The sequence below is a fragment of the Strongylocentrotus purpuratus genome, unplaced genomic scaffold, assembly GCF_000002235.5.
Source record: "Strongylocentrotus purpuratus isolate Spur 01 unplaced genomic scaffold, Spur_5.0 spur5_scaffold_6, whole genome shotgun sequence".
NCBI classification, from domain to species: domain Eukaryota; kingdom Metazoa; phylum Echinodermata; class Echinoidea; order Camarodonta; family Strongylocentrotidae; genus Strongylocentrotus; species Strongylocentrotus purpuratus.
In genome coordinates, this window is record NW_022145612.1 from 48,917,229 (window position 1) to 49,205,586 (window position 288,358).

The window sequence follows — 288,358 nt, forward strand, 5'->3', positions numbered from 1 at the left end:
ATACTCGCAATTAAACCATACTTCACATACTTTATTACACTCTCTGTTGGGTTTCTATTCTCATTCTATTTTCCATTTTCTCCTACTTCGCACGTCACATTGCGTATCATCATGTGCCCTTCATTGGAATACTACGTATGCTCTTCACACGATCATGATTTACTTTCGTGAGTTTAATGTCAGAACTTGAATTACAATCGAACTTTATCTTTTCTCAGAAGAAAATTGTCAATATAATTAAACATATTATATCTATAGATTGCTCGTCTTCGGACAGTATATATTAACTAATGATTCTTTGAAGAAGGAAAAATTGGTTTGGGTGTATAAACATAGTACCAAGTTCGAACATTTGACTCGTTAATTAATGTCAATATTGTATCTTTTTAGCGTGTTTATAAAGTAACGAAATGGTTAGCTAATTTACGTTTACGCTGTGTGCACTGGAACAAATTTAGGAACTGCAGTTCCCAACTTTACAACTTTAAGTAAGGTGTACAATGCAATCTGCACGAAAGCTTTGATTATGCCCCGCTATTTGAACTCTACTAATAAAAAAATTAGTATAAATCGAGGGGTCAGTGACACAAAGACGTAACTCTATTTTGGCCATTTTGAGAAAAAGTGGTTTATGTGTCACTGAGCACTTGGGCCTTAAGGGGTAAGTCTGTGTTTCACTAGCCGTTTACTTCCATGGGTGGAGTTAAGTCTTTGTGTTTCCTGGAAAGCCCACATTTTTCTGAACATTTTGATATCAAATACTCATTTTGAAAATGAGTTACGTCTTTGTGTCACTGAACCCTCGAAATGTTATATGACTGACATTATGCTACATCCAATAGTCTGTTCAAAACCAAAAGGAGATTAAAGTCATGGTACTGAACGCAAATTTAATGTCTTTCTGGCTCTCAACGGACGAAATACAATTATAAGGTGGTTAGAGTGAAAATTATCGATCTCATAATCAGTCAAACTCTCAAAATATAAGTGATAACACATGGCATGCAAGAGGTATTAAAACGTTATCAAAAATAAACATCTGTATATGGATCATTACAATGATCATTTACATGAATTCTTTATCCACTAACGGCTCAGATTGGAATCTAGTCATAAACCATTCCTATTCAGCCCCAAAATCATCACAAATAATGGAAATAAATAAATGATAAGTATGCCCGCACAAGCAGGCCAAATTGCACCTTACCCGATCAAAGATTTCTAGAAGAAACCAATATATATGTAGATACAATCCGATAAAAGTAAAGGAAATCCAACCCGATGTAGGATAACATCTCTTTCGGTAGAAAATCTTGCGTAGCCTCTATCTCTGAACCCTCAACAGTTGTTAATATAGACGGTTTTACAAATTTATTCAAGTCGTCTACAAAGTATAGTTCACATTACTCGTGGTGACCTCCAAATTTGAATGTAGAAGTAGTTCAGTTCAGGTAATGAATTATTGTCACCTCTCCGAGCAGTCTGGCAATCAACTCGTTCACAAACTCAACCACATGCTATGAATAATGATTATACAGTAAATTGTCTTCATGATCCAGGATCAAGTTTGAGCGAGTGTTGCTCGATATAACAAATTTATGCATACATCCTACACTTTTTCTCATAGAATTGCATACATTAAGACGAAAATGACGACTCCAATTGCGCGGTGAGTAAGCACATGGATAAAGGCGTCAAAGGAATTCGAAAAGCCCTATACTGTCGTGACAAAGCAGTGTATATTTGCATTAAAACAAATTTCCATCTGCAAATATTTCATAAATATTTCTGTGTCAAGTTTGTTCACTGTGTTCCAAGTGTTTGGTCAATACAATTATTATCCATATTTGGATATTTATATATGAATATTCTAACTATATCTTGAACAGTAAGACTGGCATTAGGTTACTACGAAAAGAGCTTCATGCAATCCGATAAATTCAATCATACCTGGAATGTGAATATCTATGTATGATAAATTAAATTTCATTGATGATTATATTTTAGAATTATCTTTACTATCTATATTTTTTATGTCAGTTACGAGTCTCGAATGTCATCTAGTGAACAACAAAAATCATTTTAACCAAGTTATTAAGTTAAATCAGAGACTTGCTAATAAGTTTGTATAACTTATAGACTTATTGAGACCCCTAATGAATCGAAATTCGAGCACTCGATTGTCACAATGTCTGTTTTGAGTACGATTCGTTTCGGTTATTATCATGTGAATATGCAATAAATTGTTTAACTTCCAATGGTTTTAAGCTCATTATGACAAGCTTACGTCATACCTTTTCCATGAGCGACCCTCTTGCTATCTGTTTTGTTAGTATAAGTTGATATAAGAACCCAAAAAAGTAATTTCTTATTGTAAGGTTTATTCACAAGTAAAAGAATGTAAGCCTCCTCGTAAGGAATATTCCTTTGAAACTTTCAAATGTTGTTTAATAGTGGTAGTTGTATTCTTAATATTAGTAATGAACACGATCGCTAAAACTTTCGAAAAATCAACTCAAGTGTTATTTCAATACCCTAAATGAACTATTCCATGCCAAAATAATGATTTAATGTTGAAGTGCATTCTCGATATCTATCCAGGCCCGATCGATTTGATAATTTACCAATCAATTAGTAGGCGGTTTCCCGGCAAAATGCGTATCATCACGTATTAGTCAAAACATATTCTTTCACATGATTGGTAATGAGAGCTTCCATTTCATTTTTTGAGAGGGGGACGTTTCCAAAACTGGTCTATACCTTAAACCACTGCTTCAATGTTCGGACAGACAAAAAGGCGACGGACGAGGCTATTGATACGACTTTAAGTTGTTTTCGAAAGTCTTTGCGACCGCGTTAACGTAATGATATTTCAATAATACTCAAATTATTGAGGTCAGTACAGATGAGCACTACTACGGACTTGCCATTCCCAGACTACTAGTAGGAGTAACAAGAGTGGTGGGTACACTAAGGTAAAGATTATACTTCAGAGAAGACTGGATGATAGGCTTTATGGAAGTCCCTTTACCATCCACAGTGGCTATTCGTATCGTCCTTACTTCACTATGGACAGCATTTACGACATCAAGAATGTTAAGCTTGCGGGCGTATTTCTCCATCATCCCGAAGAGGACGTTGACGTAGAGGGTGTATACGTCGCGGAGGGACTCGCACACGGCAGCAGGCGGTACCATGGCAACAGTGAGCAGGAAGTCGTCGTCGTCAGGAATGAGTGCGGCGGTAGGGTCTTCCGACATCTGTGATGAACGCTTCCCACCTTTGTTAAGGTTCCTTGGAGTCACTGCTGGACTACCCGACGCACCGGGCGACCTTGGTGAAGAGGACGGGTGCTTGTCCAGGACCTGTAGGAAGAACATCTTGGGTTTGTCCGCAAGAGATGGACAGTTTTCTCGGGAGAAGATTTCCATCAGTTGCTTGACGTCCACCGACACGCCATCAGGTCCTATCACCTTCCCTTGGCCTCCGTAAGATAAAACACAAACCATGAGACAGTCAAAGTAGGAGTGGTCTTCGAGACTGATGAAGCGAAGAGCTGAGATAATGTCGAGAGACATCAAACCTCGCATCATCCTCACGTTGAAACCAAGCTTCAGTAGAACAGATCGGAGAATGTCTGAAGGTAAACAGATATATATATATATATATATATATATATACAAATTATTTCACTTGAATATTTTGACATGCCAGCAAATATCTAACCATTTCACATTGTTTGCATTATCCATGCATAGCTATATTATTATTATTATTACTACTAATACTAATACTACTACTACTACTACTACTTCCAATAATAATAACCCTAGCACTATTACTTCCACCCATACTACCACAACTGATACCACTTACTTCGTCATCTATCATTACTGAATATTCATGAACGAAAGTAGGACGTATAATTGATTTTGTTTTGGGATGCTTATTGCGAGAGGGCGCAAGCCTAGTTTAAATATGGGTTACATCAACACACAAAATTAAAGTGGGGATTATAATATACTTGGATTACAATCACAGTTATTATCATTCCAATACGAACTCGATCTACCGAGTATACTGATTGTAATTTTCAAAAAGTAAAGTAAATTTGATCAGCATAGCGGAGAGAGAAGGGAGGGGCAGGGAATTGAAATCCCTTCCCGTAAAATAACTTTGATAATTAATGCTTGTTGGTACATACACGAGTTATTTAAACTTCTGTAAGTCATTGGATTGAATATTTAAAAAAATATATATTGATAGATTATAAACTTTCCCCATCGAATGTGTAGGAGTATCATCAAGAAGGGGATTGGTGGGATCGAACAATTCAGTTCTCGACGTGGCGGAGAGCCACCCCCACCCCCTCCTCCATTGCTGCAGTTTAAAAATAGATGACGTTCATGGACAGGATCCAGATCTTCTAAAGTAATACTAACCCGAACTACTATGCCCACTTGGCGTAGATGTCCTTCCGTCTTCATCTCTATCTTTGGATCCTAGATCAGACAAGTTATCTATGATTACTGCCACTCCCCTCGGTCTAGTCCTCATGCGATAGCAAGGTTTCTCACCACTGCCATCGTTCTGCTTCTTAAAATACACCAACCCACTGTGTTCACATCGTCTATTGATGACTCCCTGGTATTCACGAAGTGACGTCATTCCTTTATCCACCGAGTTCTTCAAAGGTTGAATAAAAGGGCATCCCTTGCAGACTAAGATTCTTAGCCTTTTCAGTCGTTCGCCGAAGTAGGCGGGAAGAGTTTTCAGGGGGTTGTTCGTCAGCTGCAGTTCCTCCAGCTTCACCATATCGCAAATAGTCTGAGGCAACCACTCCAGTTGGTTGTCACTTAAGTGGAATGTCTTCAACCCTTTCAGGATCGAAACCTGAGCTGGCAGGCAGGTCAGTTTGTTGTTGTCCATGATCAGTCGCTCCAATTTTGACAAGGCACTGTCACAGAGACCCAGAGGAAACTCCCAGAAGGAATTGTCTGAAAGGTCAAGCCACCGCAGCTCAGTTAACCTGCATATGTCTCGCGGGATCATCTTGAGACTGTTCGTACTCAAGTAGAGCCGTACCAACGCTGTAAGCTCACAGAGAACATCGGGGAACCTGTCGAAGAGGTTGTTCTCAAGATACAGCCATCGGAGTTTCCTCAGCGCTCCAAACTCCAGAGGCAGCTCATGTAGCTTGTTCACATTGAGGTTCAGCCATTGCAGGTCCTCCAATTTGAAAAGGTCATAAGGCAGGCGTTGGATATTGCGATAATTTAAATCCAATCTCAAGTCACGTGATGAGGAACTGAAGTAAGGGGTTATCCCTAAGGACTGTAATGACTGGGTGTCATCCGTCGCCATCTTGCTGAAGATTAACAGAGATGGTCGTCAGATCTATCCGTGTGTAGCTCTTAATGTTCTGGAAAGCAACAAAGAGATAAATTTGTCAGATCATAATCATCTCCAAATCCCATTTACAGTCCGTTTTAATAATAATAGTATGAGCTTTAATAGATAGCGTGATAGCTGGCTAGGATTGAATTGTGCTCAAAATCGTACTTTATAACAAATTCGGACACAAAGTGTTTTATTTGCATTGAAATGAAGGGTCTTGTTAAAATAACGTGTGTTGTTACAAATCAGATTATGTCAATTACCCGTCGATATTTCGATCGAGAGCAACCATAGTTATTGTACAAATAAAACAAGAGCAAAGTCTCTTAAAAAAATTAATGTATCATAATATTGTTGACATATCAATTGAAATGTGTAACCTACTGCACTTTATGCAAGCACAATCAGATAATAATCAGTCTGCATATGATTACTAAACTACCTTGGTCATTGATCCTCCTATAATAACAATGAAGATAATGATAAGATATGAGTGTATTTTTAATGCCATATATTTTAGTAAATAAAAATGAAAAGATAAAAAATCTGCAGAATTTCTAGAATTTGGTCTATAGCACGATGTAATAAAATGCATACATCGAAGAGACGAGAACACTATAAAATCATTTGAAGAAAATGTTAGAAATTCAAAACAACACATATTTTTAATTGAAACACAAACTAGCCTATATTTAAAATACTCTAGATAATCTCTATAAATGTTACCGGTATTTTGTATATATATTAGCCTTTCATCAGTGTGCACAACAAAGGTACTTTCTTTAGATGTCATGATGGCAAGTGCATCATCATTCGACCAATGAATCATCATTCGACCAATGAACTGTTAATATTAATCTATTGTAACCAGGGTTTTTTTTTCGTTACCGCCAATGAGAAATTGCTTCTTTTACACCATTTCCATGATCACATTTTCTTCTTTTCCATCTTGTGGTCAAAACAAGGCAACGTCGTATTTCCCCTAGATATTTCGTTGCTCCGAAAATACTTTTGAAGAAGTTTTGATCATTCCCTGCCATGTTCCTCTTTCATGTTGGACAGCGCGTACACTTTTAGATGGTTACGATAAACCTGTGTTGCGATCAAACATCGAATGATACAACTTTTCATGCGTATTGTGACGTAATTTCATTTAAAAAATACGTCATAATATAAGGTAACATACTCATACATACCATTTTCTGCTATCAATGTCGAGTAACCGCAACCACGCAACATCTTCACCTACATGGCTCCATGTCCTTGTTAACAGTATCGATGTAAATGAATGTTGAATTTGTATGAAATAGCCCTTGCTGTCAGATTTCAGGACACAGTACTATTTCTGTAGGTCATGCTAAAAATAATTTCGGGTTAGTTTTGCGGACCATATTCAATAAGCGACAGTGTAAGTTTGCATTGGTCGTTGAGGGGTTCAGTAAGCCGGTTCGAAAGGACCTTCCCGTAGTGAATACAATGGCATAATCACTAGCGCTATTATTGATTTCGTCTGTACCTCTTTGTTGTATAACAATGAGTTGAATTTAGAAAACAGGTTTGTAAGAATGCCATATCCCTCCCCCACTTCTCCATTACAGGTACTGTTTTATTGGCGTTATTCTGTTCACCACAGGTACATTATCGCCACACTTTTGCTCTACCCACTCTCTCTTTCTCTCGTTCTATCTTTCTCTCTCTCTCTCCCTCTCACACACACACCCTCTCTCCCTCCCTTTCTCGAAGTGGAGAGTATCATGGTATAGTGGTTCATTCACTGGACTCCCAATCCAAAGGTTGGGGTTCAATCCCGGCCCGGTACTATTGTCCATTAGCAAGATGGCAATCCACATTTGCTACACTCCATCGAGATACAAATGATTGACCCTTAAATGCGGGCACTGCCCTTACAAGAAGAGTACTGATATTAATTAGGCTTTCCCGAGTAAATACAAAAATTTATCATCATTGTCATTATGTTCTTTCTCTCTCTCTTTCTCCCTCTCTCTCTCACACTCTCACTCCTTCCCTCCCAAAAACTTCCCAGAAAAATATAGTCAAGGGCAATGTAAGTCCTATAGAACTCATGTCCGAATATATACATAAACTTTCATTCTAATGTTCACACCTTTCAAAAGGCGACACAATTAAGTTGCCTTAGGTCGATTTTGCTCAAGTAGTTCTGATCATGTTTAACATAAACAAAAGCACATGGGTTGAACATACATCACATATATTCAAAGATCTATTTTATTTAGCTAAAGAAGAATATCAGTGAAGAAATCATATAGAGATTCCAATTTTTGATTCAAGGTGATTTCAAAAGAAGCTCATTCAAACATTTCTTTTAAAGAAATAAACATATAAACTATAATTTTACTCTAGTTACAAATACATATACAGCATTTCTATACCACACTCTCTGATAAAATAAATGCACACTATAAACTATCTTCATAAAGTATGAATTTAAAACACCTCACTAAGCAACTTGTAAGTAACTACATACACTCTATATACCTGTAGTATGTTGACAACTACACAAAGTAAGAGTTAAAATCGGCTGAAATATTCTCATCCTTTTACAAGTAATTGAGCAAGAGGTAGTATGTCTCTTCATATGTACCTATATAGTATTATGCTAGAGACATTCAAAAAATAGCTATCCTACACTCTCCTCCCTCTATTTGACCCCAAAAACATACATGTAGCTAATATTCCGGTACAACATTCTCATAGCATCTGACAAAAAAATGGTATGGATTTTAATATATGTATGGAAAAGAAATGGTGAATATGTAGCCTTTTAAGAAACCGAGGTACGTTACTTTTCCATACAAATTTAAATCAACTACAAAGTGTAGAAATGTTTTTGATCCATGTTTTTATGATAAAACAGATAATAGCCACTTCCAAAGTTCCAAACACACAAAGTTTGCAAATAATATGCTCATATCTACCAGTAGCTATTAGGTATATAAACAAACAAATTAATGTTTTACAACATGTATGTGAAGACGGATATTCATTTGGAAAGAAAAAAAATAAACACAGCATTCAAAGCAAACTATTTCTTCAAGGTGATTGATTTTACACTGGTGATACTCAAGAATTACAACCTCTGCAAGGTAATGCAGATCGCAAGCAATTCTTAAAATCATACAAAACACACATTTAATGGTTGAGGAGAAAAATAGAAAGAACGATTTCTGTTGAGAATCGGAAGAGCATTAACTCTGTGTAAAAAATATTAGCTGACATCCATCTGAATCCTTAATACAAATAGCAGATGATGGTATGTTAAAAGATGATGATGTAAATAAGACTACATCCATTTAATGCAGTATATAACCTAATTAGAAAAGAGTTCTATGCCAAATTTATTTACATCAAGAAACATTGGTTAGACATGTGCTGGCAGACTGAAGTTAGCTGGCAGTTTTCAAATCATCAAAGAATGCTGTTTTGGCCAACAGAAAACTGGCAGCTAACTTTAGTCTGCCAGCACCTGCATGAGGTACGGTAAGTTGTCTAGACATAGGCATCAAAACTTTCAAACATTAATGATTGGAATGTTTCATAGAACGCTTTCCTAATGATCCAGACCAAAAGCAAAGCACTAAATGCCATTTTTTGGTCCTGCCCATGGAAGTAATTCAAGTATAATTACTTTGGTAAAAAGGAAAACAATTTGATGGAACTACCAGTTCAAATACAGTACACAAACAGAGGCAATAGAATCAAAATTACTACAGCCCTCACCAAAAAGTCATCTCCCTAGCCTATCATTGGGTTATTAATTCTTTTGAATAAGCTCAAGGTTTTTTTAAAATACTCGATAATATACAGGAAAAAAATAACATAATTTCCTATTCTAGAGATAAATCCAAAACCTAAAATTTCTAAAAAATAATGTCATCTTCAAGCCAAGTGTATAAGGTTGGTTTAGCAGAACTTTGTATTGTGTTCCAGCATTGTTCATATGTGTATCCCTGAAAATAATTCTTACATTACGTTGTGCTCAAAATGTAAACAAAACATATACTCTTTTATACATATAGCCGAAGCTCGAAAGCCTTTCTTCCACTAGATTACTATTATCAACAGCCTTTAATGGATATAACATCTCCTGAGGCTGACACTATCTATTATTAATTCAAGTTAACTCCCGGTAGGTTATCTCTACATTTAAAACGATACAACATAACACATTTTTAAAAGCTACCAAACTTTAAAGCCTAGTTTTAATTTACAGTATAAACACAAGAGACACTTTATATTCCATTTGTATGCAATATTTTAAATAATATAAAAGTATCATTTCAAAGAGCTACTGAACTTTAAAGCCTAGGTTTAATTTACTTTAAAAACTAATCATATTCTATAATCAATGTACACTGGCATTTGAAAGTTCAATACGACATAATCATTTTTAAAAGCTTTTGAACTTGCAATCCTAGTTTTAATTTACTGTATTAACACTAAACATTCTTAACATTGCATTTTAAATGATACAAAAGTATCATTTCAAAAAGCTACTGAACTTTAAAGGCTAGGTGTAATTTACTATAAACACAAGACATATTTTATAATCAGTGTATGCTGACATTTGAAAACTCTTTTTTCAGTGGGAAGAGTGTTGCTGTAAATTATATTCATTCTGTTCAAAGCACTAGAAAAATCATGCATATATTTCTGATATTTTAGTATTTAGATGAAATATATTATCTGATTATTAACTTACTGGTACACATTCTGTTTAAGGTGAATGAATTCAAGTAACATTATAAATATATCATTTCACAGCATACATAACATTATAGTTTTAGTAAGAAGAAATAAATCCTTTGTAATAGAATATCTCAGCCTTCTTGAATTGATTTCAAACATAACAAATGGCACGGATTAGAATTACAGAGAAAGACAATGGTTCAAGAAGATTTTAGAATATTCGTACAAAATTACAATACTCTTTCTAATCCTAAAACAAAAGTACATAGAAGACGGATAAATCACACAAAAAACACCACAATTTGATATAAATATTCACACAAGTCAAGCGTAAAGAAAATCAAGGTGACATCATGAATAAAAGGTTCATTGGAAAACATATTCTCTCCTCATCGAAATCGTTTAGGCACATATCATTCTAAAGAGATCAACAGAAGTGATTGCATATTTGCAGTTAAAATCATTACGATTCCTTATATATATTTACATATTCATTCTGATAAACAATGTTCACACAGCATACTCATCTACAGAATCTATGGTGACAATTGTCCTAAAGTCCTATGACTAAAACTATCAAGGAGTAGAAATTCATTTTAAAAATCTACTGATATATAGTAAACAAGGTGAATTTCATATCTCAAAATCTTAAAATAATCTTTATTAGACTTAATTTGAACTAAACAAGGCAACTGAACGGAAGGCAATTAATATGATTATTTCTCAAGCAAAACATTTCTTCTTGCTACAAGATGTAATAGCATAACAAGTAGCAGTTTATTTAACAGAACAGAAACCTAAACATTTATAGTGATTCTTGAGCATCCGTGAATTTCATCTTGTATGTCCTCCATACAATATCATTTTGACTAGAAGCAACCACTCTTTAATATTTCACTTTCATTCAGAATGTGTTTCCCACATGGTAAATCCATTTATCTTGGCCTCTGTTAAGGCACTTTATACTGAGGGAGTATGAGAAAGACGGTATCAACAAAAACAATAAGTATCCCAAAATTTTAACAGTAAAATGAATCAATATAAGCATGCAGTTGTAAAGACTCACTAACATGAAATTTCATGAATGAACCTCTTCATAGTTACGTCATTTTTAATAATTCAATTGTGGATATGATTTTTGTATTATTTCCTATTTTTGAGCAATACAACTGGTAACTCTACTTCCCTGAATGAATCTTTACAACTCTTTTTAAATTCCATAAATATTATTTTGACTTTACACATTCTGGATAAGTGCTAAATGCCTACAAACTTTACAAGTAGTCCAACTTGTCTTGTATTTTTATGTAATGCCCGAATTACCATTGCACGTGGTGGTACTACACCGGCGCTGCTTACACGGCGAAGCTAAACAACTCAAATAGATTTGTGCTTTTAATTAAAAAATAGTTTGTTTGAAAATTAGAACAGTATGTTTCAGATATGTTCAGGTATTTGACAAGAAAACCTGCAATAACCATGGAATGTGTTTGAAAAGAATTCAGTTTCATGCACATGATGCTCTCATTCAGAATAATGCAGCATTACTCCATTAACCCTTTGAGTACATTTATGGTAAAACATGTATTTTCCATTTAACCCAGCATAAGTTATGTGAGGATTTGTTATCATTGGGTTACATATATTTTTAAACAGCCCATGGCTTAGCAGCAAATACATAAACAAATAATTCTATCTAGCAGCCATGGAACTCCTGCACACCAACCTTCAAAGTAACTACAGTCAAACCTGCTTTAGTGACCACCTGTCTACAAAGACCACCTGTCTACAAAGGCCACTTTTTGTGTTTCCCTTGAGCAGTCACTATAGACAGGTTTGACTGTACTTCATCAAGTCATTGCTATGCCTGGATTTGATTGAGCAAGAAAAAGAAAGAGCGAGGGAGAGGGTGGAACTTATATGCCAGATATGCTACTCAGATGCGGAACTTTCCCACAGAAGATCCTCAAACAGGGATCCTGATATCACTTTGTATCATTTAAGGATGAGGATGAGTGCATCATCGATGATTCTCAGTGCCTATTTATCCATCCATCTGTCTGTAAGTATACGTATGTCCCTTTCTCTCATTATCTTTTTCTTCTTTGTCAAATGGTGGGAAAGCTTTAGAAGGAAATTCCCATTAACTGTTTGTGTCTCTATATTTTCTAGGTTTCTGGGTATAGTGATGCGCACTTCTCACATGGCTCACATGGCTCAGGTTTTGTCTGTCCATCCACCCTTCTCTCAATCTCTATTTCTTCTTGGGTTTTTTGGGTGAGTAGCAATGCAGGCTTTGGTATAACATGCCTAAGGACTTCATTGATGAATCCTCAGCGTCTGTCTGTCCATCTGTCTGTCTCTTAATCTATTTCTTTTTTGGTTTCTTGGTTCAAACGAGGCAGGCTTTTGTAGGACGTGGCTGATGACTTAATCAATGATCTTCAATCTTGTCTGTGTGTCTATCCATCAGTCTCCTGATCTCTATTTCTTATTTGGCATTTAAATACATAGTGATGCAGGCCTCTGTAGAAGGTGGATGATGACTTCATCTACAATCTCTATTTCTTCTTCGGTTTTTTGGTAAGTAGAGAGGCAGGCTTCTGTAGGACATGGCTAAGGACTTCATCGATGATCCTCAGCGTCTGGGGTGTGATGGGGTAGAGCTTTGGCAGCTTCTTGACAATGTGTGGTGATTGCACGTAGTACCTGAATGATAGTCACAAAAGAGCATAGATATCATCAAATCAAATCAAAATTTGCGATCATCGTCAAGAACTTCAAAACCTTTCTGCAACAATAACATATATATCATGTGCGGGAAAACAATAGCAAAGTAGTTAGAAATGCAAAAACAAAAAGTTGTCTCTTCTGCGTACTGCGATTGGTGCTATTGAAGATATGCAAAGATTTGAAAATTAAATTTGAAAATTAATGGAAAGTAGATTTAAAATCGGCTCAGAAGAAGCATAGATGGTGAAAAATGGTAAATGTTCAAGCAGCTCATCACTGGAATAACTGTACATAGGGTGCCAACATGAATTGATGTGTCATTAAATACTAAAATCTCAAGCCAAGATCTGGTTCCTTTTGGGTGAAAAAGAACTTACAAGGAAGCGGCTCAGTGTTAAAGCTAGTAGATCAAAATGTAATGTCGTTTTGCCTTTGACCTTAAACCTCGATCATTTTACAGAAATTTGAATCACTCATTACTTACAGTCCCATCAAACAGTCGTAGTTGAAGTCTGTACATGTGTGTGACCTGACCTCGACATGACCTTGACTTTCATATACTGTGGTACCAGAAGCTAGTTTCACACACAGCCATTACATTGGTAACTTCTATACATTAATAAATGTGTGTTTCAAATAAACTACAAGTAACAGTTGAATTATCTGTTGTTGTAGTTATGCAAAGCATGCATTTCCTGTTATAGAAGAATAAGAGAGAGGATCTTTTCGATAAATGTCCAACCTGAATTCTTCATTGTAGTTGTTCCTGACATAGACGGAAACCTGGGGGCTGTACTCCAGCAGAGTCTGGATGACAAAGAACTGCTGGAAGAGGAGGACTGCATCACTGGGAGTCAGCATCTCATGACGGGATGGCATCAGGAGCTTCATGGCCTGTGCCAGAACTCGCGTTACAAAGTCCAGCTGAAAGACAAAGAGTTATTAGAGTGGTGGTGATTTAGTGGCATGGTTTTAATCACTCTGCTTTGCTGTTTGTCATTGAAATCTCATTCTTAATTCTTCTGCTTTCTTCTTAACTTCTTGTGAGGAGTTCTTTCTTCCTCCTTCTCTAATTAGTTTCATGGTTAATTAAGGAAACTATCATCTCTATCATTAAGTTTGGACATCTATCAGTGGTGCTAGTTATTCACATTTTTAAATTTCTTTTATTTAACAATATCAGATTTTGTTGTTTCAGTAGATTTGCTTAAGGTTCAAATGCACCTTGATATCCGGAAAGAGCTGCAGATTGTTACTGAACTAACAGAATAAAAAATAGTTTGGAAAGCTGAGGAAAAAATGTAGGCAGATTCTCTTACCAGAGTTGATTGCATGGTCTCTAACACTCTCACAAGCCAGCAGATGTTGAAGAACTTGCCCTCTCCATTTCCCCAGTTTGACTAACAGGAAAAAAACAGAAGCATGTGTTAACATGTATCATTTTGGCATCATTTGAGAACTAAACCCTAAGCCCTCCAATCAATCAAAATATTGCAAACTCCTACCTCTTAGGAACAGACCTATGATTTATATAAAGTTAGAATCAATTTAAGGGAATCGCAACTGTTTGTAAGAATGCAAACTTCATATTTGTGAATTAGCATGACGTGGGACTGTAAAATGATGACTGTTTAGAATGCTCTAAAGCACAGCGGAGAGAATGCACTGTAATTTTAGAATCTTAATTTAATCCAATGATTAGTGTACTCTGTAAGGCACTTAGATCTGTAATATAGGATAGGTGATTAATAATTTGCAAGCTTTTTCATTCTTTTCACGTTAGTGCTGAAGAATATCACAGAAAACAATGTCCAGTGCCAAGGGTGGCTCTTAAAATTGCCCTCACATCTGAAATATGACCAGAAATAGCTGAAGTGTTTGGACGTACTAAACTTTTCCGTCACATGTGTGTGTAGTCCCATACAAACATATCAGCGTACAGTGCATGGGACTTTCAGCAAGACTGTCTCAATGTCTTGTCACTTTGAATAATCCAAAACCACAGTGTACCTCAATTCCTATGTGCTACATAATCAACCCTTTTCATTTCATTTCATTTATTGGTTCAACCATTTTGTTAAAACAACATTCAGAATACAAACAATGTTTGAAGGACATATACAAAACATGTTGGACATACAAAGTAAAAAATGGTTTTCAATTGCTTCCAGACAGTATTTTTCACAATGCCATCACCTGACCAGAATTCTATTTTATCTTTAAGAAATGTTGATTAGCCTGTTGACTATATACTGAGTTCTCTAATTCCCATAGGTTTAATACATGGACCATCCAGTTCCAGTATTCAACAGGTTAATATCATAAATACCTGATGTGCTATAAGGATCAGCTCAAACAGAACAACTGTAGATGCATTTGTCAGTTCCTGGACTAGTTTAGCAACCTACATGTATATAACATTTAGAAGGGGGAAAATGAATTACATAATTATTAATACCAAATATGTTGAACAGAATAATCAAATTATTAATGACTAAATCACACTAACACCATAAAGTGATAAAATATGGAAATATATACTTCATAAATAAAATATGAAGATTAAGAAATGCACATTATTGTGAACAAATTTGAAAACCCAGCATCAAGTCAGTGCACAAGAATTGTGCACATTGGACTCCCCAAATTTGCATTTTTTTAAAACAAAGGGCTCATGCATACAGACTGTAAAAAGTTCAATCCGGACCTCCTTTCACATAGGTAAGTGTGGAGCCCTGCTTCAGCTATATTAGACACATTAAATAAAAGGTGTTGTTGTCAAGTGGATACGTCACCAGACTGTCAATCACAAGGTCCGCGGTTCAAGTCCCGCCGCGGCACTGGCACTAATGTCCTTTGGCAAGACATTGATCTACATTTGCCACTCTCCACCCAGGTGTTAAATGCGTACCCGGTAGGATGCAATAGCCAGCAATTTGAGCTTAGTAGCTCTTGCTGGAATGCTCCCCAGGGAGTGGAGAAAGTGCATACATTGTGTGCGGGCAAGCCAGAATCCGATGACCGGGGTAATAACTGTAAAGCGCTTTAGAAACTTGGACTTGCCAATGTATTGAGTGCTCTATAAGCAGAAATATTAAAGTTAGAAAGGTTATTTGCCCGCTTCCCATTTTATTAAAGTTCAAATTAGGAGGAATGATACGGACAATGGTTTTTCTTAAAGGACTGAAAAGCCCTGAAGTTATTATATATTTTGTTCATAAAAGGATCATATCTTTCTTATTTCTTAACTTAAGCATAGAATGCAATAAATATTACACCTCACTGGTAGGACATACTTATCACCTATGAATATGTTAATCTATTCACCAAGCTGAAGATGAGTTTGTCAACGAATGATTCATTCATTGTTCTACGACTAGAACTTTACTCTCTAGTCATCCATCCTTTAATTGGATTTCCGCCTTTTTTTAAAGAAATGAAAAGAGTCTTCCCCTATCTTATCAATCTTGCCCATTTTCTTAGATATAAAGATTAAGCTCTTTGAATTTTGTTTTAATTCTTATTATGTTATGATGAACGCCCTTATCTTACCTGTAGACATGTAAAATCTCTGTATATCTTGGAACTTTGAACACTAGCTATTTTATTTTTCATAGAGGGGGAGGATTATGTAAATCAGAAACACTGGAATAAATTTGCAGCGCATCTAATTCAAAGTCATATATCAGGATTAACATAAGCCTCCAAGAGGAAGACACACCTATACTTTATGAAACAAGTATGGGTGAGGCACATTATATTTCATCTGATCCTGAATATTGTCAGGTAAATAAATTTACTAAAATAAAGAATTCATACACATGGCTATGTACGTATAACACCACTGCAGTCAATTTTTGATCAAAAAATTGTATTATACGAGTCTCACAGATCATTCCAGCAGAGAAAGATGAATAGATAAGCAAAAATCATCATGTTCAAATTATAAATATTTATGAGTGCTCGAGGTCCACTCTAATAGAAATTGATTCGAAACATCATATGCCATCATATTTCTAAAAGCTGAAGTGACATAAATTGCAGACAACTGAAAGATTAAATGACTTATTATTGCATCAACATGTGTACACACACAAATTGTATATAAGCCAGTCTGAAATTCTCTTTCATATTTGTTCCATACTTTTATATCATATTGAGCCTCAGGAATTGAATAATAACCAATCCTATAGAATACGTATAAGTGCTTTCCCCCAAAGGCATCCACAGTACATGTAGATTTCTCTATCTTTGCTGGTGTACCATAATATCACGTTTTATGTAAACAAAAGTTAAACTACTTTTCAATTTTGTTAAATCTCTTTTAGCAAACACAAGTAACAGCTAACATGCAGGGAAAAAATATTTTAAAATTTTTGGGTGGTACTATTCAAGCTTGCTTGCATGATAACTCTCTTTAATATGTTTTGCATTGAACTGTATGCAAATCTTTTGGGGCTCTTTTATGACTTTCGGGAGCTCTTTTGGGCATTTTCGAGGGCTATTTCGCCCTGAGCCCCCCCCCCCCTGTATTTTTTCCCCCTGCTAACATGCATTTACATGATTGTACAGCTTTAATGAAAAATTTGTTTCATAGCTAACAACACAGTTTGCAAAGTTATACATGGATATGACAATTTATCAGGAACATGTTTGTAAGGACTCAACACAAAGTTCCATCTTCAATGTATACAATTATCCCCATGCCGGATAGTATTAAAATCGATTTAATTCATTTGTGAGATTATTGGCATGTAAATACCTTTCTGTATTAAACACTACATACATGTGAATGTAATGCAGTCTTGTAAGGTATAGTTTTGCAATCAGAAAAAATCATGAAAAAAAAGATTCCCTCAGAGCTTGTAAAAAAATAAAATGATAAAGGTAATACAAATGCTTAACATTTAAATAACTATTGAAGATACAAAGTATTCATCTTCTTTTAAATAAATAATATGACATTATCAGATATCTTCATCACAATGTGTCACTGTTCATAAATATATTTTCACACCTACAGTATTTTGTGGCCTCACTATAACTACTTGTACATGTACACCCAAGCCTGATGGTATTCCACTTGCAGGGCAAAATCAGCTCTGATATAGTGATAAAGAACTTATTTTCAGACTTACTCTAGCTATTTTATAGCATGAACTCCTATATTCATAGTCAACAATTTGGCCTTAACCTTTTGTGTGAAGAGAAGCCACAGACATCTCAAACAAGTTATGAATGGATAGACAACGGCCAGATTTTTACAAACACTTAATGTATAAATGAAAAGTTTCCTGTACATGTATGATATGCAAGTGTATACAAAAACAAAATGAAACCATTGCATTGACTACATGCAACATTGTACAATGAAGTCAGTCTACCTTTTATACCTTTTTTGAAATTTGCATTGCCTTTTGTAGCAAACCCCAACTGTTTCCAAATTAATGGTTCAAATAATTATGTAAACACAATTAAGCTACATGTAAAAAGAGCTGATTGATGTTAGTGCAATGCATGAACAGAAATGTGGATATCCTGCTTACAAAGAATGACGGTATTCAATCATCATTTTTAATAGGTAACGTTGCATCATTGTGATGCACTCTGCGACCTTTGTACAACAAATATTTATGTTTCAGGGTAAATTAGATACATGTGCAATCAGGTAGATAATGCATCCATTATTGGGGGCTAAATTGCATATTATCATCAACCTCCACCTTTGATGATCACATAGGCTGTTTTTCATAGCAAAAATGCAGCAAATTCTATTGTACACTCCAAAACACAAAACATGATGAACATGCATATAAGAATTACTGGAATGCAGTACAATGTCAGGGGAAAAAAACCTTTTTATTTTTCTGAAGCTTGTTTAATAGCATTTTCTGTTTCATAGTAGCGAGTTTATAATTTTTCTAATACTATAACGGCTTCGTGGGTGAATATTCTTTTCAGTGATGAAAGAAAAAAAAAATGAAATGAATACAATATGAATAAGAGAGATGTAAAGAGAAAGAGAAAGAAAAAGGGGGAATAAACTTAAATAAACACAAAATAAGGACGTACAAATAAAAACAGTCTGGATAAAGAATGATGTAGAACAAATTGAGAAGGATGGTGGGAAGGAAAAGGGATTTCATTTTTATAGGAGCTAAAAAATAAAGGGATAGATGAGTGATCTTTTCTTTATTTCTAATACTTTAGGAAGAGAAAACAGAAAAGATAGAAGATGAAATCATTGAGACATTAAATTTAGAGTGAAAAATTGGACATACATGTACGTATTGCTGCAGACATAAAGTGGTAATGTAATACAGATAATGTTTCTTTATAATGCGATTAAATGTGGAAGACGGTGATATGGTCCATGCTTACTTTGGTGTTACAATTGAAGGCACTATTTAACACTTTCGAGTCTTTTTTGTCTTTTTCCCATATGCGTTGTTGAATTATTCAAAAGAAATCTTTTTAACCTTTTGCTCCCATTCCGCCAGCATTCCTAGTCCATGCAATTTTACAGAGGCATAAACACAACTCTGACATTCCCCCTTCCCCCCCCCCCTCCCAAAAAAAAAAGAAAAAAAAAGAAAAAAAGAAGAATAATTGTTTCACTGTTTGATCGTTTCCTTTGTTATCTTGTGAGACTTCAATCAATCCATTCTATCTGTTAAATAGTACCTTCCAGTGATTTGGGACACACATTTATATAAAAGGGTGCAGAGAAGCTGGCCTATGATGTTTGCTTGAAGGCATAGAATCTCACAATACATTTATACTATCAAAGAGCAGTGTACTTTACCTCCAGAACCTTACGAAGTTTTGGTAACAAATTACGAAAGAGTAAGAGGAAAAGCATTATTTATAAAAACATAGAAAACCATTGTCAAGTAAGCAGTGAGATATGTTCCTTCAAGGCATACTGGTATAGCATTTTTTTCCTATTGTATACAATCTTATGTTAGAAACTTGACAAAAGAATGACAAAACATTCAAAATTAATCATATTTATTTCTTTGCTATTCAAAGGGTTTTTCTGCCCATATATAGTTTTGGTAAGCCCCCCCCCCCCCCCCTCCCAAATAACTTATCAGATTTCTTAGATAAGTGACTGACTTGATAAAAAGGAAGTTATGATTAAATTTGGAGTGGACTTTAAAAAGATTATCATTATCATTATTATTATTATCTGTTGTAAATTACTTTTCTCTTTTATGTGTCATTCAGACAAGACAGGTTAATTTCTGCCTGAAAAATATTTCAGAAAAAAAAGTGAAGAGAGCCCAGAACACATCACAGATCTGTGTTCTATTACACACAGATCACAGATGGGGCCTCAGTTGCTTGCAGCTTTTCTTTCTTTTTCTTTTTACGGTTGCATATTACATGAAATGTCATCATCATGCCACAGGAGTTCCTTGAGGCACTTTAATTATAACCAGGGCCTTTTTACTGGATAATCAATAAGATGAGAAAATAATACAATGTATATCATCTCCTGGTTGTGATCTCAACTGGTTCTGAAGTTTTTATAGCTCTTATCACTCATTTCACGATATATTTCAACCACATTGCATGTAATTTTAAAAACAAATGAACATCACATAATTCTTCGGGCATATCACCACAAACAGGTACCTATCTCTAAGAACTAAAAGTGGTCTAAATTTCAGGATATTGATTCAAAGGCGCTACACGGTGTTCAAGAACTTCATGCTCATTTCTAATAAAATTATGTCAATTCTAATTAGCTTTGTGTTTGTGATTAGGGAGAGAGAGAGAGAGAGAGAGCAAGTTAAAGATGGTGTTACAAGTCTGGTAGAGTTTTGTTCTAACTTGGCTGGTGAAGGGTGCCAATTTGTGAAAGCAATCAGGATTTACAGCGGTGGCCGGGTAAAGGTAAAACGTGGGAGTAGGAGGCAGGGTAAGAGTTGGTCTAGTAAAAACTGAATTATACGATTGATATCAGTTATAGACCATAAGTGGTGGAGCTACATCAGATTGTCTTTCTTGCAAGCACGACTGGTAATTTTTTTCTACTTATTATTCTCATTCCCTATTCAGATGCAATCAGTACAGTTAGCTTTCACTTGAACTCGTCAATGATTTGGCTTTGGCTTTGAATTCTCTATATACCAAGATATCAAGAGTGGAAAGCACTTTCCTGTGAGTTTTAAAGAGTCTATAAATATATGTATAATGTATGCACATATGTTTTGGGGATAATAATGTGATAGCAATGCATAAAGGAAAGACATGTGTTGCATACCTCAGAATCAGCATAGGTCTTCCAACTGTCTGTGTCAGTCACCAAGCCAAGGGATTGAGCCTTGGTCCTAGGGGGTCGCCAGCGCTGGGGAATCTCTGGCAGACACGTCAGTACCACCAGCAGATCCAGCGCAGCCTTACCACTGTGGGAGGAAGGAAGGACAGTTCATTCAGCTGATTAATAAATGTTTAACAGATGATGGACAAATGATTGAACAATTATGATATGTCCATGGTTAAAATGAACAGACAAGATGAAACACAGAACAAGAGAATGGAGGAAAAAAGAGAGAGGAAGAGATAGTGACAGAAAGACAGGAAGAGAGAGAGAGAAAGACAGGAAGAGAGAGAGAGAGAGAGAGAGAGAGAGAGGAAGAGATAGGGACAAAAAGAGAAAGAGAGATAGAGAGAGACAGAGAGAGAGAGGGGAAGGTACTAGGGGGTCGCCAGCACTGGGTAATCTCCGGGAGACACAACGATACCCACAGTAGATCCAACGCAGCCTTACCACTGTGGGTAGAAGGATGGACACTTGATTCTATTGATTAATGTAGGGTTGATTGGTAATGGAAAATTAATTGAACAATGATGACATAATGTAGGTTCATGAATCAAGTGGAGAGATAGAAAGTGAGAGAGAAAGGGAGAGAGAGAGAGAGAGAGAGGGAAAGAGAGAGGGAAAGAGAGGGATGTGTGTGTTCAACACAATATATGTTACAATGAAAGAAAATTAATAAGTTCATTTCATTATGACCTAGCCATGAATAAAAGTGAGAGATAGAGGAATAAATACAAATATAGAAAAGAAAGAGAATAGACAGGGAGAGGGAAAAGAGGGGAGGAGAGAGAGAAAGAAAACAGACGGAAGAAGATAGAGGAAATCAAGGCCATGTATTATTGGGATGAACTCCCATGATTTTTGCAATTTGATAATAATTACCTGCTAGATAAAAGTCAATGTCATAGATTATTAGAGATTATCACACATATATGGATATGGGAAGCATACAATCTCAATTGTGAATAGACTTTTAATAGACCCAATATATTTATTGTGAAAATATAAATCTACATCTATTAACATTTTCCTAGCAATAGCAGGCTAAAAAGGTCTACTTTAAAATGTGTGTATATATATATATTTACATGCATAAACAAATATCATAAAATCTCAATCTTTCCAGTATGCCCCAAAAATATTCTGTGGAAATTATTTCTTCTTTCTTAAAGGTAATACAAAGTTTTGGGAAATTTTGAAAGTTGGGTGGATAGTGATTCTTTACAATTTTGATATATTTGGATGCCCCTGTGGATGTATTATAAGCACTAAAGAATTTAGCCCCTAAAACACTTCTGCTTTCGAGAAAAATTGAATATAAAAATTTACCGGTGCTCCCGGTAAATTTTGATAAATTTCAAATAGCACCTACGGCCTTACAATGATAGCTGCGACCATGAAAATCTCAGAATATGTAGTTCTGATATATAATCTCCAAACGGGAATAGCTAATCGGTCGATTAGAGTCAAGAAACATTGTTTTATAGCTTAATTAATATATTGACCTTGAGAGGGAGCTACACAACATGAAGAGTTCATTATTTACAATTTCATAACTTTAGACTCGATTTCAACCTTTTGTTATGTGCAAAGAGTTCTAAGTGTGAAAATTGACTTTTCTTCTTACTATTATTTGTACTACTCTTCAAACATTTAATGTTAGGATCTGGTTTTGTATTTCCTGGAAAATTTCATAGAATGGTGAGGAAAGAAAGCAGTAAGGCCGGTCTGAATGAGGCTGCTCGAGATAAGAAGTAAAGAGAAGGAGTGTCATTAGGGCGCAAAAGTCAGTTATCCCTCTTAGGAAGGAAAATGCTGACTTGAATAAATAATTATGGTGATGATGATGATGGTGGTGATGATGATGATGATGATGGTGATGATGATGATGATGATGGTGGTGGTGATGATGATGATGAAAAAGATGAGGATGATGAAAAAGATGATGATGATGATGATGATGATGATGATGATGATGGTGATGATGATGATGATGATGACGACATACCTGTTTGCTTTGATGAAGTCCAATCTTCCAGGCAGAACCTCTGTCTCATGGAACATCAAACCAAGTGTTTCATTAAGGAGAATCACCAGTCTGAAAAATTAATAAATGGTGGCTCTAAGTGGATAGTATCAAAAATCATTAGAAAATGAGGTGCTGATTGCAGTCTCCTTGATAAAAATAGGATAAAAATAACTGAAATTAGAGTAGATAGGATATGAACGGCTTTACGATCTAAGTTAATCTGATTACAACTCTCTGCAATGCTGGAAATTGAAAACAATGCCAACTGCCAAAGAAAATTAAGTCCTATATTCAAATGGAAACGTCATTAAAATCTGCTGCATCAGAAAAATGAAAATAAGAGAAAAATGAATCCCCCCCAAAAAAATTGTCTACGGCAAATATTCCCAGAGCAAAGATCAGATCACCAATTCAATTGAACCGATGCCCAAAATATACAGCTTGTTGCAATTATAATTCCCAAAACACAGATTTAAACATGCTAAGCATGTTCAACTTAGGATAGGATCTATATATGATTGGTGCAGGATGCATGTAATGTACATAGGTATATCTGTCTCTACTACACAATACAAACTGTTTCATACGTCAGAAGAAACAAAATATTATAAGGTTACACAAGAATGGCTTTATATCTTTGATTTGATAGCCATAACCTACAAGAGATGCACCCCATTGTAAAGATATGCATCTGATAGATAGCTATATATCAAGGACTGGGAGTAATTCAAAGATAAGTGCTCTTTGAACAATTCCTTTTATCTCGATAATAATCTGTTAACCCAATTACGTGTACTTCACTCTGGAAACCTAGGTTACACAGCGTAGCATTTCATTAACATATTGATATCGCCTGACAAAAGCTTCAGTTTGAATGACAATTTTTTCCATTCTCTTTATTCACAACATGTAGGTTAATCCTTTGTAAACTGTTGCCTATTATTTGTGCTGATCAACAATCATGGCAAATGAAAGGTAAATTTACTCAAAAGAAAAATAATTTTTACTCAAGATGTCCTTTCCTCTCTTTTTTTTAAAAAGATTTTTTTGTGGTGATATGTTACAATAGAAAAAAAAAAATGCAATAAAGAAGGATACATACTTCACATGATTATTGAGTATAAGTGGAGGGACTAGCAAAGGCCCAAGGCTATCAAGGGCCAATTCCCAGTGAGGTTGGGATAATACTTCAGTCAATGTGGAAATCACTAGACCTTCTCGTCTATAGCCTTCTCATCCATAAGCATTTATGCAGTTCTCCACACCAACTTGTTTTTCTACAGGGTCTGGACTAAGATTTTTAGGGTCTACATGCATTAAGCCCCTTGTTAAAATTTGGTGGGTCCGGACTAGGATTTTGCGCCCGTTAGTGGCAAGCCTTGAGTTTAAGATCTTACTCTAGTTCATCAGCCCTGTGTTGCTTGCCCTTCTCTGTGTGGACATTGACTGTTGACTTAGGAAGGTAGCGCTGAAGCTGCGCGAGGAAAAAGTTGAACAGGTCCGGTTGCTGCAAAACAAAATTACACATGAACGATTGTCAGTATGAATGAGTTTTTCATGATCCATGACTTGGTTTCATTTTTACACAAACTTTGCATGGAATTCATTATTTCTTGAAAATAAATATTTTGACGATCCACTTGAATTTTCCAATTTAAAGTTATGCAATTTCATCTACAGGTACATGTATGTTAACCAAGAACTCCCTCATTTCTCTAGACATAATACAGGAATCAGCCAGGTCCTGTTGGCAAAGGATTAAGCTTCCTTATTTAGATACGCCAACCTTTACATTCAGCTTTCAGGGAGGATTCATTCAGAAATCAGGGAGGTTTATATCAATTGCATACATCATACCAGTAATAGGAATAATCTTTCAAACAAGCGGGGAGGCATTAACATTCGTGTGGAGCGACGTCTCAAAAACAAATTCCAGGGAGCCCTCCCGAAAATCAGGGAGGGTTGGCATCTCGATCTGCATATAGTATGGAAGATTCTCTTCAATTCTAAATATAGATATCAAACTTTCACGTTTTCAATTGGTTGACTTGTCCTTTTTAATAATGAACAGTTAATATTTATCGGTTTCACATGTACATTCCTAAAATGATAAGGGGTGAAATATTCACGATAGCACACAGCCTTTCGTTCCTTTCTTACAATATACATTCCCTCCGTTCAGCAAACATCTTGACTGTTCTTTTTTTCAATTAAACCTCCTTTTAATTCAAGTATCTTTGTTTCCAAACCCAAAATTGCTTTGATGATTTTCGCATCAGCTCCAGTCCATGAGATTTGGTCATGCACTTTACAGATACAGCAACTGTTTATGTTGGACCAAATAGACTCATCGACAAGAAAATGACAGGTAGACAAAACAAAAATCTCCTGCAAGTAAAACGGAATGTTCTCGGATTCAATTACGAAGTAGATGTCCCTCATTTTCTTGTTTTCACAATTCAATATAAGTGTACTGGATTACCTTCCAGAAGAGTTTCTTGAGAACAAAGTATTTCTCAGCGGCGGTCAACAACTCTTGCACCAAACTGAAGAGTTTCTCCATAGAAAACCCTGAGTTGAGAATCTCTTGTTTCAGTTGGGCAAACTTCCTCTCCAGTTGAGCTCTGATAGAAACCATAAAATGTAACCGCACAGAGATACAATATACATGTAGCTTGCATACAAAAAAAACATATGAAATACAATTTTAATAGTCACGAAGCAGAGGCGGTTTGCGTAACAAAACCATACAAGGCAATATTTTATGCATGAATTATATATGATAATGATACACAGAGTGACATCTTGTGTGCTTTTTCATCACACTAAAAAACTGGGTTCTACTAATGGGGATACGCTGTATACAGAGTACTTGGCCTAGTATGCAGGTATTGATAGATTATTTAGGCATCATAATCACTTGTGATCCATTCTTGAGAATTACATGTATGAGCATGAATCTTTTATACTGGCGCTATCATATTCTGAGCATAGAATTCACATCAACATGTCATATAAATTGCATACACTGTCTTTTAATGTGCAAAGCTGCCATGGCAACCCCAACTGAACAAAAATCCTTTTCTTTTTATTTAAAAAAAAATCCTTTTTTTGATCGATAAGTACTTTCTTTATGTTAGACGGTGTTTGTCAACATTTTGAAGAATTATGCATTATACGAACATTTTGTTGAATATGCAATTTCGTCATGACTGGTATGTTTGATGAACCAATGAACATTACCAAATTGCCAATGTGAGATGCTTGTAGGATAATTTACAGGAGAGAACAGGCAATTTGCCTCTTCTTTTTTTTTTTGGGGGGGGGGGGAATCGTATTTTATTGAGGAAAAATTGTAATGTCGTATTTACTTCTAAAAGTCGTACAAAATATGATAAAAACGTACTAGTTGAGAGCTCTGAAAGTGCATTTAATTATCACATGATGGCATCCAACAAATGAATGATTCCCAAATGTGAATGAGCAAAAACAATTGATGCCTATTAAAACTGTCACGATGTTAAAGAAATGTGAAGAGTTCATCAATATACCTTGAAGGGCCCTTGCTTGATCCAGTCCCAGGTTTTAATCTTTCAGTGATCTCTTGATCCGTCAACAACGTAGTTTTCTAGAAGAAGAAAAAATAGTCATACTAGACCTGTTTTTATCTGCTCGAGTTTGCCAAATAATATATCCTGCTATTTTCAAACTCAGGATGTTATCCCAAAGCTTGAAATTGCGTCTTCACCAGACCGACACGCTCATCACAAACTAGCTCAGAAACTAGACAGGCACAAATTAGCCGCTATTTCCCAAATGGTGGGATATTTTCTGACCAAATATCCCACTAATTGCAACTGCGGGCTGATGAAGACCCAAATTAACTGGTTAATTTGCAATCAGGATAGTTAAATTAGCGGAATATTGGCAAACTCGTGCTGATGCAGACATCAGGCCTACAGTGAATTTATTGGTCTGATCCTGTAATTCAATACAAATTGTATTCTCCAACGATCTCAAAGTGAATAATATACTGTAAACACAATAGTGATTGCACTCACGTGGTGTAAACGACATTTCACAAACCTTTCACTGAATGAAAGATTCATATTATGCTTCACCTACTACACTACTACATTTTAATACTTTAAAGATTTTTTCATTTTTATTAAACATGCATTTCAAATGGGTTTCATTGCAAGCTATCTTAGGTTTCAATTCTATAAACTGATAAATTATTTTTACAATAAAGGCTCAAAATACAAATATACAACTGTACATGTGGATAAGTCAATTGTTCAGAATACATAAAAACAAGGAAATGTTAAAGGGATCCGGGAACTTTGTCTCAGATTCTGAAACAAAATTTTGGATTTAGCTCACGATGCAATGATAATTATAAACCTTTAGGTCAGTCAGGAACCCCATGACTTTTACAAGCCGATCGCCTGTCTGGTTATCAAGATATTTATGATTGGAATTACAAATTTTGAAAACCGTTCGCCTGACGGTTTTAAATAATAATAATAATAGTGGGTTCTTGTATAGCGCTCATGTCAGTCAGATTTGACCCTCCTGGCGCTCACGATTATTACCCTGGCTTTAGCACGGCTGCCATACGGCGCTCTAGCATTTCAAGGAATAAATTCCTACCAGGTACCCATGTACTTCACCTGGGTGGAGTGTGGCAAATGTAGATCAATGTCTTGCCAAAGGACATTAGTGCGGCGGCGGGACTCGAACCGCGAACCTTGTGATCGACAGACTGGCGACGTATCCACTCGACCACAACACCTCTACATAACACTACAGTCTATTGGGGAAAACGAGTATGGTAAAACCGGTCACTCAAAGATTTTTACTTTATTGAGGCACTTCTTGATCATTTTGAAGCGCAATTTTTTTAGCGCTTCAATATTACACCATATCACAGACACTGATAACACATAGGGCCGTGTATCTCAGATTTAACATTGTTAAACGATCCCTTTAACACTTGGTTCATTGAAGTTCATTAAAGTATGTCAAAGACTGAAATATTAAATCTCCAAATAATGTTCAAGTACATGTACATGTATATTGTTTCCTTAAAGCCACACTGTCCTACTTGTAGCTACTTGCTCCCTCTATATAGAAAACAACGCCCAATCGGTGACCATTGGTCCCCATGATCCTCTTTTTCTTAAGTCAATTGAGAGCTGAGTTGATGAGATAACCAACTGTCCAGTGACATTGCTTGGTGGTCTAATCCCTCCTATAAACTAGTAAAGATAAGCTTTAAAGGAAAACAAAAACAAGTTTCTTTACAGAAATATGGTCATTGCATGTGTGATCCTTGGATATAGATTTCAATTATAAGTTATGTTGGAGTATGGCAATACAGTATATAATACTTAAAGCATTTTCAGAATCTTGATAAAAACTTACAATGATATGGTTGTTCCATGAGCTCCTGAGATGCATAAGCATTGGTGATGACAATGAGATGATGTACAAATGCATTTCCTCTTCATTCTGTTTACCATGTTCTTTAAGGAAGTCTTCAGCCGACCTGTTCTCCTTATTGTCAATCTTGCTATAACTACTGGAAACACCTTCATCCAAACTTTTGTGTCTTAAGAGAGGTATGTGAGAATACAGCCCTTTCTTGGTACCCTCTTTCTCAGAAGAAGGAAATTGGAAAGGCTTTGATTTGGATTTGTCTGTGTCTGATGGTTCTGGAGAGGGTAGGTTCCGAAGCTGTGACTTTGATGATGTGGAGGAACCTGGTGGAGAGGTTGGTGCGTTCGCTTCCCGATTCTCAAGCGACGAGGCAATCTGGGAAGAGAAGCTCTCAGGTTTGTCAATGCTACGCTGCCGCTGTCCCCTGTTGATGGGCGGTCGGTGGGGTAGGGGGCGACAGGTTTCGACACCGGTGATTTTCCCTTTGCCTTTGTCTCCCGTCAGCATTTCACCACTTCCCAGTGAGAGTGACTCCAGGCTGTGGATGGACATGTTCTCAAGGTCTCCTGATGGCATGGACCAAGACAGTCTGTCCTCACTGTCAGAGTCAGAGTCAATGGACATGTCCCGGAGTGATTTGAGGTCACTCTCATCCAGGCTGCGGTTGAGCTTGAGGCTACGCATGCTGCTGGAGCGGGAGGGGTGTTGGGAGGGGTCCAGGGTGGAGCCATTGGGCTCTGTTAGAATGAGTTCAGGTAAGGGACTGCTGCCCCCGCTGCTACTCCCCTCGTCCAGTCCATTGCCATGCTTGTCACCGCCTCCCTTCTTGCGGTGTTTACTTGACTTTTTGGCATGGTATTTAATGAAAATGTGCTGGCAGTTGTCCCTTTCTTCCCCATTCAAGAACTCTGGGAACTCGTTGACCTGCAGAGCAAAAGAGGAACATGAAATATACTTAGGTAACATTTTGGAATATGATAAGAAGGTGATAAATGTGTAATGATCAAATTACAGAAAAGGACATTCCATTATCATATCTTACTCAACTGAACTTTTACATACAGCTGCAATGGATTTTATATCTCAATATATGTTGTATTTGCATGTGTATATTGATTATATTCAATTAAATTGGATCTACTGACACTCTGACAGACATTTTTGCAAAGTTGAGTAAATTCATGTACGGTAATCTTTTTCTTTCTTCATTTGGACAACATTTAAATAAAATGTAATATCAGCAAAGTTTTATTGCGCTACACGTACCGTATTTCCTTATAAAATGGACCATAATTTTTATGCTGTAACCAAAAGAAGATCCCGATACACACTACAATGTGTACATGCAATATAATTTATAGTTGAACGAGATGAAGAACATATTATTCAGAGTTGAATATTTCATTTTTATTTGACAGTCCTGAAAAAAAAAGTGACTGCAACTCTGCAAGCAAACGATACAGGTAGAACTATGACTAGCAGATCAATGATTTTCGCTTGCTGTGTAAATGCAGCTACCGGTACATTGTACATGTAATGGTGCTGCTAAACATATTCCAAAGTGTTAACAAGAACTGATTACTTGCATCTCTATTTAACCTACATGTAATGTACTGTACATCTTTACACATCTACAATGTACAGATGGTAGTTGTGTAACAAGAGCATTGTTTTCTCCGATCAAGTACTTCTCAAACATCCGTGCCCTCAAGTCACTCTAAGTGAAACTGAAAGACCCTTGTAATGAGTACAATGCAAATAGCAATATTTAGTTGTCGCTAAGGATACCATTTGAATCAATCATTTTAAAGTACTATATCTTGTTGTCTGAATGTGATGCTGCTTACAAATTCATTTGTCTTTTCAGTGGTTTGTCTGCTGTAGAGACAGATGAAAGCAAATTTCCAGTCAAATGATACTACATGTACATTAGTTACGGTACTTAAATGTATCTATGGATAAAAATAGTTAAGATATATTCACAAGAAGAAAAAAAAGGATGCATACATACTACAGTGTGATAGGAGAGGTAAGAGAAGAGAAAGGAAATGCATATTTGAACACAAAATTACTAATTACATGCAATAATTTACAGGTACTGTAGAAACAGGCTCAGTTTGTTGATCAATTTTGTATAAAATGCAGTATACTGGCGATGAAAGAAATGAAAAGGTTTATTAGACATTTCCTCTACTGAAAAAACAAGTCGTGCATAAGGGCTAGCTGCTATTGATGTCCAGACATCCATAAAGCAATATATTGATTTGTGTTACTTTGTTCATGCATCGTATGGTTTTAAAAGAATTTAATGCCACTCTGTAGACTGCAAGTTGTAAACCCCCATTGTAATACAAACATGTAACCACAACACACATACCTGTTAGTACATGTACAGGTGTATCATGGATTAACCCTAAAAAGGCCGGGCTATTTGAGGTCTTAGTACAGCCGGGGGGGGGGGGGGGGGGGGCCATTATGGCCCCCCCCCCCTAAGATCTCGGCCGCAAAGCGGCCGATCTCCGCGAAAATTTGCACGCTTGTCAAGTGAAGTGTATAGAATAATATGATAATTTCAATTTTTGAAAAATTCACTTATTTGCATATTTTATGGTAATTTATGCAAATAAAGTCATAAAATCACATTTTTGCCCATAAATCATTTATTATTCATATTTGAGCATTCTTTTTCACTACATATCTTTATTAGACCAATTGAAATAAAATACGACAAAAAAATTCGGAAAAGCTAGCTTATTCCTCATGTTATCTCTTGTTTTTATAATTTCTTATGTATTTCATTGTTTTTTTAACTTAAGTATTTTATTGTTTTTGTTGTTTTATTTCATTTCTTACTACAATTCAACTATTTTGAATCCAAAAACAACCACCTAAACTTTAAACAAGACCCAATAACCAAGTTTTTAGGAAAAATGACATTTCCTTATGTTTTGTACACAAATCACAAAAATGAGCGATTTTCGGGCTGACATTAAGACAAAAGGTCACGTGACCTTGTAAATGTTGGTCCGATTTTCAATTTTTTTGTTGTTGAAAGATGCGCAAGACTCGAAAGAAAAAAGTCAGCGAGCGGCGGGGCGCCATCCGTATGCGTTTTCGAGCAATCGGAAAATCGTGGAGGGCCTTATTAGGGTTAACATTTAACAGCACATTATTTTGTTCTCAAATTATGCCGTTCAAGCACACACCTCATGTATCACTAATTGTGTACATTTTGCTTTCAATGAAATGAAGCTTGAACAATGGGTAGAGAGAGGTAAAAAAAATGCTAGTTTTAGATATACATGTACATGTAGGTCACATTGACCAGTATGACTATGAGGGTCACAAGCAAGAATTTTTAGACAGGGCATTGTGAATAGAGCAGAGAGAAAAAAATACACTGGTATGAGTATTAATGATGTAGCTCTGAAAAGCTCCACAGAAAATCTCTGAGGGAGCAGAATAGCTCTGCTATTTAAACAAACAAAACAAAACAAAAACTATGAAATAAATGTCATTCACTGTACAGATATTTGGCTTATACTATAGTAAATCCAAAAAGGGCTCCTGTTAACTACAACAATTTTTTTTTTCTTCAAATAGAGGATTGGAGCATTTTCCAGCAACGTGCCTTGTGGGCCCTGGGTACTTGTAGTTCCAGATTTCAAAAATAGAGAGACCAACATTTTGTATCTCCATAAAAATAATTTTACAAGATAAGTACACTTTATGTGTACATTATCATCTTCATGCCAGTAATTCCATTTGACACTTAAAATGTGTTAGCTTCATCTTACTATAAAGACAATCTATAGTGAGGGCATGTTTGCCCCACAATATGTACATGTACATGTATGTGTGTTCCGACTCCTAACAATAAAGAGTTCATCTCCTTAGAGAGTCCTTGAAACCAGTGAACAACTGACAAAACAAACATGTGACGGGTAAACAAATGCTCAGGCAATTAGTACTCCATAGTTGTGGTTTGGGACATCATTACTGGTTTACATTTACCTTTAAATAGCTTTCACAATTCAAAGGCTGTCTTTGTAGACACTGCAAACTTCTGAATGCTTTTTCAAAGGACCATCAACTTTTAAATTTTGAAAAATCAGTCCAGAAGATGTTGACAAGACATGGTTGGGATGTAATAGTTTAATATGGGTGATGGTAATGGTCTATGATTTCTTTAAAATGTTCATCTACTTATTACGATTTTACGGGTAGGACAAAATGTACATATTACTTGTTGTTCTTCCTGAATATCAACTTTATATTTTCTCAATTAAACATTGATTTATTTATTTTGCTTTGAATCTCTTAGGATGTATTTCTTACATCCCAGGCACCCAATCGTCTTACGCTACTTGAAGATACACAAACCTAGAATTTATATGATTTGACATGCTCATCAAGTAGTTTGCAAAGATATTTCATAAGAATCAGATCTATATGTATGACGTATAAGTTGAGTTCTCCCAAATGTCTTTCTTTCTGTTTCTTTTATTTGTCGTTGGATGCTGTTTTGTACTTTTTGTCTCTTCCTTTTTTTGTGTGTGACTTTTTTGTCTTTGGATGCTCTTTTACCACAGCATAATTTGTTATTTTCTACATGCAAATGTAGTTTTGTACATATCATTTTTCAATGTCCTACACATACAACATTAAAAACTTGTCTACAATGTAGTTGCATTATCATTCATGTAAGTTGTTTATACATTCTTGTCTACATATCATTTTTGAATGGCAATCAGTGGTACTTAGATCTTAGTCTACAAATTATGAGCATCAAAACATGAGTGATATTTGACATTCCCAAATATTGCTGTTGTTTAGCTTCCATCATCTAGACATGGACAAAAAACCTAGAGGAAATTTGTTATTCTCTCTTCTTTTCTATTTTTGTTAACATTTTACAGTCAGAGCCTACAGTGCAAATGAACTGAGAAAACAGAGAAACAATTCAATTCTATGTACAGTACCAGGTAGTAAAATAAAAAGATTCATTAAAATGTTGTCTCATTCGAAGAAAAAAAATTCCCAATTCATCTGCCTCTGTCTTCAGTAATCCAATAAAAGCATTATACCTGTAGCCTTGTAAAATGATCTATGACTGAAAATAAAAGAATAAACCAAACCAATTAATTTGGAGAGTAGATATGCTCTGCTTTTTGTTTTGAAGTATAACCATGGTAACAGACTAAACAACACACTGCATACTACATGCTTGCTTGCCAGGGGAGGGTATTTATTGATAATTGCACTTGCACATTTTGTACACTTCATGCACTGTCTCAAGCTCAAGGCGTAATGAAAATCTCATGCTTCAAGTGTATTTTGGTTGTCTGTTTGTTTGCTTATTTATTTCTTGAAAGTGTTCTATTTTCCTCTCTTTACAACATATCAAATGTACATCTATGCCAAATGAAAAATGACAAATATAAACACAGAGAATAAAGCTTTTTTTAAATGGTTTGGTTACATTAAAAGTCCATGTGGCATGAAATATTGTATTTTTATATACTTTCATGATGTACAATTTAATGTACACATTTTGTTAGGTTAGGCAGAAATATATATGAGAGTGACATTTACTATTCAATCAACATCAGGTTGCCTACTGCAATTTTTCTAATTCATTATCCATCTAATTTTCAGTCATAATGTCCTATACGATGTTGATCTAAGTACATGTAGCTACCTCTTTAAACCATTTTCATCTCATTCTATCATAAAAAGTCAGTCGAGCAATGTTCAAAAGATACATGTGAGGAGATGCTTCATGCCTGAGAAGTAATTTTGACCGACCAATTAATCAGGCAAGGACCCTCTTTTGTTTGATCTGTGTTGAAACCCTGGTAACATTCCTAACAATGTAGGAGAGTAGGAGTACACACAAACATGAAGCCTGCTTAGACCTCACACAAGCTTTGGGTCATGTATTTGATGAATGAAAAAGTAAAGAAGCATGCATTGTACATGGACATGTACTGGTATATGACAAATTAATTAGCACTTGTATGACTTGTGGTGCATGTACATATTATATATAAATTTGTGGATCAAAGGATGCTTCCGTATTTACAGATTAAAAAGGATGATGTATCATTTTCTTCCCTACTGAGTCTCGACAATACAAATACAAGCACCTAATGAACTTCTTTTTTTTTAAAACAGAAATCAATTGTGCACGTAGTAAAGTTGTTTAATAGGACACAGAGATCTCCCATGGCAACAAATTGATCCAAGTATCTTTTTATTTCACCCAAAGTTATGGATCACACAAAGCAGCCTGGCACTCTAAATCTAAGATGGCCCTGCATGAACTTTCATTAATCGCTTGTATGTCTACTTTCTTTCTATCATGTACAGTATCATCATCCAAGTCTACTTTTACACAATAATGTATAGTCTGTATTGTAAGATTTGTAATGATAAACAGACAGGATTATATTGAAAAGAATTTTTCAATATAACATTGTAATTTATCATTTTGAAAATGTAATAAATATTGAAGGGCAAATGTAGCAGGTTGGGTTTAGCAAAGTGAAGAAAAAATATATATTTAGACTAGAGTAACTGTGATACATGTAGTCATGGACAATAATGATAAACAGCAAGTAATGAACTTAAAGTCGCATATATACATGTACACACATCTAGGAATAATTTATTGGCACAAACATTATCATTTTCTAAGGTACAGCACACTTTGTTAGGAGTCAGGATTTCATATGCATGTACATGTATAATTGTGAATCCCTACATTGTACATGTATGCATATTACCTGACCAGAATTTGGAACTATTTCAAAGCATTCAGTCCGACTGTAGTTGTACATGTACTGTACATGTATCATGTAATGAAGCCCAAATTCCTTCCTTTTTTTTATTCAATAATAATTTTCATCTTGTTCTCTACTTCCTTCAAGTCAATTTTTTGCTTTAAATCATAATTTTAGCTGGAAAATAAATGTTGGAATTGCTGAAACCCTAAAACAAATAAGATCAATCAAACACAAATTGTCGACTCTGTGACATATCTTACGAGGTTCAACTTCCCTCCCATTTTGGCATTTGCTATGTATGTATGTACGACAAAAAAAAATCAGAAATGTCTATTTTCCCTGAAGAAATTTTTTGAATATATACATCAAGGCTCAAAATACACTGGGGCGACATCTGATTCGCCCCTGTGAGCTACATAATCGGCTCCGTCAGATTGCTCACCGGGGCGATTGCAAAATTAAAAACCGCCTCCGTGGAATTATAAAATAAAGATTACCGGTATCTTTTCTGTTGTAACTTTCACACACTATTGAGTTTTAACTTTCAATTTTTCAAACCTTAAACCAATGAAATGGAACTATGGAAATTAGATTAGCGTGCAGGATTTCTCGCTCAAATTTTTCGGTGTCTAGAGGCCCTCATATTGTAAACAAATGTATGCTTCTTCGTCGCAAGATGGTGCTATATCTGCCATCTCCACATCTCTATGACTGTCTTACCAATACAAACAACGGAAGCTAATAGGGCAGTGCGACCGTCAGCATCGGCTATACCGCGCCGGTAGTACCGTACTGGTGTGCACGCTGCCGCCCCATATCTGCTTTGATAAGAAGCGATTGAGCAAGAAGCGATTGAGCAAGGACCAAAACATGGAGAAGTTTTTCTGTTATGAAAAGTGTGAATCCTCTCAAATTTGGTGATCCCAAAAGACCAGCATATAATGAACCTCGACCAGTAAATCAATATTGAGAAGAAGAGGAAGACCAAAGATGTTGTGGAAGAATATAGTGCAGACTAAAGAAAAAATGTAATAAGGTTGCTCTAACTAATGAGGAAGAATGTACAGAATAGGAAGAAATGGAGAGAATGTCATCACTGGATGAAACCCCTATGTACCTTGTAAAGAGGGAAAATGCAGACTTAAATTAAATGATAATGATGATATAGCAAAGGATTTAGGAGTATCATGGGTACCAATCCAATGGAAATTTGTTTTTAAAAAGAACCCCCTTCAGTATTAAAGGAGCCCCCGTGAGAAGGCTCACAGGGCCAGGGGCTCTTTTTGTTGGAAGAGCCTCTGTGGACAAAAAATTAATTTGAGCCCTAGTGCACCCTAAATATAATCGCAAATATGTTTCTGTACATCCCCCGTATAAAACATCGCTATAATTCCAGTATCGAATTTACACAAACAATATTTAATAAATTCTCAACCGATTTCAAAGCACTGTGTACAGGGTATGGGAAGAAAGAAGAGTCCACTAGCGAAGCCAGTATGCAAGGTTTAGTCGGGTGCAAAAAGGGCATATGGACAGTTTGTTTTGTTTACATCACTCTTATTCTTTAACGTAGGGGTATCCATATATCATATTTCAACAGGATCACCTCACACTTCCGTATACTGATGCTGATAGTCATCTAGCCCTCAAGGCTAGGCGTGTCAAAGATAAGATAAAAGCGGAGCATTGAAACGTGCATTATAGAATTAACACACGTTTCAATGGGATAGTCAAGAAGTTAGACTTATGACGGTTTCTAGGGACGGGCCCTAGAGACTTTGTTCAAAGTTTAATTCACAAAAATGCAAAGATGCAGCGAGAGATTAATTTCATTTCTATACTAAATCATGGTAGACTTTACTAGACTAGATCTAGTCTAGAATCTAGAGGTCTAACTATTAAAATGCAAACATCCTAATGAATTTTCTAATACTTTAAGCCCTTTCTTAGATATGGTTCATAAGTGATAAGGCAATACATAACTAGGATAGATCTGTATCTTACCAGTTCAACAGATATCAATTCTCCCAGTTGCACACCATCCTCTTCCCGAATTGTCTTTGGAGGATTCTCGGTCAGATAGATCCGTTCTGCACTGAGGACTACATATTTAAATGCTTTTTTCTCCTTCCGATGATCAACAATACATGGTTCATATGCTATGATCCGTTCATAAGCACTTTCTGGCAGGTTTATCTTGAGAAAGCTCTCAAGTTTGCTGTTCCGTTTAGTAGTGATTTCTTTTACATTTCGCGCCATACAACTACTCCAACAGCACAGAAGAGGCTATGAGTGGGACTGAACTAACCAAACTACCGCTGTTGGCACTCAATGCAAATGTCATCTCTTTCTTGAATCCGGACTGCTCATTTGCAAACAGGTTTCCTCCTTTTCGCAGGTGACTTGGAAATAACATTTGGTATCGTTGTAACGTTAGAATCTGTTTCCCTTCCTGTCTATCTACGATATACCAAAAACAAACAGTGGTTTATTACTAAAATGATATCGACTTGGATTTTCACTCCATTTCGCACCAAAACAGCGCCAGAGCTTTAGCTAGAGATCGAGAGGAATCGGCGGCGTGCATGTAATGATGGCCGTAGTGGTGGTATTTTTTCGCGGCGCCGTGCCGTTGTAAGTTACTACGCGGTATACGTGTCGACGACGTACCAGAACGAACGAGAGAATACGGCGTCCTTAGTGATAAGTGTCCGCCCTGTGAAATAGAGATGGCGCACATCCACTATTCAGCACGAGTCAGAAAAATATCCCTCGAAAACCAAACCAACAATAAATAAATGAAAAACGTCTCACATGTCACATTTTCTAGTGACTTTTTGATTTAAAAAAAGGATTAGGGGGTTTTAAAAAATGGACAAGAAGAGGAGAGTATTACTAATCATGTTTATCCCATGTACAGGGTCAGTTTAGGCGGAGGCATCTCTTCTCTCGGGCGCCAAAGTACTTAGGAGAGTACATTTTTACTCCCTCTCTAGAGTATTCCCTTGTTTTGGTTAATCTCGCTTTCAGGTTCTGGTCTTGAACTGTGAAAAACAATGCCTCCCTCCTCACCTCTGAAATGAGATATCTACTCTCAGTTCAAATCTCAGTTAAAAACGTTTATGTTCCCAACATTTTTTACTTCTCTTTTATTACTTATGTCACTGTAATTTACCTTGTTATTAGCTATTAACTTCATCTCCTATCCGTTTCCATTCATATTTTGTATATTAGGTGGATGTAGCAATGCTTTTATGTTGGAAATGATGTTGAAATTCTATTATTGCAAAATCATGTCATGACGTATGTTAAAATTCGCTTTCTTTTTCTCGAATTGCTTTACAGATGTATGACCACATAATTATTATTCTATCATTTTCTCACAACTGCGCGCTATATAGGAGTGTCGGTTGACAGACACGGTGCATCACCGTTTACACCAGTTTACAGTTGTATCAGTGCGCATGCGCAGACAGTTGACCTCGGGTCATTGGCCCTGAAACAGGGCCAATAACCTTTGACCAGTGGTATTTATGCGTAAATTAAGATTACGCCCATGCAAATGATGATGTGCGCGTACAACGCAGCGCGTAGGCAGTGATATCATCATAATTTGCATGGGCGCAATCTTAATTTACGCATAAATACATGACCTCTAGGTCATTGGCTTTGTTTAAAATGGCGCACACAACTATAAACTGGTGTATTACAAAATGTTCACTGTTATGATTATCATGATTATTGTCGTTTTTATCATTATTATTATTATTACTATTGTTATTATTATATTGTTATCATTACTATCATTATTATTAGTTTCATTATCATTATTTTAATCAATATTATCATAATTATGATTTTATTATTATGATTATTATTATTATTATTATCACTATTATTATTATGGGACCTTCCCTGGGACCTTCCCCAGACTTCCCAACGCACCAAGTAGAAGTTGCGCCCACTTGAGTACAAGCTAGCAACTGAAATGTTGTGATAGAACCATAGAGATATATACTAGTAGTATATATCATTATGGATAGAACAAAACTACAATTATACTACACTCTAAAAATAGAGTGCAAAATTTTGCTGTGCAAAATCGCCGTTTAAAAAAGTTGGGTAAAGTATTACCCAACCTTGTGCCAAACACCAAGTCCCTTCGAAATGTCATTACACTTGCCATAGTGTCATATCAAAATTCGACTGTGCGCATTTCCGATAAGAAAGTAACGATGCAGATTAATATTTGAACCACGCGTTGGGTAAACACAAGTTTTGACACCTAAACGTTGGTATTATGACACAACTGATGTTAAAAACTATACAGTCAGACCGCAGCCGGTGAGAAAACCCTCTATTTTATTCAGCACGTATGCAAGAATTTACGTGTCTTGCATACGTAATGAGTAGTGCAGACGGTCTTCCCGATCGGCAGTTTTTGCCTTTATAATTGTTCATTTCTCATGAAATGAGTCTTATTTCAAAGATAAGAAGTTGCACTCTCTATATACTTATATGACAATCATGTTTAATATATTTTGGAAACAGATATTTCGCCTTGAAAATGGGGTTTTTCGACGATAAATCTATCTAAAGAGTAGGGCTGATTTTCACATAGAAATCATTCTTGCGTCAAGAAGATGTTATAATCAGCATAAAGCATAAATATTTTTCTTTACAATGATATCAAAATTATTATATTTTACGCTGTACCAAAGTCAGGAACCAAGAAAAATCACGCGAATGTTCATGAATAATTAAAAAAAGTAGTCAACTTTGCCGATGTGATAATAGAGCGTTCTGATTGGCCAAATACGTCAACTACGTCACATATGTTCCGCTTTGGTTTATTAACATTCTAAATACCAAATTTGAGTAAGCATTCCTTGTGGCGTGCGCCTGTAATGCACGTGCGCGCAAGCAGTCATGACAACAACCTGAGGACCCTGGATCAATTACGTCACCTGCCTTTCAAACAATATTTTTCTACATTATTTCTTTTTTAATCATTTTTCTTAATTTTTTCGGCCAGTCGGTGGCGCGGCGGAGCTCCCTGGAGTTTACTAAACAGTTATGCATTGCCATTGCTCAAACGGCGAGCGTGCACGAGTATGAAATCACACAATTTCGTGCCATCATATAGAAAGAACAAATCGGTAATTTCCGGGTTTTTAGGGTCTTAATTACTATGATTATAAAGAGAACAAGATTTTGCGTCAATTAGGTTTTGACATTATTTTGATCAGTGACTTTTCATCTTTCCAACGAATCTCAAAGTAAACAAATTAATTATGTACCAAAGTCAGGAACCAAAAGCGAAATTTCGGGTACAAAATAGCTGTTGAAATGTTACAAAAATAACGACAATAAAAGTGGTGAAAAAGGATCGTTTCAAAATTGTGAAATATGGCAAGTTTCATATCAAACTGAAGCTGAGAATCTCGAGAGTAAAAACCGTTGCGTGCTGCCATGTTGACAGAAGTTATCGACCACAAAAGCAGCTGCATGTACACCCTTACAAATCTCACAGAAAATCTCGTGAATTTCAGCACACGTGAATGTACGAGATAACCAAAGAGACGCTGAATAAAAATCAGCGTATAGCCTCATTATCGCGCACGCTGCGGTCTGACTGTATAATTGAAGCGCTAGCGTGGTCGGTCGTTCCGAATTAGCTGTTTATCGAATTAATCGTGTTCAAGATCGACAGAGGATGGACGACTTTGTTCGAAATAGACTACGATCATGCACTTGTGTCTTTCCGCAGCATGTATTTGCATCAATGCGTGTAAATCTTCTCAATATGGACATGAAATTCCTCATAATTCTGGACAACACATTATTCGTATGGAGAATGTCATCCGCGATGCAGTCACCTACTGCGAGCACGCCAAGCGAAAGACTGTCTAGCCAAGAGAGAGAGAGAGGTCTGCTACGTATACAATATACACTACATATAGCATGTACTTTTCCAGCCAACTCCTCGGACAAATTTTCTTTTTTACCCAAATCTGTGTAAAAATAAAAAATCATACAATAAGGTTGGGTTAAAATTTTACCCAACTTTTGGGTAAAAAAATTACACAAGAATTAAGTAAACGAGTACCCAGGATGAGTTGGGTAAAAATTACCCAATGTTGTGTCAAAAAGGGAACATGGTTGTCGTTGGGTAACATTTTACCTTTTACATTGGGTCAAATATATTGCACATCAGTTGGGTAAAACATTAAACATTTGCTGGGTAAATTTTTACCCAACCACCCCTGTGTCAAATTTTACCCAACAAACATGCATGTTCCCTTTTTACCCTCGTAAAGTGTAAAATTTTACCCAATATTGGGTATCTCTTTTTTTAGAGTGTAGGGTTCAAGTCCCTATTATTACTTTTTGACACTCAAAGAAAAACCACTGCATACAATGAAGCTCATGACGGCTTGTCATCAAAGCTTTTGGGAACTTGGACAAGCCTGATGAGGATTGAATTGAGTTGAATTTATTTCAAAAAAACATGAAATTAAAGGTGCACAAAATTTAATGATACATGCACAATCAAATGAAGTATAAATTGTTGTATAGGTTCCCCCTCCCCTTTAAAGCAAATGGAGTATGTATCTATTTTCAAAGGACAAGAGACTGTTAAGTTGCAAACCAGCCATTGAAGTAGCAACTTTAAACGTGGATCGTCTATTCAGAGAAAATGATGGAATAAAGAAGAACTATACAAATTATATAGTGCACAACAGTTTTGTCTCAACCATTACGAAATTGATAGAATTATTAGGCATCCAAGAGCAAACTTGGTACATGAATATACTATCAGAAAGCACCAGTCGTTACAAGTTCGTAACCGCAACAGGCTACAGAAACAAAACTGGAGTTGCAAATACAGGAGTAGGCATGTCTTATAAGCAGAAATGATCAGCCACAGGCCACAGCGCAGTACTCACCGAGAACAAGTCAATTATAATGATCGCAGCATGGTATAGCTGAATTTACAGGACAAAACTTTCCTGATAGCTGAAGGAGTTAGAATGTGGAAAACAGACTGGTGGTATAGGGAATATCTACTGCTATATGGACTCCATCCTCATGGGGATGTAGTGGATGAACACTCCCCAATAATGTTGAATCATACGGAACTTCACAAGCATTGGATATAATAGACTATTGAACTGTGTCAGCAAAGATTAAGCTCAGCCTAAGAAAAGCAGCAACTGCAGGTGGTCGAGTTTTGCATGACCGTCTGTCTTCAAAGAAGGATCTAGTTGCAAGAAAGATATAGCATAGAAATCAACAACAAATTCAGCCAGAAGCGGGTCCAGGGGGGGGGGGGGGATTAGACAGGGGTTTTCCCTAAGTTTACGCACGTACGTACACCTGAAATCGATGGCAAAATAAAATGGGAAGCTCATATATTGCTGCTGTTGTGAATACCTTTTCGCTGTAGATATAATTAAATTGGTAAAGTGACAATATTGAATAAAATATAACTCGTTTGTAAGATTCATCATGTTTTGGAATCCAATGTAAGATTTAGTTTCTAATAATAGTCCCTCCACACCCCTCCAAAATGTTAGTGTTGTCTAAATGCGGAAGTAGGGTCAGCCAGTAATTCTCAGGAAAAGTGTATTCTTATAATTTACGTACTTACCTGTTATTCGTTGCAATCTTTCTGGAGTCAGACTGCAAGCAACTAGGAAGTATTGTCATTCGCCTCACAAAACCTGTAACGTCCGTAACTACCTGAAAAAAACTGTTTAATTTGAGCAAGGAACACTGAATCTATAGTTTCCTTTTTAGGAAGTACTATCGGAGTCAATTATAATGTTCTCGCAGTACAAGCAAAGTTAAACTGTGTGTAGTGATTACAAGGTAAGTTGTTTGTTGAACTTCTTCCAACACTTGTGACTGAGCTGGCTGTGTATTCGTATTCACTCAAAATGAGTGGGATGTTATGTGGTGGTACACTGTAAAAAATAATTTGTTCATTGGTAATTTTTACGTATTTTTTCCATGTAGAATTTACTTGTAAACATTAGTTTTGCCACTTACGCACTAAATTTAAGTCTTGCTAACTCAAACTTTCAATTTAGTAGAACATACGTGGAATATTTCAGTAAAATCAAATACATAAGAACTTTAAGTAATTTCAGCTTGTATTAATTTAGTAATTTTAACTCAAAATCAGAAATTATACGTATTACTCAAACAATTTATGTTGATTATTCTTATCTTTTTAAAGTAAGGACCGACGCAGTGCGTAATAGAAATATTTACATAATTTATGAATATTCATTAAGACCAAATTAAACTCTTTTTTAAATAAAACAATTCTTTTTTGTGGTTGAATGAAAATTTAAGGACTTTAAAACATTTACTAATTCATTTAACATGGCTAAGCAAAGACAAGACAATTTTTAATTGTTACCCAGTTCAAAACAATATATATATATTGATATTTCAGAAAATTGTCAACCAATTTTCCTTTTAAGATGCTACGATCAAGTATATATAAAATTTGGAGCCTTTCAATATGTGTCGAATTGAAGCATATGTAATAGTTTGTGATGGTGGTAGATAATATATATACGGTTAAATCTTAAATAGAAGTAGTGTTAGTGATTAGTGATTACTCTTAAATAGAAGTAGTGAATGATTAGTGGATGTTACTTGTTAGATTAGATGGGTACCAAATCGTGCAATATGTAATCCTATCATAGCTTTTTTTTAATTATCTAAAATGATTACAATACTTAAATTATTTACGTTAATGTAACTCGATTTAACTGAGTAAAAATTTATTCAGCAAAATAAGTAAATTGTACTTAAGATGTCGTAGGTAATATTTACTTAATAAAAATAAGGCAATTCTTTTCCTCAATTTTATTGAGTTATTTCGACTATTATTTTTTTACAGTGTAGGAATTAAAACGAACCGGTAAATCATGATCTTCTTTACTAAGTTGTAGTTCTTCTGTATCCAAGTGCAACTTTCATGGAAATGTATGTTTGAACCAAGACTAACATGACTAAGATTGCAAAAGATGCAACCATGCTAAAGTCTTACTACTTCTACGTCGTCGGTATTTGAGAGGATCCATCAGTCAGGATATAACGTCAAGGTTGAAATGTCTGGCAAGGTGCTCTTGCGCAGTGCTGTCAATTGGTGTATTATGTACACAGTGTACACGGTAGTGTAAATGGCAGTCAAATAACTTATAACTTTCAAAATGGTGTTTGCACTGTGTAAATGGGCCTATCAATGTAATGCCTTTTTTCTCTTGTTTTTTCTTGTTTTGTTTCAGGTTGGTGCTATATTCATTGTATGGAAGGTTAGTGAGTAGGGACTTATCTTCTTGTCTATACGTTCTACCAGACATTGCCTTATCAACATGGCTTCCATGCAGAAAATAAAATGGAGGCACTTCTTCCCTGTCTTGATCGCTGTGGTGATGTGGGTGGAATGCATCGAAGGAAGTAGGGATGGCCAGCTGTCATCCTACCTCAAAGCCGATTTTCAAGATGAATCGAGCAAGCCGCTCAACCAGATGGTGGTCAGCAATGAAAGTGGAACAGACTTTGTCTACATTGGAGGAGTCTCAACACTTTATCAGCTTGCCTTGAATTTGACCCTACTGAGGAAGGAGAGCACAGTTCCAAATGATCCTACGTCATGTGGGAACCCAGAATGCCTGTATGATACCAAGATCTTGGAGGTAGCGCCAGCACCTGTTAGTAAGCTCGTTCAGTGCGGCGGACCAGAAGGCCAATGCGAACTTAGGAATTTGATGGATATTTCAAGAGATTTTGGTTACACCCGCACCGTAGTAGTATCTGTAAATGAAGAAGTGTCTGCAGGAGTTGTCGCAGTTCGAAAGTCTGGAGACTATGATGACCGTACGGTAATCATGTATGTTGCCCAATCCCAACCCCAAGCCAATAGCGAGGCACAACCAATCACTCAAAGAGAACTGATGCACCCAACAAGTCCATATTTCATATTTGAATATTCAGGAGAAATAGTTGGTGTAACTGCTGCAGTTAATTATACTCAAGGAGTTTCCTGGAAGACTTATAACTATTTTATTGCACATAGTGGTTCAGAAAATTCAAGACTAGGTAGAATCTGTACAGACAATACTCAAGATGACCTTGATGCATACTCTGAAATCACATTGTCATGCCAGCCCGGGTCGTACAGCACTCTTCAAGCAGTCTATGTTGATTCGAATGATGTACTGTATGGTGTCTTCACAAATGAAACATATTCGGCCTTGTGTTCATACACAATGAATGACATTCAGGAGAAGTTTGTTGATGCTACTTGTGGCTGTGTTATTTATTGGGATACAAGCTGTAGTGGAACAAAGGTATCATACCTGGACGATTCAACGTGCACACCTCTTGCAAGGGTCAGTACATGCAATTTCATTTCTCTATTTTCAGAAACAGAGTTACAATGTATTTCTCACAATTACAATTTTGAGTTGTGATGTCTATTTAGCTTAAAGGTACCTATATGTCCCATTTGCAGGCCATGAAAAGGTAAATTCTAACGGCATTTGAAAGATAATAATAATTTGGAACTTCCCTAAAAAAAAAGAGGGCTTGAAAATGTCTTTAAGTGGGAAAATAACGACTATTAGTTGTCAAATCGACTTAAGAGCTATAGAGCCAGTAAGTAATAGTCTGATTTTCAGACCATTGTACCGAATGGTCGTAGGTTTAATGCTGCGCAAAGATTCAATCATTTTTAATTTTGGCCATTACAAGAAGTGGGTTATTGATGTAGACAAATACGTGTACCCTTTACAGCTCATTTTGTGTTTGTTGTTCTGTCTGACAGTGAAGTCTAGCAGGTATAAAGGATTCCTTGCATAATTTGAATATTAGTTTAGGACACTGCTATTAACGTTTAAATTTCACAGATAGGACATACATGACATATTCATAATTTCTGCAAAGTTCTACAGAATTTGATGTTGGCTGCAAAAGGGACATAGTTTCTTTAAAAGTAATATAAAGTTTTGGTATGGGGTCATGAATTTGGTTTAAATGAACATATTAGAAGCTTTTCGATTTTACAATATTCAATGATCGTTATTTCAGTTGAAATCGAGTCTAAAGTGATGAAATTATAAATAATTTATATTGTATAGCTCCCTCTCAAGACTGATATACTTTAGCTTTAAAACAATGTTTCTTGATAACTGATTTGCTATTCCCGTTTGGAAATTATCAAAACTGTATATTCAGAGATTTTCATGGTCGCAGCTACAATGGAATAGCCTTAGGCGCTATTTGAAATACTGTAATTGAAATTTACTTGGAGCACGGGTAAATTTTGATTTTTCAATTTCTCGAAAGCAGAAGTGTTTTAAGGGCTAGAATAGATTTTCTAGTGCTTATAATACATCCACAAGGGCATCGAAATATATCAAAATTTTAAAGAATTACTATCCATCCAATTTTCAAAATTTCCCAAAACTTGCATTAAAGCAAATATCTATTTTGCCTACCGGTATATTTTGGAGGTTTAATTTTCTTTTTGTTGTTTTACAGTTTGTGTTCATATCCAGTTGTATTTGGAAACGGGTTAAGTCTGCATATTGGGTTTGGTATTGTTCTTCACATTGTTTTTTGCAAAGAGATATTGTTACTTCAATGGGTTTCTCATTCTTACAACAATGAATAACATGAGAAATTATTAGACTATCGCTAGATGTGGAGAAGTGGTCTTACTGGAGCATGAATTCATTCTGTTTGATATCACTAAAATGAAATGCCCTTTTCTCATTAATATTTATGGAACGAACATACCATAAACCATAAAATCCACTGTATGAGACATATATTCAAGATGCTTTTCTAACTTTTGGAATAGAGGGGGGGGGGGGTTAAGAAGTACAAAATAATTTGTTTAATTCATCCATGCCTACTGTACGAAGTTTACCATACATGTACATGAAACTGTATTTCTTTAGTTGTGTGTTTTGAGACATGGTTACTTTTAGTTTGTTGATTTTTTTTTACATCCAAGCAAAGAATATTAAAAAAATTCTTTGATGTATTCAATGATGATAAAACCCAAACAGGTTGCAAGCCAAAACAAATTCTTTACAAATTGAAATTACCGGTACATCTAGGAAGCCCAACATTCAAAGCTATCTCGTTATCACAAGAATTTTGGGGTAAGGAGATCTTAAGTCAAGGGACATCAAGGACAATTTACATGAAATTTCAGGGTTTTAGCCGCATTATCACATTGAGAAATGAACTTTAAACTTGCTACTAGTATGCATCACCATAGTGAGACAAACCGGGTAGATTTGGGGTTAAGAAGGTCAAAAGTCAGTGAGTCAATATACAGTACATCCAATTAAATTTTATTTTTACAACTTGTTATCTTTACTTTACTTTACTTTACTTTAATACACGATGTTGTAGGTCTAAGCCTGTTCATCGATCCAGGATTCTTCCATGATTACTGCTATTTGTGGAGGGAGGAGGTTGTGTAATCACAGCTGCTTCACCAAATCCCGCCCCCCCCCCCCCCCACTCCGGGAACGAAGGGACCGCATTCATGTTCCCAAAATCTCTGTTAAAGGGGTATTTTTCACGCAACAAAGTCCGGCTCGTAATACACACAAAATCGGCCCGTATTGACTTTACACACCGGACTTAGGGGGGGTGTTTTCAAAGGGAGGGAACATGCATACGCGTACCCTAAATAACACTGAGTGGGAGGGGGGGCGGGCACCAAATATATAATGAGGGAGAGAAATGATCAGATTTTGAGATTGTCAGGTCAAAGGTCACAGGTTGTAACAATAAGTTTACTTGTAATTAGATGTAGATTAGGCTATATTTGTTATCACCCTGATATTTCAAGAATGATTCAAGCCTTGAATTTCAGCTGAGGCATTTTGGGGACATAGTCGCATTTGTCTTGTTTCAGTTAATTATTTTGTTTTTAATTATATGTACATATATGTAATTTTGTTATTGCCAGACCGACACTAGACAAACTATTAAGGATGGTCTTCAGTGTGACAGTGGAACCAGTTACAGCCATGCACAGGCTACAAGTCCCCTCATTGGAAACCCTCTTGCAGCAGATCTTCCTGGACAACATTCCTCCATCGTCACCCTTAATAAAGAAAATGAAATTGTTGCCTTGGTTACCACCTCAACAACATCAACTGCTACTCTCAGCAAGGTAATATTACTTAATTCAATTTCTTTCTTATTTTTATTAAGTTTAGTATACAAGTTTCATGTGCATTTGGTAAAAGATTTCAACATAAAATTAAGAAGAAGAAAAAAACATGTACTGTATTAAAAACTTATTTTTTTGATCATTATACAGTGTCAGTCATGATTCTTTTACGATAGGTGATATTCAAACGACTCTGTGAGCTAACAGTGATGTGTAGATCATTAACAGAGCATATCATGTACATAAATGTTATGTACTCGATGCCCATGGGTAAGTCCAACTACATGAATATATACATATATATATTGTATATATTTTATATTTATTATACTTTTAATATTCTTAATATTTTGTACATATATACATGTATGTATTATGAGGTTTTAGCCCAAAAGGCATCTAATAATTGTAAGAGAGTTTGGCTAAGACCAAATAATGATGTTAAATCATTAATTTCATGTTAATTCATGTTTGTAACACCTCAATACTTGATACTTTATGGGATATGTCCACCAAAGTACTCACTGTGAAGTACTATGACACAGTATAACAGTGAAAGAGATGTTGTGATAACAAAGCAACTGACATTTCTTTTCTGAGTATGAAACTGGGGGATACTTGAACCCCAAAAAATGAAAAATTAAACCAATCATTACTCTTCTTAATTTTAAGTTTTTTTCTCTTGTAGAGTATGTAAAAAATAATTGCAAGATGAGATCCTATATATACACCCTATATTCTCCTTTGTTTTTGTAAATCCTGTCATACATAAACACAGTGGATTGCAAGTAAACAGCTCTTGATGATTACATTCAAAAGATGTACAGGATCATAGTCTATTTCCTTGTTATAGAGTGGTGAAGTGTGACGTCATCAAAATTCTACTTCTAGAATTTCTCAATTTTGTCTTCATTTTCCGAAAGAGCATCAAAAATAATGTCCAAATGTCGAAAACCTATATGCTCTGGCTCCTAACCATTAGGAGCCAGAGCATATAACACTGAGTTCCTATAGGCAATCTTTTTATTCAGATGGTCATATCTCAGCCAATAATTAACTTATTCAATTGGTTTTCGACATTTGGACATTATTTTTGATGCTCTTTCGGAAAATGAAGAAAAAAAATTGAGAAATTCTAAAAATAGATTTGTATGACGTCACAGCTTCGGTACTCTATTGCGATCCTTTCCTTTCAAGAACCAATCTATGTGTCGCCAAATATTGCAGTTCCACTCCTATCCTATCCAGAGCAGTTACAAAGCAAAAAATTGTTCTACGAAGTAGTACATGTATATGTATACATATATCATAGTTTTAAGCCTTTTAATTGAACAAAATTTTGAGAGAGTGATGACGACAATTTACCTAATACATAGACCTAGAAAGATAACTACAGGTATGTAAAATATTGACTAAATAGAAAGGTTGAACACTAATAGATGTATTGTGTATTCTGTATCACAAACTCATAAATGTCTATTAATTCTTTCTTTCTTTCTTCTTTCTTTCTTTCTCTCTTTCTCTCTCTCTCTCTCTCTCTGTCTCTTTTTACGTATTTATTTATGCATTTATTTATACATTTATTTATGTGTTTATTTGTTTGTGTCTACACCTTGTTTTGTTGATTCAAAGGGTTATCATGTTTTTTGTTTGTTTGTTTTTATGAAATGTCATTACAAAAATTCTAGATGAACTCATGGAGAATATTTTCCTATGTAACCAAAGAAAGAAGAAGATGTTTCAATTGTGTCATATCTTGTGGTTAAACTTTCAGATTCATGTACAGCCTGACAATACTGGGAGACTTTACGAGACGATCAATTTTGATGTTGGAGGTAATGTCTTACATGATGTACATATCAACCAGGATAGTGAGGAGCTGTATATTCTGACCACCAAGGAGGTATGAATATGATAAAATAACATTCCATTTTAGTTCAACATCATCTCTCTTGTTATGTTTGGAAACTCTCTCAATATCAGTGAGTACAGTGGTGTATTAAGGGATTAATTACAAATTGCTTGGATAATTCTTTTATAATATCTTTGAGGCATGTGTCCCATGGCCAAATTTGATAACCTACAGTGTACATGCATTTGTTCATTCAATTTCTTTGCATCATTCGTTTGTCTGATTCTTGTTGCTGTTGCTTTATTTTTTGCTTGCTTAATTGTCAAATGTTTTGAGTATTACATTATGCCCCCTCCCCTTCAATCAAAGCATCCTTTGATCTGCTATTATTCAAGTCAACATCGTCTTTTGTACACACATGTAGATGTTTCAAAATATCATTATCTACATTCTACAACATCACTTGTGATGTGATGTAAAATGGTGAGATTTGTGGGCAATTGTGCTATCTTTATTGTATAAGAAGAATACAGTTTTAGCATTTTTTTCTCAAGCAGATTCTTACCTGCATGACACTTTTGGAAGCTTATTTCCATTAGAGTGCCAAAATGTTTAATAGGTCAAAACTGCCGAACTTCAATCTCAAATGGAATAAGTCAAAATTCTATCAAGATCATATCCTGAAATTTGATTTCTATGAAGTTTAATTCTGTGGAATGCCACATTCCAAGCTTAATACCGGTAATCAATTTCGTGAGGGCCTAATGTATAACTTCACCCGCGGAAGCTCACAATTTTACCATTGACTCACATAATGACAAATTCTTGCTATCGCCAGTATCCCCTAAGTCAAAAAGCCAAAGTTAAATGAAAATGAGTGTTATGAAATACAATGTGTCTAATCGTGTAATACCTGAATCATACCAATGAGAATGATGCCAGACCGACAATATACCAAACAACAATATACAGTATTAGTAACAAAAAGCTGAGAATTGATAGGTTTTGAGTCATTGTGGAGTAATTTTGGCAACTACATGTACAGTGTAGTTCATAACTGGGCAGATTGTAGGCCATACATGTAGTTGTAGGAAGATTCTTTTGGATAATGTTTTCATGTTTACATGAAATGTGCCCATGGAAGAAAATGTTTAATGAAGAACAGCTGCTATGAAGATGACATGTTCAAGCTTTGCAGGTGCATCTGATGGAAATACAATTACTTCAAAATTAAATGGGGACATGCAACAAATTGTAGCTAGGTTTTCAACTAGACTAAACCATAGAAGTACATTTTTTTGCAATGTATGTGTATATTCGGGGGTCCATATTAAAACACCCAAATGATGAATGTAAAAAAGAATGGTAGCAGACTACATGTATGCTCATGTACACTCTGGTACAAATCCAACTTTGAGTTAAAGATGAAGTTGAGTTCTGGTCATGCGATTGCATTGTGATTAAAGAAACGGTATGGAACCGACCAGAAAAGGTTGATCATCTAGCATATAAGAATTTGTGTGTATTGCAAGGTTCTGGAATCATCAACATGATAAGAAATGTGGCCAAGTCTTGGTAAAGTTACAAACACTTGCACGGAAAGATGTATATGGGACTACACGAACACGTGGCGTATAAAGCCGGCCCCCCGATTTTTACGATGTTACATGTATATTTAGAATATGAAGGCATTTGAAGAGCCATGCTTTTCAGGGAACATGTCTTAACTGATGTTCTTCCACACTTGCATAATAAGAATGAGTATAATGCTCACAAATTATTTTTCACCTCTTCCCAGAACTCAACCTTCTCTTTAACTTCCAAAGAGCTTAAATTTGTGTTTCCCTTTATACTTTGAATCTGTAGCCATATGAATCTATCATATTTTTGTAGGTAATTTTTCTTCATGTTTTCTAATGATATATGCAAATTATACTTGTGCTTGACCTCATCCAAGGAACATAAGGGCAATTATAAATGTGAAAAATTCTTTTCAATTTGATGTTAAGAAGTAAAAGTTTACCTTTACTTTGATTTGCTTGCAAAATATTAACATATGGCTCTTATGAACACACATACCCTAATAGCTCTCTAATGATGTTTACATACAGGCAATCATGTATGGGTACATGTACAGTGTACACCCAGTTTTGACTTTTATAAGAATTAAGACTTATTTTTGATATCCTTTCTTGATTAAAGCTTATGCAACTGGCTGTCGTCAATTGTAACCAGTATTCAAGCTGTGACGAATGCCTCGGACCAACCAATGACGACGGAGATCCTTTCTGTGGCTGGTGTACATTGGAAACAAAGTAAGCGCCTTCAAATCTCATGATTATTACAGTGAAACCTGTATATAAAGACCATCCAACAGCGAAGAGAAAATGGAATTCTACAGGTATATGTAGGTGGTCTTTATGTACAGGTTGTTGTTACAGCAGGTTGGACTGAATTTTAGAATGTTGCAAAATATCATACTGTCATGCTTTCATTGACAATCTGTTTTTGAAAACAAAACATTGGAAATACTCATGTAGGCCTACATATATGTATTATGATGTAACAATCTATGTTTGTGTATATTCACTTTTATTTGTTTTGACACAGATTTTATGGCAAGACCAAGGTACATGTATATTCAATACGATACCAAGTCTTTATTTATTTATTTATAGAATCATGAACATGAATTGACATAGTATTTTCATTTCTCTTGGTAATTTGAGTGATCAAAGCTCCAGTAGGGCTGAAAACTTAATACACAAATCAGGGGGCGTTTCACAAAGCACTTTTTTTCAATGACAAATGACACAAATCAGTGACAAATCTGGTGATAACCAATCAGAAGCAAGGATTTCAGTAGCTTATAACAAAAACTGTCATTTGTCACTGATGACAAGTTTTGTGAAACACTCCCCTGATATACTTAAATCTCAGATGCGGTATATGGGACAAACTAGTTTGGACTTACTTGCCCAAATTCATTAGGTATCCCATTTTATGTTTTGCAATACAGGTGTAGTAGATCCAACGAATGTTCAGATTCTGATACTGACCCTTTAAACTGGCTTCAGTATAACCAAGACTGCATTGCCATTAACAACTTGGATCCTCTTTCTCAGGATATAGACAGCCCTTCTCGATTGGTAAGTGTCCCCCCCCCCCCCCCCCACCATCATTCACTCATTTGAAGGCACAAAGCCTTGTCAATTGTAACGTGTACCGGGATTCTGAGAGGTAAGACTATGTAAGCTCCTGCACTGCAACAAGCCAGCATAGTTTAGCTATATAGGCTCAATTCTATAGAACTTGTTTAAAGCCACACTGTCCTACTGGTAGCTACTTGCTCCCTCTATTTAGAACACAATGCCTAATCGGTGACCATAATTGGTCCCCCATGTTCCTCTTTTTCTTATGTTAATTAGGAGCTGACTTGATGAGATAACAACCTGTCCAGTGACCATGCTGGGTGGTCTAATCCATCCTGGCCAAACTAGTACAGACAGGCTTAAGGACGTTCCACAGTTAATGTTCGTGCACTCCTTAGCTGCGCAGGGCTAGCTAAACATCCTAGAATATGATACTTTTATATTGTGTTGTTCGCCTATAGTGATTTCATGGGCATAATGAACGTTTAATTTACTTTGAGAGGGAAAGTTTGCCTCTTTTCTTCATATTTAAGACATTTTCATACGTGTGTAACTTGTGAAGAAATTTATTAAGGAACATCGTTCGTAGGAAAGATGAACAATGCAAAAGGGGAACTGTGCTTGAAGAATTGTCTCATAAAATTGCAATTGACAATTTATACCGGTACACCTGTAAACTTGGTAGCAATGAAATGATTTATAAAATATGAGCTAAGATGTAATCTAAGAAATAGTGGTTGATGAAAGATATTCTCAGAATCATAAAAACTTAGTTGCTCTTTAGTAGATCAATTAGTGTGTTTCTATTAGAAGCCATTATCCGGTTAATGGCCGATAATGGATAAATTTTGCCTAATAGAAACTGACCTTCTCCGCTACTATCCGGAGCTGTGACGTGTTCACGGGCAAAATTATCCTTCTTTTAGAAGGATGATTTAGGGGAAGCTAACCGGATAACGTAGGTAAAAACTCACGCCGTTCTGACTAAGTGCACAAAACGTAGAGAAACCGGAAATCGGAGTGATCATGTGATCAGAATATTTTACCCCGACACTAAAATCCCAGGTTGACCTAGCAGTCCCACAATACTTTGCGGTTGACTTAGCCTAAGTTTGATGAACGTTTATTCACAGCCTTTTAACCCGCTAAATCGGAGCAGTGTATTTATCCGGATAGTACGGGTAGATAGAAACTGCCCATTCCCTGGTATTATTTTCTATTTTCTAGAAAACATATTAACAGGATAAATTCAGTATAACTAATAGAAACACGCTGAATGTTCTCGTAACCTGGAGATCCTGGGTTCGAAACCAAGTTGATGTGCCTTGCATTTGTATTTTCCAGGTTTCATTCAGTGTATCTCAGCTACCATCCATTCAATCTGGATCTGAATACACCTGTCGGTTTGATGAAGTTGTTACCGACACGACTATCAATGGAATGAACTTTACTTGCATGACACCTGCAGAAGGTGACAGGCCAGTCATACCAGATGGTGAAAGTAAGTGCAATCCTTTTTACTCAAATTTGTCTGCAATTCTTGGCATTCGTGATATGCTGTGCCATTAATCAGAGGAAACGGGTGGGCCCAAATCCATGATGCCTCATACGAAATACTCAACATCACGAAACCGGAAGTGGGAAGTCTTGGGCCTTTAAGGCATTGTTTAACAATGTTCCCAGTTTTACAAATCTGAGATGCATGGCCCTACGTGTTATCAGTGTCTGCGGTATGATGTAATAGTGAAGCCCTAAAAAAAAATGCGTTTCAAAATGATCATGAGGTGCCTCAAAAAAGTAAAATCCTTTGAGTGACAGGTTTTACCATACCGGTACTCATTTTCCCCAATACCGGTAGACTGCAGTGTTATAAAACACATTGGGAAAACTTTGTTTTTAAATTTCTAATTCCAATCATAAATATCTTGATAATCAGACAGGTAATCAGCTGTAGAAGTCATGGGATTCCTGACTGACTTAACTGTTTATAATTATGATTGCAACATGAGCTAAATCCAGGATTTAGACAAAGATACCCAATATATTCCTTTAAGAACTGCTTTGCCGTGGTTTTTTAAATCTTTGAAGCATGAGAATACTATTCCCACATTTCCCAACTACGAAAAAATTTGGAAATACCATAGATTTGATGTCTCCCCCGATTTAGTTGGATTTTGGCCAGTTACATCCAATAGATGACGCGCCGAAATGCAAATAATGCGAATTTGGGATTATTCATACAATATTGAACGGCCTTGAGTAGGATTCAAGGGTATATCCCACAAGCTATATCTTTTAGGAGTCCGCATGAAAAATCAAATATTTTAAAGCCAGTGCGATGTGCCCACGGAAGAAAATTCATTTTTCACTTCATTTTTTCGGCTGTAAAGCGCATATAGAGACATCCAATTATGCCTACTTGATTGTTTTATGCGGTATACAAAAACATTTAATTATTATTATTCAGTATCATTTGTATTATTTATCTTTAAAACAATTTAACTATCTATTTTTTTCACAGTAGCTTTCATATTTATTACTAGTTAATATGGTATTAATTTTTGTCTTTAATATCACATGCATTTTTGTAATGCACGACCCTAGTCGAAATAGCGAGAAAATATCACAGAAAATGTTTTTTTCTATTTTAACTGTGAAATATATTTTTCATGCACTGTCATACCAATTGAATGGTTACAAGCACGGCTATAATATTTGAAATGGATACTTGTCCCTTGAATTTAAGTTTTACTTCCCTCCTGATTAAGTAGATTGCCACTTACGCAAATTTCTGAAGTAGTTTTGCACCATTATTTCAGCTGTTGAACACTAGAACACATTAAAGAAAGTTTGTTTCACCTTCAATAGGTAAGAGGAAATACCCCAGCAAAGAATGGGAAATTTAGAAAACAGTTTTCATATACACTCATTGTTTCCATTTGTTATTCAAAATATTCTGTCATATAGTACAGTTACTTGTCAAGGTGTATCTAGTTTCAGTCATTTGCAAAGCTGTGATATTCTAATCAAAAGTATTTCTAATAGACAAAAACTATAGCAGTTATTCTTCTGAATCCATTGTATCGGCACCAGTCACGGCACTGCATATACAGTTAACAACTAAATTATTCATACCTTTACCAACTTTCGCAACTTTTTAAGTATGTGAAAAATTGAGTTTCACAATTTCCGTTTCTTCAGAATGTGATATATTAAAGCTTACAACTCAAAAAATTTGACAAAGATCCTAATTCAATTAGTCCACCTTTCATCCTTGAGTTATAAAATACACAAATAACATCACATTTACAAGGGGTATGAATAATTTAGTTGATAACTCTACATGTAAGATAGATTGATAATACCATTAACAGGTGTTAAATGTAAAACACATCATGGTCTTTGCCATGCACTTCATTTACCCCATAATCAATGCCTGCTGTGAATGTAGATTACAAGACTTGTTCAGAAAACCCAGTTGAAACCAGTAGGCAACTGGTCAACTGGTACCAGTTAAAACCAGTAGGCAACTGGTACTTGTTGAAACCAGTACATTCAACTGGTTTTTGTTATAGAAAAAAAGAAACAATGCTAACTGGTACCAGTTGAAAAAACAGTTGAAAAACCGGTTGACATCTGAGACCAGTTGATTTACCAGTTGAAAACCAATAGATTTTTTCTGTTGATTAAAAAGTTGAAAACCAGTTGATTTACCAGTTGAAAATGTGTTGAATACCATTTGAGACCAGTAATCAACTGATAATCAATAATCAATATGGGCATCTGGTCACAAACTAGACCCATATTTATATATAAACTCTTGCAATTACCCCATCACAAAGATCACTTGAAGTGGATTGCAAATGAGTATCGGCATAGTAAGAAAGAAGTTGGAGCTTGTACATACATATATACAATTTTGGTTATTAATTACACGTATCAATATATCTATTTTTACGTCTTAAATTAGATGTTAAACATGATCAGACATATATAATATATTTGTCAATGATTGACTAAGAAAATATAAATCACAAATTGATGTGCATTGTCACATTTGCTTGACAAATCATGATAATTATATTTTCTGTGAAAACATTGAAATAAATCATGAATATGCATAAGATACATTGAAATGGTTTTCAACTGGTAAATCAACTGGTAATCATCTGGTTTTCAACTGGTAAATCAACTGGAAATCATCTATTGGTTTTTAACTGGTAAAGCAATTGGTAATCTTCTACTGGTTTTCAACTAGTAAATCAACGGGTAATATCAACTGGTCTCAGATATCAACTGGTTTTTTAACTGGTCCCAGTTAGCAGTGTTTCAATTTTAATATTAAAAACCAGTTGAATATACTGTTTGACTACTGGTTTAAACTGGTACAAGTTGGATACTGGTCCCAGTTAAACAGGTATTCTACTGGTCCTAGGTCAAACTTGTAAATTCTAGTGGTTTCCAACTGGTACCAGTTGAGACCAGTAATCTACTGGTCCCAGTAACAACTGGTATTCTATTTGTCCGACTTCAAACTGGTATTTTTACTGGTTTCCAAATTGTATCTACTGGTCTCGACTGGTACCAGTTGAGACTAGTTCACACCAGTAGATACCGGTTGGAAATCTTTACTGGTTTCAACTGGTATCAACCAAAATTTCGGCCTAGGTGGGCTGTAATTCTTTCTGCAAATTTATATTTGTAAGAATTTCAGTTTTTAACTCAGGGTTAACCTTTATGCTGTTCTTTCTGCCGAATGATTTTAGATCTGACCATTTCACAGCCCCTTTATTATACCGTAGTCAATGTGTGACATTCAAGTTTAATTCCTGTAGAGAAAATCCAGTATTAAAGTGTCAGTGAACCGCTAACATTGTTGAAAGTTTATACTTAGATACCGGTTGGAAATCTTTACTGGTTTCAACTGGTATCAACCAAAATTTCGGCCTAGGTGGGCTGTAATTCTTTCTGCAAATTTATATTTGTAAGAATTTCAGTTTTTAATTCAGGGTTAACCTTTATGCTGTTCTTTCTGCCGAATGATTTTAGATCTGACCATTTCACAGCCCCTTTATTATACCGTAGTCAATGTGTGACATTCAAGTTTAATTCCTGTAGAGAAAATCCAGTATTAAAGTGTCAGTGAACCGCTAACATTGTTGAAAGTTTATGAAAAAAGTAAAACTCTGTAATTTTTGTATGAAATGTTACTTAATATATTCCTTTTACTGTACTTCTGGTAACCCTCTAACATGCAAACAATCCTGAAAAAGTTCTCAAACCACAAAGATATTAATGGTTTTCTTTGAAGGTGTCACTGTGCAACACCCTGTAACAGTAAATTCTCTAAACCAATTTTCCCAACTGTTTTTCCATGAAAATAAGATCTAAGACACACTTTTACAAATAGTTCAACACTTTAATGTTTGTAATGGTATATAGAGCCAATTAATTGCTTTGTGACAATTAACATACACCTAACCTTTAATTAAATTAGAATAATATAGTTAGGAGAATTCAGGAATTTATCAGCTAAGCTTTTCCAAATTTTCGTCATTAATAATGGTTTGTTTTCACTCATACTTGCAGATTATCTTTAATTGTATATCTGGCATTGAAGTCACTACCGTTGCACCATTTTCTCTCATCTGAATAATGTTACCAAGTCCTTTTAAGCTCTGGATTTAGTTGTGTCATTAACCAAGTACAGAATACTGGGTGTCCGTGTGCTTTTTCCCTCCAAAAAAATTAGGGGAAAATGAAGGCCTTTGTGGAAATGGCATTCATGTTACCTTTCCTTATTATGAATTACACTTTAGCATTTAATTTTGTGTAATGTGTAATACAGAATGCTTTGAGTTCTTCCACTGGATTGTCTGGTAGTGTTTGCTCAAGTTTGCAGTAGTGTTTGTGCAGTGGGTTGTGACAATAGTGTGGAATGCTTCCATCATAATAATCGGCCATCACTTCCTCTTACAAATTATGGTTCCGTGTTTGATATTACTCATGTTTGTGGTGGTGATAACTGAATACGAAATATGATCTCTCTTTACATTCTCCACGCCCAATAACAAAGATGATAATAATTACAATCTGGCTTCATTATAACACATAAACAATGTGTCTAAGCTATTTATAGAAATAATATAACTATTATAACATCGGTTTGATTGTGGGGTCAAAATACAGCATGCATGGTACATGTACGTGATGAAAAATACAGTAAATTTTTTGTGCAAGGTTTCAGATTAATGTTCAACTCTTAAAGGGGTTGGTAAGCAAGAGTTAATACCAACCAAAAATTTGATCCTGTGAAAAGATTAGAACTGGTAATTGCCTTTATGTATTATATGGACCGTTAGAAATTTTCGCAACAGGTTTTGAAAATTATGCGTAGAAAATATAGTGTCTAGTGTCAATAGTGTCTAAAAGTGAAGTCTAGAAAGTAAACAGGTTTCCTGGCATAAATAGAATACTAGGACACGTACTGCTAACGATTAAATTTCACAGATAGGACATACATGACATATTCATAATTCCTGCAAAGTTCTACAAAATTTGATGTTGGCTGCAAAAGGGATACACTGCCTTTAAGCCCCGGTTAAAGGTATTACAAAGTTTTGGTAAATTTTGAAAATTGGCTAGTGATTCTTTGCAATTTTGATATATTTGAATTCCCCTATGGATGTATTATAAGCACTAACAAATTTAGCCCGTAAAACACTTCTGCTTTCGAGAAAAATTGGATATAAAAATTTCTGGTGCTCCCGGTAAATTTTGATAAATTTCAAATAGCGCCTACGGCCATACGATGGTAGCTGCGACCATGAAAATGTCAGAATATGCAGTTGTGATATATATAGTCCAAACGGCAATGGCAAATCGGTCGATTTTAGTCAAATAACATTGTTTTATAGCTAAATTAATATCTTGACCTTGAGAGGGCGATTTACAACATAAAAAGTTTATTATTTACAATTTCATCACTTTAGACTCGATTTCAGCCACGACAACGATCACTGAAAATTGTGGGATCGCATATGCTTCCAATATGATCATTTGAACCAAATTCATAACCCCATACCAAAACTTAGTATTACCTTTAAGACGTGATGCAAACATTACAACTCTAAGAGCCGTAGAGGCAAGATAAAATGACTATGTGTAGTGTGCATCACAATTACAATACAAAGATCACAGAGTATACATAGGGCACTCTTTACCCACAAGTGCAAGTCAATTACATGTGTACATTTTTTTTTTTTTTTAGGTTCACAAATATACACTAAATACACTAATAGAATTACGTGAGAGTGGGACAAGTTTTCAAAATCAAAGGCCATCCACAGTCTATAACCCATTTTAGAATTCTACAGAACAGGATCAATAAGATTGTATTGTGTGAGGCCACTATACATAACTTGATCATGGTTCATCGGCTATGAGTGCTTTTTATCTTCACCGATATCTTTTGAATGTGTGCAAATAACACTTCATGTTTACAGTTCAGTTTGTAACAGTCAGGACTTTTACATGTGAAATGGTGTACTTTATATTGTATTCACAACAATTTTTTTTATTTTTTTATATTTCCCAAAAAAAGTTACGTTATTTCCTTAGTTGGTCATTGAAAATGCAGTCTTGCTGACATAGTACTTGTATATAGATTGTTTTATGGTAGATTCAGATTTATCTTTAAACTCCAGAATTTTCTAACCAGGAAGTTCATTGTGAGTTAATTGTTTATGTGATAGAGTATTTAAATAACACATGTTTCATGGAATCCATGTATGCTTTATTCAGTGTAAAGAATATTTCTTGTCAAAATATATTACTCATGTTGACAAAACATCCCCATTAACTTTAACCAATGCCCTTTATCTTTAATCACTTAGAAATTAGATCTCTTTGTCCTTTGATTATAAACACCCATGAAATTCCAGAAGTAAGAAGATTACAAGAATGTACCCAAAGAATGATGTGATTGGAAATTCATAGATTTTGATGATGTTCATATTTTGATGATATTTGTTTTTGTTTCTGTAGATTCTGTTACCATGAAGCTGGGTATACATTCTAGTCTAACAGATAATGTCATTGTGGTGGAAGATTTTGACTTCTTCGTGTGCTCTGCAACAAACAGGTACGACAATGTTATGCCAAGAATGTATATTGTTATAAATTCATGTTTTTCATTGCGATGCGATGAAGGTGCTTCTATGGATAAAACAATTTTAAATCATAATTTTACATGTAGTGCATACATTTTTCAGTCTTTAAAGAGGAACCAACCTCTTATTTTTGGTCTCTATCTCATTTTCACAAAGGTTTAATAGTCTACAGGAATCACCCAGTTCCTGTAGATAATGAGTTAATAAAGTATTTATTAAAAAAAGCTTTGTTTTTCATGATATTACTCTTTTTTCCCATTTAAGTTCACTTAGAGCTCCACCACAACTGGTTTCATAATTTGATTTTAATAACAGTTTTTTTAATGGCAATTTCAAAATGGTTCATCTTGTTGGTCTAGCCCCTTGATTATTAGAACAACTGCTAAATGGGCCTCTCTGCAACCCCCTTTTTTCCCTCAGACTCGAGCTCTCATTTATACATAGACATCTAGACTAGTAAAGTTAGACTCCCCCCCCCCCCCCCTCCCCCAATAAATAATGTTCCATTTTTTAATTTTTTATCATAGGTCTAGAAAGTCTATAGACGTCTAGATCTAGGGTCAAGAATCTAGAGCTAAAAATTTTTTTTTTAAATCATCCAATCGATATCTATATTTCATTAGAACATACTTGTATCATCTAAATCTACATGTAACTTGTGTTATTGTCTATGTTCAAACAATGCTTGGCTAGGCTCAACAAAACACTCAGGACTGCACATACGCTATGTTGTTAGGTACAATGCACTTCACACGCGAGCTAGCTACAGGCACATACAGGCCCACTGTTTATGTGCAGCCCATTCATGCAAACATCATTCCAAAAGTCATAGACACGGATCTGATCACGGCGACTTTATAATAAAATAATTAAATACAGGGTCTTAATATCTACTTAGGTCTACATGCAGATTTGGAAAATCATTTTGAAGATTTGATGGTTCACTCGGACTTGGCCCCAGACACATTCGCCCCGCCATGATGAGATGGCTCGCGTCGATGTGGGCGTGTCTTTATAACTTTTTTTAACCAATCACGTTGCTCAAAATGTTTCCCACAGCTGAATGGTTTGGGAATCGCAAATTCGCGACCCGGCCGGCGGCGCTGTACAGCTAGCTGCACACTGTGCTGAGCTGCTGCGGTAGCACTAGGCAGTAGTCTGCTAATTTACGGCCAGGACGAAAGAATGTGAACAAACATCAACCAACTCGTCTAAAATGTACTATATTCGACTTCTCAATAATGAAATTTGTATCAGGAATAAAAAAAATAGACCTTCATACGAGATAAAAAATGAAATTTTTGCAGTGATTTACTGACAAAAACACTGCTCGACTTTCAGTGGTCCGAGTAGATACAACGCACATTTAATGTACGTACGACATTGCGGATTGCGAGCTGTGAGTAAATTGTCCGAAATGTCATTTTTTTTGTCATTTTACCTAAAGATAAGTTATATATTTTCTTCATTAGTATCATTTAACACAATTCCATTAAAGATTTTGGTTGGAAAGGGCATTATTAAGTCACAAAGAGCAAAAACATATACACATTGGTATCTCTCGATCGATTAATCAGGTCGGGACATCTCGGCCCAGTTTTTCCAACTGGGCTGAGTAGTCCCATGGGCCGAGTTAGCCCGGATTCGTCTGAGAATGAGGATTGGTGGCATAAACGAGGAAATATCCTTGTAGATCTATACGCGGACAAAATGCGTCCTAAAAATGTGGATCGTCCGCGAAAATTTTGCGGAAGTTTTTTTTTTTCTTCTGCGGGTTTTGGGTTCCCGATCCGTCTACTTTCATGGGTTGTCCGTCTTCCCTAGGATTTATCGCTCAAAACGTAAAAGTCTCTGTAGACAACAAGGTAAATGTAAAATTATTGCGGAACCCCTTTTTTCGCATCGCCAACTTGCGGATCGGAAATCATGTCCCGTCATGAGTTTGTGAGGGATGCAAGTAATTGTAGTTTTTAGATGAATTTCATTTGTACAGTGTATGCCATGTTCAACTCTTAATTTTCGCTAGATTTATTTTGAGAGCATAATAGAATACTACAACGTGCTTAATTTTGTATTTTTATTTTTTTATTTTTCAGGGTATCTTCAGCTGCTGCAACGGCCAGGACGAAAGAATATGAACAAACATCAACCATCTCGTCTAAAATGTACTATATTCGACTTCTCAGTAATGAAATTTGTATCAGGAATAAAAAATAGACCTTCATACGAGATAAAAATGATATTTTTGCAGTGATTTACTGACAAAAACACTGCTCGACTTTTAGTGGTCCGAGTAGATACAACGCACATTTAAAGGTACTATGTCCCATTTGCAGGCCAAAAAATGAAAAAGTTAAATTCCAACTGCATTTGAAAGATAATACTAATTTAGAACTTCTCTAAAAAAGGTGGGGCTTAAAAATGTCTTCAAGTGGGAAAATAACGACTATTAGTTGTCAAATTGACTTTAGGGCTATAGAGCTCAAAAGTATTAGTCTTGATTTTCAGACAATTTTACCTAATGGTCATACGTTTTATGCTGTGCAAAGATTCAATCAGTTTAATCTTGGCCATCACAAGAAGTGGGTTATTGATGTAGACAAATGCTCATGTACCCTTTACAACTCTTTTCATGTATGTTATTACCAAAGAAGAAAAAAAGTCAGTCAGTCACTCAATAGTGGCTGACAGTGAAGTCTTGCAAGTAAACGGGTTTCCTTGCATCATTTAAATATGAGGACACTGCTAACGTTTAAATTTCACAGATAGGACATTCATGACATATTCATAATTCCTGCAAATTAGTTCTACAGCATTTGAGTTTGGCTGCAAAGGGGACATAGTACCTTTATTGTACGTACGACAATGCGGATTGCGAGCTGTGAGTAAATTGTCCGAAATGTCATTTTTTTGTCATTTTACCTAAAGATAAGTTATAGATTTTCTTCATTAGTATCATTTAACACAATTCCATTAGAGATTTTGGTTGGAAAGGGCATTATTAAGTCACAAAGAGCAAAAACATATACACATTGGTATCTCTCGATCGATTAATCAGGTCGGGACATCTCGGCCCAGTTTTTCCAACTGGGCTGAGTAGTCCCATGGGCCGAGTTAGCCCGGATTCGTCTGAGAATGAGGATTGGTGGCATAAACGAGGAAATATCCTTGTAGATCTATACGCGGACAAAATGCGTCCTAAAAAATGTGGATCGTCCGCGAAAATTTTGCGGAAGTTTTTTGTTTTTCTTCTGCGGGTTTTTGGTTCCCGATCCGTCTACTTTCATGGGTTGTCCGTCTTCCCTAGGATTTATCGCTCAAAACGTAAAAGTCTCTGTAGACAACAAGGTAAATGTAAAATTATTGCGGAACCCCTTTTTTCGCATCGCTAACTTGCGGATCGGAAATCATGTCCCGTCATGAGTTTGTGAGGGATGCAAGTAATTGTAGTTTTTAGATGAATTTCATTTGTACAGTGTATGCCATGTTCAACTCTTAATTTTCGCTAGATTTATTTTGAGAGCATAATAGAATACTACAACGTGCTTAATTTTGTTTTTTTATTTTTTTATTTTTCAGGGTATCTTCAGCTGCTGCAACGGCCAGGACGAAAGAATATGAACAAACATCAACCATCTCGTCTAAAATGTACTATTAATATTCGACTTCTCAGTAATGAAATTTGTATCAGGAATAAAAAATAGACCTTCATACGAGATAAAAATGATATTTTTGCAGTGATTTACTGACAAAAACACTGCTCGACTTTTAGTGGTCCGAGTAGATACAACGCACATTTAAAGGTACTATGTCCCATTTGCAGGCCAAAAAATGAAAAAGTTAAATTCCAACTGCATTTGAAAGATAATACTAATTTAGAACTTCTCTAAAAAAGGTGGGGCTTAAAAATGTCTTCAAGTGGGAGCATTTGAAAGATAATACTAATTTAGAACTTCTCTAAAAAAGGTGGGGCTTAAAAATGTCTTCAAGTGGGAAAATAACGACTATTGTCAAATTGACTTTAGGGCTATAGAGCTCAAAAGTATTAGTCTTGATTTTCAGACAATTTTACCTAATGGTCATACGTTTTATGCTGTGCAAAGATTCAATCAGTTTAATCTTGGCCATCACAAGAAGTGGGTTATTGATGTAGACAAATGCTCATGTACCCTTTACAACTCTTTTCATGTATGTTATTACCAAAGAAGAAAAAAAGTCAGTCAGTCACTCAATAGTGGCTGACAGTGAAGTCTTGCAAGTAAACGGGTTTCCTTGCATCATTTAAATATGAGGACACTGCTAACGTTTAAATTTCACAGATAGGACATTCATGACATATTCATAATTCCTGCAAATTAGTTCTACAGCATTTGAGGTTGGCTGCAAAGGGGACATAGTACCTTTATTGTACGTACGACAATGCGGATTGCGAGCTGTGAGTAAATTGTCCGAAATGTCATTTTTTTGTCATTTTACCTAAAGATAAGTTATAGATTTTCTTCATTAGTATCATTTAACACAATTCCATTAGAGATTTTGGTTGGAAAGGGCATTATTAAGTCACAAAGAGCAAAAACATATACACATTGGTATCTCTCGATCGATTAATCAGGTCGGGACATCTCGGCCCAGTTTTTCCAACTGGGCTGAGTAGTCCCATGGGCCGAGTTAGCCCGGATTCGTCTGAGAATGAGGATTGGTGGCATAAACGAGGAAATATCCTTGTAGATCTATACGCGGACAAAATGCGTCCTAAAAAATGTGGATCGTCCGCGAAAATTTTGCGGAAGTTTTTTGTTTTTCTTCTGCGGGTTTTTGGTTCCCGATCCGTCTACTTTCATGGGTTGTCCGTCTTCCCTAGGATTTATCGCTCAAAACGTAAAAGTCTCTGTAGACAACAAGGTAAATGTAAAATTATTGCGGAACCCCTTTTTTCGCATCGCTAACTTGCGGATCGGAAATCATGTCCCGTCATGAGTTTGTGAGGGATGCAAGTAATTGTAGTTTTTAGATGAATTTCATTTGTACAGTGTATGCCATGTTCAACTCTTAATTTTCGCTAGATTTATTTTGAGAGCATAATAGAATACTACAACGTGCTTAATTTTGTTTTTTTATTTTTTTATTTTTCAGGGTATCTTCAGCTGCTGCAACGGCCAGGACGAAAGAATATGAACAAACATCAACCATCTCGTCTAAAATGTACTATTAATATTCGACTTCTCAGTAATGAAATTTGTATCAGGAATAAAAAATAGACCTTCATACGAGATAAAAATGATATTTTTGCAGTGATTTACTGACAAAAACACTGCTCGACTTTTAGTGGTCCGAGTAGATACAACGCACATTTAAAGGTACTATGTCCCATTTGCAGGCCAAAAAATGAAAAAGTTAAATTCCAACTGCATTTGAAAGATAATACTAATTTAGAACTTCTCTAAAAAAGGTGGGGCTTAAAAATGCCTTCAAGTGGGAAAATAACGACTATTAGTTGTCAAATTGACTTTAGGGCTATAGAGCTCAAAAGTATTAGTCTTGATTTTCAGACAATTTTACCTAATGGTCATACGTTTTATGCTGTGCAAAGATTCAATCAGTTTAATCTTGGCCATCACAAGAAGTGGGTTATTGATGTAGACAAATGCTCATGTACCCTTTACAACTCTTTTCATGTATGTTATTACCAAAGAAGAAAAAAAGTCAGTCAGTCACTCAATAGTGGCTGACAGTGAAGTCTAGCAAGTAAACGGGTTTCCTTGCATCATTTAAATATGAGGACACTGCTAACGTTTAAATTTCACAGATAGGACATGCGTGACATATTCATAATTCCTGCAAATTAGTTCTACAGCATTTGAGGTTGGCTGCAAAGGGGACATAGTACCTTTAATGTACGTACGACAATGCGGATTGTGAGCTGTGAGTAAATTGTCCGAAATGTCATTTTTTTGTCATTTTACCTAAAGATAAGTTATATATTTTCTTCATTAGTATCATTTAACACAATTCCATTAAAGATTTTGGTTGGAAAGGGCATTATTAAGTCACAAAGAGCACAAACATATACACATTGGTATCTCTCGATCGATTAATCAGGTCGGGACATCTCGGCCCAGTTTTTCCAACTGGGCTGAGTAGTCCCATGGGCCGAGTTAGCCCGGATTCGTCTGAGAATGAGGATTGGTGGCATAAACGAGGAAATATCCTTGTAGATCTATACGCGGACAAAATGCGTCCTAAAAAATGTGGATCGTCCGCGAAAATTTTGCGGAAGTTTTTTGTTTTTCTTCAGCGGGTTTTGGGTTCCCGATCCGTCTACTTTCATGGGTTGTCCGTCTTCCCTAGGATTTATCGCTCAAAACGTAAAAGTCTCTGTAGACAACAAGGTAAATGTAAAATTATTGCGGAACCCCTTTTTTCGCATCGCCAACGTGCGGATCGGAAATCATGTCACGTCATGAGTTTGTGAGGGATGCAAGTAATCGTAGTTTTTAGATGAATTTCATTTGTACAGTGTATGCCATGTTCAACTCTTAATTTTCGCTAGATTTATTTTGAGAGCATAATAGAATACTACAACGTGCTTAGTTTTGTATTTTTATTTTTTTATTTTTCAGGGTATCTTCAGCTGCTGGAAAGTCATCAACGTGGACTGTGTGGCACTGGCATGCTTGTCTTCTGGTGTACATGCAGACATGCAGTCTTAATTTGTAAGACTGAACTGTCCAAAACACGATGCAAGATCCCCATAGGAAAGTGAAAAGTATGCCGCAGACCTGCCGCAGATCTGCGGCAGACTTTTAGTCTGCGGCAAAGAGTATGCCGAAGTATGCGGCAGAAAGAAATTTTGCTGCAGACTTGCCGCATACCGGTATGCCACAGGAACAGTCTGAGGCAGATCTGCGGCAGGATGAAATTTTGCTGCAGACTTGCCGCATACCAGTATGCCACAGGAACAGTCTGCGGCAGATCTGCGGCAGGATGAAACTTTGCTCCAGACTTGCCGCATACTAGTATGCCACAGGAACAGTCTGCGGCAGATCTGCGGCAGGATGAAACTTTGCTCCAGACTTGCCGCATACCAGTATGCCACAGGAACAGTCTGCGGCAGATCTGCGGCAGGATGAAACTTTGCTCTAGACTTGCCGCATACTAGTATGCCACAGGAACAGTCTGCGGCAGATCTGCGGCAGGATGAAACTTTGCTCCAGACTTGCCGCATACTAGTATGCCACAGGAACAGTCTACGGCAGATCTGCGGCAGGATGAAACTTTGCTCCAGACTTGCCGCATACTAGTATGCCACAGGAACAGTCTGCGGCAGATCTGCGGCAGGATGAAACTTTGCTCCAGACTTGCCGCATACTAGTATGCCACAGGAACAGTCTGCGGCAGATCTGCGGCAGGATGAAACTTTGCTCCAGACTTGCCGCATACTAGTATGCCACAGGAACAGTCTGCGGCAGATCTGCGGTAGGATGAAACTTTGCTCCAGACTTGCCGCATACCAGTACGCCACAGGAACAGTCTGCGGCAGGTCTGCCACAGAAAAGTGGGAAATTATACAGTCTGAAGCAAGGCTATAGGCGGCCATTTTGTAGGACATGCAGTACCATATGAGGTTGCAGGCTGAGCCCATGATCTTGTAAATTCCTTTGTTAATTAGCACTGTTAATTGTCTATTTAGCTTCTGTCAAACCAAACAATTTGCTTCAAGTTCAACTGGTACCATGAGAGGAATTTATTACATAAGAGGAGACTGAGGAATTAAAGGACTGTTTCAAACTTTTTTGTTGTGCCATATGTGATCTTATCTTCAGCCGCACTAACTCAATTTTTTGTTGTAACTACCCAAGACGAAAATCCAATTGAAACTAATTGAACACCAATTGAATTTTCAATTGGTTTCAATTGGTCTCAATAGGTTTTAACAGGTTTCAATTGAACTAGTTTAATAGGACTTCAGATGGTTTCAATTGGTCCAGATTGTCCCTATTGGACCAATTGGGCCCATTGGGCCCATTGGCCCCATTGGCCTATGCCCCATTAGACTTTAATGGGACCCCAATTGGCCTGAAGTTGGACTTCAATTGGTCCAATTGAAACCAATTGAAAACCTTTTAAAGTCTAATGGGGCAGATTGGTCCAATTGAAATCCCATTAAAGTCTAATAGGGCCAATTGAAACCAATTGAAACCAATCATCTCATGCATATTCATTATTACTTTACACGTGTGACAGAAAAATACATTTATCATGATTTGTTAAGCAAATTAAGACAATGCACATCATTTTTGTGATTTCTATTTTCCTTTTGCCATTATTAACCAATAGATTATTTTGTCTGATCATGTTACAATTACATTCACGTTTTAGCAATAGATTGATAGATTGATATTGATTATATGATTACTAACCAAGAAACAATATACATATTTAGTATATATATATGTGTACCAGCCTGTGTCACTTTATATGATACTCTTTAATACACTTCAAATGATTTATGTGATGGAGTTAATACAATTGAGAATAGAATATACCTATTTGGTAATATTGATATATATTGGTATTACCTAATTGGTAATATCGATATTGCCAATATCGATTATTATCACTGGTTCTACTACATGCATACTTTATTGCCACGTACTAGAAATGAAAGAGTATGCGGCAGGTCTGCAGCAGGTCTATATGAGATATGAATATTCATGATGAAGAGTCTGCGGCAGGTCTGCAGCAAGTCTGCGGCAGACCTGCCGCAGACTCTTCATCATACTGAAAGAGTATGCGGCAAGTCTGCGGCAAGTCTGCTGCAGACCTGCCGCAGACTCTTCATCATACTGAAAGAGTATGCGGCAAGTCTGCGGCAAAACTAATTTGCATGTGAAAAAGGTCTGCCGCAGGAGTATGCTCATTTCTTTCCTATATAAGACCCATACTGGGTAAATGTTCATCGGTATGGGATTCCTATATTAAATGGAAAGCATTTCAAAATGATGTAAATTATGCCGACCATGTAACAAACATTCAGCAAGTACTTTCAGGTCGCCACGCCCTGTCATAATCACCTTGCGTTCGGTCGGAATAAATCTTCAATATACACATCTTTGTACCAAGGCAATCTCGACGAACATAAATTGAATTAACTTACAGCGTAATAAAATATTTACATATATCCTATATCTGTGTGTGAATATATATATATATATATGTGAAAATTCACAACTAGAATGAAGTTTTGGTGTTTCTGAATATTGTATAGTTGACGTGAAGAACCATCTACATACTGCTGCGAAACATTTGAATGAAAGTATTATGCCAACTAGAGGGAAAAGTCAGCCAAAAACTGATCGTCGGAAACGGAAGGAACCGACCGAAAATGAACGAAGTAAAGCAATTTCGACGCCGGCAGAATCGGGGACAGACGAGCTTAACTCCAGTGTTGATGAAGACGAAAGTCTTGCTGGTCAGTCAAGCGCAAATCAAGGAGGGGGCCCCGAGTCTAGACAATACACTGAAGAATGCTATTGAAAAGCAGATTGCCCTCTCACTACGATCATCGAACCTGATCAAACGTATAGCGGACGATGTATACAACGTAATAGCTGCAAAATTGGAGGAGCAAGTTGTGGAGAAAGTGTATCAAGCTGTCAGTTTGGATTTGAAGAAATACACAGATGTAGTAGGAACCATCAAAAAGAAAATAACTTAAATGAAGAAGGAAACAAAAGTACTACAGGATGAGAAAGAAGATGCAGAACAGTATAGTAGGAGAAACTGTCTGTGGATATATGGCATTCCCGAAGGACCAGAACTGAAGACAGATGAACTCGTTCTACATTTGTTCAATACGACTGAGCTCTGTCTTAGAGTTCAACCGGACGCGATAGATCGTAGTCACCGCATCTCTCCACGTTCGAGCCACGCTGCTGATGAGGGACGCGAGTCATCGACTTCGCCACCGTACGCGAGTACTACGAGGAGGAACAAACCGAGACCGATCATAGTGAAATTTAGCAGATATAATGTCCGTAATGATGTGTACAGAGCCAGGACGAAATTTTTTTAAGAGATTCGTAATATTTTAACCACATGTAACATGCATATTTTTTCTTTATGTGAAACGCGATTAGATGGTTTTATTTCAAACCCTGAAATATCCATATCAGGTTATAAAATTGTGAGATTAGATAGAAATAAAAATGGTGGTGGAATTATAACTTTTATTAAAGACACTGTACCATTCAGTATAAAAAATGAATTCTTTGTTGATGGTTTGGAACTAATGTGTTTGGAGATCTGCTTACCAAAGCAAAAACCCTTCTTAATAGTGTATTGGTACAGACCACCAAATTCCCATAATGCACACTTTGAGAAATTTGAAACTTTGTTACAACTTAGAGTCTTCCTCTAAAGAATTTATTATCTTTGGGGATCTCAATTGTGATTTATTAAAAAGACCTATGTCAAGTCAAACGAAAACTCTGAAGCGTTTAAGTGAAGAATACGATTTGAAACAATTCATAAATAAGGCAACAAGAGTAACCTGTGTGACAGAGACATTAATTGATGTGTTTTATTTTTCTAATCATGAAAAAGTTTATTTTAGTGATGTCATCCCACTGAGTTTAAGCGACCATTTTATGATAGTATGTAATCTTGGTAGAGCAAGAGCCATGAAAACACATAAGTACATGTATAGTCGTAATGCGAAAAGATTCGATTTAGCCCAATATAAATTGGATCTCTGTAAAGTTCATTGGGATGATGTACTTTCTGACCCTGATCCAATCAGTGCTTTTGGAAAATGGAGCTCTAAGTTCAATTTGGTTTTAAATAAACATGCTCCATTAAGAAGAAAAAGAATTCGTCATAAAGATTCACCATGGATGAATAATGAAATTTTAACTAAAATGCGAGAAAGAGATCGAATGAAAAGAAAAGCTAAAGGATCAGGGTCATCGAATGACTGGGTGATGTATAAACAACTAGAAATGCTGTCCCATCAATGGTTAGGGAATCCAAAAAGAGATATGTTTCGGAGATCATTTCGAATAATGAAGGTAAATTAAATGCAATGTGGAAATCATTGAGACGTATCATACCTAAAAATGTCAATGATAGCGGTTTTCAAAAGATAATTATTGACGATAAAGAAATAACAGGATCAAAATATATTGCATCATGTTTGAATGATCATTTTGTAGAGTTACCATCTAAACGGAAGGGAACCAAAATATTTGGTTGACTCAAGTAAACTCAACATTTAAGTTTAAAGAGATAACAGAAAACGAGGTTTTGAAATGTATTCATGATATTGCAAGGAATAAGGCCACTGGCCTCGATCAAATACCAGCCAGTTTCGTAAAAGATTCTATTGAATACATTGTTAAAACCGCTAACTCATATCATCAATGCGTCATTAAGAAAGGGGAAAATTCCTTGTGCCTGGAAAAGGGCCAGGGTGACGCCTATTCACAAAGGTGGTGATAGAGCTAATCCCTGCAACTATAGGCCAATATCAGTCTTACCTGTATTATCTAAAGTGCTGGAAAAGCTTGTGTTTAATCAAGTGTATGATTACCGGCTTTCAAAGAATGAACTATTATGTCATAACCAACACGGCTTCCGCCCGAAACATTCGACTTTGACTGCACTCTTATCCCTCACAGACAGGGTTGGGTGGTAAATACCGGTGGCGGTAATTACCGGTGGTAAATACCGGTAAATACCGTCCGGTAAATAAGATGCGCGTCCGGTAAATATGTAAAAAAATGGGAAATATGATTTTAATTCTCTATTTATTTATAATTTTACTTGTTTTTAGCCTCATAACTTAAAATATTGTTCTGCAATAATTAGCAGCACAATACTCGTAGTAGGAACACACAAACAGATTTATAAAATCCTCACTGCATACATGTACACACCCAAACAAATGGCTTTTTGTGCATATGCTAATTAATAGGTATTCATGATAATAAATAATCCTCCCAAGCGGGTAATATGCCAACCCTGCTCACAGAAGATGTTTGTAAAATATTAGACAATGGGTATGTAGTAGGTATTGTCACGCTTGACTTGGAAAAAGCGTTCGATTTTGTATCGTTTGAGATTTTGCTTAAAAAGCTTGGATATTATGGTTTTGATCAAAATTCAATATGTTGGTTCCAGGATTATTTCCATGATAGGGAACAATGCACTTTGGTAGACGGTAGCATGTCACAGAGCAGAAAAGTAACAAGCGGAGTGCCCCAAGGAAGTATCCTTGGGCCACTGATGTTTATTATCACTATGAATGATTTATATAAATCAATCAACAAATGTTCCCTTTCTCTGTATGCGGATGATACTTGCATGTATTTTGCATCAAAAGACCCGAAGATATTAGAGAAAGTAATCAATGGTGATTTGAAATCAGCTACGACATGGTTTTCAAATAATGAATTGTTACTTAACGTTGACAAATGTCAGGTCATGTTAACCGGTTCAAAGTCAAATTTGAGTCGTTTCTGTAATGTTGATATTCGTTTGAATAACAAAAAATTACTTAGAGTAATGGAATGCAAATATCTTGGGGTTTTGCTTGATTGCAATTTCTCATGGAACCCACAAATAGACCATGTATAAAAGAAAAATGTTTTAAAGACGTATTTTGCTCTAAAGCGAATGAGACAATTATTCACAGATGAAAAGATAGCATTAATACTGTACAAAACCTTTATTCAGCCTCATTTCGCTTATTGCAGCACGATTTGGATGAACGGTAGAGAAACTCGGTTAAAACAACTTCAAACACTACAAAATAGGTGTTTGAGATCTGTACTTGGAGTTAATAGTAGATATCACATACTGAAATTCTTTATAAAACCCTTGAAATTGACATGCTAAAAGAATATTGGGTCAAACAGGCTTTAGTTACTATATTTAAGTTGTTATATAATCTTGGTCCACCTGTTTTATCGTCATTGATCCAATTTAATACTAATGTAGGCTATATGTTCCGTTATGCAAATTCACAAATTCCCCTTCCAAGACCTCACACAAATTTTCTTCAACATAGTCCGTTATACCATGCATCAAAGCTTTTTAATACCCTACCCAACGATATCAGAATTATAATTTTTTTTAAATCTTACAACAATGAGATTAGTAAAATTCAAGATATTTGCTCACTTCTTCCATCTCGTAGATAATTTCCCCCCCCCTCACTTTGTCACTATGATTCTATTTTGTATTTAAATTTCTGTATATATGTTCACTTATTATAACTTTCATATTTGTTTGTAAATTGTATTTTCATTGTGTTATATTATATTCTGTTCTAATTATATGTAATCACGGCCTCGCTGAAAAACAGCTTCTGCTGAATGCGGGCACAATTGTATTTCTTGTTTTTAACCGTGAATAAATAAAATGTACCATACCATACCATGTATTGTATACCTTTAATTGCCTTCACATGTATTCATTCATATACCTTTAAAAAAAAAATTGTTGGACTGTTTATGTTCGTCATGATATCTCATTGAAACTTGCCAGATAGCCTTGCTACTGGTATGTAACATTTTATAATTAATATATATACATGTACATGTGTATCCATGCACTTGTACACATATCCACTTAAAGGTAGTGAATCCTTTTTGCTGCCAACATCAATTTCTGTAGAACTTTGCAGGAATTTTAAATATATCACGTATGTCCCATCTGTGAAATGCAGTATCCAAGTATTCAAATTATGCAAGGAAACCCATTTAGTTTCTAGACTTCACTGTCAGGCACTATGAGTGACTGACTGACTTCTTTTTTTCTTGGGTAATACCCCTGCATTAAATGAGCTGTAAAGGGTACATGAGCATTTGTACACATCAATAACCTGTTTCTTGTAATGGCCAAAAAAACTCATACATTTTCAAATTTGAACCAAATCTGACCTTTTTCTGTTGTAAAGTGTGCATTGAATTTATCTAAGAATATATCAAGGGTTTTATTCTAAAATGTTTGTTTTGCAAGTTATTTTTTATAATTCTAGTTTTGTCATCTCAAATTCCTGTGATAATGCCTGGTATATGGTAGGCATGCTAGGTAGTCCTGTGGTACCTGCAATGCGGGAATCCTGTGGTAACTGGCGTGTGGTAATCCTGTGGTACCTGCATGGTGTATGGTAATCCTGTACCCTGTGGTAACTGGCGTGTGGTAATTCTGTGGTAACTGGCGTGTGGTAATCCTGTGGTAACTGGCGTGTGATAATCCTGTGATAACTGCAGAGGCGGCGGAGCGACTTCCAAAGTAGGGGGGGGCACCAACAAAAAAGGGCACTTTCTGGGAAAAAAAGGGCACCTACAAAGGGAAATCTCAAAGCGAAAATAAACAATTTTTAGACATTGGTATATACCCCTAAAATTTGATTACATTATCAGGGATGATTTCAATATTTTTTTCTCTTTATACATCGTATAAAATATTGCTTTTTAAAGCATCATACCTTGCAGTTGGGTGTGATGGTCGAAAAAATCGTTTGCGAGCGAGGAAAAATATAAGATTTGTGAGGTCACAGTGCGAAAACTACATCTTATAAAGAGGACAAAACCAATCCTCCTCGGGTTATAAATCAGCACATTTTCATAACAGGAAACTGAAAAGACCTTTGATAAGTAACATAATTATAACATCTATAAATGTGAGCGAGCGTAGCGAGCGAGCTTTGGGAGATATTGCTCTTAGTCGCTTGAAATTAGGGGCACGTTTAATGATGAGAGGAAAGGGGGACACTTATTCCAAGGGATAAGACACTTATTAGAAAATAAAAGGAGCACGTGTCAAAGTACAAAGGGTTATTATCAGAGGTGAAAATGGGGCACTCACCAGGGATGAAAAGGCACTTATGAAAATGGAAATTGGGCATTTGTCGACGGAAACGATGCAACCATCAGATTTTGATAGGGGCATTTATGAAAAAGGGATAGGTTCCTCATAAGAAAGGAAAAGGGGCACGTATCATTGTTAAAAAAGGTTAATTATCAGAGGTGAAAAGAGGCACTTATCGCACCTGAAAAGGGGCAAACACCATGTATGAAAGAGGCACTTATGAGAATGAAAAAGGGGCACTAATAATAAAGGGAAATGTGCATTTGTTGAAAGAAAAGGAGCACCGATCAGATTTCGATAGAGGCATTTATTGGAGGTGAAAGGGGGCTTTTATGAAAAGCGGAAATTATGAAGGAAAAAGAGCATTTATTAGGAAGGAAAAGGGGCTCGTGTCAAAATAAAAAGGGGTGTTATTAGAAATGAAAAGAGCACTTATCAGGAGGAAAAGGGGGCACTTGTCAAAATAAAACGATTGTCTCTCAGAATTGAATAGGGTCATTTACCAGACATGAAAAGGAGCACTAGTAGGAGAATGAAAAAGGACTATTTTCATAGGTGAAAAGGGGCATTTATGAAAAGGCGAAGGGCTCTTTGTTAAATGGGGGCACTTATCATAAGGAAAAGGGGCACTTATTAGAAAGGAAAGGGGGCACATGTGAAAATATAAGGTGCGCTTATCCGAGTTAAAAAGAGGTAGTTGTTAAAAGGGAAAGGGGGACTTCTTACAAAGGAAAAGGGGCAATTGTCAAAGTAAAAGGGGCACCTCTAAGATTCGAATAGGGCAATTATCAGAGGTGAAGGAGGCGCTTAACAAAAGTGAAAAGGGGCGCTTCTCGTATCCGAAAAGAGGCACTTACTAGAGATTAAAAAGGGCACTTATGAAAAGGAAAATAGACACTTATTGCAAAGGAAACTGGGAACTTGTCTGGGAAAAGAGGTACGTGTAAAAATAAAAGGGGCACAAATCAGAGGTGGAAAGGAGAGGGGGCACTTTTAAAAATTAACAGGGGCACATATCATAGTAATAGGGGCACTTTTTATGTAAAAAGGGGCGCTTCTTACCAAGTTAAGGGGCACTTTTCCCATGGAAAAAGGGGCACTTTTTGGGTACTTGAAAAAGTGGGGGGGGGGGCACTGTGCCCCCCCCCCCTGCCCCCCCCCCCGGGTCCGCCGCCTCTGGGTAACTGGCGTGTGGTAACTGTCCTGTGGTAATGTCCCTAAAAACCACACAAATTAACACAGAAATATTCCTGTGGTAATTTGTGTGGTAATTTTATGTGGTAATTGGCGTGTCGTATTCCTGTGGTAATCCTGTGGTAATTGGCGTGTGGTAATTATGTGGTATTCTGTATGGTAACCGGTGTGTGGTAATTCTGTGGTAACGGGCGTGTGGTAATCCTGTGGTAACTGGCGTGTGATAATCCTATGGTAACTGGCGTGTGGTAACTGTCCTGTGGTAATGTCCCCCAAAACCACACAAATTACCACATAAATATTCCTGTGGTAATTTGTGTGGTAATTTTAAGTGGTAACTGGCGTGTGGTATTCATGTGGTAACTGGCGTGTGGTAATCCTGTGGTAACTGGCGTGTGGTAATTCTGTGGTATTCTGTATGGTAACCGGTGTGTGGTAGTCCTGTGGTAATGTGTGTGGTAACTGCTGTGTGGTAGTCCCTGTGGTATCTGATGTGTGGTATTCCTATGGTAAATTGGGACATTCCTACAGGACCATTGTATCTAGTACCACATACTAATCCCTTCTGTGGTAACTGTTACCACATGTTAATCCATTCCTGTGGTAGCCCTGTGGTAAATTGGGACGTAACTGTCCTGTGGTAATGTCCCCCAAAACCACACAAATTACCACAGAAATATTCCTGTGGTAATTTGTGTGGTAATTTTATGTGGTAACTGGCGTGTAGTATTCCTGTGGTAAATTGGAATATTCCAAATTTACCATTATGTGGTAAAGTCGTGTGGTACAGTCCTGTGGTAATCCTGTGGTTTTACCACAGGACATTTTTGTAAGGGTATGTACTTGTTTCTGCCGTAAAACTGCTAACCTTCATGACTTGAAACTTCAGGATTTGTCAACAAAGGCAATTTTCATGGTAAATTTGACAAATTATGTCATCTGCTATTCAATTATTGTGCGGCATGAAACTTTTGTCCACTTTTTATAAACCCCTATAGCTTTGCTTTCACTTGTTCAATAGGCCATGAAATGTTCTTATCTGTAATATTTGTTCCCTTCATCACAATTTGTGAAAGAAAAAAAAGTCAAATATGAAATGCTTGAGGCGTGAAATAAGGAAAGCTAGATGCAAAGATTTATGTTTTAACCAAAATTCTTGCCACATTTTTCACCCAAAATGAGTGTATTAAAGAAAATCATGCCAAAATATACTTCGATCCTATCGATACACCACTCAGGTTAAAATGCTTATTGAATTCTATTGTCTGCTCCTGAATTTGTTGTGGTGGCCAAAATATTTCTGGAGATGTTGCCATTTTCATGATTTTGGCAAGTGAGCAATTTCCATGGATTTGTCCTTTTACACTAATCTTTTTTTGTCCCATCTTCATTCTATTTTCTTGACCATTAGTTGTTCAGAATGTGTAATGAGTGATTTTGGTTGTGACTGGTGTGTCTTTGGAGGCGGATGTACCTTGGATGGGTCAAGTAGCTGTACCACCCCCGATGACGTCATTGTTAACGTAAGTGAAACCTGTATACAGTGTGTCCCAGAAAAAATGAAACCGAGAATTATCGATGTTTTATCTTAACTTAATCACAATTATAATAAATAAATGACACATATTTGTAAAGCTTAGATCCCATTCTTTCAGTTAATGCAACTCATATGATGCATATTTCATACATGAGTGATTAAAATAGTTTGAAGAGAGGGTACCAAAAAGTCATTTTTAGGGCGTTATCTGAATTTCAAAGAGAAAATGAGATTTCTAGGAAGTTCATTTTCTACCCTTTCATATGACGCCTCAATCAGGAAAAATGAGCCAGGAATAACAAAGTTCTGTTTGTTTAAAGTACTGCTTGCATTTCCATAATTTGATTAAAAAAATTCGTTCTCCGACTGGCCAGGCGGGGATCCAGGATTTCTTGGGGGGGGGGCCACTTTCTTTTTTTGGTCAAAAAAAAAAATCGCAACGACTCAGCCAGCCGCTAAATAAGCGGGGGGGGTCACTTTTTTTTTTTTTTTGGCCTCGAAATTTGAAAATTTGACATTTTGTTCCGTTGGGGGGGGGGGTGAAGTCACCTTTTAGGTCAGCCATTGACATAATTTTTTATCTTTTTTAATTTAAAAAATAAATAAAAAATAAAACATCACAAAAACGGGGGGGGGGGAGGTTTGCTCCAAAATACACAAATAAAAAAAACAGAAGGGGGGGTTCAACCCCTAACCCCCCCCCCCCCCCTGCGTACGTGCCTGCTCGTCTGTATACAGTTTTCCCCCTCCCGCGTGAAGCGTAGAAGCTTTTACGTTTCATTAAATCATTAGAGAAAGAAGACGATTCGTTGTACCGTTCTCAACTCTTAATCCTTGTCTTAATTCAGTTACCCCACCTCCGGCGCGTAGCGCGGAAGCTTTGACATTTAATTATTAGAGAAACAAGACGATTCGTTGTACCGGTGTCGAAAATAATCCTCGTCTGAATACAGTTTTCCCCCTCCCGCGCGAAGCGCGGAAACTTTTACGTTTCATTAAATCATTAGAGAAAGAAGACGATTCGTTGTACCGTTTTCGACTCCTAATCCTTGTATGAATTTCAAAAATGTTTTTTGTCTGCTCCTTTTTCTTTAAACGTCCTTTTCCTTTTCTCTCCTCTCTTTTTTTTTTGGCCGGCGTTTTTTTTTTGGGGGGGGCGCCCCCACTGCCCCCCTGGCTACGCGCCTGCGGTCAGATGAACATCTTTTGATACCTTGTCCGCCCCCGGAAACTCATGGGTTGAAGGCAAATTACGGTCAGATAACATTCAGGGGCCCGCCTCAGGGCCTCTGGTGGAGTCGAGGTTGCGGAAACCCCTGAATCTCAGGGGTTTCAGGCAATTGGTTACGGTCAGATGAACATTTTGTATACCTTATTTGTGACACTGGCAGGACACTGATTGGCGTGAGGCAGTGGCGGATCCAGGGGGGGGGCCCGGGGAGAAAAAAATCATGTAAAATCACGTGATTTTTACCTTTTTTGGGGGTTGGGCCCCCCCCCCCCCCTTGAGAAAAAAATCATGTAAAATCACGTGATTTTTACCTTTTTGGGGGGTTGGGCCCCCCCCCCTTGCGCTCAAGGGGGGGGGGGTGCAAATTGAAATTTTTTTTTGAGGATAAAAAAAAACAAAAAACTGCTCACTACCCCCCCCCCCCCCCCCCCCCCCCCCCCCCCCACTGAGCGACTTTTCAGCCGGCGCGATTTTCAAATTTTCGGGAGCAAACAAAAAAAAGAAGTTGGGGCCCCCTCCCCTAAGAAATCCTGGATCCGCGCCTGGCGTGAGGTCCAGCAGGCGGAGCCCCCAGAAGCCCAGTGGTTTTAAGCATTACATTACCGTCAGATTAGCATCCAGTGGGGTCCAGGGGGCAGAACCCCCGGAAGCTCAGGGGTTTAGGCATTTGATAACGATCAGATGAACATATTTTTATACTTTATTTGTGACACTAGCAGGACATTGATTGGCGTGAGGTCCAGCGGGCGGAGCCCCCAGAAGATCAAGGGTTTTAGGCACTAAATTGCGGTCAGATGAGTATCAAGGGGCCTGCCCAAGGGCCCTTGGTTGGGTCCCGGGGGCAGAGCCCCGAAAGCTCAGGGGTTTTACGCGTTTAATTACGGTCAGATGAGCAATTTTTGATACCTTATTTTGTTGTGACACTGGTAGTTAACTATTCTTTCTTTCTTGCTCTCTTTCCATTTTCTTTAAAATGCTTTTCCAAAAAAAAAATTGGGGGGGGGGGAGCTGGAGGCTCCCAATCCCCGCCGTTCCGCGGGACCTGACATGTAGGCATCTCAGGAAGCATATTTCTTGCCTGGCTGTTAATTTACAAACGCATAAAAAAGTATAATTTACTAAAGAATGAGGAAAAATCTCGGAAAATTATGTCATTTCAGCATTATGTGTAAACCACCGTTATGGAATAAGAAATAAACCGCGTTTAATTTTTTTCCCCCGAGCCCCCTCCCCGATCAATGCGCCAGTGCCCCCCCCCCCCGATCTACACGTTGTTGGCGGAAAAATTGCAACTGATCTCCCCTACCTTTCTTCTTTCTCTTTTTTTTAATTTCCCTTTCTCTCCTCTTTCCCTTTCCCTTCCCATCCTTTTCTGTCTTTTAGGTTTGATGGGGGGGGGGGGGGGGGGGGGGGGAGACAAGGTCATTTCGGCCCCCCACCCTTCTCCACACGTTGTTGGCGGGATTAAGTGCAAATGATCTATTTCCCCTTCTTTTCACCCTTTTTTCCCGGTCCCTTTTAGCTCTCCTTTTTTCCTTTTCCATCTTTCTCTCTTTTTTTTAGCGGGGCGGGGGGAGGCAAGGGCATTTTGCCCCACCCCCACCCCGATCCACAACTTGTTGGCGGAAAAATTGCAACGGATACCCCCTTCTTTCTATTTCCTTCATTCTCTCTTATTTTTTTGATTGGGGGAGGGGGGAGGCGAGGCTCTTTCGCCCCCCCCCCCTCCCCCACCCATCACTTCTTCCCCCTTTTCTTTTCTTCTTCCTGTTCTTTCTTTCCCTTTCTCTCCTCTTTCCCGTCTTTTCCTTCTCTCTCTCTCTCTCTCTTTTCTTTTTTTGTCCTCCTTTTTTGTCCTTTCTTTTTTTTTTCCTTCTTTTTTTTCCCTTTTTTTTCTTCACAGGGGGGGGGGGGCGGCCCCCCCGGCCCCCCCCCCCCCCTGGATCCGCGCCTGCGTTCATAAGCACTTTCTGGCAGGTTTATTTTGAGAAAGCTCTCAAGTTTGCTGTTCCGTTTAGTAGTGACTTCTTTTACATTTCGCGCCATACAACTACTCCAACAGCACAGAAGAGGCTATGAGTGGGACTGAACTAACCAAACTACCGCTGTTGGCACTCAATGCAAATGTCATCTCTTTCTTGAATCCGGATATTGCAAACAGCCTGGTTTCCTCCTTTTCGCAGGTGAGTTGGAAACAACATTTGGTATCGTTGTAACGTTGGAATCTGTTCCCCTTCCTGTCTACCTACGATATACGAAAAACAAACAGTGGTTTATTACTAAAATGATATCGACTCGGATTTTCACTCCATTTCGCACCTCGAGAGAGGAATGGGCGGAGGCGTGCATGTAATGATGGCCGTGGTGGTGGTATTTTTTTCGCGGCGCCGTTTTAAGTTACTACGCGGTATACGTGTCGACGACTAGTTCTAACGAACGAGAGAATACGGCGTCCTTAGTGATAAGTGTCCGCCCTGTGAAATAGAGATGGCGCACATCCACTATTCAGCACGAGTCAGAAAAATATCCCTCGAAAACCAAACCAACAATTTATGAATAAGAAAACATCTCACATGTCACATTTTCTAGTGACTTTTTTATTTTAAAAAAGGATTAGGGGGTTTAAAAAAATGGACAAGAAGAGAAGAGTATTACTAATCATGTTTATCCCATGTACAGGGTCAGTTTAGGCGGAGGCATCTCTTCTCTCGGGCGCCAAATTATTTAGGAGAGTACATTTTTACTCCCTCTCTAGAGTATTCCCTTTTATTGGTCAATCTCGCTTTCAGGTTCTGGTCTTGAACTGTGAAAAACGATGCCTCCCTCCTCACCTCTGAAATGAGATATCTACTCACAGTTCAAATCTCAGTTAAAAACGTTTCTGTTCCCAACATTTTTACTTCTCTTTTGTCTTATGTTACTGTAATTTTCCTTGATTAGCTATTAACTTTATTTCCTATCCGTTTCCATTCATATTTTGTATATTAGGTGGATGTATATAGCCATGTTTTTATGTTGGAAATGATGTTGAAATTCTATTATTGCAAAATCATGTCATGACGTATGTTAAAATTCGCTTTCTTTTTCTAGAATTGCTTTACAGAATGATGTATGACCACATAATTATTATTCTACCATTTTCTCACAACTGCGCGCTAGGAGTGTCAATGTTGACAGACACGGTGCATTAATTACAAAATGTTCACTGTTATGGTTATCATGATTATTATCGTTTTTATCATATACTGTTATTATTATATTGTTATCATTACTATCATTATTATTAGTTCAATTATCATTATTTTAATCATTATTATCATAATAATGATTATTATTATGATTATTATTATATATTATCATGATTATTATCACTATTATTATTATTATGGGACCTTCCCGGGACCTTCCCCAGACTTCCAAAACGCACCAAATAGACCTAGAAGTTGCGCCCAGTTGAGTACAAGCTAGCAACTGAAATGTTGTGATAGAACAAAACTACAATTATACTAGGGTTCAAGTCCCTATTAATTACTTTTTGACACTCGAAGAAAAACCACTGCACACAATGAAGCTCATGACGGCTTGTCATCAAAGATTTTGGGACGGGACAAGTCTGATGAGGATTGATTGAGTTGAATTTATATCCAAAAAAACACATGAAATTAAAGGTGTACAAAACGATGCATGTAGCCTACAATCAAATAAAATTAAAACAATTATATACGTTACCCGTTAAACAATCATTAAATCATTATCGCTGCTCTAGTCATCGCCATCTTGGTACCGAAGATCGACTTCTAATTTGCATACAGCTGTCAATCAAAGTACGCGAGTCCTGGCCTGCCTTCGCCAAGCCAGCTAATCGCTGCCGATTGTGACGTCACGAAAGTGGGCGGAAACAGCAGCCGAATCTTAGAGCCGAACTGCGATTGGTATTACTTCGGCACATGTATGCGCTAATCGGCATTGTGCGGGCATTCAGAACATGCCATCTGCGTAAGAGCCGTATTCTGTTGGTGTCAATAGGCAGCTAGCACCGTCCGCCAGCGGGTACGTATTTTGAACGCCCTCTGGAATATGGGGAACATGCCCCTTTAAGGAATTAATAGAATTATTAGGCATCCAAGAGCAAACTTGGTAAATGAATATCAGAGAGCACCAGTCGCTACAAGTTCGTTACTTCAACAGGCTACAGAAACAAAACTGGAGCTGTAAATACAGGAGTACATCGGGAGCTGCAAATATAGTAGTAGGCATGTCTTATAAAATAATAAGCAGAAAATCAGCCACGGCGCAGTACTCACCGAGAACAAGTTAATTATAGATCGCATCATGCATAGCTGAATTTACAGGACAAAACTTTCCTGATATAATATGTAGTTGCGTCAGCCAAACCAACGCCAGTGAAGAGGAGGTAAAAAATTATTTCTTTAACAGGCATCTCGATCTGATGTACTGACACAGCTCATAGTTCGTCTAGTTTTTTGGCGATGTTGATGCCAGGATCAGGCCTGCATGAGCACGGTAACTTCACTTTCCATGATGCAACCATGAACATGGGGTCTACTTGAAATGTGGAAAACATACTTGTGGTAGGGAATATCTACTGTTATAATTATGGACTACATCCTCATGAGGAAGATATGTATGAACACTCCTCATTAATGTAGAATCATACGGAACTTCACAAGCATTGGATAGGATTATTGAACATTACTGTGTCATGCAGCAAAAATTAAGCTCAGCTTAAAGGTTTTACAAAGTTTTTGTACGGGGTCATAGATTTGGTACAAAATAATGAACATGTTGGAAACATAGTGCGATCCTACAATATTCAGTGATCGGTGTCGCGGTTGAAATCGACTCTAAATGATGAAATTGTAAATAATAAACAATTTTCGTTGTATAGCTCCCTCTCAAGGTCAAGATATTAATTTAGCTAATACTAAAATCGACCAATTCGCTATTCCCATTTGAAATTATATATCACAACTACATATTCTGAGATTTTCATTGTCGCAGCTACCATTGTATGGCCGTAGGCGCTATTTGAAAATAATTTATTATCGAAATTTACCGGGAGCACCTGTAAATTTTGATATTTAAGTTTTTGGCGAAAGCAGAATTGTTTTGGGTGCTAAAGGCATCCAAATATTTCAAAATTGTAAAGAATCACTATCCGGCCAAATTTCAAAATTTTTCAAAAACTTTCTATTACCTTTAAGAAAAGCAGCAACTGCAAGTGGTCGAGTTTTGCATTGTCTGTCTTGAAAGAAGGATCGAGTTGCAAGAAAGATATAGCAAAGGAATCAACAACAGATTCAGCATACTAGAAGACGAAAGTGAGGGAAATTTCTTACTGAAATATTGCCAGCTTCTTAAAATAAACAATGAAGTGGCAACGGAACTTTATAATGAGACCCAATAAAACTCCATACTCGGAGGACCCAAGAGTCAAATAAGCCAGAGAGGAAGTCAACCTATAGCTAAAAATCAGAAGCGGCGCCACAGGGGGGTAGGGGGTGCGGCCGCACCCCCTTTCATTTTGAAAAAAGGGAAGAGGAAAGGAAGGAGAAAGAGGAAAAGGAGAAGGAAAAGGAAAGGAAAAGGAAAGGAAAAGAAGGAGAAGAAAAGAAAAGAAAGGGGACGAGAAGGAGGAAGGCTAGGAAAAAGAGAACTATAAAATGTAAATTATGACGAAAGGCAGGGCGGGTGGAGAGGGGGTCAAAATAAAGATAGAGAAAATAAAGAAAAAGAGAGAAAAACAAACCAAATCAGATTATATTAATAGACGCGTCATTATTACATTCACATTAACGGAAGCTCAAACATTGGTTTACGATGAAAAACCTTTCACCAACTGAAAAAAAAATCAAATTAATCCTTTGTATCTCCTAAACCTTATCGCTGATTGTTCAATTGAAACGACAAATTCATCTATAACAACCCTTCTGAAAAATATGGTTACACCCCCCCCCCCCTGCGTTCTTGTTCTTGTTAGTTGAACTAAAGACTGTTTTCTCTTTAATTTCGCAAAAAAATATGCACCAAATCAAGCCATTTATCCATCAATTTCAAACAATTCTTCAACTTCTGAGGGGGTACATCCCCCTTAGACACCACCTGCGTTCTTGTTCCTTGTTAGTTGAAGTTGGCAAAAAGTATGCACCAAAGCGAGCCATTTAAGCGTGGCGCGCTTATTCACCCCATAACAAAATAACCTGGCGCCGCCCCTGCTTATCACATGATCCCGATGAGGATACTAGATAAAGCAAAACACAAGCAGTCTAAGTATACCCAAGAAAGATAAGTTAAGTTGGAAACTCATGAATTTAGCTAACAAGGAGGAAAACAACGAAGAAGGAGTATTATCAAAGAGAACACTGTTGAAGAAAGGATAGCAATGCTACGACTACTTCAACAACTTGCTGGGCGAAACGGCGAGGATGGAAAAAGGGACCAAACATGTCAGTAACTGAGGGGAAAGTGCATGAATGGAAAAATTTGATGAGTATAAGCATGATTATGATGCTAAAGCAGTATCTTCAACTATGTATAAGAGAGAAACATAATTCCCTGATCATAGGCGCCGGAAGTGGGGGGGGGGGGCAGGGGCCAGTTGCCCCCCCCCCCCCCCAACCAAAAAAGTGGGGGGGGGGGCAAAACGCATTCCCCCCCCCCCCCCAAAAAAAAAAAAAAAAAAAGAAAAAAAGAAAAAGCAGTAAAGGAGTAAAGATAGTTTGTATTTTTAACCCAAAAGAACATAACAATAAAAAAATCCTGAATTAAATCACATATAAAATTCCATTAAAACAAAAGTAAAGTTAACATGCAGGAATTAAATGTCCTAAACATTGCGCATGCCACCTATGTTTATCAATGGAGGTTTTTATAATAGCGATACGCGCATATCGTGGACATTATTGTGAGAGAATGGAAAAGCGTGTCTGTTTTTTGTTATAGGGGTGAGAAGACATGAGCCCCTGAACGCTGGCGTACTGATGGGTTAGGGGGGGGTGGGTTATTTTTTATTCGATACCAGTGATTTCCAAATGTTGCTGAAATGACATGATTTTCCGGTATTTTTTCTCATTTGTTTTGTAATTCATACCTTTTTATGCGTTTGTTGGAAAATTTAGAAATTCCCAAATTTAAAGTCGGGCGAAACATATGCTTATTTAGCCAATCCTCTATGTCATGGTCTGCAAAACGGCTGGGCTCGGGGGCTCGAGCCCCTTCACTTTTTGAAAAAGTATGTTACAGAGAAAAAGAAAGAAAGAAAAAGAGAAAAAAATAAGTGACCTGCCAATGTCACAAATGAGGTATCAAAATATGGTCATCTGACCGTAATTAAATGCCTAATACCCAAGAGCTTAAGGGAGGTCCGCCCCCGGACCCCACCAAGGTCCCCTGGATGCTCATCTGACCGTTATTAGATACCTAAAACCCACGAGCTTCCGGGGGCTCTACCCCCTGGACCCCACCAAGGGCCCTAAGGCGGGCCCCTGGATGCTCGTCTGACCGTAATTAAATACCTAAAACCCCTGAGCTTCCGGGGGCTCTGCTCCTGGACCTCCCCAAGGGCCCTAAGGCGGCCCCTGGATGCTCCTCTGACCGTAATTGAATACCTAAAACCCCTGAGCTTCCGGGGGCTCTGCCCCCTGGTCCCCACCAAAGGCCCTAAGGCGGTCATCTGGATGTTCATCTGACCGTAGTTAAATATTAAAACTTCTGAGCTTTCGGGGGCTCTGCCCCCTGGACCACATCAGTGGCCTTAAAGAGAGCCCCTGGGTGCTCATCTAACCGTAATTAAATAACTAAAACCCCTGAGCTTCCGGGGCTCTGCTCCCTGGACTCTCCGCCAATTAGTGACCTACCAGTGTCACAAATACGGTATCTAAATATGCTTATCTGACCGTAATTTAATGCCTAAAAACCCTGAGCTTCCGTGGGCTCAGCCTCCAATTTGAAAAATACTCCAATTTGACAAACGTTCCGCGGTGCCTGCATGTAACGAGTAAGAGTGGTAGTGATGCAGATTTTTCTTCTGCCCCCCCCCCCTTCCAAACGTTTTTGCTCCTTACGTCACTGCCCCTGGAAGGTGAGCCCCCTGGAATGTTTGCCCCCCCCCCCCCCCAATCCCAAACTGCTTCCGGCGCGCCTGTCCCTGATAATGTAATCACAGATTAGGGGGTGCATACCAATGTCTAATAATGGTATATTTTCCGATATTTTCGCGTTGGTATTTCCTTTTGTTGGTGCCCCTTTCCACTTTGTAAGACTCTCCACCACCCCTGCCCTAACCCTATTCAGAAATCAAACTTAAAAACAAATCATAACCCCAACCCTAATACTGAAGCCCAGAGCAATTGTTACCGGGGCGATATTGAGTCATCCTTATACGGGACATCTTTGATGGAAGACATTAGAAATGAAACTGTGAATCAGAGCAAAATGACATTCTGAAATAGCGGTCCCTATTTCCTTTTTGGAAAGAAAATTTGATGGTAAAAATAATTACGACGAGAATGTAATAGTAAAACTACGGTGATGTTTTGATGTTTGATGTCATGTTTTGATGGTAAGACGTTTTGACCGATTTTCTGACTGTTCATAGTCTAGGCATTTTATTTTTGCGATTAAGAAATTCCTTATTGATTATTTACACTTGTAGACAAAGCGATCAGTCGTGGAAAACTGTTAGGGAAACATGAGGCGAAACGTTGTCCCCGCCGATTTGCACACACGCGTACTCCGCGCGTTGTCAACGAAATTGGACAGGGGTTTTCCCTAATTTTACGCACGTACGTACACCCGAAATCGATTGCAAAATAAAAAAGCTCCACGATTTGGAATATATATTGCTGCTTTTGTGAATACCTTTTCGCTGTAGATATAGTTAAATTAGTAAAAAGTGACAATATTGAATAAAATAAAGCTCGTTTGTAAGATTCATCATGTTTTGGAATCCAATGTAAGATTTAGTTTCTAATAATAGTCCCTCCACACCCCTCCAAAATGTTGGTGTTGTCTAAATGCGGAAGTAGGATCATTCTCATAATTCTGCACCCAATTTGCGTATGTACCTTCGTTGCAATCTTTCTAGAGTAAGTCAGACTGCAAGCAACTAGGAAGTATTGTCATTCGCCTCACAAAACCTGTAACATCCATTGCTACCTGAAAAAACTGTTTAACTTTCACCGAGGGTTTTGAGCAAGGAACACTGATTCTAGTCTACTTTTTAGGAAGTACTATCGGAGTCAATTATAATGTTCTTGCAGTACAAGCAAAGTTAAACTGTGTGTAGTGTTTACGAGCCACAAGGTTACGGTAAGTTGTTTGATGAACTTCTTCCAACACTTGCGACTGTGTATTCGTATTCACACAAAATGAGGGGGACGTTATGTGGTGGTAGGTGTGATGTATTTAAGTCGAGAAAAGGTAAAGACCAGTATTGGAAACGCCCCAATTTCAAAAAATGAAATGGAACCTCTTATTACCAAATATGTGAAAGAGTATGTTTTGACTAATACATGATGATAACAATTTTGCCGGAAAACCGCCTACTACATGTAATTGATATATTTGGTCAATTAGTTTATCTATTGGTGTGTGAGAGATAAACGCACGGGTCGCGCACGTGTGTGAAGTCCCATATACATCTTTCTGTGTACAGTGCTTGTATCTTTACGAAGACTGGGCCAAATTTCTTATCATTTTGATGATTCCAGAACCTTGCAGTACACACCAATACTTTTATGCTAGAAGATCAACCTTTTCTGATCGATTCCACAACGTTTCTTTCACAATGTAATCGCAGGACCATAACTGGCCTTTATCTTTAAGAGGAATTAACACGAACAGGTGAATCATGATCTTCCTTATTAAGTTGTAGTGATCTGTATCCAAGAGCAACTTTCATGGAAATGTATGTTTAAACCAAGACTAACATGATGCAAAAGATGCAACCATGCTAAAGTCTAACTACTTCTACGTCGGTACTTGAGAGGATCCGTCAGTCAGGATATAACGTCAAGGTTGAAATGTCTGGCAAGGTGCTCTTGTGCAGTGCAGTCAATTGGTGTATTATGTACACAGTGCAAGTACAAATAATTTTCAGCCATCAATGGCATTTCTAGAATAGGGTTCCACGGCCACGGAAGGTTTCTGCTGTTGCAGAAACCAAGATATCTGGAGGGAGCAGCTTTAATACTTAGCAGCTTAGTACAGTTTATATGCTTCAGCCTTCAGTTTTTGTAATAGAATTGTTCTAAATATGAATTGTTGTTGCTCTGGTGGCTATTATTAGTAATTGTAGTTAATGATTCTGGTTTTTGGCCACGTGACTCTCCCCCTTCAGTACGAGCATGCAAATCGCTCATACACACTATACAGACATAGACAGTGTAGTTCACCAACAACATTGGAATGAGCAAATACCAACGGGTTTTTAATGGGTTTTTCTAGTACAGTAGTGTAAATGGCAGTCAAATAACTTATAACTTTCAAAATGGTGTTTGCACTGTGTAAATGGGCCTATCAATGTGATAATGCCTTTTTCTCTTGTTTTTTCTTGTTTTGTTTCAGGTTGGTGCTATATTCATTGTATGGAAGGTTAGTGAGTAGGGACTTCTCTTGTCTATACGTTCTACCAGACATTGCCTTATCAACATGGCTTCCATGCAGAAAGTAAAATGGAGGCCGCACTACTTCCTCGTCTTGATCGCTGTGGTGATGTGGGTGGAATGCATCGATGGAAGCAGGGATGGCCAGCTGTCATCCTACCTCAAAGCCGATTTTGAAGATGTGTCAGGCACGGAGCTCAACCAGATGGTGGTCAGCAATGAAAGTGGAACAGACTTTGTCTACATTGGAGGAGTCTCAACACTTTATCAGCTTGCCTTGAATTTGACCCTACTGCAGCAGGAGAGCACAGTTCCAAGTAAGGACCCATGTGAGGACCTATGCCAGTATGATACCAAGATCTTGGAGGTAGCGCCATCACCTGTTAGTAAACTCGTTCAGTGCGGTGGACCACTAGGCAAATGCGAACTTAGGAATTTGATGAATATTTCAAGAGAATTTGGTTACACGATCCACAGAGAAGTAGTACATGTCGAAGGTATGTCTGCAGGAGTTGTCGCAGTTCGAAAGTTTGGAGACGATGATGACCGTACGGTAATCATGTATGTTGCCCAATCCCTACCCCAAGTCGATAGTGGGGCACAACCAATCACTCAGAGAGAACTGATGCACCCACTTGATCCAGAATACATATTTGAATATACAGGAGAAATAGTTGGTGTAATTGCTGCAGTTAATTATACTCAAGGAGTTTCCTGGAAGACTTATAACTATTTTATTGCACATAGTGGTTCAGAAAATTCAAGACTAGGTAGAATCTGTACAGACAATACTCAAAGTGACCTTGATGCATACTCTGAAATCACATTGTCATGCCAGTCCGGGTCGTATAGCACTCTTCAAGCAGTCTATATTGATTCGAATGATGTACTGTATGGTGTCTTCACAGATGAAACATATTCGGCCTTGTGTTCATACACAATGAATGACATTCAGGATAAGTTTGTTGATGCTACTTGTGGCTGTGTTATTAATTCAGATAGCTGTAGTGGAACAGGAATATCATACATGAGCGGCGAAGACGGCAATTCAATTTGCACACCTCTTGCAAGGGTCAGTACATACAATTTCATTTCTCTACTCTCAGAAACAGAGTTATTTCTCATGATTACAATTTTGAGTTGTGATATCTATTTAGCTTAGAGGTAATACAAAGTTTTGGTATGGGGTCATGAATTTGGTTTAAATGAACATTAGAAACATATTCGATATGACAATATTCAATGATCGTTGTTGCGGTTGAAATCCAGTCTAAAGTGATGAAATTGTAAATAATAAACTCTCTATATTGTATAGCTCCCTCTCAAGACTGATATTACTTTAGCTTTAAAACAATGTTTCTTGACTACATTCGACCGATTTGCCATTCCCCTTGGAAATTATTTATCAGAACTGCATTTCTGAGATTTTCATGGTCGCATGCAGCTACAGTACCTATTTGAAATTTACTGGGAGCACTGGTAAATTTTGATTTTTCAATTTCTCGAAAGCAGGGGGGGGGGGGGGGGGGGTTAAGAAGTACAAAATAATTTAAAAATTCATCCATGCTTATTGCATGAAGTTTACCATAACTGTATTCCTTTAGTTGTGTATTTTGAGACATGGTAAGTTTCAGTTTATTGTTTTTTTTTAACATCCAAGCAAAGAATATTAAAAAATTTCTTTGTCATTCAATGATGATAAAACCGAAACAGGGTGCAAGCCAAAACAAATTCTTTACAAATTGAAATTACATCTATAGCCCAACATTCAAAGCTATTGTCCTATAACGGAGGTTTGATGAATATTCAAAGAGGCAGAATAACTCTGGAGAGTTGAGGTATTTGTTTTCAGTTCATTGTGACTGTGCCATGGACAAGGGATGGCCTGGAGTCGCTGCCCGGCAGCGGAAGATGGCAGGTTCAAATCACACTGGTTCCAAGATTTTTTCTGACTTGTGTTTCAATCCCTCCTAGCCAAACTAGTACAGATGGGCTTTAAGCCCAAGTATGTGTTGGCATGCATCACCGTAGTGACTTGAGTGAGATAGACTGATTAGATTTTTGGATAAAAGTATAGGTCAAATGTCCAGAATTATAGAGGACAATGTACATGAAATTTCAGGGTTTTAGCCTGAACTTCAAAGTTTATAGTATGCATCACCATGGCGAGACATACTGGGTAGATTTGGGGTCAAGAAGGTCAAAAGTCAGTGAGTCAATATACAGTACCGGGTACATCCAACTAAATTTTATTTATAACTTGTTATCACATCAATAACTATTTCAAGCTAATTTAGCTGTAAAATTTAATAAATTGTGACTGGTATGCATCACCAAATATATAATGAGGGAGACAAGTGATCAGATTTTAAGATTGTCTTGTCACAGGTCACAGGTCGTAATGATAAGTTTACTTGTAATTACTGTAGATGTAGATTAGGCTATATTTGTTATCACCGTGATATTTCAAGAATGATTCAAGCTTTGAATTTTAGCTGAGGCATTTTGGGGACATAGTCGCATTTGTCTTGTTTCAGTTAATTATTTTGTTTTTAATTATATGTACATATATATGTAATTTTGTTATCGCCAGTCCATCACTAGAGAAACTATTGAGGAAACTCTTCAGTGTGTCAGCAGTGATGGCTTTAACAGTTACAAATATGCACAGGCTACAACTCCCCTCATGGGAAACCCTCTTGCAGCAGATCTTCCTGGACAACATTCCTCTATCGTCACCCTTAGTAAAGAAAATGAAACTGTTGCCTTGGTTACCACCTCAACAACATCAGCTGCTACTCTCAGCAAGGTAATATTTCTTAATTCATCTTCTTATTTTGTTAAGTTTAGTATTCAAGTTTCATGTGCATTTGGTAAAAGATTTAAAGATAAAATTAAGAAGAAGAAAAAAACATGCAGTTAAATACAAACTTATGTGATCATTATACAGTGTCAGTCATGATTCTTTTACGATAGGTGATATTCAAATAACTGTGTGGGCTAACAGTGATGTGTAGATCATTAACAGAGCATATCGTGTACATAAAGGTTATGTACTCGATGCTCATGGGCAAGTCCAATGTACATACCATATATATATATTGTATATATTTTATATTTATTATACTTTTAATATTCGTAATATTGTGTACATATATATATATATATATATATATATATATATATATATACATGTATGTATTATGAGATTTTTGCCCATCTAATAATTGTTTTAAGTTCACATAAGAGAGTAATTTGGCTGAGGCCAAATAATGATGTAAGATCATTAATTTCATGTTAATTGAATAATTCATGTTTGTAACACCTCAATACTTGTTACTTTATGGGATGTCCACCAAAGTACTCACATGGGAAGTACTATGACACAGTATAACAGTGAAAAGTGATGTTGTGATAACAAAACAACTGAAATTTCTTTTCTGAGTATGAAACTGGGGGATACTTGAACCCAAAATTACTCTCCTAAATTTTAAGTTTCTTTCTCTTGTAACAAATAATTGCAAGATGAGATCCTATACACCCTATATTCTCCTTTGTTTTTGTAAGTCGTGTCATACATAAACACAGTGGATTGCAAGTAAACAGCTCTTGATGATTACATCTAAAAGATGAACAGGATCATAGTCTATTTCCTTGTTATTGCGATCCTTTCCTTTCAAGAACCAATCTATGTGTTACCAAATACTGCAGTTCCACTCCAATCCTATCCAGAGCAGATACAAAGCGCATCAAAACTTGTTCTACAAAGTATATGTATACATCATAGTTTTAGGCCTTTTAATTGAAATTTTTTTGAGCGAGTGATGACAACCAGTTAATACATATACATAGACCTAGAAAGATAACTATGTAATAATATTTACAAAATAGAAAGATTGAACACTAATAGATGTATTGTGTATTCTGTATCACAAAATCATAAATGTCTATCAATTCTTTCTTTCTCTCTCTTTCTCTCTTTCTTTACGTATTTATGCCCATATTTATTTATTTAAGCATGTATTTATACATAATTTCATGTGTTTATATATTGTTTTTGTCAACACCTTGTTTTGTTGATTCTAAGGGTTATCATGTTTTTTGTTTGTTTGTTTGTTTTTATGAAATGTCATTAAAAAAATTCTAGATGAACTCATGGAGAATATTTTCCTATGTAACCAAAGACAGAAAAAAATGTTTCAATTGTGTCATATCTCATGGTTAAACTTTCAGATTCATGTACAGCCTGACAATACTGGGAGACTTTACGAGACGATCAATTTTGATGTTGATGGCAATGTCTTACATGATGTACATATCAACGAGGATAGCGAGGAGCTGTATATTCTGACCACCAAGGAGGTAAGAAATACTACGAATATGATAAAATAACATTCCATTTCAGATTAATATCATCTCCCTTGTTCTGTTCGGAAACTCTCTCAATATTAGTGAGTACAGTAGGGATGGCCCTGGAGAGGGAACATTAAAATACAAATTAAATGCTTAAAGATGAAGTTGAGTTCTGGTCATGCGATTGCATTGTGCAAGAAACGGTGTGGAACCGACCAGAAAAGGTTGATCATCTAGCATATAAGAATTTGTGTGTATTGCAAGGTTCTGGAATCATCAAAATGATAAGAAATTTGGCCAAGTCTTGGTAAAGTTACAAACACTTGCACAGAAAGATGTATATGGGACTACACGAACACGCGTAAAAAGCCGGCCCCCCCCCCCCCCCCCCGATTTTTACGATGTTACATGCATATTTAGAATATGAAGGCATTTGAAGAGCCATGCTTTTCAGGGAACATGTCTTAACTGATGTTCTTCCACACTTGCATAATAAGAATGAGTAATGCTCACAAATTATTTTTCACCTCTTCCCAGAACTCAACCTTCTCTTTAATTCTTTTAAATCTTTTAAGCATGCATGTGTCCCATGGCCAAATTTGATAACCTACATGCATTTCTTCATTCAATTTCTTTGCATCATTGGTTTGTCTAATTCTTGCTGTTGCTGTTGTTCTTGTTGTTGCTGTTGTTCTTGTTGTTGCTGAGTATTACATTATGATCCCACCCCTTGAAGCAAAGCATCCTTTGATCTGATATTATATTCAAGTCAACATCTTCTTTTTTACACACATGTAGATGTTTCAAAATATCATTATCTACATTCTACGACATCACTTGTGATGTGATGTAAACTGTTGAGATTTGTGGGCATTTGTGCTATCATTATTGGTAGGCCTGTAAGAAGAATACAGTCCTTTAGCATTTGTTTCTCAAGCAGATTCCATGTACCTGCATGACACTTTTAGAAGCTTATTTCCATTAGAGTGCCAAAATGTTTAATAGGCCGAAACCGCCGAACTTCAATCTCAAATGGAATCTCAAAAGTCAAAATCCTATCAAGATCATATCCTGAAATTTTATTTCTATGAAGTTTAATGTCGTGGAATGTGCCACATTCTAAGGGTTAAATAGTCAATTTCGTGAGGGCCTAATGTATAACTTCACCCGCGGAAGCTCACAATTTTACCATCGCCTCACATGTAGCATAATGACAAATTCTTGCTATCCCCAGTACCCCCAAAGTCAAAAAGCCAAAGTTAAATGAAAATGAGTATTATGAAATACAACGTGTCTTATCGTGTAATACCTGAATCATACCAATGAGAATGATGCCAGACCGACAGTACACCAAACAACAATATATACAGTAACAAATAGCTGAGAATTGATAGGTTTTGAGTCATTGTGGAGTAATTTTGGCAATTACGAGTACAGTGTAGTTCACAACTGGACAGATTGTGGGCCATAGCTGTTGGAAGATTCTTTTGGATAATGTTTTCATGTTAACATGAAATGTGCCCACGGAAGAAAGTGTTTAATGAAGAACAGCTGCTATGAAGATGACATTTTCAAGCTTAGCAGGTGCATCTGATGGAAATACAATTACTTCAAAATTAAATGGGGACATGCAACAAATTGTAGCTAGGTTTTCAACTAGACTAAACCATAGAATTCCTTTTTTTTTGCTATGTTCATGTATATTCGGGGGTCCATGTTAAAACACCAAAATTATGATTGTCAAAGAGAATGGTAGCAGACTACATGTATGCTCATGTACACCCTAGTACAAATACAACTTTGAGTTAACTTCCAAAGAGCCTCGTTTATCTGAAACTTTTGTTTCCTTTTATACTTTGAATCTTTAGCCATATGAATCTATCATATTTTTATAGGTGATTTTCTTCATGTTGATTTGCTTGCAAACGTATGGCTCTTATGAACACACATACCCTAATAGCTCTCTAATGATGTTTACATACAGGCAATCATGGGTACCTGTACACCAAGTTTTGACTTTTATGATTTTTTAAAGACTTATTTTTGATATCCTTTCTTGATTAAAGCTTATGCAACTGGCTGTCATCAATTGTAGCCAGTATTCAAGCTGTGATGAATGCCTCGGACCAACCAATGAGGAAGGGGATCCTTTCTGTGGCTGGTGTACATTGGAAACAAAGTAAGCGCCTTCAAATCTCATGATTATTACAGTGAAACCTGTATATAAAGACCATCCAACAGAGAAGAGAAAAGGGTGTGATCTAAATGTAGGTGGTCTTTATGTACAGTGTTCTTTGATATATGTGAGTCAGTGTAAATCACTATAAAAGAAAAACTGAAAGATGTGATCTTTATGTACAGGCGGTTGTTACAGCTAGTTGGACTGAATTTTAGAATGTTGCAAAATATCATACTTATCATGCTTTCATTGACAATCTGTTTTGGAAAACAAAACATTGGAAATACTCATGTAGGCCTACATGTACCGGTATGTATTACGATGTAACAATCTATGTTTATGTATATTCAATTTTATTTGTTTTGACACAGATTTTTTGGCAAGACCAAGGTACATGTATGTTCAATACGATACCAAGTCTTTATTTATTTATTTATAGAATCATGAACATGAATTGACATAGTATTTTCGTTTCTCTTGGTAATTTGAGTGATCAAAGCTCCATGTAGGGCTGAAAACTTGATACACAAATCAGGGGGGCGTTTCACAAAGCACCTTTTTTTTTAAATGACAAATGACACAAATGGGATGGCCAGGTCAACCGTTTGATCTCTAACGCTTCCAGAAGACTTTATCTCCTGACTAAGCTTCGGAGGAATGGTGTTACCACCAAGGATCTTGCCACTATCTACATGTTGTACATCAGGCCAGTGCTAGAATTTGCAGCACCTGTTTGGACATCAGGGATCACAAACAACCACTCTGTAAGCATCGAGCGAGTTCAGAGGAGAGCTCTCAGGATCATTACCTACCCTGATTCTAGAACTTATGATGAACTGCAATCTCATCTTGGTGTCTCCTCTCTTAAAGAGAGACGCACATCCCTTTCTCTAAGATTTGCAGAATCACTTCTCCAATCTGAGGTTCATCGACATCTCCTGCCTGAGAGCAGAGTCAATGACTGTAGCCGCATTCTGCGAAATGCACTTGATTTGTCCTTGCCTAAGATGAGAACTACGAGGTACCGAAATTTCCCCATCCCATCTTTCACTCGATCCTTGAATAATAATAAATAGAGGCTTAGGTAATTATCAGTATGTTGTATGTCATGTATTTCAGCAATAATATAATGATGTGCAATATTAACTGTCATAATGATTGGCACAGCAGGTTCTTCCATTCATTCATATTTTGATGTTATTGTTGCATGTACTTTTATCCTTCCTCTCACTCTCTCATCCCTTTTCTCTATTCGAACTTGCTACTTTTAAAATTTCCTTCTCTCTTCTTCACTTCTGGTCTTTCCTCTCTATTTCTATTTCACTCCCATCCCCTCTCTCTCAGCTCTGTCTCTCTCTCTCTCTCTCTCCCTCTTTGCTCTCTCTGCCTCTTTCTCTTATGATGATGTTGTACAGTACAACATTCTATAATTATATGTTATTCTTACTGTGACCAATAACACCAATATATGTCATGTATTTCAGCAATATAATTATGTGCAATATTAACTGTCATGATGATTGGCATAGCGGGTTCTTCCATTCATTCGTATTTTGATATTGAATGTACTTTTATCCTTCCTCTCACTCCCTCATCCCTTTTCTCTATTCGAACTTGGTACTTTTCAAATTTCCTTTTCTCTTCTTCAGTTCTGGTCTTTCCTCTCTATTCTTATTTCACTCCCATTCCTCTCTCTCTCTCTCTCTCTCTCTCTCTCTCTTTGTTCTCTCTGCCCCTTCCTCTCTTCTTCCTCCTCTCTGTTTCTCTCTCTCACTTTCTGTCTCTCCCTCCTCCTCTCCACCTCATTCTCTTCTGATGATGTTTTACAGTACAACATTCTTTAATTATCTGCTATTCTTACTGTGACCAATAATACCCAAGGAATTCCATTGTTCATGTGCAATTTTTTTATACATTGTACTGTACTCATATCACACTTGTGATTATCACACTGACAAGACTCCAATTTTAATACTTTTTAATACTTTTTAATACCTTCTGAATGGAATTTGTATTGCATTTTATCTAAATTTTATCACAATTTTCCAATGTTACAGTTAATTGAACTCACGTATCTGTAAACATTTTACTTGTTCATTTTTGGCTAGCAATATTTCATATCCCTTTTTTTTTGTTTTTTTTTTGTTGTTTTGTTATTGTTACTACTTTAATGTTTTGATTTAAACATTAATTCATTGTTATATATTTGTTCTCATTTGCTATGTTATCTTTATATATATGTACATATGTTTTTGAATGCTTTCTATATGATCATTGTATGTTTGATGTAAACTTGCATTTTTAGTCTGTGGACTTTTTGACAAGTCATGAATAAAACCTTATTTGAATCTTGAATCTTGATTCTTGAAAAAAAACAATCAGAAGCAAGGATTTCAGTAGCTTATATAACAAAAACTGTCATTTGTCACTGATGACAAGTTTTGTGAAACGTCCCCCTGATATACTTAAATCTCAGATGCGGTGGGTTAACATATTGTTCCTATTTTTACGAAGTGACGGTAGTGAGGAAAATCTGCACGCAAATTGTATGCGATTTTCATTCACTACCGTCACTTCGTGAAAATAGGGACGATATATGGGAAAAACTAGTTTGGACTTATTTGCCCAAATTCATTAGGTATCCCATTTTATTTTTTGCAATACAGGTGTAGTAGATCCAACGAATGTTCAGATTCTGATACTGACCCTTTAAACTGGCTTCAGTATAACCAAGACTGCATTGCCATTAACAACTTGGATCCCCCTTCCCAGGATATAGTCAGCGCTTCTCGATCGGTAAGTGTCTCCCCCCCCCCCCCCCCCCACCTGCATTCAATCATTTGAAGGCACAAATCCTTGTCAATTGAAACACGTACCAGAGAGTCTGAGAGTTAAGACTATGTCGTCTCCTCCACTGCATGCAAATGAAGCCAGCATAGTTTAGCTATAGGCTCAATTCTATAGAACTTTGTTTAAGGACGTTCCACAGTAATGTTTGTGCATTCCTTAGCTGCACAGGGCTAGCTAATCATCCTAGAATATGATACTTTTAATGTTCACCTATATGAGTTCATGGGCATAATTAACATTTAATTTACTTTGAGAGGGAAAGTTTGCCTTTTTTCTTCATATTTAAGACATTTTCATACGTGTGTAAATTGTAAAGATATTTATTAAGGAACATTGTTCATAGGAAGATGAACAATGCAAAAGGGGAAGTGTGCTTGAAAAATTGTCTCATAAAATTGCAATTGAAAATTTATACACCTGTAAACATGTTAGCTATGAAAAGATTCATGAAATATGAGCTAAAATGTAATCTAAGAAATAGTGGTTGATGAAAGATATTCTTAGAATCATAAAAACTTAGTTGCTCTTTAGTAGATCAATTGGTGTGTTTCTATTAGAGGCCATTATCCGGTTAATGGCCGATAAGGGATAAATTTTGCCTGATAGAAACTGACCTTCTCTGTATTATCCGGATAATTGCCTTGAGAGCTGTGATGGTTCAGGGGAAGCTAACCGGATAACGCAAGTAGAAACTTATGCCGTTCCTATCAAGTGCACATAACGGAGAGAAATCGGAAATCGGAGTGATCACGTGATCAGAATATGTTACCCTCACACTAGAATCCCAGGTTGACCTAGCCGTCCCACAATACTTTGCGGTTGACTTAGCCAAAGTTCAATGACCTTTTATTTACAGCCTTTTAACCTGCTAAATCGGAGCAGTGTATTTATCCGGATAATATGTGTAGATAGAAACTGCCTATTCTCTGGTATTAAACGCTATTTTTCTGGAAAACAAATTAACCGGATAATTTCAGTATAACGAATAGAAACACGCTGAATTTTCTCGTAACTTGGAGATCCTGGGTTCGAAACCAAGTTGATGTGCCTTGTATTTGTATTTTCCAGGTTTCATTCAGTGTATCTCAGCTACCATCCATTCAATCTGGATCTGAATACACCTGTCGGTTTGATGACGTTGTTACCGACACGACTATCAATGGAACAAACTTTACTTGCATGACACCTGCAGAAGGTGTCAGGCCAGCCATACCAGATGGTGAAAGTAAGTGCAATCCTTTTTACTCAAATTTGTCTGCAATTCTTGGCATTCGTGATATGCTGTGCCAACCATCGGAGGTAACGGGTAGGCTCAAATCCATGATGTATCATAAGAAATACTCAACATCACAAAGCCGGAAGTGGGAAGTCTCGGGCCTTTATTAAAGGCATTGTTTAACAATGTTTCCAGTTTTACAAATCTGAGATGCATGGCTCTACGTGTTATCAATGTCTGCAGTATGGTGTAATATTGAAGCCCTAAAAAAATTGTGTTTCAAATTATCATGAAGTGCCTCAAAAAAGTAAAAATCTTAAAGTGACAGGTTTTACCATAATCATTTTCCCTAATAGGCTGTACAGTGCATCCTAGAAAAAACGAAACCGAGAATTATAATTTGTTTTATCATAACTTAATCACAATTATAAATGACACATATTTGTAAAGCTTAGATCTTCCTCTTTCATTTGATGTAACTCATATGATGCATATTTCACGCACAAATTCATTTTCACTGGCTGCCTGCCGTATCAACAAACAGAGTTGACAAATGACTTAACTCCGTTTTGTTGACAGTCAGCCATGCACAAACAAGACGAAAACTGGATGCTGCCAGTGAAAACAAATTTGTTTAATAAAATGATGCAAATGCTGTTATTCCTGGCTCATTTTTCATGATTGAGGTGTCATATGAAAGGGCAAAAAATGAACCTTCTAGAAATGTGATTTTCTCTTTGACATTCAAATACCGCACACCAAATGACTTTTTGGTACCCTCTTTTCAAATTGCTTTGAATCACTCATGCGTGAAATATGCATCATATGAGTTGCATCAAATGAAAGAGGAGGATCTAAGCTTTACAAATGTGTGTCATTTATTAATTATAATTGTGATTAAGTTATAAATGATAAACATTGATAATTCTTAGTTTCGTTTTTTCTCGGACGCACTGTAGTGTTATAAATACCATTGGGAAAACAGTTTTTTGAAATTTCTAATTCCAATCATAACTATCTTGATAATCAGACAAGCAATCAGCTTGTAAAATTCATGGGATTCCTGACTGACTTAAAGGTTTATAACTATGATGGCAGCATGAGCTAAATCCAGGATTTTTGTTTAGAATCTGAGACAAAGATACCCAATATATCCCTTTAAGAACTGCTTTGCCATGGGTTTTTTTTATCTTTGAAGCATGAGAATACTATTCCCAAACTTACACTTACCCAAGTACAAACAAATTGGAAAAATACCTGTGCATCAGTATAGATTTGATGTCTACCCATGATTAGTTGGATTTTGGCCTATCTGTGACATCCGATAGATGACACGCCGAAATGCGAATAATGAGAATTTGGGATTATTCCACACAATATTGAATGGCCTTGACTGAGGAGGATTCAAGGGTATATCCCACAAGCTATATCTTGCAGGAGTCTGCATGACAAATTAAATATTTTAAAATCCAGTGCGTTGTGCCCTCGAAAGAAAAGCCGCTTTCAACTCCTTTTGTATTCTGTTTGGTAAAGCACATAGAGACATGCAACAATGCCTACATGTTTGTATTATGAGCTTTACAAAAACATTCAATTATTATTATTATTATACAGTATCATTATTATTATTAATCTTTTGAAACCTATTGTTAAAACAATTTAAGTGTTTATTTTCTGCAGTCACTTTCATATTTATTACTAGTTGATGTGGTATGTTTTTTTTTACTATTTCAACAGTGAAATATATTTTCATGCACTGTGATACCAATTGAATGGTAACAAACACGGCTGTAATATTTGAAATGGATACTTGTCCCATGAATTTAAGTTTCACTTCCCTCCTGATTAAGTAGATTGCCACTTACGCAAATTTCTGAAGTAGTTTTGCACTATTATTTCAGCTGTTGAACACTAGACCTTATAAAATGTGTCAAACTGAAGGGGATGTATAATATATGTGTACATTAAAGAAAGTTTGTTTTCACCTTCAAGAGGAAATACCCCAGCAATGATAGGAAATTTAGAAAACAGTTTTCATATACATGCACTGTTTCTGTTTGTTATTCAAAATATTCTGTCATGTAGTATATAGTTACTCGTCAAGGTGTATCTAGTTTCAGATATTTGCAAACCTGTGCAACTCTAATCAAAAGTTGCACAATTTTTTTTTTAAGAGACAAAAATCTATGGCAATTATTCTTCTGAATCCATCATATCGACACAAGACATGGCACATGCATGCATATATACATGTACATGAAGGATCCATGATAATACCATTTACAGGTGTAATGTGTAAAACACATCATGGTCTTTGCCATGCCCTTCATTTACCCCATAATCAATGCCTGCTATGAATGTAGGTTACAACAATTTTTCAGACAGGCTCCAATTCTTCCAAATTTATATTTGTAAGAATTTTTTTTTTTTACTCCGGGTTAACTTTTATGCTGTTCTTTCTGCCAAATGATTTTAGATCTGATCACTTCACAGCTATATAGTCAATAATGTGTGTAATTCAAGTTTAAGTCCTGTATAGAAAAAAAAATCCAGCATTAAACTCATTAACCAAGTACAGGATGAACATGTACTATTTTATACTAAATTGTAATTGCCCTCCAAAAAAATTAGGGGAAAATGAAGGCCTTTGTGGGGATGGCATTCATGTTACCTTTCCTTATTATGAATCACACTTTAGCATTTAATTTGTGTAATGTGTAATACTTTGAGTTCTTCCACTGGTTTGTCTGATAGTGTTTGCTCAAGTTTGCAGTAGTGTTTGTGCAGTGGGTTGTGACAATAGTGTACTGGAATGCTTCCATCATAATAATGGGCCATCATTTCCTCTTACAAATTATGGTTCCGTGTTTGGTATTACTCATGTTTGTGGTGGTGAATCTGAATACAAAATATGATCTCTCTTTACATTCTCCACGCCCAATAACAACGATGATAATAATTACAATCTGGCTTCATTGTAGCACATCTACAATGTGTCAAATCTATTTATAGAAATAATATAACATCGGTTTGATTGGGGTCAAAATACAGTATGCATGGTACGTGATGAAAAATACAGTAGATTTTTTTGTGCAAGGTTTCAGATTAATGTTCAACTCTTAAAGGGGGTGTGTCCCTTTTGTGGGCTGAAAATATAAACTTGTATGAATCCCATATGGTAAGCAAGAGTTAATACCAACCAAAAATGAAAAGATTAGAACTGGTAATTGCCTTTATGTATTATACGGACCGTTAGAAATTTTCGCAACAGGTTTTGAAAATTATGCGTAGAAAATAATCAGATTTTCAGACCATCGTACCGTGTGGTTGTAGGTTTTATGCTGCGCAAAGATTCAATCAGCTTAATTTTGGACATTATAAGAAGAAATGCTCATGAACCCTTTACAGCTCAATTTAGGTATGTTATTACTAAAGAAGTCAGTCAGTCACTCAATAGTGTCTGACAGTGAAGTCTAGAAAGTAAACAGGTTTCCTGGCATAATTAGAATACTAGGACACGTACTGCTAACGATTAAATTTCACAGATAGGACATACATGACATATTCATAATTCCTGCAAAATTCTACAGAATTTGATGTTGGCTGCAAAAGGGCTGCCTTTAAGCCCCGGTTAAAGGTATTACAAAGTTTTGGTAAATTTTGAAAATTGGCTGGATAGTGATTCTTTGCAATTTTGATATATTTGGATGCCCCTATGGATGTATTATAAGCACTAAAAAAATTAGCCCGTAAAACACTTCTGCTTTCGAGAAAAATTGGAAATAAATTTTTTTTTCAAATAGCGCCTACGGCCATACGATGGTAGCTGCGACCATGAAAATCTCAGAATATGCAGTTGTGATTATATATAAATGGCAATGGCAAATCGGTCGATTTTAGTCAAATAACATTGTTTTATAGCTAAATTAATATCTTGACCTTGAGAGGGCGCTATACAACATAAAAAGTTTATTATTTACAATTTAACCCCATACCAAAACTTAGTATATTAAGACGTGATGCAAACATTTCAACTCTAAAGGCCGTAGAGGCAAGATAAAATGACTAATGTGTAGTGTGCATCACAATTACAATACAAAGATCACAGAGTAAACATAGGGCACTTTTTACCCACAAGTGCAAGTCAATACATGTATACCTTTTTTTATTTTATTTTTAGGTTCACGCCCGCACATCCAAACGGGCTGTACAATAGAAATTATACACTATTATTTGAGAGTGAGACAAGTTTTCAAAATCAAAGGCCAACCACAGTATAACCCATCTTGGAATTCTACAGAACAGGATCAATAAGATTGTATTGTGTGAGGCCACTATACGTAACTTGATCATGGTTCATCGGCTATGAGTGCTTTTTATCTTCACTGATATCTTTTGAATGTGTGCAAATAACACTTCATGTTTACAGTTCAGTTTGTAACAGTCAAGTCTTTTACATGTGAAATGATGTACATTATATTGTATTCTCAACAAATTTTAATTTTTGTTATATTTTCCCCCAAAGGTATGTTATTTCCTTAGTTGGTCATTGAAAATGCAGAGTCTTGCTGACATAGTACTTGTATATAGATTGTTTTATGGGGGGTTCAGATTTTTTTTTTTAACTCCAGAATTTTCTAACCAGGAAGTTCATTGTGTATGTGATAGAGTATTTAAATAACACATGTTTCATGAAATCCATGTATGTATGCTATATTCAGTGTAAAGAATATTTCATGTCAAAATATATTACACATGTTGACAAAATATCCTTCTTTAACTTTAACCACTGCCCTTTATCTTTAATCACTAAGAAATTAGATCTCTTTGTCCTTTGATTATAAACACCCATGAAATTCCAGAAGTAAGAAGATTACGAGAATGTACCCAAAGAATGACGTGATGGGAAAGTCATAGATTTCGGTTTCGGTGATGTTCATATTTTTATCATATTTGTTTTTTGTTTCTGTAGATTCTGTTACCATGAAGCTCGGTATACATTCTAGTGCAACAGATAATATCATTGTGGTGGAAGATTTTGACTTCTTTGCGTGCTCTGCAATAAACAGGTACAACATTGTCATGCCAGGAATATTTGTTATCATAAATTCATGTTTTCCATTGCAATGCGATGAAGGTACTTCTATTGATAAAAACAAATTTAAATCATAATTTACATGTAGTGCATACATTTTCAGTCTTTAAAGAGGAACCAACCTATTATTTTTGGTCTTTATCTCATTCTCACAAAGGTTTAATACAGGAATCACCCATTTCCTGTAGATAATGAGTTAATAAAGTATTTATTAAAAAAAGCTTTGTTTTTCATGATATTACTCTTTTTTCCCATTTAAGTTCACTGAGAGTTCCACCAAAACTGGCTCCATAATTTGATTTTGATAATAATTTTGTTAATGGCGATTTCAAAATGATTCGTCTTGTCGGTTCTGTAATGTATGTACTTTGTTTCTGCTGTAAAACTGCTACCCTTCATGACTTGAAACTTCGAGATTTGTCAACAAAGGCAATTTTCATGGTAAATTTGACAAATTATGTCATCTGTTATTCAATTATTGTGTGGCATGAAACTTTTGTCCGCTCTGAAACTTTTGTCCGCTTTTTATAAACCCTATAGCTTTGCTTTTACTTGTTCAATGGGCCATGAAAAGTTCTTATTGGTAATATTTGTTCCCTTCATCACAATTGATGAGAGAGAAAAAAAATCAAATATAAAATGCTTGAGGCGTGAAATAAGGAAACCTAGATGCAAAGACTCTTATGTTTTGACCAAACTTCTTGCCACATTTTTCACCCAAAGTGAGTGTTTTAAAGAAAATCAGGCCAAAATATACTTCAATCCTATCGATACACCACTCAAGTTAAAATGCTTATTGAATTCTAATATCTGCTCCTGAATTTGTTGTGTTGGCCGAAATATTTCTGGAGATATCTATGTTTTCATGATTTGGGCAAGCGAGCGATTTCCATGGACTAGAATTTGTCCTTTTACACTAACCCTTTGTCCCATCTTCATTCTATTTTCTTGACCATTAGTTGTTCAGAATGTGTGATGAGTGATTTTGGTTGTGACTGGTGTATCTTTGGAGGCGGATGTACCTTGGATGGGTCAAGTAGCTGTCCCAATGACGTTGTTAACGTAAGTGAAACCTGTATACAGTGCGCCCCAGAAAAAATGAAACCGAGAATTATCAATGTTTTATCATAACTTAATCACAATTATAAGTAATAAATGACACATATTTGTAAAGCTTAGATCCCATTCTTTCAGTTAATGCAACTTATATGATGCATATTTCATGCATGAGTGATTAAAAATAGTTTGAAGAGAGGGTACCAAAAAGTCATTTTTAGGGCGCTATCTGAATTTCAAAGAGAAAAAAACATTTCTAGAAAGTTCATTTTCTGCCCTTTCATATGACACCTCAATCTGGAAAAATGATCCAGGAATAACAAAGTTCTGTTTGTTTAAAGTAATGCTTGCACTTCCATAATTTGATTAAACAAATTTGTTTTCACTGGCTGCCTGCCGTAGCAACAAACAGAGTTGACAAAAGACTTAACTCTGTTTCGTTGACGATCAGCCATGCACAATTAAAGAAGACGAAAGACTTGACTTGATTTTTTTTTTTTTTCTGGGACGCACAGTATAAATAACGCTCAAGAAAGATAAGAAATGTGGTCTTCAAAGGCAAGCAGTCTTTGTGTACAGATATCTTTAGTACTATGTTTTCAATGAGAAATGGTTTTCCAGGGAAATTAAAATAATTTGTCTTTACAGACTGTTGGTCTTTCTATACAGGAAACCACACATGGTTTGTTAAGATAACCAGAATTGTGTAAATAGTTTTTGTCTAATAAAACTACTGATAAACTTTTAGTATTTTATTTTGTAATGTATCTCTATTAGTAATTTTGGTGATTGTGGACTTTAACACTCTTTGAATTTCAATTACTGTATACTTCAGAATGGCAACTAAATTAAATATTTGTATTTCTCATTCTAATGAGCAACCAGTGTAAAGTTCAAGTTACTTTTAATAATGTTATAGATATCAGAATAGAAAATCAATGTGACTTTTTAGTATATACATGTATATATGTTTGTTTTTTAAAGGTATGGTCATTACTCTATTTCATTACCCCATTACATGTGATTTTATCTTGGCAAAACACACATTTTCCAGTCTCCAGCCTGAATTTAAAGGCTCAGTATTCCATTGGTGAATAGAATTTTTTTTTTTTGTAGATGAATATTTACCAAGGGAGTACTTCCATGATTAGTTTTGCTTTTAAAAAAATCTGTTATTCATTTTATTGTGACTTTTAGCTTTTTCTCCAAGTACCATAGCAAAGAATAAATCACCAAGAGTAGATTCTTTCAAACCAGCATGCTGTCACATTAAACGATTCATCATCTCCTTTAAATATATAATAAGGTGGAGAAGAATAGGAAGAAAAGAATATTATGCCAGATATTGTTTATAGGTCTTCATCGTTGTACCAGTTAGTATTGATATTCCTCTTCCATTTACAACTAAAATATCAAACTTCATTATACTGTGAATGCATCACTAAGTAGTCTTTATTACTATGCTTGTTTATAGGCACAGGACTCCTCGTCATGTCCCCAGCTAGAAAACGTGTCGACAGAGATCTTGATACCTGTAGGCCTGGATCGTGCTATATTACTCACAGGCAGTAACATCCCATCTGGGCCTGAGGTGAAGATCTTTTTTTATTATTATCATTATTAAAGAGAATGTTGAGTTCTGGGAAGAAGTGACAAATAAGTTGTGAGCGTTTCCATTTTTATTATGCGAGTTTGGAAGAACATCAGATTAAAAAAATGTTCCTTGAAAAGCGTGGCTCCTCAAATGCCTAAATATTCTAAATATGGCATGTAACAGCGTAAAAATTAGAATGGCTTTTTATGCCACATGTTTGTGTAGTCCCATATACATTTTTCTGTGTACAGTGCTTATAACTTTACCTAGACTGGGCCAAATTTTGTATAATGTTGACGATTCCAGAACCTTGCAGTACACATCAATTCTTATATGCTAGATGATCAACCTTTTCTGATCGATTCCACACTGTTTCTTTCACAATGCAATCGCATGACCAGAACTCAACTATATCTTTAAGTGTTTGGTTGCCCCTGGATCTGGGAGGGGGAAGGTGAACTGAATTTCTGGAAACCCTCCCAGCTCTCCTCCTGATATAACTGATTGGGATGTGTGGGTGTACCACTGCACTACACCTGAATGTCCTGCTACTAGAGTGAAATGAACAATGCCTCCCATTTTACATCCTATGCGAGAGACATCAGAAGTTTTATTGATTGAAGTGGCAATATTTAATCGTACTTCTTAATTTTTATTTTATTAGTGTTGATTATGAGGTTGGTTAAAAATAAGTGAGGCATGGTAGTATAGGTAATAAAGGATGACTAGAGCTTTATATTTCAAAACTTGACTTGTAATCATATAGAAGTGATTGATCCGTTTTGACATTTTTCAATGGTTCTCTTTTGAAACAAGAAATACGATTTTATGAGCAAACTACCTATGAAATTAAATCCTAGATGAAAAATTGTACGATGTGTATTACAGATTATACATAAATGTTTGCATAACATATTTATTGGCTTTTGACATTTGATGTTTTCTTCCTTCTTCTTAACTGAAACATGAAACGTTGTTTCTTCTGAAGAAGAAAAAAATTAGGGCTTTTCTTGTAAATTGCAAGTAATTTCTACAATCAGAAGGGAATCTTAAGGAAACAGTTCAATGAATGCATTGTGCAAAATTGTTGTAGTAATACTTCATGATTTTTTTTGTTTGTGTTTGTTGTATATTGTACTTTTTTAATAATTCATTTCAAGTGAAACTTTAGAAGCAGCTTAAATGCCATGTTTTTTCCAAAAGATATGCATGATCTTTTGTGTTTTTTCTGCATAATTTTTATACAGATCAAGAAGGATTATTAATGAGATATACTTTGAAGTGTTTACATTTGCAGTACATTAAAACAATTTGTTTTTACCACATTCCTTGTAGGTGGATTACAAATGCATCCTGAGCAAAGATGGAACGACATTCAGGGAAGTCGGTGTAAGTCATTACAATAGTACATCCGTGGAATGCCAAGAAACAGTGGTAAGTAAGATCATTTCAACTTTGATTTTGAACTGTACTGATATAGACATTAGGATTGATGCATTTCTTTGTAATGTCATTCTTACTACATTTAAAATTAAACTAATCATTTTAAAAGACCAATCCTTTAATCAGGTTACAGGTTGCTTTTAAAAGCAACATTTGTTCTATGTTATATCTTATCTCATTTAATTTAATTGTATAATTTGTTTATTTTTCCAAGTTATGTTGTTGTTTTTTTAATACATGTATGCAGTACTGTATATATGATGAAAGTAAAATGCACTTGATAAGTTCATGGTATTTCATTTTGTAGATATAATAGAGGTTTTGTATTATTATCCTTCATTATCAGTTTGTAAGGCATGCATAACGTTCACAGAGAGTGAGATCATGCATTGCTAGAGTTGAGAGATTCCCTGTCAATTCAGCCAACCATGATACCCCACATGTGAGATGCTTGGAATGTTTGTAGGCAGCCTTAATATGTTTCCCATCTTCTTTACCATCTTCTTCATCATTTTCTTCTTCTTCTTCTTCTTCTTCTTCTTCTTCTTCTTCTTCTTCATTTTCTTCTTCTTCTTCTTCTTCTTTTTCTTCTTCTTGTTCTTGTTCTTGTTCTTCTTTTTCTTCTTCTTGTTCTTCTTGTTCTTCTTGTTCTTGTTCTTCTTCTTCTTCTTCTTCTTCTTCTTCTTCTTCTTCTTCTTCTTCTTCTCCTTCTTCTTTGTTATCTGCTTCTTCTGTTCCTTCTTTTTTCTCTCTTCTTGGCTTCTCATTCTCCTCCTCCTTCCCTTCTTTTATTTTTGTCTCATCTTTCAATCTTTCAGTATGATTATGATCCATCTGATGGTCTAGAAGTACAAGTCAGCATTCGTGTGGAGTACATGGCTGGATTTTCCCTTGATAATCAAGAAAATACAGGTAGTACTATATGAAATTTATATGTAAATGACATATCCCAAACTTTATGGCGAAATTGAAGCTTATCAAACGAATAAGCCAAGAGCTTATTCTAGCTGAGAATGCCATATTATTTTTTTCTGTTTATATAGAATTGTTGGATTGTGTGAAAGCTTAAGTTATACTATTACAAGTGTGCCATATTTTGCTTTCATACATGTAAAAATAGTTTTTTTTTACACTTCATGATTCTATTCATATTTTCTTCCCCTTGTAATGCCCTTTCCTGATACATCTAAACATAAATTGTAGATATAGTTTCTTTTATGTTGTCCCAAAAAGGAATTTATAGAATTAGTTCATTCCTTCTCTGTCATTAACAGTGGTCATCCGGTATGCTTGACAAAAGCAAGGAGCTTTATGTATGAAAACAATGCAATTTGTTCTTCTTCAAAGAACATTATTTAATTTGTACCTCCCCCCCCCCCCCCCCTAGAAAAATGAAAAATAAAAATATTGGCATTACTACCAGTTTTTAAGATCATGGGGTTGTAATGTAAAGAAAATCGCAAGTCAGAAAAATTGAAAAAGGTGGGATTCAAACCTGTCATCTACTGTTTGCTGACTCAGCTTCTTGGCTGTTCTTGTTCTACGATAAACTGAAATTAAAGATGCAAGATCTTCCTTTATAATAACTCATTAATATACTTTAGTCTGCCATAGACATGGGAAATGGGAGGAATAAGTATGCAGATTTATGAGTTTTGTAATAGTGTTTTTTTTAGAAAATGTAGTGATACATAAAGAAACATCCAGAATGCAAAAGGAGTGACAGTTAATAATGATGTTGGTGAATAAAAGTTTGTATAGTTAGAAAGTGTAAACAATATTTGAGTTTAATCAAGGTACAACATGTATTTAGAGCTGGACTGCACTACTTGTAGCTACTTGAACCTCTATATCAAACAATGCCTAAGCGGGACCTGTTGGTCCCCCATGATCACCTTTGGCTTATGTTAATTGAGAGCTGATTTGATGAGATAACTGCCTGTCAGTTACAAAGCAAGGAGGTCTGATCCCTCCTGGCCAAACTAGTGCAGACAGGCTTTAAAGCCCCCTTTCCTGTGGCAAAATTACAATTTTCAAGAATTTTTTAAATTACATTCCGGATGCATCTTTTCATGGCACTTCATTTTGTTAAAGCTGCCTAAATCTTCTTTCTCTGTTGCAGTAACCCTGTATAATTGCTCTGTGAGTGGAGTGAACTGCCGTAGTTGTGTGACAACGTCGATCAGAGCGGAGCTTGGATGTGGATGGTGTACCGGATCCTTGTCCTGTCAGGTGAATGCCACTGACGAACCATGCGACAGTGACTTTTTTGGAAGAGGACAATCAAACAGCTGCCCAGACCCCCAAATTACTAAAGTGAGTTTAGATTAGCACTCTTATGGAAATATGTTCACTGAAATTATGTGTGAATATTAGCTTTGTGTATCACAGGGGGGGGGTGGCATTTTCATTGTAAATTTAAGAAAGAAGTCAAATTGATTTCTCATGTATCTAACAAAAATAAATAACTTTGTGCATAAGAACTTAATTCATACCACAATACCAGTCTAAAATTATTGATATCATCATAACTAGAGGAGACATCACCCATATTCCACCCACAATACAAAGTTTCAAAAATTAGTAAACATAACATAAGCAAAAGGTAAATGGTTATGAGCATTCATTCCGAAAGAAAACTATTATCACCCCCTTCAAGAAAATTAATGAAATAAACAGCCTAGGCTTTGGAAGGGCTGTCTGTTGTTGATTGTATCTGTCCATCTCCATGGTCTAGTGGTTAAGGCATTTGGTGTACACAGCCAAAGACCCTGATTTAATTCCCAGCAGAGACAGTTTTTGCAACCTCTGGAGTTAATGTTTAAAAAATGAAGGCAGTAAGGAGGAAAAATTAATTTAATGCTATGGATCTTAATACTTCTCTTATCTGTTTATGTTACATCTCTTAATGTTTACTTAATAGCTCTTCCCTGTTACGGGGCCAGTGGAGGGTAACACTAATCTGACTATCAGCGGTACAAACCTGCCTGCAGAAGAGAATGAGACTGTTAACATTACAGTAGCAGGAGTGGAATGCTTGATCATAGATGGCAGCTTGGATCCAGGAATCAGGTCAGTTCAACATGTTCATCTTCATTCCTAATTTACTGTAGGTTCACTTGGGTCCGTTGTCGATAGATTTTGGGCCGACACTTAACATTGACAAAGAAAATTTGGCACTATTTGAGCTAATCAACAGAATTTTTGTTTGTAATCAGAACATTTTTACAGCCGGTCTTGTAAAAGTTTTTTTTTTTAATTCTTGGGATGTTGGAGAGAAAAATATGGCCTTTGATGCATCACATCATTATCTAGAAAAAAATCTACATGGTATTTATTAATATTGTGTCCTGCAGACACATTCCCTTCAGGAAACATGGATTTCTTAAAGAGGATAAAGCCTTTGTAACATGCATTTTTTTCCATGCATTATTTTTAGCAAGAATGCACGTTTGACTTTCTGATGACACTTCTAAAAATAATGCATTCATTGATTCATAAAAGCAAAAGTTGTGTTTTTTCCAATGATTTTGAACTCAGGAAAGTTTTACATCGACAGGGTGACAGATAAAATCATTATCGACAATAGACTAGCCCTTAGGTTTACTGGAACATCTGAGGATCCATTACATGCAGAGGAGTAGGAGAACATTTTAAATTTGTTGACAGAGAATGAAAAGTATTTAGAGTGGTGCCTGGAAGCACTTTAGATTGAGCAACAGTTTACACTAAATGTCATCACATTCAAAATTGAATCAAGGTAGAAATAGAAGCCTGTCATACAGTATGTGGGTACTTGTAGCTACTAAACCAGTTTGGAGGTGTACATGCAGTAGCGATTTAATCATTGTTTTATGACAATCATGTTTTACCTGTTCATTTGTTTCAAACAGTATTAATTGCTCTACTGGAAGCTCGGACAATCAAACTCTGGAAGGCGTTGCAACGGTTGTCTTTGTCTTTGGGACTGCTGTGTCAGATGAATCCTTCATATACCGGGTGAGTACATTAACGGATAGTCTGAACATGATTCTCGGTTGATCAGGGGGGTATTTCACAAAGATCCTAAGTTGAACTTTACGCGAATTTGGACTTAAACATTATGGAGAGCCATTTGTAGCCTTAAAATAAAATATATTCAAAAGCAAAAAGTCAAATATTTTAGACTTTTCATAAATTCCACGTCATGAATATGAAATCTCCTTGATAATAAAAAAAATATGAATGATTTGAATCAACATTTTATGCTTTTTAAAATAAGTTTTACAAAATATCTTCAAATATACTAACGGCCTTCCATAATTGTCCAACTTAGAGATAAGTTCAACTTAGGATCTTTGTGAACCCCCCCCCCCCCCCCCCCCTGAATTAGTTGCTCCTGTGATGCAGGAAAGTAATACTCAAAAAAGAGTCTGAAAGAATTTGTAATAGTGTCTTTTTATTCCAACACTATAAAAGAACAACTGGAAAAAAGCTGGCTATAAATCCTCTCAATGATCTACATTGTACAATTACCACACTCTGAGTGACACACTAGCTGTCAAGTTATCCTCTCCAACTATTTATGAAGGGTAAATGATGACATCCTGTGATAAGATAAGTAACATGCAGTAGTGCAATAGGAGTGACACAGTTGAATGTTTAAAGTCTAGGCTTCGATCCACTGGTGGTAGGGTTTTGGGGAATTAAGTCACAATTAGGGGAAAATTTAACAATAAAACTACCTTTTAACTAATTGGCAGTTGGTGACACAATGTAAATGATGGCAATATTCCATTCTTGTATTACACATACATCAATAAAATCAGAGCAGCTGGATTCCTTTTTTTTTTTCATTGTCCAACAATAACATACATCATCAAAATATTGGTGGCTTATTAGTTCGCCTGAAAAGGTTAAATGTACTGCTTTACTTTCCTAGCAGTTAAGTTGTGAATTGGAATATGCTTTCTAAGTCCTTTTACGTACTAGTATTTAGCAGTCCACAGCATGGCAGTTGGTTATGAAAAAATAACCAAGTTTTTAAAATTTGTAATATGCACTGCTCTGTTAAATTACATATTCAGAGAAAACAAAATTTTGAGTTTTACTTGTCATAGTGCCCAAGGCTCTCAAAACTATGCCCATATATTTGAATCTGTGTCATGTTTGTCCTTCTACTTTACAGAACCCTAAAGTTACTGGTTTCTCACCTCTAAGGGGGATAAGAGCTGGAGGGACCGAGATGAATATCACCGGGGAAGACCTAGCTACAGGGAGAGTCATCAGGGTTTCGGTAGGGGAGGCTGAATGCAACATAATGGAGAATGGGTAGGCTAGCTATTTCTTGTTTGTGCAAAAACCTGTAAGCTGTAGAGCTTGTATGACACGTATACTTGCGCTGGTGACAATTGCCTTATGGTTAATGTTGTACGTAAAGTGAATTCTAAAGTTCAAACTGAACAAATGGTTTACTTTAATCCTGGACCAAACACTGTACTCTAGCACTTTCCATAACCCTTACACAACACATATAACGCTGACACGTAAACGTACCATGAAACACATCATAACCATAACCTTTGACCCTGCCTGTACATATTCAATGAAACAAAGTCTGGAGCAATTGTTGCCAGAGCATATGTCGGAGTAGCACATGGGAAGGTCACTTTGATACCTGTGCAACATGCAGATTATTGAATTTGAGGGTTTTATTAGTGTCATAATAATCTGTACATGATGATGACCTTAATTACGGTGGTGATGGAGGTTATTTTACAGGGCTGCTAAGAAAGCATAAATGCTTGTAAGTAAGCAACCAGATGGCCGACGGCTTTAGGCCCTCTCCGAGGGACCTGGTAATGAGGATTAATGCTGTTATATTATATTATCACTTTGAATACTAACTACACTTTTTTTTATGAAATTATATGATTTTTATTTTTTTCCTAGATACAATTACTTGTAGCTTTAAAGTGGAACTAGATTTTACAACTGATTGTACATGTACATTAATTAGTCAATCTTTATGTTTTAATATTCCATTCAGTGTAACTCCTGAGCTGATACAATGCCAAACTGGATCCGGGGTCAATGCTTCATCAGTTATCGTGAGTTTCGATGGAGCAGAGAGAGTGGTTCCGGGTGAATATAGTTATGTCAGTGATCCTGTCATTACTGGTTATACACCCAAGGAATCCATCATGTCGTAAGTTTGAGAGAATTCTTTTGTATTCTACCGATCAGTCATGAATGAATCTGCAATAGGTGTGATACTTGATATGGTGGAGGTGTCATGGTATAGTGGTTCCTTCACTGGACCCTCAATCTAAGGGTTGAGGGTTCGAATCTCAGCCCGGCACTAACGTCCTCTGGCAAGACATTACTCCACATTTGCCACTCTCCACCCAGGGGTAAATGAGTGCTTGCAGGTCCCTCAAGGAGAACAGCTGTGATGCTGATAAGGCTTCCCTGGGTAAATTAAATTATTACTGTATCATTATGTTGCAGTTATAACATGTTGCCAAGTAGCGAAATCAAATGATGATTATGTAGGGCATTGAAATTGTGCTTTAATCTCTCTCCCTCTCTCTTCATTGCTTTGGCAAAATGCTTTTTCTATTTTTTTTTTTTTCTGATGAGAATTGCACTTTGACTCCAAAATATGAAAGAAAATTGTTAAAGAAGATACTGATGATTTCGTTATAACAAAAAGATTAGTCATAGTGGGAATATGTTTGTTTATGTAAATATAATATTGTAGATTACTAGTTTGTTTATTTTCTTCCCTGTAAATTAGGAATAGTATACAAATAATACACAGCAGTGAGGGCATTAGTAAGAATTACCCACACAAGGTGCCTTTGGAAAAGTCTAACACACTTGAGGCGATAGCCGAGGGCGTGTTAGACTTTTTCAAAGGTACCGAGTGTGGGTAATTATTCTAATGCCCGAACAAAATGATGTGTATTATTTGTTTTATAACATTATAACGTGGATCCTTGTTATTTGATCAATCGCCCTTATCTCAAACTCAAAGGCCCGAATTCACAAAGGAGGTTTAAATCTAATCCATGGTTTAAATTCTCATTAAAATAACTCATGGTTTAAAATAAGCGCACATTGAGGCGTGCCTTGCCTTGCGCGCGTCTAATATTAGACCTCTGACTTGTGTCGCGCTTATTTTGCGCTAATTTTAGCTAGATGTGGTAATGACCGGTCATTACCCAAATTACGCGTTAGGCAAAATAAATGCCTGGTCACGTGTACGCTTTCAACCAATCATTTGATTAGGATCTACGTCATCATCTTATAATATTAATTAATAATTCAAAGATTCAAAATTGGAATTACAAGTACAGTTATGGTTACTTCACATAATACTGGACTCCATATGTTACCGGACACTCTGTATATTTACAGAAATAAGTAGATATGCATCGAAAAGTCAACACCTTTTCATGTTGGAGAATAAAGATCTAATGAATTCATTTATCACAAAAATTGATAATGTCAATTAGATATTAACTACAGGAGTTTATACAAGTTGTACTGAGTGATATTTGTTTCTATACTACCATTAGGGGCGGAATCGAGCTGACTGTTTCAGGGTCAGGGTTCTTTGATGTACAGACTGCAATATTGCAACTAACCTTTGATGATGAGGTCATTTACCAGGTAAGAACAATTCACAGTTAAGCTTCATTCAAATATGAAACGGCAAACTGTAAAAGAATTTGTTATGATGTTGTTAGTGTAATACGCTTAATATTTCTGTATCTCATAACGCATAGTTCAGTCAATGCGCTTTAATAGGAACCTTGTTTCACGCGGTTTCCATTCACTGTAGTATGCCTGAATTAGCTTTTCTGATGTATTAATGTTAGGCAGAGTTTGTCTTCATACAATGTGAGTTTTATGAAATGCTGAAGTTGTTGCCCAGAATTTTATATATTTGCTGGAGATATTGCAATGGAGAGTTGAATGTGGGCACTATAATGTCATTTGATGGCCATTTTTATTGAGTGATTGATTAAACAGGTGAATGTGGTAACGGAAGGGCTTTAAATACAATGTAAGCACAGTAAATGTACTTTAGCTAGTGCCCTACATTTGTTGTTCAGATAAGAAGTAAATTAACTGCTGCTTTTGAAATGAAAGGCAACTGCATGCAGCAAAGGTCCTATGCATATTGACTGAGCGCTGTGTAACAACGCTGTAGTTTATCTGGTCACTACTGAACAAGGCTTTAGTCTGTTTTGAAATTTAAAAAGGATATGAGATGCTTATATATACAGCTGAGAATCCACAACTTTGGTACCTCCGTATAAAGAAACATTGAATTTCTGAGACATGGTATTCCAAGGTAAATCACTTAATTGCAGGAGGATTATGGTACCGTTGCCCCCAGTGCATGTAGTAGGTAGTGAAGTAAGAATGTTGACAGAGTAAAAGTAAATATCACCAGGTGAATCCTGCGACATGTGTCCTGTTGGCTTTGGTGTTATGACGAGGTATAGAGTTTGGCCCAGGGTCGAAGATGTGAATTTTTAAATGTAAAATATTGACCCATAGTATGTATAATACAATTCAATCCAATTTATTTATTTGCACATTTGATAAAAATCACAATAACAAACCTTTACAATACAAAGTCAATTCCAACAAATAACACAACAGAACAGAAGTATCGAAATGTTGGGGGACAAACAAAGGCTAATTAAAGGCCTATCAAAGGCTTGTCCCTAAACTATATGAATAATTACATATAAATTAAGTGGTACAACAGGAAGACAGAGAAAAACAAGGCAAACGTACCGCTTTACAGACTCAGAGGTTGTATGATTTGATAAGATTAGATTAATATATTCTTTTAAAACTACAATGTTTGAAATACCTTCTTGTCATATTTCTTGCTGATTAGGATTTTTGTTTTATTGTATCAACAGGAATGTTCGGTGAACAAAAATGACACAATTTACTGCTTGACCCCCGACCTGGACAATACATCAGACATGACACCAGCCCCGTCACGTCGACGTAGAGAGGCAACTTCAATAGAAACTGCTTTCCTCTTGGACGGTCTAACAGTTTCATCATTTGAAGACCTGTCAGTTCATCCTGATCCAGTATATGAAGAATTGACAAGCGCCTATGTCATCTCGAGTCCAGGAGAAGCAGTGACACTTAGAGTATGTACTGGTATTAGATAATCTTATTACCTTAAATAACGTTGTATAAATAAACCACCCAACTGTGTGTATAAACCGCACTCCCAATTTTCAATCTGCCGTGCTAATTCACAACATGTTCTTACACTAATTTCAGAAGGAAATTAAAAGTAGATGAACTGGTTGTAGACTAAACTGCTATAATCCGGCATATGCATGCGATTTACACAGCCAGCTTCATCTCAAAATCAAAGATGTGATCGTATCTCAATCACCTTCAAAATGCTAAAAACATCATGAAAAAGATCTTTAAAATAATGATATTTGTTTATGTCAAGTGATTTCTTGCTTAAGAAATTATTCCTATATATAATTCCAATAACTGCCACAGAAGTAACTATCTTTAAAGAATTATGCATCAGCCCCTCGATGTGTTAGAATCATTCTCATACCTATTCTTAGATACGTTCCAATGATGTTGAGGCATTTGCTTGTATTACCATGGCTAAGTCCAAGCTATAATTAACTACATGTAGTACTGAAATATTCAAGGCATTTTCATTCATCATGATTATATTGAAGTATGGTTTCACTTATTCCATACATCTATTTTGCATTGTTATACTCCTTGTTTTATTATACTTCGCTCTATTTATATAAGTTCAGAACGACTCTGCTTAATGTTTGTGTTTGTGTTTCATCATAGTTAGAACTTTCGTTAGAAAAATATTAGAAAAGTATTATGTGACTGACATTACAGTACCTATAAATTTTGTAATCATTGATAAAAATATACATCTAAATGGTATGTCAATTGATTATCATTAATATCATATTTTCTCTTATTTTTTTCCTTGCTTCCCCCCTCCCCACCTCTTTTTCAGGGAGAGAACCTCATGGTACCATTAGAGAGTACCGAGGACTTTGTGACCGTTTGCATGGGCAAAGGAGAGTGTGACGTGACGGAGGTGACGACGACTTCATTGGCCTGTTTGTCTCCTATAGAACAACCAGAGAATGGAGTATGCAAAGGAGATGATACTGGTCTTCCTGATGCCCTCAACATTGTGGTTAGTGTTTGGGGTGCACGATACATGCTCCTAGCTGCAGCATTTTGCTTTGCATTCATTTCCTAGGCTATTGAAATCCCAAATTCTGTCCTGGACCCAACACTCTACCTAACTCCATGAAACGAAACCTAAAAAGTATTTCCTAAAAAGAAAAGTAGATCAAAGACCCCATTTGCAAAAAATCCAACTTCATATCAGTGGTAAGCTGAATAAATGTAAAAAATAAAGGAATAACTAATATATTTTTCCTTTATTTTAATACAGTATTACACAAAAGCAAATTAAAACTTAATTTTCCGCACTCCTCCAAGTTACGGGTCAACAGGGCTCAGATTTGCTGTAGTTACGGTGTAGACATGTGGACCCAATCAGAGAATGGAGTATGCAGAGGAGATAATACGGGCATTGATCCTAATGCCCTCAACATTGTGGTTAGTGTTTGGTGTGCACGATACATGCTCCTAGCTGCAGCATTTTGCTTTGCATTCATTTCCTAGGCTATTGAAATCCCAAAGTCTATCCTGGCCCCAACACTTTACCTTACTCCAACACTTGCCCTTAATGAAACCAAAAATCTTATCCTATCCCTAACCCAATACTTTTGATGAATTGTTGCTGGAGCATATGCCAGAGCACTTAGTATTTCATGTCATGAAGATGGAGAGAATCCCTCCCTCAAAAAATCAATTCATTTATTGCTTATTTAATTTATTTGATTTCCAGACAAAGAGATACTGCATTTGGAAACGATGGAATTAATGGAAACAATGGTAACCAAACAAGGACCACATAACCTTTAACTGGGCATCAGAGTGAACAGAAGACTTGCATTTTTTGTAGTGTGACGTCGTCTATTTTTTTTTTCTTCTCATTTATTAGGTGTTTCATGGGAATAATCTGAGACAGGTCGTGGGTCAAGCCCAATATGACAGTGGTTCTATATGGCCTGCCGTCGTTGGAGGTGTTGTGGGAGGGGTCGTGGTCCTAAGCATCGTCATCTTCCTGGCGTTTGTGTGCGTCGGGCATAGGAACTACAAAGCCCAGATCAGGAATACGGAAATGGAAATGGAGAACCTCATGCAACATTCCAGAAGAGAGGTCATGACCGGTATGCAATCAATTTCAAGACATATTAGGCAGTGCATTTCATCATAGTTTATGATGAAACCTAGTCAGATATGCAATTCAAGGCATCGTTTAACAATGTTAAATCTGAGATGCATGGCCCTATGTGTTATCAGTGTCTGTGATATGGTGTAATATTGAAGCCCTAACAAAATTCCGCTTCAGAACGATCAAGATGTGCCTCAAAAAATTAAAAATCAGAGAGTGACCGCTTATACTATACCGGTACTCGTTTTCCCCAATAGACTGTAGTTTTATGAAAACGCAAAATTTGAATTCGATTTCTAATCATAAATATCTTGATAATCAGACAGACGATCGGCTTGTAAATGTCATGGGATTCATGTACAGGTGTATGCCCCAAAGGTTTATAATTATGATTGGAGCATGAGCTAAATCAAGGATTTTCTTAAAGCCGGATCTGAGACAATGTTACCGGATCCCTTTAATGTGTATACAAATCTCGCATTTAGTGAGCATCTAGTAGTAGAACCTAGTCCAACTTATTTTTATTTATCATTGATGAAGCTAAATAAAATTACAAGTATTTTACCTCAAGAACTTACAAATTGCACGTTTGCTATTCATTTTCATGATATTAAATTTTTAAAAATTGATTATTCTTCATTTGATGGATCTATAGAGTTACTGAACCAGCTGGAGGCTGAAAAGTGACCCAAAGCCGCACAAAAGCTCAAGAACATTTTGAGAAAGAATGAGAAAAACAAAAAACCTAAATGACATACAATGTGGTTCACGGAAATCAAATAATGTAAATGTATATACCTGTAGGCATAGAAATTCTCATTTGTTTGTCTCTGTTTTGTGAACCAGCTGGAAGTTGAAAGGTGACCCAAAGCCGCACAAAAGCTCAAGAACATTTTGAGAAAGAAGGAAAATATCTTTAAATGAAAAAAACAACCTAAATGACGTACAATGTGGTTCACAGAAATCAAATAATGTAAATGTATATACCTGTAGGCATAGAAATTCTCTATTGATTTGTTTGTCCGGTTGTGTGTTCTTAGGTTTCTTCATAGACCAGGAGATGACAGACATTGAAGAACAACTGAGGGGTCTGGGTATGCCGTTTGTCAGTAACCATGACTACATGAAGAGCATGTTATTCTTTGGTTTGGATGTCAAGCCTGTGACCACAGAACCAGAAGTAAGTGATTGGTATCTTTATAATAATGATAATAATGATAACAATTACCAATGGACATTATTGCCATGGCAGGGATTAAAACGTACCCTTGAAATGTGTTTCACATTTCAGTGACTTATCCACTAGAGCCAAATATTCTTGCTCTTTGAATGACTTTCTCTCTCTCTCTCTAAGTGCCATATCGATTGACTTTGGCGATCATGCTGTTCCACAACCCTCGGTTCCTAGCCTTCTGTATTAGTACCACTCCCAGTTCTTTCACTCCTCTCTCTTCCAACAATTTCTGCAGACTGTCCATCCAAAGTATCCTCCTTCTTCCCCTACTCCTTCTTCCCACAATTTTCCCTGTCAGTGCAAGAAAAATGACTTTCACAAGAAAATTTTGAGGCTAGTATTAGTGTTGAGGCACATCATCAATTGAAATTGAACTACCTAACACGAAGGGGAATTTTTGTTTCTTCAAATTTTAAAGGCTTGTTCCCTTTAAGGTCGCAACAGATTTCAGGGGCAAAAATAAAATGAATAAGCTTAATGGGTTTCACATCTCTGTATCTTAAAGTGAGTACTGGTACACTTTATACAGTCCATTGTAGCATGCAGATACCTATCTACCCCCCCCCACATTTTTGTATTCATTTACACAGATGAAATAAATTACACTGCTGTATTAAAGCGCTTGAGTTTACCTCATCATTATGTGAAAAAGCTTTAGAACTTGAATTGACATATGAAATGTATAAATTTTCCCTCAAAAATAATGAAAATGATACTTATATGAATTAAGAGTGTATGTAGAGATGGACTTTATTTCTCTTGTGCATTGACATTTTAGATCCCAAGCGAGATGGAGCAGCGTGCTATGCTGGAGTTCTCGAAGCTCATCAGCAACAAAGATTTCCTGATTGTTTTCATACACACTCTTGATAGCTGCAAACAGATCTCTACCAAGGAAAAGTGAGACTTTATGACATCATTTATGTTGTGTAGACCACTGATGTTTTGAATTTGACTGGCTTTGGCTGGGATACAAGACTATATAGTGTACCGAAGCTGTGACATCATAAACATCTATTTTTAGAATTTCTCAATTGGAACTTCATTTTCCGAAAGAGCATCAAAAATAATGTCAAATGTTGGAAATCAATTGAATATATGACATATTGAATGAGATATGACCATCACATTAAATAGATTTCAATAGGAAATCACTGTTATTTTGCTCTGGTTCGTAATGTAATCAACCAGAGCAAAATAACAGTGATTTCCTATTGAAATAAATTCATTCGGATGGGCATATCTTCAGTTCAGTTTCAGTTCAGTTTATTAAAAAACACATGACATAGCAATCATGATGAACAAACGTGATCCAAATTGATACCCCAAAAAGTAATGCTTGTGAGTGGGGCCCCTGTGAAGGATGGACCTCTCAATCCTGGCGGATTGGCAAAGAGACCAACGTGTTTCAAGGATCTGCGCAATTCAAAACATGAAAGATGGTAGGATACTATACAGTCTCATGCGCGCAGAGCCCCAAAAATAAGCAGGTCCCGGAGTCCGCCAACCGAGATCAAGAAGTTCATTTACAACAACAAAAAAACATGGTAAATTAGTCAATACTTAACATATTCAATTGGTTTTCATCATTAAGACATTTTGATGCTCTTTTGGAAAATGAAGTTCAAATTTGGAAACTCTAATAATAGTTATTTTGATGACGTCACACTTGACCACTCTATTGCCCATCACAATCATACATGTAGATACTGAGTCAAAGATGAGGAGATAATTGTCTCATATCACATGAAAAAAATCAGGCAGTTTAACTAGGTTATTATTAGTATCTACTATCATTTAGTTTTCCTTTAAGCATCAGCCCTATCGTTCATAAGACCCTGGATGTAAAATGAAGGATAATGCCTGTATGGTCTCATATTTGCTGATGGAAAATACTATAGTATGAAAGATTATTTGACATTTTTAGTATATTTGGTGTCGCTCAAATCAGATGCTATTAAAGATACTTGCTTCTGAGATCTATACTTTATTAGCACAGTTTGATACAGTCAAACCTGCTTTCATGACCACCAGTACGGCAAGACCTCATTTTCGGCTTCCCTAGAAACAGGTTTTTCATTGAAACCTGTATAAAGGAACCTGTACATAAAGACCCTCTGTCTATAAAGACCACTTGTCTCCCTTGAGCGGTCTTTATATACAGGTTTCACTGTACATTGTAAACATTACATATCTTGTCCTACGTTTAAAGTGAAGTTGCAGATTATTTATCTCCTTCTCACATAAATAAAGTGGCAAAATATGTATATTCTTATCAGATTTTATTGGTCATATTTTTTTCAAAGTAATGATGCTTCAGTCAAATTTCATTGTTTATATTTTACAATTGTTTCTTTTACTTTATGCAACTTTTATGATGTTGATATTTCTTTTGTTTGCAGAGCCAACATAGCATCACTCCTCACTGTTGTACTGGTCATGGAAGGGAAGTTTAGATATTTCACAGAGTAAGTAAACATTTACATGCAGCAATAGACCAGTTCTTAATGACTCCAAAGTATCTACAGATCTTTTAAACATGGAGAACTCCCATTTGGGGCATTGTAGAATAATCACTATCGATGTCATGTAGGTGCTTCATGAATACTTTTTGTTTGCCCTCTTGAAAAGAATACTTCCACTGAATAAATGATTACATACCTTTCATGAGCATGCATCCAGTATTCGTCTCTCTGAAGTCTAACCAAAGAAACGTTATTTTGTCATCTTACCCTACAGCAAATCCCCCAAGAAAACCGGAAGGATTAAAGTCATATGAATGAGCATTGATAATGTTTGGGGGTATATTCGTATATACAATGTAAAAAATCTGATTTATTCAATGTGATAAAGTGATAAAGAGAATAGAATGATAATTAAAGTTGTTTTTTTTTTTTTTTTTTAAATATGATAAAATTTATGAAATAAAGTTATGGTAAATAGTCAGGAATATGAAATATAAATCTTATTTCAGCTGTGTCATAGATAATTAAATAATTACATAATCTTGAAAATAATTGTAAAGTATGATTACTTCAGTCTGATAAAGATCATAGAACACAATTCTTTTAAATTATCTTGCATGAAATTACAAAATATGATTTTGTTTCTTCTTATTCAGTGTGCTGATGACCCTCATGAGTGAAACGATAGGTGAAGCAGCCGATAGACAGAGACTCAAACAACTATTCAAAAGGTACATGCATCAAATCAGCCTTAAATTACGAAAAAATCTGTATTAACCTAATAGTATTTACATGATGATGATGATAATGATTTGATGATTGTGATGAATAATTGTGATGATGATGATAATGATGATGATAATATAGATATTGTTGAATGGTGAAGATTATGGAAACAATGATGATAGCATTAACATTACTAGAACATGTACTACTATTGCTACCCCTACTACCACTATTACAACAACAACTACTACTGCTGCTACTAATACTAATATACATGTACCACTACTACTAATACCACTACTACTTCTACTACTACTACTACTACTACTACTACTACTACTATTACTACTACTACTACTACTACTACTACTACTACTACTACTACCACTACTACTACTTCTACTACTATATACTACTACTACACTACTACTACTACTACTACTACTACTACTACTACTACTACTACTACTACTACCACTACTACTTCTACTACTATATACTACTACTACACTACTGTTACTACTACTACTACTACTACTACTACTACTACTACTACTACTACTACTACTACTACTACTACTACTACTATTACTACTACTGCTACTACTACTACTAATACTACTATACTACTAGTAGTACTACTACTACTTGGACTACTTCTTCTACTACTACTACTGCTACATGTATTACTACTTCTGCTTCTACTACTACTACTACTACTACTACTACTACTACTACTACTACTACTACTACTAATACTACTATATGTACTATTATATCCTGCATCAAAAATTTGTTGGCTTTTGATTGGTTGAGAGCTCGTCACATGACCAAAAATATTTGACCTATTTTTAGAAAGTACTATATGAGAGTACTATTTTGGTTTACTATTTGGGAGTTGAAAAAAAAATGTGATTTTTTGTTGTTGAATTGAATCCATCCATCGCCTCTTGCGCATAGTTTTAACCAGAACCTCTCAAGGCAGTGTATATTTGTATACTATTACTACTATGGCTACTTATATTACTACTACATGTACTACTACATGTACTACTACTACTACTACTTCTACTACTGCTACTACTACAACTACTACTACTGCTGCTACTACTGCTACTACTATTACTACGGCTAATACTACTACTACTACGGGTAATACTACTACCGGCACTACAAAAACTACTACTACTTCTACTACTATTACTGATCATATTACTGTTGCTGACTGATGCTGCTGCTATTGGCTGTTATTACTACTACAACTACTTAAAAATAAGATTTGATTTTTTAATTCCAGGACAGAAACCTTGGAAGATAAACTGCTGAACAACTGGATCGCTTTAGCCATGTTCAAATTCATTAAGGTAAGCTAGTGCATGTGAAATAAAAATAACATATCAATGTCAGTAGTTTATACTATAAGGCTGAATATTATGCATATCCCATTACTGCACTTCCTAAATGAGTTATAGCTTGATGGTCATGTTTCGGTAAGCTTAGATTTAATTTTAAAATTCTAAATTCATGTGTACACTTTTGGTAGCAAAAAGAAATTGGAAAATCATGAAATTAAAACTTTAAGGTTAAATATTATTTTTAACAATTTACTCATTCAAGTTTAGTTCATTAATTTTGATGTTATTTGATATGAATGTTTTTATATATTGTATTTTACATTTGTGAAACATTGCCCAAATCGGCCGTTTAAACCGTGATGCATTGTTGTTCTTTTATTCTCAATAAAACCATTATCAATTCAATTTAAAAAACATGATATTTTGAATATGAGGGCATTTGAAGAGCAGTCCTTTTCAGGTGAGATTTCTAACGTTATACTCTTCCATGCTGAGGTAAACAGAATGAAAGAGCTCATAATTTTTCTTTTACCTCAACCAGAACTCAAATTTTTCTTTAAAAACACACTCTGTTGATTTTAATTGTGCTAATAGGAATCTGTCAGTCAGCCCTTGTACAAGCTCTACCAAGCTATCAAGATTTTTATGCCTCCGTTACGAAGTAGCCGGAGGCATTATGTTTTCGGGTTGTCCGTCCGTCCGTCTGTACGTACGTCTGTACGTACGTACGTCTGTACGTACGTACGTACGTCCCGTTCTCGTGATCGCGTTATCTGAAGAACCGATTGATGGATTCCTGCCAAACTTTGGTCATGTATGTATCTTGCAGAGCCGATGAACTGATTAGATTTTGGGGTTACGAGGTCAAAGGTCAAAGGTCACAGGACTCATTATGTATGCAAAAACAGCTCGTGATCGCGTTATCTCAAGAACCGATTGATGGATTGCTGCTAAACTTAGGTCATGTATGTTACTTGCAGAGCAGATGAACTGATTAGATTTTGGGGTCACGAGGTCAAAGGTCAAAGGCCACAACGCACATTATGTATGCAAAAACAGCTCGTGATCGCGTTCTCAAGAACCGATTGATGGATTCCTGCCAAAATTAGGTCATGTATGTTACTTGCAGAGCCAATGAACTGAGTAGATTTTTGGTTCATAAGATCAAAGGTCAAAGGTCATGGGCTCATTATGTATGCAAAAATAGCTTGTGAACACATTCTCATTAGAACTGACAGATGGATTACTATTTAACTCAGGACATCTTGCAGAGCCAATGAACTGAGTAGATTTTAGGGTCATGAGGTCAAAGATCAAAGGGTCATATATGTATATGAGAAATTGCTTGTAATCACGATATTCTGAGAACCTGTTAATGGATTACAATTGAACTTGAATTCGAAAAATGTCTTCTGTTTTGGTTTGTAAAATTGCTCTATGACGGAGGCATCATTTTCGACTGCGCGCAGTCGAATTCCATCTAGTTCCTTTCTCAACTAGAACTCAAATTTCTCTTTAAAAACAAATTCTTTTGATTTTGTTCTACCAGGAATCTGTCAGTCAGCCCTTGTACAAGTTCAACCAAGCTATCAAGATTTTACCTTTCTCAACCAGAACTCAAATTTCTTTTTAAAAACACACTCTTTTGATTTTGTGCTGCTAGGAATCTGTCAGTCAGCCCTTGTACAAGCTCTACCAAGCTATCAAGATTCAATGCGAGAAAGGACCCGTGGATGCTGCGACAGGACAGTCTTACTTCTCGCTCAGCTTTGACAATCTCCTTACAGAGAGCCCAGAGTTTGAAGAAGTGGTAAATATTCATATTGCTTAAAATACTGTCATTCCCTGCGCCAATGCCCTGACATTTGCTCTGGCAACAATTGCTCCAGTCTTCCCTTCATTGAAAAATTAGGGTTAAGGGTTAAAGTTCATTTTAGGGTAAAGGTTAGGAACAGTGTTTGTTCCAGTGTTAAAAGTAGGAATTAGGTTAGTTATTGTCACCGAAGTATGTGTTCAACAACCCCTGTATCCGGTGTCTTTGATGTTCTGCTATATAGCAATTCATCCTCCAATCTTCAAATTTTCCATTTTCTTGTTAATTTCTTACTTTTTGATGCCATGATTCAGGGGCAAGTATCTAATCTACTCTGTTATTGTAGGACACTTTCTTTCACTCATATTTTACTCAGCATTTAATGTCAAATAGAAAGTAAAAAACATCTTTGATGATGCCCCTTTGACATAATCATTGCATCCTGCATCTTCTCATGACTGTGCTTTTAGTGATTAACCATTGTGTTTGTGATAAAATGCAAGTGCAAAATTTAAACTTCTTTACCTGTCTCTTCATCTCTATCTCCTACCCCCTTCCACTTCCCTCTCTCTTCTCTCTCTCTCTCTCTCTCTTCTCTCTCTCTCTCTCTCTCTCTCTCTCCCTCTCCCTCCCTCCCTCTCCCTCTCTTTCACTCTCACTCTCTATCTCACATGGCCTTCGTATTTCTCTCTTTCCCTCTCTCCATCCTCCCCTCCTTTTTTCCCCTCTTTCTCCCCCTCTCTATCTCTTTTTTTTTTATCCCATCTTCCTCCCTCCCGCCATTGCTTTTCTTTCCCCTCTCCTTCTCTCCCTCCCTTCCATCTCTTCCACGATTCCTCTTTCCTCCCACTCTCCCAATTGTTTCCTCTCTCTATTTCCCTTTATCTCCTTCTATTCCTCCCTTTCTCTCTCCCTCTTCCTCTTCCCCTCTCTCTCCCTCTATCTCTATCTCTCTCTCTCTCTCTCCCCCCACCCCCCCCCCCCCCCCCCCCCCCCCCTCTCTCCCTGTCTTCCTACCCTGTAGACGTTGAATGTAGAGAGTGAGTTGGGGCAGGAATCAGTCAAGGTCTTGAATGTAGATACTATCACCCAGGTGAAAGAGAAGATCCTGGATGCCATGTACCGCAAGAAACACACCAAGTATCAGCGCAGTGCTAGAGAGGTGGATCTTGGTAAGGAACTTACTTTCTTCTGCCCTTTCTCCAGATAATATGAGTTATGTGGACCGGTGAGATAGTGAGTTTGAGATAACTCAGACTGGTGTCGAGTGAAAATGTTTGTTAAATACTCCAAAATCAGATCTAAGTCAATGAAGTCATTTTGCAATAGTATTCAAAGTACATTTGTTTAAAGAGGCCCAACATGTGGAGCAGTGTATTCAGCAATTTGTAATGCAAGGAAAAAGCATTACATATATTTCAAATACCCTGTGGATCGATAGCATTTGCTCCTAGTTTGTTGTTACACGTCTGATTTCTAATACTGTAGTAATGTCATTTGATAAAGAGAGTTATTTACAACTTATTGTGAATTATTGTTATAAAAATTATTTTTATTTACAATACATAAATTATGCTTACCAATCATTCAGAGTAGTTAGCATTTGTTCTTAGATTCTGCTAGTTTGGACAATGCACAGACTGAATAATGTGTAGTACAGTTGTAGTTATCAAATAATTTTAAGAACTTAGAATGTAATCTTGGAAAGTAGTCTACACATCTATTTGCACCATGTATGCTTTAATAGCACCCAATGATATAGTATCTATATATACATGCAAGAGCTAAACCATGGGTTATAATTACCAAAGCACTCTGGAAGCATTTGGAGATGCTATGTCATAATATGGTGTACATGCTATTACAAAAAATGAAATTACTCTCAGGATATTTTGAATTATTTTGTCACCTTTCACTTAAACTTCTCCTGAAAAACAAAAGGAATAGTGTGACACAGTCTTTTGAGTGGATCCCAGTGAGTTACATGTAACTATGAGGTCACCATGTCCCAGTCAAATCAAGAATAGAGTTCATATTGTTCTTGATATGGTATGGCATGTAGCTTCATATCGGGATGACCTCTTGAAAATTAACGCTTGTTATTTTGCTTGCAGTTTTGAAGAGTGGCGGTCAAGGGGAGCTGATTGTGAGTGACTTTGACACCTCTACGACGGCTTCAATGGGATGGTGTCCCATCAACACCCTCCAGCACTACGGAGTAAGTCAGACGGTCAAACCACCTCATGTCATGCAGGGGCATATCCAGGGCCCCGTTTCACAAAACTTGTCATCAGTGGCAAGTGACAGTTTTTGTTATGAGCTACTGAAATCCTTGCTTCTGATTGGTTATCAGCAGATTTGTCACTGATATTTGTCATTTGTCATTTAAAAAAGGCTTTGTGAAACGGGCCCCCAGGATTCTGTAAAAGGAGAGCACAATTTTTTATTTTTGTTTAAAGGACAATGAAAAAATGGAAAGAAAGAAAAATTAAAGATTTACATGCATTTTACAGTGATAATTTAAAAGGCGGGTATATTTTACTTTTATATAATTAAGGTTTGCCACGCTGAGTTTTGAAGATGGAGGGGGGGCATAGTTGTTCCACCTTTTAACACCCCCCCCCCCCCCTGGTAAAACAAAAATGGTGCTAGTGCTTTATATGTATCATATGCAGAAATCCATCAAGCTTTTAAGATATTTGTCTATGTTCTTTAGGGTAATCTTGAAACATGGTAAGATATTTCTATTTTTGATAAATGTCTATTTTCAGATTTCATCTGGAGTACCGGTCAGCCTGACTGACAAAAAAGACATGCCCAATGCTCAGCCTGTACCCATGAATAATGATGCTAATAACCTGTTCAGTGAGTATATGCATGGCTCTGTATAGTATATATCTATGCCATCTATTATGAAACTAAGTTCCTTTCTTGAGTGATATATTTTAAACATTTTTAGGGCTCAACAAGAGTTCATTCATTCATTTATTTATTACCAATATGTTCAAGATACATTGAATATCGGCATGCATGACAATGAGTCTACATGTACTTCAAAAGCAAGTTTAATCAAAGAATGTCAAATGTAACTTCAATCAAAATAGAGAAAAGAAAAGGAACTTAACTTTCATTTATTTGTTCTTCTTTTGCATGACATTCTCACATAGCATGCATGCATGCATTAATTGATTTTTATTTATTTGCCTGTGATGAGGTGAGAAAGATATGCATATTGTCTTCTTTACTTGAAATGTGAAATATTTATGAAGATATAGAAGAAGTCATTTATATAAATTTTGATGGGCAAAACTTTTTCCACTTTAAATTTCTGGAGAGTTTCAGGATTGTTAAATAATTTTCATACATAAATAGTGAGAGCAAATTTTTTGACTTGAAAATAGCTTTCAAATGCTCAGGTTTCTCTCTGCATATAAATCTGAAAAAATAGATATTGAGGTACTGTATGTTTAGTGGAGGTTTGAATGGTCACCTTTTGGTTGAGTAGCTACTGTACTCATTTTGTGGACAATGCCTATATACTTAGATATTTTATGGAAATCTTCAGGATGGGAAAATGCTGAAGGTTCCATAGATCAGTTTTGTGCCACTGATTGATGATCTTATGATTTATCTAAAGCCTGTCTGTTCACTCTCAGCCTCCCACAATTGGTTGTACATAAATATGTAGAAATCAATCTGCAAAATGTATAATTTTATTTAAGTTGGCACGATGATGGCATGCTATTTCAACCTCCACTCTGCTTGTCAGCTCTCACATTAAGCCTTTTAAAAAAAGATGTTGTATTGCCCTTTGCAACCGACCAAAAAATCTTGAAATCTACGGCCGGCTTTTTAAAAAAGGTTTTTTTACCGTTTAAAAACAAAAACAAAAAATGTGAGAAATATCAGCCCAAAAAGGAGAAGAAAAAAAAAGTTTAAATAAAAATATATATTTCTAACACGTAAAGAGCAATACAACATCTTTTTTTTTAGGCCTAAGACCAAGAATATTTGATTGTGCGGTGTGAAAAATATAGTTATTTTGATTGCTTAAAAGGAAAAAAAATATTGCAGTTGCTTACTTTAAAAAAATGTGCATCTTAATGTTGGAAAAATATTGAATTGAAGGGATAAAAAGGTCTCTTTGTTTATCGATGTGTGATCTGCAAAATGATTTTAGCTTTCAAATTCTTAATATGCTCTCTCAGCATACCTATATTGAGCTTTATTAAAATTAAAATCTCAATTTTTATTTTTATTTTAAATGGTTTTGCGGTGCGCAGTCACATATTCGTTTCCAGAAGTTATACTTTACAAAGCATCTTGCCCTGCAGTATATTATTTTAAGTGCATGGTATGTTCATGGAATGCATTTTTTTTTCTCTCATTTTCTATTTTGTTTATTGCAGCCCTGTTCCCAGAATTTCATAAGCATTCTAAAGGTTTTAAAAGCTCTTTTCTTTGCTGTTCTTTATAGTGGTGATGGACTGCTTATTTCCATATACCGTTTTGGTCATTTCATTCTTTTTCATCTGTCTTGTGGTAATTTGCTTCTTGTCCAGTGATTTGACTAATGTAATATGTGCATTGCGGTGGAATTAATATTCATACCATGCATTACTATCATAGATAAAATTAAAATTTCAAATCATCTAATTATTTGAAGCAGCTAGGGAACTATAACCTAAGTTTTAAGCTTTCTGTAATAAATATGTAAAGAAAGGCAGGATTGTAATTGATAACAATATACTGAGACACGTTGCTTACTGATAATAAATGTTTTCATTTTACATACACCTTGTATGAAAATTGATATTGTGTAATGTCTTTTCATTCAGTCCTAACATTCAAAATAGTTTTCAGACAGGATAAATGCCCATGAGCTAATTAAAGGCAAGTTTGCTTGAAATTCATTTACAGTCTTTGTTTATGCTTTCAGGAAAACTTCAGTCTTAGTTTATGTTGTATTCATAGAAAATCAATTTTCAATTATTGTTTTTTGGGGGGCACCTTTATTCCATAAAGGAGCACAGCAAAGAGTTTGCGTCTTCTCCACAGCACAGTAGAGTATATTTATTGAGTAGCTGCACAATATACATCCATCTAATTATTTCATTTACATCCATCTGCATACATGTAAATAGTTATTTTTCGTCATTTTATGGTAGACTCAATATTTTCAATGATATTATACATCTTTCACATTTTTAACGTTATCTATGTGCTTATTGCTTAGCATATGCTATCATTTGCTGAGAGCCAGAAAGCCGTTAACCCTTTCGTGACAATCACACAGCATATAATTTTGTTTTATGACTATATTGCATTTCATGTTAGGAATTTCAAAGAGGCAAATAACATTTTTAACCCATATATTGGCAACATGCTAAGAGATTGAAAATCATTATATACCTCACTTAAGTAATCCAGCAATCTGATTGGTCAAAATTGCATTCATAAACTTTAACTGTTCCCGAAAATTCCCGGTAACCATGGTTAAAAAACAGTTCAAAATCCCAATAACCATGGTTATTGGGAAAATAGGTCATTCTCCATGGTTACCCCATAGGTTTACATGTTAAAAAATGGTCTGAGCGATCGAGGATACCGTACGTGTGCGAAGAATTGGTCAGTAATTTCAATACAATTGAATCTCGATCGATCTTACCGACAAATTTATCTTGCATTGTTGACATGAAGACGAAAATAAACTTCCAAAAACAAAAAAACAACATCTGCCGATAGATCTTGATCTAAATTCGTGCCAATATGCATTGCAAAAGTAAAAGAAGGGCCTGTTTAATGGAGCAGCCGCGAAGCATCCGCCACGCGAAGCCGTTTTCAATCCATTTTTGTGTATATATAAGAAAAAACTGCTTTGTATTGTAACAGAGCGCGATAGCCGAGCGGTTTAAGGCGCTGATTTTAGTTACATCACCTTTTGTACGCAAGAGATCGAATCTCATCTTCGACAAAAGTTTTTTTTTTTTTTTTTTTTTTTTTTTTTTTCTTCGGCATATAAAAGTATTAATGACTGCTTTAATATTCGAGAAATAGTTGTTTTTATACGCTCTCGGGAAGGTTACAATTGGGCTATTGCCCTCGGCACGCCTCGGGCAATAGCACAATTCTAACCTTCCCTTGAGCGTATAAAAACAACTATTTCTCTCAAAGCAGTCATTAATACTATAATAATAAAAACTGGCTATGTTCAAAACTTTTAGACTCTTCTCACCTGGGTATATTGGTTTCAGAGATATTGCATTTTATATTCTATCACCACAGTGATAAAAGAAAAATATTAGTGCTGCCAATTTGAAGAACAAGATCCTGACCTGAAAGGGTTAATGTACAATGATATGAGCGACCAGCCGAACACCCTTTTGTCTCTTCAGCTAAATAATATTTGCATAGTTTAGCTCCAGCTTGCTCACTTTATTAATATGGGCATTCACACACAAAAAATCAATATTCATATCTCACTAATTGATCTAGTGCATGTCCCTTTATATACATTTACATGCCTAAAACTGATACATTGATAGCACAATTAGTTCATCATCCCTCTCAGAAACATTGTGATAAATCTCAGCTCAGCTCTGGTGGAAAAAAGAACATTATTTTGTTACTCAGCGACACACAACAAAGACCCCTAAACATATACCTGTATCTGTCTGTTATAAGATACATTATTGTGAAGTGCACCATCTGCAAGTCTTTCCATTCTGCCACCAGCATGATATTGTCCTTTTATTTTTGCGGTCACTTTTGCGAAAGGCAGTGGCAGTTTATCTCATCGTGTGTGAACACTGTCATTCGTAGGTAATGCAGTAGAAAGAGTATTCAGAGAATAAAAAATACTGGGTAGAAGCTAGGTGATGGTTTGCTAACATCTGTTCTACTGACATGTGTCATTTATTCTTACCATAGCTAGTATGTCATTGTTTATGTCATTTTCATATATTTGTATAGCACACTGAAGTAATATGTACATGTGTATACCAGGCTAGTGTATACACGTAGATAGATCTGTATTATGGAGCTATAGTATATGTACATTTATATTTATGTATGCTTGACTACTCCTCATTTTCTATTATTGAATGTGTATATGTTTAAATATTTTGATAGTGTACATGACTAAACATAGTTGTTAAGTCAGGACCACATGAATTAAATTATATGTCATTCATTGTTTTTTAATGTTGAACCAAAATGTCTTACAGATGCACATGTTCATTGAAATTTGAGTGGCTACTTGGCCTATTTTGTGCAATTTTATTAATCAGACCTTCTATAAACAGATAATACAATATGTGCCCATCCAAGTGTGAAAGTTCAAAACTTGGTCTTAATTGATGTTGGTAGAGTATTCATTTTCCTTTAATTTGATTTATATTTTATTGACAGTTTATATGAAGAAAAAAATATGAACAGTACAGGGTGCTTGTCCACTTCCTTTTTTTTGTTGGGTGTATAATAGAATGTGGATTGAGCCCTTCATCAAGACAGGGATTGATCAAAAGTTGTGTTTTTTATAAGTGAATAAAATGAAATTGTTTATCCCATTTCAGATGATGCCACTCGTATGTCGGTGCGTGTGACCGGTCACCATGAATACTTTTCTCATGATCTTGAGAAAGGTCCTAAGGACGTCAAGTACTATCACTTGGTAAGTATCATGGAGAGTTTCTGGGACAGATCCATGGTTTGGTAAAAGTGGGGGCACAATTAACAAGTTCAGACAAAGATGCTAACTTACTTAGCTTTGGCCTATTTGGGTTTAAAATTTTGAAGGGGGCAATGGAATACACAAGTGTTCATTTTCTTTTCGTACTTAAAGTACATCACATTGGGTTCTATGATGGGGGCATGGCTTACTCCCCATGGCTTGCTCCCACTAACGTGCCAACTCTCCCCCCCCCCCCCCCCCCACTAAAAAAATATTTTAAAAAAATATTAATATTCCTGCAACCATTACCTTATATTCAGGCAAAAAATTGATATAGTTTTCGTGATCTTATTTAGAGTAATTACATGAAAAAATATCATATTTACCACAAAACAAATATAATTATTTTGCTCACCCACAAAATGTAGATACCGAAAAGTCAATATTTGGGGAAGAGGTGTCATTCTCTCTAGTAGAAAAGTGCACGTAACCTATGATGGTCTCGTGCCTATAGGTTCATGATGAAAATATAGATTGATGCAACTGAGACTGGTCTTGTGAATGTGATTATTGTCTTAATTAGGTCCAGTCTGAGGATAGTGACGAGCAAGATCAAGATAGAGATGAAGGATTCTTTGGCAGAATGCAGCGAGTCTTGTGCTTCAAGGGTACGCAGGGAAGACGCAAGATTAGAGAGATCTATCTCCAGAGGCTGGTTTCTGTCAAGGTAAGTCGTCTCTATTCTTGATTGCCTGATTGATTCATTCTTTTCACCCCTCTAAAAAATGTCAAAAATTAAGGTCAAAATTCCTGTTCTTCATTTCTCCTATTATTATGAGTGTTTGCAATGGTATGGAATGCTAATGACTTTTGGGAACCAGTAGGAATTATGGCAGATTTCCAAGGCCATCACAATATAGCTATGTTTGCATGGCACCATCATAGTTTGAAACTTTAAGTTTGTGAGCCCTCAAACTTCTAAACAACTCCCCACTATCACAATGACAATGGCACTGAAACAACTATTGCTCTCTAAAGTTTTGAATCTACAAGTTGGGACAAGCGGTCGTAATTACAAACTGGCAACATTTTTAAGTTAATTCCATTCACCCGACAAAAACTTTTGAGTGAGGATCCCTGCTGCTTGAAGTTCTAATGTTAATCATAAGCTCCCCCATGGTTTCAAACTTAGAGTAAATTTGAAGTTTCCCAAACCATGTGTACGTCTGCACAGTCTTTTTCTACAAGACGACCTCAAATTCAAAACCATGAGCTGAACTCAAAATCTACAGACTGTCGTGTAAACCTAGCTCCTAATATGTGTTTCCAACCCAAACTATACAATACAATACAATACAATAAAGTCATTTCTATAGCGCTCTTACAAACTAACTGTTGTTTCACAGCGCTTTACATAAAAGTTATCAAAGAATCTATTGTTGATCATGGTTAAAGAGGAGAGTTTTGAGATATTTTCTTCATCCTTGACAGCAATCTATCAACGGCTTCGTGAATGAAGCTCTAGATGCCATGTTTACCATCCAGGAAGATGGGTATGAGAACAACATGAACAACATCCCCTTTGCTCTCAGATTCCTCTTCAATTTCTTTGACGAGGAGGCCAGTCGATATGATGACGATGGCACAGCTGCTACCTGGAAGAACAACACGTGAGTACAAGTTTAGTTTATTGTAGGCCAACAAAAGTGTTACTTACTTCCAGCTAGAACCATAATAGCAGTAGGAAATGTTTAATTTTGACTTGATTTGTAAGTTGAAGCAAATTCTGTGTCTTCGGCTTGATTCGTAAATTCATCTATCTACATAAAAAGAGGATAGTGTGTGTGTGTGTGTGTGTGGGAGAAGCGTAGAAAGGATGTGAATAGAATGAAAAATAAAAGGTGGAAAGGCGAGAGCTAGAGAGGTCAGGGTAGAAAAGGTGACATAACATGTACTCCTGCAGAATGGACTCTAGACTTTGTTTCATCCATGACATGGGTTAAGGTTGAGTTTCGTATTTGGTCAAGGGTTAACAATTTAGGAACTTGGTTAGTGAAGGTCTGTTGAATATTGATCATGGAGCAATTATCATAGTAGCACCTGTCTTAGAACTGCAAACACATTTGTTTTGTATAATGTTTTAAACCGTTATTTGATTTATCATTTCCCTTTCCGCATCCTGGTATTTTATTTTTCATCAATGATGTAATCTTTCCCCTGCAGCTTGCCTCTTCGTTTCTGGGCGACGATACTTGCCCACCCGTCCTTCATCTTCAACATGCGTCAGTCTCGCACTGCTGACACCTCGGTCACCGTCTTAAATCAAATGCTGGATAATGCATGCAAGGGTGTGGTCCCAACACTTAAGATGGTGAGATTCTGTAATTCAAGTTCAAATTCAATTTGAAATTAAGACACCTGTGGAAACACACAAGTTTTGAGAATTATTTGTAGATTAACATCAGGAAATTATTTTCATTCTGTTGATTAGTGCCTTTGATCAGTTTAAAAAAAATTCACATGAAAGCATACTCAGCCCAGACTATGATGTTGCTTATGACTCTATCAAGAAATCAATATCTGACTTTAAATTTAAATTCACGGTTTAATTTTCTTACATGACAAAATATGAGTGCAAAGATTACCTGACGATTGTATAAGAGAAGTACATCATGGTTAGAAAATGTTTGATAAACATATGTCATTTACAGTAAGAACTAAGAAATATAAAAATATATTTCTGTGGAGTGCATTGATGAATCTCTTTGTGCCTTTGATAAAAGTTTATAAATAACATGTTTATAAAAAGTACATTCAATATATGACTTTAAATTTAACTCTAGTATTATGTGATTGCAATTTCTTGCAGATATAGATTAAAACTTTTGAGCAACCTTCAAATAATTTTATCGGCAATTTATCGGATTGCAACTCGAATCTTTTATGAGATAAGGATTAAATGATAGATGATTAATGCCATGCCTATAATTTCATGGAGTATGGAATATATTCATTAATATATAAATCTTGAGAAGTTGGAAAAATGTTAATTGATGGCATTTGACTTGAAATATAGGTATAGTATAGATATAATGGTGGATTGCAATTTTGTGTAAAAGAATAAAAAGAATAATATGAATACATATTACCCATTTATTGATAACAGAACAGAGTTTGACACACTTCTTGTATTTACATCAAATGTATGGATATCAAAGTTCTAAATTAGTGTCAGATCTTGTCTGGATATGTACAACTACATGCATTATCACATGTTTTTAACTTTCTGTAGCGACAAAGTGAAGTGCAAAGTGGTCCACAGATATATGAAAATATGCCCATTATTATAAAGGTAACATGTATGGGTTAGTTTTTAACTTTTAAAGAACACCTGATACACGCTCAAACTCACAAAAGTCAATGATATCTGGGACAGATCCTACATTTTCAGTTGCCATTTTACCCTTCATAAATCCAGATTGATCAAACGAAGCAGTCATTAATCCATTAATTGTTGGGATAAAGCGTAAACTGCAATTTTGAAATCTACATTTAATAATGATATTAATAATGATAAAGATAAAGGTCGCAAATTACTTAAGAGAGCCTTGGGCCCTTTTTTGAACAATAAAGTAAGGGTTGCTTGTTTTTGTGACAATGATAAGTCTTGATTATTAAAATCCTCATTCAAACTTCCCGCAACAACAAGCTCTTTAATTTCCTTCCAAAAACATCTGTAGAATTCTACCGAAAGACTGTCACCACCTGGCGACTTATTTATATTCATGGCTTTTAAAGCATACCAACATTCCTCTTTCGATAACAAACCTTCAAAACTGTGTGCTTCTTCTTTGGACAGAGTTTTTATTTCCACACCGTCAAAAAATTCATTAAAACTTTCATTTTTATCTTTTTCACAATCTCTTTTCGCATATAAATCCCTGTAATATATATGAATATAGTGTAATATATTTTCCTTTTATATTTTCCTGTTGACTGTTGAACACAATCTATCTCTTTCCTTTTACCATTCCTCTTTTCTAACCGTAAACAAATATTTTGTTGACTTTTCACCTTTTTCCATCCATTTTTCCCTCGAATGAACAAATGCACCTTTACATTTATTTGTGTACCACTTATCAATTTCATTTTCTGATCGACACTTTCTGAAGATGCATTTTCCAGATATTCTATATACCATTTCTTCTGTTACAGTCAATAGCATATTTCACACTATATTCTCTTACTTTACACAATTCCCACCGTATTTTCAAACCTAAGCCACCATATTCCAACTTTAATTTTAATACCTTCCTTCACTTTTATCACTAAGGAAACCACATTGTGATTGCACTTTAATGTAGGAAGTACTTATATCTGTGGAGAACACAATGGATACTTGATCAGCTGAAACTAACCAATAGTCTAGTTTTGAGTACATGTTTAGAGGGACTTGTCTTCATGTAACCTTGTCTCTATGTAACTTGTTTTTTTAATAGGATTAAATTTCCTACAAACATCAACTAAATTGTATTTTTGTTGAAAGCTCTTTAAATTGGGTTTTGGCAATCACCACTAACAAGTGACACATCTTTTAAATGTTAAAATCTTTTTAATATTAAATAATTTAAAGAATTTGACTTTCTTAAAATCATTGGTAGGAGTTGAAATAACATAAACCTTTCCATTCTGCACGTAGACCGTAAGTAATTCTATATCACTGGTCAAAAAAGTTTCCTGTAAAAAACGCATTAATGGCATCTTCAGATTTTCAACCAACAAAACATCTTACTCCTTTTACTGTATCTTGGAATCAAAATTTATTAATTATTTTTAACTTCATGGTATGTTTCAAACAATGTAGTGTAATTTTCTGTAGATAGATACCTCATTTCTTCTTCTTTGTTTTTTTCTTTTTGATTGTTTGTTTCTTGTCGATCTCCCTGTCAGGCTTATCCATATCAATAACTTGTTTATCGGACAGATGCTTGTTTGTTACCGCGGTTACCTGCGATGCTGCGTTCGAACCGCTACGCTCTCTTGTCGATGATCTTGTTGCCCTGGGAGCATTTCTCCCTCATCCATCACTCTCTGGAGTGTTGTTTCCCTTAGCAACGTTCTTTGCGGCGTTGGCAATGAAGTCCATTAAACTCTTCTGTCGCGTCTGGTCGCGTCCTTTGCTGGTCGCCATCTGTTCGCGTTATTCAGCATTTTCTGGCTGAGTCGATTCAGTGTTGTCATGGGTAAATCACGTTGAACAGACGAGTGTGATATTGCTACTGAGTTGATGTTACATAGCTCTGCATTATCTGGGCACTCACTCTGGAAGGGCCCGCATTTTCTGCATACCCGGTAGCCTACATAGCCCTGTTGCTAGGCATCTAGAGCATGTCGTAGACTGTGGTTGGCCAACATGATAGATGCGAGCTACGAAAGTATTCGCGAAGATGAATTTTCGAGGTAGTCGTTGTGATGGTGGACGAATAAAGACCACTCGGTCCCCGTTGAGGAATTTTGTCAGTTGCCCATTCACTCGTTACTTTTGTCACTTCATATTATTTTCCTTTAAACTCTGATCTTTTAACTTCATCGTTTAGAGAAAGGGGAACATCTTTAATCGCTATTAAACATTTTTAACACTAAATAATTGCACCAACACAGAAAGAATTTTGCAGGGTTTAGCTCTATTTATGAACACCACCAAGCAGCAGTTGATGCTATTTATATATTTGTTGAACACATACCCTACCCTTGAAATCACAACTTGTTTCTTTTTGTTAATCAAGTAGTTATTCCATTTTTTATAAAGGATTTGACGAGTCAATGCACAAGCAACAATAAAATCTCACAAGTATCCACACAAATTTGATATTTCTGCCCATAGTATTTTTTTAATGAGACACGCTGTCATTAGCCTACTGATCGAGTTATAACACACATTGAACATGAATTTCACAATTTACAGCACAATTTATAGCGTCTGACAGAGATGAATAAAATGAGATTGGAAATTTTACACTCAAAATAAGATAGAAGATCAGGATTATAAATTTCTCACTGTATACTCAGGCACTTAATCACATTATATATTGGAATTAGATTGATAAATGATTTTGCAGCACTTGTATCCAGTATTGGATAATATCACATGAAATGAAAAGTTAGGGTTGTGTTTTATTAGCCTACTGGTAACTGCACAGGATAATGTGTAAGTTGTTTATCTATCTGTTTTCTCCAGAACAGTTAGTGTATTTGTTTATGTTAAAGATGGGATTCTGTTTGATAAAGAATGACTGGAGACTGTCATGAATTAAATGAATACCAGTGGTTCATTCTTTACATTTGCTTTTCTCACCTGAGTTACAACCCTCACATGAACACAAGTAAGCTTCAAACATCACTGCGAAAGAAAAAATGAATTACATATTAAAAAACAGTCCAGATACTGTATAGAGTGTCTTTATTAATATAGGATTAAAATATGTTTATAGCTAGTCATTCACATATTCTGACATTTGTAAAAGATATCTTACAGACCCTTTACCTATTTTTCCTTTTCAGAATTCCTCCCCAAGTAGGCTTCTCTTCAACAAGGAGCTACCAGCCTATATCTCCCTCCTCACTACCTACTACGACAACATCAACAAGACTCTACGTTTGGAGGAGGACGAACTGAAGGTAGAGTGCCAACGCATCGATGAGGTGAGTGTAGATGTGATTTAGTTCTATAGGGTCATTTACACTTGGAAAAACAAAATGGAGACACCATAGATTTTCATAACTACCATTCGCACTACTTGGAAAACCGAATAGTGTGCATGTGCCTGTGTTGCTGCTCTGCGTGTGGATGTAAAAAGAGTCACATGAGCAAAAACCATACTTAGTCACAGGTGTTTTGAGAGCAAACATTTACTCTGCAAAAACCAGTGGAATTTCGGTGAGCTTTTTTTTAAAATCGCATTCTAGAGGTTGGTTTTTCAATTCAGGTATTGTCATGGTTATATGGATAGCTTCCTAGTAACTTTTGAATAAACCCTGCAGTGTGAAAGGAACCTTGAGAAAACATTGCTTGCAGTGTGAATGCTCCTTATGTAAGAGGTTTCAGCTACATCCCTCAAGACCGATAGCTAACACAACAGCCCACAAGGTCGGTATGTCAGTTGTGCGGGCCTTTTGACAAAATTTCTGAATATTGTTGAGTCGGGTCTTGAAGGACATCAGTCTCATGGGCCATCGGTCATGTGGAGTGCTGGGGGTGTTTCACAAAGACTAAAATCGACTTTAAATTAGACTTAACTATGGCAGGCAGTTCATGCCACTGTTTGCTCTCACCATTTACTGGCAATAGTCTCTCAATGGTCATACATCTACAGAATTGAGCATTTTTGATAGTTCATTATTGAAGGAAAAAATATTATCTAAAGATCATAATTGAGAGACCAATGGTGAGAGCAACCAGTGGCATGAACGTCCTGCCATTGTTAAGTCTCCTGGGGGGTCTGCTACTTGAATATCTCTAGGGTTTCTTGTAAAGAAAGGCTCTTTTCACAGAATAGCTATTATATTAGGAACAAATATTTTACTTATCACAGATATATGGCAGATATTATTATATCCCTCTTAACGTGCTCTCGATATCGCAAAGATTTGTATTAGGAGTGATCAAAAATGGTGTAAGAAAGTGTATTTTTAAATTTTAATGATGTATTGTTCTGATGTAAACAAGCTTTCTGTTGCCAAAACCCATTACCTTCTGTTGACAGAGAAATTGAGTGTTATTCTGTTTATAAAATGAATAAGCATCTGGACAACATCTTGTCTTACGCCATATGGGTACTGTGACATGTATGTTGAGTTATTTCATGGAATTTGAAAGAGATTGGTGTACAATGATAGTGGGAGTGTGTGTGGGCCTATATGTGTGTGTGTAAATTTTATCAATTTCAATTCATTTGTTCCAGATCTTAGTCCTGTGAAATATATCAGCAATAGTCAAAGGCACAGAGAAATTTATTTTAAGTAAACTGAGCGTAACCATCAATTCCTTTTTTCTTCTCTAGGAATTCACTGGATTGTTCAGCCGTTTGACCAGTCTCAAGCAGCTCTATTCACGTATTCGTCCACATGAAACGATGGTAAGCAGAAAGCAAAATTCAAGATTTTCTTTCCACATTACAAGTCTGTAAATGAGGAGCATATTTTTCTAAAATTGTCTAATACACTTTGGAAACAGCCCAGTAATAACTTTGAACTTCTTTATTTAATATGATGCATTTGTTCATCTTACAGGCAACATTTTGGTTTTTATATTGATTTTATTTGATAACATCTCCTTTGCGATGACAAAAATAAATTTTGGATACTAAATAAAAAGTTGTGTATTTAGGTGAACATAAGTTCACCTAAATAAGAAAATGTGCATTGATTTCAATTTGCTGTTAATTTTTGATTAAATTAATATTTTTGGATTTAATATTAGGAACTCAACATTGGAATAATCACAGATCCACAGATATTACATACATGGAGAAGTCCTACTTTATGCAGTTTAGAATAATCACTGCCATAGTGATGGAGGGGCTTCATTAATACCTTTTGTTTGCCCTCTTGAAAAATATACTTCTACTGTGTGTCATAGAATATATACTGTCTATGCATAAATGGATGATTATTATAAGATGGGTAGAAGAATCCCTGCAATCTGATTGGTCAATTACCATGTAATTATTTTTACTGGATGCACGCAATATCGGGGATCGATACCACCGATATCCTTTTTTTTTATAATAAATCTCTTTTTTTTTTAACTTTTTTTTTTAATAACTTTTTTTTTATATAATTTTTTTTTTTTTTAATGATTTTTTAGATTATTTTTTTTTTGGTGATAATTATTTGTTTTTCGTGTTTTTTGATAATAATAATCTGTTCAAAAAAAAAAAAAAATTCTATAGACCTAATTTTTTTCTTTTTTTCTTTTTTAAGTTTACAGTTTAATGTGCACTGACAATTTTTTTCTTTTTTTTAAAACTTCATGATAAGTTAAAAATCATGCGTCCAGTAAAAAATTCATGCGTCCGGTAAAAAAAATTACCGGACGCATGATTTTGCCATGCATCCGGTAAATCTGTAAAATAACAAAATTTTGTATTTTTGACAATTTTTGGGGCCCCATCTTATAAAACAGATGATGCACAGGTTTAATTCGTGGGTCGGTGGAATCGTGTGCACGCGGTACCTTTGAATTTGGTCTAAAACCATTCAAAGGTACCTTGTGCACACAATCCCTACCGACCACTCAAACCTGTGCATCATTTGTATACCGGTACATAACTTTCATGAACATTTATCCGGCACTCATCTCAATGGATTTTGCAGTTTTTTACAAATTACTTTTTATCTGCACAGTGGCTTTTTGACGTGTCTATATAGCTCTTGGAGAATGGAAATGAATGAAAACGAGTAGCTAATATCATTTTTTTTTTGGTCTCTGACTCTCTTTCTCTCTTCACAGCTTGTTGAAGCTCTCCAGGAAGATGAGATATGCAGTTCAGCTCACTTTGCCAGCAGTCTTGAGAGAGTAGGCAACACCTTAGATCAACATGAGGATTAGTTACCATCTCACTATAATGGTATATTAAACGTGGACCCAGTGTGCCAACATAGGAGAATTGCAATGCTGTTCAACACTACCACCCAAGGTGATGCGTTTAATTTGTTTGAGTTTCCAGAGGACAGTCGAACCTGCTTTGAGAGGCCATCTGTAGTTATTAGCAACTTTTAGTGTTTTCTATCCGAGAAAAATCATATATGTGACACATATCTGGTAAAGCCACCTTTATACACAGATTTTGACTATGTTATAACTTGCATAAATAGTTGATGTTATTGGGCTGATGAGCCTAGCTTGTTCCTGGGGTGATGACCTGCAATCAAGAACACCAAAATCAATCTCCTGTACATGTATTTAATTCTCCATCTTCCGGAGTCTTACACCGGATGGAAGAATAGATCAGATTTGTAGTTGTTGTTAAATCATGCCTTTATTTCATATAAAAGGAATACATGTGTACATCCAAGACCAGGTCCACGTTCCCTTTCCGAAACCATGGCAGGTCGCACAACATATAAAACAAATACAAACAATGATGCATTACAACTACAAATATATATATCAATCATGCATAATTACAATTATGATTGTATCATGAAATATCGCTTCTATGCAGATTTTACTTCATTTTGTATCATCGGAATTAATTTTTTAAGCAGTTTGAAGAATAAGTGTCATTATGGAAGATCATTTTCTGGAACCTAAGATTAGAAATGTACTTAATTTGCATTTAGTTAGTTGAAATGAAATGTATCAACAATTTTTAAAACTGTTTTAGTGCCAAGTTTGCCCTCTTTTGATGGGGCAAACGAAAAGAAGTGTATCAAAATTATTTTTTTACTAAAGTGTTACAATTCTATTTTTTACTTTTATAGTGCCAAGTTTGCCCCTTTTTAGAAAGCTGATATAGACCACAACTTAATAAGTTCTGTAATGTGGCTTGGGAGGGCATGTTGTGTTTGTTGATAAAATGAGTAATAACGTCTTCTATAGGGTTGTTTTTTGTTGGGGGAGGGGCAGGGTTAGAAGCATTTCAGACCAGTGAGAGTGAAATCTGAATTTGATATGGAACAAATTACTTCTTTTAAATATTATGCTTGTTTGCATATTGATTACTTTGTTGTAGTAAAAAAAAAAGTGAAATTTATTTTTACAAATTGCTTCACCGCTATTTAACTTAATTTTGTGTTTGTTTATGTTTGTTTTATGCAGCATCCAGAAAATCTTCCTTTGATTATGTCATTTTGAGTTTTCATTATAAGTGTGTGCTTATACAGTTACTGTTGTGATTCAAAGGTATGTATTTGTGTAATGAGAGAAAAGAGATAATATATATATATTACTTGAATACACTTGTTAGTCTGGCACATTATATTTTACATATAACCTTTATATGATTTTTATGAAAGGAAATATACATGCATCTTTTGTTTTTTCAACTCTTTATTTAGCCAAAAATTGTCCACACTATGATTCCCATGTGGGTACCTGTGTTCTGTCAATTGGAAGGGACCCTTTTTTCTGCAGCAGCTCTTTAAATAAAATGTCCATAATTCTGATTTAGTGTGTGATAGGCCCCTAACACTTGCCTTAAACTTGACAAGGATTTTCTTTTGTATTCCTTTAATGCATAATTTGATATTATTCCTTATATTCAAAAGAGTAAGTGTGCCACAAATCTCATCACGATCAAAATTACAGCAAGAATAAGGTAAATTTCACAAGAGAAATCATCCATGTCATTTTGTTTTGCAAAAACAACGGTTCCCATGGGTGCACACCGATTCATTTTACACGCACTTCAGGATTTTTTGACAAAAGAGATGCCCTTTTGAGGCTTGTGAATAAAAGCACTAAAATAAGGCATTTATTAGGTTGATGTACAGACATAGGTACTCCCTTCATATGTACATATATAGGCCTATATGAGTAGTTAACAATGTTATCGTAGATGTAATAGACTCCAGTTATTCCTTATTGTAATCTAGCCATATGTATATACTCTCTCTACATATAGATGCCTTTCTTGAAGATGTGTAATACATTAAATATTTCCTCTTTTCGTGGGTAATTTGATAAAAGTTATGATGAATTGCATGTAATGTTTGTAGACTCTACTTGTTTCTTAATAAAAATGTGGAAGGAGTGTCCAAAGTTTTATATTGGGTATTTCTTTATAGCAATGTCCGATAGCAGCTTATCTGATTTATTGAGTATAAGACAGTAGGTAAGCCATGGGAGTAAAACTTTCACTGATATTCTTATCAACAAATGATTCTGCTGGACAGTCTTTATGTACTACATGAATGTAAATGTTCTGTTAATTAGCAATCACTTTTTATATGGTTATGTATATGAAATATATGAAGCATGCACGTTATTGTCTTTTGAAACTACATTTTATGCATATATTATATTATGATTGTAAGGTAAAATTATTTTTATTGTGTGATTAGGTTACTTGAAATTATGGTACTATTACATTACTCCATGTACTTAAATTTGTATGCAAATATATTCTTTATATATCTAGAAAATTTGTACAATTCCTTGGTATGTATATGTTTTTAAAAACTGAAATTGGTGAATAGATTATAGTTTTAGTCTCTTCTGGTAGCGAACAATGTGAAGTAATTGTGAATGAAATCATGATAAATGTCTCTTGAATTTGTTTCCAGGGTTGCTTTGCTTCATGAAACAAAACAAGTGATATGTAGTCCTGTGAGGTTCATCTAGTACTAGATATATTGATTGAAATGCCCAAATGCTCTTTCACAAAATGTTGTGTAATACTACCAAAAAAAAGTGGTAGAATGGGACCAAAGGATAAATGCAAAATTTCGAGAAGTGTTTTTTAATGCAATTTTCTGAAAAAATAAGGCAGACTCTTTTGCTATATGTAATCTTTATGAATTTAGAAATGCAAAAAAGTATGTACTGTTACTTGGCAAACATCATGTCATGATAATGTATACATATTTAAACATATTTTCATATGATAATACCCAAGGATTTTGTATTCTTCAATGACTCAAATCAATTCATTTTACTATACATTCTGCCATATACAACTGGCATTTGCCTTCTTAATAATAATGAAAGTGCAGCTTCTTTGAAGATCTTTGTTGTTTGTTTTGTGCTCTTTTCTATGAAACATATGTGTTTATCTTTCATTGCCAATTATATGCTTACTTTAATGAGAGACAACTCATAATGGCATTACTTCTACTCAGCACAGTTTATTGCACAATGTGATTGATGGGGCAATGTGGAAGTATTTACACAGCTGCTTGTCAGGGAGGTAATTAATTATATGATTGTTTAGTTTATTGAAATGAATGCAAAATAGGCACAAGCTTATGTGATGGGGCAATGTGGAAGTATTTACACAACTGCTTGTCAGGGAGGTAATTAATTATATGATTGTTTAGTTTATTAAAATGAATGCAAAATAGGCACAAGCTTATTTGGTGTAAAAATCTCACCTGAATTTCACCCGACCTTGCATCTTTTCTAAAACTAGTCATCTGAAAAATTATATTACAGTAACTTACCTGTATCTCATTGATTTAAGCAAAGAAACATTTTGTTCTACTTGCATATGTAATCAAGGATACCTTCCATACCTGAGGATATTCATTTCTTTATTTTGTAGTTGTATGTCTTCCCATAAGAACATTTTTGTATGAGAAATGAATGTGGAATAAATCTGATTGTGCTCAATCTACATGTTATGGAATTGATGTAACTATAATCTACTAGAAGTGATAATGTCTATTGCATTATTTTGATTGTCTTTTTAACCCCAGGATACTGTCTGTAATAAGCCAAATCTTTATTCAGCTGAGGTATACATATATACATATTTTCACTTATAAATTCAAGAGCTTTAGTATATTTCATGCTCCACCATTACTAACTGTTATCGCTTAGCTATTTGCATTTATCTCTGTTGGCATTGGACTAACTTCTTTAAGGTTCTGACAACACAAACTTTTCACTCAAGACTTTGACATGAATAGTGAGCTTCTGTAATGGATGGATTTGTTCAAGGTATGACTGTAAACAGGATTGTGCATAGAGATACTGTAAGAAGTAATAACATACTGGAAACTATGGATTGAAATCTATGTTGATTAGAGTGACTTTGTCAATAAGAACAAATGCAGTTATTGTCTTGTATATTTCATCTGAAGATGTGAGCACGAGCATGATTGATAAATTTTCAAGCCGAATGCCTTTTTAAAATAAATGTACACATGTATATAAAGTGCGTCTAGCCCTCATTACAAATTCATTTGTATGGGAATAAGAATTATAGGTATCATCCTGAACATTGAATTAATGCAGCAATGAATTTAACCTAAATCACAATTTTAAGATTTTGAGTATTGAAAAAGAATGAACAGATGATTGTCTTCAATTCAATTCGTTTCTTTTTATTCTCTATACTGAGCTCTTACATCAGCCAGTGTCTGTTTTACAGAAAGGCCGTTTCCGTAATCATCATGAGATTTAAGACATATTAAAGGAAAGCAACATAATTATTCGTGTATATTATCACATCCATTCTCTGAATGTAACAGGTGTGAACATATATATTTTGGATGTCACAATTTGTCAAGTAATGAGTGGTAAACTCTGGTGTTTCAAGGGGGAATGGATGAAGAATGTTTCTTCATTGAATACAGTACTTACACTCTCTTCCGAAATCATTTTATTTTTATAACGATTTTAAGCTATTACTGCTTTTCTGGTTTGAAAAGTAGTAGAAATATCACATTTCTCTTATTTTGTAAAGTAGCTCAGTTAAGATAGAAAATCATGTGAAATAATCGATTCTGGTCATTTTAACGTGATTTGCGCTTCAGACTTGACAAGGCGGATTAGTACTTCTGCTCTTTTTTGTTTGTTTTGTATGTCATTGCGATAACATGATTTTCCTATGATAAAAAGAAACCAACTTGCGTATAGATTTGTGATTTATTTAGACCTTGTGTTGCCTCCTCTAATCCCGGCTGCTAATCCCGGCTTTCCTTCATCTTTCTCTCTCTCTCTGTCCAAACTAAATACCACGGTCACACCTTCGAGGCAGACAACAGACGATATAAAACATTGTGGTACCCCTGAATAGCCGAAATGTTTGGAGTCGGCTTGGAAGTATTCATTTATTTATCTATTTATGCACGTTCACAATGTCACAATTCATTAGAGTTAACATCACATGAGAAAGAATGTAACAAATCATTTTCAATTTTACAATCCATTTGAATTGACTTCACTTGAAAACGAATATAACAACGTTTTATCAAAGACAAGTTGCAACTATTATCAGTTTAAAGAATGAACACACAAAGGTGATGAAACATAAGCAAAGAGAGCTTAAATCGTTATAACACCTTTCAAATATATTATACAATTATGACAAATAAAGTTCCCAAAGGGTTGTGAACTATTTACACTATTTACAAAGAACAAGAACAAAAAGAACAAAAAAAGAAAAACGGAAGTATATTGTTAAGTCTAGTAAAAAATGTATGTTCGATATAATGAAAACTGATATATAGATTATTTTGTAAGTGATATCTTACATCTGTGAAATGATAACACATTTGAGTGCTCTTTTAAAGGAGTTTGGTGATTTTATATTTCGAATATTGTTAGGTAGAGATTTCCTTACATCTGGGCCCCTATGTCTGATTGATTTCGGTATGACTGAGGTATAACCTATACACCAGCGCCGGCGATACATGTTAGATTTTCTAAATGATAATTGATGATTGGGTTTTATTTACCATGCAAGGGTAACTACCTTCAGTAGTAATGCTGCTCTTCTTGTAGGCCATGTATTAGTATTACACCATTATTGAAAGGTAGGTCTGTACCCATTTTACTCGACTCAACGTCGGATTTTTCTTTCTTTTCTTTTTTTAAAGAGAAATTTCATCCAATATCTGTATCTCTTATTTTCCTATTTCCTATTCCTTTAGAGTGAATAAAATTACATATTACTAAATAATGAATGAACATTATTACTGAAAAATAAATAGTGTTATAAATGAGGGAAAGAAAAAAAATAATACATGAAATCGAACACTGAGTTGTAACATGTATTAATTTTGTTCCGCTAGCCAGGCGCGGATCAAGGATTTCTTAGGGGGGGGGGGCCAAATTTGAAATTATGCGAGCCAAATATTGGTACGTAATGGTAACCAGCATTGACGTAATGGGGGATGCAGGGAGGGGCGATTTTCCCCCTCCCTCCTCCGCAAAGCGCCGAAGCTTTTACGTTTCATTAAATCGTAGAGAAAAAAGATGATTCGTTGTACCGTTCTCGACTTTTAATCCTCGTCTGAATTCAGTTCCCCCCCCCCCCCCTCCCGCGCGAATCGTGGAAGCTTTGTAATCTCAATTATTAGAGAAAAAAGACGATTCGTTGTACCGTTCTCGAAAATAATCCTCGTCTGAATACAGTTTTCCCCCTCCTGCGCGAAGCGCGGAAGTTTTTACGTTTCATTAAATCATTAAAGAAAGAAGACGATTCGTTGTACCGTTCTCGACTCTTAATCCTCGTCTGAATTCAGTTCCCCCCCCCCCCCCCAATTATAACCGGAAGCTTTTACGTTTCATTAAATCATAGAGAAAGAAGACGATTCGTTGTACCGTTCTCGACTCTTAATCCTTGTCTCAATTCAGTCCCCCCCCCCCTCCCGGCTCCCCCTCCTGCGCGAAGCGCGGAAGTTGTGACGTTTCATTAATGATTATTAGAGAAAGAAGACGATTCGTTGTACCGTTCTCGACTCTTAATCCTTGTCTGAATTTCAAAAATGTTTTTTGTCTGCTCCTTTTTCTTCCTACGTCCTCTTCCTTTTCTCTCCTCTCTTTTTTGGGCCGGCGTTTTTTTTTTTTCGGGGGGCCGCCCCCTGGCTACGCGCCTGCGGTCAGATAAACATATTTTGATACCTTGTCCGCCCCCGAAAACTCAGGGATTTAAGGCAATAAATTACGGTCAGATAAGCATCCAGGGGCCCGCCTTAGGGCCCCTGGTGGGGTCGAGGGTGCGGAGCCCCCGGAAGCTCAGGGGTTTTAGGCATTTTATTACGGTCAGATGAGCATATTTTTTATACCTTATTTGTGACACTGGCAGGACACTGATTGGCGTGAGGTCCAGCGGGCGGAGCCCCCAGAAGCCCAGGGGTTTTAGGCATTAAATTATCGTCAGATTAGCATCCAGGGGTCCGCCTTAGGGCCCTAGGCGGGGCCCAGGGGGCAGAGCCCCCGGAAGCTCAGGGGGTTTAGGCGTTTAATTACGGTTAGATGAGCATTTTTTGATACCTTATTTTGTTTTGACACTGGCAGTTAACTATTTTTTCCTTCTTGCTCTCTTTCTTTCTATTTCTCTTTAATATACTTTTTCAAAAAAATGGAGGGGGGGGGGGGAGGAAGCTCGAGGCTCCCGATCCCCGCTGTTCCACAGGCCCTGACATGTAGGCATCTCAAGGAGCATATTTCTTGCCTGGCTGTAAATTTAGGAATTTGTCAATTTACAACAAACGCATTAAAAAGTATAATTTACTAAAAATGTCATTTCAGCATTATGTGTAAACCACCGTTATGGAATCAGAAATAAACCACGTGTGAATTTTATTTCCCCCAAACCCCCTCCCCGATCAGTACGCCAGTGCCCCCCCCCCCCCGATCTACACTTTGTTGGCAACTGATTTCCCCTACCTTTTTTCTTTCTCTTTTTTTTCTTTCTCTTTCTCTCCTCTTTCCCTTTCCCTTCCCTTCCTTCTCTCTCTTTTAGGTTTGCTGGGGGGGGGGGGGCAAGGTCCTTTCGGCCCCTACCCTGCTCCACACGTTGCTGATCTATCTCCCCTTCTTTTCACCCTTTTTTTCTTTTTCCTCTGTTTTGGTCCCTTTTAGCTCTCCTTTTCCTTCCTTCTCTCTTTTTTTTTAGCGGGGGCGGGGGGAGGCAAGGGCCTTTTGCCCCACCCCATCTTGATCTGCAACTTGTTGGCGGGAAAATTGCAACTGATATCCCCCTTCTTTTCTTTTCTTCTTCCTCAATTTTCCTTCCCTTTATCTCCTCTTTTCCTTTTTTCTATCCATTTCCTTCCTTCTCTCTTATCTTTTTTTATTGGGGGAGGCAAGGCCCCTTCACCCCCCCCCCCTCGATCTCCTTCTTCCCCCTTTTATTTTCTTCTTCTTATTTCTTTCCCTTTCTCTCCTCTTTCCCTTTTCCTCTCTCTCTCTCTCTCTCTCTCTCTCTCTTTTTTGCGGAGGGGGGGGGCAAGGTCCGCTCGCCCCCCCCTGGATCTGCGCTTTCATCTACCTTATATCTACTAACGTTATACCCTAATAATGGATCTAGAAGATTGCTTGACCTGGTCTGAGTATCTGGTAAACTTTTTTTTCTCAATTACTTGGTCTAACCGTGAAAACCGTCTAATTTTACTTTAGATTTTCTAACAGTAACAGTTACGACCTCAAATAGGCCTAAGGCCAAGGGCTGTACTCTACAGTTTTAACGTTAGACTTAACTTAAACTGTTGTTTCTCTGTGATACAAGTGGGAAAGGAACACTTTTTTTCAACAACAAAAAAAACTCTTTCCCCCTTTTTTCCTTCTTTTTTTCCCAGGGAGGAGGGGGCCGGGCCCCCGGCCCCCTGGATCCGCCACTGCCGCTAGCGTGTTCTGAAGGGAGCAAGGGGCAGTTTGTACCCCGGCTAAATTTGTAATTAAGAAGAAAAAAAAACTGACTTTTCAGTTCAGAAAGAAAACTATTGCGAAGTGAATAATCATCCAGTTGATTTTAAACCTCGTAAGTTATTAGAATTGTTCTTTCTTACTTTTTCTAATCGGGTCGCTTTGCAGGCCTCGCAATAGGATGATGCTAAATACAGGTTATAAAACCAAACTTTAATGATGAGAAAAGGAAATGTGAGTCTACGTGTCTCCGAACGGGTGCCGTTTAATAGAGGAAATCCATCTGAAATTTCGTCAAAATTGCATGCGTTGTAAAATTTATGAATAATAAATATGTCCTTAATTTGCAATTTATACGAGTAAATATATCAAAAAAATGCTCGCTCCTTCCGCTTGCTCGCAAATAACTGCTATAGTAGTAAGGAATTGTGCCAACAATATATTAATATAAATTTGATAGAATTCACCATAAAGAACTAGATGGGATAAGAGCAACCCCCCCCCCCCCCCTCGAATCGCCCACGAGAATATTGTGCACAGAAAAGCTATTTCCCTTTCACGAATCGTCTTACTCTCTGGTGTTTTGCCGCCCTATTACTTCATATCAGGGGCGTAGGCAGGATTCATTTCGAGGGGGGGGGGGGGTTAAATTTGAAATCGCGCAGAAAATTTCGCAACGACTCAGCCAACCGCTGAATAAGCTCGAGAGTTTATTTCCAGTGGGCCGCCAGTGGGGTAACCGGAAATATAGTCCGGTCAATATTTATGGAAAAAATACCCCAACCCTGTATACAGTGCGTCCCAGAAAAAACGAAACCGAGAATTATTGATGTTTAATCATCACGATTATAATTAATTAATGACACATATTTGTAAAGCTTATAGATATTGATCCTCCTCTTTCATTTGATGCAACTCATATTATGCATATTTCACGCATGAGTGCTTAAAAACAATTTGAAGAGAGGGTACCAAAAATTCATTTGGCGAACGGTATATGAATTTCAAAGAGAAAATCACATTTCTACAAAGTTCATTTTCTGCCCTTTCATAATTATGACACCTCAATCAGGAAAAATGATCCAGGAATAACAAAGTTCTATTTGTTTAAAATATTGCTAGCATTTTCATAATTTGATTAAACGAATTCCTTTTCACTGGCTGCCTGTTGTAGCAACAAACAGAGTTGACAAAAGACTTGACCCCACTTCGTTGACGACCAGCCATGCACAAAGAAGACGAAAGACTTCATGCATGAAAATGAAAGTGGATCGAGGATCAAAGCTTTACAAATATATAACATTAATGAGCTGCAAAGGGTACATGAGCATTTGTCTACATCAATAACCCCATTCTTGTAATGGCCATAATTAAACTGATTGAATCTATGCGCAGCACAAAACGTACGACCATTCGGTGAAAGGGTCTGAAAATCAGACTATATACTTTAGTGATTGCAATCACTACAGTCGATTCGACAACTAATAGTCGTTATTTTCCCACTTTCAAGCCCTTTCGTTGCCGTTGGAATTTAACCTTATCATTTTTTTGGCCTGCAAATGGGACTAAGTAGTTTACCTTTAACATTACTATTTTCTTTTTCATCCAAAGTCCTCGCCGATGGTCGCAAATATTTATCACTATCACCGGGTGCTCATTTTACTTTTTAGTGGATTTTTCCACAAGTTCTTTTCCAATGTGCAACATTACAAACTGACGGGTTTTAATCCCTTTTTAATCAAAAAAAGAGGCTTGAGTACAATAAGAGGTACAAGAAAGCTTGCAACGTTTAAAAAAATAGAGGAAAAGCAAACAGCTGAAACTACTAAGTAGGTATGGTATTTGAAAGTGTAAATTAGTCATGCAAATGGATACGGCAAAACCTTATCCATGGCTTGCGTTTTGAAATGAAGTCCCTATAACAATATTCAAATACCATTTTCTGTATGGGTTTAGACGCTTCAGATCAGCCGCACACCCTCGTCCAAACCAAATCTAAGTGAAAGAACATGTTATCATTGAATGATGGAATTGTGATTCCTGCTTTTCATTGTCGCCTATCTTCGCTCCAGTGAACTCGACGATAATAAAAAGTCCACGGGTCCACCTTTTCCCCGTATAATATACTTGCTGTTTGTCTACGCGTATATAATTATGAACACGGTGCTTGTATAGTGTCGCGTTGGTATATGTATATGCGTGTATACCAGTATTGAACTTTTGGTTCGCTCTCTACATTTTGCAACGTGGCTTCCGAAATGGCGACACAAACGAACTACAGATCACTGAGCTTGATGTGCATTTCTTTACTCATCATTTCTTATTTTGCTTCAAAATGCTGGGTTTTGACCAAGGATAACAACTTTCTAGTACAGCATCTTGATACCAGGGAGATAGAGAATGAAAACGTCCAGAGAGAGATGGACGACATGAAAACCCAGCTCGAAGAAGCGAAAAAGCAACTAGAGCAGACGAAAAAGGAGAAGGAGGCGAATACAAAAGAGTTGGCGGATGCGATAAAAGAGAAGGTCAAGTTAGACGATGAAAGAAAGAAGGCGATTGCTGCTGGAGATAAACTAAAGGTAAGTCTATATTCTGCCCTGTCACTAATCCAATGCAGCCAAGGTATTTTGCCAGAGTAATTACTGTTGCGTACGTGCTGTAATGACGTTTCCAGGTCTAAGTCATTTTTATCTAAATGTATTGCACCAAAGGACTTAAATTGATACTATATATAGAACATGTAAATTATACATGATATGATATAAAATGTATTGAAATCATTGGGGTTATCAAAATTCAAACGGGATTGTAATGAGCTTCATTATTTTATATTAATAACGTTTCGGATCACGTAGTACATTGCACAGTCTTATATAGCGCTAAGGGCTTGGTGGTAATGTTTTTATGATATTTATACCACCAAGCCCTTAAGGCTATAGCACAGTCACAATTATAGATAAATTATTGATTTAAACAGCTGTATAGTAAATCTTGCTTTATGTATGATTTTTAAATGATGTAGCCACTTATACTCCTTTTTCTTCTTCCATTGGAGTACATCACTCTAATTCCAGTGTATTGTCGTATCTAATGATTATAACAAAATTATTTGCACCACGTAAAACGGGTACTGACCGTGTCTGTACTGTCTAATCCCAGTTATGGACAAGGCACATGTTCACTTATCAAATATCAAACAAGTGGCGATAACTCAGGAGATATTTGCGCTACCATGCTAAGCTAGTATCAGGCAAAAGGGCATGACACGTTCATTAATAACTGATGCGCATACCAATACGATTCACAAGTACTGGCATTTTATGCACGGTTTCCTTTTTGTATAACTCTGTAATAAATTATGATGAAAGGAAAAAAACATCCGTTACACACATCTTGCCATGTCCGTTATGCTACAGTTTAGCTTGATATGACAAGGAAATGTGTAATATCAGTTTTAAAACATGTATCTATATGTTTTGAGTGTCATAATTTGAGTGTCATCAAAATATTATCAAAAACTAGAGATTTATGAAGAACGAATTTATAGATACACTGTAGTAAATGAAAAAGACAGAAAAATAAGTAAAAGGCGTACTTTTATTCTCAAAAAGAATGAAACGCCAACAAAACAAAAAACAACATGGGCATTTTTCGATTATTAGTAAAAGACGACGCCTATCATGCACATTACCATAATTTCCTCGATCATTATAATAATTTATATGGCGCTTCAAAACAATCGATTTTGAACCAGAAGGTCAAACCTATGCATTAGCCAACAATAACCAGATTCACAACTTGCGTTGGTATGCATGTATTGTATAGCTGTCAAGCATTCAGAATCTAATGTCAAAAGTAGAAGTACAGTCAATTAATTAAATTAAATTCATTTATTTTCCATTTTAAAACAATGTCAACACGAGGGCGAAAAACAGCAATAACAACATGATGGGATACCAATACATAGAATACCATATAATAATACATCTGGGTGTACTATTCCTACGGTATTATGCCTAGTAGAGACCTACATTCGATGTGCATTATAATTTTAAGCTGGCATGTATATATCTTATTATGTATGTGATATTTGGGTTTTATATGCAGTGAGACTTAAATCGTTTTAAAAAGAACACGTTCATATACAAGTGAATTGTTTTATAATAATAACCTGTGGCCATATTTGGCTAAGTTCACATGATTTTTCAATAGCAACTTGATAAACAGAAACAACATTAAGAACAACACCATTAAGCAAATGATACTGCCAACAATGCATGACTATATAACCTTTGCACTCTAAATTGTGTATTGTGTACAGTGGCGGATCCTAAATTTGCCCAAAATGTACTGAAAAACGGGGGCGTGCCCCCCCCCGGCCCCCAAATTTTTTTTAAACATTTTTTATCAAAAAAATTCCAATGGCTGACCTGAAAAGGTGACCTTACCCCCCCCCCCCCCCCCCCCCCCCCCCTCCCCCCCCCCCCCCCAACGGAGCAAAACGTCAAATTAAAAAAATTCGTGACCAAAAAAAAAAAAAAAAAAAAAAAAGTGTCCTCTTACACGCACTGTACTTAAACGTCTCTTATTTCTTGTCACATTTTATAGAAAAATGAGGGCATTTTAAGGGCAATTCTGTTTTTGATACAAATACGCTTCCATCTAGCCGACACGCAAAGAACGTTTATGCTCAGTTGCTCACAATTATTTTCATATTGACGAGAACGCAACCTTCCCTTTAAAAGGCTAGAAAGGGTCAACGTGGCAGCTTATTTTCAATGTGCATGCCATGTTATTTACCCTGAATCATTCTAGCATCATTATAAAGGTTTCGCGATTTCCATCAAGGGCTGGCTTAAATACAGTCATGTACCAACGTACAAAACACGATGTTATGCATAAACCACCCGTCTTCCAACTGGCACAATGAATTAGTAGTAATTCAATTAAATCACCATCGGAGCATGAATGAAGCGCCATTCTTGTTTGGTTTCTCAGCCATTCAAACACTATACCGGACACTATACCGGCGAATCGAGTAGATCATGTGTATGACAGACATGGAAAACCCACTCATTCTACACATGTTGAATACATTATACACGATGAATTCTATTGAATGATAATCATTATTTATTTGTCGCAAAACGATATCACTCATTGTAAACACGTTATATTATATTCATATTAGGGAAACCCCGTCTATATAGACGGTGAATACATTTTCCTGATTTATAATGATTGACCTTCTACTAGCGAAAAAGTCCGCGACATATCACCGTTCCCCCCCCCCCCCTTTCTCTCTCTCTCTCTCTCTCTCTCTCTCTCTCTCTCTCTCTCTCTCTCTAATATGTCAGAGCAAAAGAGAGAAAGGAGGAACAAGACGGCATCCAAGTTCTGAAAATTGCTAAAACTGTTCTTCTTTGCGGGTTCATAACAGTTTATTACAGACCCATTGAATTACAATATATGCCCTTTACCCTCACAGTTTCTCCACTATCCTTTATTAATTTGTATGATGATGATGGCAAAAATCTTGCGCTCATTAATAAAAGAAGTGCATGACAACTTGATTTCTTCTCATTCGGTGTCAAGGTGCGCCACGACGGTGATGGCAAGATGATAAAGGCCTAATTTTTAGCCGTGAGCGGCAGAAATGTTATGATAAGGGTATCATTGGACAGAATGCAAGTTATCATGAAATAAATTCTTAATTTGGGCACAATTTTTTTGAAATAACCACTCTATGATCTTCCTTTCTCTTTTAATTTCTCTCATCTCTCTCTCTCTCTCTCTCTCTCTCTTCCTATCTCTCTCTCTCTCTATCTATATCTATCTCACCCCTCTCTCTCTCTCTCCGTGCCGTGCTCTGTCGGAAATCTGACATGATTATCATAACCACAAAGTATACGTAGCGTGCTGTTTTGCTATTGAAATTAATTGCCTTTTCGGTTTTGTTCTTCTCCTTTTTTTTTACAATGACTGTTCAGGAAGAATTGGACAAAACAAAAGCCACTTTAGCCGGGACGAAGACTGCGCTCGAAGAAGCGAAGAAGAAAGTTGAAGAACAACAAGCAGCGGAAAAGAAAAAGGAGGAGGAGAAGAAGAAGAAGAGTGAGGAGAAGAAGAAGGAGGAGAAGAAGGAGGAGCCGAAGGAGGAAGCAAAGGCAGCAAGAAGGCGTCTGCTATGGAAACACATCAGAAGTTCATGATAAGAAGACCCTATAATTATCATAGATCAATAATTGATTTTAGCCCCGATTTCAGCCTTGTTTGTATTTCGCTAGGCGTCGTCATTATACGTTTTCTCCCTTTTTTTGGGGGGGGGGGGGGGAGGGGGGGGGGGGTGAATAGGGTCGTCGGCCAAGAAAGCGAGATTTGTCGACAGGTTGGTTAATATTTGTTTATATTACAATGGCAGACAGGGTCAAGAATTATTTTCCAACAAGCCAATAAAAAGTGGTTCTCAAACTACCTGTAAAACAAAAAGGAAAAAATGCTAAAGACTTTTACGTTTTAATTCATACGTCAGCATAGCCATCTTTTTTGTTTTCGGTAATAACTATGATGGTACCAGAAAAGGTGTTTCTGTCAAGATAATGTGGATATGTTGCAATAGCATACGTCAATAAATGTACAAGCAGACTTTTATAGTATTTTTTTTTCAAAACTGGATGTTGGATACGAGTAATTTAGAATTTATGATTGAATAACAAAACTACACAATGTATAAATGACATTCCCACTCATTCTCTCTCTCTCTCTCTCTCTCTCTCTCTCTCTCTCTCTCTCTCTCTCTCTCTCTCTCTCTTGATACACGAATACTGCTACTACTATACTACTACTTCTACTACTTCTACTAGGGTAATTAATCGTAGACAGTGAACAGTTATACAACATGAAAGTAAACACTTAGAATTTAGATAGTTCCCTGCGAAGTACGGGACAAAATTCGACTGCCTCCAACAAAACAAAAAACACTTCTGAATGTTGATTCAACCGTGTCAAGAGCTTGAATTCATGCACATAAAAATGTGTAGATAGATATTAATTTTGTATTATCGTTATCCTGAGGCCAAAGTCTAACAAGTCTTTCATATTTTTTTCCCCAAGGTTAACAGTTAGAAGGCAAACAAAGGGGTTTGGAACTAGCAGTAGCATAGCTTGGGGCAAGTCCTTGAGGGGAATATTTGTACTTTGTTTTGTTTGGGGTTGCCTTTTGAATGTATCGTGTCTGTTTGTTTGTGTTTTTGTTTTTGTTTCTTTTGTAGGTTATTGTATAATCGTTTATCTACATAATTATAGATGTTGCATCAAATCCTTAATTGAAGGTAGATTTGGGTGAATGGATTTTAAATAAATGTTTTTCTTTAATAGTGATAGCAATTCCTTTTTAAAAAGTATATATTTGACTGGTTGCCGATAAAACAAAAATATCAGCCTTCTTTGTTTTCTACTTTGTACAAACGGAACGTACTATTCGATATTATGTCCAAACTGTATTAAATACAGTGATGTGTGATAATGGATTTGCATTGTGTATTGTATAGTGCCTCTTTAGAAAAGATTTTTTGAAGAACCAACGTGTCTTTCGAAAACATTGTGCATTCAAACAAAATGTAATCATTGACCTTTCCAATGTGGTATGGAATCCTTGCATAGATATATTTCATTCAGCGTCATGTAGAATGTAAATTGTAATAAAGTATACAGTGTTTATAGGATTACGAGCAATTTATAGATTCGTCAGGAGATCTGTTTTATTTTTATAACTTTATTTGCGGCAATAATATCTTAACGAAATATGCTTCAAATCTCTATTATAGCAAATATCTTTCTATTTCATGTAAAGATGAGATGTGCATTGTACACCTTTCATGCTCTTAATGTAGAAATCTGTTTTAGTCTGTGCTAGAAAACTTAAAATTGCTTGATATGTATTTTTTCATTCATCATTTTTGTATAGATTTCATAAGGTTAAGTTTTATTTGACTTAGTTTATTTTCAGTTCATTTTCAACAACGAAAGAGTAGTCGAAATGCAAAATACCTAATTTAATATAATTTGTACAAGTTATTTTCTTACAATGGTGTTTCATGGATTAAAATGTTATTAGAAATGTACTTTTCGAATTTCAAAATGTATTTTTCATATTCGAAATAAAAAAATCTGTCTTTCATCACTTTCACAAAGATTTAGTGATTTTTGTTCAATAAAAGTTAGGTCTAATTTAAAATATTGTTGAAAGTGAACGCTTTTGGAAACACAGTGGATGCAGTAGTCACAAAGGTGTTTTTTTAAAGCCTTTGTTTGAACAATTTGGATTAATTCTTTCATTTAAAAAAACCCACTTGGGTGTGCTTTTATATGGGTAAAGGAATTGTAATGGAATAAGAGAATTGACGAGATGATGACGGTGATGATGCTGATAACCGCAGCACCTTGTATTTTAAAAAGATTTCATCACGTTCTCAGAATACTAGATTTTGTTGTTTGCAGGTCTTCTCTTTTACTTCTTCTCCTTCCTCTTCTTCCTCTCCTCCTCCTTCTTTTCCCTCTTCTTCATTAAAGACCATATCCGAACTGAAAAATGAAATGGATAAATCATATATCAACGGAAAGCTTATAAGCCATGGATTACAATAATATCAGTTTTATACCATTTTAATGTCTGTCAGAGGAGTATTAGCTCTCTGAAAATTCAAAATCTAAAGCTTTGAAAATCGGAAGTTGTCAACCTTAAAACTTCCTATCGACTTGATGACATCGATGGGGAGTACGCATATTCACAATAAATTTGCATTTAATTATTAATCACAGCTCATCGCCTCAGATATTAGGTGAACAGATCGTGACCACAATAATAATTTTATGTCGTCATTGTAACTTCGGCAAATTTGACCACTGTTGACCCGTATTTGGAGGGGTGCGGAAAATGAGGTTTTAATTTGCTTTTGTTCAATAATGAAAGGGTAATTTATTCCGTTATATTTGTATCCTACATTCATTCAGTTTTCCAATTATATCAAGCTGGGTCTTAAGACCGGATAGGGTCTTAAACTTCAAAAACGAACGTCTTTAACATGGGCCTATATAATATTATCTATATTTCTACTCAATTAATATTGATTGACATGCAGATAAAGAGGACGTGAATGATGCATAATGATAAATAGATCTAGTGTTTTGTTGAATGAGTTTATATGCCAAGTATTACAATGGCATTTTCAGTTTCTGTGTAATGTTTTGATCTTAAATTTTCTTCTCTGATTTTTGTTTGTTTTTTTGTTTTAATTAAATGATTTGGGGGGTATGAAGGGGAATGGTGGATGATTATGAAAAAGTAAGATGATAAAGGCCAATTTTTTAGCCTATGGATAATGCGTGAGATGACTGAGGTATAATATTCTTAAATCGAAATTCAAAACTGGGAACGATTTTGGAAACTTTAATTTCATATGTGAAACTAGATAATCAGTTGAAATGATGACAAATTGTACGCCCGTGCATGTGCAATGATTTTCATCGGTTAAAGAGGGCGGGATCATCTCAGCAGAACGACAGCTCATGAGACTATATTAGCCAACACGAGACCGATGGTCTGCCCCAAGACCGATATACATAATTATATATACATGATCCTATATGAAAGAAATATATGAGAGAAGAAAAAATAAAGAAATACGTAGGGGCCTACATCACTGAATAGAGAAAGCAAAGAACAACCAAAATGAAAACCCATGCATAAACGGCAACTATGAAAAAGAACATGTAAATCATAATAAGGATATAGCAAAAACATGTTGATAGCTATACATAAAAAGAGATGTTAGGACAAAATAAGAGAAGTTGAAGGAAGGGAAAACGAAACAAAAACCGAGAAAGAAGATTAAAAGTTAAGATGACAATATTTACGATATTGAACGTGACTGATTGATTGATTGATTGTATTCGCCAAGCTTCCAACAAAAATATAAAAGAATAACAGATCAAAATTAAGTCAGCTTGAACAGGATAACCCATTAAAGCTCGAGAGCTTATTTTCCAGTGGTGTCCCCGACTTGCATGTACATAATTAATAAGTTAAGAAGAAAAAAACTTATTAAAGATAATAATAATAATAATAATAATAATAATAATAATAATAATAATAATAATAATAATAATAATAATAATAATAATAATAATAATAATAATAATAATAATAATAATAATAATAATAATAATAATAATAATAATAATAATAATAATAATAATAATAATAATAATAATAATAATAATAATAATAATAATAATAATAATAATAATGATAATAATAATAACAGCATCAACAGTGACAATGACAATGGCAAGAATCACAACAGTTTTTTCTTCTATAATTATGTATAAGGGGTGCATGGACTCTTTGATAATTCAGTTGTTGTCAATATTTGAGGTTTTTATATTTTCTCCCAATTATGATCTTTTTTATAAGATATCGGAGTATTTTGCATGTTCACAGTGTGGTAGGCCTATAATCTACATTAGGATATACTATTATACAATAACAAGATATCAGATTCATATGCCTATATCTAAAACAGATGAGAAACAAAAAGGCATTACATATTTTAGGTCTTGGTAAGTAAGTTGGATTGCGGTTATGGAATTTTTAACTCTCATCCTGTTATCCTCCATCGCCCTTGCCCTTGCGTGCACGTACGCGTATACACATTCTCACAGCTGATGCAATCTAATACTGTATAATGCTCTGGAAACTTCGCATCATTATTGCAGGATATAGTCTATATATGCGCCAACCAATGCAATGTGTAATCATAACAATCGGATGAATTAGTGTCTTCGTACTGGGATACATACAGTGAATGCTCTCATGAACTATAGTTCATACTTAATAAATACAGGTCTACTTATATATTCAGAGTGGTATTTAGGATATTTTGAAGCTTGACCGTGCATAATGTTATGCCCTATCTCCGGCAAATTTTCGGCACAAATTTTGCCACGAACCGTGTGCTCGGTCGCCGGTACGCAATGGTGTAGTTACGGAGGAATCGCTGCTATTGGAAGCACTAGCACCAGCAGTGGTAAGAGGAAACATCACTGCCTGCCCCGTCTTGTGTCTGGAAAAGATGATGGTTTTTCTATTAAATCTGGGGTGTTTTGCCGTTTTTTCTCGTCGCATCATCATGATCATGCCAATTCGATCTTCAATGACTACCAGCAACGCCATGTACCATATCTCAGCCAGGTAAAGTGATTGATAAGGGACATATGGAAATGTGTATGATGAATGGGTGCACTACTGTTCTGTATGATTGGTGTTTGTGTGCGTTTGTATGACAACCATTTAGAGGACAAGCACTTGGAAATTGACCAGCAGTCTGAGGACAAATTCCATTCCGAGGACGTGAAACACACGACCTCGGAAGTTTTTGTCATATTTTTAATCTACATGTCCATAACAACATCTTCCCAAGTTTTGGGCAATGTCCACGAATGCATAGTAAAACATGGTTATTGGTGTTTGGAAGGTAACACAGTTTCGTCCAAAAAAGTTTGGATTTTGCAATAGCGCCATCAGCGTGTATTACGGCAGCTTACTGCCAGGAAGTGTGTTTGCGCGCGCCGCCATACAAGGCAATGCGCAGCGCAATATGCATGCCCGCGCTGCGGCCGCCCCGGCGCTCTGATCTTAGCATATTTGTAATGTATGCCACACGTGTTTTCCAATTACGTGACCAGCGAGTGGATCGTGAAGTTCCTGATCCTGGTGTAAAAATCTTCATATTTTCAACAAATACCGGTACGGTACCTGATTGATATTGTACACAAGGGGGGTTAAAATAAAGATATCGCTATTTTCTACAATTAAGGACACTGGATTTCAATTGCAGGACGGCCATCCTGGCCTGGTGAAGTTGAAGAAAGACTGGATCTCCGAAGTTCGATCAGACGAAGTCGTCGTGACGTGTTCATTCTGCCCGCCAAAGTGTAACTCACGGTAAGTCACTCTTTTGCCAAACTCTAACATTAAACCTACACGTTGTTATTCTTGTAGAGTAGATCTAACGTTAGGTAGAATAATTACCGGTAATAAATAGACCCCTACGGACGTACGGTACCTAAAAGATCTAGAGATAATCGCATTATCTAACGTAAGACTGAGTCTAGGGCTAGGCTAACTCCAGGGAGCTCCGCCGCCGGAGGCGTCGGCGGCGGAGCTCCCTGGAGTTGGGGCTAGCCTAGATGCTAGCCTATAGTAGTAGCCTACTATTTTGTGAATTGTGTTGCCTAGAAATAGAATCTAGTCTAGATGTGAAGTTGTCTAGAGAGTAGAGGATCTATAGACTAGATCTAGAGTGAGAAGAGAGTAGACTAGATCTAGAGTTAGTACAATAGTAGAGACAGTGACAAGAGAGTAGACTAGATCTAGATGATACTAGATCTAGAATCTAGTCTAGAAATCTAAGAATCTAGTCTAGAAATCTACTGAGTACTGTCTAGACTCTAGATCTAAATCTAGTCCAGAAAATTTTCTTTTTGGATTTGGACAAAAATAACCTTCAAACTGACAGAAATATTGTAGACCTAGATCTAGACTACTTTGTAGCGAATTTGTCTCAATCGCTATAGGGTCTAGATCTAGTCTAGATCTAGGCTAGAATCTATAATTATAAAAGTAGACTATAATTGTAAAACTTTTCTCTTGCCATCATTGTAGCGAAAACTATTAAAATTAATATATTCAAGATCTAGGGAATACAAATAAAAGTTAAAACTGGTCTGGAAAGAAGAATACACTTATAACCACTTTTAATTTTATGCCAGTCTCCTAAACCATAAATAATAAGATAGGGTCTCGAGTAAAGGAGCCGGTTTTCGGCCACTTAAGACAAAATCCTATTTTTTGGACTCTTTACTTCCTATTTATTATCATTTCTTGTTCAAATCATGAAGCAAATATTATTATTATTTAAACAAAAGAATCCCAGAAAAAAATCCCGAATTGCCATGACAATATTCATTTCAATTTTCACTGTTTTGGAGCCAGTTATCGACCTAGCGATTCAGTTTACGACCGCATGTACAAAGTCAATAGGAAGCGCTCGCGCGCGCCGTGCGTTTCCGCGCTGATGTATAGCATAAGCGGGCGGAGCAGGTATCATCCCACGCCGGAGCTCCCGGGTGCTCGCCTGGTCGAAGACAGGCACAGCGGTGATCGGAAGTTGGAATCTGAATCAGACAGACATATCGTGTGTGCGTGGCGGGGTCCGGCTGCATTGATTTAATACATGCGATGAGATACTTTTGAGCTTGCGACTAACACAAAATCAGGCTCTAAATTCTGAAAAATACTTGAAATAAAGCTCATTTTATGGTACCCATATTTCTTACATACACGCGTAAGAAACTAAGATTACATCGCTAAAATGTGATATTTTAGGATATATTTTCCATTGCAAATGTGGTTCTTCAGTGACTCTGGCATGGTATGGTATGTGTGGGATATGTGATATGCTATTATGCGATGTATTTTAAAGGGATTTTACCATGCATCCAATGGATCGGCCGAAAACTGGAGCTGGTCGTTTACCGGCTCCTTTACTCTAGATCTACTTCATAATTTGGATGGTTGCTGCGATCACCTAGTCTACTTTCTAGTCTTTAATTAAATCTGGAGCGCTAGGATCTCCGAAACAACACAGTTTGTGTGTTTGAATTCACTCTGTAATTGTAATCCGATACAGCTCACATACCGGTACACACACACAAATTCCTAATGAAACCAGACCAACCATGCGTCGTCCTACTAGAATGATCTAGATCTAGAGACTAGATCTAGACCTATAGCTAGTAGTACTATTACTAGTAGTACTAGTATACGCTTAAACTCATTGTGACGTATGACAATTGTTTTCCTTTTGTGACACTCTGTCTCTTCAGGTGCAACACACATTGTTTCACTCTCTGGGAAAACTCTGCATTGATTTGGCCATTTTCCCTCAAAGTTAGCTTCTAGATTCTCAAACCAGTTACACAATAAATTCCATCCTTTTATAGGTGAGTATTATTCTCACTGCCGATAATTAAGTATCAAATAAGTAGGAACTATCATGATTCTGTCTCTCTCGCAAGTCTCACACATCATGTACATGTAGGCCATAATCATGTCCCATTCGTTCATTTCTGTGTATCGAATCAAAAAGTCTTTCACTCAGTCACTCAGTAAATAACAAAAATAGTATCTTATTCCCTTTCATACTTCCAGCGATTTATAAGGCACGATAACCTGAGTCCGTTTTTCTGAAATATACAGACAAAGTCTTTGTGTTCTTGTTTAGAAATAGTAATAATTTTAATATCCTCTTAAATTCTATAGTAGTTCCAAATCTACTCTAGATTTCGTACACCGGCCATCATCAACAATGTATACTGAACTAGCAGTTTTCTACCTCACTACTTATGTACATACCAAACAATCTAATTTGATTTACTAGGCAAACCAGACTAACAAGATCTATAACTTGAAACCAATTTAAAGTCAAATAAAGAATTTATTGTTCAATAAGCCATTGGCATGATATTAACCTGCACTTGCTACTCTCCACCCAGGTGTTAAATGGGTACCCGGTAGGATGCGACCGTCATTGTTGGTCAAACAGTTTTTGAGCGTCAAGTAACGCCTGGCTGGAATGCTCCCCAGGGAGTGGAGATTGTGCACACAGTGTATGCGGGCAAGCACTGAAACCAATGACCGGGGTAATAGGATCTGTAAAGCGCTTGGAGACATTGTATTATTAAAGCGCTATATAAAAGCTGAATATTATTATTGTTATATAAGAACCATATAAAATCTCAACAAGGATAGAAATACTTTCATAAACTTCCCTTATGAGTGCTACTAGATATTTACAATAAATTAATCATTCTAAGTGTTTTACTGATTGTATTTTATACAATATTTCAAAGCTATATAAAGTTACAAGATGTCAACACTTAATCTACTAGTGTAGTCTGTAGACTGCGTAGTCATACCGTAAGTCAATGTATAGACCTAATGAGTTTAGAGGCTTTAGTATCGACTTTAGTAACCACAATGGCTGTCAGACCAAAGTTAACTATTCTTTCCAACTCCAACCAGTAATCCTATTCTGAACTGACTATACTGCAGTTACTCTTACCCCTTGACACACAAAATTCTACCAAAGCCGGACACATATTTGGCCATTGTGTCTGTCTATCGTCGCTATTCTATTTGATGTATGTTCAACTTTGCATCAAAAACTGAGGCTAAGTTCTGAACTGTATCTCTCATTTTTAAAGTAGGTGATGAAACTTGCACCCAATGATTATTAAGTATCCCAAATTATGTGGGAAACTTTTCATGTTCATTTAAAGGGAAATCCAACCTTAAAGGTATTACAAAGTTTTGGGAAATTTTGAAAAATGGGTGGATAGTGATTCTTTACAATATTAATATATTAAGATGCCCCTGTGGATGTATTAAAAACACCAGAAATTTTCGCCCCTAAAACACTTCTGCTTTCGAGAAAAATTGAATATAAAGATTTACCGGTGCTCCCGGTAAATTTTGATAAATTTCAAATAGCTCCTACGGCCGTACAATGGTAGCTGCGACCATGAAAATCTCAGAGTATGTAGTTGTGGTATATAATTTCCGAACGAGAATAGCTAATCAGTCAATTTTAGTCAATAAACATTGTTTTATAGCTTAATTAATATCTTGACCTTGAGAGGGAGCTATTCACCACAAAGTGTTTATTATTTACAATTGCATAACTTTAGAGTCGATTTCGACCGCGACAACGATCACTGAATATTGTAGGATCGTATATGCTTCCAATATGTTCATTTGAACCAAATTCATGACCCCATACCAAAACTTTGTATTACCTTTAATAACAAGCTTGTCTGGAATAAAGCAGAAAAATAAAAGAAGCATACTGAGGAAAGTTTGAATGAAATCGGGGAAAAAATAGAAAGTTAAGAATTTTTTAAAGTTGCAATTACAATAGGTATAGGCCCTTTAAATTGGCTGACTTGATAATGTCTATGTGATGTAGTGGCGGTCAACTTTCCCATGTGCTTTAATACGCAAAAGGACTAAAATTTCAACTTTTCATAAATGTCTGACTCATGATGGTCTTTTCTTTTTAGAGGACCTGTAATAATGTACTCTCCATGATATATTTTAAGTAGTGCCCCGAGGGTGAAGGCACTTGGGAGAAAAACAGAAATAAGTGATATTTTTCTACACGACAAAGGAGATAGTAATCCGTCACTTCGTCACAATCCACTGACAAAATTGCCGATTTGAGACTCGCATAGCTATAGTGGTCTCAAATTTCAAACACTCATTACTTTCTTAATAGTGGTCCAATTCATTTCACACTTTCGCCATTCTGTTTCTTTGATTGTTCTGCTTCCATTCACGTGAACTTATTAGAAGGGTTGGATTGCCCTTTAAGCTCACTTTTCTTTTTGTATTTTATGATATGAAATTACAAATATTTCATTTTTCGGCTCAAAGAATTTATAAAACATGGTTTGACTCCTCATGGAATGTGTAATATCATCATTACTGTAACTTATTTTGATACAAAGAAGAGATTCTTTGTATACATCTATGAACAAAATAAAATAATCGAGATTTCATTATAATAAAATACAAAAGAAAAAGTGAGCTTATGACGTCATGGCTCACTAATTTGCATACAGCCTATGTTGTGCCTGTCACGATTTCACGAATAATGCAAAACTTCAGAATGCCGTAACTTTTTATTTTCATCTGATTTTGATTAAATTTGTACTGTTTTGCTTGTTTGATTTTATTCTATTAATTCAACTCAACTCATGTTTTTGGTGGACTTTACACAAATTTTGCTTGTGTTTATTACATCACCTGTTTTGAGTCTATTTGGCCAAATGCTACCAAATTTCTCAATAAGTAGTGCTCAGCGAAGGCGACACAATGGGGGGGGGGGGGTCAATTGATTTGTTTATCTTTGACAAGCTTTCGGTGCAATTTTACATCAATCTCTTTTAACAAATTGTCAGATGCTTTTTGTATCAACTGATATAAAAGTGATACATTGATTGTAACTTATTTTGTAAAATGTGCTGCCAATCTTTTTCTTGCCTTTCATTTTTTTTTTAGGGAAATGTGCAAAAGTCAAGCAACAAAACATGGTAAGTCAAACATTAAAAAAAAAGAGTTTTTATTTGATTGATTATTCTTACAAGCACACATCAATTGTGAAATTCAGTATGCAAGTGTATCTGAATACATACATGTAGGGCTTGTATTAGACTACGTAATGTTTTTTTTTTCTTCTTCACATTCTTCTTTGTCTGTCTTTTGGTTTTCGTACACTGAATCCCATTTGTTTTGCATGCATTACTTGTGATCCCTTTCTAATTCCCTTCTGTATTCCTGATTCCTTTTAAAATTCCATCTTATTAGCATATAATTGTGACCACTCATTGAACCCTTTGTTTTCCAAATTAGTTGCTCATTCATGACTGTCAATTTTTCCATTTCAGGTTCATTTTCATACCTTTCTTTATATATCCACTATCCTTTATGGCTTTTATGCGTTCCACTTGTTTCTTCAATCGTTCCTTCTTCTTTCATATATTAAGCATGAACTTTAATTGCGCCAAGATATAAGCATGCATATCACATGTACCAGTATGTTATATTTATTTTTCTAATGTCTTATGAAATAATCAAATTTGCACAGATCTGTGTATAAATTTGTAGAATAATCCAGATGTATTGGTTGACAGTAGTGAATTGAATTTGCATGTACTGTATCTGTGTATTTGCATTAAAGGTGAAATTCAAAGAAGATCACAAATATGTCAACTAATGTATCACTAGAAACTGGTAAGCTAACATATGGCCATCGTACAAGTTTTAGGTCAACTACATATCGGGTGATTTATACAAATACAAATACAACCACCTCCATAGCAGTTGGGATATACGAGAGATTCGCCGGAAAAATAACAATGTTTTTAATGACGTCACTATATGGACCAACACTGCCCAAGCAGACGACATCCCATAGAGAATGAACATAATTGCAAAGCTATTATTTCTCAAATTATAATGAGTTTAGTGTATATAAATGTAATGGCATGTCAAACCATTCAAAAGGGGATATGACCAGATTCTGATAACTAAAATCTTTTGCTTGTAAATACACAGGATAGGGATTAATTAACAATCAAAGAAACCAGACTTTCAAATTGAAAACCCCCCGGAATGATATTAAGGACGGCATTTGTTCCCTCTTGAAACGCCGAACATACCCCGGTGTGTGCAGCTGAATATACAATGGCGTCTTATTTTGATTACAAGCGACAGATTCCTTTATTTTTGTATCGCTGCATTTGTCATCAAAATAAAACCATGCGCGGGGTTTAGAGTGAGGCAATAGATTTGGCCTGACGGTAGTGAAGTAAGAGAAAGAACTCAAGAGAAGATGAAAACACAGGCACTGAAAATGTGTGAGATGTCATGGGATATCGTCTGCTTGTGCAAATCGTGTCCATACTGTGATCTCACACATCTCAGCAGCGTTCGGAGAGCTCTTCAGGTGCTATGCCGGGGCTGTATTTAAGCGTTTTGTAATTTATAATAATCATTACTTCGAATGTTTCCAAGCATTGAATTTTGATAACCTTGTCGAATCAAAGTTTCAACTTTGCAATAATGTAAATAAAGTTAGTTTTTAAAATCAATGAATATCTACTTTAAGTCCTCACAGCGCATGAAAAGAGTGTCACCTCGTAACCAGCTCAGCAACCTTTTAGAGAATGACCCCAGTTTCCTGGAAGTACGCTATGTTAACGATACTGTTGGTGAGTTTATAGTATCATGTAAATGAATATCTGAAGAAAAAAATTGTGGGCCACACATTATGGCAAATGTAAGTTTATAAAGAAGTATGTGAGTGTATACCAGATTACCAGGATTTTTATTTCAAAAATTAGTTTGATGCTTTTAACAAATTTCCCCAAGGAGGGCAAAGAAGAATGTCTTTTCTAGCTTTTGGCCATATCTACAGAAATCAACTAGCAGGCTATTTCCAGTGTGATACTTTCAGTCATTAATATTGTAATTTTTAAATAAAAACTTGAGTGTATACATGTCCTGTATTTTTTTCTTTCAGGGAAGGGTCTCTTTACTACTGAGGCAATAATAAAGGGGCAGTATGTCGGCGAATATAAAGGAAGACATTTAAGTGGGAAGGAACTTGACGAATTAACAAATGAAACGTACCTATATGTCTACCGACTTAATGGCAAACTACATGGGTAAGCAGGAAACTTCTCTTTTATCTTCTTGTCTGACAAATGTTCATGAAGAGAATATTCATTTATGTTTGTTGTACCGGTATGCAAATCTTTCTGCCTCCATATTTTGTTTGTTTGTTGTTGTTTTTGTTTTTTTGGGGTGTCAGTGTAGTCTTTCACCTGCACCCCAATACTTTGTTTGCCCTCTGAATGACGATATTCTATAATATGTATTCAACTTGTCAAAATATTATTTTAAAGTTTCAGCTCTTCAACTTAGTGTTCATTAATTTGGCATATATATGTTGATGAAACCTTTTGAGAAAACAAATTCTGACTGTAGGCTATCTACAGAATGATATCCATACTTTTAATGCAAATTTTATTTACAGTGTTTCTTGAACCTACCAATATAAACTGTCAATCGATTGACTTTGCAAAAATTGAAAATAATGATTTTCAAGAAAATGCAAAATATCTTCAACTTGATTTGAAATTTTGAATTTCATAGCTCTGCATGTAGCCGTATGAAAATTAGAGGACATGTATCCAACTGCTTGAAAATTGCCTCCCACCAAGTTTGGTTAAATTTGATGATGTGAGGCACATTTTAATGTAATTACAGCCCAAAACATGACTTTACTACATGTACATATATTTTGTATATGTCACATTGCATGCTGTAAAAAAAAAAAACAAGCGCAATGAACTGCCCTTAATATCATCCATGGTCACACAGAAATGTTTAAGTAAAACAAATACATATACAGTGTAGCTCTTAATAAATTTCACAACTCTTTCAAAACTCTTTTTTTCCTTATTTAAAAAAAAAATCTATCACTTATAGCATTGATGCAAGTGATGAAGCGTTAAGTGGAATACTTCGATATGCCAATGATGAGTGGAGAAGTCCGAATACACGAATGGAGAAAGTAATGATAGAGGGAAAATCTTTCTTGTTCCTAAAGACTATTTGCGATATTCCAGCAAACACAGAACTGAGATATGATTATAATTTTCCAGACTCACCATGGAGAGAGGTATATGTTACTATTAAATAACTTGTTGTGATTCAATTGAGAGCTTCTTTATTATCAAATCTATACAAATTGAAATATTTGAAATTTCATATAATGAAATAGAATAGTGAGTGTGTCACATCATCGGCTCACTCATGTGCATTTATATACTTCCCGTGTTTAATGCATATCACTGTTTTGTGAAACTATATATATGCAAAACTTAGAAATGCCATAACTTTCTTTACATTCAATTTTGATGAAATTTTCAGTGTTATGCTTGTTTTATTTGTCTCTATTTATTCAAATCAACTTGATGTTAGGCCCGGCCCCCCCACTCAGGTTTCAAAATGACCGCATGCGTGTTGCCAAAATGTCCTTTTCGTAACAAAAGAAAAAGGTCGAGCCGTATTGACTTTACACACCGGACTTTTGCTGAAAAGGGGGGGATGCTGAAAAAGGCTCGTATACAAAAGAAAAAGGTCGAGCCGTATTGACTTTACACACCGGACTTTTGCTGAAAAGGGGGGGTCGGTTGGAACACGCATATGCGTACCCTAAATAACACTGAGTGGGGGGGCCGGGATGTTAGGGTGGACTTGGCCTTTAAAATGATGAAAAAAAATTGCCAGTGATCAGTTACATACAAAAGTGCTAATTGAAGATGTGTTACCCTATACATCTGTAATTATATAGGACAGGGTTCAAACCAGGAATGGTTCTGTTTGCAATCACAAACTCCTTCCATTGTTTTAATTTATTTAGTAATTTTGGGCCAAATAGTTTCCAAGAATTAATAATGTATATTCAGTCGGAAATCAAATGAATACACCCAATTCACCCATTACTGGAACTAATCATTCTGCAATATCCACATTCTAACAGAGCATCCTAGAAGAAGAATCTACTACCCCAGCCAGTACTGAAATGTCAAATGGTAGAGAAGAGGTAATCATACACACTTTTGTTCTCTCTTATTTTACCTGGTATGTGTTTTAAATTTACAGTAATATACCTGCTATTTCTCATACACTGTAGAGACTCATTTCTGTGCTTTTCTGACGATCTACGAGAGGTCAATCACTGGGGTATTGATTTAACCTATGATGTGATTTGTCCTCCCATGAGTTGTGTAAGGCTGTGATGAGCTTTGTCCTCACATGGGCTGTAAAACATTATTATAGGATATGGTATTAGGCTGCGATGTGCTTTGAATTCAAAGCTATTCTGTCCCACAAAAGCCACACAGGTAATTCAAAGCTTTTCTGTCCCACAAAAGCCACATAGGTAATTCAAAGCTATATTGTTTAAAAAAATCACACAGGTAATTCAAAGCTTTTTTGTCCCACAAAAGCCACACAGGTAATTCAAAGCTGTATGTACTGTTTAAAAAAATCACACAGGTAATTCAAAGCCATACTGTTCTAGAATTTCAGTGTATGTAGGTCATGCTCCGAAAATATGGTTTTCCGTTCGATAACTTCAGTAGGCCTAATTTGTTAAACAGATTTTAATGAAATTTGGCAAGAAGGTACATGGTATAAAGATATATCCTAAGTTTGATCTTCGAGTATACATGTAGATCAAAAGTCAAAGTTCACAGACATGCAAAAATAGCTAATTATATATGCAAAATTGTGGTTTCCATTTGATAACACAAGTAATGTTGTTGAGTATGAAAGTAAGAGGTCAAAGTTCACAGGTCATTAAATATGCAAAAATTGCTAATTATGAGCGGGTGTAATGAAAGTGCATTTTACTTGCAGAATGGAGAAGTGTCGGAGTTAGAACATCACGCACAAGATCTACCAGTGCATGTAAGTTATCAAGAAACTATACAACTTTTCTAGCCATCTTCAACTTTATGCATGTTTTATTTTCCATTGCTTTGTTTAGTGAAATCAAGTGCATTTTACAACAATAAAGAATGTAGTTTGCACATACTATATTTCCACTTGCTTTATCAGGAAAACCAGAAACATATACCTTGAGGAAATTGTTAGGCTGTCAATGTATTAGAAACTAATGTGTTAGAAGCTTGCATAAATATGAATATGGTTAGGAGAGTGATTTGTGTCCCTTAATTGTAGCTCTAAGAAAGTTAATGGAAAGGCCTGTCCTCACTGTAGAAAAATAAGAACAAATACTTGTATGTCAAGATATGGAAAGCTACAGTATGTTGCATTTGAAACTATTTCACCCATTAGAGTAATTTCTTTGTGTACTGGGCTGCACATCCCTTGAGTGCTGAATTATTTGCAAAATGCAATTAAAAGGGGAAAAGCGTCCAATTATTTCCTATGTAACGCTAAGTATTAAAGGGTGTCATCAAAAAGCTAGGTGTACAGTGAGTATAAATTACAATTTAGGGCCAATAACGTTTAATACACAGGTATTATCTGAAACCAGTCAATACTGTAGCTGTGCTAAATTGTGACTTCATTAGCATGCCGCCGTATTATTGGGAAATTATAGGAACTGTAATATCACACACTTCAACTTAACGTAGGGGGGGGGGGGTATTTAATATATGGTGTGCGGAGGGTATGTGCCGCAGAGAGGACCCCATTTTCACACTCAAATTTCTGTTCAAATGTCTACCATTTTTTGTGTGTCACATCATCGGCTCACTCATGTGCATTTATATACTGCCCGTGTTTAATGCATATCACTGTTTTGTGAAACTATATATATGCAAAACTTAGAAATGCCATAACTTTCTTTACATTCGATTTTGATGAAATTTTCAGTGTTATGCTTGTTTTCTTTGTCTCTTTTTATTCAAATCAACTTGATGTTAGGGTGGACTTGGCCTTTAAAATGATGAAAAAAATTGCCAGTGATCAGTTACATACAAAAGTGCTAATTGAAGATGTGTTACCCTATACATCTGTAATTATATAGGACAGGGTTCAAACCAGGAATGGTTCTGTTTGCAATCACAAACTCCTTCCATTGTTTTAATTTATTTAGTAATTTTGGGCCAAATAGTTTCCAAGAATTAATAATGTATATTCAGTTGGAAATCAAATGAATCCACCCAATTCACCCATTACTGGAACTAATCATTCTGCAATATCCACATTCTAACAGAGCATCCTAGAAGAAGAATCTACTACCCCAGCCAGTACTGAAATGTCAAATGGTAGAGAAGAGGTAATCATACACACTTTTGTTCTCTCTTATTTTACCTGTATGTGTTTTAAATTTACAGTAATATACCTGCTATTTCTCATACACTGTAGAGACTCATTTCTTGCTTTTCTGACGATCTACTAGAGGTCAATCGCTGGGGTATTGATTTAACCTATGATGTGATTTGTCCTCGCATGAGTTGTGTAAGGCTGAGATGTGCTTTGTCCTCACATGGGCTGTAAAACATTATTATAGGATATGGTATTAGGCTGTGATGTGCTTTGTCCTCACATGGGCTGTAAAACATTATTATGGGATATGGTGTAAGGCTGTGATGTGCTTTGTCCTCACATGGGCTGTAAAACATTATTATAGGATATGGTGTAAGGCTGTGATGTGCTTTGTCCTCACATGGGCTGTGAAACATTATTATAGGATATGGTGTTAGGCTGTGATGTGCTTTGTCCTCACATGGGCTGTGAAACATTATTATGGGATATGGTGTAAGGCTGTGATGTGCTTTGTCCTCACATGGGCTGTGAAACATTATTATAGGATATGGTGTAAGGCTGTGATGTACTTTGTCCTCGCATGGGCTGTGAAACATTATTATATGATATGGTGTAAGGCTGTGATGTGCTTTGTCCTCACATGGGCTGTGAAACATTATTATAGGATATGGTGTTAGGGTGTGATGTGCTTTGTCCTCACATGGGCTGTAAAACATTATTATAGGATATGGTGTCGGGTTGTGATGTGCTTTGTCCTCACATGGGCTGTAAAACATTATATAGGATATGGTATTAGGCTGCGATGTGCTTTGAATTCAAAGCTATTATACTGTTACTGTTTAAAAAAATCACACAGGTAATTCAAAGCTTTTTTGTCCCACAAAAGCCACACAGGTAATTCAAAGCTGTATGTACTGTTTAAAAAAATCACACAGGTAATTCAAAGCCATACTGTTCTAGAATTTCAGTGTATGTAGGTCATACATGTATCCGAAAATATGGTTTTCCGTTCGATAACTTCAGTAGGCCTAATTTGTTAAACAGATTTTAATGAAATTGGGCAAGAAGGTACATGGTATAAAGATATATCCTAAGTTTGATCTTTGAGTATGTAGATCAAAAGTCAAAGTTCACAGACATGCAAAAATAGCTAATTATATATGCAAAATTGTGGTTTCCATTTGATAACACAAGTAATGTTGTTGAGTATGAAAGTAAAAGGTCAAAGTTCACAGGTCATTAAATATGCAAAAATTGCTAATTATGAGCGGGTGTAATGAAAGTGCATTTTACTTGCAGAATGGAGAAGTGTCGGAGTTAGAACATCACGCACAAGATCTACCAGTGCATGTAAGTTATCAAGAAACTATACAACTTTTCTAGCCATCTTCAACTTTATGCATGTTTTATTTTCCATTGCTTTGTTTAGTGAAATCAAGTGCATTTTACAACAATAAATAATGTAGTTTGCACATACTATATTTCCACTTGCTTTATCAGGAAAACCAGAAACATATACCTTGAGGAAATTTTTAGGATGTCAATGTATTAGAAACTAATGTGTTAGAAGCTTGCATAAATATGAATATGGTTAGGAGAGTGATTTGTGTCCCTTAATTGTAGCTCTAAGAAAGTTAATGGAAAGGCATGTCCTCACTGTAGAAAAATAAGAACAAATACTTGTATGTCAAGATATGGAAAGCTACAGTATGTTGCATTTGAAACTATTTCAACCATTAGAGTAATTTTTTTGTATACTAGGCTGCACATCCCTTGAGTGCTGAATTATTTGCAAAATGCAATTAAAAGGGGAAAAGCGTCCAATTATTTCCTATGTAACGCTAAGTATTAAAGGGTGTCATCAAAAAGCTAGGTGTACAGTGAGTATAAATTACAATTTAGGGCCCAATAACGTTTAATACACAGGTATTATCTGAAACCAGTCAATACTGTAGCTGTGCTAAATTGTGACTTCATCAGCATGCCACCGTATTATTGAGAAATTATAGGAACTGTAATAGCACACACTTCAATTTAACGTAGGGGGGGGGGGTATTTAATATATGGTGTGCGGAGGGTATTTAATATATGGTGTGCGGAGGGTATGTGCCGCTGAGAGGACCCCATTTTCACACTCAAATTTCTGTTCAAATGTCTACCATTTTTTATGTGTCACATCATCGGCTCACTCATGTGCATTTATATACTGCCCGTGTTTAATGCATATCACTGTTTTGTGAAACTATATATATATATGCAAAACTTAGAAATACCATAACTTTCTTTACATCCGTTTTTGATGAAATTTTCAGTATTATGCTTGTTTTATTTGTCTCTATTTATTCAAATCAACTTGATGTTAGGGTGGACTTGGCCTTTAAAATGATGACAAAAAATTGCCAGTGATCAGTTACATACAAAAGTGCTAATTGAAGATGTGTTACCCTATACATCTGTAATTATATAGGACAGGGTTCAAACCAGGAATGGTTCTGTTTGCAATCACAAACTCCTTCCATTGTTTTAATTTATTTAGTAATTTTGGGCCAAATAGTTTCCAAGAATTAATAATGTATATTCAGTCGGAAATCAAATGAATACACCCAATTCACCCATTACTGGAACTAATCATTCTGCAATATCCACATTCTAACAGAGCATCCTAGAAGAAGAATCTGCTACCACAGCCAGTACTGAAATGTCAAATGGTAGAGAAGAGGTAATCATACACACTTTTGTTCTCTTTTATTTTACCTGGTATGTGTTTTAAATTTACAGTAATATACCTGCTATTTCTCATACACTGTCGAGACTCATTTCTGTGCTTTTCTGACAATCTACGAGAGGTCAATCGCTGGGGTATTGATTTAACCTATGATGTGATTTGTCCTCACATGAGTTGTGTAAGGCTGTGATGTGCTTTGTCCTCACATGGGCTGTAAAACATTATTATAGGATATGGTATTAGGCTGCGATGTGCTTTGAATTCAAAGCTATTCTGTCCCACAAAAGCCACACAGGTAATTCAAAGCTTTTCTGTCCCACAAAAGCCACATAGGTAATTCAAAGCTATATTGTTTAAAAAAATCACACAGGTAATTCAAAGCTTTTTTGTCCCACAAAAGCCACACAGGTAATTCAAAGCTGTATGTACTGTTTAAAAAAATCACACAGGTAATTCAAAGCCATACTGTTCTAGAATTTCAGTGTATGCATGTAGGTCATGTATCCGAAAATATGGTTTTCCGTTCGATAACTTCAGTAGGCCTAATTTGTTAAACAGATTTTAATGAAATTTGGCAAGAAGGTACATGGTATAAAGATATATCCTAAGTTTGATCTTTGAGTATGTAGATCAAAAGTCAAAGTTCACTGAAATGCAAAAATAGCTAATTATAAATGCAAAATTATGGTTTCCATTTGATAACACAAGTAATGTTGTTGAGTATGAAAGTAAAAGGTCAAAGTTCACAGGTCATTAAATATGCAAAAATTGCTAATTATGAGCGGGTGTAATGAAAGTGCATTTTACTTGCAGAATGGAGAAGTGTCGGAGTTAGAACATCACGCACAAGATCTACCAGTGCATGTAAGTTATCAAGAAACTTTACAACTTTTCTAGCCATCTTCAACTTTATGCATGTTTTATTTTCCATTGCTTTGTTTAGTGAAATCAAGTGCATTTTACAACAATAAAGAATGTAGTTTGCACATACTATATTTCCACTTGCTTTATCAGGAAAACCAGAAACATATACCTTGAGGAAATTGTTAGGCTGTCAATGTATTAGAAACTAATGTTTTAGAAGCTTGCATAAATATGAATATGGTTAGGAGAGTGATTTGTGTCCCTTAATTGTAGCTCTAAGAAAGTTAATGGAAAGGCCTGTCCTCACTGTAGAAAAATAAGAAAAAATACTTGTATGTCAAGATATGGAAAGCTACAGTATGTTGCATTTGAAACTATTTCAACCATTAGAGTAATTTCTTTTTGTACTAGGCTGCACATCCCTTGAGTGCTGAATTATTTGCAAAATGCAATTAAAAGGGGAAAAGCGTCCAATTATTTCCTATGTAACGCTAAGTATTAAAGGGTGTCATCAAAAAGCTACATTGTAGGTGTACAGTGAGTATAAATTACAATTTAGGGCCCAATAACGTTTAATACACAGGTATTATCTGAAACCAGTCAATACTGTAGCTGTGCTAAATTGTGACTTCATTAGCATGCCGCCGTATTATTGGGAAATTATAGGAACTGTAATATCACACACTTCAACTTAACGTAGGGGGGGGGGGGGGGTATTTAATATATGGTGTGCGGAGGGTATGTGCCGCAGAGAGGACCCCATTTTCACACTCAAATTTCTGTTCAAATGTCTACCATTTTTTGTGTGTCACATCATCGGCTCACTCATGTGCATTTATATACTGCCCGTGTTTAATGCATATCACTGTTTTGTGAAACTATATATATGCAAAACTTAGAAATGCCATAACTTTCTTTACATTCGATTTTGATGAAATTTTCAGTGTTATGCTTGTTTTATTTGTCTCTTTTTATTCAAATCAACTTGATGTTAGGGTGGACTTGGCCTTTAAAATGATGAAAAAAATTGCCAGTGATCAGTTACATACAAAAGTGCTAATTGAAGATGTGTTACCCTATACATCTGTAATTATATAGGACAGGGTTCAAACCAGGAATGGTTCTGTTTGCAATCACAAACTCCTTCCATTGTTTTAATTTATTTAGTAATTTTGGGCCAAATAGTTTCCAAGAATTAATAATGTATATTCAGTTGGAAATCAAATGAATCCACCCAATTCACCCATTACTGGAACTAATCATTCTGCAATATCCACATTCTAACAGAGCATCCTAGAAGAAGAATCTACTACCCCAGCCAGTACTGAAATGTCAAATGGTAGAGAAGAGGTAATCATACACACTTTTGTTCTCTCTTATTTTACCTGGTATGTGTTTTAAATTTACAGTAATATACCTGCTATTTCTCATACACTGTAGAGACTCATTTCTTGCTTTTCTGACGATCTACTAGAGGTCAATCGCTGGGGTATTGATTTAACCTATGATGTGATTTGTCCTCACATGAGTTGTGTAAGGCTGAGATGTGCTTTGTCCTCACATGGGCTGTAAAACATTATTATAGGATATGGTATCGGGTTGTGATGTGCTTTGTCCTCACATGGGCTGTAAAACATTATTATAGGATATGGTATTAGGCTGTGATGTGCTTTGTCCTCACATGGGCTGTAAAACATTATTATAGGATATGGTATTAGGCTGTGATGTGCTTTGTCCTCACATGGGCTGTAAAACATTATTATAGGATATGGTATTAGGCTGTGATGTGCTTTGTCCTCACATGGGCTGTAAAACATTATTATTGGATATGGTATTAGGCTGTGATGTGCTTTAATTGTCCTCACATGGGCTGTAAAACATTATTATGGGATATGGTGTAAGGCTGTGATGGGCTTTGTCCTCACATGGGCTGTAAAACATTATTATTGGATATGGTGTTAGGCTGTGATGTGCTTTGTCCTCACATGGGCTGTAAAACATTATTATTGGATATGGTGTTAGGTTGTGATGTGCTTTGTCCTCACATGGGCTGTAAAACATTATTATAGGATATGGTATTAGGCTGTGATGTGCTTTGTCCTCACATGGGCTGTAAAACATTATTATTGGATATGGTGTTAGGCTGTGATGTGCTTTGTCCTCACATGGGCTGTAAAACATTATTATTGGATATGGTGTTATAGGCTGTGATGTGCTTTGTCCTCACATGGGCTGTAAAACATTATTATGGGATATGGTGTAAGGCTGTGATGTGCTTTGTCCTCACATGGGCTGTAAAACAATATTATTGGATATGGTGTTAGGCTGTGATGTGCTTTGTCCTCACATGGGCTGTAAAACATTATTATTGGATATGGTGTAAGGCTGTGACGTGCTTTGTCCTCACATGGGCTGTAAAACATTATTATAGGATATGGTGTTAGGCTGTGATGTGCTTTGTCCTCACATGGGCTGTGAAACATTATTATAGGATGTGGTGCTAGGCCGTGATGTGCTTTGTCCTCACATGGGCTGTAAAACATTATTATAGGATATGGTGTCAGGCTGTGATGTGCCTTGTCCTCACATGGGCTGTGAAACATTATTATAGGATATGGTGTCGGGTTGTGATGTGCTTTGTCCTCACATGGGCTGTGAAACATTATTATAGGATATGGTGTCGGGTTGTGATGTGCTTTGTCCTCACATGGGCTGTGAAACATTATTATAGGATGTGGTGCTAGGCCGTGATGTGCTTTGTCCTCACATGGGCTGTAAAACATTATTATAGGATATGGTGTCAGGCTGTGATGTGCCTTGTCCTCACATGGGCTGTGAAACATTATTATAGGATATGGTGTCGGGTTGTGATGTGCTTTGTCCTCACATGGGCTGTAAAACATTATTATAGGATATGGTGTTAGGCTGTGATGTGCTTTGTCCTCACATGGGCTGTAAAACATTATTATAGGATATGGTGTCAGGCTGTGATGTGCCTTGTCCTCACATGGGCTGTAAAACATTATTATAGGATATGGTGTAAGGGTGTGATGTGCTTTGTCCTCACATGGGCTGTAAAACATTATTATAGGATATGGTGTAAGGCTGTGATGTGCTTTGTCCTCACATGGGCTGTAAAACATTATTATTGGATATGGTGTAAGGCTGTGATGTGCTTTGTCCTCACATGGGCTGTAAAACATTATTATAGGATATGGTGTTAGGCTGTGATGTGCTTTGTCCTCACATGGGCTGTAAAACATTATTATTGGATATGGTGTAAGGCTGTGATGTGCTTTGTCCTCATACGGGCAGTAAAACATTATTATAGGATATGTTACTAGCCTGTGATGTGCTTTAATTGTCCTCACATGGGCTGTAAAACATTATTATAGGATATGGTGTTAGGCTGTGATGTGCTTTGTCCTTACATGGGCTGTAAAACATTATTATAGGATATGGTGTCAGGCTGTGATGTGCCTTGTCCTCACATGGGCTGTAAAACATTATTATAGGATATGGTGTAAGGGTGTGATGTGCTTTGTCCTCACATGGGCTGTAAAACATTATTATAGGATATAGTGTTAGGCTGTGATGTGCCTTGTCCTCACATTGGCTGTGAAACATTATTATAGGATATGGTGTTAGGGTGTGATGTGCTTTGTCCTCAAATGGGCTGTAAAACATTATTATGGGATATGGCGTAAGGCTGTGATGTGCTTTGTCCTCACATGGGCTGTAAAACATTATTATGGGATATGGTGTAAGGCTGTGATGTGCTTTGTCCTCACATGGGCTGTGAAACATTATTATAGGATATGGTGTTAGGCTGTGATGTGCTTTGTCCTCACATGGGCTGTAAAACATTATTATAGGATATGGTGTTAGGCCGTGATGTGCTTTGTCCTCACATGGGCTGTGAAACATTATTATAGGATATGGTGTTAGGCTGTGATGTGCTTTGTCCTCACATGGGCTGTAAAACATTATTATGGGATATGGTGTTAGGCTGTGATGTGATTTGTCCTCACATGGGCTGTGAAACATTATTATGGGATATGGTGTTAGGCTGTGATGTGCTTTGTCCTCACATGGGCTGTAAAACATTATTATAGGATATGGTGTAAGGCTGTGATGTGCTTTGTCCTCACATGGGCTGTGAAACATTATTATAGGATATGGTGTTAGGCTGTGATGTGCTTTGTCCTCACATGGGCTGTAAAACATTATTATAGGATATGGTGTTAGGCCGTGATGTGCTTTGTCCTCACATGGGCTGTGAAACATTATTATAGGATATGGTGTAAGGCTGTGATGTGCTTTGTCCTCACATGGGCTGTAAAACATTATTATGGGATATGGTGTAAGGCTGTGATGTGCTTTGTCCTCACATGGGCTGTAAAACATTATTATATGATATGGTGTTAGGGTGTGATGTGCTTTGTCCTCACATGGAATGTAAAATATTATTATAGGATATGGTGTTAGGGTGTGATGTGCTTTGTCCTCACATGGGCTGTAAAACATTATTATAGGATATGGTGTTAGGCTGTGATGTGCCTTGTCCTCACATTGGCTGTGAAACATTATTATAGGATATGGTGTTAGGGTGTGATGTGCTTTGTCCTCAAATGGGCTGTAAAACATTATTATGGGATATGGTGTAAGGCTGTGATGTGCTTTGTCCTCACATGGGCTGTAAAACATTATTATGGGATATGGTGTAAGGCTGTGATGTGCTTTGTCCTCACATGGGCTGTAAAACATTATTATATGATATGGTGTTAGGGTGTGATGTGCTTTGTCCTCACATGGGCTGTAAAACATTATTATAGGATATGGTGTAAGGCTGTGATGTGCTTTGTCCTCACATGGGCTGTGAAACATTATTATATGATATGGTGTAAGGCTGTGATGTGCTTTGTCCTCACATGGGCTGTAAAATATTATTATAGGATATGGTGTTAGGGTGTGATGTGCTTTGTCCTCACATGGGCTGTAAAACATTATTATAGGATATGGTGTCGGGTTGTGATGTGCTTTGTCCTCACATGGGCTGTAAAACATTATATAGGATATGGTATTAGCTAGGCTGCGATGTGCTTTGAATTCAAAGCTATTATACTGTTACTGTTTAAAAAAATCACACAGGTAATTCAAAGCTTTTTTGTCCCACAAAAGCCACACAGGTAATTCAAAGCTGTATGTACTGTTTAAAAAAATCACACAGGTAATTCAAAGCCATACTGTTCTAGAATTTCAGTGTATGTAGGTCATACATGTATCCGAAAATATGGTTTTCCGTTCGATAACTTCAGTAGGCCTAATTTGTTAAACAGATTTTAATGAAATTTGGCAAGAAGGTACATGGTATAAAGATATATCCTAAGTTTGATCTTTGAGTATGTAGATCAAAAGTCAAAGTTCACAGACATGCAAAAATAGCTAATTATATATGCAAAATTGTGGTTTCCATTTGATAACACAAGTAATGTTGTTGAGTATGAAAGTAAAAGGTCAAAGTTCACAGGTCATTAAATATGCAAAAATTGCTAATTATGAGCGGGTGTAATGAAAGTGCATTTTACTTGCAGAATGGAGAAGTGTCGGAGTTAGAACATCACGCACAAGATCTACCAGTGCATGTAAGTTATCAAGAAACTATACAACTTTTCTAGCCATCTTCAACTTTATGCATGTTTTATTTTCCATTGCTTTGTTTAGTGAAATCAAGTGCATTTTACAACAATAAATAATGTAGTTTGCACATACTATATTTCCACTTGCTTTATCAGGAAAACCAGAAACATATACCTTGAGGAAATTGTTAGGATGTCAATGTATTAGAAACTAATGTGTTAGAAGCTTGCATAAATATGAATATGGTTAGGAGAGTGATTTGTGTCCCTTAATTGTAGCTCTAAGAAAGTTAATGGAAAGGCATGTCCTCACTGTAGAAAAATAAGAACAAATACTTGTATGTCAAGATATGGAAAGCTACAGTATGTTGCATTTGAAACTATTTCAACCATTAGAGTAATTTCTTTGTATACTAGGCTGCACATCCCTTGAGTGCTGAATTATTTGCAAAATGCAATTAAAAGGGGAAAAGCGTCCAATTATTTCCTATGTAACGCTAAGTATTAAAGGGTGTCATCAAAAAGCTAGGTGTACAGTGAGTATAAATTACAATTTAGGGCCCAATAACGTTTAATACACAGGTATTATCTGAAACCAGTCAATACTGTAGCTGTGCTAAATTGTGACTTCATCAGCATGCCACCGTATTATTGGGAAATTATAGGAACTGTAATAGCACACACTTCAACTTAACGTAGGGGGGGGGGGGGGTATTTAATATATGGTGTGCGGAGGGTATGTGCCGCTGAGAGGACCCCATTTTCACACTCAACTTTCTGTTCAAATGTCTACCATTTTTTATGTGTCACATCATCGGCTCACTCATGTGCATTTATATACTGCCCGTGTTTAATGCATATCACTGTTTTGTGAAACTATATATATATATGCAAAACTTAGAAATACCATAACTTTCTTTACATCCGTTTTTGATGACATTTTCAGTATTATGCTTGTTTTATTTGTCTCTATTTATTCAAATCAACTTGATGTTAGGGTGGACTTGGCCTTTAAAATGATGAAAAAAAATTGCCAGTGATCAGTTACATACAAAAGTGCTAATTGAAGATGTGTTACCCTATACATCTGTAATTATATAGGACAGGGTTCAAACCAGGAATGGTTCTGTTTGCAATCACAAACTCCTTCCATTGTTTTAATTTATTTAGTAATTTTGGGCCAAATAGTTTCCAAGAATTAATAATGTATATTCAGTCGGAAATCAAATGAATACACCCAATTCACCCATTACTGGAACTAATCATTCTGCAATATCCACATTCTAACAGAGCATCCTAGAAGAAGAATCTGCTACCACAGCCAGTACTGAAATGTCAAATGGTAGAGAAGAGGTAATCATACACACTTTTGTTCTCTTTTATTTTACCTGGTATGTGTTTTAAATTTACAGTAATATACCTGCTATTTCTCATACACTGTAGAGACTCATTTCTGTGCTTTTCTGACAATCTACGAGAGGTCAATCGCTGGGGTATTGATTTAACCTATGATGTGATTTGTCCTCACATGAGTTGTGTAAGGCTAGCTGTGATGTGCTTTGTCCTCACATGGGCTGTAAAACATTATTATAGGATATGGTATTAGGCTGCGATGTGCTTTGAATTCAAAGCTATTCTGTCCCACAAAAGCCACACAGGTAATTCAAAGCTTTTCTGTCCCACAAAAGCCACATAGGTAATTCAAAGCTATATTGTTTAAAAAAATCACACAGGTAATTCAAAGCTTTTTTGTCCCACAAAAGCCACACAGGTAATTCAAAGCTGTATGTACTGTTTAAAAAAATCACACAGGTAATTCAAAGCCATACTGTTCTAGAATTTCAGTGTATGCATGTAGGTCATGTATCCGAAAATATGGTTTTCCGTTCGATAACTTCAGTAGGCCTAATTTGTTAAACAGATTTTAATGAAATTTGGCAAGAAGGTACATGGTATAAAGATATATCCTAAGTTTGATCTTTGAGTATGTAGATCAAAAGTCAAAGTTCACAGAAATGCAAAAATAGCTAATTATAAATGCAAAATTATGGTTTCCATTTGATAACACAAGTAATGTTGTTGAGTATGAAAGTAAAAGGTCAAAGTTCACAGGTCATTAAATATGCAAAAATTGCTAATTACGAGCGGGTGTAATGAAAGTGCATTTTACTTGCAGAATGGAGAAGTGTCGGAGTTAGAACATCACGCACAAGATCTACCAGTGCATGTAAGTTATCAAGAAACTTTACAACTTTTCTAGCCATCTTCAACTTTATGCATGTTTTATTTTCCATTGCTTTGTTTAGTGAAATCAAGTGCATTTTACAACAATAAAGAATGTAGTTTGCACATACTATATTTCCACTTGCTTTATCAGGAAAACCAGAAACATATACCTTGAGGAAATTGTTAGGCTGTCAATGTATTAGAAACTAATGTGTTAGAAGCTTGCATAAATATGAATATGGTTAGGAGAGTGATTTGTGTCCCTTAATTGTAGCTCTAAGAAAGTTAATGGAAAGGCCTGTCCTCACTGTAGAAAAATAAGAAAAAATACTTGTATGTCAAGATATGGAAAGCTACAGTATGTTGCATTTGAAACTATTTCAACCATTAGAGTAATTTCTTTGTGTACTAGGCTGCACATCCCTTGAGTGCTGAATTATTTGCAAAATGCAATTAAAAGGGGAAAAGCGTCCAATTATTTCCTATGTAACGCTAAGTATTAAAGGGTGTCATCAAAAAGCTAGGTGTACAGTGAGTATAAATTACAATTTAGGGCCCAATAACGTTTAATACACAGGTATTATCTGAAACCAGTCAATACTGTAGCTGTGCTAAATTGTGACTTCATCAGCATGCCACCGTATTATTGGGAAATTATAGGAACTGTAATAGCACACACTTCAACTTAACGTAGGGGGGGGGGGTATTTAATATATGGTGTGCGGAGGGTATGTGCCGCAGAGAGGACCCCATTTTCACACTCAAATTTCTGTTCAAATGTCTACCATTTTTTGTGTGTCACATCATCGGCTCACTCATGTGCATTTATATACTGCCCGTGTTTAATGCATATCACTGTTTTGTGAAACTATATATATATATGCAAAACTTAGAAATACCATAACTTTCTTTACATCCGTTTTTGATGAAATTTTCAGTATTATGCTTGTTTTATTTGTCTCTATTTATTCAAATCAACTTGATGTTAGGGTGGACTTGGCCTTTAAAATGATGACAAAAAATTGCCAGTGATCAGTTACATACAAAAGTGCTAATTGAAGATGTGTTACCCTATACATCTGTAATTATATAGGGCAGGGTTCAAACCAGGAATGGTTCTGTTTGCAATCACAAACTCCTTCCATTGTTTTAATTTATTTAGTAATTTTGGGCCAAATAGTTTCCAAGAATTAATAATGTATATTCAGTCGGAAATCAAATGAATACACCCAATTCACCCATTACTGGAACTAATCATTCTGCAATATCCACATTCTAACAGAGCATCCTAGAAGAAGAATCTGCTACCACAGCCAGTACTGAAATGTCAAATGGTAGAAGAGGTAATCATACACACTTTTGTTCTCTTTTATTTTACCTGGTATGTGTTTTAAATTTACAGTAATATAGTACCTGCTATTTCTCATACACTGTAGAGACTCATTTCTGTGCTTTTCTGACAATCTACGAGAGGTCAATCGCTGGGGTATTGATTTAACCTATGATGTGATTTGTCCTCACATGAGTTGTGTAAGGCTGTGATGTAATTGTCCTCACATGGGCTGTAAAACATTATTATAGGATATGGTATTAGGCTGCGATGTGCTTTGAATTCAAAGCTATTCTGTCCCACAAAAGCCACACAGGTAATTCAAAGCTTTTCTGTCACACAAAAGCCACATAGGTAATTCAAAGCTATATTGTTTAAAAAAATCACACAGGTAATTCAAAGCTTTTTTGTCCCACAAAAGCCACACAGGTAATTCAAAGCTGTACGTACTGTTTAAAAAAATCACACAGGTAATTCAAAGCCATACTGTTCTAGAATTTCAGTGTACATGTATGTAGGTCATGTATCCGAAAATATGGTTTTCCGTTCGATAACTTCAGTAGGCCTAATTTGTTAAACAGATTTTAATGAAATTTGGCAAGAAGGTACATGGTATAAAGATATATCCTAAGTTTGATCTTTGAGTATGTAGATCAAAAGTCAAAGTTCACAGACATGCAAAAATAGCTAATTATATATGCAAAATTATGGTTTCCATTTGATAACACAAGTAATGTTGTTGAGTATGAAAGTAAAAGGTCAAAGTTCACAGGTCATTAAATATGCAAAAATTGCTAATTATGAGCGGGTGTAATGAAAGTGCATTTTACTTGCAGAATGGAGAAGTGTCGGAGTTAGAACATCACGCACAAGATCTACCAGTGCATGTAAGTTATCAAGAAACTTTACAACTTTTCTAGCCATCTTCAACTTTATGCATGTTTTATTTTCCATTGCTTTGTTTAGTGAAATCAAGTGCATTTTACAACAATAAAGAATGTAGTTTGCACATACTATATTTCCACTTGCTTTATCAGGAAAACCAGAAACATATACCTTGAGGAAATTGTTAGGCTGTCAATGTATTAGAAACTAATGTGTTAGAAGCTTGCATAAATATGAATATGGTTAGGAGAGTGATTTGTGTCCCTTAATTGTAGCTCTAAGAAAGTTAATGGAAAGTCCTCACTGTAGAAAAATAAGAAAAAATACTTGTATGTCAAGATATGGAAAGCTACAGTATGTTGCATTTGAAACTATTTCACCCATTAGAGTAATTTCTTTGTGTACTGGGCTGCACATCCCTTGAGTGCTGAATTATTTGCAAAATGCAATTAAAAAGGGAAAAGCGTCCAATTATTTCCTATGTAACGCTAAGTATTAAAGGGTGTCATCAAAAAGCTAGGTGTACAGTAAGTATAAATTACAAATTAGGGCCCAATAACGTTTAATACACAGGTATTATCTGAAACCAGTCAATACTGTAGCTGTGCTAAATTGTGACTTCATTAGCATGCCGCCGTATTATTGGGAAATTATGGGAACTGTAATAGCACACACTTCAACTTAACGTAGGGGGGGGGGGGGTATTTAATATATGGTGTGCGGAGGGTATGTGCCGCAGAGAGGACCCCATTTTCACACTCAAATTTCTGTTCAAATGTCTACCATTTTTTGTGTGTCACATCATCGGCTCACTCATGTGCATTTATATACTGCCCGTGTTTAATGCATATCACTGTTTTAAGAAACTATATATATATATGCAAAACTTAGATGCCATAAATTTCTTTACATTCGATTTTGATGAAATTGTCAGTATTATGCTTGTTTTATTTGTCTCTTTTTATTCAAATCAACTTGATGTTAGGGTGGACTTGGCCTTTAAAATGATGAAAAAAAATTGCCAATCATCAGTTACATACAAAAGTGCTAATTGAAGATGTGTTACCCTATACATCTGTAATTATATAGGACAGGGTTCAAACCAGGAATGGTTCTGTTTGCAATCACAAACTCCTTCCATTGTTTTAATTTATTTAGTAATTTTGGGCCAAATAGTTTCCAAGAATTAATAATGTATATTCAGTCGGAAATCAAATGAATACACCCAATTCACCCATTACTGGAACTAATCCTTCTGCAATATCCACATTCTAACAGAGCATCCTAGAAGAAGAATCTGCTACCACAGCCAGTACTGAAATGTCAAATGGTAGAGAAGAGGTAATCATACACACTTTTGTTCTCTCTATTTTAAGCTGGTATGTGTTTTAAATTTACAGTAATATACCTGCTATTTCTCATACACTGTAGAGACTCATTTCTGTGCTTTTCTGACGATCTACGAGAGGTCAATCGCTGGGGTATTAATTTAACCTATGATGTGATTTGTCCTCACATGAGTTGTGTAAGGCTGTGATGTGCTTTGTCCTCACATGGGCTGTAAAACATTATTATAGGATATGGTATTAGGCTGTGATGTGCTTTGTCCTCACATGGGCTGTAAAACATTATTATAGGATATGGTATTAGGCTGCGATGTGCTTTGTCCTCACATGGGCTGTAAAACATTAAGATAGGATGTGGTGTTAGGCTGTGATGTGCTTTGTCCTCACATGGGCTGTAAAACATTAAGATAGGATGTGGTGTTAGGCTGTGATGTGCTTTGTCCTCACATGGGCTAGCTGTAAACATTAAGAGAGGATATGGTATTAGGCTGCGATGTGCTTTGTCCTCATATGGGCTGTAAAACATTATTATAGGATATGTTGTTAGCCTGTGATGTGCTTTGTCCTCACATGGGCTGTGAAACATTAAGATAGCTAGGATATGGTGTTAGGCTGCGATGTGCTTTAATTATTCTCACATGGTCGGTGTCACATGATTACTTTCTGACCAAACCCATTAACTTCCCAGAGAAACATACACCCGTAGGGATGAGGCAACACTTTCCAATGGTCTTAATTCCTTGCAGCCATCTTCAGCTCATGCAGCCCAAAATTGTGTTGAGCATCCACTTTTTTTTTTTTAACCATGTGGGTTCATTCCCATGGGTCATTTTGGGAGAAGGTCAACATGTAATAAGAATGTGTTTGAGGTACAATTTGAAAAAAAAGGTCTGGAGCTTACAGGGGTATACATGTAGGTCTTTTCTTTGTATTTCTGATTTTTCACAATATCTCAGAACCAATTCAAGCAACACAATTAGCTTTTACATCCTTATTGAAAATCCTAACTTGTTTTTTAGTGACAGATATATTGATTCCCTTATGGATCAAAAACTCATAGGGTGTTAAAAGCATACCTTGCCTTGATGATTCCACTTTTTATACCTTCATTAATTCCAATAATCCTTGTTAATCACGCACACTAGCTACCATGGTAGATAAATTTCTCAACTTCTTTGATGTTTACATTGCTTTTTGGTGTATAGGATGTTCCTCATGCTGAACCAAATGATAACTCAGATGATGACCCTACCTACTCTGCTCATGTATCTGACAGCAGTGACTCCAGTAGTACCAGTAGTGACCGTCTTGAGGGTTTCAGACGTCCAAAGAAGTTTAAGAAGAGTGTAAAGACTTCCTCTTTGCCTAGAAAAAGAGTATGTATCACATTTCTTCTCAAAATTCAATGTTAGAATTCTTACATCTTATATGTACATGTACTTCCATTTCAAAATATTCAATTTCAGTTTAAAAAAATAAAAAATTGGTACCTCGATCCAGCTTGAAGTTTGCTTTGCAAATCTGCCAATCAGGAAGAGTGCATACATTTCGAGCTAAATAATTATTTTCATCCTGTCAGGGAAAAATGATTTGTATTTTAACGCCATGCATCTTTGGACAAAAAAGGTTTTTGTCTCGCCTGGGTAAGCAAAAAGCAAGACATACATGTAGGGGCCACTTTTCCGGTGACGGCGGCGTCAACATAAAAAAAACTTAAAGGTAAAGACCAGTTTGGGAAACGCCCCTCTCTCAAAAAATGAAATGGAAGCTCTCATTACTAATCATGTGAAAGAATATGTTTTGACTAATACGTGATGATACAAATTTTGCCGGGAAATCGCCTACTAATTGATATATTTGGTAAATTATTATATCTATTGGGAGCAAAAAGACATCGCGCACGTGGTCACGTAGTCCCATATACATTTTTCTGTGTACAGTGCTTGTAACTTTACCAAGACTGGGCCAAATTTCTTATCATTTTGATGATTCCAGAACCTTGCAGTACACACCAATACTTACATGCTAGATGATCAACCTTTTCTGATCGATTCCACAATGTTTCTTTCACAATGCAATCGCACGACCAGAACAGGTCTTTATCTTTAACCAAGGTACCAATTAGGTTAAGATTTTTGAATTTTTAATATAATTTTGAAAGTATAAATTCTTATTCAATCAAACTTGGACTAAAGGGTTATCAAGTATCCCCATTCATATGAATAGAATTTAAGGTCACAAATTCAAGGGCAAAGGTCATTTCAGGTCAACAAAACTTAGACTATGTTGTGGCATCATCATCAAAAACTTAACCTGAGGTTAAGTTTTTGAATTTTTAATATAATTTGAAAGTATAAGTTATTATTCAACGAAACTTAGACTAGAGGGTTATCAAGTATTCCCAATCATGTGAGTGGAATTTCAGGTCACTTAGTCAAGGTCAAAGGTCATTTTCGGTCAACAAAGTTAGACTGTTGAGGCACAGGTTAAAATTTTGAATAGTTATCATAATTTTGAAAGTATACATTCCTATTCCATGAAACTTGAACATAAGGGTTATCAAGTATCACCAATCATGTGAATAGTCTTTTAGGTGACAACTTCAAGGTCAAATGTCATTTCAGGTTTGAAAACTTAGACTTTGTTGTGGCATCAACATCAAGATTTTGAATTTTGAGCATAATTTCAAAAGTGTTTGTTTAAATTCCATGAAACTTGTACCCAATGGTAATCAAGTATCACAAATCATATGACACAAATTACAGGTCACAAAGTCAAGGTCAAATGTCATTTTAGGTCAGTAGACTTGGATTATGTTTTTCACAACTTAATATAAGAATTAATTATAAATTAATTTTTGTTATTTGTTCATATTTCATGAAAGTTATCAATCATGGTACAAATAATAGTAAATAATTCTTCTGAAGATTCTTAGTCAATATTCACTTTAAAATGCTGATTATATTCAGAGGATTTCATTTTGGAGGGCCTGCTAATGGGCCATCCTGCCTATCAATGTCCCAACCTCAATTTGTCATCATATCGAATAGCGTAATGCAGGCGAGACCGCCAAGAGCGCTTTCCTTGTTTTTGTATTATGGTATATTTCTTGCGAAAAAATGGAGAGTGTATGTTTTGGAATTTTTAATTTGAATATAAAATATGTAATTCCTCATAACATCACTTCAGTAGAACAAAACAAAATCTAGCATTAACCAACCCTGGAAAACCATCAAACACAGGTGGGAGTGAGCAGCATTGTATTTTTCAGTTTTCCATATTATGAAAAACTGGGGACTTAAGGATATGGTGTTAGGCAGTGATGTATATTGGCTACTTTTTTTCCCATATGTACTGTGGAACATTAAGATAGGAAATGGCATTACATGTAGGTTGTGATATGCTTTAATTGTCTTCACATTGGCTATAAAAAATAAAAATAGGATTTGGTGTTAGGCTGTACTATATGCTTTGTCCTCACATTGGCTGTAAACATTGGGGGATATGGTGTTAGCCTGTGATGTACTTTGTCCTCACATGGGCTGCAAAACATTATTATAGGATATGGTGTAAGGCTGAGATGTGCTTTGTCCTCACATGGGCTGCAAAACATTATTATAGGATATGGTGTTAGGCCGTGATGTACTTTGTCCTCACATGGGCTGCAAAACATTATTATAGGATATGGTGTTAGGCCGTGATGTGCATTGTCCTCGCATGGGCTGTGAAACATTATTATAGGATGTGGTGTAAGGCTGTGATGTGCTTTGTCCTCACATGGGCTGCAAAACATTATTATAGGATATGGTGTTAGGGTGTGATGTGCTTTGTCCTCGCATGGGCTGTGAAACATTATTATAGGATGTGGTGTTAGGCTGTGATGTGCTTTGTCCTCACATGGGCTGTGAAACATTATTATAGGATATGGTGTTAGGCTGTGATGTGCTTTGTCCTCACATGGGCTGTAAAACATTATTATAGGATATGGTGTTAGGGTGTGATGTGCTTTGTCCTCACATGGGCTGTAAAACAATATTATTGGATATGGTGTTAGGCTGTGATGTGCTTTGTCCTCACATGGGCTGTAAAACATTATTATAGGATATGGTGTAAGGGTGTGATGTGCTTTGTCCTCACATGGGCTGTAAAACAATATTATTGGATATGGTGTTAGGCTGTGATGTGCTTTGTCCTCACATGGGCTGTAAAACATTATTATAGGATATGGTGTTAGGGTGTGATGTGCTTTGTCCTCACATGGGCTGCAAAACATTATTATAGGATATGGTGTTAGGCTGTGATGTGCTTTGTCCTCACATGGAATGTAAAACATTATTATAGGATATGGTGTTAGGGTGTGATGTGCTTTGTCCTCACATGGGCTGTAAAACATTATTATAGGATGTGGTGTTAGGCTGTGATGTGCTTTGTCCTCGCATGGGCTGTAAAACATTATTATAGGATGTGGTGTTAGGCTGTGATGTGCTTTGTCCTCACATGGGCTGTAAAACATTATTATAGGATATGGTGTAAGGCTGTGATGTGCTTTGTCCTCGCATGGGCTGTAAAACATTATTATAGGATGTGGTGTTAGGCTGTGATGTGCTTTGTCCTCACATGGGCTGTAAAACATTATTATAGGATATGGTGTAAGGCTGTGATGTGCCTTGTCCTCACATGGGCTGTAAAACATTATTATATGATATGGTGTTAGGGTGTGATCATGTGCTTTCCTCACATGGGCTGTGAAACATTAAAATAAGATATAGTGTTAAGCTGTGATGTGCTTTGTCCTCATACGGGCAGTAAAACATTATTATAGGATATGTTACTAGCCTGTGATGTGCTTTAATTGTCCTCACATGGGCTGTAAAACATTATAGGATATGGTGTAATTAGGCTGTGATGTGCTTTGTCCTCACATGGGCTGTAAAACATTAAGATGTAAGATTGTAGCGCTGAGACAACACTTAATGGTCTTAATGGTCTTAATGGTCTTCCTTGCAGCCAATTTTTTAATGTTTATAGGCTTCCTGAGAAGTGTAATTAATGTTAATTACATTTTTGGCTTGCAGCACCCAGTAGATAAGATCGCATGTTCGATCTGAGAAATAAGTCAGAAAAAATCTGGAACCTGCGGGATTTGAACCTGTCATCTACTGCTTGCCGGGCAGCGACTACCACCAGGCCATTACAGGTCCGTGGCACACTCACGATGATCTGGTTCCAGAATATTTCTGACTTATTTTTCAGATCAAACATGCAATCTTATTTACTGGGTGCAAGCCAGAAATTTCTTTACATTATGCATCCAATTTTGTTATGTTTGTTCGTTTGTTGTTTTTATGCCTCCGCTACAAAGTTGCTGGATGCATTATGTTTTCTGGTTGTCCGCCCGTACATATACGTCCGTACATACGTCTGTACGTCCCGTTCTCGTGATCGCGTTATGTCAAGAACCGATTGATGGATTCCCGCTAAACTCAATTTGAACCTTGCAGAGCCAATGAACTGTATAAACTTTGGGGTCACGAGGTCAAAGGTCAAAGGGTTCATTATGTATCCAAAAATAGCTTGTGATCGCCTTATCTCAAGAACCGAATGATGGATTACCGCCAAACTTGGGTCATAGATGTATCTTGTAGATCTAATGAAGGTCAAAGGTCAAAGGTCGAAGGTCCTGGGGCTCATTATGTATGAGAAAATAGCTTATGAACACATTAGAACCGACAGATGGATTACTATGAAACTAAGGACATGTATGTATCTTGCAGAGCCAGTGAACTGATTAGATTTTAGGGTCATGACTCATATGAGGTCAAAGATCAAAGGGTCTTACATGTATATGAAAAATAGCTTGTAATCACGATATTCTGAGAACCTGTTAAAGGGCAATCCAACCCTTGTAATAAGTTGATTTGTATGAAAGCAGAAAAATAACAGAAACAGAATGGCAAAAGTTTGAAATGAATCGGACCAATAGTAAGGAAGTTCGAATATGTTTGAAATATATGAGATCACTAATTAGTCTATGCGAATCTCAAATTGGTAGTTTGGTTAGTGGATTGTGACGTAGGACGTGGATAACTCTCCCATTTGCTGTGTACGTAAATTAATATCACTAATTTCTGTTTTTTCTCGTAAGTTCCTAATTCTCCCTTGGGGCACTACTCAAAATATTTTATAGATTGTATATTATTATAGGTCCTCTAAAAAGAATAGACCCTCCTGAGCCATGAATATTTGAAAACTTTAAATTTTAGTAATTGATGGGAAAGTAGTCCGCCACTACATCACATTGACATTACCGATTCAGCCAATTTGAAGTGCTCATATGTATAGTGATTACAACTTTCAAAAATTCATAACTTTCTTTTATTTAGTCAGATTTAATTGAAACTTTCATCAGTTTGCTTCTCTGATTTTTCTGCTTTTCTTGGTTGTAAAGAGTAGTGATCTACTTGGGTTGAATTTCCCTTAAATGGATTACAGTACATTCATACTTGAATTTTTAAAATTGCTTCTCTTTTGGTTTGTAAAATTGCTCTATGGCCGAGGCATCATTTTTGACTGCACGCAGCCGAAGATCCACATCTAGTTTTTGTTACCATGTGGGTTCTTTCCCGTGGGTCATTGTTGGAGAAGATGAACATGTACATGTAATAAGAACGTGTTTGAGGCACAATTTGAAGAAGTACTCTGGAGCTGACAGAGTCTGTTCTTTGTATTTCTGATTTTTCTCAATATCTCAGAACCATTTAAAGCAGCACAGCTAGCTTTACATCCTTATTGAAGATTCCTAACTTGTTTTTTAGTGACAGATGGGTCATAGACTCATTGGCCCGAATTCACAAAGGAGTTTTAAATTTAATTTGTGGTTTATTAAACCCTCATTTACATAACCCATGGTTTAAAATTAGCGCAAATTACCGGTAAGCGTACCTTGCCTTGCGCGCGTTATATATTTGACATCTGACTGTGTCACGCTTAATTGCGCTAATTTTAAACTATGGGTTTTAGGTAAATGAGAGTTTAAACCATGGGTTAAATTCAAACCTCCTTTGTGAATTCGGGCCATGTTGAAAGCATACCTTGCCTTGATGATTCGGCTTCTTAATTATACCATCATTAATTCCATTAAACCTTGTTTAATAATCACACTTCCATGGTAGACAAACTTTTTTTGTTTACATTGCTTTTTGGTGTATAGGATGTTCTTCATGCTGAACTGAGTGACTCTGATGATGACCCAACCTACTATGCTCATGAATCCGACAGCAGTGACTCCAGTAGTACCAGTAGTGACCGTCTTGAGGGTTTCAGACGTCCAAAGAAGTTTAAGAAGAGTGTAAAGACTTCCTCTTTGCCTAGAAAAAGAGTATGTATCACATTTCTTCTCAAAATTCAATGTTAGAATTCTTACATCTTATATGTACATGTACATGTACCATTTCAAAATATTCAATTGCAGTTTAAAAAAACGAAATTGGTACCTCTATCTTGAAGTTTGCTCTGCAAATCTGCCAATCTGGAAAAGTGCATAAATGATGAGCAAAATAATCCTTTTCATCCTGTCAGGGAAAAATGATTTGTGTTTCAAATCCATCTTTGGTCAAAAAAAAAATATTTTTTTTTGGTACTATATTTCTTGCGAAAAAATGGAAATGGTATGTGTTGGAATTTTAGATTTGAATATAAAATACGTAATTCCTCATAATGCAATTTCAGTAGAACAAAAAAATCCAGCATCAACAACCCTGGAAAACCAACAAACACAAGCGGGAGTTAGCAGCATTATATAGTGATAGCCCATCCCATTCATTAGTAGGACCGTTTTATCCTCAGAAGACTGAGAGGGGGGCGGGATGGCCATACGATGGCTCCCTACCATATCTCAGTTGCGAATTTCTCACACATCTGAAAAAGATAACGTAAAGAACAAGATTACATCAATCTTTAAAAAATGCTAATTTTTCATCAGGCCTTAAATTTCAATTTTAGGGCAAGGCCACAATTCTGTAGGGCACATTCCTATATTACAGCACAAATACGAAGAATTGGAAAGGGCACAACAAATCTCCAAGGCCAATGAGAGGGGCATTGAGGCCAATCAAAAGGGCATCCACGGTCATGGTGGCCTTGGAATAATTTAAGCCCTGTTTCATTTATAATTATAATTCATTCTTTTACTTTTGTTTATTTCCAATCATCTAGGCTATTCCATCTGACAGCCGTGCACCAGTAAAAATGAAAGCAGAGCAAGATGACACCATTTCTTCTTCATCAATTACAGTGCTGTGTGCAAACAACCGGGAAAAAAGAAAGTGGGACAAGAGGCAGGTCTGTGTCTACTGTGAAAAGTTTGTCTCTAAGCTACCAAGACATTTGGAATCTCATCATCAAAACGAGGCTCCTGTTCAAGAATTTCTCTCCCATCCAAAGAAAACCACACCAAGAGCTCAACTGCTAAAGATTCTTCAGAATGAAGGTAATCACAAGCATAATATTTCTGTCTTGGAGGTTCAGAGTGGAAGTCTCATACCAGTGAAGAGACCAAGTGGATATGTGGATTACAGGGATTATCTCCCATGTGATGAATGCCTTGGTTGGTTTGTGTCAAGTGACATGTGGAAGCACAAAAAAACATGTTTTGTAGCTCAAAAAAGTGGTAGAAAGCATGGCAAGACTCTACAGTCACGATGTGCGTTGATGTTGCCAATGTCCAAGAGTGCAACAGCAGACTTGCGAGAGACGGTCTTAAGCCGTATGAGGTATCCCTGCCCGATTTCTATGGCAGCCAGGAACGATGATTTGATATGCAAGATGGGTTCTCGTGTTCTGAAACAAACAAAGGCGAGCAGCTCTACCTGCTACCAGACGGTAAGCCAGAAGATGCGTGAGATGGCCAGATTATTGAGAAGACTCAGAGAAGATAACTCTGTACTGACCATGAAAGACTGCATTGACCCAAAAATGTTTGACAATGTTATTGATGCAGTGAGGCAGGAGGCAGGATTCAATGCAAAAACAGGAAAATATGCAACACCTTCCCTAGCTTTGAAGTTGGGACATAGTTTGAGCATGTGTGCCACAATTTGTCGGGCAGAAGCCATCAAGCAGGAGGACAGAATCACAAAATTGAAGGCAGAAGATTTTGAAGATCTGTGCAAGAGCGAGTGGAGAGTAGAAGTGTCTAAAGGTGCACTACAAGGTCTTGAGGAGAAACGATGGAATGCTCCGCCCGCGATTCCAATGACAAGTGAAGTTACCAAGGTTCGCCAATGTGTTTTCAAAGCTATCGAAGAGAACAAGGCCATTTTGCAAGAAGCACAATATCCTTCTGGCAACACGTATGCTTCTCTTGCACAGGCAATACTTGCAGACATAGTGATGTTCAACAGGAGGAGAAGTGGAGAAGTGCAGCGGTTAAAACTTGATGACATTTCAAAAGCCAAGTTTGGAGACAATAATCCAGAAATCATGTGTTGCCTATCACAATGGGAACAGCAGTTATGTAAAGAACTTACACGACTCGAAATACGTGGAAAGAGAGGAAGGAAAGTCCCAGTCCTTCTGACGAAGGAGATGTCCGCAAACATCAAGTTCCTGTCAGAAAAAAGAGCATTTGCTGGTGTCAAAGACAGCAATCCTTATCTCTTTGGTATTCCAGGTTGTGATACATCTTACAGAGGTTCTGATTGCATCCGTAAATTTGCTCAAGCATCAGGAGTTGAACATCCAGAGTACATCACCAGCACAAAATTAAGAAAGCATGTTGCCACCATGTCTCAACTAATCTCTCTGAAGGAAAATGAGCTTGATGTCCTTGCAACGTTCATGGGGCATGACATCAGAACTCATAGACACTACTACCGTCTTCCTGAGGACACACTTCAGACAGCAAAAGTGGCCAAACTCCTGATTCTCGCTGACAGAGAAAGATTGACCTCTTGTGCAGGGAAGAGCTTGGATGCAATAGACTTAGAAGGTAGTTTCATCTATGTTAATTTTGTCTGTAAATGATTTCCTTCTTTCTTATTTCATAATATATGTATTCACTTATACAGACAGAGTTCCCATGGTCATGAACAGATTTGGAAATTTGTGGAATTTTTTTTGTAGAAAGCCATGGAAATTCATTAGGGGGAAAACCCTCTGTAAGTTAGGGAAAGTCATGTAAAGTTGAATGTAGGTGTGGGCTGTATATGTGTAAGAAATAGAAATCAAAATGAAATTATCACAGGTCACCATCATCAAGGGAGCCAAGAATTGACTTGTGATTTCTATGTTGTCTGTGTTGATGTGACAGCTATAATTGCACTACATTTGTGATCCCAGTTTTGCAAATGATGATTGGTGTTCATTCAGTAGTTTTTGTTATCCAAAAATGTCACAGTTCAATTAAATTTAATTGTCACCATTTTCCTGCAGAGCCTTGCTATGAGACAGATGATCAGGGTATTGATGATTGTGATGATATTCAAGACGATGGTGATTGTGGTGAGACTTGTCAGCCCACAGATAGAGAGTCTACAGATAGAGAGTCTCCAGATAGAGAGTCTACAGATAGAGAGTCCACATCTCAACTGCAACCGATGAAGAAAGGTATGAATGGAGTGAAAATTTAAAAAATCACATAGAAGTTCTCCCTTCAGTAGATTACAGCTTATTCTCAAATCTGTTTGAAAAAGGTATATAAAATGCAAAATACATTAACATGGTAAATTGATTTGTTCCTTAATTCTTTGGGAAGAAAAGAGATAATTGTAAAAATCCTGCTGGAATTCAGGTGTGATATATTTCTGTTAATGAGATACTATCGTATATGGCATGGTCCACATTCGAGATAAAATCAGAATCACCTGTAATTCATTGGAGAACAAGTGCATGCACATTCCCTTTCATGAGTGGCCCAGACTCGGGTACCTTGTCGCTCCTCCTTTGGACCGTTTCTCTATGAAAGTTTGTTGATTGTTGACCTTTGCGCTGATGCATTAGTCAATGCTAAGAGATACAGTGTCAAAATATGACCACGGAGTCAGCAAACATCTCAGAGCCCCATAGTGCCATGACGATAATATCCCTTTAAAATTACTAGGGATATCAAGAAGGTAAACTGCCATCTACGAAGAAAAGATGCCAGGAATCCACAGCTCTAACCCTATTTCACTTTGATGGAGACAACAAAATTATCAACTTGCCTGTTGTAATTATTATTTTTAAACCTACACGTATTTTATATATTTATATTTCTGCACCCACAGATCTCGAAATTTGTGACTCATACATTTCTATCACGCCTCCTCCCCCTCCTCCTCCTCCGAGCCCTGCATCTACATTGGCACAGCATGTATCGAATCGTTGTTCTCTGTCATCATCTCTACAATTGGAAGAAACAATTGACTCATACACTCCTACACCACCTTCTTCTCTTGAGTCAGACTATATATCTCTGTGTTCTGCACAGTCCATTCCTCCAGTTGATGGTTTTCCTCTTCCCGATCCCCCTCCAACTTGCTATTTATGTCGTCATCTTCAACATGCCCCTCCTACATCTCACAATTATGAATCAGGGAGTTCATATTCTTCAGATTCATCCAAGCCTTATTCGCTTGTTTGTTTTCCTGATTCCTCTCCACCATCCATGCCCTCTTCCATGTCATCTTCCTCCCAGCCTTCTTCACTTGGGGTATGCACTCCTACCTGTACTTGCCATGATTATCCTCCACATGTATCTGTCCATACATCCATTGCCAGTTTTTCTTTTCCTCAACTTGCCCCAACCCAGATTCCTCCATCCTTCTGTTGTTTTCTTACAGTTTCCATACTGCTTCTTTTCTTCATGCTATGTCTTCTTGTGCTTCTCATAATCCTATACTGAGCTGTATTGCATTTGCATTTCCCTACCCTGGAGCCACATGGATGAACTCTGGGTATTGTTTTTTTTTTGGGGGGGGGGGGGGGAGGGATATCACCCTTGGGTAGTGAGTTTTATTTTTTTTCATTTTTAAGGTTTGTTATCAATGAGATAACGTACCTCAAAGAAAACAACAGAAAGATGGGGGTAAATGGAGAAAGAAATGGGTATTCTTATTCTTCTGCCCACTAAAAGACTGAAAGCAGGGCAGGAGGCATTATGTTTTGGGGTTGTTTACTGAAGGGTTTGATTTCCTAATAAGTTTATTGTTTATTGTTTATTTATAGTTATGAATCTATTTTCTATAGGAACTCACAAGATGGAGAAGTTGACATGGCTTGAGGAAGAAGGAAAAGCAGTGGACAATTTTTTCGCCTCACATGTATCAAATTGTCAAGTTCCACGGAAGCATGAATGCTTAGAATGTAAAGGCCAATATCCAATCTTGGAGAGAATTGAATGGCAAAAAATAAAATTTAGAGTTCACAACAAAATCAATCAGATGAAAAAATCAAGATCTCTCTTAGTGCAGCACAAGAAGTAAGTAAGTGCAAAATTGAAGGCAGGGTTTTTTCAGCATTTTGAATGCTTGTTATTATGCAAGTTTTAGAATGACATGTTTTTTAATAGAGTTCTTTGGTAACAGTGATATTTAACAGAAATTATTGTCCCATTGTTTTGACTATAGAATGGGGCTAGGCTTCCAGTGCCTTATTTGGTAGCTTATTGCATTGTAGCATATTGCATTGTAGCATAAGCTTGGCATAATTGTTATTGCAGAATTCAAACAAAAACAAACCAAAATAAAAAGACGAAGAGAAAGAATTAACGCATACAATTTTACATTCTGATGTAACTTTGAAATAATAGTGGTTGTTGAAGTTACTTGTATAAGTTGTATGTACATGTTTCTCTTCTCATAATTATGCTTACCAGAAATGTAACATGTATTGAATGGTTTGTACATTACAGATTAAACCATGTTTGCACATTGCATTTTAATATACTCATGAGTCATACCATACCTATATGATTATTTCATTAAAGGAGAAAGAAACCCAAACTATAATAGCCAATTTTGTTCAACGTTTGCCCATGCCTTGCAAGACCTCCTTCCGTGTGGTTGCCATTTTGATGAAAATAGTGACGTCCCATTCGACTACATATCCATTGATCTCTGTATAGTTGATAAGGTGTTGCATATAATTGACCATTGTACTTCAAACCCACCATTTCAAAGTAATGGCCATCTTGTGACCCCAGCATGTCACACATGAGAAAAAGAAATCCAGTAGTTATGGAGAGAGTGTCCTACTGTAGTTAGTATAAAGATCAATGGAGGTACAACTATGACATCACCAGTTCATTAAAATGGCAACATCCTTGGAATCAAATCATGTCAGGCAAAGGCAAACTACAGAGAGATTGTTCTCCTTACTAGATGATCAAATGGGTGTTTTTTCAAGATTGATTCTTGGAGCAAGCTCACATTTTTGTATTAGAATATCAGCTCATGCAGTGGATGTTTCATTTTCCTTTAACATTTCGTTAATCAATTTTGTTCTTGTTGATAAAGATAATTGCTTATGATCTTGCAGAAATTGTTATTTTCTCCATTTAAATCGTATATTGCAAAGATTGATTTTTAGTGATAAGTAAGGCAACTTCTCATCACATATAAGAGATTAAAGATTCATTGTAAAGTCATGTCTTGAAAATGTGGCACCCAATTGTGTTTTCATGAACATTTTCCTGAAAATTAAGATTGTTTTTAGGAGAAACATACTTCTTTGTATTACAACTGAGATATCAGTCTGATGCAGATGAAGTCATCCCTTAATTTCTGGAGGCCTGTTGATCCAACATTCTGTATTAAGTTCAAATAAAGAGACATTATAATTTTCTTTATGACATGAGCATCAGTTAGTTTTTTTAATTTCATGATCATGTTTGAGCATTCCTTAACCACATTTTTGTTGTGTGAAAAGAGTTCTTAAAGGAGAGTGAAACCCAAATTACAATGTCTGATAATACATGTATTTTACAAATATGTAAATGGCATTTTATTTCATGAGACAGTGTCCTAGCTAGTATATAGATCAATGGAGGTACAACTATGAAAAATGACAACATCATTTGTATGAAATCATGTCAGGCAAAGGCAAACTACAGAGAGATTGTTCTCCTTACTAGATGATCAAATTGGTGTTGTTCCAAGATTGATTCTTAGAGCAAGCTCACATTTTTGTATTAGAATATCAGCTCATGCAGTGGATGTTTCATTTTCCTTTAACATTTTGTTAATTAATTTTGTTCTTGTTGATAAAGATAATTGCTTATGAACAACTTCTCATCACATATAAAAGAGATTAAAGATTCATTGATAATGTCATGTCTTGAAAACCTGGCACCCAATTGTGTTTTCATGAATAATATGAGTGTTTTTAGGAGATACATACTTCTTTGTATTACAACTGAGATATCAGTCTGATGCAGATGAAGTCATCCTTTTCTGGAGGCCTGTTGAACCAACATTCTTTATCAACCTTTCATACATGTATTTAGGGCTGGGCTGGAACTGGTATCAAAGTAATGTTGTCAATGTACTTATTCACCTATTCTTTAACAAAAAGGCAGACAACTCCCAGTGGGTATATTTTAGTCGATATAGCATAAAGAAGTTATTGCGCAGAAATCAGATATTCTGCATTACTTTCTGTGGTCCAAAGCACCCTAAGACTCTGCTGAAATCACTGTCAAATCTATGACAAGAGCAGTAAAAACGTTTGAAGTGATGTCTAGTTCAAATAAAGAGACATTATAATTTTCTTTATGACATGAGCATCAGTTAGTTTTTTTAATTTCATGATCATGTTTGAGCATTCCTTAACCACATTTTTGTTGTGTGAATAGAGTTCTTAAAGGAGAGTGAAACCCAAATTACAATGTCTGATAATACATGTATTTTACAAATATGTAAATGGCATTTTATTTCATGAGACAGTGTCCTAGCTAGTATATAGATCAATGGAGGTACAACTATGAAAAATGGCAACATCATTTGTATGAAATCATGTCAGGCAAAGGCAAACTACAGAGAGATTGTTCTCCTTACTAGATGATCAAATTGGTGTTGTTCCAAGATTGATTCTTAGAGCAAGCTCACATTTTTGTATTAGAATATCAGCTCATGCAGTGGATGTTTCATTTTCCTTTAACATTTTGTTAATTAATTTTGTTCTTGTTGATAAAGATAATTGCTTATGAACAACTTCTCATCACATATAAAAGAGATTAAAGATTCATTGATAATGTCATGTCTTGAAAACCTGGCACCCAATTGTGTTTTCATGAATAATATGAGTGTTTTTAGGAGATACATACTTCTTTGTATTACAACTGAGATATCAGTCTGATGCAGATGAAGTCATCCTTTTCTGGAGGCCTGTTGAACCAACATTCTTTATCAACCTTTCATACATGTATTTAGGGCTGGGCTGGAACTGGTATCAAAGTAATGTTGTCAATGTACTTATTCACCTATTCTTTAACAAAAAGGCAGACAACTCCCAGTGGGTGTATACATAATACCCATATCATCCCCTGTACCCCTCAATGAAACATTTCAGTGTAGCATTGCTTCAAATTCCAAGTTGATAATACTGATTCAACTAGGAATCGCATGACTTTTAAATGTTGATCGCTTGTTAATTTGTTGAGATATATAGCTTGAAAATTGTAATCTGTTACCTGCACCGCCATACACTGTGATGAAGTTGTACTGTTTGAAATTGGCAACCAGCCTTTGGATCAAAATGTTTGTCTTTATTTTTTCCTTTTTGAAATAGTAAAGAAGGTTCATGTTTCTCTTACTCTCGTGAAATCACTGTCAAATCTATAATAAGAGCAGTAAAAACGTTTGAAATGATGTCTAGTTCAAATAAAGAGACATTAAATTTTCTTTATGACATGAGCATCAGTTAGTTTTTTTAATTTCATGATCATGTTTGAGCATTCCTTAACCACATTTTTGTTGTGTGAATAGAGTTCTTAAAGGAGAGTGAAACCCAAATTACAATGTCTGATAATACATGTATTTTAAAAATATGTAAAAGGCATTTTATTTCACGAGACAGTGTCCTAGCTAGTATATAGATCAATGGAGGTACAACTATGAAAAATGGCAACATCATTTGTATGAAATCATGTCAGGCAAAGGCAAACTACAGAGAGATTGTTCTCCTTACTAGATGATCAAATTGGTGTTGTTCCAAGATTGATTCTTAGAGCAAGCTCACATTTTTGTATTAGAATATCAGCTCATGCAGTGGATGTTTCATTTTCCTTTAACATTTTGTTAATTAATTTTGTTCTTGTTGATAAAGATAATTGCTTATGAACAACTTCTCATCACATATAAAAGAGATTAAAGATTCATTGATAATGTCATGTCTTGAAAACCTGGCACCCAATTGTGTTTTCATGAATAATATGAGTGTTTTTAGGAGATACATACTTCTTTGTATTACAACTGAGATATCAGTCTGATGCAGATGAAGTCATCCTTTTCTGGAGGCCTGTTGAACCAACATTCTGTATCAACCTTTCATACATGTATTTAGGGCTGGGCTGGAACTGGTATCAAAGTAATGTTGTCAATGTACTTATTCACCTATTCTTTAACAAAAAGGCAGACAACTCCCTGTGGGTGTATACATAATACCCATATCATCCCCTGTACCCCTCAATGAAACATTTCAGTGTAGCATTGCTTCAAATTCCAAGTTGATAATACTGATTCAACTAGGAATCGCATGACTTTTAAATGTTGATCGCTTGTTAATTTGTTGAGATATATAGCTTGAAAATTGTAATCTGTTACCTGCACCGCCATACACTGTGATGAAGTTGTACTGTTTGAAATTGGCAACCAGCCTTTGGATCAAAATGTTTGTCTTTTCTTTTTCCTTTTTGAAATAGTAAAGAAGGTTCATGTTTCTCTTACTCTTGTGAAATCACTGTCAAATCTATAATAAGAGCAGTAAAAACGTTTGAAGTGATGACTAGTTCAAATAAAGAGACGTTAACATTTTCTTTATGACATGAGCATTGTATGTTTCGTTGTTTTTTGTATTCTGTTCTTGTAGGTTCGGTAATCACGTTTATGTTGTCGTTTCAACAGAGTTCTTAAGGAGAATGAAACCCAAATTACGATTGCTGATATAATACAAATATGTAAGTCTGTTCGAGAAATAGTGAAACTGCACCTTTACTGACATATAGTATTGCAGAGAGTATGTTCTCCTTACTAAATAGTCAAATAGGTATAGTTTCAATGTTTTTTGGAACATGCTCAATTGTATTAAATTATCTGCCATATAGTTTGCGTTTCATTCAGTGGGGGCTAGTTTAAAGGTTATAATAAACTGATTATGAGTGCCTTTCATGTGCACATGTAGATATATGCTAAGCGAGTAGAAAGAATTCTTCTGGCTGAATGAATAATACAAACTCAAAGATTTTCCCAAACATGAGTTTCATATTGAATGAGGAGTTTGTTCTACGTCAAAACATACTGCAAGGATCCATAAAGCTATTTAAATATTCTTTTTTGCCAAATATAGACCTTGCAACTGGCCTGCATGATTCCATCATATCTATCCGAATCATAATCATCTATCACTTGACATACTCGACCAAGGTGAGCGCTATATGCAAGAACCCCTGATAATGATGATGATGATGATGATGATGATGATAATGATGATGATGATGTTTCCATTTCAATAATTTTCTATTTCCATACTTGAAGGAGAAAAAGACAATTCTTTGTGCTTTTTTCTTCCTCTAATTCATAAGATTTAAGGTAGAAATATAAAACAATGAAGGCGGTCAATTGAATACTACTACTACTAATGGTATTTATTCTCACATAATATGAAAGACACCCAACGTGCTATCAGAAATGAAACAATTATTTGAAAAAGGCAGCTTCCATTTTGTGTAGTCATATTTGTAATTTGTCCCCGGTTTAGCGTCAATGGAAGTAATTCCTTTATGCTAAGTTCAGTCCTCACTTTGGCAGTTAAACATGAAAAACATCCTCCAGTGAAGAGGTTAACATGATAACGTCCTCACTCTGTCCGTTAAACACGAATTGTCCTCGATAGAATATCATTTTTTTAAGTTCTAAAATTTTCATAAAATAAAAAACTGACATGATTTTCCTGTTTTTGTTTTTGTTTTTTGGAAAGACATTTAATCGTGTCTTAAAAGCATTACCCTAAAAAGGTGCCCTCGGAAGAAGGTGAAAAATCATTGTCCTCACATATGATATCCATACCAGTACGTGTGTGTGAGGGAGGGGGCGGGGCTGGGGGCTGGGGGCTGCGTGAGGGTTTGTGTGAGCAAGGAATAGTATGTTATTGTTATGTTATTGCTGTGAGTAGGCCTACACCATAACAATGGGAATGCTGGGTTATATAATTAGGAGGGGGTTATTACTTCTATTTTGTTTTATATTATAACTGATTTAATTCACTCTTCATTTTGTGTTTTAATTTGTTCTTGATCGTAATTTATCAATTGTCCCTGTACATTTTGTGCAACCTAGCTTGCTCTTAAAATGCACTTGTCATGTTATTAAGTTGTACAATTTTTGTTGTCACCAATGGTCACTTTAGCTCCAAAGATACACTAGCACCACCACTCAAACACAAGCACCAGGAGAAGCTGATGGTCAAGAAAAGTCAACTCCTTCTCCACACTTCAAGTAAGAATTGAAAAAAATTATTATTTATTGTTGAATATACAGAGCCTTTTGTTTTGGCTTAACTTTGGAATACCCCACCATTAAGGTTAATGTACATAAACGTTGAAGCCCTAGGGTTAGGGTTAGAGTTAGAGTTAGGGTTAGGATTAGGTTAGTGTTACTTTAAAAGCTTTAGTCTTGGGATTTAGCTTTGGTAGTACCCTAGGAATGTTCGGTCAATTTTTGTTGTGGGGTATACTGAAGCTGCTCCCATTTTTAGTACAGTATCTTCGAGATTTTAATTTTTCTTTGTGAATTGTGATTTTCACATGAATATGAGGTTTTTGAGAATACAACAGTATAATGGGATAACTACATCACTACTTCTGGTATAAAAATGCTGGTACTCTATGGATGAGCTTCTTATGTATTTGTCAAGGTATATCTGGGGCAACTGACACCAAAACATAATTTACTGCCTTTTAATGTAAATACTTTTAATTGCCCAAGTTTTGTTTTTTAAACTTAACTTGCTTCATGCATTACCATACACGTAATGTGGTAACCTACCTACTTTATCACTAACATTTAATTGTCATGATGCAATAGCGTGGACAATTAACAGCACCCTCACCGGCAAGCCACGTCTGGCCAATTTTTCAACTGGCAGGTCAACATCTTTTCACCAGTGCTGTGCAGCAAAACGCTATATACCTAACGGTATGACCTTAAAGCGGCCTGAAACTATACATTCATTCAATGAGATTATTGTTCTGATATCCAATAGCACACATTTTTATGTTGAATTTGGATGTCAAAACCCACCCATGCATTCACTGATTCCGAAAGAAAATGTGGCCTGATAAATATAAGGACAAAAATCAGTACCAAAAAAAAGTGACTGAAATGACCATATTTTTGTTGATGGGGGTCAATATGACCATTTTTTCTAGCATCTGGGTACATTTTTACATAGAATTGTCCCATCGAATCTCCTTTGCTAATAATAACATTCAGAAAAGTTACCCGACCCCAACCAAAAGTGACCATATTGGTAAGTTTTGGACAAAAAGTGGCCAAAATGTAGTGAGAAGGTCATCTTTAGAATCAGCGAAATAACTACTCTCGGATAAGCTATTCAACACTCCCCCACCGAATATCCTGATTAAAATCCCTGGTCTCCTAGGTTATTTAACAAAGCCATATCTGATACGATGTCAACTTTTTCCCATAATGCATCACATGAAATCGACGCTGGGTGTGGCTAAATGACACTGTGGATTGTGAATTCATTTTGTATATTTAGCTTGGTGAATAAGCTATCTAAATATAACTAGAGTGAGAGGAAAATTACGCTTTTTATAAAAATATAGCCTCAATAGTTGTTTCTCTCTTTCTCTCTCTCTCTCTCTCTCTCCATTTGTTGTACCGGTACTTTAGGACTCGCAAGAATCTTGAAGAGGAAAGTGGCAAAGTGGATGATCATATCCAGGCTGCAGTGGAGAAACCAGGTAGCCAAAAATATTTATTGCCCCACCCTATCTGGTGAGTATCAGGGATGTGATCCCATTATAAGAAATGAGGGGGGGGGGGGGGGGAGGGGGAGTTCTGATTTTCAGAGTGGCAGCCTACTGTATACTGCCTAGGCAGTGTCTGGTTCAGGATAATTTAATTTTGTTATGTCAATGGCATAATGATAATATTTAATAGTGATAGTGGGTTCTTGTCTAGCGCTCACGTCTGTCAAACTTGGTACACCTGGTGCTCCACAATTACTACCCCGGCTTTAACATGGCTGCCATTTTGGTGCTCATGAAATTAAGTCCTGCCATTTGCATCACCTGGGTCGAGTGTGGCAAATGTAGATTAATGTCTTGCCAGAGGACATGTAAAAGAAAGGTTTTAAATGTTCATCACCCCTGCCCCCAGGTAAAAACAATAATTCGCTCTGCTAAGTCTGACAGAATCTGGAGAAGAAAAGTTACTATTTTTTCTATAGGAGGATGGAAGATGGAGGATTTTCTTTAAAAGATGCATTTACCATAAAATATCTGATAAACAATGACAAATTGATCACATTTTTATTGAGAAGGGGGCACCTTTCCCCGATGCCTGATCCACCAGAATGTATACAGTTAAAAGCAGGAGTTTCTTGTAACGATGTAACGTATCAATGTGCTCACATAAGAGAATGGTTTACTCCTTCTCTTTCTTTGTCAGATTTAACACTTCTATTGCTTTCTTCATCTCTCTGGATAGTTGCTCATTTGCCCCATGTGCAATTTTACACAAAACATCAGGCACCAATTGAGAGAAGGATTTAATTGCTTTGTGCAACCCCGGTGGGTTACTCCCCCACAGAAGGTGACATGTATGACCGTTACCACAAATGCAAATAACCCCCTTTTGTGGTCAATTTCAAGGACATTTTGTGAAATTTAACCCCCTATTTTACGTCAAAATTAACAAAGACAAAATCGTACTTTGGAATACCCCTATTTATAAGATTGTAAGGACACTTTCGCAAATTTACCCCTATTTTACCATATTTCAAGGACAAGACTCGGCTCCGAAAATTTTTCTTTACAGTTATCTCTTTTCCCTTTTCCTGACCCCTATATATTAATTTCGAGGACACCTGTGCACCCCTATTTTCTATATTTCGAGGAATATTTTGTTCGCGGACATTGCTTGAAATTGACCCCTTTTCCTGCGATTTTGGTAACGGTCATATGCGGTCCGGAAGTCACATTGAGTGACCCCACCGGATGTGCAACGCGATAGCTTTGCATAAATACCCCTTTCCAGTTTTGATTTGCTCCATGACAACCCTTTGAATACCGATGTAGATTAATCTTGCACTAAAAATAGTTAAATGATCTTGAAGCCTTTGCTATATCTGTCCCATGATAAACACCATGTGGCACATTAAAATTATTTGTGTGATGTAAAATAGTTAAAAATGCTATATATATTATACTTTTCTTGTGTAGGTCTGAGGAAGAACTTGATGCTGTGGAGGTCACACATAATCCACCCAAAGAAAGAGTAGACAAGGTATATAAACTCTATGTGGCTAGGATAGTTTTACAAAGTGGATGGGTTATAACATTGCACCTGTAATTGAGGTGTATGAATATAAGCTTCCAAGAGACTTGAGTTCGATATATAAGCTTGTTATGAGGATAAAACACATAGATAAATGGGAAGGTTGAGTTCTGGTAAAGGAAAAAATATAATGTGCAAGCTTTCTCATTCTTTATGCTGTACTTGTATGTTAGTTTGGAAGAAAGTGATAGAAGAAATGTTCCCTGAAATGTATTGCTCTTTAAATGCCCTCATATTAAAAAATGACATGAAAATATAACTGAAGAGTTTGTAAAAAAAAAAAAATCATGTTACATGTTTTTGTAGTCCAACACATTTATACTCGTTACTGTATGTGGTACATATCTATAATAATAATACGCTAAGGCTCCGCGGGGGGCGCGACGTCTCCGCGAGCCTTTGTATTCTATTGTTTTTTTAATGAGATCGCCGACCGAAGTTGGTGCGGCTATCTCCTCCTGAACCCTCCCCTCGGGGTACCCGTGCCCGGTGCCGTCGTCCGCGGGAGAGTCTACTCTGTGGAATTGGCTATACTCCGCCCGAGGTCCTCCTCCGTGTCGACGTCCAGGGCGAAAACAGACGCGATATGCATAATGCAGGATATGCGTGACGACAGAGATACCTCATGGATATTCAACATGACATCCGTAGACACACGACCGATGACCATCCACTCACATTAAGTTGCGTATTAAATGCACGACGCACAGGGTCGGGCTTACCCGAGTAAAGCATCTTTCTATAGGATATCCTTTGTATAGTAGCTGCACAAGCCACAGAGATACACACGAAGCTTCCCGTCCACGTCCAAACTTAGGGACCTATTTCCATCATTATTGCCGCGATTTTTATATTGTTTTCGTGAATGGAGGTATGAAATCAAAGCTTATTTTGTGATTATGACGGTTATGTATACTACATTTTGATTATCATTTTCTAAAGGAAAGTTTTCACAAGAAAACCATTGGACTGACAGTTCAGTCGCAAAGCTGCCTTCACTCCTCACACGTACACTACACACAGTGCAGTGTAACACCGGCACCGCGCACCGCAGGCGTCCGAGGCCTGCGGCGTCGGTGTTCGGGCTTCGATCCTGGAGTTTCGCTGGAGTGTGTGTGAGTTCAGCTGAGCTGAGCTCGAGTCGAAGAGATTTGACACTTTGAAATTGTTATCTGTTGGTTTGCATCATTATTGCCGCGATTTCAATATAGTTTCGTGAATAGATGTACGAAACCTGAGCTTCGAATTAGTAAAAGTATTACTAATGTCTACGTTTTTAAACGACTGTCTGATTTTCTTGTGAATATTTTACTTTGAAAATGATTATCGAAATTCATGGTCAGAAATAATCACAATCTAGGGTCTATTAATTATGTTACAGTTCTTGCATCAAATCAATGCATGAAAACTTAGTTATTGAACTAGAATTTTTTTTTTTTTTTTTAAATAGGCCTAGGCAATTATGAAGTAGGAAGCCTGAAACCTTAGCCTACTAAACAAATCCCAACAAAGTGTAGGCCTATCCTTTTATGAATTAATGAAAACGTAGCCCCCAGAAATTTCCCAAAAATTTGAAATGGAGCCCCCGAAATGAAAAAAAATAATTTTTTGCCTGCGCCCCCCCCCCCCCCCCTCTAGAATCAGGCGGATTTCCGCGGGTCCTGAGTTGAGTGTATGTATAATATAGGCGTGGGGTCCACGGGTTTCAAGGGGCCATAAACCCCCAAAAGCTCGGGGGTTACGTTCTTCAAAGTTGGGGGGGGGGGGGGGGGGGGGAGAGATCAGATCAGAGGGTTTAGGCGTTTAATTAGGGTCAGATGAGCATATTTTTAATACTTTATTTGTGACACTTGCGGGTCACTAATTGGCATGGGGTCAATACGTAGAGTTGCGTAGTGTTGCGTACCACCTACGCTGGCCTACGTTACTATATGCTGAGGGACGGAAAGAGGTACGCAAGATGAACGAAAACAATTCAACATGTTTAATTTTTTTCGCGTAGTTTCGGCGTAGAAACTTGACGCAGAAAGTACGCCTTTTTACGCAACACTACGCATGACTACGCAACAGTACGCTACCCTACGCCAGATCGTCAAAGCAGTAAAAGCTTTCTACACAGTAAGCAACCATAAGCAAACCTGTACGCCAGCCTACGCATAATCTACGCAGGGACTATTTTCCCATTAATACGCAGTCTAATTTCTGCGTAGTCGGTACGCCACACTACGGAACTCTACGCAGTTCCAGTGGCTTAAAGAATAACTACAAGTACAGTTGGATCGTTTTTTTTTTTTTTATATGAGGCCAAATTAAAAAAAAAACATGTTTAGCGTCCTGTTTTTTCGAAAAATGGGAAGGAGGAGGCCCTTTTTTTTTTTTTTTTTCTTTCAAAATGGCCGCTCCGTACATTTTCCCTGACATTCTGGCTATTTTTCAAGATGGCGGCCGACAATTTTTTTCTTTTCTTTTTTAAAATCAGAAATACATTTTAGCAGTGCTTTTCATGTTTTTTTTCTTTCAAAAAATAAAAAAATAAAAATAAAAAATAAAAAAATAAATAAATAAAAATAGGAGGCGGCCCCAAAAAGGAAGCAGGCGGGGACGCTGTTTTTTTTTCTTAAAAAAAATATTAAACAATTACAAAAAAATTTAAAAAAATAAATAAATAAATAAAAAAAATTTAAAAAAATAGGAGGCGGCCCCCAAAAAGGAAGCAGACGGGGACGCTGTTTTTTTTTCTTTCAAAAAAAAAAAAAAAAATAGGAGGCGGCCCCCAAAAAGGAAGCGGGCGGGGACGCCAAACATGTGTATTTTTTTAATGGCCTGAATGGCAAATAAAGTTCTTGGTGGTTTTAATTTAGGCAGTCTCTATATATCTATTTACACCCCCCGCCCCCCTCTAGAATCCTGCGGATTTCCGCGGGTCCTGCTAGTATATATATATATGCTTAACGTGATGAAAATGGAGTCAATTTCTTATTATTTTGATGATATGCACCAATTGCTATATGCAGTAGTACTACGAATCAAACCTTTCCAAATCGCTTCTAGTTTCTTTCACAATATTATTGCCGAGAACTCAACTGTATCAAGTTTTGCAGTGATAATGTGAATTAGGACAACCATGAAAATTGATAAAAGTAATTTTGAGAACATTTCAAAAGATAACTATTACCCACATTGGCTAACATATATTTTCCCCCTTGAAATGAGTTTAGCAGAGATTTGTGATTTTTGTTGCAAGAATTGTATATTTTTGTCATTATGCTATTTATATATATATATATATATATATATATATATATATATTTATAGCATAATGACAAACATATATCTTTGTATAATTTTATGAAATTAATTAATAAATTGAAAACAATGAAAATACCAGATTTTGAATAGTAATGATAGCCAAGTATATTTCAAGTAAAATGTGACAATGAATGGACAAATTCATAGATTGTACATGTGTCCAGCATGCTTACGTGCAAGCATTATAAAGATGCACAGTCTTGACCGTGTGATATCCATTGACCCCAAAGATATTTTTGTGTTTATCCAGGCAGCCTATTTTGCATGCAAGGCACTCAGGGCCAACTTTGACTTCTTCTCTGGCTTTTCCTGGGGCAAGCGAACTGAAAGGAAATGGATCTAGTGAGTCAATATTTGAAGTGCCATCATTTTAGATGATTTTGCAGAATTTTTTATAGCAGTTTTCATGTGGTATTGATTTAAGTTGTAAAATTCAGAGAAAAGGAAATCAGAGGTATATCATGCCTTGTAGGCAAGGAATTATTGGAGTACATATACTTTTCTCTTGATGTGGCAAGTGCATTTGCACTACCCCCCCCCCCTCCTCCAATTAGGAGGTATTAATGATGGTGATAACTATGGGGGTAATTTCTTCCTGGAGGGGGGGGGGGGGGGAATTGTGCTGGGAAATATTTGTCTATGGGTAATTATCCATAAGATAGTGCTTTAGGGAGCTGGGTTTTGGAAGGTAATTGTCCAGATATTTGTGAGGGCTTTTATAAATTTATCAAGTTTTCCTCATTTCATTGACAAAATTAACATTCTTCTTGCAAAAAATGAATTGAAATAACACTTTGTGAGTACTGGTTAATGTATGGTGGCCCTGAAGGGACATCGCGAATAGACTAAATCGTGAAAAATATGCGATAAAATTCACGATATCGTCAATTTTATCGCATATTTTTCACGAAGAAATTCACGAAATTGACGATATTGTGAACTTTATCGTGAACTTTTCACGATGAAATTGACGATATCGTGAATTTTATCGTGAAAAGTTCACGATATAAAGTTCACGATATCGTCAATTTTATCGTGTACTCTATCGTGTACTCTCCTGACGGGCGCTTCGTAAACAAAACCAGCCCTAGCTCTGGGGGAGACAGAGAGAAGGAAAAAGGGAAAGGGAAAGAGAAGATAAAAGGAAAGAAAGAATAATAAGAAGAAAAGAGGGAAACGGGGGGGGGGGGGGGGGGGGGGGGCGAAGGGCTCTTGCCTCCTCCTCACTCCCCCCCCCCTCCCCGCCAAAAAATAAATCAGAGAGAGAGAGAGAGAGGGAAAGGGAAAGGAAAGAGAAGATAAAAGGAAAGAAAGAAGAGGAAGAAGAAGAAAAGAGGGAAACGGGGGCAAAGAGCTTTTGCCTCGTCCCCCCGCCCCCCGCCAAAAAATAAATAAGAGAGAGAGAGAGAAGGAAAGGGAAAGAGAAGAAAGAAAGAGAAAAACGAAAAAGAGGGAGAATAGGAAAGAAAGGAAAAGAAAGAAAAGAAAGGAGGCAAGAGCCCTTCGCCCCTGTTTCCCTCTTTTCTTATTCTTTTTCCTCTTCTTTCTTCCTTTTATATTTTCTTTCCCTCTCCCTCTCTTTCCCTTTATGGCGGGAGGGGGGAGGGGAGGTAAGAGCCTTTCGCCCTTCCCCCGTTTCCCTCTTTCCGTCTTCTTCTTCTTCCTTTCCTTTTATATTTTCTTTCCCTTTCCCTTTCCCTTCTCTCTATCTCTCTCTCTCTCTCCTATTTATTTGTTGGCGCGGGAGGGGGGAGGAGGCAAGAGCCCCCCTTTTCTCCTTATTCTTCTTCCTTTCCTTTTTTATTCTCTTTCCCTTTCCTTCTCTCTCTCTCTCTCTCTTATTTATTTTTTGGGCGGGGGGATGCAAGAGCCCTTCGCCCCCGTTTCCCTCTTTTCTTCTTCTTCTTCCTCTTCTTTCTTTCCTTTTATCTTCTCTTTCCCTTTCCCTTCCCTTCTCTCTCTATCTCTTATTTATTTTTTTGGCGGGGGGTGGGGAGGAAGGAGGCAAGAGCCCTTCGCCCTTCCCCCGTTTCCCTCTTTCCTTCTTATTCCTCTTCTTTCTTTCCTTTTATATTTTCTTTCCCTTTCCCTTCTCTCTCTTATTTATTTTTGGCGGGGGGGGGGGGGGAGGAGGCAACAGCCCTTCGCCCTTCCCCTGTTTCCCTCTTATTCCTCTTCTTTCTTTCCCTTTCCCTTCTCTCTCTCTCTCTCTCTCTCTCTCTCTTATTTTTTTTTTAGCGGGGGGGGGGGGGCCGGGGGGAGGTAAGAGCCTTTCGCCCTTCCCCCGTTTCCCTCTTTCCTTCTTCCTCTTCTTTCTTTCCTTTTATATTTTCTTTCCCTTTCCCTTCCCTTCTCTCTCTCCTTATTTATTTTTTTGGCGGGGGGGGGGGGGGGGGGAGTGAGGAGGAGGCAAGAGCCCTTCGCCCCCCCCCCCCCCCCCCCCCCGTTTCCCTCTTTTCTTCTTATATATTCTTTCTTTCCTTTTATCTTCTCTTTCCCTTTCCCTTTTTTTCCTTCTCTCTGTCTCCCCCAGCTAGGGCTGGTTTTGTTTACGAAGCGCCCGTCAGGAGAGTACACGATAGAGTACACGATAGAGTACACGATAGAGTATACGATAAAATTGACGATATCGTGAACTTTATATCGTGAACTTTTCACGATAAAATTCACGATATCGTCAAGTTCATCTTGAAAAGTTCACGATATCGTCAATTCGTGAATTTCTTCGTGAAAAATATGCGATAAAATTGACGATATCGTGAATTTTATCGCATATTTTTCACGATTTAGTCTATTCGCGATGTCCCTTCAGGGCCACCATATTAATGTTAGATACTGCAACAGTAGAAACAAGGATATTGTTCTCATGAAGGGGGTGCATGCATGGGGCTAATGTTTACCCGCAGCTAACAAGCTAGGAGTAAATATTTCAAGTCTGCACATAGCAGAGGACTTACTGGATGTTTTATAATATGATTGTTGACTCCTTATGTCAACATCATATATGGAAAAAGATAACATAATTTTGCTATCATAAATTGATTCAACATTGACAAGAAACATTCCCAAGGTTTATCACCAGTGAATTGTGGTTTATGTACTGTAGGTACACAACATTCAAAATGATGACTAAGCTATGATTTGTTTTTCCTTCAGTGTTCTCTACAACTTTACTGGGGTCTTTCTTTTAATATAGGTACTAGGTACACATCTTTCGAAATGATGACTAAGATATGATTTGTTCTGTGCAACTTTACGTCTTTCTTTTAAATGCACCTGTAATGTATATTGAGAGGTTACCGGTATGCGTGGTAGAATATTGACACCTCAGGATTTAGGTTTTGAATTATATATAATTGACAAGGTTTGATTATAGAACTTGAAGTGACACCTAAAAGCTGATACAACTTGAATGTACAAATAACAACATAAAGACTAAATATAATAGTATCATGTGAAATAGAGAAATTGAAAATTGGAACATTCAGTAGTGAAATATTTTGGCATACACCCTGTTGCATGTCATTATAAATCTTTGTTTTCAAGATTCACATAATTATGCTAATTGTATGTGGTACTCAACTTACAAATTTTAGTTCATTTTTTGTCAGAAAAGTATGAATGATGAATACTGTAAATTACTGTTTTGTGTACAATGCATGCACATATTCATACCACCATTTTAGTTAAATGAAGGATTATGTTTACCTGTTTTATACCCTAGTCGTATCATATTCCTGGAAACAGTAGCAGGGGGTGCCTGGTATGGTGGCAGCTATGTCCAGACATCTTCGCTCTTTGAGGAGGATGCAGAGAGACCATGGATGGATTCATACGCTACTAGGTAACCAAAGAGAGCTAATGGTGGTGGTGGTGGTGGGTGGTGGTGGTGTGGTGGGGTGGTGGTGGTGGTGGTGGTGGGTGGTGGTGGTGGTGGTGGTGGTGGTGGTGGTGGTGGTGGTGGTGGTGGGCGGTGGTGGTGGGGCGGTGGAGGAGGTGGTGGTGGTGGTGGTGGTGGTGGTGGTGGTGGGTGGTGGTGGTGTGGGTGGGGTGGAGGAGGTCGGGTTGTTGTGGTGGTGGTGTGGTGTGGTGGTGGTGGTGGTGGTGGTGGTGGTGGGTTGGCTATGAGGGGTGAAGCTAATAGTGTCGATGATGATGATAATTTCCAAAGTCCTTTGGAAGAGTGACATTATGATATAATCATATGTATGAGCTACACATGAGTAGAATATTATTTACTCTGGAGAAGATGGTAATGGTGGTGGTGGCTACGGTGCATTAATGATTGTGTAATTGGTGATGATGGTGGTGGTGTTGATCATGATGGTGATGTTGATCATGATGATGAACTTATGTATTTACCATTTATATGCCACACAAATAATATCCCTGTGCCACATAGTATTTATCATGGGATAGATAGAGATGAATAGTTTGGCAAAATTCACAAAGTGATCCTTTTTATCAATTGGTGCCTTATTTGTGAAAAATTGCACATGTGGTAAACTTATAAGTGGTTGTTCAAATAGGCGATGATGGGGTTAATAATATGGTGAAAAAATCTAATCTACTCTTAGCATTCAGGAATGATTAAATATAAAATACTGTATATATCGCTACTGCATATCATTCAATTATTATTTTTTCAGAGGAAGCTGAAAATGAAAGAATGCATCTCATGACAGCTCTAGAGATCAAGCAGCCATCTTTGTTCTTTCGCTTGATGGTTCTAGGGGCCAAGGTAAGAGCTTTGTCCGCCATATTTCATGATGATTAAAAGTCTGCTGCGTGAAATGATATACTGTATTAGGATACTTATATATATATATCTCCCATCTCCACATCTCTATGGGTATTCGGATTCAAACAAACAACGGAAGATCGCAGTGCACCGCGGTCGTCAGCAGAGCGGCTATACTGCTGCGCCGGTAGTATACTGGTGTGCACGCATGCAGCCCCATATCTGCTGGAGCTAGAGGCGATCCCGCAAGGACCAAAACGTGGAGAAGGTTTTCGTTGTGAAAATCGTGAATCCTCTGAAATCTAATTCCAAAAACACCAGCAAATAATCACCTCGACCAGTAAATCAACCGAAAGCTAAAATTAGTAAAAGGAGACCTGTTGGCAAGGAGGCAAATGTATACGGGCTTGCACCAGAAATTTCGTACAAAGGAAGAGATCTGACCATTAGCTGCATGTTATAACTTGTAAAGTTGTAAGAGGAAAATAATGCCGACTATTCATGATAATGATGAAAATTAAAGCAAATAATCTAGGAGTTTCATGGGTACCCCCAATTAAATGGAAATTTTTATTAATAAAAAAGCCCCCGTCAGTACTAAAGAGCCCCGTGAGAAGGCTCACGGGGGCGCTTTTTACTTTGGAAGAGCCCCCGTGGACAAAAATTTATTGAGCCCTGCAAGTAATCATAAAGATATGATTTTTAATGAGTTGAATATTGCTATCAAATAGACACAAACTTACAATACAACTTGATAATGCATTTGTGGTATCATTTCCTAACTATCCACTTACTGTTTGTATAATTTATTAAATTTGACATCCTGTCCCTAAGAAATTGATGTTTTTCATGCCCAAGTTATATTACAAAAGGCATATTGCACTGTGTTTTTTACCAAAAAATCCAATTTCGTTGTGCATATTCTATTTTTTTTTTCTTCTTTATTTTGTCCAGGTATCTTTGTGAATATGTTCTTCATCTCTTACCTGGTTAGTCCAAGGTTTTGTCACCGATTTGTAGGATACCTCGAGGAGGAGGCAGTCATCACTTACACCAAGCTTCTCAAGGTAATACCAATTAAACAAGAAATTGATGTAGACTCGTCTGTCTGTCTGTGTATGGTGTGTGCATGTGGGTGTGTCTCTCCCTCTCTCCATCCCTCCTCATAGTTGAAATTCATTGTTTTTCCACTTTTTCTTGTTTCCAGGACTTGAGAGCAGATGCCTTGCCAAAGTGGAAAGATAGGATAGCTCCAGAGATCTCAATAAAATTATTGGAAATTACGAGTAAGTTGCGTTCCATATATCTTATTGCAGTTAATGTCGAGTACTTTAATCAACAGAAGTGATTTTAAAAGGGATCATAAGAGCTTCAAAGGTGATAATGTTAACAAATATGTGGACATACAGAGAGAGAAATGTGATTAACTGCAAGAAAAAACATCAGTTCTGTCTTGATGAACTTATACTGTCTTTTCTTTACAGCCTGATGCAGACTACATTGATCTCTTCAGAGCCATTCGGGCAGATGAAGCACATCATCGTGAAGTCAACCATACTTTGAGTGATATCAAGCCCGACGATCGCAATCCGTTTGGACCAGGCGAATAAATAAGAGAGTTTCTCATCAGTTTATGGTAACATAAAGTTCTTAAAACTTTGTTAAACCATTCATTGTGCCATGCTTTTCTTGTATACAGATGTCACTTGGCTTGAGCTATATGCAATGTAACAGAAGTATAATATTTGTCTTTGAGGGAATACATGCATGCAATGTAAATGCGGTATTAGGTGCTACATCTCTTGAACACATACCTTGAGTTTGACAAAACCATTATTCCTATTTAGTTACTTTTATCTGCCTAATCTTTATAACGCCACCTTTAAAATTGTTGTAGGTGGCAACTTGTAGATTCACAGCAATTTAAGATGTTTGATTAAAGGTTATCGACATGTATACATTGATTCAAATTTTAAGAATCACATCATTTAATTGTGATGTTATAACATTGCTGTCTCAAGCTTAATCTTTGACTACAGTAAATCTTCTGCAAATCAATTAAAAGAATTGTTTTCAGGCAAAATAGTCATCATTTTATTTATACTTTTTTGTAATTTATAAGTATATATGTATATAGTCTTCACGCAATATAAAGTCATTTATAATACCACCAAATCTCTAGAATATCTTCAAATCAAATATTTTATTATATACCTTTTCTGGAATATTCAGATATTAGATAGTAAAGCTTTATAATTAGTGATTGTGATAAGAGGAGTACAAAGGCTTAAAGTCTGATCTTCCGTGAAATAGTCACCTTCAGGACCTATAGAGGTAGATTATGAAAGTACAACTACCCTCAATGAATCCATAATAATAATACAAATATGGTGGAACAAATATGGTAAAAGGGGAGATAGAGAGAGAGAAAAAAAAGAAAGAGGGGGGTGTAAATCAAGATTCACAGATGTATGTGGTACAATGTAGTTGGATCAATTTGATATATGAAGATTAAAACAAAGAAGATGCACATTGAATATTGGGTGGCCACCTTGGGATATATTATAGAATGAGAAGACTCACGAGGTTTCTGAACAATATGAATAGAAATGTGAGATTGGCGAGCTGGTTTATATAGACTGTAAACCTTTGCTTGTATACAAAACAGGTTTTGGGAGTATCCCAAGTAGGCACTCTTTATTCATAAGTTTATTCATTTTTATATGTTTAGAATTTTTGATTCTTTCAAATAGAGAAGCTAGTGTACGTTTTTTTTTTTTATTCGCACAAATTTTATACATACTTCCGGCTGAATGATTAATAATTTGTAAAACTAAAAAAGTCAAAACAAATATATGTAGACACTTATTTTGTTAGTCTCTATTTTTCTGGAACAATCAGAATCTAGAGATTGACATCATACTAATTGATAGTGTAGAATTTACTCTGGTTTCAATGAAATATGAAAAGCAGCAGTTTAATGACCACCGTCTATATAAAATATTTATATGTGGTAGAAAAAATTATAGCGACTAATGTTTTAAAATTGTGTAGTTAGGTCTATGAGACAGAGCAGTGAAGTGACCAAATTTTTTTTATTAAATGTATATATATAGTTATGTCTATGAGACAGAGTAGTGTAGTGATCAATATTTTTATTATTAGTTAGAGTCTAACGAGACAGAGCAGTGCAGTGACCAATTTTAGACACAGTACCGGTAAATATATTTATGCGTGTGATAAAAGTACAGTTATTTTGATATGTGCGATAAAAGTATAGTTATTTTGATATGTGGATATGTGCGATAAAAGTATAGTTATTTTGATATGTGCGAATGCATACGTATATTAAAGATTAACTTGAGTTCTGGTAAATATACAAAATAAATTGTCACAGATTCCAACAAAACTCACACTGAATGTTTAAGATTACAAATAAATTGCATGTGCCCAACCATTTTGGTAGGAAATATGTAGGGGGCGATTAACCAGCATAAAAAGATAAGGAAATCTGGGTAAACTGACACCACTGTGCACTGGTTGAAACAACCATTCTTCTGCAGGATAAACAATCCAGAAAAAAATCATGGCAATTTTTTTCTCTCTCAAATACCATTCCCATATCAGAGCTCAAGATAAGCTTTAATTATAATCCAATTACAAAATTTGAAAGAAAGTGGAGATGTGGCTAGAGCCAAGGGAATAAAGCAACTTTGAAATGTGACCCATTTGTGGAAACAAATATTCCATCCTTATGTAACGAGGTTGATATTTAATATTTTGAATAATTGAAATGCAGCAAATAGACTATATTTCGGAAATACATTGCATTTTAAATGGATTATTTTATTTATTTATACTATACCAGTACTTGATTTGGCAAAGAAATATTTTCAATTTATGTGTTATTTTAAAAAAGTCTGTATCAGACAAGTGTTGTAGTACGATACACATTTCTTATATTAACATGCACTTTTAAACCCAACCATAATCCTTTTACAGTTTTACTCATTATTGTACAGTGAAAACTTGATTAAACATTATTCTGTGTTAAGCACGACATGTTTAGAATCATGTATTGTAAATGTATGTTCTAGTGGTCAACACTCAACTGTGTCTACTAGCTTGATTACAGTTGCATTGTGTATTTGCCTTTCACATTGCTTCTCTATTCTTGAACATCAAGTGTAAGTTTGGCTCGATTCTGTAGAAATTGTCTTTGCTCCCAATATCAATAAATCAGAAACCATGGTATTGTAACATTCTATTGTCTTCTTATGTTTACATTTTCTTTTTTAAGCAATACCGACTTTCAACTATACATGTAAGAAAGTAATTACTAGTGATAGAGACAAAAGAATCATCAAAGCCAAGAGCTGTGGTTTATCTCAATTTAATGCTTCATAAATAATTGCACAAAATATAACCATTACCTGACACAACACTACTTACTTCATTAGGCATCATTTGTAACATATTACAACACATCAACACAAAAAACAGTATTGATTTGATTTGCAATGTCAAAATGTATTTGAAGGAACTTGTCCTTCACAAATCAGGTTTTCTGTTTTTTCTTTTAAAATTATTGTAAATGTTTATTCATATGCTTTAAGTTTATTTATGTGGATACAAAATACAAACGATACATTTTCTTGGCACTAATCCCTTACATGTAACTTTTACATACACACAATGTAATGCATATTCATTCTCAAAACACATGAAGTCCACAAAAGCATAGCCAATTAAATGGTGTGAGAGGAGGAGAGAGAGAGAGAAGGAGAGAGAGAGAGGGAGAAGGAGAGAGAGAGAGGAGAGAGAGGGAGAAGGAGAGAGAGAGAGAAGGAGAGAGAGAGAGAGGGAGAAGGAGAGAGAGAGAGAGGGAAGAGTGAGAGGGAGGGAGGGGAAGAAACAGGTAGGAAGAGAAGAATAAAAGTGAAAACATGATACTTGCATTGCTATCTATGAATGTAATGAATCTCTGATCTAGTTATTGTTAATCTCGCTCAACATTCCCCTCGTAATACCAGTGACTACACTGCTTACCGGTATAAATGTAACAGGAAAATCAGAATTTTAATTGTGAGATGTAAATGTGTGCCTGACAAGGGCTTGACCCTTATTAAAAACATAATGATCTTGGATCCCTACATATAAAATAAATTCCAACTCCACAACCCCCCCCCCCCCCCCCCCAGTAGAATTTATTCGGAGCCCTGGCTTGGCACATAAATATAATACTTTTAATAGACTTATAAAAATGACAGAACTTATCTCATGAAATGTAGCCTTGGAACTTTAAAGTCAACGTTTGATGTAAACAAAAAAAATTCACAGTTGGGGATTTCATTGGAATATAAAATTGTCTAATACAACAAAGTCCACTGCACACGTATGTTTCCATGTTTTCTTTGCTGTGGGACGAGTACAAATTTCAGATATTTCTCATGCTGTTCATACAGGTATTTGAAACCTATATATAGTGAAACCTCATACCGGTAAACTCATCTGCAACCAAATCAATTATCTTTCTATATTGAAATCTTGTTACGTCAGGGCTAAAACAAAGGAAATACATGTTTAATACAGAAATGAAATCTGGGGGAAATTAACTTGGTATGAGGGAAGTTTGCTGTAACAGTAGGAATATTCTGTATAACAAGGTTCCACTGTAAATGAAATATCCAACATCCAACCCCTCGGCCCCCCCCCCCCCCCCCCACAACAAAAAAGAAAAGTATTTTGTTCATGATACGGTAGATAAATTGTATATAAAAGAAGGGTCCTCATCACAGTGTACCAACTACTCATAATGCCCTGTATTGTTTTCAGCTCTTAAGCCTGGAGGGAATAATTCTCAAGAAGTTACACGTAGGAATAGGATGTTCCGATGCATTACATAAACTGCAGTTTCACCTAGAAAATACTGTAACCGATATCTGCGTGTAGGATAAAGCCATCACAGTGCCACAATGCTAACCCGTAGCCTACGGAAACTGGGTGTTCCCTGTATTACGCCTATGGGAATGCAATTTAGTAGCTAATGGATGAATACCTTGTACAGACAGAGCTCAGTACTAGTATTTCCTTCCTTTGGGTATTAAGCAGTTCTTTCCTTGAAGGATTATTTCTTATGACATTAGCACCTCCATCCTGGTGATAAATGATGGTTGCTATGAGGACACATGGTGGTTGCTAGGAGGGTCCCTAGTGATGCATACAGTCTCCTAAGAGTCCTGGGTCAGTACACATGCACCATACCATAAAGAAACCTGTGCAAGAGGGATCAAATCAAGTTATGGAAGCTAACAATTAAAGCAATCATACTTTTTAAACAAATTGAACAATTTAATACTGAACTTGAAACTGAACTTGAATACCAGTAAATTCAAGTTATACATTTTTCAACAAAATATATTGAAGAAAAAAAAGTTCAATATATCTTCAAAAGGATACAAACTGACTATTCACAAAAGGTGAAATTATGAGATATATTTTGATATATTTATATTTCCCTCAAGAAAGGTAATAAACTTGTATGTTTAGGTGATGACCTGACAATTGCTTCAGTGACAATTACTTGGCTTTATTTCGCCAAAGACATAGCGTAAGGCTCAAGTGGTGATTGAGTTTAATTCATTGTTAAGCTTAAGTTAGGTACAGCGTTTGGTAAACAGTTGAAGTCTAAAATTCAGTTAGTTGATGAAATTTACTGTGACGATATTGTCATCGGAACATGTGCCCTACAATTCTATCTTCCTATGTTTATGAGAAAGTACACTGTAGTATCAAATACCAAATGGGAAGGTGAATAAATATGGTATCTAATTACCACATTTTTAGTGAATAGTGCAAAGGAAAATTTTTCAGGAAGTAAGATAAAGAGAAACCATAAAAAGCATAACTTGAGATAAAATTCAGATGCGACGGCAATGCCATATCCCCTCCCCCTTTAATTGCCGTCTCTATCTCTCCTAAAATATAGGAATCAACAATACTCAGGGGAGATACAGATCCCTTTAAAATAAATGCACTAAATGTTTCCATGTGACTGTTGAATTCTTAAAACAAAAAGGATACGTCCAAAATAAGATGTATGTCTGAAAAGAAGAACAAAATTAAGGAAAACAATTGTATGTACATATGAAAAGTAACACCATTTGAAATTTAAATATGAATAAAAGCCAATGATATATTATTCACTTCATGCTTTCAACGAATACATGTAGCTATTTTATTGAATGGTATTTGAATTAGTTTTCTAAATTGTGATGAAATAAGAAACAATAGAAGTGGTCAAAGTATAGAGCAGAACTTTCAAAGACGTTTAACATTCAAATTCAAACTTTATTGATTTCAATCCAACAGATAGGATCATTCTCAATTTTTGTACATTGGATAACAAATTTCATAGATAATTGAGTGTAAGAGTAAAGATAACAATAACCAGGACAACAAATTAATAACAAATTAAAAAACTACTGCAGATTAAACATGATTAAATGCATTTTCGTATTTTCTTGACTCAATTTATTCTGGAAAGGATACAAAAAGTCCACCAAAGAGTCCATGAGTCAAGAGTGGTCGTCTTATCCTAAAATATTTGTGCCATTGTCCACCAGTCTTCAGGAACAGCATAAACTGTAAAATACAAGCAAATAACACACTTTCAAACTTGCTTTTCAATGTCTGAGGCAGGAGTGGTACATATAAATACAGTAGGAATATTTGTAATATATTGCATTTGCCGATATATTTTTTTCTTTTAACATGATACAAGTAACTGGAGGGTGCAGAGGCATTTCCCATTACTCTTTTATCAAAAGTTCTTTTCTTTAAAGAAAATCAAAATTGCTTCAACAATGTTATGCAAAATGATATCGTACATGTAGGATATGGACCCCTCACCCCTTTAACTATCTATCTGTGTGTGTGTCTCTCTCTCACTCACTCTTGCTTTAATTTAATATGTATTGCAATTCTTACATTTACAATCAAAATGAATTACAATTTGAACCCATTATAAAAACACATCTTAAAATAACAAATGAAATTATCTCACACAGGTTAAATGTATTTTTAGACACAGGCAACATGAAGCATATAACAAAACTACATGTGATTCCCACTTGTGATATAATTCATTAAATTACAGGGGAAGGGCTTAACCGCTTAACCATCACATAGTCTATGTGAGAAGGTTGAACTGAAATGAGTGACAAAAAGTTGGTTCCTTGAATGTGACAGTATCAAGAGCAGCATACTCACCGATAGAGAAAGGCTGTGATGAAATAAAAGATGAAACCATAGAGACCGGTAAGACCTAGAATACCAGCTGCTGATCCAGATATCGCTGACATGAATGTCCGACAATAGTCCAATATGGACATATTACCCCTTATGGCCAATTCATTGTATATAACTGGTTGCTCTGAAAAATGAGGAGTAGAAAAGAACAAAGATTTTTTTTATTTTTTATCTAGAGGCTGAACATGATAAAAGAGTGTTGTGACCAACTGTATGTGACAGTGCTGTTTATATATGGAATTCTAGGAGGGCTACTCTTATTTGACAACCAAGAAATTACTCTTTTGTAGATTTCATGAATCTTTTACTATAGAACATATGCAGACAAATCGCATCCTAAAAAAGAAGGATCGTCCTCATTTTCGGGGATAATCCGCGTGAAGGGGATGCGAAAAATGGATTCCGCAATGATGCTCAATGAAGCATTTCTCATTTACAAAATTACACGCACCGAGACATTCACGTTATAAATGTTCAACTGTTCCACCATAACGTCTTATGCAGATCCTCATTACGGTAGATAACTTCACAAAGGCGCAATTAACCCACCATCGGTATGCACTTGCAAGTTGTATTGTGCAGCGGTTATGCTGTGAAACCTGTGAAAAAGTGTTTACTAATCAACCTTTTTCCGAAAAATACTCCCAAAATAACAAAAAAATTAACACGAAACAGGTAATAAACATAACGATTTTTAACTCATGATCTTTATTTGGACATTTTATGAATATTTACTTCATTTGGGGCATGTTTTAGTAGGGTATCCCCACGGTGGAGTTACGGGTCAAATTGTGGATAGGTTTCTGAACAGGCGCCCTTATGTATTGTTACACTCCTGAACACACACAATTTTCAATGATTGGGGCCGCTCTGGGGCTTTACATTTGAACATTAAAAATGGCCTCCCCAGAGTCACCACAGCGAATCAATCATACGATGCAATTTGCGATATAGATTTTTCCGTACATGGACTCGAATAGACGTTTATTCCCGAATTCATTTTGATAAATTACTAAAATAAATAGTGAAAATTAAAGTCGTTTACCCTTCATCATTGCAGAATTTGCATGCAGTCCATGGGAAGCCGCCATCTTATTTCATGACCTAAATGACGAACTGTAATTTTTATTATTGTAAAATAATCATTGAGATAAAATTTTAAAGTTTAAATAAAATTTTAAAAATAAATTTAAATTTAAAATGATTCATTAATCCATATTAATATTATTTAAAGTATTTGCAATTGTAATGTACAGATCATTTCAATGCGTGCCTAAATTAGCAACTTAACTGTGCTCGAATTGAAAAATTAGACAAATCTGAGAGTAAAGAAGTTTATGCTGTTGCCAAGCTAGTATGTTCGACAATGATAATGATGACGCACTGATGACACTCGTTGTTGTTTTTGTTATCATTATTATTATTATTAGTAGTAGTAGTAGTAGAAGTAGTAGTCAGGCGCGTACGCAGGGGGGTTTGGGGGGTTAAACCCCCCCCTTTTGAAATTTTTTGTGTGTAAACCCCCCTAAAAAAACCTAAAACCCCCCCCTTTTGGATTTTTTTTTTTTTTTTTTTTTTTAATTATTAAAAAAAAAAAAAAAAAAAAAAAATTATTCCCATGGCCGACCTAAAAAAGGTGACCTTACCCCCCCCCCAACGGAGCAAAATGTCAAATTTCCAAATTTCGAGACCAAAAAAAAAAAAAAAAAGTGTCCTCTTACCCCCCCCCCCCCCCCCCCCCCCCCCCCCCCCCCCCCCCCCCCCCCGCTTATTCAGCGTCGGCTGAGTCGTTGCGATTTTTTTTTGGGACAAAAAAAAAAAAAAATGTGTCCTCTTACCCCCCCCCCCCCCCTTATTCAGCGGCTGGCTGAGTCGTTGCGAAATTTTCGGACCGATTTATAAATGTTAAAACCCCCCCCTTGAAAAAATCCTGCGTACGCGCCTGGTAGTAGTAGTAGTAGTAGTAGTAGTAGTAGTAGTAGTAGTAGTATTAAAATTAGTAGTATAATAAATAATGATAATAATGTTAATATTATTATTTTTATTGTTTTTTGTCCTTATTATTATCATTATAATCATTATTATGATTAATTCTCGTATGATGATTATCATTATCAATACCATCATCATTATTAGTAGTATTATCATTATAATAATTATCATATAAACATCAGCATCATCATTATTATTATCCATGGAGTTTATAGGCCCGGCCCCCCCCCCAACTCCGGGGTCGTAACGACCGCATGCGTGTTACCAAATTGTCCGGTAAAGGGGTACTTTTCGTGCGACAAAGTCTGGCCCCGATAATTGTAAAAAAAGGGGTGTATTTGACTTTTCACCCGGAGATTTATTTAAAAAGGAGGTGTTTTTCTTTTTTGCTCTTATCTCTTCGGACTCCTGAGTATTTATTCTGAATTTAGGGGGGTACATTGAGCATTTTTCCGTGTTTAGGGGGGTCTCCAAGGCAGGAAAAGCCCGTGAAAAGCCCGCGAAAGGGGGTTTGGAAATGTTGGCAGTCCTCAGATAGGGGGTGCTTTCAAAAAGAGGGAACGAGCATACGCGTACCCTAAATAACACTGAGTGGGGGGCCGGGATCTAAGGTAACGTGGCGTGTCTAATTAAGGGGACAGAGGGGGCATTTGCCCAAGGGGCGCAAATCAGTGCAAAAGAACGGATGGGAAGAGGAACATGCTGTATGGTCCACTATACTCTCAATCATCCTGGGTAAAATACATATGAAATGATGTTTTCAGAGTGTTTAAAATGTGACATTTTTTTCCTTAAAAGTTGGTCGCATTTGCATAATGATTCTTTTTATCTCAATTTTTTTCTCGAGAGTTCGACATTTTTATTTACAAAAAAACGCTTGGCTTTCTAGGATCAGTTCGGATCAGGGTCAAATTTTGTTCTCTTAATTATAGGATAATAAAATATGGAACCTAGAAATATAGCATTTACCTGTAGTGGTAAAATTGCGGTTCAAAGATTTCTGGGTGCAAAATATCCATTCAATATTGATTAAATATTGCCTTCAGAGGTTCAGATAGCAATACTTCAACCTAAATTCGCAAAAAAGCAGAAATATATGCCCAAATGTTCAATGCTGAAGTGCATTCAACATATCTATCCACTGGCGAATCGATATGATAACTTACCAAATATAGCAGTTAGTAGGCGGTTTAATTCCCAGCAAAATTTGTATCATCATGTATTAGTCAAAACATAAGAGCTTCCATTTCGTTTTTTTGGGTAGAGGGGGGGGGGGGGGGGGGGAGGGGGGGGGGGTGGCGTTTCCAAAACTGGTCTATAGATATAGGCTTACCTTTGTCATTTAGCTACAATCGCATAATATAGCCCTGTTTTAATGTTTGAAAAGAAGCTCAGTAACAAACGCCTGCTTTCATCTCTTCCAAATAATACTTATTAGTTAAGAGCATAATGCATAAGAATTTAAAAGTTGCATTTTTGAGGCTTGAAATGCAAAACAAAATCTTACTCGTAGGCCTACACGTAGGCCTTCTTTTTGTTTGGTATTATCGGTGTTTCTTTCTTTTTTAGTACATTTACGCCTTTCACTTGTTTATCTTTCTTTATACTAATTCGACCAAGAAATTAAACAAAGAAATATTTCAGGTGCACAATGATATTTCAAATTGGCAACGCTGAACATTGTCTCTCCCCACATACGTTTGGAAATAAGTGATATGTTCGTTCAATATAAGAAGGCTGCACAAAAGACAAAGATGGCTATACAAAAGAGAGATGGTGGTGCTGATTTTAAGTTTTTTGAGTCCGCTGACATTGCTTCCCAGCTTGATAATGTGAAATCATGGCTTCAAAGGAATTGCAAGAAGGTTAGTGGTGTTTCTGACATTTTATTTATAGTAAATCAAATAGAAAATGGACAATTGTAAACCAATTTTTGAGGGTACGCGCGCGAACTGAGACTTGATTTCAGTTCGTGCAAACTCAGAATTTCGATTTCATCCTCTTACCAATGCTAAATAATTTCTGCAAAAGTTGACTTACAATATGTATTTTAGTTTCGTATATGTGTATGACTCTCTATATTTTTTATTTGTTTGTATTTTGAACATTTTCAGCCTGCGAGCTGCTTGTTTGATGTGATTTTGCAAGTAAATAAACCAAACCAATCCAAGCCATAATTAGGGTGTCTGATCGGAGTCGGGCTAACTCGGCCCACGGGACTACTCGGCCCAGCTGGAAAAACTGGGCCGAGATGTCCCGACCTGATTAATCGATCGAGAGATACCAATGTGTATATGTTTGTGCTCTTTGTGACTTAATAATGCCCTTTCCAACCAAAATCTTTAACGGAATTGTGTTAAATGATACCAATGAAGACAATTTATAACTTATCTTTAGGTAAAATGACAAAAAAAATGACATTTCGGACAATTTACTCACAGCTCGCAATCCGCATTGCCGCACGTACATTAAATGTGCGTTGTATCTACTCGGACCACTGAAATTCGAGCAGTATTTTTGTCGGTAAATCACTGCAAAAATATCATTTTTATCTCGTATGAAGGTCTATTTTTTATTCCTGACACAGATTTTATTATTGAGAAGTCGAATATAGGACATTTAAGACGAGATGGTTGATGTTTGTTCACATTCTTTCGTCCTGGCCGTAAATTAGCAGACTACTGCCTAGTGCTACCGCAGCAGCTCAGCTCAGTGTGCAGCTAGCCGTACATCGCCGCCGGCCGGGTCGGCGGGGGAATTCACTGACTCGGCGCCCGTACCGGGCCGCTGCACTGCATTGCATGATTGTACTGCCCAATTTGATCGAGTGATGTGAGTAATCAAACTAGATCTATATCTACTGTATTATCATTATTTATTCCGAGTAGAATATCCAATTTGATTTAGTGAGTAAACTAGACCTAGATTTATATCTACTGTAGCTACATCATTATCATACACTAGATGAGTCATTCAGAGTAGAATATCCGATTAATGAAGGAATGGAATTTTTCTTTTTCATAATCAGATAATCATATTTTACTCCTAAAAGTTAAAGACTTGATAAATAGCTAGATCTAACGTAAGGGCCTAGCCTAGTACTCTAAGCAGAGAAGTGAGCTGAAGAATCGCCTTCTTCTTTTATTTTGGAGGGGCAGGCAGGCGCGTAGCCAGGGGGGGCAGTGGGGGCGGTCGCCCTCCAAAAAAACAAAAAAAGAGAAAAAAAAAGGAAGAGGACGTAGGAAGAAAAAGGATTAAGAGTCGAGAACGGTACAACGAATCGTCTTCTTTCTCTAATTATTTAATGAAACATCAAAGCTTCCGAGCGAGAAGGGGGAACAAAACTGAATTCAGATAAGGATAAAGAGTCGAGAACGGTACAACGAATTGTCTTCTTTCTCTAATAATTTATAAAAACGTCAATGCTTCCACGCTTCGCGCGGGAGCGGGAAACTCAATTCAGACAAGGATTTAGAGTCGAGAACGGTAAAACGAATCGTCTTCTTTCTCTAATTATTTAATGAAACATCAAAGCTTCCGCGCGAGAAGGGGGGACAGAACTGAATTCAGATAAGGATAAAGAGTCGAGAACGGTACAACGAATTGTCTTCTTTCTCTAATAATTTATAAAAACGTCAATGCTTCCACGCTTCGCGCGGGAGCGGGAAACTCAATTCAGACAAGGATTTAGAGTCGAGAACGGTAAAACGAATCGTCTTCTTTCTCTAATTATTTAATGAAACATCAAAGCTTCTGCGCTTTGCGCGGGAAGGGGGGATGGAACTGAATTCAGATAAGGATTAAGAGTCGAGAACGGTACAACGAATCGTCTTCTTTCTCTAATAATTTATGAAACGTCAACGCTTCCACGTTTCGCGCGGGAGCGGGGAAACTGAATTCAGACAAGGATCTAGAGTCGAGAACGGTAAAACGAATCGTCTTCTTTCTCTAATTATTTAATGAAACATCAAAGCTTCTGCGCTTTGCGCGGGAAGGGGGGATGGAACTGAATTCAGATAAGGATTAAGAGTCGAGAACGGTACAACAAATCGTCTTCTTTCTTTGATGAGAGGGATAGAGACGAGAGGGATTGGTGAGGGAAGGAGACAATGTTGATGATGTAAGGGATGAAGACGCTGTTGATGAGAGGGATTGGTGAGGGATGGAGACAGTGTGAGGAATGAAGATGATGAGAGGGATGGAGATGATGAGAGGGATGGAGACAATGAGAGGGATGGAGATGATGAGAGGGATTGGTGAGGGATGGAGATGAGAGGGATGGAGATAACGGGAGGGATGGAGACAATGAGAGGGATGGAGATGATGAGAGGGATGGAGACAATAGGAGGAATGGAGATGATGAGAGGGATGGAGACGAGAGGGATTGGTGAGGGATGGAGATGATGAGAGGGATGGAGACAACGGGAGGGATGGAGACAATGAGAGGGATGGAGATGATGGAGACAATGAGAGGGATTGGTGAGGGATGGAGATGATGAGAGGGATGGAGGCAACGGGAGGGATGGAGACAATGAGAGGGATGGAGACGATGAGAGGGATTGGTGAGGGATGGAGATGATGAGAGGGATGGAGACAACGGGAGGGATGGAGACAATGAGAGGGATGGAGATGATGAGAGGGATGGAGACGATGAGAGGGATTGGTGAGGGATGGAGATGATGAGAGGGAAGGAGACAATGAGAGGGATGAAGATGATGAGAGGGATGGAGATGATGAGGGATTGGTGAGGGATGGAGATGATGAGAGGGATGGAGATGATGAGAGGGATGGAGACGGTGAGAGGGATGGAGATGATGAGAGGGATGGAGATGATGAGAGGGATGAAGATGAGAGGGATGGAGATGATGAGAGGGATTGGTGAGGGATGGAGATGATGAGAGGGATGGAGACAATGGGAGGGATGGAGATGATGAGAGGGATGGAGACAGTGAGAGGGATGGAGATGATGAGAGGGATGGAGATGAGAGGGATGGAGATGATGAGAGGGATGGAGATGGTGAGAGGGATGGAGATGGTGAGATGGATGGAGATGATGAGAGGGAACGAGACAATGGGAGGGATGGAGATGATGAGAGGGATTGGTGAGGGATGGAGGTGATGAGAGGGAAGGAGACAATGTTGATGATGTAAGGGATGAAGACGCTTTTGATGAGAGGGATTGGTGAGGGATGGAGACGGTGTGAGGAATGAAGATGATTAGAGAGATGGAGATGATGAGAGGGATGGAGATGAGAGGGATGGAGATGATGAGAGGGATGGAGATGGTGAGATGGATGGAGATGATGAGAGGGATGGAGATGATGAGGGATGGAGATGATGAGAGGGATGGAGATGATGAGAGGGAACAAGACAATGGGAGGGATGGAGATGATGAGAGGGATTGGTGAGGGATGGAGGTGATGAGAGGGAAGGAGACAATGTTGATGATGTAAGGGATGAAGACGCTTTTGATGAGAGGGATTGGTGAGGGATGGAGACGGTGTGAGGAATGAAGATGATGAGAGAGATGGAGATGATGAGAGGGATGGAGACGGTGTGAGGGATGGACACGGTGTAAGGGATGGAGACAGTGTGAGGGATGAAGATGATGGGAGGGATGGAGATGGTGACAAGATGGTGAGAGGGATGGAGACGGGAGGGATAGAGACGTCTCCATCCCTCTAATCATCAATATCGTCTTCATCCCTTACATCATCAAAATTGTCTCCATCCCTCTCATCATCTCCAATTCTCCATCCCTCACATTGTCTCCATCCCTCTCATCATTTCCATCCCTCTCATCATTTCCATCCCTCTCATCATCTCCATCCCTCTCATCATCTTCATTCCTCACACCGTCTCCATCCCTCACCAATCCCTCTCATCAAAAGCGTCTTCATCCCTTACATCATCAACATTGTCTCCTTCCCTCTCATCACCTCCATCCCTCACCAATCCCTCTCATCATCTCCATCCCTCCCATTGTCTCGTTCCCTCTCATCATCTCCATCCATCTCACCATCTCCATCCCTCTCATCATCTCCATCCCTCTCATCATCTCCATCTCTCTCATCATCTTCATTCCTCACACCGTCTCCATCCCTCACCAATCCCTCTCATCAAAAGCGTCTTCATCCCTTACATCATCAACATTGTCTCCTTCCCTCTCATCACCTCCATCCCTCACCAATCCCTCTCATCATCTCCATCCCTCTCACCTTCTCCATCCCTCTCATCATCTCCATCCCTCACCAATCCCTCTCATCATCTCCATCCCTCTCACCTTCTCCATCCCTCTCATCATCTCCATCCCTCTCATCATCTTCATCCCTCTCATCATCTCCATCCCTCTCACCATCTCCATCCCTCTCACCATCTCCATCCCTCTCATCATCTCCATCCCTCTCATCATCTCCATCCCTCTCACCATCTCCATCCCTCTCATCATCTCCATCCCTCTCATCATCTCCATCCCTCTCACCTTCTCCATCCCTCTCATCATCTCCATCCCTCTCATCATCTTCATCCCTCTCATCATCTCCATCCCTCTCACCTTCTCCATCCCTCTCATCATCTTCATCCCTCTCATCATCTCCATCCCTCTCACCTTCTCCATCCCTCTCACCTTCTCCATCCCTCTCATCTTCTCCATCCCTCTCATCATCTCCATCCCTCTCACCTTCTCCATCCCTCTCATCTTCTCCATCCCTCTCATCATCTCCATCCCTCTCACCTTCTCCATCCCTCTCATCTCCATCCCTCTCATCATCTCCATCCCTCTCACCATCTCCATCCCTCTCATCATCTCCATCCCTCTCACCATCTCCATCCCTCTCACCATCTCCATCCCTCTCACCTTCTCCATCCCTCTCATCATCTCCATCCCTCTCACCTTCTCCATCCCTCTCATCTTCTCCATCCCTCTCATCATCTTCATCCCTCTCATCATCTCCATCCCTCTCACCATCTCCATCCCTCTCACCATCTCCATCCCTCTCATCATCTCCATCCCTCTCATCATCTCCATCCCTCTCACCATCTCCATCCCTCTCATCATCTCCATCCCTCTCACCATCTCCATCCCTCTCACCATCTCCATCCCTCTCACCTTCTCCATCCCTCTCATCATCTCCATCCCTCTCACCTTCTCCATCCCTCTCATCTTCTCCATCCCTCTCATCATCTTCATCCCTCTCATCATCTCCATCCCTCTCACCATCTCCATCCCTCTCACCATCTCCATCCCTCTCATCATCTCCATCCCTCTCATCATCTCCATCCCTCTCACCATCTCCATCCCTCTCATCATCTCCATCCCTCTCATCATCTCCATCCCTCTCACCTTCTCCATCCCTCTCATCATCTCCATCCCTCTCATCATCTTCATCCCTCTCATCATCTCCATCCCTCTCACCTTCTCCATCCCTCTCATCATCTTCATCCCTCTCATCATCTCCATCCCTCTCACCTTCTCCATCCCTCTCACCTTCTCCATCCCTCTCATCTTCTCCATCCCTCTCACCTTCTCCATCCCTCTCATCATCTCCATCCCTCTCACCTTCTCCATCCCTCTCATGTCCATCCCTCTCACCATCTCCATCCCTCTCATCATGTCCATCCCTCTCATCATCTCCATCCCTCTCACCATCTCCATCCCTCTCATCATGTCCATCCCTCTCATCATGTCCATCCCTCTCATCATCTCCATCCCTCTCATCATCTTCATCCCTCTCATCATCTTCATCCCTCTCATCATCTCCATCCCTCTCACCATCTCCATCCCTCTCACCATCTTCATCCCTCTCACCATCTTCATCCCTCTCATCATCTCCATCCCTCTCACCATCTCCATCCCTCTCACCATCTCCCTCCCTCTCATCATCTCCATCCTTCCCATTGTCTCCATCCCTCCCATTGTCTCCATCCCTCTCATCATCTCCATCCCTCTCATCTCCATCCTTCTCACCATCTCCATCCCTTACATCATCAACATTGTCTCCATTATGTATTATGCCACGTAGTGGAAATGCAATTTTATTTTTTTAATTCATTATTTATTTATAGTATGTACATATTTACAGGTACACAAGATCAGATATAAATCTGTGAACCCCCAGCCCCCCCCCCCCAAAAAAATTGTAACATGCAGATGACACGCCACACCATTCCTTGTGTTGTGGTATTGGTAGTATTATTTCATATGCAATTTACAAGGCAAAAAAATCTAAATAAATAAAGTTAAAACAATTAAATAAAAATGAGGACATGTTTGAAAACACACATAATAGCAATAAACATTATTTGTTTACGACTCCAAGATACAAATTCCAACAATATGACGTCAAGCTGACTCAAAATAACAAATGATAAGCAGGTGTAATCGTGTATTAATTTCATGCCACGTTGTGGTAATGCAATTTTGTTTTTTTTATTTATTATTTATTTATAGTATACATATTTATACAGGTACACAAGATCAGATATAAATCTGTTAACCCCCAGCCCCCCCCCCCCAAAAAAAAATTTTAACATGCAAAGACCAGTACAGATGACACGCCACACCATTCCTTGTGTTGTGGTATTGGTACATATTATTTCATATATGCAAGTTACAAGGCAAAAAAAACCTAAATAAAATAAACAAAGTTAAAACAATTAAATAAAATTGAGGACATGTTTGAAAAACACACATAATAACAATAAACATTATTTGTTTACGATTCCAAGATACAAATTCCAACAATATGACATCAAGCAGAATCATAATAACAAATAATAAGCAGGTGTAATCATGTATTAATTTTATGCCACGTTGTGGTAATGCAATTTTGTTTTTTTATTTATTATTTATTTATAGTATACATATTTATACAGGTACATGATATATATCAGATATAAATCTGTTAACCCCCAGCCCCCCCCCCCAAAAAAAAAATAAAAAAATTGATTTTGCTCATAGATCTTTGCCTCTGTTGCTGATTACATACCCGGCCAAGATGGATGGGAGGTGGGGGGGGGGGGCAGCTGCCTTTTAGAAATTTGAGGAACGGTTAAATTAATGACCAGTTGACCAAAGGTCCAGGAGAAGGCTTACAAGAATTAAGATCCCCCTGCCCAGGGGCGGCCGAGCGACTTCCAAAGTGGGGGGGGGGGGGGGCACCAACAAAAAAGGGCACTTTCTGGAGAAAAAAAAGGGCACCTACAGTGGGAAATCTCAAAGCGAAAATATACAATTTTTTAGACATTGGTATATACCCCTACATTGTGATTACATTATCAGGGATGATTTCAATATTTGTTTCTCTTCATACATCATACAAGATATCGCTTAAGCATCATACTTTACAGTTGGGTGTGATGTCTGAATATGCATTTACGAGCAAGCGAAGCGAGCGTGAAAAATTTCAAAGATCTATGAGGTCGCAGTGCGAAAAATTACATCTTATAAAGAGGAAAAAGTCAATCGTGATGGGGTTATAAGCACATTCTCATAACGGAAGACTGAAAAGACCTTTGATAAGTAACATAATTATATCATCTTTAAATGCGAGCGAGCGCAGCGAGCAAATTTTGGGGAAATTGCTCTTAGTTGCCTTAAATAAGGGGCACGTTTAATGATTACATGAAAAGGGGACAATTATCGAAAGGGATAAGACACTTATAAGAAAAGAAAAGGAGCACATGTCAAAGTACAAAGGATTATTATAAGAGGTGAAAATGAGGCATTTTTTCGCCTGAAAAGAGGCACTCACCAGTGATGACAAAGAGGCGTTTACGAAAATGGGCACCCATCAGATTTTGATAGGGGCATTTATAAGAGGTGAAAAGGGGATAGTTCCCTTATTAGAAAGGAAAAGGGGCATGTATCATTATTAAAAGGGGAATTATCAGAGTTGAAAAGGGGCATTGACCAGATATGAAAAGGGGCACTTATAATAAAGGAAAATGTGCATTTGTTGAATGAAAAGGGGGCACCGTTCAGATTTTTAAAAGGGGCAGTTATGAGAAGGGGAAGGAACTCTTTCTTTTTAATGGGGGCACTTATCATAAGGAAAAGGGGCACTTATTAGAAAATAAGAGTTGCACATGTAAAAATGAAAGGTGTGCTCATCCGAGTTTTAAAAAAAGGGGATAGTTATTAAAAGGAGAAGGGGCACTTCTTACAAAGGAAAAAAGGGGAAGTTGTCAAAGTAAAAGGAGCACCCCTCAGTTTTGAATAGGGCAATTATCAGAGGTAAAGGGGGCACTTATTAAAAGTGAAAAGGGGCACTTCTCGTACCTGAAAAGAGGCACTTACTAGAGATTAAAAAGGGCACTTATTCAAGATTATTTTAAGATTTATGAGAATGGAAAATGGACACTTATTGCAAAGGAAAATGGGCACGTGTCAAAAATAAAAAAGGGCACTCGTCAGAGGTGAAAAGGGGGAAGGGGCAATTTTACCCTGTAATAGGGGCACTTGTCAAATGAAAAGGGGCACCTTTCCTATGTTAAAGGGGCACTTCTTACAAAATAAAAGGGGCACTTTTCCCATGTAAAAAGGGGCACTTTTGGGGTATCTTAAAAAAAAGTGGGGGGCACCCCCCCCCCCCCCCCCCCCCCCCCCCCCCCCCCCCCCCCCCCCCCCCCGGAGGGCCGCCTCTGCCCCTGCCCCTCCATGCACCGGCACGTCATTGCAATATCATGTCTTAATTGCTTTGCGTAGTATAGATCTCTTTGATTCCCAGAAAAAGGGAACAAAAAGGAGATTTATTGGTTTGTTTGGGGGGCGGGGTGGTGGGGGCTGCATTATTTATACAAAAAACTTGAAGCCAATACCTTCTTTTCGTAGAATTTTTTTGAAGCAGCCCCCTCCAAAAAAATAAGGCGATTCTTCAGCTCACTTCTCTGCTTATAGAGTACTAGGCTAGGCCCTTACGTTAGATCTAGCTATTTTATCAAGTCTTTAAAGGTAAAGACCAGTATTGGCAACGCCCCAATTTCAAAAAATGAAATGGCAGCTCTCATTACCAATCATGTGAAAGAATATGTTTTGAATAATACATGATGATAAAAAATTTTGCCGGGAAACCGCCTACTAATTCATATATTTGGTAAATTTATTTCTCTCATGGTCTGGTGAGAGAGATAGGGTAGTCCCATATACATCTTTCTGTGTATAGTGCTTGTAACTTTACGAAGAATGAGCCAAATTTCTTATCATTTTGATGATTTCAGAACCTTGCAGATGCTAGATGCTAGATGATCGACCTTTTCTGATCGATTCCACAACGTTTCTTTCACAATGCAATCGCATGACCATTACTGGTCTTTACCTTTAACTTTTAGGAGTAAAATATGATTATCTGATTATGAAAAAAGAAAAATTCCATTCCTTCATTAATCGGATATTCTACTCTGAATGACTAATTTAGTATATGATAATGATGTAGCTACAGTAGATATAGATCTAGGTCTAGTTTACTCACTAAATCAAATTGGATATTCTACTCGGAATGAATAATGATAATACAGTAGATATAGATCTAGTTTGATTAGTTGACTCGCATCACTCGATCAAATTGGGCAGTACAATCATGCAATGCGGTGTAGCGGCCCGGTACGGGCGCCGAGTCAGTGAATTCCCCCGCCGACCCGGCCGGCGGCGCTGTACGGCTAGCTGCACACTGAGCTGAGCTGCTACGGTAGCACTAGGCAGTAGTCTGCTAATTTACGGCCAGGACGAAAGAATGTGAACAAACATCAACCATCTCGTCTAAAATGTACTATATTCGACTTCTCAATAATGAAATCTGTGTCAGGAATAAAAAATAGACCTTCATACGAGATAAAAATGATATTTTTGCAGTGATTTACCGACGAAAACACTGCTCGAATTTCAGTGGTCCGAGTAGATACAACGCACATTTAATGTACGTGCGGCAATGCGGATTGCGAGCTGTGAGTAAATTGTCCGAAATGTCATTTTTTTTGTCATTTTACCGAAAGATAAGTCATAGATTGTCTTCATTAGTATCATTTAACACAATTCCATTAAAGATTTAGGTTGGAAAGGGCATTATTAAGTCACAAAGAGCACAAACATATACACATTGGTATCTCTCGATCGATTAATCAGGTCGGGACATCTCGGCCCAGTTTTTCCAGCTGGGCCGAGTAGTCCCGTGGGCCGAGTTAGCCCGGATTCGTCTGATCGGTGTCTGGTCAGGTCGCCCCAAGCTGGTCGCCTCCTATACGCAGTCGCCTCCTATACGCAGTCGCCTCCTAACGTAGTCGCCCCCAAATTGTGTGGTCGAGTCGCCTCCTATACACAGTCGCCTCCTATACACAGTCGCCCCCTATATACACAGTCGCCCCCTACGTACAAAGGCAGTACGCTAGCGCAGCGGTCAGAAGCAGGTTATTTAATATAATGATGTCCACCTTCTTCTAGATAACTATTTTGTGCTATGCTAAAGTATAATGTGATAAACGTTTCATTTTATTTTGATGCAACAGAGATTTACATTCAAATGTTTTACTTTTTATAATTGTACAGTAATATTCTTCTCATTTCGACATTATCAGCCACTGGTTCTCTGTTTCATTTCCTAAACTAAATAAAACGTATATGTGAGGGGGGGGGGGGTTAGAAAGTTGGACGTAGCCTGTATAGACCGTACTGTATTTATTGTTATGATATTTGTCTCTCCTCCTCCAATCACTCCCTTCCGGCTCTGATTTTGTTCTTTAGTTTGTCTCTTTTGGTGTGATTATATCTTTTCGCTAAAGTATAATGTCAGACGTATACCATCAGGAATATGTTATAATAATTAATCTCAAGGAAGGGATGATGCCGGGGTATTAATGGCGAAATAGACAACATTATGGAAGATGAAGATGGACATAGAGAGAGAGAGGGAGAGAGAGGGGGTGGCGGGAGATAGAAAGTTGGACGTAGTCTGTACTGTATTTATTATTATGATAATTGTCTCACCGACTCCCCCCCCCCCCAGCTCATATTTTTTCTTTAGTTTTTCTCTTTTGTGTTTGTTTATATCGTTTGGCTTAAGTATAATATCCGACGTATATACCGTCAATATAGCATAATAATTTTTTTTTTTATTTATCAGTTTGAATTAACAGAGATTTACAGTATAATATTCTTCTCATTTCGATATTATCAGCCCCTCGTTCACTATTTCGTTCCCTAAACTAGATATAAGGTATAACATGTGAGAGGGGGGAGGGATAGAAAGTTGGACGTAGCCTGTATAGACCGTACTGTATTTATTGTTATGATATTTGTCTCTCCTCCTCCAATCACTCCCTTCCGGCTCTGATTTTGTTCTTCAGTAGTTTTTTCTCTTTTGGTGTGATTATATCTTTTCGCTAAAGTATAATGTCAGACGTATACCATCAGGAATATGTTATAATAATTAATCTCAAGGAAGGGATGATGCCGGGATACAAGCAAATGGCGGAATAGACAACATTATGGAAGATGAAGATGGACATAGACGGAGAGAGGGAGAGAGGGGGGGGGGGGGGGAGAGTGGGTTGGCGGGAGATAGAAAGTTGGACGTAGTCTGTACTGTATGTATTATTATGATATTTTTCTCTTAATCCTTGTCTGAATTCAGTTTTCCCTCACCGCGCTGACGTTTCATTAAATTATTAGAGAATGGTTTTCGACTCTTAATCCTTGTCTGAATTAAGTCCCCCCCCCCCTTCCGCATGAAGCGCGGAAGCTTTGACGTTTCATTAAATTATTAGAGAAAGAACAAAAAAGACGATTCGTTGTACCGACTCTTCATCATTGTTTGAATTATCAAAAATGTTTCTTTGTTATTATTATTGTTTCAGCGTTATCCTCCGCGCGCTTTATAATAATGAAGGACAAAAGCGCCGCGACATAGTAATAAGGTATGTATTTGGAAGAATAACTGCTTTTTATTTGTGCACAGATTAAAAGAAAAGTGACATCTATACACAAAATATACACAAATTATTATACAGGTTAAGGTTGGAACCTACTAGTGCTTTCGAATACTTGAAAAGATGAGCAGATGTTCATGTTGGTCACGCATGGTCGTCCCTTACAATATTCATTAAACAAAATCACGCACTTATATAATATATATAATGAATTGAGAGTAAAATTAGATAACGTTTCGTTCATTTGGGTTTACCGCCGAAAGCTTTTATTTCGATCTATTTGCTTCATAATAAACTTATATAAGTCATATCAATTATAGCTCACTTTTAATTTAATGTAGAGACATTCTCTTCTATTTCTATTTTTAAACTTTTACAACTATCTCATGACGACACGTTCTAGTATGGGTCTTGTAAGTAGTAAACACAAACTATATGGGATTAAAAAGGGATCTGAAAATGCTCTAATTTGCTTGCGTGTACAAATTATACTTGAGAAAAGCTAAGAAAGCCAATCTATTAAATCCTTATTATCTCTATAGCCTGTGGATACTCCCTTAAGTTCCGTCACTAAGCCAGCCAGAACGATTTATTTATTTATTTATTTAAAATGGTTTATTTCATTAAAAAACATTCGCGGCCCGAGAGCCGAATCAGTTTCTTTTACAAAGTATACATCAGTGACAAAGTAAAATTACACATAAAAATTATGCATGGTAGCATAATGGTAGTAAAATTGCAATTCTTTTGTACATAATTTTGCTTCAACGACCTTGGCAAATTGCTTGGTACACTCTGAAAACTGAAATGTTAAATCACCATTTAAAAGGGCCGAGGAGTGACCACTCTTTCAAAATGGTAGATTAACACTTTGAACATGCTGGATCCAACACTATAAAGGTCGAATCTAGCAGGTTAAAAGAAACAATCTGACATTTTAAAAGAGTGGTCACTCCTCGGCCCTTTTAAATTTACATTTAACATTTCAGTTTTTAGAGTGTACATATACAGAAATCTGAATTGTATTTATATTTGCAAGTAAATTATATACTGAACTTATACAATTATGAATAGTGATACATTTTTGATATTCAAAAGAATTAAATGTTTTAGTTGGAAATGCATAGCCAGATGGGTATGGTTACTATGGTATGGTTATGGTGTTTTCTTCAATAACAGAAACAAAGACAACAACAGAAACCAAATCCAGGAATTATAAAATCAAATACATGCTACAATGGTTTAAACAAATTATACATTGTAGGCAAAATGCAGAACATTTTGTATTTGGGCCAATTTACTAAAAGGTACATGTTGAATATGATATTGCATAAAATTAAGATAAGTTTCGCATAAAAAACATGGGTAAAAGTTTGCCATTGTAATATTAGATATAGTGTACATCATCTTGGGAATTGTTAAATGTAAAACAGGATTTTATACAATCAAATCTGATTTAGTTTTAAAAAAACTAAAATTCTATATTCTAACCCTAGTAACATTATTAAAAAATGCATTCACATGTCACCCTTTTATTTAAGAACTTATACCAGAGAAAGAGAGAGAGAGAGAGAGAGAGAGAAAGAAGGAGAGTGAGAATAGGGAGAGAAAGGGGGTGGGAGAGAGATAGGGAGAGATAGAGGGAGAGAGAGAGAGGAGAGAGAGATAGAGAGAGAAGAGAGAGAGAGAGAGAGAGAGGGGGGGGGACAAAGAGTGAGAGTAACAAGACAGTGAGCTAGCCAGAAAGCCATGAAGAGGGTCTCCCCACTCCGCAGCACAGCACTGACAGAGAGGAGACAATAATATTGAGAGAGTGATCGATGTAGTACGTAAGCTGGTGGAAACTTAGATGCAAATATCCTCGAAAATATGCGTTACAATGGAAAACTCGAGGAAAATTTTCAATATTTAGTAATATCATAGAACTGAGATGCCAAGAACTAAAAATGGCTTGACTTTGAACTTGTAAAAGACATCAAATTAAAACAACAAATTAGGGGGCGAGCTGACCAAAAAACTGGGGGCGAGCTGACCAAGAATCCCAAAATCGGCAAACAAAATCGGGAGGCGACATGACCAATTGAGGGCGACTTTGTAAGGGGGCGGGCTGACATTAGGCGAGCTGACATGGAACCGTCTGATCGCGCACCCAATGTTGTGTGCTAAAACCCTTCCCATAGAGATTGTACGCTTCCCTATGTGGTCTACGTGCATTGCGCGACCATCCAAAATTGGTCAATGATTTTATGAAAAAAATTGAAATTCAAACCTTTATAACAAATGATCCTGAAGGTGAAACTCAATAAATGAGGTGTCATATGAAAGAGCAGGTTTTTCTCCATATTCCCCATCGGGGGCCACCCCCAGAATTCTAAAAATATCTTGGTCAAAACAGCGATTGAAATGTTGTTTGCATCCTAGCTCCAAAATTTGCCACTTTCCTGAGCTGCCGCCCCGCGGCTTAAGCAGGGCTAGACGTAAGGATAATATCCAGATGCTTTTTTTTTCGCTAGCCCCAAGGGATCATTTGTTATAACAGTTTGAAAATACCCTTCCCACATTTTTGGAATCAGCTAATTAGGGAGGCGTGAGCTCCGCTCAGTCCAAACCATGGTTACATCGCGTAACATGTGCGCTTATAGTGAATGAAAGTATGGATGGCCGTTCCCACCATAAACCCCGGAAGTGAATACACGTTATAGTCAATGGCAATATCGCGGAGACATCTCCGCGATATTGCCATTGACTATAACGTGCATTCACTTCCGGGTTTTTTGTGCGACGAACGCTAACCATACTAGTCAATGGCACATGTCGCGGAGACAGCGTAGCTCAAGTCAAGCTTGCAAGTCTCGCATTGGCTTAGCAGCATGCGTACGATATGCATACGCTTGCATATCGCGCGATACAGCTGTTTGGCTAAATTTAGCAAAACAACATCACTCTGCGTGGACGTCTTTTTCGTCGATTTTGACCAAAATGATATGAATATACCAGCATTTTGGAGGGGCTGTATCTTTTGATTGAAACATCGGTGAAGCTTCAAATTTGAAATGTATCATTCTGATTACACTTTTTATTCAAATATCAAACAAAAATGGTGAAAAACGATCCCAAATTGAAAATTGAAAAATCGTTCAGACACCCTACCATAATGTTTGGAAGTCTTCCGATATCGGCAGTCTGGCTACCACACCATTATTAATAATAGATGTACGAATTCGGAAATGTCGGATTCGGTATTACACGAGTGTAGGCCTAGTCTATGTACACTGTAAGCTGCAGAAGTAAATGATTTTTTATATCTGTAAGTTAATGAGCTGAGTACTCCCGAAAAAACTTTCATTTCTTGAAAATAGATCCGAATGTTGGGTCGTTTTTCAGTGAGTAGCTGGTCCGAAAATAAGGATCGTCCGCTCAAACGAAGATCGTCTTCATAATCTTGGACAGACGAGTCCGCAAAAGTGAGGATCATCAGCATTTTCGCTGACGATTCTGATTTCCGATCCGGGTGTTGGCGATGCAAACAAACTGGTTTCACGATGATTTTCTTTATGTATTTTACATTGACTTTGAACAGAGACTTTCACGTTATGACCGATAAATCCTTGGGACAACCCTTAAAAGTAGACGGTGCGGTGAACTGGGGTTATTTTCTTACGTGGAATCCTTTTTTTCGCATCACCAGTGCATGGTTTGGGAACCCGAAAAGTGAGGATCGTCAGCATTTTCGCTGACGATTCTGATTACCGATCCAGGCGTTGCCGATGCAAACAAACTGGTTTCACGATGATTTTCTTTATGTATTTTACATTGACTTTGTACAGAGACTTTCACGTTATGACCAATAAATCCTTGGGACAACCCTTAAAAGTAGACTGTGTGGTGAACTGGGGTTATTTTCTTACGTGGAATCCATTTTTCGCATCACCAGTGCCTGGTTCGGGAACCCAAAACCTGCTGTTCAGCATGACCTTTTCTTCATTTGAATCTTGAACATGAGTTAGATGTGCATTTGAGATTTGAGATTTTTGTTTCATGTATTCATATGATTGTTTGTTATGTTGTTATAAGCCAATATTGATATTGTCTTACAGTGGATCCAGGCTGAGCCGCCGACCAATAAGAGCATTGCTAGTATGCTTGCCCAGCTTATTCAGTTCCAGGAAGATGCCTTTGGAAAACATATCAGCAACCCTCCTCTAACCAGGGTGCCTGTAAGTAAAATACTCCATTTCCAACTTTAAATGGCAAGAAAAATCAATTAAAATAATAACACATATTAATATTATTCACTCTTGCTGGGAGGGTAGTTTATGTGTGCTTGGTCTCATATTACTATGCTAGGTAATTTAGATTGTAAGCTCAATCTTTTAAACATTTACAGTAACTCTAAAAAAAGCAAGAATTTTAAGTATTAAGAAACATTTTATAGTTGCTTACACAATTTTTGAGATTATGTAGATATAGGTCTACCATAGTACAGTTTTTCTTTAAACAATTCTCAACAGATGAACAGAATTTTCATGACTATGCCAGGATTCTCTATACATAGAATTGAGTAAAAGAAATATTTTATTACAAGTGGAAAGGCCAAAGGGTATGCAATTTCCTACTTCTTATGGACACTTTATTTTGTTGTAGTAGGTGAGCTTTCAAGGGGTACAACAATTTAACAAGCAAGCATTATTCAAATGTTGCTAAAATCTTAAATAAGCAAAAACTTAATGAGCAACCCCCTAGCATAGTAAGAGTTCAGTCATATCTGTTATAACTTCTTGTCACCTTACAGCAAAAAGTCTTTCTGGATTTCAAGTCTGGAGGAGGCCTTTGTAATGTTCTCATGGCTATGTACCGATTCAAAAGTGAACAGGGATGGTAAGTGACCCTTGACCTCTGAATTTTACGAGTTTTTCCTTATTGTGGGAGATAATCTCTTGTTTACATCACCTTTATGGGAGTAAATATTCCTCTTGCAGTGACTGAAACACTATATTTGTCTTTGTTGTATCTCTTTAATTATATTATCAAGTGTCTCAAGAATAGTATGATAATTTCCTTGTATTCACTGTCTTTTCCTTTTTACCATGGATTTTTTCTTCTTCACAAACTGCTGTATGCAAACAAGACAGATGACTTGCCAAGAACATAATTTAAACTTATTTACAATTACATACGCTACTTTTAATCAACGGGTTTAAAAAATAGATATGTCTGTATACTGTGACACAACAAATAAGTGAGTAGAACCTTTGGTCTGGGCATCTACTCTTTTATCCCAACTGCCTTTCAATCAGGGAAATTAAATATGCTGCCGTTTTAATCCCTGTCATACATGTATATGAATGAGTATTTATACTAGTGCTGTAACATCACGGATATCTCCAATTCCGTTTAACCGCCTGTCAAAACCGGACGGTTTTCGGTTAAACGATTTATTTTTTTTTTTTTTTTTTTTTTATTTATTTTTTTTTTTTTTGGCCGTGTGAAAAGGCAGGAAGGTGATTTAACTGAAGGCGCCGATTTGTGCTTGTGAAGTAGTCACAAATAATAGTAACAATGTCTTTTTAGAATAATGTGTAAGATCATTAAAGTAAATTAAAACAGTAGAGGACCTAGGATAGAACCTTGTGGTACACCATGTGTTAAACTGGGATGAATATTGAGATCTATTACAAAGATTACTTTCAAACCAAGATGACAGACAAATTGGAGTGTTGTTCTAGTTTCCAAGTGGTAAGTCATCACACCGATTACTGAGCTGGGAGACATTGCCAGGCATAGTGCCAGGTGGAGGGGCATAAATCGAAACTTTAAAAATTAAAAATTAAAAAATTAAAAAAAAAAAAAAAATTTAAAAAAAAAAAAAAAAAAAATTATAATTTTTTTTTTTTTTTAAAAACGGGAAAACGAAACCGTCCAATTGAAAACGGAATCCGCCATGGGCGGTCGGATACCGGACGGTTAAACGTTTGACTACAGCACTAATTTATACAAATTTTCTAGAGAGCACTAAATTAATAAGTATGAATTTTCATTATCCTGCAATATTTTTCTTACAATCAATGCTTTATATTATAAATATCATTGTTTTCTTTGATTCCTTCTTTGATGTTCAAACCAGGAGGCGCTTTGATTTCCACTCGCCATCACGCATGGACCGCAATGTGGAAATGTTCATGCAGATTTCCAAGACGTTGACGCAGAACAAGTGTTTTGTCCTGCCCCAAGTCTGCATCCACGAGAGTGTGGAGCCAAAGCTTGCCGCTAAGCTCACAGACATTGTCAAGAGACACCAGGTACAATAATATGTCAATGTTTTGTTTGTACATATAAAATACAGAACAAAAGAGGCTTAAAATTGATACCTATTTAAATGATGGTTTTTCAATTCACATGAGTCCACTTGTCATCTTTGTAATTAAAGTGGCTCTATTGTAGCGATGTTAAGGACTTTTAAAACAACAAAATATATAATTTGTATCCCTCTCTCTCTCTCTTTTGCAGGGTACTTTAAAACCTGTACTACATTTTTGCTGGCTTGTCAAATTGCATTACATTTCAAAAACTTAAGAGACTATTAAGAGGTACAATGTAATCAATAGATGGTGTTTAAATTTATTCACCCCCAGGGTGCTACAAGAATTTTTTTCACCACTTGCCCTGTCGGGCAAGTGGGTTTTCAATTTACTTGCCCAAACAATATTTCCACTTGCCCAAAACTTTAAAGCGAAAAAGGACTCGAGGTTAAAGCATTTATTATCTCGTAATGATAAGTTAGTGTTTTAGATAGCAAATTAATGCACATACATGTACAGTGTAACTGTACTGAATAATAACCTAATATGTCAAAGAAAATGGTCAACAAAGGATGGTTGAAGGTTTAAAAAACGCATTTTATTGATTCTCCATAAATAATCAGATTCACATGAATCTCGGCAAGGTAGAATGGTTCAAGCAGGTTTAAGTTTTTAATATTCAGTCATGTAAAAAAGCATAATGACCCTGTTGTAAAAAATATGATACAAACATGTCATTAATGGTAGCCACATGTACCATGGTGCAACATCACATGTGTGTCTGTGCAAGCCGCTGTCATTTGGAAACGTAGGCTAATTTTCAGCTGTTAATAATTTGGGTCAACTCTTCCATCAAGAAACGTCATGTAAATAATGGGTAATCAACTATTTTAAATAAAGTACGGACATTTTTATTTCATCATTCACTGCTATAAATATCATGCCAAAATTTGTAAATTCTTACTAAATAATAATATTGAAGATATTTTACGATAAATCTCGGATAAGTATGCGAAAACTAGACTAAACAACGTCGCTAAAACCATGAAAACAAAACAACAACGGCTTATATTCTGGGGGTCTCGATACTATTATCAAAATGACTCGCTCGGTCGGATCTTGAGACCGCAGTAATAAATTGAAAACGAGACAAAAACATTCATCTGATTTATATGAGCAGCGAGTTTTAAATAATATGTTCACAATCATTAACAGTTATTATGAATAAATATCAAACATTTGACTTTTTGTACTTACTAGAAAATCCCTGTTGTTTATTCCATTCCGATTCGCACGTGTTCATTTCCCTAGAATAATGACGTCATATTTGGCGTGATTCAACCAATCGGCAATCAGAGAATAGCAAAGGCCTGTCGGTGCGGCCTGCAGAGCTAGAGAGAGAGAGCGCGAATAAGCTCGCAGCTGGTACGATCGCGCTAGCTGTCTCTAGCTAGCTCACGGCCGGCCGTGCGTGGAGGCGGAGCGGCATTCATGGCTTGAAGTGTCACTGTTGCATGCGCGCTGAGCTAGCTGAGCTGGCTAGCTGTCTGTGAAGTTTTTTCGAAATCGGAACGATCGCTTTTTTGCTTCTGGATTTTGACGACGGGTAAGAAGTTGACGGGTGAATGGTAGAGTTCTTGGACACTAGGAAATTACTGTAAAAGTATCACTTGCCCGAATCGGGCAAGTGATAATTTGATTTACTTGCCCGACGGCTCAATTTGGTTGCCCCGGGACGTCGGGCAAGCGGGTTTGTCGCGCCCTGACCCCTCTCTTGGATGATTGTTCATTAATTCAAAGTATATGGTTTATTTTGCAGGGAACAGTCACTGAAGATTCAGATGTAGCAACTCACTTAGTGTTTTCTCCTCCAATACCATTGGCAGAAGGTATGGAAATCTTTCAGTGGTGATCTGTTGTAAATATTTAAAGCATACCGGTATGTACTTACATGTACATTACCAAATGTAATTATCAGATGACATTTAAGGAAAGTGGTTTAAGAGGTTCTACTAGTACATCATTCTATAATCTGTAGCATGCTCATTTTGTATGAATAATTTCAAGTGATTATAAGTGTTGATGTTGTGAGGTTTTTTTTTCTTCATCAAATTCACCCATATTCACAGCACTATATAAAATGTGTAAAAGCAGTGCATGAAGAGACATAATTGCCCAAATTCGTAAATAAGATTCAATTTAAGGTGTCTTCTAAGTCATGATTCAAACCTTTATTATGGACTAAAATAAGCATGTAAGCTTTACAAGCAGAGTCTTGCACACCTAATGGGCATAATGACACATGCATACTACTCTTATGGAGGTTTAAACCATGAATTATTAAAGATGAAATTCTTTTGTGAATTCAGGATTCTGAATCTTTGCAGGGATTTGACAATCCACTTGTTTTCTTTCAGGTGAGGAGTACTTGAGACCCATTGCACGTAAAGAGCGCTCCACTCTGGTCCACTGGTGGTACTACCCAGACAGCTATGATACCTGGGTCCCTTCTTCAGACGTTCATGGAGACCCTGAACACCTTGCCACTATGGATGGCCCCTGGGAGGTAAGTCTCATCAAGTGTTTGGGTGAACTTAGGTTGGTAAGATTCATAAGGTTGAGATTGTGGTGACCAATGGGACGTCCCTTTACCCAAGTCAAATGGAGACCCTGAACTGAACACCTTGGGAACATGATTGGCCCCCGTGAAGTGGGTCTAAAGACTTTTTAAAACGTATATGTAATAGTAATCAGAAGTTGCAGTCAAATTTTAGAGGCCTTGCGTATTCAACCAAATAGCCATTGGTGAAACCGTTAGATACAAGATGTCAGTGATACATTGCTGATCTGACAACTATTTTCAATTATTTAGTAACAGAAATTTGTATTTCTTTATGGTTCTATGACACATGGTCCTACAAAAATAGAAAAATAGTCAATATGGATTTGGTCAAACTGGATTCCCTGACTGCAACCCTAGACCAAACATCATCCCTGACCCTGTCTCTTGGGAAGAAATAGAGGCCAGAGTAAATGTTGGCAGCAAATTCTGTATCAACTTCTTGTTAACCTGCACATCCTTTTCTTTGTTTTGACTCCAGGTGAACGCCAAATGGATCTTAGATCTTGATGAGTTCAATGAATGGATGAATGAAGAAGACTACGAGATGCAATTGGACGTAAGTGCTTCATCTCCTCATAACGAGCTTTGTCTGTATTCAGCACTATCATCATTTTAATGAACTACTTATCATCCATATTTTTATGTGCAATTCAATCAATTTCAACTTATCAATGCAATTTGTTTCTTGGATTTCTCAACGGGTGTATTTTATAGATTTTGATTATTATTTTTTTTTAAATACATTTGTAAATTCCTTTATTTTGTGTTTACAGGGAGAGGACAGAGTTGCCATCACCCCAGCCATTGGACGCACTCGTCGACGAGCATACCCAGCAAAGGCCAATGGAGATGAGGTAAAAAATACTTTCATCTAGGAAGTATATCTGCTGAAAGTTAAAAAGATGTGTATTTGTATACCTGTATCTTGAGTCATGTGACAGTGCCCTTCTGGCTTTCAGCAGATGCTATTTCCTCCCTGACAAGTTTGGACGATTTTCTAAAGAATGTCTTCTATCCTGCTAAATTTACAATTTATTCACATCAAATGCATTGGTGCTTGAGAGGGCGTTCCATTCCCAAAGCATTTGATTTGTAAGCTCGAATCGAGTTTGAAGTTGTATTTACTGTAGCTTTTCTTCTAGAGGCACTGGAACAAATCCCAGAAATTTCATGTGCGTTGAAGTATCTACCTTCTCCTTGCGTAATAATTGTTGAAATAGATCATTTATCTTTTCCATTCATTTTTATCTTGATCTTGAAAAAAGAGAAATTCATACTTTGCTTCTTGATAAAGTTCTTTTTGGTTATCTCCTCCAAATCAAATGTCAATATGTGTCTCTTCGAATATCTTGCACTGTAAGTTAAGGATACCAACATACCAATTTTAAAAATAGTCAGAATAAATAACATCTGTTGCCATCTCCCTTACAGGGGTCTACGGATGGCGATCATGAGAGGGGTATGATGAAGCGAGGGGGCCCTGGTAAGAAAAGAAAGCGATCACCTTCTCCACCACCCGAAAAGAGGAGGAAAAAGCCGTGAGTATCGTTGCCTTTATCAAGATAGATATAGAAAATAAATTTTCAGAAATGATTGTTGTAGTAATTTGTTGATATTTTTGTAATGTGAACTGTGTTGTAATTCATCCTCTTTTCATCCATTTATAAATTCTAAATGCGATTGAGATTAAATAGATTTTTTTTAAATTTGATAAATAACATGGATTATGAAATATGAATTCTTCAATATCATAACAACATTAACAATGACAAAGAGACAAATTGCACTTCATACATGTTCCCAAATGCTGCAGATCTCTATGCTGGCCTACCAGCACCTTCGTTATGATCTGCATTATTGGCTGTAGGTGTCAGAAATGGGGATCTTTAGAATCAGGTCCTCGCTGTAAATCAGTTAAATTCATTGCTGGTCCTTTTCTTTGTCAACTAGTGGCAGGAGCCCAGCGCCTGGAGCCAAGAAACGTGGAGCTAAAGATGAGGAGGAGGATCTGACTAAGGACCTGGAGAATCCTCCCTCTGTCCCATCTCTTCAGGAGGTGGAGCTACCAAAACTTGGTAAATCAATAAGTACTGCAATTGTCTCAAATTATCTGTTTGTTTATTTGTATGGTTTTGTTTTGTGTAGTGTGTGTATGTGTATGTATCTGATTTTATTTTTTTTGTCGGTCATGAAATCTTTAATCGTAAAGAAGTTTTCTCTTAAGGTTTTATTATGAAACCTGAAATTTGCAGGCAACTATTATGAAAAGGTTGTAAACAAACTGTGTTATACTTCAGTTTATGATCAAAAGCCCAAAACTTTGACAATTTTTGGCATTCTTTTTTCTTTTTTCAACAGATTATTTTCTGATCATTTTCATTGATCAGCGATCAGAATTTTTTATCCAATTTCACCTGATCGGCCAACAATCTGCCCCTGATCCGATTATCGGTTACAGGGTTAGATGACACTAGGTCATGACACGATACTAAACATAAAACTGTAGAATTAATTCTGGCTTTAAAACTATTGCATAAAATGTCAAGGAAGTAAACTGAAACCATGTAACTGAGAAAAGAACAAAATATGAGAACACGTAATGAGAACAAGTAGTAGCACGCTGACAAGAATGACTAAAATCGTATAGGCTGACCGGTATATAGAAGTTAGGAAAACATGCTAAAGGAAGTGAATAGATACATAGGCTTAGTGGGCTTCAGGTGAGTAAGGACACTACGAGAACAAAGTAACACATTATAGAACCAGTACTTCATATTTTATATTATACACAAAATTATAAAGAAGCTGCGTTGGAACTGTCCAGAAGATGTTCAAATAATAGAAGAAAAAGAATGAAAAAAGACTCCAGAGACATGACATTGATAAAGTCAAAATTAAAGTTACGGCTCAAGAATATCATAGAGAAGTAGACAAATGAATGATTCCAAAACATACCGTAATTATTTCATTAAGCTCTCATAAATTAAACAAAGACTTCAAAAGAAAAAGTTAATCAAAGAAGATATGCCTTTTCAGCCTGTGTTGCCAGGTCTGAAATTTAGAGAGTTCAAAGTCAACGCCCAAGTCCCTAGATAGTTCGTCCCACAGTCTAGAAAATATGTTCATAGCGGAATCACTTAAAACGTTTTGTACGATATCTTCGTGTCTTCTTTCTATTACTCTGATTTTCCAAGAAATATCACTGCTCTCGACAATGTTGTAGAGAGCTTTTGCAACAAAGTTAATGAGTAAACATTTCCTACGGGATTCTAGCGAGACCCAATTAATGAGTCTTAAGACGCTCGGGATAGGGCTTCTGCTACCTACCCTGTTTCAGGATGATACGAGTGGTTCTTCTTTGAATACTTTCAAGTTTCTGAAACCCGCCTCTTAATTTCATACCGAGGTCCTTCAGAGCCAGTTTGTAGGCAGAGAGAGAGAGAGACAGAGAAAGCCAAGCACTAGACTTACTCACAGCCTCGTCATTTTTTTAACATTTTTTTTTTGTAATTTTTTTTGTAGTTCCAGGCAGCAGGATTGGTAAAGATAATGAAACGCAACCTGTAAAGAGTGGAACTATGACGGATCTAGACGAAAGCAAAGAAGAACCAATGGACACCAATAAGGTAAAAACCAACATGGTTATCACTACTGTAATTTGTGTCTTATGTTTATTGAAAATAATAACAACAACAACAATATGCCAATATTCTTGTAAAGCATGTACCAGACTAACCCATATAATTATTCTATGCACTTTCAAAGGATTTTAGATATCATTACCCCAGCTTTAGCTCCGGCAACCATAACGCTCAGTGCAATCAAGGAATAAACCCTACCAGATACCCACTTAGTACACCTTCGTCAAGTAGCAAATGTAGATTTAATGACTTGCGAAAGAATGTCAGGGATTTGAACCTTGTTCCTTGTGGTTCACAGTCCAGAGACTTATCCACTAAACCACAATACCTGTGCAGATATGCATTTTAGAAGCATTTTGTGCCGAGCAAATGGAATAGGAATTTATAGTTAAATGTGTAAAACAATCATGATATCAATGTTCATGTTTTTTTACTTCCATGAAAGAGTTTAAAAAGCTCTGAAAGACATTTTTGAAAATTGTTCCTTCTAGCAGGCTGATGAATCTGTAAACACTTCACTTTCCAACGGAGAAGAGAAAGACCGCAACGGTGCACCAGACATCCATGAAGACAATGTAACAGAACAGACGCATCACATCGTTGTACCCAGCTACTCTGCATGGTTTGACTACAACAGGTAAGAAACCAAGAGTTTGGAATCTTTGCCAAGTTTATTAAGTTTGCTAAAAGAAATTCTACGCATTGAGCATCTTAGGTATCTGTAATTGCCTTCCCGTAAGGTAAAAGAAAAGTGATTTTACCTTATATCTGCTGTCACAGTATTGAAAAGTAGTCTTTAAATATAATTGTCCATATTGTATGTTCACTTTAAATAACAATAAGACATATTTTAGTAATTGACTTAAAATGTAAACAAGCATCAGTTATTAACATCATCTGTCATATAGGCTAGTTGTATTTTTTTACACTTCCTATTAAACAGGCTAGTGCAAACATATCTGTGTATACAACTGATTTTATTCAATCATTTACAAGCATTTTCATATTCTGAAAACTGCTTTTGAATCATTTTGTTAACATTCTTTATCTTTTATTCCCAGCATCCATGCTATTGAGAGAAGAGCACTACCCGAATTCTTCAACATCAAGAACAAATCAAAAACACCGGAAGTGTGAGTATTAGTTTGAAGAATGAATGTATATTACATCAACTCAACTCTGCAAGTATTTTTTGTTACTAAACACAAATTTATTGTGCATGGAATAACATAACTGCCAAATTTGAGTGTTCATAAAGTGTTTTGAAATACCGTCTGTTCTGTGCGTCGCTGGTTTGATACAATAACAACAAAAAACATGTAAATATTTTTGTTAACATTTTGAGAAAAAATATAGGATGGGATTTTGTATTAAAGAAGATCAATCAGGGATCAAATGTAAGCGCCATGATTACTGACATGCCATCTTAAACTTGTTATTTGAATGTAGAATCAAGATTTGACACAGAACTGAGCTATTTGATACTGATATTCATTCCTATTCCTACTGTGTAACACCGTGATTTGTGCTCACTCATCAGATTCATGGCATATCGTAACTTCATGATCGACACCTATCGGCTGAACCCCACAGAGTACCTGACGTTCACAGCATGTAGAAGGAACCTGGCTGGTGATGTGTGTGCCATCATGAGGTAAGAACAACAGGGGGGTGTTTCACAAAACTTGTCATCAACGACAAGTTACAAGCTACTGTTATAAGCTACAGAAATCCTTGCTTCTGATTGGTTATCAACAGATTTGCCACTGATTTTTGTCATTTGTCATTGAAATAGGGCTTTGTGAAACGGGTCCCAGATTTGGAAAGAAGGGACGGAAGAGGAGAGATCAGTTTTGTAATGGAAAGGATATGGGTGTTGTGATGGAATAGGGATAGAAAGAAGAGGTGGAAGGGAAATACAAAGCTTTTCCATGGAAGGAATAAAGAGGTGGTGGAATAGGTATGGGGAAAATGGTGGGAGGCGAGATGGAAGGAATAGAAAATGTTGTGGTCTTGTAGATAAATAACTGGACTCTGGTTCAAGTCCAAGTCACGACCCTAAAAAAGCAAATGAAGATTTGTTAGTATCATTCTAATTGTCACCACTTTCCTCTCGAAATCAGAAGAAAATCTTCTTTTTTTTCATTATCAAAGTTGTAAAGACTGCTCATTTTTACAAGATGAATACAATTTATATATAAAACATTGCAGTAGATAAAATTTATTTTGGGTCCGATTGTCATTTTATTGTAAATTGACAAAAATTAACTCTGAATATACCGCTGCTGAATGCTCCATAACATCTTTTAACCAACGTCTGTACAGCATGAGAAACACAGAGAATCACGAACCAGTCTATTTATAATACATGGTTGTTTTGTTTCGTACAGGGTGCATGCATTCCTTGAGCAGTGGGGCGTGATCAACTACCAGGTAGATGCAGACAACAAGGCCACGCCCATGGGACCTCCCCCTACCTCTCACTTCCATGTTCTGGCCGACACCCCGTCAGGGCTCCAGCCTGTTCAGGCCAGCAAGTCTGGCAGTGGAGCAAAGGTAGGAACTGTGTGTACTGTCATAATATGTGAACATTTATTTTAAACACTCTTCTTAATCACTCTTCCTTTAAAGCTTATCTGTACTAGTTTTGGGGAGAGATCAAACCACCCTGCAAGGTCACCAGACAGGTGGTTATCTCATCAACTCGGCTCTCAATTAACATAAGAAAAAGAGGATCATGGGGGACCAATGGTCACCGATTAGGCATTTTTTCTATATAGAGGGAGCAAGTAGTAAAGTGTGGCTTTAAATAGGCATATAATTCTTTACATGTGCCTTTAGTGTGGTGGATAAGGTTCAACGTCAGATGCAGAGAAAAATGTATAATAAGTTTGCATTTCATGGTCATGTAGTATTATGTATATTCCTGTAAGAAAAATCCCAACCTTCACGATCAGTATTAGCCCAAACATATGGTGTATACAGTGTGTGCCAGACATGCAATACTGTTTTAATACCAAAAATTGTGGTGTTAAATGTGTACAAAAATAAATGGCACCACACAAATGCTGTGGATGATTCTCATATATACATAAATCATCCTTAAACTTTACTGTATCTGTTTCTGAGGTAAATGTGAATTAATATGATTATTTATCATTTATGACTACAGAATTCCAACTCAACACAGATGATGAACATGACGGACAAGGATGGTGCCAAGGATACCAAGAGTACAGACCTGACTAACTTTGGTCTTAGACCAGACATGTATGCCACCAAGAAATCTCAAATATCTAAGGTGTGTAACATTGTATTTGAAGTATAAAATTCATCATGTTCTTTGTAAGAATAGTAGTTTGAATCTATAAGGGGAGATTTCATTTTGATGTCAGGGTTTGGGATGAGGTTGTGTAATATCTTGGTCAAGTGCAAAGGTTAGTGATTTGATGTAATTAATGTATTAGGAGAACATGTGAGATGATAGGACAAGGGTAAGACATGATTCACATATATATATAGAGTGAAAAAAAAACACTTAAACGTTTTGGCGCAAAGTTTACTACTGTTGTAGAAGCAAGTAAACGTCATTGTAAGCATCGCAATCATTTCAACTAAAATCTAATGTGATACACAGCTTTGATCTTCTCCTTCTTCCATATAAGGTGTATCCTTCATCATTAAAGATTAATGCACTGCAGAGTGGTGTTTGTGCTGTCATTCTAGAGCATAGACATACTTTAGGGAAAAGTTAATTTACTAACTGATCTTTATGTGAAAATTACAGTCAAACCTGCTTTAGTGACCTCCTGTTTACAAAGGCCACATTTGTTGTTTCCATGGAAATGGTTTCTCATTGAATCATGTACTAAAGGAACCTGTCTACACAGGCCATATTTTGTGTTTCCCTTGGGCGGTCGCTATAGACAGGTTTGACTGTATATTTACACATCCATTGTATCATTTTGATTTTGTTGTGATAACCAACCAGGCTAAGGGGACATCGTCCAGTAACATCAAGGAATGGACGGACCAGGAGACCCTGCTGTTGCTCGAGGCCCTTGAGATGTACAAGGATGATTGGAACAAGGTCTCTGAACACGTCGGTAGCAGGACCCAGGATGAGTGTATCCTCCAGTTCCTGAGACTCCCTATCGAGGATCCCTACCTCCATGATGGTCCATCCGCCCTTGGTAAGTAAACCTAGTCTTAAATACTTGTATTAAGTGGTACGATTTGAGGGTCATGAGGTCAGAGATCAAAGGGTCATACATGTATATGAAAAATAGCTTGTAATCACAATATTTTGAAAACCTGTTAATGGATTACAATCAAACTTGAATTTCAAAAATTGCTTCTGTTTTGGTTTGTAAAATCGCTCTATGGCGATGGCGTCATTTTCGACTGCACGCAGTTGAAGATCCATCTAGTTATTACTCATATTCATTTTGTCAAGCATTATTAACCAAGTGGATCTACTTTACTCTGCAGGTCCTCTTGCCTACCAGCCCATCCCATTCAGCCAGTCAGGGAATCCGTTGATGAGCACTGTGGCGTTCCTTGCTTCAGCTGTAGACCCTAGAGTGGCGAGTGCTGCAGCCAAGGCAGCCATTGGTGAGTGTTGTTGGAATTATTTTCCGTCTCTATAGATTTTGATCTTCATTCTGGGTTCAGTCTGCAAGTGTAATGTGATGAAACACTCAAAATGTTTTACAGAAAAGTGTGTGTATTGGAATTATAATTGCATGTTGAAAGGTGGAACAGGATACCTTGGGTTTTAAAGAATAATATGGATAATTTCTTATGATTTCAAGATTGTCTGTTCTTTATATTTCTCTCTTGATGGTTGTAAATGAGACATTTTGTTTCATTTAAACCTCTTTAAAATTGTATTGACCAACAATAGGCATTTATGGTTATCAGTATCACTGCATAATCAGGGGCCTCTTACATCTTAAAAAAAATCATTCTGGATCTCTTATTCATAATAGGCATTCATGTTGGGGGGAGTATATTTGATACATGTAATCATGAGATGAAGAAGAAAAAAAAAACAGAAAAAAATGAGTAATCATGAAATCTATTCTACCCCCCTCCACAGAGGAGTTTGCCAAGATGAAGGATGAGGTACCCACCACCCTGGTAGATGTCCACATCCGCAGGGTGGAGGATGCGGCGGAGAAGGGTCTCCTGGATGGCAAGTACCTCCTGGGAGTGAGCGGTATCGCAGGGACCAACGAGCAGCAGGAGAGGGAGAACAAGGACCAGGAGCAGCAACAGCAGCAGCAGAAGACAGGAGAGGGTGGAGACAAGGAGTTTGTCGCCATGGCTACGGAAGGAGAGAAGGAGGAGGAGGACAACAAAGATCAGGTAAGATGGAGGATTGATGATAATGATGATGTTTTTGAGTTGAAGAGTTTTGAGTTTGTAGGATGTTGTTTTGTTATATTGATTGTTAATTTGTGGAGCCATAAGGCCTATAAAAAAAAAATGTTGTATTGCCCTTTGCAACCGACCCCAAAATCTTAAAGGTAAAGACGAGTATTGGAAACGCCCCAATTTCAAAAAATGAAAGGGAAGCTCTCGTTACCAATCATGTGAAAGAATATGTTTTGACTAATACATGATGATAACAAATTTGCCGGGAAACCGCCTACTAATTCATATATTTGGTAAATTTGTTTCTCTCATGGTCTGTGAGAGATATAGGGTAGTCCCATATACATCTTTCTGTGTATAGTGCTTGTAACTTTACGAAGAATGGGCCAAATTTCTTATCATTTTGATGATTCCAGAACCTTGCAGATGCTAGATGCTAGATGATCAACCTTTTCTGATCGATTCCACAACGTTTCTTGCACAATGCAATCGCATGACCATAACTGGTCTTTACCTTTAAAAATCTATGGTCGGCTTTAAAAAAAAAATAAAAAATAAAAAGTTTTTTAGAGAAAAAAATGTAAAGCATTCAAAACTGAGAAATATCAGCCCAAAGAGGGAGAACAAAAAGAAGAAAGAAAAAAAATTGAAAAAAATTTTTTCTGATCGACCGACCGACCCATGTTTTGGTACCTAAAGGACAACATCTTTATTTTGTAGGCTTAACCTGTATGTGTTGTGATCAGTGTTAAATTACAATAGCAAAGTGTGTAAAACTTTAGTGTTTGTGGTGTGTTTTAAAAGTTAAATTGCATGGGACTTTGCCATGCATACCGGTAATACAAATACATGTAATGCATGCATCAAAAACAGGTACTTTATATTTTGAAACTGTTTTACAATGGTGACTGAAGCTTGAAATCAAAGGGAAAACTTGTGCCTGTGATGTAGTAGAAAGACGTAATTGCAATGTTTCTGAAAATTACCATTGAACATTATTTTCATATTAATGCTACATGTAGGTGGTTTGGTTGCCATAGTTCTTACACATGTAATTCAAACAGTTAACTATACATTAGGGAGGTTTTTTTTGTTGTAATTATTACTTTTTATTCTTTATACAATACAAGTGTTTTAATGTAATAAATAATACAGGTATGACTGTATTGCCATCTTCATAGCAAGCAAGAAACCTCAAGTCCATGTATTAAAAGAATCACTACACATTATGTAAATCCTTCTTTCAGAATACAATATCGTTTAACTAAATCCATACGTTGTTTCACCAGACCTGTTCACTCGTTTTACATGTGCACATCTTTCATAACCCCAGTACCACTACATTAAGGGCAATGCTGCCCTCTGGATCATACAGGATAGGCAAAATTGTGCTTGTGATATTTGAAAAGGCTATATATAGTTTAAAAGTCATCTTGTTTGAATATTTGACCTATTTTGTGATGGCAGAATGAAGTGGACTGCGCTTTGCAAAATTGCTTAAAGGTAAAAACAAAGTTTTGGTATGGGGTCATGAATTTGGTTCAAATGAACGTATTGGAGGCATATGCGATCCTGCAATGTTCAGTGATCGTTGTCGTGGTTGAAATCGAGTCTAAAGTTATGAAATTATAAATAATAAACTCTTTTTGTTGTACAGCTCCCTCTCAAGGTCAAGATATTAATTAAGCTACAAAACAATGTTTCTTGACTATAATCGACCGATTAGCTATTCCCATTTGGAAATTATATATCACAACTACATATTCTGAGATTTTCATGGTCCCAGCTACCATTGTACGGCCGTAGGCGTTATTTGAAATTCATCACCAGTAATTTTTTTGATATTCAATATTTCTCGAAAGCAGAAGTGTTTTAAGGGCTAAATTTTCTAGTGCTTATAATACATCCACAGGGGCATCCAAATATATCAAAAATGCAAAGAATCACTATCCACCCAATTTTCAAAATTTCCCAAAACTTTGTATTAAGGTACCTACCATTATAAAGGAAAAGCAATCCCAAATTATGCACGAAAAAAGCTATGCACTCTGTTCTCCTAATGAGATAAATGATTAGCGCCACCTGTTGAGCTGAAGTAACTTAATAATGATTCGGGTTAATGATAAAGGCAGTAGCTATGGATATCTTTTTTAGGATATTATTCCATAATTTTAGGTAACATACATGTTTTGAGTGCTGCAAATTACATACCTTTTTGAGTATATGCTAAATTAATACCAATCAGCAACTAGTTACAATATCATATTTGATGTGTATCCATGTGAAATCTTTTGAGTATTTGTCATGAAATTAAGATTATTTACTGTTGTTAAGAAATCAATTATGAAGTATTGCCTAACATTATTATGGGTATGCACTCTGTAAGATCAACCAACTGCTTGATGTATTGAGGATCTTTCACAGTTGAATCCAAAGATCTAATAATTGCAATTAATATTTGTTTCACAAAACCCCAGGGTGTGTATAACTTTGAAAATGGTATTGTGATTTGTTTCATTATTTCTCACAATTCCACCCCCCCCCAAAAAAAAAAAAATAAATAAATAAATATATATATATATATATATAAAAAAACATGATGCCACATTATTGCAGATTTTTAAGACATGATGCAAATTTGTGAGCAATAATTGTTTTTTCTAGTTCTATTGATCTATTTTCTATTTTTATATTCTATTATAGGAAATAACATACAAAGCACTATGAATATAAACATTATATTGGTGTATACACTGGAGATCAAAATGAGATTTGAAATAAGAATTATGACAAAGCTGTGAATGATTTTATTCAAAACTGTTTTTAACCCCCTTTGTCATTTAATTAAAGAGCAAAAAGCAACTACAAGGATATTATTGTTCCATTCTGTAATTTCTTCTAGTTTCGTTGAAGAAAAGTAATATTGAAGAAGAAAAAATATTGCCTCTCATTCATCCAAAAATCGTCATCGACTTTAAAGATGTATTTTTTCTGATGAGTACCATGCACTGCCACAACTGATTTATATGACGTTTTACAGGTGCATAGTGTATTCCTGAAAATACTGAAAATCCTGAAAACACTTGTTGTTGCACCGCATGTGGTGTTGAGTCAACAAAGACCTGTTGTTCTGGAGTTTCCTTATTGAATTATTGGAACAGAGTGCGTTACTGTTATGACGACGGACGTCTTCATGCCTGGCATATGGGCTCGAGTGAGTCATTCTCCGCCAGAAGTGCTCGATCTTAAAGGTGTTTGGCAATATTTAATAAGATGGAACTTGGTCTTTGTACTTTGAGGTCAGTCGTTGAGGGTGGAATTGACCTTACGCTATTGCCCTATACTTAGCTGAAGGACAAAAACTAGTCACTTACATTTATTCTTCTCAAATGATCTCAAACCAATTTTGTTCTGATATTAATGATATTGATACAAAAAGTTTTTTTGCAATCATTTCAAATTTTCGCAAGACTTTTTGCAACGTATTTTATTAGCAAAGAGTGCAAATTTGAACCAAATGAATATTTGTTTGACTATATGGGAACTCTATATTTAAATGAAAATTAGATTTTTGTATAGTTAGGCAAAAACGAAATACCTAACCAACTGCTTTAAAAGTTTCTTTATAATCGACATGTTGTTCTAGGTGGGTTTTTTGTGGGAGGGGAGGGGGGAGGGTTCAGGCATGTAAGTTCCTTATTGGAATGTATAAAATTATTCCTGTGTTGTTGTCATTGGAATTCCAACTATTATTTTGGTGTGGTACTGTAATTCAGTAAATGCAGAGGAATTAATGTTTAGGGAAGGCGAGATATTGTAACCAAAATGTTTGTCATGGTATCCTTTTCTCCTTTTATTTATTTATTTTTTTTATTTTTTTATTTTTTTTTGGGGGGGGGGGTGTTAGTTACTAACTAAGTACTCATGTAATGACCTGATTTTTTATAATTATATGAACTCACTCTTCAAAAATAGATTGTCTTGTTCTCACTTGACCCAAGATTGAAAGCTGTTCAGAACAGTCCTTTCCTTTCCGATTTGACATCCTTGGCAAAATTAGTGCCTAATTTAGCCTTCCCTTGTACATGTATATTGACAGGTGTTGTATTGTTTTGGATCTATTCCATTTCATTCCATTGAGGATTGTGTCATGTTTCATAATGAGATGTGGCAAGGACAAGGAATAAATCAATAAAAGACTTGACTGATCAATCATGAATAGCATGTTTGAAAGAAGAAAGAAAAAAATACATCTGACGTTTGACATCAACTTTTACTTCTCTATTAGGCATTAGCAAACTTATTTTGTTTGTCATTGGTTTATATTGACTCTAAATCTGTTAAGGGTTGAAATTCTAGACTGCTGCATTGTTTTTTAAGTATATTGTGTAATGTGTATACATGATTTAGTAGATTGCAGCAATCAACTGTTTGTTTCCTTCTACATGTAGTCAACCAAGTGGTCTTTTCATATCGGTCCTCTGCATTTTTAAAGAAAAATCCCATTATTTGCTTTTGTTTGATTACCGGTAATAAAAACTGCTATATTTGGCCCCAATGTGCATGTAGTTATCTTTTGCACAGAGATGTAGATGGAAGATGTTAATTTTAGCATTTATATGATTTCTTAATTTATAAAGTCTAAATGAGTTGTGTCTATACTGCATAGTGCATACAAAACAATTCAAATAGAAAGAAAGATGAAAAGTTATTTTGTTATCAGGAGACATCTAGATTAAACCATTGATTTTTCGTTAAATTTTAGATTGAATTTCAGTCATCAACCATTCTTGATTGTCCCTTAACTCTCATTACCCCTACTATTTATTTCCATTGATCACAAATTTGCTTGATTTGTATCATGAGCATGAAATTATAACAATTAAAGCTAAATTAACAGGAGAGATACTGATCAAGATACTCCATCAAAATCAACACCTGTCTCTTGAGCGGACCTTCGATTATTTCTAAACGCAATTTGTTAGGACATCCACTTAAAATAAACTGGCTTATTAGCTGTTCAAGAGAAGAAAGGAGTGACCTTTCACCATTTGGATTTAATTAGGTCATCAATCAAGAATTAATTTGATAACTTATCCTACCACTTAGAAATATATCAAAAGGGGTGTTTTTTTCTTTCTTTGGGGGTAGGATATCAGACACTGTCTTGCACAGATGTGAGCACAGATGTTGTATAATGCTTTGAAATTGTATTTCTTTATTATTTGTACTTATTTATTTTTCCTGTTTTTTTTTTCTTCATCATCTTCTGTCTTACCTTTTTTTCTTTAGACAGTTTCCCTTCATACATTCATTTATTATTAGGTTAATGGTTTCTTACCCCCCCCCCTTTCATTATTCATTGTAATAGCATCTCATTCTCATGTACATTGTATAAATTGGTCTGAACGTAATAAACACAGGAAACAATTTACTCTCAGAATGCTCAAAATCTAAAAAATTTTTTTATAGAAGACATCATTAATCTGAGATAATCTCGGTTTGCAGAAGAAAAATCTATAAAATCTATGAGATAGCTCATGTGAACGAAAGTATATTTTGGCTTAGGTACTTGTAGTTGTAACAAGGTTGTAGATAAAATCATAATCATGTACGGTACATTGTATTTGTAATTTATTGTACACAGTATTTTACAATTCTGTGTTTATTCCCTGTAGCCTACTGTGCGTGATTTTGTTACAAATTATAACAAAAAAGGGAGAAAAAAACCTGAACATCCGTTTTTCAATTTGATTCGATTTGAGATCAATAATGATTTAAAGCCCATCTAGACTTGCCTCCAGTTCCATGAGTAGACATGTAATTGATGATATGGGCCAACCTAATATGCAGTGTTCATGACCTCTAGCAATTATCCATTAACTTCATATTGAATACTTCCTACATTTGAGCCATTTAAGTCAATTTAAGCCATTTAAGTCAATTTAAGAAATAATATGCATGAAATTAAAACACAATAGTTAGTGGTTCTGAAATTAATATAATGATCTTCAATAATTTGTATGATCTGACTAAACTAAATATTTTCTTACTTTATGAAAGCAAATTTGATTCTGTTGTTATAACTTTGTGTATTGAAGCCATATTGGTACACCTTATGGTCAACAGCAAGTAATGTCAACGGTTCAGTCCCTGTAGATCAATTACACTTGTCCACAATTCTAAGCATACCTACATGTATTGTATACTGTGCATTGTACTACTAGGGCTTTGAGTTGAGCAAAGTAAAGGATTAGTCATATTGGGTCTTTTTAACTCTTTCTCATTTTCACTAGAAGCAAGTCTAGGTATTTGTACAGTGTGAAATGGATACCTTTACATAAATGTACCTTGAGGCACTTCATTTCATTTCATGAACAAATTTCTGCAGATAACCTCATTGTACGAGGAAGTCTCCTAGAGTCCTATCATATTTTTCCCTTTTTCATCATCTTTTGTTGTTGATAAAGGATAGGTTTGTGTGTTATTCATTTCAGTATATTGTAGTATACTGTATCTCAATTTAATCTTTATTTGTGGTATTAATTCCCTCGACCCCCGGTCTCATGGTTTCTTGCTAACGATGTAAATATATGTGCAATGTTTTGTGAGTTTATGATCCAACTCTTTCAATCATACCTTCAACATTTAGCAAATTCTGAATTAATAACTCATATAAGAGATAAATGTCTACTTGGGCATCTAATGCTTGATGTATTTCTTAGACATAACATTGTGTCTGCCTTAGGGGAAACAGGCAACCCATTGCATACACATTTAAGGATAAGCCAGGAAGGGTGTTTCAAGTACAACATTCTGTGTTATCTCGTTTCCTTCCCATTTTCCTCTCATCGAAAGCTTTATCCCTTCCCCAAATATTTCCATCACTTCTGAATTTCCAGGGAAGGTACTGGATTACTTGGAAAATGCTGATATGAAACACTTTATCCTGTTCATACAAATGTATCTAGGCCGACATTCTTTTTTAACTCTGAAATAATGTTGATGTCTGTATTACTCCATGTTCATGTTTCTTGAGCAGTGGGTTATTGTATTACACATCATTTAAGCCACGTCTTAATAGTTTTTTTGAAATACCGGTACATCAGCTTCCACAAATTTTTCATCCTAGCATGAAATTCCCCTCGAGATTTACAAGAATTCTTAATTTTAAATGTTGCTCCTTCGTCCATAAAAGATTTCCCATTTATTTCCACAATATGCTTCTTTAGATATTAATTGAATTGAATTAGATTAATTGAATATTCTTGATATACATTTGTATACAGTTGTATATCACGATGATTACATTGGTGCTTTTAATATGGTTGTTATTTTATTAATTTCTTGTCTACTTTTGTAGTGTGCTGTGAGGTTCTCTATTGTAGCACTAAAACATGTACTGGTTGTGTAATAACGAAGCTGGACAATTTCTTCACATCAAATGAAGTGGGATTTGAATTAAATTCGGATGATCATCAACTTTCAACTTCTGTATTATTTTCACAGGTGCCCATTGTGAAAGAAGAGAACAAATCACCAGCCAAGCCACCCTCCCAGGATGAGGCTCCGTCATCAACAGAGGGCGCTACAAAGGAAAGCGAGGAGCAACCGCAAGCCATGGACACCAGCGATAGCTCCGCAGCGCCACCACCACCACAATCAGAGCAACAAGAGCAACAAGAGCAACAACCCGAGCAACCACCAAAGGATCAGTCTCCACCACCAGTCCTGGAGATCAAGAAAGAATCTGGAGAGACAGAAGGAACAACCGAAGGAACGACAGAAGGAGGAGAGGAGAGAGAGAAGAAGGATGGAGAGAGTGCTGAAGGAACGGCAGAAGGAACAGCAGAAAAGATGGATGCAGGCGGTGATGCTAGTGAAAAGAAAGAAGGTAAATTGTGTTCATGTTGAATCATGGTATTAACTATTGTTGAGGTGTAGCTCTGGATTTGACTTGTCATGAGACAATATTTAGAGACATAATTTGATGACTAAGCCAAAAAAAAATAATGTACAGGTCATAATTAGTATGACAACTCAGCTATTTTTTGTGTAACTTTATATTTCAAATCGATCATCATACACGTAATCGAGTGCATAAAATGTAAAATCTCTCCTTATTTTCATTTAATTCTAGGTAAAATGTAAGTTCTTTCATTACCGTCGTGAATGTAATTATCCATGCCATTTACTGCAGTTGACTGGTCTGTGAATTGATATTCAAGGACTTGATTATAAGAGTGCTCTAATTTGTTTGTTTGTTCTGTTGTTTTCAGGAGAGGAGACAAAGGAAGAGGAACCTAAGGAGAAACCAGACAAAGTTAAGAAGTTTGAAGAGGCAATAGACAGTGGAAACCTTGCTACCGCTGCTGCTTCTGCACTGGCTGCTGCTGCAGTCAAAGCCAAAGTAAGAAACAAAGAGAAAGAGAGAGAGAGAGAGGAGAGACCAACAAAGTGAGAGAGAGGGGGAATGGGGGAGGGAAAAGGGGAGGGAGACTGAAGAAGTTTGAAGAGACTGCTGCAGTCAAAGCTAAAGTAAGAAACAAAGAGAGAGAGAGGAGAGACAAAAAAAAGATTTTGAGAGAGATGGGGAAGGAGGGAGGGAGTGGGAGGAAGAGGGGAAGAAGTTTGAGGAGACGATAGACTCTGGCAACCTTGCTACTGCGGCTGCTGCTGCAGTCAAAGCCAAAGTAAGAAACAGAGAGAGACAAAGGCAAGAGACAAAGAGAAAAAGGAGAGAGGAAAAGGTTTTTTAGAGAGGGGGAATGGGGGTAGGAGGGAGGGAGAGGGAAGAAGTTTGAAGAGACTGCTATAGTCAAAGCTAAAGTAAGAAAGAAAGAGAAAGAGAGAGGAGAGACAAAACAAAAGTGTTTGAGAGAGAGAGCTGGGGGTGGGGGAGGGAGAGGGGAAGAAATTTGAAGAGACAATATACTCTGGCAACTTTGCTTCTGCGACTCCATCAGCACTGTATGCTTTTGCAGTCAAAGCTAAGATAAGAATCAGAGAGTGAAGTAGAGAGAGAGACCACAAAAAAAAAAAGATCAATTTCATTTTGACAGGTGTATTAAAAAAGTGGCAAGTTGAAGGACCCATAGATGAAGTGACATAAATATGGTCTCTCTATATTATGGTTGATGGGTACAAAAATTAGTCAGATGATTTCTTCTTTTGAGCAATGGAATACCATTCTTACCTCTTCACATACCTCGCCCGCCTGATGCACCTGTGCTTGCCAACCACCAAGTGGAACATAAAGATTCATACACGTAGATAATCCCTGAGCAAATACAGACCTTGACTAGGATAAAAGAATACCTGCTACTTCTCACTGAGGTGCATGCATGCAAGGTCTGGTGAATTCAGTTCCACTTGATCAGTAGTAAAAGAAAATGACAAAAGTAACAGTTATACACTCAAAAATAAAACTTTCCAACCATGTAATCCAGACATATTTTCCCATCGTTGTTTGATTTAGAATTGGGGCAGGAATTTGACTGCATGAGTTGAAAACTTATGGAAAGTAACCAGTAAGTCCTACCTATCGCCACCCCACCCATCACCACCCCACCCTTATGGAAAAAATGACTAAGCAGATTTTTGTTGATTTTTTACTTTTTTATAATCTCAGGGGGCTCCATATCCAATTTTTCTTTGAAATTTTTAAGGGGCTACTTTTTTCCATCTTTGGGCTACTGTTTCATTAATTCAGAAAAGGATACAATGTGTTGAGTTTATTTAGTAGGCTTACTGGCTTTATATATATATCTTTGATTATTAAGGTTTTAGGCTTCATGCATATTTACCAACTAATTACCCATTCAACAACAAAAAAATTAGTTAAATAAATAAGTTTCAAAGCATTGATTCGATGAGAGATATACTGTTTTTAAACAACCGTCTAATTTTCTCATGAAAACTTCACTTTCCAGAATGATTATCAAAATTCAATATACATGGCCACTTGGCCAGAATAATCACAATCTAAGCTTTGATTTCATACCTCTATTCACGAAACTATACTGAAATCGCAGCAATAATGATTTTAAAAAATAGCAACTTCAAAGTTTTGTGAGGCGGCTGGACGTAAATTTGTATATCTCTGCTGCTACACTAGCTTTGCTGGAGTCGATTCCACGCAGAGTCAAATCTCTTCGGCTCTTTCATTTCTTACAGTGTCACTGCTAGCGCTGTCCGTGGTCTCCGGGCAGCGTGCAACTAAACTGTCACAATTATTTTGGGGTCAAAAGTCAAATGTCACAGAGGTCAGTTTCTGAAATTACAGGTTGTAGCCTTGCTTTTGCAGTTTCTCACGAACCGCAAGAGATAGGCTTTTTTTGTTCATCGTGATATATCACAAATAATTCCGTCCATTTCCTATGCTGAATTTAGGATGGAGGCATATAGGAGACGCAGTCAAATTTGTCTTGTTTACTTTACTCCCAGTTCCAAAAGGCTGTTAAAACCAGATCCCAACTTCCAAAAGCAGTAACATTAAATTTAATGTTAAATATGACCTACACTTTCACATGGGTGGTAGAACCAGCAACATCATTAACCTTAGCCTGTACCTAATGAAAATCAAGGGACCACGTTTACACAGCATTTCATAGAATTCAGACAGTTGTCATTGACGTTCATAGCATTTAGCTCATGTCCAGGGATATGATTTTGTTTATGTAGGCAAAAGGGGAAGGCTAATTATCAAAATATGATGAGTTCATCATTTCCAAAAGAAGATTATGCTCGAGCGAACGATAGAAATGTCATGAAAGATATTAATGGTACATATTCTCATGTGCGCATTCTTTAACCTTTTGAAAGGAACCAATTCAAATATTGATTTAAGCAGACAATGATACAGATGCTACGATGAGATTCATTTGTCAAACATGGACAAAAAAACCAGGGTTGTTACATAAAAATTATATTTCTTATTCTCTCTTTCTCCTCTCTTTCTCTCTCTCTCTTTCTCTCTCTCAAATGTTCCAAGAGATCATATTATTATGAGGTGATGTAAATTTCAACTCCCTTTGTAATAGGTGTTGAATAAAAAGAAAAGGAGAAAGAAAAAAAATTCTTATCTATCTGTCAGATCAACAGTAGATGTATGGATTATATTTTATTTTCACCTTTTTTCTGCATATGTTGACTTCTATAAATTTACCTGATTATATTCACTACAAGTCGATGGAAAAATGAGTCTATAATAACACACACTTATTCTATTCCTTCCTCTTGAACATGCCTATTGCACATCTGATTTGGAAGAAAATTATGTCAGGAACATAAGATTTGAAGATATTTCTTTCATTTCACTGTGACTTATTAATACATCAGTGTCAAATTAAATAAAACAGGTATACCAGAATAAATAATTCTGCCTTACTTGAAAAGAAAACAAGGTGTAAAGTTTCTTATCCTTCCCGCTCAATAGAAATCAGCTGAAAATACAACCACATCACATAGACATATCAAAATCACAACAAATGAAATCTTTGGAATTAAGACAACTCCTTTATAAGAGATGTACATTCTTTTACTTCATACTCGTACGTAATTGTTTATTTGAAAATATCTAACTTACCATTGAAAGAATGGTATGTTAGATAAAACCTTTTTAAAAATTCTTATTTTTTCAGAGTGTTATAAATATGATAATCATAATTGCATCGTCTCAGCTTGGGATTTATTTTTATTTGAAGGCAAGCAGATTTCTCAGTTCTAATTAACAGAATAGTATTGGATTTGTTTTCAATCATACCCAACTACACCTTTTTGGAGTAGGGAGAGCTATATGTTTACACAAGACAAATAAATAGGCCAAATTGTCAACCACCAAGTCAATTTATTTTTCCTTTTTTTCTTCTAATCTCCTTGTAGCATCTTGCTGCCATGGAGGAGAGGAAGATCAAGAGCCTGGTCGCCCTCCTGGTGGAGACACAGATGAAGAAGCTGGAGATCAAGCTCCGCCACTTTGAGGAGCTGGAGACAATCATGGACAGGGAGAGAGAAGCTGTGAGTAGTAAATTAGAAAAATAGCACCATAAAATGTGATGGTTGTTTTTCTTTTCTTTTCTCTTTTTCTGCTTCTTCCTATCTTTTTATTTATTTTTAATATCTTGTGTTGTTGCTCTTTTCAGGATTTTTGTTTGAACTGTCCCCACTTCTTCCAATAATCATAGATCTGTCATTTAGATCACTGGCATCTTTTTCTCAATCTGCATCCTTCCTCTCTCTCTTTCTTTCTTGAACTCTCTCTCTTTCTCTCTCTTTCTCTCTCTCTCTCTGTCTGTTGCTTTGTCTCTATCTGTTTCTCTCCGTTTTTCTCTGTTTTCTATCTTACCCTATTTTCGTCTCTCACTTTTCAAGTTTTTTTTCTTTCTTTCTCTCTCTCTCTGTTCTTCTTCTTTGTACATCTCTCTTTCTCTGTTTCTGTTTGTATGTCTATCTCTTTTTTTCTTTCTCTCTTCCTTTTCTTTGATCTATCTCTTTGCTACTGTAGATATTAAAGAAAGACATGTAGCTTAATAGTTCATTGGAAGATAATATGAAGCAAAGATCTAGAGAAAAGATAAGGATAATTCAAGTGGTTTGTTGGATTACGACTTGTGTGGGTGTTTGAAAGAACTTTGTCACAGTGATATTTGACATTCCATGGGTAGTTGGTTTTCTCTAATGTTAATATCCTCATCAAAAGGAGCAGTGGTATTTAAAGCACCTGTCTTTTGTTAGGAGTATTGGGTTCAACACTTTTCACACTTTATATAGATAGAATAAAGGAAGGGGTTGGGGAAAATGACAACGACCTGATGTGAACATTGGCTTGTTGAACAATAGCTGTATTTGGTTGATCAACTTCTCACTCACATCAAACATAAATCTTGTGATCCGCTTGCAGAACGTGCAGGTCTTCAAGTTCATGGTTCACAGATCAAAGATCTCTTCCATAACCTTCAAGTTGAATTATGTCATTCAATTTCTTTTAATTTTCTTTCATCATTTTCTGTTGAGGGAGGCGATGTGAGTTCATGCATATACATACTTGTCTATGTCATTGTGCTTAAAATGCCTTCATATGCCTCGAACAAAGATGTCCCTTTCCATGCTCTCAGATTTATTCTTATATTACATTACCTAATTTTTATTCAATATTTTATGTCAGTCTCTTGAATATTTGAGGGGGAAAAAAAATCATTAAAATTTAGATGGAAATATGTTACATAACACTGATGTATTTCTTGAAGATTTCCTATACTTTTTCCAATTGTTGATTTGTCTTCAATTTATTTCAGGTCTTTGGACGGTTGTCTAATTTGATACAAGATAGCATAGTTCATTGAAATGTCAAATCAACCTGATTACCATAGCCTTTGGTAACAAGGAGTTAGAAAGTAAACTTTCTTTGTTTGTTTGTTTTATTTTTATGTTATGTAGTTGGAGTACCAGAGACAGCAGCTCCTAGCCGACCGACAGCAGTTCCATCAGGAGCAGCTTAGAGTGGCCGAGATGAGGGCACGCCAACATGCCCAGGCCATGGCAGCCATGTCTCAAGCACAATCCTCGGGCTTTACTCAGCAACCAGCAACAGCCGCGTCAGCAACGCCCCAGCCTGGTGGCGTGACACAAGTGACCACAGCAACAGCAACCGCAACATCGGTGACATCTGTGGGGGCTGTACCACCTACTCAACCTACTGGTCCACAACCTGTACAGCCAACGTTGCCGCAACAGCAACCACAGACACAGCAACCAGCAGGATCTGGTGACGTGCCGGCAGCAACTACCCAGGATGCATCAGAGGGAGCAGAGCCCCCAAGTGGCCAGGAAAAGGAAAAGGACAACTCTGAACAGCCTCCACAACTAGGTAGGATTGTTTTTTTTATTAAGTTGAATTGAATAGTTATGTAAGATTTTGTCTGGAATTGGACTTACCGGTAGTGGTGAGCTATTATGTGGTAAACCATTAAATATCCCTAAAAAGAGAGTGTAATACTTTGATACTGAAAATCATGCAAATATTACATTAGTCTTCACCTAATCGGGATTGATTGGCAAATGAGCAACTGTTCTTCCACACATTTGACTTTCTTACGAGGTCATCCCTTTTCAGAAATGGAGCATTATTAAGCAATGAATGAAGGTTACGTTATCTATCCCTTTCATATAAGAGAAACAGAAGCACATGTGGTGTAGTTTATGGGAAGAGTTCATCATGAAGCGATGCACTTCACAAAATGATATTAAACATGCTCTTCATGTGTCAATGGATGCTTCACACATATCTAACCAGTCTTCAGGAAAGAGACTGTAGGGAGATTGGCATTTTGATCTGACCTCACTCTTAACCTTTGCCAGATTGAGGATCAATGACCCTGTCATGGATTACCCGTTACCCTCATTGATATCAGCGGGGAGACAAGGGGGGAAGGATAGGGTGGATTATCCCCCATAGGGATTGGAAGGGATTAGCTGATCCGGAGTGGCTGACTTCCTGGTTTGAGATCAATTGGGATCGAGTGGAAGCCAGAATGGTGTTATCTATGAACAACCCTGTCTGTAGAGGCTTGGCAACATGTACTTCTATGTTTTCTTAATAACCCATTCGGATCATGAACCCTGTATAAGGTCAATGCAATGAAAAGTAAAGAAATGCAAAAAAGAGTACCGGGTAAAGAATAATATCCAAATATTGGCTGCTTTCAGGGGCAGGGTTAAGATTATTGCCCAAGAATTTTGATATAAGCTATATGATAAATATAATATTACTGGATTACAGCTCTTTCAATTGGATAAAAGCAGAGTTCATAAACTGTTGTGATGTCTACACAAATATAATGCAAAACCATAATCAGATTTGCAGCTACAACATTTATCAATCTCAATGAGAATTATTATTGACTATGGGCTCAACGTAAATAAACCTGATCAGCATTATAATAGATTTATATTCAAGGAGTATTTACAAAGTATAAATAATTATATATACCTTTATATTTCCAGCTCCTTCCATTGAGACAGCAGCAGCACCTCCGGCGGCACCTGCTACTGAGACCCCTAGCACGCCCCCTTCCCAAGACGCCACCCCACCCACAGGATCAGATGACAAACCGGTGGAGAGTACCACCAGTGGCAGCGGCAAAGAGACAAAGGATGCTGAAGAAGAAGAAGACATGGACACTGGCGGTAAGTAGAACGATGATTTTCTTGTTTAATTATTCAAGTGTAATAGAGTAGTATGCATTTCCAAATGGTCTAAATCATGGATTCTTTTAGGTTCAGACATTTCCAAGTTGATAATTTTCTTTGCACCTGTGTGCCATGTTTTACACTGATCTAGCAATGGATGCCATTTTTTCCTCTTTTTTTTTTTGAAGGCTGGAAGAGTCCTTCATATTGCAGGAGCGTTACTTTGCATGATATTTCTATATAATGAACTTGCTATTGTAGGTAATATGGACATTATTTTAAAAGAGCGTGATAGGCCTGGCCTATGCATGAGTTAGGACCTGGCTATGCTTCAGGATATGAAGAAATAGGCATATTTTTTAAATGATTAAAAATGACTTCCATGTGATGTAACCAACTAGAGGTTGTTGTTCCTTACATCTAAGATGACTGACGTACTGTTGACAGTTTGAAATCTTGTTTTGAGTATTTCCAACCATCACTAATTTCAAAACCCACTTCATGAAATACATTCCCTGACCACATGATGCCTATTTGTAATATGTGATTTCCTGCCCTCCTTCCCACATGTCTCATACAAGCTGCACAAATACATGGCTTTCTTCAATTCCCCTCGGATAAATACTTCTCTGATTTGTTTATTTGTTCAAACGCGAATCAATCAGTAGACAACTTAATCTCGGTAATCACTGAACATACTCGGGCTCATTTTGCTATTTCCTGCACCTCATTCAGCCAGCCGACGCACCTTGGGTTACTGGACGCCCAAAGCCCTCTTAGAGGAACTATTTCATTAAGAGTTCTAAATGATGCTTTCAAATTACCACCCAACAAATGACAATTAATCATCACACTTGTATCACAAGATAAATATCTGTGTTTTGTTCTGCATCTTTTGCGGGCAAAAATAAAGAGAGTTCTAATTGCAGAACAATATTTACTAAACATGCATATCCTGTATGGTTTGACATTTACATAAGTCTACTGAGAAAGGTCTCAGATTTCTTTGGTAGTCTGTATTTTAAAGATCGCTTGTATGGTATTCTTCTCCTCTATGTATGAGATCTGTTTGACATTTTGATTAGAAATTATGCATTGTAAGTCATCATCCTTTTTGGATATTTGAGTATTTTTAGTATACAAATAATACACACCAGTGAGGGCATTAGTAATAATTACCCACACAAGGTACCTTTTGAACAGTCAAGCACCCCCAAGGCAATAGCCAACAGTGTTTGGACTGAATGTGGGTAATTTAACTAATGCCTGAACAAAATGATGTGTATTATTTGTTTTATAAGATTATGTTTTATTTGTTTTATAAAATGACGTTTTATAACATGATTGTATTAATGACCAGTCATTAGTAAAATTATGTGTTAGATAAAATGAATGCCTGGTCACGTGTACACTCTCAACCAATCATTTGATGAGGATCTGCTTCATCATCTTATAAAATAGATTAACCTCACTAAATTGTCATTTATATCAATGTTTATTCTTATTTCACAGAACAAGAACCCAGTAAACCAGATGAAAGTGCCCCCTCTAGTGATAGCAAAGAGACAACCCCACAAGCTGATGAGCCTTCATCCATGGAAACGGATAGCAAGGAAGACCCGCCCACAACCACAGAGGAAAAAGGTCAGTAATGTTTTATTGATTTTGATTTTTTTAAATTTTTTTTTAAATAGAATTATCTCTATGATCTTATTGAAGAGAGTTCATCCATTCATGGTTTTTGTTATTTCTTTTTGCTTATTCTTTAGTCATCTTTGTTGTGTCATGCTAATTTAAATTTTAGTTTTCATTCTCAATGGAAAATTCATGGACAGTTATTATTTAGATGCCGTGAACATGTGTCCAAAATTTGTCTTTTTTTCTTTCAGTGTCACATAATACTAATCAAGATGCCCTCTATTCTAAATAGAATATAATCATGATATTATGGAGATTTATATTGCTATAATGCTATGTGGATATACAACTGTGCATTTCATGATGTAAAGGTTTTTTCTTGTAAAGTGAAGTAACAAAAAACAAAAACAGTTTGGGGCCCTTGGTCACAAGAAAATCTCTACCTCCCACCAAAACAATCTCGAGTGGAGGGAGCTTCTGCATTATGTGATCAAACTGTTCAGCATTGAGGCATGCATTAATGATGATAAAGCCCCTCATAAAGTGTTTGGAGCCCTAAATTTGCAAAAAAAATTGATGGCGAAAATTCACTTAATTTATTTGATAATGTGAAAGAGGCTGCCATTTTAAATTTCACCCCAAAAAATGTGTTTGAAGACATCAAAATTTGACTTCAAATACTGTTTTGAAAATCATTGCAGAAATGCGTCTTAAATGACATCCTCTTTCACATTATGATACAATTTAAGTGAAATTTTGCCATCTAATTTTTTTGGGCTCCAACACCTAAGAGGGGCTTTAACATGATCAGCAAATGTTGTCTTCCAATTATGCTGGGTATTTTGGGTGTGAAAGGAGCTTCAGGAAGGATGTGACAAGGTGTCACATGTTTATGTTATCATAGAAGATATTGAATCAGTTAATGTTGCGACTATTGAGCATGACATGCAAAGATTATGGTTTTTGTTCCCCGCGATGAGTACCGTACTGGTAGTCATTCGTCATGCGGTAAATTGTTTTAAAGATGTAGTGAATACTATTAATAAAGATCACATGAGAACAGGAATTCTTGGCTTGGTATTCATTGATAGTGAATACTAAAATCTGACAGTGATAATACTCTCTATGTGTGCATTTATTAAAATATGATGGAGACCTGTTGCATGTGTCACTTTTAATCATTATAGTGATCATATACTGCCCAATATCAGATCATGTTGTCCAATGAAGAAGTAATCCACTATCTGTCTCCTGTACAATGTCGTTTTGTGTACATTTATAACATTTTATGTGTAAAAGAAAATGGGATGACAAATTTACCTAGCGAGAAATAAGCACCCTAGTTCATAAATTTGAAGCATTAATCTGAATCTAATGGAGTGGTAAATATGGGTGCACTCTGCTTGTTAGGAGCTAATTGATGCAAATTGGCAACTTATTTGCCGAGCCTGTCTACTTCCTGCCTTCAATGACATTTTAAAAAGGTTAATTGAATGAAAATTTCCTTCTCCTGGACTAATACATTATCTCTTTTACATGGAAAAAATTGATGAGCCTATCTCACATTCAACAGAGGGGTGGATGGATGAGGGAGAATACCAGGGATACATCTTCTCGTCCTTTCATCTTAAGAAAGTTCTGATGCTATAGATTATGTTTAATAAGCAGTATAAAAAAAAGTATATAGCGAACCATTTACTACTTTCAAGCAATAACTATATATGATGCTGTAAACTTAACTGGGCAAAACCCCTAAAATCTTCCCATGACATAATGAAATGACAGCAGCATAGTACATTTTCAATCCTGTAATGCATATATAAATGAGTACATTTTGTCGCATTTTCATGTACATGTAGTAACATCTGTTATTTTCATTTAAAATGAGTTTATTTTTCCATGGCAGCTGTTTTTTAGGGGGTTAACCTTGTAATGTATGTATGTTTTTTTTCATCATTAAAATGTTATTTGAAATACAAAGAAAATATAAGATACTTCGATAATGAAGAAGTTAAGAAAGTATTAGAAATGTTAAAATTATCATTTTAAGAAATTATGTTGATCTTGTATATAATTCATATGTTTCATTTTACTTGTTTTGTAAATAATATATATGTATTTTGAAATGGAACAATAAACACTATGAACATGACCGACAAAGAAAGCGTACAAAATATACAGTTTCTCAGGTAGACAAAGGAACATCCCTTCACTGCTATTATGTAAAAAGGTGAATATGCACATGACACCTGTTCTACACATTTTTACATAATAGCAGTGAAGGGATGTTCCTTTGTGTACCTGAGGAACTGTATATTTTGTCCGCTTTCTTTGTCGGTCATGTTCATAGTGAAAGTCCCTCTGAAGAGGTAAAGAGAAGGAAAAAAATGTATGTACATGTATGAGGCTGTTAACTTGATTTAACAAACATGTATCATCTATTATTCATGCTATTGCCTCTCTGCTCTCTTTTTGTACAGCCGAGGCTGAAGTAAAATCACCAAGCAGTGACGGAGGAGAGAAAGAAGAAAAGAAACCAGACCAAACGGAGACCAGCTCGGAAGAGAATCCCTCCACGTAACCATGGCAACCACGTCTCATCCTACCATTCCCTTACAGCCGAAGCAATCATCTCCGCTTCTCTAGATTCTTACCAACAAGAACTTAGCTGTTTATTAGAAGTGTGGTTATTTAAGCTTCACGAAATGATACCGATTATGTTCTGAAGGAAGTTGTATATTACAGTTCAGTGTAATTTGCAGAAAGTTGCAATTATTTATAAATGTCTTTGTAAAGGTGCATCATCATCTCTGATGGACTCTTTTCATGTAAATATTGTACATGTGTAGCTTATCCTTGTAGTGCCTCATCTTGTTCATTTCACCCGAAAGTATGGTAGCTGTAATTAGAAAACTGGGTTTGGAACTTTAGTTGCCTGGTAGTAGTGGCTAATGCGGTAAATGAACAGACATCCAGAAAGATGAACTTTACAATACATTTCTTTCTACTCTGAACACATACCGGTAGTTGGAAAATGCAGCATGATCATTACAGTAACAGAATTTGTAAAATGACATTGGTGCTTTTATAATCTTGGTGATCTCAAGCAGGAGATAAGAATCATGCCCTATTTCAAGTTAATGGGCCACATGAAGATTAGAGCTATTTAGGGATGGATAAATGCTCTTTTTCTTCACCTAATTACTTTACCTCCAAGGCATTTGTTCAGAAATTTTATCATAAAGTCATTACAGACACAAAATGTCTTTCATTCTGAAGTACATCCATTAACGACACTTAACTGTAATTAGTCATAAAATTGATGTCCTATTCATAAGCCCTATTAGCCCACCCATCTTCTCTTCAAAGGAACAGGCCATATCATGGGTGCATGAAAAGAATTTGCTGATGGAAATCGAGGAAGAAGTTGTTAAGCGATTGCGCATTAAGCTTGTATGTATACAGTCCTATTTAATAATGGCCATGTATTGAAATACATTTTCTCTTTCTGTGGGTTCCTTTTATTAAGAAGTATCTAAGTCTTGCCTTGAACGTCAGCCAGCACAGTAGACTGTATTCATGATGGCTGTCCCCAAGTGCAGTGCTGAAATGTGATAAAGGATATAATAACAAAAGCAAGATTCCAACTGTGGGTTTTTTTTTTAAGTGACCCATATTCCTATGACAAAAACTCTTACATGTGGGACTTTTCAGTCGCCTTGTGCTTGAATGAAGCAGTGGTAAATGTGTACATAAAGTATGTCACTGAGATATAATTCTAAATGGACATTGTATGAAGACGAAGAAGAGAAAATCCTTTCTGATACTCTGCTTCATTGTATAGGCTCATCATAATCACTTTGCATTTCATGTATGATGTATGTCATCAGGTATCACAGGTACTATGTCCCCTTTTTCCTCAGATCATGATTATGTTCAATGTTTCTTTTTTTTGTTAGTTTGTTTTTATGTCCTTGTATGTCCTACAAATGAGAGCTGCAATCTGTTTTGTGGACATTTCTTTTTTGTTGTTGTTGTAATTAGATGGATTTTGTTGATATTTCGTTTTGTGTCTATCAGCATCAAGGAATAAAGCCATTTTGTAATAAAGGACTTTGAAAGAATTGCTTGAGTTTTTGTTCTGGTGATCGTAGTTTTGACAAGTTGGTGAGTGATACACGGAGTGAAATGAGTGGAGCCTTGAAGAGGAGTACAACTTGTCTGGGGTGTCTGGGATATGAGAGTAACAAAGAACAAATAAATAAGGAATGGGTGAGTGGATGGATGGATGAAGAAGAAATGGATGGATGGATTGATGAGAAAAATATGGGTAAATGGATGGATTAAGAAGTAGATAATGATGGATGGATGAATAGAATTGGACAGACGGATAGATGAAGTCATGTGTCGATGAAGAAATGGATGGATGAGTTGAATGAATATGTAGGAGAGTAGATAGTTGAAAATACGAATTATTGAATGGATTGATGAATATGGAATCATTTAATGAGTAAATAGATGATATACATTTCAATAGGTGATTAAGAAGGCATAAAATACACCTAATTTTCAAATCAATGGCTCTTTTTTTTTTTTTATACCTTTTAGCATTCTAATTTCATCTGTATATTTTTGCAAGAAGAAACGACTTGGCAGCCAATTAAAATCATGAGAATATCCTGCTACCCAAGAACTATAACCTAAAGAATTTGACAAATAGATTTCGGGATTATCTAGGAGGTTTAGTTATGTTCGTCGAGCTTTAACTCCGTTTGAACTTTTCTGTCTCTCTTTCAAGTGTTTACGTCTCGACCCTCCCAAAAACACTCGACATGGGAAGAAAAAAGAGCTCTGAATTCGAATCGAGTAAATGAAACGTATGCTCGTTATAAAAATGTCGAGAGGCCGCGCGAGAATACCAAACAAATCGGCAAGTGTTCATAAGGAAACATTCTTAAGCTGATAAATACACTATGTGAATTCGATTCCCTCTCTTCTATTCCCTTTTGTGTACAAGACAAAC

The 288,358-nt window shown here is 36.5% G+C and overlaps 10 protein-coding genes and 1 long non-coding RNA gene across 22 annotated transcripts; 8 read left to right on the forward strand and 3 right to left on the reverse strand.

Annotated features, from left to right (window-relative positions):
- Window positions 1–864: 864 nt before the first annotated feature.
- Window positions 865–7,070, reverse strand: LOC100893970. The gene is made up of 3 exons (XM_003726413.3): window positions 6,594–7,070; window positions 4,443–5,422; window positions 865–3,637 (listed from the first exon to the last, which is right to left on the reverse strand). Exons 2-3 carry the CDS (start codon window positions 5,362–5,364, stop codon window positions 2,916–2,918), a joined length of 1,644 nt encoding a protein of 547 aa, XP_003726461.2. The 5' UTR covers window positions 5,365–5,422; window positions 6,594–7,070; the 3' UTR covers window positions 865–2,915.
- A 556-nt stretch (window positions 7,071–7,626) lies between these two features.
- Window positions 7,627–38,037, reverse strand: LOC100893889 (uncharacterized protein C12orf56). Its single transcript, XM_003726412.3, has 11 exons — window positions 37,451–38,037; window positions 28,644–29,582; window positions 26,768–26,844; window positions 25,699–25,840; window positions 24,614–24,723; window positions 23,196–23,285; window positions 21,131–21,272; window positions 15,188–15,262; window positions 14,178–14,258; window positions 13,601–13,782; window positions 7,627–12,834 (listed from the first exon to the last, which is right to left on the reverse strand). Exons 1-11 carry the CDS (start codon window positions 37,703–37,705, stop codon window positions 12,687–12,689), a joined length of 2,241 nt encoding a protein of 746 aa, XP_003726460.2. The 5' UTR covers window positions 37,706–38,037; the 3' UTR covers window positions 7,627–12,686.
- A 5,075-nt stretch (window positions 38,038–43,112) lies between these two features.
- On the forward strand, window positions 43,113–45,987 carry LOC100893813. Its single transcript, XM_003726411.3, has 2 exons — window positions 43,113–43,321; window positions 44,755–45,987. The coding sequence occupies exon 2, from the start codon at window positions 44,842–44,844 to the stop codon at window positions 45,940–45,942; it is 1,101 nt and encodes a 366-aa protein (XP_003726459.2). The 5' UTR covers window positions 43,113–43,321; window positions 44,755–44,841; the 3' UTR covers window positions 45,943–45,987.
- Window positions 45,988–65,214: 19,227 nt separating this feature from the next.
- Window positions 65,215–68,632, forward strand: LOC105440869. Its single transcript, XR_004061753.1, has 3 exons — window positions 65,215–65,491; window positions 66,977–67,045; window positions 68,464–68,632. It is a non-coding gene; the product is annotated as an uncharacterized LOC105440869 (long non-coding RNA).
- Window positions 68,633–89,762: 21,130 nt separating this feature from the next.
- Window positions 89,763–151,064, forward strand: LOC578743 (plexin-A4). Its single transcript, XM_030973320.1, has 39 exons — window positions 89,763–90,012; window positions 91,270–92,379; window positions 93,901–94,116; window positions 95,541–95,669; window positions 97,727–97,839; window positions 100,506–100,635; window positions 101,758–101,914; window positions 106,878–106,974; window positions 107,960–108,062; window positions 109,531–109,647; window positions 110,986–111,084; window positions 111,912–112,005; window positions 113,216–113,409; window positions 114,017–114,165; window positions 114,987–115,092; window positions 116,261–116,403; window positions 117,122–117,280; window positions 118,656–118,749; window positions 120,021–120,263; window positions 121,127–121,312; window positions 122,192–122,420; window positions 123,466–123,605; window positions 124,438–124,559; window positions 126,062–126,127; window positions 126,781–126,855; window positions 128,148–128,214; window positions 128,800–128,832; window positions 129,902–130,015; window positions 131,043–131,190; window positions 132,133–132,236; window positions 132,790–132,883; window positions 134,428–134,460; window positions 137,593–137,690; window positions 138,274–138,417; window positions 139,182–139,360; window positions 139,914–140,061; window positions 144,252–144,392; window positions 145,751–145,825; window positions 147,202–151,064. The coding sequence occupies exons 2-39, from the start codon at window positions 91,354–91,356 to the stop codon at window positions 147,298–147,300; spliced, it is 5,664 nt and encodes a 1,887-aa protein (XP_030829180.1). The 5' UTR covers window positions 89,763–90,012; window positions 91,270–91,353; the 3' UTR covers window positions 147,301–151,064.
- Window positions 151,065–158,096: 7,032 nt separating this feature from the next.
- On the forward strand, window positions 158,097–164,204 carry LOC574549 (UPF0329 protein ECU05_1680/ECU11_0050). The gene is made up of 2 exons (XM_794315.5): window positions 158,097–158,591; window positions 162,003–164,204. The coding sequence occupies exons 1-2, from the start codon at window positions 158,268–158,270 to the stop codon at window positions 162,222–162,224; spliced, it is 546 nt and encodes a 181-aa protein (XP_799408.3). The 5' UTR covers window positions 158,097–158,267; the 3' UTR covers window positions 162,225–164,204.
- Window positions 164,205–167,367: 3,163 nt separating this feature from the next.
- On the forward strand, window positions 167,368–192,418 carry LOC100888911 (histone-lysine N-methyltransferase ASH1L). Of its 7 annotated transcripts, XM_031000195.1 has the most exons (17): window positions 167,373–168,016; window positions 169,960–170,076; window positions 173,195–173,226; window positions 174,804–174,906; window positions 175,218–175,362; window positions 176,189–176,381; window positions 177,246–177,308; window positions 178,127–178,177; window positions 179,454–179,516; window positions 180,806–180,856; window positions 182,163–182,225; window positions 183,045–183,095; window positions 184,383–184,445; window positions 188,690–188,740; window positions 190,025–190,087; window positions 190,911–190,961; window positions 192,243–192,418. In XM_031000195.1, exons 3-17 carry the CDS (start codon window positions 173,224–173,226, stop codon window positions 192,363–192,365), a joined length of 1,137 nt encoding a protein of 378 aa, XP_030856055.1. In that variant the 5' UTR covers window positions 167,373–168,016; window positions 169,960–170,076; window positions 173,195–173,223; the 3' UTR covers window positions 192,366–192,418. The 7 variants fall into 7 exon arrangements, with proteins under 7 accessions (XP_030856060.1, XP_030856059.1, XP_030856055.1 ...); XM_031000198.1 differs by lacking the exon at window positions 174,804–174,906; XM_031000194.1 differs by lacking the exon at window positions 169,960–170,076 and having other exon boundaries at window positions 167,374–168,016.
- Window positions 192,419–192,986: 568 nt separating this feature from the next.
- On the forward strand, window positions 192,987–207,980 carry LOC105446919. Of its 4 annotated transcripts, none has more exons than XM_031000192.1 (7): window positions 192,987–193,177; window positions 194,454–194,516; window positions 195,727–195,897; window positions 201,732–201,899; window positions 202,736–204,509; window positions 204,953–205,126; window positions 206,726–207,980. In XM_031000192.1, the coding sequence occupies exons 1-7, from the start codon at window positions 193,073–193,075 to the stop codon at window positions 206,980–206,982; spliced, it is 2,712 nt and encodes a 903-aa protein (XP_030856052.1). In that variant the 5' UTR covers window positions 192,987–193,072; the 3' UTR covers window positions 206,983–207,980. The 4 variants fall into 4 exon arrangements, with proteins under 4 accessions (XP_030856052.1, XP_030856053.1, XP_030856050.1 ...); XM_031000193.1 differs by having other exon boundaries at window positions 206,747–207,980; XM_031000190.1 differs by lacking the exon at window positions 206,726–207,980 and adding an exon at window positions 205,786–206,717.
- A 2,617-nt stretch (window positions 207,981–210,597) lies between these two features.
- Window positions 210,598–226,765, forward strand: LOC580337 (alternative oxidase, mitochondrial). The gene is given in 15 exon segments (XM_031000045.1): window positions 210,598–210,603; window positions 211,586–211,590; window positions 213,122–213,210; window positions 213,799–213,859; window positions 214,630–214,734; window positions 216,183–216,246; window positions 219,857–219,948; window positions 223,331–223,358; window positions 223,360–223,450; window positions 224,256–224,347; window positions 224,669–224,687; window positions 225,302–225,414; window positions 225,555–225,617; window positions 225,619–225,633; window positions 225,832–226,765. Coding segments are annotated over 15 exon segments (969 nt in total). The 3' UTR covers window positions 225,958–226,765.
- A 2,534-nt stretch (window positions 226,766–229,299) lies between these two features.
- LOC115919180 (ER membrane protein complex subunit 6-like) lies at window positions 229,300–233,791 on the reverse strand. The gene is given in 5 exon segments (XM_030972303.1): window positions 229,300–230,622; window positions 231,431–231,450; window positions 231,899–231,991; window positions 232,615–232,781; window positions 233,703–233,791. Coding segments are annotated over 5 exon segments (357 nt in total). The 5' UTR covers window positions 233,749–233,791; the 3' UTR covers window positions 229,300–230,591.
- Window positions 233,792–236,370: 2,579 nt separating this feature from the next.
- LOC576136 (SWI/SNF complex subunit SMARCC2) lies at window positions 236,371–287,448 on the forward strand. Of its 3 annotated transcripts, none has more exons than XM_030973627.1 (26): window positions 236,371–236,514; window positions 252,664–252,783; window positions 253,359–253,444; window positions 254,691–254,865; window positions 256,685–256,754; window positions 257,283–257,431; window positions 257,967–258,044; window positions 258,262–258,342; window positions 258,920–259,026; window positions 259,439–259,563; window positions 261,011–261,114; window positions 261,621–261,766; window positions 262,191–262,262; window positions 262,670–262,783; window positions 263,520–263,685; window positions 264,302–264,430; window positions 265,121–265,322; window positions 265,621–265,743; window positions 266,231–266,499; window positions 274,018–274,402; window positions 274,791–274,918; window positions 278,392–278,526; window positions 279,946–280,375; window positions 281,512–281,694; window positions 283,210–283,341; window positions 285,816–287,448. In XM_030973627.1, the coding sequence occupies exons 1-26, from the start codon at window positions 236,404–236,406 to the stop codon at window positions 285,914–285,916; spliced, it is 3,921 nt and encodes a 1,306-aa protein (XP_030829487.1). In that variant the 5' UTR covers window positions 236,371–236,403; the 3' UTR covers window positions 285,917–287,448. The 3 variants fall into 3 exon arrangements, with proteins under 3 accessions (XP_030829487.1, XP_030829488.1, XP_030829486.1); XM_030973628.1 differs by having other exon boundaries at window positions 261,624–261,766; window positions 274,788–274,918; XM_030973626.1 differs by having other exon boundaries at window positions 236,372–236,514; window positions 274,788–274,918.
- The last annotated feature ends 910 nt before the right edge of the window (window positions 287,449–288,358 follow it).

Coding starts and splice junctions, on each gene's coding strand:
- LOC100893970 (XM_003726413.3), bottom strand. CDS start 5,364: ATGGCGACGGATGACACCCAGTCATTACAGTCCTTAGGGATAACCCCT. Junction 3,638..4,442: donor AAGTGGGCATAGTAGTTCGG/GTTAGTATTACT, acceptor GTTTACCTTCAG/ACATTCTCCGATCTGTTCTA.
- LOC100893889 (XM_003726412.3), bottom strand. CDS start 37,705: ATGGCGCGAAATGTAAAAGAAATCACTACTAAACGGAACAGCAAACTT. Junction 29,583..37,450: donor AATTGATATCTGTTGAACTG/GTAAGATACAGA, acceptor TTTGCTCTGCAG/GTCAACGAGTTCCCAGAGTT. Junction 25,841..26,767: donor TCAAGCAAGGGCCCTTCAAG/GTATATTGATGA, acceptor GGTTTCTATCAG/AGCTCAACTGGAGAGGAAGT.
- LOC100893813 (XM_003726411.3), top strand. CDS start 44,842: ATGGCTTCCATGCAGAAAATAAAATGGAGGCACTTCTTCCCTGTCTTG.
- LOC578743 (XM_030973320.1), top strand. CDS start 91,354: ATGGCTTCCATGCAGAAAGTAAAATGGAGGCCGCACTACTTCCTCGTC. Junction 115,093..116,260: donor ATGAATCCTTCATATACCGG/GTGAGTACATTA, acceptor TCTACTTTACAG/AACCCTAAAGTTACTGGTTT. Junction 117,281..118,655: donor CCCAAGGAATCCATCATGTC/GTAAGTTTGAGA, acceptor TACTACCATTAG/GGGCGGAATCGAGCTGACTG.
- LOC574549 (XM_794315.5), top strand. CDS start 158,268: ATGGCGACACAAACGAACTACAGATCACTGAGCTTGATGTGCATTTCT. Junction 158,592..162,002: donor CTGCTGGAGATAAACTAAAG/GTAAGTCTATAT, acceptor ATGACTGTTCAG/GAAGAATTGGACAAAACAAA.
- LOC100888911 (XM_031000195.1), top strand. Junction 175,363..176,188: donor CTTAATGGCAAACTACATGG/GTAAGCAGGAAA, acceptor TATCACTTATAG/CATTGATGCAAGTGATGAAG. Junction 180,857..182,162: donor CACAAGATCTACCAGTGCAT/GTAAGTTATCAA, acceptor ACATTCTAACAG/AGCATCCTAGAAGAAGAATC.
- LOC105446919 (XM_031000190.1), top strand. CDS start 193,073: ATGCAAAAATTGCTAATTATGAGCGGGTGTAATGAAAGTGCATTTTAC. Junction 193,178..194,453: donor CACAAGATCTACCAGTGCAT/GTAAGTTATCAA, acceptor ACATTCTAACAG/AGCATCCTAGAAGAAGAATC. Junction 194,517..195,726: donor TGTCAAATGGTAGAGAAGAG/GTAATCATACAC, acceptor TTTGGTGTATAG/GATGTTCCTCATGCTGAACC.
- LOC576136 (XM_030973626.1), top strand. CDS start 236,404: ATGGCTATACAAAAGAGAGATGGTGGTGCTGATTTTAAGTTTTTTGAG. Junction 262,784..263,519: donor GATGTGTGTGCCATCATGAG/GTAAGAACAACA, acceptor TGTTTCGTACAG/GGTGCATGCATTCCTTGAGC. Junction 264,431..265,120: donor AGAAATCTCAAATATCTAAG/GTGTGTAACATT, acceptor ATAACCAACCAG/GCTAAGGGGACATCGTCCAG.